At 51.1% G+C, this 285,947-nt stretch overlaps 3 protein-coding genes across 4 annotated transcripts; 1 reads left to right on the forward strand and 2 right to left on the reverse strand.

Annotated features, from left to right (window-relative positions):
- The first annotated feature begins 12,759 nt into the window (after window positions 1-12,759).
- On the forward strand, window positions 12,760-18,935 carry RNF223 (ring finger protein 223). Its single transcript, XM_013956052.2, has 2 exons — window positions 12,760-12,831; window positions 15,896-18,935. Exon 2 carries the CDS (start codon window positions 15,934-15,936, stop codon window positions 16,741-16,743), a length of 810 nt encoding a protein of 269 aa, XP_013811506.2. The 5' UTR covers window positions 12,760-12,831; window positions 15,896-15,933; the 3' UTR covers window positions 16,744-18,935.
- An 86-nt stretch (window positions 18,936-19,021) lies between these two features.
- LOC106495554 (tyrosine-protein phosphatase non-receptor type 11-like) lies at window positions 19,022-82,006 on the reverse strand. 2 transcript variants are annotated; one of them, XM_067310961.1, is made up of 16 exons: window positions 81,927-82,006; window positions 44,317-44,439; window positions 32,554-32,748; window positions 29,188-29,380; window positions 28,961-29,080; window positions 28,557-28,670; window positions 28,054-28,150; window positions 27,378-27,457; window positions 26,502-26,657; window positions 25,029-25,160; window positions 24,658-24,812; window positions 24,181-24,248; window positions 23,111-23,262; window positions 22,787-22,887; window positions 20,907-21,026; window positions 19,022-20,457 (listed from the first exon to the last, which is right to left on the reverse strand). In XM_067310961.1, the coding sequence occupies exons 1-15, from the start codon at window positions 81,938-81,940 to the stop codon at window positions 20,942-20,944; spliced, it is 1,785 nt and encodes a 594-aa protein (XP_067167062.1). In that variant the 5' UTR covers window positions 81,941-82,006; the 3' UTR covers window positions 19,022-20,457; window positions 20,907-20,941. The 2 variants fall into 2 exon arrangements, with proteins under 2 accessions (XP_067167062.1, XP_067167063.1); XM_067310962.1 differs by lacking the exon at window positions 44,317-44,439 and having other exon boundaries at window positions 81,927-81,979.
- A 6,192-nt stretch (window positions 82,007-88,198) lies between these two features.
- AGRN (agrin) lies at window positions 88,199-238,070 on the reverse strand. The gene is given in 41 exon segments (XM_067311020.1): window positions 88,199-90,731; window positions 92,659-92,762; window positions 93,501-93,725; window positions 98,443-98,530; window positions 99,302-99,491; window positions 99,818-99,934; window positions 102,948-103,059; window positions 103,477-103,641; window positions 104,081-104,177; window positions 104,341-104,475; window positions 104,993-105,222; window positions 105,480-105,695; window positions 106,381-106,573; window positions 108,107-108,463; window positions 109,184-109,303; window positions 109,662-109,776; window positions 112,093-112,220; window positions 113,705-113,839; window positions 113,994-114,377; window positions 114,602-114,707; window positions 115,135-115,259; window positions 115,613-115,756; window positions 117,041-117,205; window positions 118,987-119,100; window positions 119,461-119,566; window positions 119,743-119,888; window positions 121,537-121,737; window positions 122,978-123,172; window positions 126,661-126,882; window positions 132,355-132,561; window positions 132,710-132,934; window positions 135,167-135,391; window positions 136,607-136,822; window positions 161,337-161,384; window positions 177,402-177,422; window positions 227,615-227,876; window positions 237,521-237,739; window positions 237,741-237,841; window positions 237,844-237,861; window positions 237,864-238,013; window positions 238,016-238,070. Coding segments are annotated over 41 exon segments (6,540 nt in total). The 3' UTR covers window positions 88,199-90,573.
- Between the last annotated feature and the right edge of the window lie 47,877 nt (window positions 238,071-285,947).

Consider the following 285,947-nt stretch of genomic DNA (forward strand, 5'->3'; position numbering starts at 1 on the left):
ACCTGTTAATTTAGAAGGCAGAAGAAATTCTGCACCCCGACAGATCTTTAAATTGTTTTGTTTGCATAATTCAGAGTCCAGCACTTCCGTGAAATAAAATTGCTGGAAAAAATTGTAGAAGTTGGCAAAACAAATGGATACAATAAATATCTGTCTTTCCAGCTAGTTCCATAGTTATTGCTACTGCATCACTATAGCTAAAGCAAGGTCTTTCAAAACTAGGTTGCTGCTCATGAACGCTTATTTCGTCAGCACAAAGCAACAAATAAATGAATGGGACATGCAGTTCAGGCAGCTTTTTGTATTGACCTTTCCAAGCTGAAAGTGGGGAGAAAGTGGGAAATAATTGAAAGTTTCATCCTTTGTGTGAAAAAGTGCAAACTACTAGGCAAACTATGACATGTATTGAATTATTCCATTCAACTGTTTATTAAGGTTCTCATGTAAAATGACCAGACATCTCTTCAAAATGATGTTGGCAGTCATTACTTGGCAGTATTTTTATATAAAGGTTACATATTCTTTTGAATGCTTGGCAGAAAAGGTGTCAAAATTAACATCCCTTTAGTAGACAGGGAGAATTATAAATTGTTTCAAAAACAAAACAGCTATTGCTGAATGTGACTTAATGGGAAGATCTAACATATCAACTCTATTGTTAGACTACGAGAAAGGAAAACGAAACACTTTTAGATCACATTATCTGTTTTCTCTGTAGGGTATTTCAGGTACATTGGTGCATGCCTAGAAGTTTGTATAGCTGGAAGGAAACTGTACTGTTTCTGCTATGTTTAGGAATTATTTCAGCATCCTACAAGTTTAAGTCTAGCCTTGCTTTTGCAGTGTTTGCATTAATTAGATTTCTATATTCAGCTTCCTGCCTTGTCTCTTTCTGTCCAACTGCCCCTAAAGCATTCTGTCATTTATGACTTCCTGATTTGCGGCTTTTAACTATTAGTTAAGGCAGTTACCAAGATTTCCCATAAGAGAGAAAGCAAAAGTACTCTTACTTTGTGTGTTGCATAGCCAACAATCTGTAAGGACCTAAACAAGGACTTATGTAAAATGGCTGAAAATCAAAATTAGAGACTCCTATTTTATGCAGCAATTAACTATTACAGAATCCATGAAGACATTCTGTAAAGTTGCTGAAGGCAAGCTGGCATGTAACTTGATGCCTTTCATCCAAGGCACAGAAAATTACCGTCTGCTTTCTGAAAGGATGCTTTGATACATTTGGGGAATGAGGATGAGACTAATGAGACTTTGACCAATGACATTTTTCAGTGAATACCATATCTCTTTAAGGAAAATGCTTGGAATATTGAGTCATGTGGAATGTAAAGCAATCTATACCCATGCTGACAACTTTTCCCAGTCATCTGACCCGCTACTAAGTTAACATGTCAATTCTTATATGTACTCTCTCATATTCAAACCGCCCCAGACTGGCCATGATCTTTAATCTACTCTGGCATTTTATCTATTAGACAGTTTGCCCTGCTAGCCAATACTTCTAAATGACATCTCAAATATCCAAGGTGCTTCCCTTCACTAGGGAGTACTTATTTCATGTTGACAATTTAGATGGTCTGGCTTTGATCAAAGCAGTAGTAGGAAGGCTTAAGCCTTTTTTCTTTCAAATCATCATTAAATGCCAAAAGTCCACTGGTAGATTTACACTAATATTAAGGAAAAGCAGGCTTTCTGTTTTTGAGAAGAATATGCAAGTTGTTTGTAATCAGACTCAGACAATGCATACCAGATGGTAAATGATATTCTGTTTGACAAGTAGTACTTGACAAGTACTGCCTGATGTATGATTTTAGCAAAAATAACCAGGCTAGGAAGAACTTGAATGTCATTACTTCATGACTTATCCAAAATCTAAGACTCAGTTCCAACCAGAATGGTTTTGGACCATTCATTTCTGAAAGTAAGAATCAAAATGTTGTTAGCTTTGTCTAGATTTATGATAGAAACTTAGATATTAAAGTATATTTTAGGTAATCTTGTAAAAAAAAACCACCACCAACAACAAACAACTTTCCCCATACTGCCATGCAATAATTCTATGTGCTTTTTATGTCAGATAAATGCTGGCATACAACTCTGAAATCTTGACACTGTATAAATGACAAGTGTAGGATGTGGCTTTTAAACATGTAAAAGACCTTTCTAATAATTGAAATTTAGCACATGAAAAGTATGTCCTTTTGTATTTTTCTTTAGAAAGGAACCATAATTTCAGGTTATACATTTAAGATGATAAATATTATTCAGTTCATTCAGTCTAAATACCTATCTGTAACTGAGCCAAGAAGGCCTACAACCTCAACAGCAGATTGTCCAGTGCTAAATATCAAAGACATCTTTCCAAAAAAAAAGTGAACAGAATTATCCAGGTACAGAAATAGTCTATAGATCAAGCAATTTGAGTAGGTGAATACAATACTGAATGAAAAATTCAGAGATTCCACTGTATGTAAACAAAAAATACTACTTTTTTCCCTCCACTTACTGTCAGCTGATTTATAACATCAGGAGAATCTGGCTTTCCATTTAATTTAAACTATTTATATATGGGCATGGAAGAGAAGCAGGATGCATTTATGATGTCACTATTAGCCAAACTGTTTTAGTAGCAGAACTTATACTCAGCAAACTATACTAGTGATAATACAGAGTTGTATTTTCCCTCCTTTAGTGTTCTTTGTGTTATAAAACATAGTAGTGTCTTTATATATGAAGATCTGTTAAAGTACACAAAGGTAGGAAGTGGAAAAACAAATATTTATCATTCCTAATGAAACATTTATTTGGGGGAGGGGGAGAAGAGGGAGAAGTATTCTTTAACAGAAAAGGTCACACTCCTTTCGATACGCAAAGTGTATGGTCACCTACACAGAAGCAAATTCATCTCACCTTTTGCATCAGAGAACAGTTTCAGGCATCCCAGGCACGTCTGGCAATTATCAGAGCTGCACAGCTTACAAAACTTTGAAGGGAAACTTGCTCTGCTCCCCCTGAAGAAATTCTTCATCAGGACTGATGCAAACTACTGTATTTTTCCCCTGCCTTATGCATTGTCACAATTCAATGCATTCCTCCTTTATCAGGAGCTCTTTCACATTTGTGTTGTGTTCACAGAAGACTTCTTGAGTCACAGAAAAAACAACTCAAAATTCAATACTTACAGATTTCCCTGAGTGAGCAGAAAGAGCACTAGCGATTCTTTGAGCGAACAAGCTTGCTCTTAGATTTATCAAAAGGACCCAAGAGAAACGTCAAGCAAAAAATAAATCAAGAAACAACAAAAACTTAGTTCCCTACATCTTTTACAACATTCAAGAAATGGACTGTTTCTGAAAAAACAAAGCAAAGGAAGTAACAAGGAAACAGATTTGCGCAACAGGATTTCCTCTAAAGAGGCTTCTATCGCAGCCACTGAAACTGGGTAGTTTAATGGCTATCCTCCTTACAGGCCTATTGAGCTTTAGGTTTCTGTCATTTATTAAGCTGTCCCTGAGGGCTTGCATTTTCTTCTCCTGAGCAAGCAGTTAATAATTTTAAATGCCTTTCTCATATCCAAGAAAATCACAACATACTTCAGAAAATATGAAGGCAGCTGCAGAAAGAGTAAAGAGCCTGGCTTCTGCTTTTATCATTTTCATGAAAATATATATTCCCCATTGTTTTTTAAGAACAGCAGCACATGACCCTCAGCCTCACATGTCTGTGCTGTGGACCTCTCCGTTAAAGCCTAGGGCAACTTCTTTCAGCTGTTCTCACAGCTGGAAGATTAACAGAATTTGTCTAGTAAAAGCTATTACCTCTTCCTATAAAACCTTGCTTTTGAGTTCCCAGCCTTTCCCACAAATTCAGCTTTAAGCTGTTGTCTTTAATAATAAGGGAAATCCATTACTAGCATAAAAATTTACATTTTGATTTAAATTAGTTTAGCTTGTGGCAAGAGAGGCTCATAAAAATAAGCTGTTCACCCAGTTTAACTACCCAATACCCATACCCATAGATAGGAAATACTTTTTGAAGAGTTAGCCATGACAACATTGTACTGTCTTCCAGAAAACTGTGCTCTGTGACATAGTTTCCATAAAGGGAGTTCACCACTAATTTCCAGGCTGCAATTCAGACCCTGTCATGCAATGTGTTAACAGACATCAAAAATACAACTACAACTCACTTTCTTCCAGTTCTGCTGACACTCCCTATTAGCGCTACTCTCTCATCAGCTCACACAAGAAAAAGGTGAGAAGGGAGGAAGAAGAAGAAGAAACCTTCTAAGCTTGGGCTTTCCTATTTATATTCTGCTCCTCCTAAATTAACACCTGCTTAATGGGCACACCTCCACGAGTTTGCTCATCTGAGTGCTGCTCTGGAATGTTTTTAACCCTGTGTTGGCTTTATAATAAGCAAAAGATGCAATCATTTATCTTTTTTTTCCCTTCTCTTTTATTTAACAGCTAATAAATCTGTCACTCCATATCTCCAGTTTTCTGGGTCCAGAAGCAACTTGTCATCCCCACACACAGCAGTATTTAAACATTGCTTTGTTCACAGTAAATACAAATAAGTGAGTAAAATAAATAAAAAAGTTGTTCTGTGAATTTCTGAATGTTCATAAAGACTATGCAAGGAAAAGTAATAAACTAGATCCATGGAAAGGCAAGAATATGGCAAATCAAGGAATTCGTCAATTTATGAAAATGTGAATGCTCACCACAGTGTAATTTTTAACATTTTGTCTTGAGAAGTCAGCATGGGATGAGTGATCAGGAATGTATGTTCTAACCATGGTTCTGATAAGCTCATCTGTGCCATCGCTCCACAGTGCAGAGGTTTCAGAAGCCTTGGCACTATGTGCAGTTTCTGCCAGCTGCTTGTTCCAGTTATACACTCTTTGCCAATGCAGCTGTCATGGGTGCTGGGACCTCCAATCCCTAAACTAACCTGCCTTTTGTTCCCTAACATGTATTCCTTCACCACCATCTGGGGGCATGGTAGAGATGAGGCGGTGTATGTTTATCTGGGGCTTTAAAGCCAGCATGTTCTGTACATCCCAGCAGAGACAGGAAGTGAACAGAGGAACCAGCAGTTTTCCTGACATCTACTCATGGCTGTAAAATCTGTATTATATAATTTTTGTCACTAGGATATGACATTTGTGATCTCCCACTTGTTGAGGCTATCCCATTCACAATGGCACATTAAGTAGTCGTACTTTAATCTACCTAGTACTAGTCAGCAGCATTAGTTTAAAGAGGTCTCTCGTAACAGGCCACATTTTGTTATAAACAAATAAGCTGAAAGAATAGTGTTGATTTTTTGTTTCTTGGGGATGGGTGCTTGCGGGGGGGGAGGGGGCAGTGGGATCAAAAGCTCTGAATCAAAGTGCTCCATACAAAAAATAATTTCCAAAACAAAACGTGTTTGGAGCCTGTTGTGTGTTTGATCTCCTAGATTATACATTAAATAGCTTTTCTTTTCCTTTCTATTTCACTGTAAATGCTGCCAGACATGCCAAGGCTTTCTGTGTGTCTTATAGCTCACCACCTTTGAGCACTACAGTTAAAAAAATAAAAACTGCTGCACTTTATCTCTGTTACTAATAATAAGACCCAGTAGGATATTCTGTCATTTAAAGAAAAATCATGGAGATGACCTGTCTCTTTTAAAAATGCTTCATCTCTCCTTTCTGAAGTGACTCCATTTGTAAGTGGCACAGCACCATCTATCCCACTGATCAGGCATCAAGATCTTTTTTTTATGACCTTGCAGTCTGTTTCCAGGACTATAATTCTCTCATCAGCTCAGCATTGTGATTGTACTACCTTTGAAACATGAAGGAGTACATACTGTTGGGTGAGGAAGGCAGGTGTATGTCATTTGTATTGTTTCAAGAACATGTAAAATAAACACGAATGATGTTCAAAATAAAAAGAAGCATATAGCAAAGACTTGTTACAATATGTTTTGCTGTTGAATTCTTGATTACAGAAGGTATCAAAAAAGCAAGACAAAGAGAGAGAGAAATCTTTCACTTTTGAGAAACCAGAGCCCCATGCTTCTCCCCTCCTATCAGAAATGCCAGATATCTCAGTATTTAACTTTCCTTCCATAAAAAGTGTGAAGAAGTTAAGGGGACTAGTCATTCATGTATCAGTTATGCATTTGAGTATTCATTTGAAGTATTAGGTTTAATCTAAATTACAACCCTGAAAGTTACCTTTGCATATTTTCCACATCTTTTACAGGTCACTGAAGAAAAAGTGCAGAACCTGGTTCTAGAGCTTTTAAACTTTTGTATTTCCTTTATAGTTTTAGCTGTAAAAGAAATAGAGCAGAGCCCATGAGGTGCTGGACAGTGCTAATAAAACAGCCCTTTAGCCTAGCCAGTATGCCCATTACTGGACCAGAACTGAAGTCATGGACCAGTCTCTTCAGCAGTAGAGACACACTTCCCAGAAGTGTCTAACACATGGCATGGAGGACTGAGAAAGTACACCAGTTTTTATACTCACTTTCTTCAAGCCTAATCCCATGCTACACAGCTTCTACTTACACTGAGCTCAGTGGAAAATTAGGATACTTAGCAGCTTCCAGGAACAGACCTTTGGCTCTAAGAAAAAAGCAGCATTTCATGCCCTGCCACTTAAGGGTGTGGGGAGAGCATGACAGAGAAATGGGTAGAGAGCTGAGGGAGCTGCTTGATCTTGGAGATTGCTGAGGTTTATCAGTGTGATCCTTTTCAAGTCTGTGGATTCCTGCAGGGTGAAGAAGGCAAAAGGAGTCAACTGAGACTGCACTATTTATAACCTGAAAAGATCAATATTAGTAGAGAAACCAGAGATCTCAGGGTGTGAGCACTTACCACAAACACCACAGAGAAGCCTGTCCCTCATCACCATCAGCATCAGAATACATTTGGTCCGGTGGGAAGCAACACGCTGGAATTGAGGTCTGGTATACCAGAAAATGTCCCAGGCCAGATGCATTAGCATGCCAGCATCTTCTTCCTGGTAGAATATGCTCTGGTGGGTGTGAGGGGTGCGACATCGGTTCTGCTGTGTAGATGCAGCTCACATTGAGCACAGTTCAAATGTGGAAGGGGAGAGTTCAGCCAGCAGAGGGCAGGTGGCTTGTTATATAAGAAGTCACCGGAGAAGCAAGGTGGCCCTGCAGACATTCACTCCTCATCTCCGACATCACAGCCATTTCCCAAGTTCATCACGTCACTGCACAGGGCCCGGAAGTGAATAACACTTCAGGAACATGGCCTCTGTGGAACAACCATGAGAGCAATTAATAATGTGTTGGTGAGAACTTAACATTGCCCTCCCCCGTGCTTCTATTGCTAGCTCTTCCAGTCCTGTTTCTCTCATCAGCAAGCTACTATGACTGTAGCTGCCTCTGGACTTATTCTAGGGCTTGCAACAACAATAGCTGTCTTGCCAGTTCATGAAAAGAGCATCTGGTTCATGGTTCAAGAGAGTAATTACTTTGGTTCCCATGAACTTTACATGTACTACGTTCCAAATCCAGTTGCACTTAAACCACTTACAACATCAAAAGGAGCAGGCATTGCAGTCCTTGGGCACATCTTACTACCATCAAACCAATGATTTGTTAGATCACAATTTGGCCGTTGGTCTAAGTCACTTACTCCTTCAGAAATAATGGGCTAGGAAAAAGACCTGATTTTATATCCAGGGAATGGCTGCTATTCCTGCTATTTGAGAATCTAGCCATGAGTGGCTGAATCATACAGCCTCAAGCTGCAGGCGGGTAATAGTCACATGAGTTATAGAGTATCTGGAAGATTGCTGTGTTGCATCTGAACCTTGTAATGATTATCTAATCATGGTGTTTTCCTGGTGACTACAGGAAATGAGGAACAGTGCAAAGTTAGGTGCCAGGTGGATCCAGAGTTTCAATGAGATAAATTGCAGAGGCATGTGGTTCCAGAACTTGGATTTGGCCTGGTCTATAAAGATGGGCATCATGCATAGGACAGGAGTCACTCAAGGGGCAGAATGTGTGATTCTCTCCAACAGGAGCAGTTTCTCTCTAAATGTGTATCAAACTACCTTAGTGGACATATATTGGTCATGCACAACTCTGATGGAGTTTCCCACTCCACCTCTTGTTTAAAATCTTCTCCCATTGCTCCAGCAAATCATTCCACTATGCTAAGGAACACAGCTTGTCCAGATATCCGTCCCTGCACAGAGGTCACAGGAGCATTTTTCATTGTTATCTGGGCTTTCCATACTCCACAAAACTTTCCTAAATGTAAAATGAGATGACACCCTTGATGATAAACATGATTATTGGAAGGCTCTTCATCATGCCTGTGAAGGGTCTTGAGACTGTCTGATAGAAAGAGCTAGAGAGGGACAAATGTAATTGTATTAAGAATATCCCACAGTGAGTTCCCGGCTAGCTTATCTGATGACTTACCAAGGCTCTTCCCTGACAGTACATAATATATGCCTCAGAATTTAAGTACTCCAGTCTAAGCCCAGTGCAAACTACTGCAATAACGATAAGACTTTAGAGTGAACATCTGGTTAGGCAGCTAGTTGCACGTGAAGCCAGACGAATAAAAGAGCTCCATGAGTTAGCATGGGAAACATCACTTAATGATGCTGTTTACCACCCTAGAGCATTAGTTGCACAGAGCACCAGGCCTCCTGACTCTGAGGAATGCTGTAGGATCAGAAAGTGATGTTAGCCAGAGGCCAAAGAATTTTTTGCAGGAAAACTCTGTCACTACTGTGTCTCTCCATTTCTTTTCTATCTGATTAACAGATGAAAGCATAAGGTGGGGAGCTCAGCTACTGAGCTGGATCTATGCCAAAATTCACAGAAGCTGAGGAGAGAGGGGGATGTTTTCACAGGCTTTCAGTAGCTTAGGAGCAGGCGTATGAACTTAAGGGCTAATAGAAAACATAATTGACATGATCTTCCTCATGTTGTGAACATTTAATGCTAGGAGATTCCTGTTCCATGCTGTGCACGGGTGTTTGGCTGAGTTAGGTTTGTTCTTGCCTAGTTAAAAAAAGCTTATCTATCCTTAGTCACACCCTTCTTTCCCACAAAGTAAGGTGTAGCTCCATGAACCTAGCAGAGATGTCTCTTCTAAGCAAGAATAACATACTGTATTTGGAGTTTTGTCTGGCAAAGGCTGAGTCCAGGCAGCTGGATACTGCCGCGATTCTACAGCAGCTGCTTTCTCAGGTTCTACCAACACGTTCCAGGCATTCATGCACGGTGGGAAGCTGTATGAAGGCCCTTTCACGCGTCACACAGCGCCTTGGGCGGTAGCCTGACAAATTAGGAAAGAAGCTATAAACAGTAGCCAGAACATAAACAAGAGGTAGCATGCCCAGAAACTGGCTAACTTTGGATGAAAAGAGAGAGGGATCAGAGAAGGATGTTGCTTGCTGCATGGTGTTTCTTTTCAGCTATCTTTATTTGGTGTTTTTAGTTTATGTACTGAGGTGAACTGCAGGAACAATGAAAAGAATTAGGCTTTGAGGGAACCAGCTAAGGAAAAACCCTAAAAACCATAATCAGTGGTCTGTTTTTATTACACTGTGCTATATTTGCTTATTTAAGCACTAAGAAGCCTGTCTTGCAACTTATTAAACAGTCATGTCCTCAACCAGTTGGTAGTTGCTGTTGGAAATAACCTTTTTCTTTATAAACTTCCCTAACCCCACCCCGAAAAGAATACACACCCTTTAGAAAATTTCACCACTTCACCTGCAGCCCTGGATGAGATGACAAAGGTTATTGATGCCAGTAAAATAAGGAGATGTGATGATGGGTGTCCTGCAGTAATTGAAAGCTTCAGTGTTTCAATTGCAGTAGCTTGCAGCAGGTGGGATCCTCCATAGTTAGGCCTCTCATCTGAGCCACTGTGACCAGCCCTATGTGCCAGACAATTTCCATTCCACAGAGTTTACCATCTAAGTTATCATTCCAATTTTTTTTTTTTTTAATTTGCAGACGAGAAACAGAGGCCAATGGAAATTAATTGTTTTGCCTAAGGTCACAGTGTTTGTAGCAGAGATACATATCTCCTATGTCTCAGCCCAGTGTTCCAGCCACATGGTCTTCATTGCTGCATGGCTTAGCAAAAATCAATTTAGAGCAAGTATTTTCAGACTGCTCTTTGTACACCCCCACACATACAGAGGATGGCTTTGAGAAGCATCTGAGGTGTGCATGTGTATTGCAAGCACAAGGGAATAACAGTGTTTGTTAATGAAGTAACTGTTTCTACTTAGTACCACTGCGTCTTTAAGTGCAAACATGATAATATGTGCTCCCACAACTGGCTGCTCCCAGTCCTCTGGGATCCACCCAAGACCAGCTGCAGCTCCTGACATGCTCAGTGTATTCCTCTAAGCAGAAGATAAAAATAACCGTGAGACCGCCTCCCACTCACTTCTGGAAGCAAAGCCCTGATCATCATCCCAGTATGGTGATAAGTCTCGGCACACTCAGTGTCTTGCATACCTAGAGTACCTTTGCCAATGGAGGTATGTGCAGGCATGTGTGAGACAGGCCCAGTTTCCCCCAGGCACAAAGCTTCTGGATTGAATTCAACCAGTTCCACGCATCAGTCACATTGAGGCCAGTGGGAAAGCAAGATCAGAAAAACTGAAACTCTGAAATGGCAGTCGCGTCCAGTAGTCTGCAATGGTGCTGTGGCTTGTACTGCAGTTTAACAGGCCTGGTCTTGTCAGTGGATAAAGGGTTTAAAATGTGCATGTGTCTTTTTCTTTAGAACATGAAAGAGGGCGAGATTATCAGAAAGTGAATCAGTGTTGTTCCACTGACTACATCACAAGAGGACCTCAGTTCTACCCAAACTAAGGACTGTTGTTTCTCAGTAGTAGTTATGAACTGGCTCTGTTACTGAAACATGGTTAATTTTGAGCCCAATTTAACAAAGTACTTATGCAAGTGACTAAGTGAGCAGGACTTTTAAAAATCTGATTTACATCCATTCATCAAATATCCTGCTTTGTCAGCTGTAGACATCACTTGCCCCCATCCTCCTTCATGCCTGAAAAGTGGTATAAATAAATGGGGGAGTACAATATGCTGGTACTGGATACTCAGTGTGGTGTATGGATTGCTATTGTTCCTAAGCGGTATGCACAGACCATTGAGAGAGCCACAGCATTGAGATGCAGCTCTGGGAAAGTTTTCTTTTAACCTGTGCTCTCCATTGATGTGTTTGTGTTCCAGAGAAACCCCTGGTGCTCATCTGAATTCGCTTGAGGAACAATGCTCTAGAGCAGATACTCCTAGCTGTGGAAGGATCAGGTAAACCTAGTTTTAATTCTAAAATTAATTTAGAACTTTGCTAATTTCAACACACTTCTATTATTCCTAAAAGTCTACTTTTGGATTTCGGCTGTCTAAAACTGAACAGCACTACCTGAAGTAGGGGAATTCAGCAGCCAAAGCAAGATGTATCCAATTATCACTCAAGTCTATGGGATTTAGACACTTCCCTGTCCCAGGAGACTAACGTGGTTCCACACATGTTTATAGTGAAGTTTCTCAACAATTCATTAAGAAAGGACTTCCTGATACTGCCCTGAAAAAATCCTCAGACCATCTTGTGTCTTTTTTTTGAGAAATGGAACAATGGAAGGTATTTTTATTTGCAACAAATAAAAACTATGCTAAACTTTGAATGTTTGTCCATTGCTGTTATTTTCCACAACTGTTTCCTTATCTGCACTGTGAGTATATATTTTTTTATTTCATTTTTGGGGACTGTGGTCTGATGTCCTGTGAACCATTAGAAATTTACAGGTTGAGTCATGTTTTTCTATGTCAGGTACTACCAAAAGCTGCAAAGAATGAAATTTCTTCTCTGCAACAATCCACACAGGGTTATTTTGAACAATTCTATAGGATCTTGAAGCAGACACATGATTGTACAGAGTGGTTCAGTTGATTTATAAACAGCTTTCATGCTTTCAAACTTTTACTGGAGTTTCTATTACAACTTTTTTTTTTTTTTTAACCAGTCACAAGAAAGCTGACTGTCAGAATCTTGTTTCTGCTATTAATCTAGGGCATTTTCAAATTATTTGTCCCTAATGAAGAGGCAGAGAGAGGTAACGGCCATTTTTAGATGTTCTGGAATTTTTCTTCAGAACGTTTGCTGCCCTGTGAAAATGTGGCCAGTATATTTGCACAGAGCATTTAAAACTGGACTAGCTTTTAAAGAATAATTTAAAATAGTTTAAAACTAGGTAAAGAACTGTTAGAATTTACCAGAAAGCGGAAGGCATTGCCTAGTCCTGAGAAGATGAACAAATAAACATTTCTCATCATCACTTCCATACAGTGTACAATACAAGCGTGTGTTTTCTGTAGTGCTATTCCTTATCAATAGCATTCCAGCCTGCCCTGTTTGTCATAGAAACCGGCCCAGAGTGGAAGTGCACTTGCAGCCAATGGAGTGATTCAGTGATAATTGGGAAAGACTGGTGGGGCAGGTAAGTCACCTCTAGACAGGAAGGTATAAAAGACACTTGAATTACAGTGGCAGGGCCACTTTTACACGGGGGGCTGTTAGAGGTTACTTGTCTTGCTAGACCTACTGTGCTTGGAAACAAATCGGAAAGCTACTGGGGAGCTTGAATGCCAGAAGAAGGCTTATATATACAAAAGAGCCCGAGCTTAAGGCTATCCTCTGGAGAGAAGAGTCTTCAGGGGTAAAAAAATCAAGAGCCCAGAACATGCTTTTCTCCTTCTAAACGGCACTCTGAACAGGTATTTATAGACTTTAATCTACTATACACCTCTTTTAACTTGCTGGGTATTCAGTTGCTCTGAGTTAAAGATACCATTAAGAAATCATATTACAGAACACTGTTAGCCATTGTCTTAACTGTGTTTTCTTCAATTTTTATGGTGTAGAAAGCAACTTTCTAGAACTTGCATGGAAGTAAAACTACTTAATATATTGTCTAACAGAGTTAAATAAGCATAAGTTTTTGAATCTGAGTTGATGTATCTCTCCTGAATGGTTTTGTTATTTACTGATGTTCCCAAAGTTTCTGGAAAGCCCAGATTGTCTGTGGGGTAAATAAGAGCAGGTTCTATGGAAGTGCAATGAGACTGTGGAGGTCTGACCAATGGAAGATATTGTTCTGTATTAAAAAAAAAAAAATCACATGCTCATATAGCACTAAAAAAAGCCCCAAGCCCCCAAAACAAATAATTCTATTCAGCTTCCAGACTGCACATCTTCATTTGGGACTCTCTAGCTTTAAAAACTGGCTATGCTTTAGTAGTAGAGCAGCAGTGTCCAGGAGAAGTCTAGGTCCTTGTGCTAGCTGCGGCCCAAACCCAAATAACTTTCTGAGCACCAGTGCTATGGTAACACACAAAGAGGTGCAAGAAGCAGGCAGAAGCTGACTTGTCAATGTGGCAGAGTATGAATTAGAACTGGTTTTTCCATGTCTCCAGTCTGTCCCCCGTTCTTCATATCTTCTCGGTTTAAGTCAACTACCTATGTCAAATCATTCGTGTCTGATGAAGGTGCCGTGTAACACCGAAGATGTTGAGAAACATAGGCAGACTCTAAATTCATTGAAACGAACAAGCATGTAAAGCGTCATGATCACCTTCAGCAAAGGGAGACATATTCCAAATCAATGTAGGCCAAAGCTTGTATCTTCATGGAATAACAACTGTTGTGGCTAAACTTCAAGTTTACAACCAAGACACTGCTGTTGCGATGATAGCTGTAATGTTACAAACAGTAGTAAAAAAAAAAAAAAAAAAAAAAACCCTGCAGAACATCTTTTTTCAAGTAGGTTAGGAACTTAACATTTGCAGAAGCAAAGGCTCTCTCTTTCCGGAGTTACCTTCTGCCACTGGTTTTGTTGCTAGTCATTTCTGACAAGTGCTCCAAGCTGAGCGACTGCACAGAACAGGGCATGTTCTTAGGTGACAGAGTTCTGTGAAACAACACATTTAGCAAACAAACAAACAAAAACAAAACAGGAGCTTTCCCTCATATCTGTGCCAAAGTGCACGTAGACTTGTAATTCATCAGAGTCTGCCAGATAGTGCTAAAACACGCATGGTGGTCTGTAGCCAGAAAAAAACACATGAAACAAACATTACAGCTTGCTGGAAAGTATAGAAAGTTTGTGGCTCTGACTGAAACTCTAACTCGAGGAGAGGCTTCACAAAAAATTCTCCATTTATAATGAGAGAGGAAAAAGAAGGCAGTACTTAAACCAATAGGCAAGTTCTGGTCACTTTAACTATAGAGGGCCAAGATTTGTCTCATAAGTGTAGTCTGGGTACTTAAAGATGATTTCAGCTCTGGCTATATTAGCTCTGATGGGAGAGGGGAAGAATGCTTCATTCTCAAATAGTGGAGACTTTTTTGTGCAATGTGAGCAATATGTATTTTTTTGATACCCTAAATTAGCCATTTTTGCTAGAACATGAAATCTCCAGCCAATGCTGGTGAGCCATTGCTGGACTGACTGGAGACCTATAATTACAGCAGCACTCTGAACGCTTCTGGCTTGCCATTGTTAAATCTCCCAAAGCAAAGAATCAAGCCTAGCCAGTTCAGTGACATATCCTAAAGAAATGCTGCCCAGGCGTGCAGCATCCTGGCCATTACTAGGGATTTCCTCAGCTAAACGCTTGTTTTCAGCTAAAAATAAGTGCTCAATATCTGAAAAGCCAGGATAACTGCTCTGAATGCATGCAAAGCTTCATTTCTAGCCTAAAATAATTGGAATTCAAGGTAACACAGTGCTGCAAAGGCTGGAGTAACTCAGTTGTAAACCAATTTGCTAGAACTGACATATTAGCCATTCAGCTCAAGGCTCCTGCTTGCACACCATCACAAAGCAGAAAGCACATGGCAGCACACAGCAAGGCTTGGGCCATGCTGGCACTCTGCCAGGGCTGAGGACAGGGAAGAGTTGTGCTTCCCTAGGGAAACCAGAGCAATGAGGAAATAGTGGAGAATTCCCCTTGCTCCGGTACCCAAGGCCATTTCCTCCAACACTGCTTTTCTTGCTGTGTCATGGTGACAAGGTAGAGGCGCTTCTTGTGCTCTTTGGGTGTAGAGGGGGCAGAGGATGGACCAAATTTTGCAAGGTGTTAGTGCTTCCTCACGTTTCTTGTGTCCTGCTGTGATATGAGGAAGCTCAGATCCCACTGTGGATAGACAGCACCCCAGAGCATCATTGGACGGTGCCTCACTTGCCCACTAGGCAGCATGCAGAACCATGAGTCAATGCGCAAAGCTCTGTCTTAGTACATCAGAGAGGAGAGAGGTTCACTCCTCTACTGCCTCCCCAACTGAATAGTGTTATCTGTCTCTTAGGCCTTGCTCATGCTGCCACCATAATATCTGAGTGCCTCCCAGACTAAAAGACTGCCATAGCAAGGTCCCTACTTGACCTCATGGAGTCTTCTGCTCTTCTCCCTTCTCAGGTGTTGGGAAGCACCAGCCAGGGTAGGTTTTTGTTGTGTTTTTTTCTGCCCAAAGGGAGGCATGTGCTGGGGAGGACAGCACCCATCTATAATGCCAGGGGGTTTCTGGTGAAAAGGCTTTGGCTGGATGGTGGATCTCTGCTGGTTGCTTGCTCCTTTGCAGGACATTTAACTTTGCCTTCACCATGCAACTTCAAATAGGCTGCATGTGCCATTTTCACCTCTAGCAGGGTCTCTCCCAGGCTCAGGACACAGTGGAAGCTATGAACTTGCTCTTTGGTCCTTTTAAAGAGTTAAAGAAAGGCCTGGTGATGGATGTCCTCACATTATTTAAAACTAAAGCTGTGGTTTTTTTCTCTTCTAGAGTTTCCTAGGGCTCTGTTTATTTCCTCAGGCTCCGTCATGTCGTGCTTCACCCAGCTATGGCATTCAAACACACCAGACTCTCCCACCAGCCCAGTCCCTGTGTCTCCCAGTGAAATTCCCATCCCCATCAGTCCCATTGTTATCACCTCTCCAGGAGATGGCAAGAGGAAGGCGAGGTCCCCAACTGACAAGCCAGGCTCTCCAAACCCGACGTCTCCCAAGCCAACCTCCCCTGTTGAATGTTCCATTTGCTTTAACACCTATGACAATACCTTCAAGACTCCCAAGCTGCTCCAGTGCTCCCATGTTTTCTGCTTGGAGTGTGTGGCTCGCCTGAGCACAGGACTGCCCCCAAACCAACCAGAGGACCAACTTCCCTGCCCCTTCTGCAGGCAGCTGACCAGCATCCCTCTGGAGGGTGCTCCAGCACTCGAGACCAGCAAGGAGCTCCTTGCCACGCTGCCACCTGAACTCCAGCAGGAGAAGGTGCTCTGGATGGAAGGGACCAAGCTCTGCTGCCGCCAGTCATCTGAAGACCCTGAGAATCCAGACTCATGCATCTCCATCGATGTTGCCATGAGCAAGCCAGACGCTCCAGAGGCCCCCCCAGCAGGATTAGCTGGAAGGCTGTCTCGCTGTGACATGTGCGATGACTGGAAACGCATAGTCCTCCTCTCAGCATTGATCATCATCCTGTTCTGCATCATTTTGTGGCCAGTGCAGTGTGCCCTGAAAACAGGGAATCTCCGCTGCTTCACAAGAACTGTTGCAATGAGCAGGCCAGAGTATCTTCCCCCTAAACACACCACAGCAGCAGCACCTGTGACACAACTGCCTTTCCAGTAGCAGCGAGGCAGCCCCTCACCACCCCCTAGCAGAGCTGCCAGCTCCCTCCCAGCACAGCATGTCAGGAAGGCAGGAACAGGACCTACCGCCCTGACAACATTCCTTAGTTTTCTTGCAGGCTCTGTGGTCTGCTCTTCGTACTCGCTCTGTGCCTGCAGGTGGACACATGCACCCACTTCTGTGCGGCTCTGCCGAAATGATCGCCTGCCAAACTGCCTTCAGCCCAGTAATGCTCCAAGGACCTGCCTCAATTTCCTGTTGCCTAACTCTGTGGAAAGCAGAGCCTTGAAAACCCGTGCAATGGGCAACAGATACTTTTCCAGGACTGTTTGTTAAGAGTGACACACAGGCCTCATGCTGTCTTGGCTGGAAGCCAAATGACAGTGGGAGTAGTTCCTTCCAGCTCCCTCAGGGAATAAAGGGCTATTTTTGCAAACTGAAGGATCTACATGGTTATTCCTGAGAAGCTGGGTTTGGGAGGGTAAATACATATCAAAGTTGTATAAACAGATGAAAAACAATCTTATTCCACATACTTGAAACATTTCAACTGTGTTATTCAATGTTGGCAATGTTGAATGTGGCCTTCTGCTGTTGAAACGTAGATCTGTTATTGCTACCCACCTTCCAAGTTGTGTTAGCTGCCTGATGAGCTAAGGCACCACTGAAATTCTGAACAGAAGAGGGTAGCCAGGCTGCTGTTTTTTTTCCTAAGACAACATTTAAAACGCTCACCCCTTTCCTGGACAGGGGAAGCGAATTCCTTTTGAAAAGAGGGTGAGCTCTTACAGGCACTCTGACACAGCAGTATAAACCTCCCCCTCAAGTTTCAGTGTTAGTTAATCAGTGAACTTCACACTTCTCATAGAGAAACTGTTGCCAAAATGATACAAGTTCCATCTTTTGACAGTTTTACACTCCCGACCTTAAAGGGTGTCAGTATTAAGACACAGGCCCGTTGGTTACGCTATATTTTTATTTAACGCAGTGACCTTCTGGCAGTGATTAGACAAAGGTCTTCACGAACAAGAAGGCTTACAATTATTATATCTTGTTTATTCTAACACATGGATGTAAGACAGTATTGTATGCAAGTACTATACCTGTATTTATTAAATTACATTTTATATAATGCAAGGTGTCAAGTTGTAGCAATTACTTCATGTTTCCCCTCCTACTGGCTGTTGGAGGCATTCAGTTAGCAGGCCTGAGTCTAGCTGCATTCCTAGATCATGGTAGCTACAGTGGGTGGCACGTGCGTACTCTGGTCTTGTGTATCAACTGTCCCAGTATTGTATAAACCTTCACAAGTGGAGAGCTTTGTCCTGTCAGTTCGTACTTACTATCACCTAGGCTATATTGTCCCAGGGCAACTTTCCCCTGTTTTGACTTTCAACCTGATTTGACTTGAAAAATGAGAAGCCACAAAGACTGCGCATTTTCACTTCTTCCCTGCTGGCTGAAAAATGCTTCCAGTCTCACTCACTTTCCAGCAAATCGGTTGCTATGCAAAACTTCTGTGGAAAGCTGCTGCATGTCCTGTATCTGCAATACCTTTGATACTCAGCTGCAGGCAGGTATTACCTGTGCCAGCCACATGTCTGCAGAAACTACTCCAGCCACTGTAGCAACTTCTGCCAAAGTCACTGGCCTTGACAGTGATTCTCACTTGTATCATCCTGTCCATTCCCAAGTGCTTGCTACTACACAGAATATCGTCGCAGCACCAGCTGAAGTGTGTTCTTGGCATAAGTGACTCACCAAGGCTTAAGGCAGAGAAGGCACTTCCATTTTGCAGCAGGTGCATTGGAGACTAAGCCCAGCAAACTGACACTAGCAGAGCTGAAGTGCTTTGTCACATACATCTTGGTTACCCCTTCGACTCCCACTGGTGAGACTTAAGGGCAGGGGAGAGGGAAATAAGTTTCCCTACATCTTCAGTGCAACAGCCTTATAAAAACTAATGCATATGGTCACAATCAAGGGCCACAGGGGCTGTTCCTAGAGGTCTATCAAAGCATCCTCATGGGGAGTTGTCCCTCTGCACTCCCCTTTCTTACTCTGTGTACTTGGAAACAAAGGTTGAGGGTTTAGCTATCATGCAGCTGAACCTCTCACTTGTGCATAGTCAAAGGGAAGATTCAAAGTAAATGAAAGCAGAACCTTGAACTATTGTATTTGGGGATGGGAGACATTCAGGATGCCCCATTATCCACATCAGCTGTCAGTCAGTCACTTTCCCAAAGAGCAGACTACTTAAAAAGAAAGTAAAAAAACCTTGAGAATATTCAACATTTATTAAAAGTGCAATAAAAATAAACAGTTTCCTGTTCCTGTGACAAATGACTGGGAATGCCAGCCAGGAAATACAGCCAAGGTACATCATTGTGCTTTTCATTCTATCCTTTCTGCTCAGCACTCAGGGCACTAATGCCCCTGACCATGCAGAGGGACAGCAAGACCATCCACTTCCAGAGACCCAGAATGACTTTAACATGAGCCCCCTGCATGCTCTGGAGCTACGGACACCAGTACTCAGACCCAAGGCTCCCCCCAGAGAACGCTTTCAGAAACCAATGAATCTTGCAGAAAGGGGGTTCTTTGGAAGAGTTATTTGCAAGCCTGAAAGCTGGAATAGCAGGAAGCACTGGTAGTCAGAAGCCAAGAATTATCAACAGAAGTGGAATACTCCACTCAGTAACACACTTATCTTCACGGCACTGGTCAAACCATGAGTGTTCTTACAGCACCCCTGCTTAGCAGACCCAGTACTTGCCTTGTCATACAGTTGCAGGGGAAAAAAGGTCATGCATCAAGGCAATAACAAAGCTGCATCAAACTTAGAGGGGCCCAGCTCAAAAACTTTGGCTCAGTCTAGTATTCTAGGGTGTATTACTTGCTAGAGGTGTCTAAGCACAGCACATGGTCAAAGGTGCTTTCCTGCTCTTTCAGGCACCTGCCAGCTAAGTGGGATTTCAGACCCACCTAAACATTCAGACTCATGGCTGCTCACCTCTGTCTCCCAATTCTGCTATGAAACCAACATGCAGAGCAGCTAGCAGACTCAGGCGCACGCACATTTATCTGCTGTGCTACAGCAGCAGGGGTTGTTTGTGTGCTTTGGAAAAGTTGCATAGAAAGCTAGAGCTGGTACAGCCAAAAGAAAGTGTGAGGAGAAGAATCGGAGGTGCAAATACCTGGGTCCAGGCAATACTCTCCATTTCTCACTTTCACTGGCAGCAAAGTTACTCTAGGATTTAGTCTAAAAATACTTCTAGCTTAGAAATGATTGACCTAAAGAAAACATTAAAGTGTACTAACACTTTACTAATGCCCTAAGTGGGCAACCCTGGGAACGTTCCTAAGCAAATAATCATTTCCATTCCTTTTAACAATTTGATGTAAAAAATAAAGAATCTTAAATTAAAAAACAACAAACATTAAAATTGAGTCTTGATGCCCTATGAATGTCCAGAGGCACTTCCACATAAATATCAACCTACTAACACAGGGGAGAACAGGATCAGTTTTGCCTCATGAATAAGTTGGAGCGAGGTGTGTTCTTAAGGCGTAGGCTCTGCTTCGTTCAGATGCAGTCAGCTTCTTTCTTCCTCACTGAATCCAAGGTGCTTGGAGAAGGCAAGATAGGGCAAGAAAAAAAGAATTGTCCACAGTGGCAAAACTTGGAAAGGGTGGACGTAAACACTGTAAATCCTGCATTCCAAAACAAGAAGAAAGAGGGAGGGGCATGGTTTATAACCAGGAGAAGTGCACTGACATGGCACGGAGCTGAGACACTCCCAGCACGTGGAGCCTCTCCTACTTGTTTGTATATGTAGTACATGTCTCATTCTCAGAGTCTGACAGCTTGCTAACATAATGCTCCAAAAAACAGATCTCTCCCCCAGAAATGGTAACATTTTTAAAAATGATCGCATATTCCTAATGAGGTCTCATTAGCGCATTTTTCCCCCTTTTCTCCCACCAGCAGCTGACCACAGCCATGCCTTTAGGCTCTGCCGAATTTCAAAGCATAAGCTGACTTTCCTGATGCAGGCAGAGCCTCCAAGATCCGCATACACTGAGCTGAAGAGGCGCTGAGTCAAATGCAATGTAAATAGACTGTAGTGACACTCTCAGTTAATCGAGGGAAGCATTCCTACCTGTACAGGCTCCACACAGCTCACCTCCGGCTTCTTTATCGCCCTGTGTTACTCATCCCTGAAATCTTTGGGCTTTTGATGTTAAGGTTCTCGTACACGGAAGCTGACTCATCATCAACCCTGTCAAGAAACAAAGCCTTGTTATTAACATCCTCGCTGCTCTGGATCTTTTCCCAGAGGCAGGGCCAGGGTAATGGGCCAGCCAAGCTCCCTTTTTCCCTCCCCAGCCATGTAGATAGAGAGACATAGGATACCCGCGCTGTTCTCTATTCTTATTTTCTCTCCCTCTACTTGGGCTGTCCCTCCTGGGTTTGAATACAGCTTGCAGATGAAGCCATGATCTTTCCTCCACATGTCAGCCCGTCAAGGATGCAACGTTTCTGCAGGATCAGTGGTTACAGTTCATGATATTTCCTATTTTCTCTACCTATCCAATCTCCCTATACTTTCCAGAATCCAGTGGAAAGGGAGAGGTTTGTTTTTGTTTTCAGATAGGCCTTATTTAGAAAGGGCAGCTCCAAAGGCCAGATTCGAGCATCCCCGAAGAGCATTTGACATCCAACCCTGAGCTGACAGTTCTATGGAGTGGGCAATACTCAGCCCATCTTGTTCGGCTCAGGCCCATGCAGTCTTCCCTGCCCTCGTTTATTCAGAGCTCCAGTTTCAACTGAAGTTGCGTGTTTAAAACAGGACAGAAAAGTTCCTAAAGTCTAGAGGGGAAGATCCCAACTGGTTAGATCCAGCGGGAGTTGGAAAGTTCACAATGCCCGCGAAGGATCCAGGTGTAGCCTGCATTGCACAAGAGCAAGATCTTTCCAGTCACTGATACGCTGCAGGAACCAGCGCAGCTCTGCCTGTGCCGCTCTGTGGGGTGTCGCCAGAGCGAGCGGCGCCTGTCCTGCCTCCTGCTGCCCTCTCCTGGCTCCCACGGCGGCAGCGTCCCGAGCCCTGCGCGCTTCCCCGAGGTGGGCCCCGGCCACAGGCTGCGCTCCCGCTCTTCAGGTACCAATCCCCCCCCGGGATTCTTTCAGGCTGCCGCATAGGCTAGGGCAGCTCTGGGCACCCCAAGCACTGCCAGGCACACCACGCACGAGGAGAACGGCACCAGCGTTCCTGGCAGTTACCACCCAGGGAGGACCTTGCTGCCTTTTTCCCCTTTTTTCAGTTGGATTTTTCATTCTGAGCTCATGCATGACCCCAGAGACAGCACTGCTGTCTCCACTTAAACACCCACTCCTCTGCTCCTGCCTAGCCTAGCCATTCTTTATTTCGAATCCACAGTAATTCAGGGTGCTCAAAGGCTCTCATATTATATAAATGACATATGTCCCCACCGATTCACCTTCAACTTATAACGCCCTCCCCATCACTGACTGCTATCCCATTACTTGGGGCAAGAGGGAAAAGTAGAGTTTGGAGTATTTTATCTCTGCTTATATAAGGATCCCATACCATTTAGCATATGCTTTCTTTCCACAAGGGATACAAGCCAATACACCTCCCTCTATTCTTTTCTTCCTTTGTATTTTGCTGTAAAACTCCTTCAATGCAGTAACCCGATTTCACTTTCTAGCAGCTCACGCTCTCCAAGGCAAAGGAAGAGGGGCACCAGACACTGAAGGCTAGGATCTATTTCCTCCTCTCCCCTCCAAAAGCTGCTGCAAAAATCTAACACAAGCAAGATGGGCTGTTACCACCTTTGACAACATGGTGGGATCATCTGTTTATTTTTAGCCATTCTCATCTGTTAGTCAGAAAGCGTTCAGGCTTCAGGGATGTGAGAGGCAGGCTAACAAAAGATAAACACTTGGACTACGCTCATGCTATTCTCTCTCCTGCCACAGAAATTCTTAGCTCTAGTACAAACACATTCAGCTTACACAGACTGGGCCCTTGGCGAAGGGGGTTGCCCTTTGGCTCTGCCTTTTTCCATAGGAGAATATCCGATATTCAAGTAGTCTCGCTCTTTCCTTTTATTCCTCTGAAAGAGAAAGCAAAGACAATGAGAAGCTACCAAAGCAGAGACAGAAGATGGCCCTAATGGATCCCATAGGCCAACTGGGGAGCAGTAGGCATGAGTTTATTTCTATGTGTTCAGGGCATTATTTGAGTTCTAACAAGAAAGTGGGAGTGGAAGTGGTGGTGGTGTTTGGTGCAGGTCAAGTTCTGCTGTCGGTTTTCCAGCCAAACCGAACAGGACTCACCTGTTCTTCTTCCAGTCTCTTCTGCTCAGCCTCAATGTACTGCTGAACAGCCATGTAAACAAACTTGTACTGTGCCTCTGTCTGCACCATGCCCGAACGCTGCCTGCGTACCATCTGGATAGTTTTGGGGATGTCGATATCGCAGTCTAAACCTGCTCAAGAGAGAGAAAGTGAGATTCTGGGAGTGGGAATGAGGCTGAAAAAAAATCTTTTTGGTGAGATAGCTTTGAAAAGACCTTTCAGTATCTCAGTGAACACAATGTCAGCAAAGCACTGGAATATCGTGACAAAGGACTTGGTACACCTCTTTGCCCAGATCTTTTTTTTCTTTTTCTTTCTTTTTTTTTTTTTAAACCCCAGAGCATGTTGGGCTTAGAATGGCTGAGACAGGGCTGATCTGCCTAGAGTGGGGGCATGGGATGGAAGCTAGGTCTGTTCTAACCCTACTTCCTACAGATTCAGACTAACCACCCTTGGACAGCTTATGAAATGGATACAACCATTGCAGAAGAGGGACCACCTGCCTACAGACGCCTGGACCAGCCCTGGAAACTACCATGGAGAGTTCTGCAGTAACTCTGGCATTTCAGGTAAGGGTCACAGTCCTTCTGTACAGAAGGGCTTAGGGGAATCATTTCTAAAACGGCTAGTGAGGTTTCACCCTTTTTGAATATGTTCCTTCCTGTCCCACTCCAGCCAAATAAAAAACGGTTTTCAAGGAGACCTTGAAATTCTGGCCTCACTAATGCCAATAGGAAGATTCTCCTTGGCTGTGTCACAGAGAGCATCTCCCCTGCTAAAGGGCTATCCATGTGCACACCCATTTAGTGAGGGATTCACATTTCATTAATGGAAAGAGCAAGCTCCATTTCTCAGACTACAGCGAAGTGGGCTGGGCACAATACAACAGCTCCCAAATCCATCCCATTCAGGCCAAGCCTATGCCTGCTAAACCCACTGACTGGAGATTTTTAATTCAGTGCAAAAGAGCAGGGTTACACCATATTGCTGTTGTGTATAACCAGTCAAAGCAAGGCAAAGAGAGAAAGCTATTAAATAGGGAGCCATACCTTGCCTATGTATAATATCCACCAGAATATCTATCACAATGATGGTGCCTGTGCGTCCTATTCCAGCACTGGAGAGAGAAGAGGAAAAATCATTACAGGAGCAGACTTTCCTCAGAGCAGCTCAGCTCAGCTCTCACACTCAGCTGCAAGCCTGGTCCATCCCAGGCAGGTTTGGAATGGCTGCTGTAGGGCGAACTGAGCCAAAGGCAGAGCCCTCAGGAGATCAGAGTCCAGCAGGCTTGATCACAGCCAGCAACCCCAGATCAGGCCTGCTGTTCCCTGGTTTTTCACCAGTGAGGCTCTGGAGGAGGGCTACACTTTTCACACATGCACACTTGTACCACGTTTGTTTCTCAACCGCCCACCATCAGTTCATGTGATGACCCAGCTGTAGATGTAAGGAAAAGGAAGAGACACACATTTTTATCACCCACTCCGTTGCCCCTCTCCCCCTGCTGACAGCCCGCTGGTTCATACCTGCAGTGCACTATGATCGGCCCTGTGTCTGGAATGCTTCGCTGTGCCCGATTCACTTGGTCCAGAAAGCTCAAAACCCCTCCTGGTTCATTGGGCACCCCGTGGTCTGGCCAGCTAAAATACTGATAGTGCTTCACCAGTCTGGGACGCTCATCCTGCAGGAAGCAGAGGCCCATTGCTTGGTCAGAAAACCACTCCTACTAATAACAGGCTTCTCCTTCCTTTCTAATTAACAAAGCTGGTGTAAAATGGCCCAGAACCTAAACCATGGGACCATTAAGTAAAAAAAAAGAAGTCACAGCTCCTTCCCCTGGGGATCCCAGCACCAGTCGTTTCCCAGTATGGTGGGCAGACAGCAGCAGAGTACTCACCCTATCTGTCCGCAAGATCTCCAGCTCCCGAAGGTAGTAGCCCTGGGCCTCACGCTCACTCACGTTTCGCACGCAGATGCACCCGTACTCCTTGGTGCTGCTCTTGTCTGGCCAGTAACGGAAACATTTGTTCTGCAGTGACATGGTAGAGCTGCTCATTAGTCGAGACAGGGGGGCTGCTGCATTCAAGGGGCGCCTAGCCCCCAGCGTTAAGATTTAAAGGAGGGCCATACACAGAGCATTTCCTTTGATCTGGGGCTGTCCTGGAAAGGGCCATTCTAATATGAAGGAAGTGATCCTTAGGGAAAACTCCTTCCTCTGCTAGCCCCAGCCTCATGTAGGCATTGCTTTGCCAAGGCAGTCTTGACACCTAGCACCTGAGCTGTTGGTCTGGTCATTTCTTAACTCCTGAGCAAAACCTCCCATCCTGAGGGTCTACACAGTCTGCCAATATCCCTCTTGCCCTCCAATCATGGAGGCTGTGGTGGCTTTAACAATACAAAAGAAGGCCTGTGAGTAGAGCTACCCCAGTGTGTCTGGAGAGACAAGGTTCTTCAGCTCACCTTTGCACTAGGCTGTTTGAAAACATAACTGCTGCCCTCATTGCTAAGCAAAACTGCTAGTGCTGATCGTAATCATCTCTTCTCCTTACCAAGGATGGTACTTCCGGTAAGTGGCTCTGGCTGGTATCTCACTGTGTTCCCTGGCCCCTCCCAACCCACTTCTATTGAAATGTATGCAGGTCATGTAGTTTTATTCCTCCTTCATGCAGCCAGTTTGCAACTCCTCCCCTACTTTGCAGCTTGGCTGTAAGAAGGATGCTTCCTCACTCTCTTCTGCCACCTGCCATTCTCCAGTGCCTTGAAGCAAGTCAGATGAGGGACTCCCCATTAATATTTATGGTGCTGGGGAGATTGGCTGTGCAGAGGGAAGTGCCATGTTTCTTTCCTGAAGAACAGCTAAAGCAACATTGCAAGACAGAAGAAATAACACGAAAACTAGCTAGAGACAGCTTAACTAAACATCATTTGTACTAGGAGCTTTCTTTCTAAGAGTTGTGCTCTGTCAAGGGCAAAGCAAAGTTAGGCCTTCTAAATCTAGGAAAAACTTCGAGAATTCCAGTCCTCTCCAAGCGGCTCCTTTGCAGAAGAGGACACTGGCTTGCAATAAAGTCCGTTCTGAAAGGGGAATTTTCACTTGGGTCCTCTATCACTATGGGCAAGGACATACAAATGTCCAGGCAGGATAATATACGTAGGTTGACTGCCCAGGATTAATTTCATCACTGAATCCATTTCACATTTTAATATAAGCCCTTAGTAACTACCTAGTTTGGTGTATGTAGCAGTTGCTGCATCAGCCTTTCAGTTTTGAAGTCCTGACTTCAGAACTAGTTCTTGTATCCAGTCTAACAGGTCAGTGCAAGGAGCAGGTAACATTCAGGCTTGGGAACTGTTCCTGACAAGTGCTCACCCTGCCCCGCTCCACTTCCTTGGTTGTCATGACAATGACGTGACTGTTCTCTTGATACACCATGGCCCAGAAATCATTCACTGTTGTCTGCAGGCAGCCCTGGGTGGCTATATAGATCTTGCAGTGCTCCGAGTTCCTGCCATCTTCAGGGATGCCCTGAGGAGCAAAGGAGAGAAAAAAAAAAAAGCCATCAATCCAAGAGAGAGGAATTTAGAACTCCCTTAGTGCAGCCTTTAGCAGCAAAGCCAGGGCACCTTGCCTTGCAGGATTTCTGAGCTAGCTTATTTTCCTCTGAGCATCAGACCCGTGGACAGAAACCACTCTCATCACCAGCTTCTGAGCTGCTGACAAAATGATCTTCCTGCCTCCAGAGACCTTCATAATGAGTTGTGGTACACATTACTGAGCAGACTCCAGCCAGCAGGCAGCTGCAGAAGTTGCATGTGAACATGGCTGGAATGAAGAGACCCTGAAGGTTTCCCAAAGGGTGGTGCTTAAACACTGGAGCAGCACTGCTACAAATTCAGCTTCAAGCTGCTCTTAGCTTACAGAAGACAATTATAATTTGACCCCAGAGTTAATGATCAATAACAGAGAGCCTGGGTCAATCCACTAGGACTGCCTGAACAAGTAAAGAAAGGAGGGAACTGAGATAAATTCTTAGATCAAGAGCAAACAGGACATGGTGCAATTATGAAATTCCTTGGGACACAATAGAAAAATCAAGTGTTTGGCCTGAACCCAATGAAATAAAGTGGTTCCTGACAGGCTGATCCCTTCAGACTTACACTAGCTCTGCATGCACCCACCAGAAACACTGCACTGGGGTGAAGGCAACCCCCAGCCCCCAGCCATCGTCTCCCCCTTCCCAAGTACCTTGATATAGTTGGCATTGATGTAGTCTGACCCAGGCACGCTCTCATCTACGTCTCGAAGTGCCACCCGCGTGGTATCAACTGAACGAGAACAGAGTCCACAATGAACACAGGGGCACAGCTGTACCCAGAAGCATGAATGGGGTTTGCTGAGGGCACAGCAGGGCATCTGTGGTGGCTCCCAGCACAGGGTGCCATCACATGGGTAACTATTGCAAAAGAGGGAATGCAATGCTCTCGTAATGACGCTTAGCAGTATCCACACTGCCTGGCTCACAGCTATGCTGCCAGTCTAGTGATTTGGATGGAAATTATAGTGCTATATAGTATCCCAGACCACCCTGAGCTTCAGTTCCCCAGGGTTTTCTTTGGAAGCTCTAGCTCTGGCTCCATATGACTTTTTAACTAAACCTGAGCTCTGAGGCATATCTGGACTCACAGCACAAAGTGGAGAGCATTTCATCAGTTTCCTAGGCAAAAGGGAAGGACCAGGATAGAAAGGGGATGGAGAAGGCCATGAAGTAACTGGACCACTCTAACAGGATAGTGCCAACATCTTTCCAAATCAGCTATCAGCAGAAAGGTCTGCAGGTTTAATTAGCCCCAGAGGAAGCTGCAGGAAATGTGGGCGAGGAAAACAAAACAAAACTACAACAACAAAAACAGTGTTTCCTTACAGGGAAGGATGTTCTTGTAGCGATTCTTTGCCTTGTTCTCTGGCCGCTGTCCCTCCTTCCTGGGGTAGAGGAGCTTGCACTCTTGCTGCTGGAGCATCTGTTGGAGCAGAGCACATACAAACAAATGGTTCTGGGCAGACAGGGGAACTCAGAGGCAAAGGCAGAGGCTTTTTCAGATAACTGCTTGGCTTTGTAATGTAGAGAAGAGTGCAGAAAGGAAGCCAGGAAGCAGCTTGATAAGAAAATTAATGGGGGCAGAAGGCATAGGTTACTGTAGGGAACAAAAAAAGCACACAGTACTAGGAAGGAGAAACTGCTTTGGACATGAGAAAAAGCAATGAGAAAAAGGAGTGGGAAATAATTCAGTTAAACAGAAAAAATAAGGAAAGAAGGAGCAGAGTAGAGAGGAGCTCCACAGGCTAGAAAACCATGATACTCCCATGAAGATAAGAAGAGCCTCTCTTGTAGGCAGAAGTAGGACAGGACACAGCAGCATCCTGTACCTCAAACTCTTCCCAGAACCCTTGCTTGGCCTTCTCACTGTGATCTGCCATTTTGTTCAGCTCCTTCACTCTGTTTTCAATATTGGCTGCATTAATGCGTGTGGCGTTGAATGGCTGAAAAACAGATGAAGACAGAAATCACTTTCAATAATGAAAAGAGGATTTCCCCCTTGAAAAAAAATTCTTGAATCCCCGGAGTGTTGGCAGGAGTTGGGTCCATCCCTGAGGCCTTGAATGTAGGACCAGGGACTTTTCTTCCAATTGTGAAGTTGTACAAGCCCAGTAAATGGCCAGTAAGAGGTTCTGGGGCAGGGATTTCCCAAAGAGCAGGGGCAGATCTGTGGGCTCCTGCAGGAGCATAGGAAAGTCCAAAACCCACAACTGTACGCCACAGCAGCTATTACCTGCTTCAGATGAACCACAGCTCCAGATTTCTCCACCATTGGATTTTTCTTGTAGTGCTCCACCAGGTCTGTGAGTGTGTCAAACCTCTCTCCTCCTCCCACATCATACTTCCCATCTGGCTGCAGGAAAGAATAACATAAACACAGTGAGACTCAAATGTGCAGTTCCCAGCTTGGGTACCCATGAAGCTCCTGTCACAGAAGAGCAAGGACAGCACATTTCCCACCTGGTAGTGGATCATCACGTGGGTCACATGTGGTTTCCGGTCCCCAGTCTCCATCTTGTCCTCATTTGTCAGCACTGACAATACAAAGTCTCCTGGTTTGCTCTGACTCTCCCGCACCAGAAAGCTACCTGGTTTCCCCTTCTCTGTCAGGAGCTTTTCTGCCTCCTTGCCAGTGAGATGCCCATGGTACCACCTGGAGAGCAGAGACAGAGAGCAAGGTCAGCTCAGAAATGCACAGAGCACGACCTTTAGAGAAAAGCTGCACTTTCTGCTTGGGATGGCGTTCATGGGAGCTCCCAGTCTGACTGCCCTTCCCACCAGCACAACACCAACTCGAGTTATTTTAGAAATGGTCCCTAGTGACTTTCCCCCAACACTTTGCAATGTCACATCAATACTTCAGCCCGAGGCTGGAAGTGTCAGGATTTTGCTCAATTCTCCAGCCAAATGTTAAATGTTAATATTAAACTACAGTGTGATCTGGGGCAAGTCCATCAAGGGACAGGGTCCTGATGAAGTTCCAAAGATATAATTCTGGCAGATCTTACTAGAAGATGGCTATGTTTTCCTTTTTTTTTTTTTTTAAATATTAAAGAAAAGAAGAATACTTGGAGCCAGCAGGCTGTGGTAAGAGAATATCAAATGCAGAGCAGGGACAATGCTGACCGGGAACAAGATGCTTTGACATGGGTTGGGAACCGTTTTCCCCAGAAGAGTTCTCCTAGCTGTAGTTAGTGCTGTTTACCTCCCAGGTCACTACCCTTAGCTCAGGGTCTGACTCCCGGAAAGCACCGGGGGGGGGGCTTCTTTCTGTTTCTTCTAGCTGACTGAAAGCAGAAAAAGCCTGTCCATTTGCTCTGAGCTGCAAAGCCAGATTTTTCTGCTGCATGCAGGATGCCTCCCCACCACTCCAGCCCTGCCCATAAGCTGCAGCTCTGGCAGATGGTGATGACAACATGCTCGGCACGGAGTCAGGCAGGCTGTCCCGAGAAAGGCATCGCTCCAAAGGGACCTTCACTGTGAAGCCTGCCTCCCCCACCCCCCGCCCCAAACAACCCAGGGCTGGCTCAGCGGCTGCTGCGTGGTACCTGTCGACCCAGCTGCAAGGCTGAGAGCAGAGCAGACCCCATTACCTTCCTACCTGGAAGCCCTCCACACCACTCAGGAAGAGCCCTGTGGTTCCTGGAGGTCCTGTGGCCCAAAGGCAGCAGCAGGAAAGTACTGAAGAGGAGTGGTGGTCTGGGACCACAGGCTGGGAGCGGGGAGAGCAGAGCTTTGTGCTCACTTCTTCCCGGGCCTCACTGAGTGGGAGTAAGTTATGCCACCTTTTGGTCCGCGCACGTCCTGCATGCACATGCCTCTGTTTTCCAGCTGATCTCTCCATCTTTTTTCTTGGTCTACTGACATACTTATGCCACAGTCCCAGCAAAATGCAAGCTACCTGTGAGCTGGCTTGGTCAGAAGCCTGTAGCAGCCCTGCGACACCACCTCTTCTTGGGCATACCCTCCACAGCTCAAACTACAGCGCTGCTGTGCTAGCGCTGTACTCAAGCTAGGCAGTCCACCTGGCCTTTGCTGCACGGCAGCTCTACAAAGCAGCGTGCGTCTCAGCTATCTGCACAGCAGGTACCTGAGGCAGGAATGCCTCATGGTCTAACACATTGCAACAGCCTTCCATAGATATAAATAATAGTTTGGAGTGAAGCAGAGGGGGGTTTGGTTTGTTTGTTTTTGCCTTGGAGCTTTCAATCCCCACACTCCATCAACACTCAGCAGTGGCTCTGAGCAGATGCCACAGGGCCCCAGTTGGAAGATGCTGGGTCCTGGCTTGCCAGGCAAGCTGCCAAGAATTCAGGGGGGCTCAAAATAATATTCCAGGGACAATGTAATGGCAGCACATCATGTCTTGGCAACCTTGCCTAAGCGGACAAAGTTTATAGAACAGCAGTCAGTGATGCTGGGCCTTTCGAATCCCCAACCCGGCATGCTGCAAAGACAGCCACTTCAAGCCTGACTGGGAAGACCTCTAAAGAGCAAAATCATTTCCTGCAGGCTTGAGAAGGCATTAGGATCACAGGTCTGAGTTTTACTGCTGCAGGGAGCAGGACAGACCAGCTCTGGCGAGGTACCTCAGAGCCTGCTAACACCACCACTGCTGTTCAGGCCTGGGTCTTGGAAACACTGCTGTTCTGACGCATCCTGCTATATTCGGACACCACCGTCATTTCATATATTTACAGGACTTGGACCCTTTTTTCCCCTCCCTTCTCCCTGATGCCACTAGATGTGTGGTCTGAAAAAGAAACCTTTAGGGAGCTTACTTGCCAAACCAGACTTTCCTTGGCGGGAGAAGAGGGGGGAAACCCAGCTGAAGGGGGTTTCCACTTTTCCAGAGCTTCTGCTGATGTTAGCAGCTGCCTGTCCACTTTTCACACTGCAATCTAGAATGAGCAAAGAAACCTTCCTGGCAGCAAGGGAGCACATGAGCTGGAGGGACTTCCCAGCCCCTTGGCCGAGCCGGCTCACATGATAGCGTGAAAGGGAGTGCCTCTGCTCCATTTCAGGAAGTGAGACTGCAGCTTTGACTTATCCTGGCTGCTAAAGTTAGAGTAATTAGGGTCCTTCCATGGCATTGCCACCTGCCTGCCATTTCTGCTTCCAACCCACCATGTCAGCTGCAGCATATTACACTGGGCAAACTGAGGGGAAGGAAAGGGAAAGAAGGTGTCATTAGAGAGTCATGAGTGAAGGAGTGAAAAGAAGGTCACTAATGGGCTGGGGGAAACATCCTGAAGCAACCAGAGGTGAGCTGCTTTTTACAGTGAGTCAGAGAGATGTCCCTGTCAGACAACAGGGTGTCACCACCAGTATGAACAGTGGTTACAGACTTAGATGGGATGGAGAAAGATTTTTTTCAGGGCATTTCTACATCACCTTCCACAGGCAGACACAAGTCACTTGCATGTGTTTAGTTTCTTTTAAAACCAAAGCCATATACCTAGTGGACTACACTTACAGGACTGTTTGCAGGCAGGCAGACTTGTGCTGCTTAGGTTCCAAGCTTCCTGGAAGCTACAGCAAGCTTAATCGGCACATGGTGACACTGCACGAGTATCAGTTGTTTGGCCTCACTAATGTTTCCTAGCCAGCTTCTGGTCATCTCCGAGTGCAGAGCAGTTACGGAAGAATATCCCAGATACATGCAGCTTTTGGATCACGAAAGCTAAATCACACAAAACCACACTCTTGTTTCAGGCTCCTTTCCAAACCCAGGCTGGGTGCAGCAGTAGGTTCTGAGCCAGCTCGGAAGACAGCATCACCATGTGGGAACCATCAGGAGAGGCTGTTGGAGCCATGTAAGCTTACCTCTCTGAGGTGGGGTCCTGGCAGTTCAGAGGGTATTTCAGCTCGATGATATTGCTGTTCTTCTCCCTCAGCAGCCCCTGCTGCTCTGTGTAGTACTGCACCAGCTCTGCAAGGGTGGCAAACTTCTCCCCTCCGTACAGGTCATAGTAATCCCCTGTGTTCTGGATCTTAATGTGTGTCACCTCATCATTTCTCCTGAGGAAGGCAGGCAAACACAACAGTGCAAGCATGAGAGAATGGAAACCAGGAGAAATGTAGCACCAGCGTTCAGAGTCCAGGTGCATCTAGAACAATACCAACCTCTTTAAATTACACCATGCAATCTCCATTCACTCAGATGCTGCTCATGTTAACCACACTTTTATAGGTAGGAGTAGGTATGGAAACTCCTTGGCCAAGGTTATTCAGCCAAGAATTGACTCTATGCCTCTTAAGCTCCCAGCCCGCTCTGCCTCAGAGACAACCTCACACAGAGGAGGTGAATAATTCATTCTTTGCCATCCCCTCCACTTCCTAAAGCACTTGTCTTCTGGGCCAGATGAGGCTGTGACCTCACTCTGGTTTACAGTGAGCCCTTTTCTACACACAGAAGCAATTGCTATCATCTAATTAGCTTAAAAAAATAACAACAGTGTCCCAAATCAGTATATTGCCTAGCATTCACAAGCCTGTTTTCCCCCCTCTATAAACAGTATAGAAAGGGTTAATGCTTTCTCTTCCCCCCGCAGTGCCCCTCCAAGCCAGAAGGGTATATGGGTGGGACATTTATCAGCTTTCTCCAACAGCCCCCTTACTCCTGTAAAGTCCAGCCTCCTTCCTCAGAAGGCCACACTAACCTTTCCAAGAGACAGGTTAATGGCATTTTAAATGCACTTAGCAGCAGCCCCCCCGGAGCCTGGGAGGCATGGATGGAAGCCCATTGCTTGATGGATGAGCTGGGTCAGAGATAGATTTGTAAATCTGGTAAAAAAAGGAGAAATTTGCCCATGCTGAGCTGCTCACAGCCTCTTTCAATTTGTTGCCAAAGCAACCATGACAGTGAGATGCAGGAGACTCAAGGTGGTACTGGCAGCACATCAGGTCAGACAAGAAGAACCATTCTGTAGAGCGTGAAATTAGAAAGGCTTCAGTGGTCTGCGCACAAGGTTAAACAGAAGGAGGAGCTAGTTCCAAAGCAGAGCCTCTGGGGCTCTCAGTAGCAGTTCTGCCCCCCCATTTTACTATCTTTCTGCAACAGGGTACACCCTCACGACAAGACAGGCAATGCAGTAAAAGACTAGATTGATGGATGGTATTAGGTATCTAGTCCCAGCTCCACAAAACCATCTGTTGTTTAATTCCTTTTGACTGGAGGCACCACCTCCCTTGGAGTCTGGACCCTACTTCTTGATTTCAGAGACAGGTTAAAATCTGGCCCTCAAATGCAAGTGCTGGCATAAGGCTCTGTCTGCCTTAAGGGATGCTGGCACCGCTGCAGGAACACAGCCAGGCTGCATCAGCTCTGGGCCTGGATGTGCAGAACAGACTGTGTGCTATCATCATTTCATCGTGCTCGTCACTTGATAAGTTTCCTGGTGTCGTGCTAAGTCTGCACAGGGTTTACGGTGGTGCCATTATATTTACATACCTTGTGCAAATTCCTCTAGTCTAGACAAGCACTTGGAGCAACACCAGGGCAGCTGGATTCTCCTCTGCTGGAGGATACTGAGCTGCTTCTGTCCTGCCTTGCACATGCGAGACAGACTCACCTGGCTCCTCAGGTAAGGAGGGCAATGATTTGTAGTTCTTGGGACTTCCTGTGTAGTACCTCCCCTTAAAAACTACGCTGAACTATGCAATGCAATGGCTGTTGAAAGTTCATCTGAGAGGACTCTGCTGACTTTGCAGGAACTCCCTCTCCTGCAAGGCCTGCTGTGCTGCCTAGGAGCAGGAGCATCAGATTCAGTGAACCCAAGGTTGTACATCTGGAGCGCTGTGGGATGACTGGTGAAGGGTGCATGGAGCACAGAGGCACAGCAGCCAGGCTCACTACCATCCCTGGGATGCACTCATGTTACCCAGAGTTCTGGCTGCCTTTACATAACTACTGCCATGGATTTCGCAAATTCCACATATCTCTGGGTTTTTAATAGTCGTGACTTTTGGCATCTGAGGGGTTTATTTGTCATGTGAAAAGGCAGACTAAATGCTGACCATCCAATGAGATGTGCTAGAGTAAGCTTATCGGTTCACAGCAACAGTAGTTCAGCGACAATATGAGGCCAGGCTGGGACTGGGCAACGAGACCTCTCTGTGCTGAGCTTCCAATAGCCCACGGAAACATTAACAGAAGTGTGCTAACACAGCGACTGTGTGCTCCTCCTTCGGGCCTACCTTCACTAGAGACATGACTTCTAATTAGACTGCAACACTCTTAGCCACATTGAAGCCACAGTCACTACATGCCACATGGCTCTTCCTAAAACATTATCCTGACAGGTGGCATTATCCCCATTTGCTCCATCCCAGTTGCTTAAGAGCCAAGGTAGAACCAGTAATTCCAGTCTGTACTTACAGCCATTCTTGCATGCTTTGCCTGACTTGGGGAGGATACTGCGGTGATTTCAAATCACCTAATTCAGCAGTACTAATTCAGCAGAACCCACTAGAGTGCAAACAGCCTGACAGTATCCATAATGTCACCATCACCATGCATTAGCAACCTACAAAACCAGCAGCAGACTGGCAAACAGGCCTGAGCGGCAAAATCTGTATCTGGTTCTCGAATGGTCACCCTACACTTTGACAAAACGGTCTCAGAAACAGAACCCAACCGTACGCAGCAGGGAAAACTGCGGTGAGTGGCACTCCTGTGTATTTAGCGAGACACAGTTAACTTTTCCTGGTACAGACATCAAGCACGGCTCAGATCTGGCCCACCATGCCAATTCCAGCCCTCTTACAAGCAGAGACTTCAAAGTCTGGCAGTGTCTGCATCCAGGGTATGCACAGAACTCACTAGAAGGAAACCGGCTGTGAAATTCAGGACCTGGTCAGGGCTCTGATGACAATGCCTCCTCTCCAAGAGGAGCTGGCACATGAAGAGCTCTGGCCATTCCTGCCAGCAGCTGGACATGAAGAGTCTTTGTGCAGCACAGAAGGCACCAGACACATTCTGTGTTTTTGCCATTTGGCCAGAGGCTCAAAAGTTCCCTTCTTTCCACAGCTCCCCACCCCATCCCAACCCCATTAAAGACCTACAAAGGCTCAGTTCACAGAACTTCCCCGCCCCTACAAAGGCCTTCTAGCACTTCAGGAATGAAAAGCAAAGAGAAAAATCAGGGTCATTTATCCCATGAGCCCTCCAGGTCAAGCTAAGCACAAAGGCCATTGATTGATTCCTATTTCCCTCCATTTCTTCTCCTAAAGCTTGCGTCAACTCTACAGCTCTAAGCTGGGTAGCAGAACTGGATTCCACAAAATAGTGTCCTCAGTGCACTGCCTGAAGAAAGAAAGCACAAGGGAGATGCCCAGATACTCAGCTGCTTTGCGCCAGAAGGCATGGCTACCCTCTGACTAACAGAGGCACAGCTCTCGTACACGGATGCAGCACTGTTTGCTGGCAGAAGCTGGCTTCTTTGGCAGTTTCAGAGTCGGTCAGACAAGTGATGGCTGCCTTCATTCTCAGCTAAACTTCTTTTCACCATCAGACTTAATAGCAATCATCTACAGACTTTCAGCAGAGATCGGGGTGGCTTTGTGTTCGTGCTACAGGAACAGAGAAAAACCCCTGCTCTGCAAAGCAGATTGTACAAACAGGTATGAGGAATTAAAAAGGGGGAAGTAGGATTTGGATTTTTAATCTCATTATGCAGATGGACAACTCTAGCCCATAGAGACAAAGGGGCTCTTGCAAGATATCCCAAAGATAAAGGGAAAAGCCAAAACCTGAAACCAACCTGCTAAGTCTCACTTTAGTCCCACTTTTTCCACAAAACCATCCTTGCTCCCCCCCCCCCCCCCCCCCGGCACTCCTTCAGCATAGGAAATAGGTGCCATGGTGGAAAGTCCTGTCAAAGACTATCCTAAGCCTTTTTCAATACACAGGAGTGTAGGTGACTGCTAATGTTCAGGAGCAATTTTATACCACATTCAGGATAATTTGGAAGAAACTAATTCACCACCACCCAACACCATTAGCTATAAAATGAATCATGTTTCCCAAGCCCCTCCACTGCACACATTAAATACAAAATGAGAACATTTGTTGAAATTTTTTTAATTTGCAATAGTTATTGGAGTGGTTATTCCTTTTACAGTACAAATAAGACCAGTCTTTTGCAAACAGCACAACTCCCTTGCTAGCTATCCAGGAGGTTTTATAGATCCAAAATGTTCCAGTTGGTGAGTCTGAATCTAATGTTTTCAGTCCATACCGCATTGTCCAACAGTGTAGATGCAAACTGCTGTTCTTTGCAATGGAGTACAGTTAACAAGAAGAGGACGCGCCAAAAAAAGAAAAAAAAAGCAGACTTTTTTTGTCACTGAAGGCAGAACTACTGCTTTAAATGTCAGAAATACATTTGTCTGTTCTATCCCCAAAAGTTTTTTTGTCATGTGTTTTTTCTGCCTGCATCAGACAGACAGAAAACCTAGAACCTCACAGCATGCATGTGTGACCCTTTCTGACGAGCTGCAAAAACCAGCCCCAAAAACCCCAAATGTTCTCTATGCAAAACAGGAAGAGCCTCCCACAGGGTTTAGAAGCTTGGCTGAATATTTGGTTTCAATTAAATGATTGTCTGGGCTCACAGAAAAAAATTATTATCCACCAATACAAAAAGACAAAATCAATTGACATTTGCATGCATTTTCAGAGGTATGGCCAAGAGAATTCTAGGGATCAGGTATGGGTTTCAAACACTTCACACCGTGGACTATGGCTAGATGTCAACTTAAATTCATGACTGTCAGCACAAAGCAAGTCAGCTCACTGCCTGAGCCCTACTACGCACCTAAGGTGTCCAAAATAGAGCAACCATTTCAGCTGCAAGGCCAAGGATTGAAGGGATCCTTGGATCTGAATGGATCTGAAGCCATTGGTTGTTTTTTTTCTTTGGGGGTGGGGGAGGGGGAGAAAAATAAAAAGAACACTGGCTCAGTACTGCTGCATCACTCATGCATTTACCCAGACGCACATTCAGGCTACAATCTCTCTCTAGAGCCGAATTTACCTGGGATGGGAGAATGCTAGCTCCCAACCGTGCAGAAAGAACCACCACCAACGCGGCAGTCAGTGCTCCGAGTGAACCTCAGTATTGAAGGGATATAGTTAAAAGCATCTCTTCTTAAAGAGCCCACCACAGCAATTCAAGCTGGTGAAGGGTCGCTTGCAACATCTCCATTTTAGCCTCAGTTTGTCAGGCCCTGAGATGACAGCTGTGTTCTGGAACATGGATGTAATACGCTCAACATGCAACAGCAGCACATGGCTTTCTGCTCACCATGGCAACTTGGACAAGCATCTCCCACTTTAGGCACAAGTAAGTTATCCATTAGACAAAGGTCACAAGGCCTGAGTCAGTCTGAGCCAGCTAAAAGAGGACATGGGAGGGGGGCAGGGGAGTTAAAGATTAGCCAGGCATCACCTGCTCTCAGGTCTTTCATCTCCGAGAACCAGAGAGACCAGGGCATCCCTTCCCACCTCACACTTCCCAAATGCTGTGCAGGACAGCAGCAGACATCAGAGCACTCTACTTCCTGCTGCAGGGAGCAGGAAACATCCAAACTCTCAGACATGTCACACAGGCTCCTGGGAAGGCTCGGAGCATTCCCCGATCGCACATGCCCCAGCCCAAAGGCCCACAGAAACTGCTGAAGTGACTCAGTAATGCATTAGGAGGTGATGCACTTGCACGCAAGCGTGTTAGAAGCTCTGGAAGGGGCATAGAGACAAAGGACATCCATGACTTCACATCTCAGTGAAGTCATACACTGGCACTGTTTCCCTACAGGGCATTTATGCTTTTTGCATTCCTGAAGGTGCTTCCTGCCCCAGGCAAAAACACCCAGCCTTTTGCCAGTTTCTCCTGAAGCGAAACCCCTTTTGCCCTGGAAATGGATGTGAAGCACAGACCATTTGCCAATCATCTACCATCAAAAGGAGGCTTTCAGACTCCCCCACCATGCCAAATGTGTAAATAACAAATGCAAGTACAAGTAAGACAGAGGTATCTGTTAGCAATACATCTCAGGCTGAACTATCTACTTCCAAATAAATTCAAGCCATTCCAAGACAAAAGAAAGACTTAGCTGTCAGAGAAGAACATGCTTTCTTAAGGGAAAGAAAGTCTTGTGATGAAAGCACTTGGTCAAGATTTGATGATCTGGTTGCTGTTCAGTGCCTTCTCTGAAACTCCCAAGGTGACTGTGGAGTCTTCATTTGTTTCCTAGCTCTAACATGAAGTCAGTACTTCCTTAGCTGGCTGGTCTAGCTTGGAAAAGGCAGCCTCAGGGCCTGTCTCTCATTAAGTATTTGTACCACATTATAGGGCCTTAAAGGGCTGGTATAAGTGCTATTATGATAAGATACAAGGACAGTTGCTTTTGAAAAGAACCTCTTCCAAGACTTCAGTTCTTTTCCAGACCCAACTTCCTTCCTTCATCCCATCTGTATTGCCTGCAGGCAGCAACTCAACCACTGCAACACATTTATAGTATTGATTTACTCCTTTTATCAGGGTATATATTTTATAGGACATAAAATCCTCCTTGATCACATGTCTCACCCTGCATCCAGAGAGTATTTGTGCAGCCTTTTGCAAAAAATAAGAATAAAAAACAAATAAACAAAAAATCCAGTTAAGAATAGGGAAACCACTCTGGGAGAGAGTGCAACTCTCTAACAAGATTCTGTTACCCAGAAGCACTTCGTGTTGTATCCCATGAACCAAAATAAGATCTGTTCCCATAAATTGTGACCGAGTTACCAAGTACACAGGGTCTCTAACAGATAGTTCTCAACTGTCTTGGCACTTGCATTAGTGCTGTGGCAACAGGCCAAGAACCACTTCGGCAAACTTTCAACATGCCTTTTCCTTTTGTTCAAACTATTTACCCAGATCTGGCCAAACCTGTAAGAAGCTGCTCACTTTCTTCATAAGCGATTCTAAATATTTGGTCTTCGGAAAACATTCTCTGGCAGATCCAGGCACGCACTAAAGGCCTGACACATGGGACATTCCCTATGTGGCCTCCCACATTTCTCCCCCAGCCTTCACTTTCAAAAGGAGGCTTGTTCTCTTCAGAATCAGGTTTAAAATTTGGAAGACTGACTATAAAAAGCAAACCCAATACCAGCCCCTTCTGGAAAAGGAGATGTGACATCGCCTAGAGGACAGACTAGGCAGCTTTTACAACAGCCTATCAGGACTGCAAAATGCAAACAGACTCTGCTTGCACCCACCAAAAATCCCCTGACCAGCAGGCTCTGCTCCCAGCATCCAGAGCAGCTTCCATAGCAATCCTGCAAGCCCGGTTCCAGCTTACAGCCCCTTGCAGGTTGAGAAACTAAGGCATTCCTGGCATTATTCATAAATGGCCCCTTTCAGTGCCGGTTTTGTGAGCCACTGTAAAGAAAGCATTAAGTGTTGAAGTGCTGTCAGTTCCCTGGGCAGCCACCACTTCTCAACCTACAGAAGCCAATCCCTGCAACGAGGAACCTCTCCCACGTTAACTGATCCAGTGACGCAGAGCTATCTTATTATCCGAGTTGTGGCAACACTGAAATACCTCCAAAAGAGAGCAGTGCTGCAGCAACTGCATAGAACCAAAATGAGACAGCTCGCATGTAGGCACAGTGGATAATACTTCTGCCTCACTCCATCATCATTACACTTCAGCTGAAGTTGCCAGACCATTTTCCTTCCTGTACCCCTATTGATGTGCTCCACATGTTTGCTGGAGTGCCTAGGGAATGAGATAAGACCAGCCAGTAAATCCAAATTAAGCAGCTAGTACTGACACACCACTATCACACCAAACAAAGGCTTCTCAGAAACACAGCCCTCTTGGCACCGGACTATGGCAAGTGTATCTCATCTTCTAGGTGGAACAAGCTATTGTACTCATCTGCAAAGATGCCCCATGAAGGATCACATTTCAGAAGAAGGACTGATAAAAGGAGCCAGGAGAATCTAGAGATGGCCAATTACAAACTGCCAGCAGTTTGGACTTCAAGCTGAGGATTCTTCCAAGAATGTTTCCCTATTATTTTAAGCTCAGGAGAAATATCATTCATTCATTCCTTAACCATATCATGTCCTCTCCATGCAGCTTGCCTCCTTCTCTTCAGGGCTGAAAAAACAAAGCCCTGTGAAGGTTATTTGCTGCAATGGTGAAGTCTAAAAAGGTACACAAAGGGGAAGAAAAAAAGGGAAAGTAGACGCAGACTTTTGTGGAAACCTTCTCATAACTTCTGCAATATTAGTTCCTAGCCCTTCCTCAGGGACACATATCTGGATGTGCACCAGCACACAGGTCACTTGGTGTGTGGTCTAGTAAGCCAAAACTCCATCTCCGGCTTTCTTTTCAGCCCACATCCTCTCTGCAATTAAATGGAGCTGCCTTTTCCCTCATTGGTTTTCAGATATCCTTGAAGAAGCTGAAAGGGGTTTGGGAGAAGGAGGAAGAGGTTTTGGCTGTTTTCCTAAAGATACTTGCTCCCACAGACGCCTCCGTTTTGGGTGCTTTTAAAAAGATATTTGTGTTGTTTCCTTTGAAAGCCTTTTATTTCTGGAAAGAAAAAAAAAGACATACATACATATACACACACACACATATATAGCCCTGTCCAGTGCAGAGACAAAAAAGGGCTCTTTCTGTCAGGATAATACATTGTTCCATCTGTATGTGTGTGTAATGTAATGGAAAAAGTGGAAAACATTGGAGGAGGACAACAGCCTCAGTTTTCAGCCTTCATGGCACAAAGCTACTCATTCTCTTCTCTATTGCGTGTTGCAGCTCTAATTACCAAAAGCATTTATGCACATTTTTGGGGCCATCAATATCAGTGGGCAAGAGCACATTGCTCAGATGAAGCATGGCCAAAATTGCTCTACTAACCAGGGACTATCTCCAAGCAAAGTTACCATACCCAGGTGTATAGGACAACTCTTGCCTCAAGTCATGGAACAGAGAGATGTGATGAGCCAGTAAGCAGCAAGGACTTGTAGGTAAAAGCAGCCAATGAAGAAGAAGAAAAAAAAAGAACCTTTTTCCTTGTGTTCAATTCATGATGCCTCAAAACTCAATGCTTGGTCTCTAACCTTGTGCATGGTTTAACATGCTTTCCTGGAAACATGGTATGTGTCACAGCTTTGGTTTACTTTGAACTTATCACCCTGTTTGTGAGAGTTGGTCAAACTTTCCACTGGACTAAAACGTGCCAGTGAGTTGTGGCGGTATTGTTTAATACTATGATATTAAGGCAAACTGTATGGCTCTGCTCATAACTTGCACCTCTACTGCAGGGCAATATCCACGTATTAAGGGCGTTAATTGACTTGAGCTTATGATGAATACTATTATTAAACATTTACTGCAATACAAAGGTGTCCCTAGAGTATGAAGTGGTCCAGGACCCCCTCTGATAATCTGACACTCCCTTCTCCTGCTCTCTCTGCTTTCTGCCACAGAGAAAGGAGTAAAGAAATAATGGCAATGAAAACAGTGCTTTGGGGACTCCTTGGCCAGCAGTAGCTGTTTTACAGGAGGCCAAGTTTTTATCCACTCAGTCTTAACATGTGCCACAACTGGTGCAGGGAAGGTCATGGACCAGGACAGATGGAAGGTGACAATTGCAACAGCAGAAACGCACGTGGACTGTGACTGAGGCACAGGGATAGAGCTGGGGAAGAAAATTATGCAGAGTTGTGGAATGACTCCACAGCACAAGGAACAAGTGCAGTAATGCAGGTGTGGGAGTTGGCTCTCCCTGCAGAGCAATTTATCCTGCTATTTCAGGGTAATTATACTGCTAGTTGGGTATCTTTCCACATCATGACACTGTTGCACAGACAGGACTTGCATCTGGGCTTGCGCACTGCCTGGCTGAGCAGGTGCTGTCAGTACTTCACTTTATGATCAGACAACATCCTGACTTGCAAAATTACATGGAAAGAGATACTAAGCTCACACGAAGACAACCCCGTCTTACACGTATTGCCTTGCTGTCATAACTTGCTCAAGGCAGCTCTGTGCAACTAAGTATATTTTCCATTCTAATTAGACAGTATTTCCTGTCTCTCTCATTAACTCACAGCCACTTCTGACTGCAAGATTGTGGGTGAGCTAATGAAGTCAGATTCAAACACTCCCCACCTTGCCAACACACAGGAAAGCTGGACTTTTTTTTTCCCTGCTGCCTTGCTCCGCAACAGGAGCAGCTTCGGTCAGCCTGCGCTGCCTGACAGGCAAGGGGTCTGCCTGCTGGGTTTTATTGCCCAATACAAAAGGCAGCACATAATAAATAAGGTTCCAAATCCTCCCTCTTGCCAAAGCTAAGAATTGACTGCACTTTGCACACAGGGCAGAGAGGAGACCATGTTTCAAGTCCAGAGACAAATGCAAGGGGGAAGAAATAAGGCTGAGAAACATTTCATCTGAGCGGTTAAGACAGCAATGGGAGGGTAAAGCCTTACTGACATACAGCTCTGATCTGCAAGCAGCTCCCACACAACATGGTCGGGGGGAAGAGGAGCATGGGGAGGGACCAAGGCTCAAACACTGCTGGGTGTCGCTCACATCCTGTTAGATGTCAGCACCCTGCCAGGTGGAAACACTCTGTCCAGTCTGTTGTTTGCACAAAGCTTCTCTAAACATAGCGTAGGTAAAAGGATGTATAAACTCAATGGAGTTTCCTAAACAAAATGAGGGTTGTTTAAATTAAGAGGGGGGCAGAGGCAGGCAGAGGGGGGCAGAGATTTGTGTTACAAGTGCCTAGAGGAACCATTGCTGAGCTATTTCCCTCCAAGGCACCAGACGGGTGGCTCTCACTGAAGGAGGTCAAACCACTGCCTTGACCACGCAACCTCCCCCTTTTTATCTCAGGGACTCAGTGGTTGATGCTGCTCTGCCTCTTCCCTTTAGTTCACCTTCAGAGAGTTCTACCCTATGCATCTGCTCCACTGTATCCTAAGAGGCTGCATTCACAAAATTGCAATCCTCCTTTCTGCAATTGCCTTGGTCCCAAAGGACACAAGAACACTTTAAAGATGATGCAAGTGATGCTGTTCGGAAACTCAGCAGGCTGGTCAGTAAGCTCTCTTTCTTATGGAGATATTCCTGGGATCCTTTACAGACATAAAAAGCAAGTCTCTCCCAAATTCAGCTACATAAAGTTCCTTTGAAACTGGAGAGAGATGATTAATTCCTGCTGGGATTGAACCTGCTCTCCCCATAAACCTAAGCATGCATGTTATCTTCCCTCCAGTTGTGCCAATGACTCCAAAAAACACATTTCCCAAGCACATAGCCAAGCCTGGCAGGATGAGCACATGTGCATCCCAGAGGGATGAGCAAGCCAGGCAAAGTGTAGCATGAAACTTCTAGGACAGACTCTGCAGTGATTGGGAGAGTCCACTGACTCTAACCGCAAGTGGTACTACAAAGATATCATCTCCGTGCACCCTCCCCGCCCTTTTACATATATTAATTGGAGCAGAGTGTGCTGGAAAGTTCAAGACAGCCTCTTCTTCCAATTCTTGTCTGCTGCTGTTTGCTTACCTGACAGAGAGAGTGAAGTCTCCTGGGTTGCTCTTACTGGGCCGAGCCAGAAAGCTGCCATGGACCCCCCTGGTCAGGAGCAGCTTCTCTGCCTCAATTCCACTGATGTTGGGGTGAAACCACCTGCAAAGTACAAATGTAACACGTGAAAGAGCAGTATGGCTTGAGGCTGCAGATGCTGTCTTCCTCCCTGTGAGGCAGCCAGAGAGCCCAATCCTGCCTAGCAGCATTTTGACCTTCCACCCCAACACATCACAGTAACAGTTTTTACTCAGAAAATTCATGTGTTAGAATGGAGAAAGTCTCCTCAGACATCCATCAAGAGGAAGGATGGAACTCTTTCCTAAACTACTTTGCCTTCTTCTCCCTCAGCTCAGGCAAAGGCCAGAACTCTGCAAGCTTTCTGTAGCAAAGACAGGTGACTAGCTCTTTAGAGGGACCACCTGCCTGGGAAAATAGTTCTGACTTTTCTGGGTCCAGGTCCAATCCTGACTGGCTACCTCCTTCCCAGCACCTACCAGGTGCAAATCCTCCCTGGTGCCGTGCTGCTGGCAAATGAACTAGACCCAACAAAAGGCCGGCATCTCTGAAGGAACTTGGGACACTTCTTTAAGGGCTTATCTGTGTGTTTCATGACAGAAGAACAGCAAAAGAGCTCCAAAATCAAGAGCACCAAGCCTCTTATTCTCCACAGGCCCCAGCAAGAAGCCAAGCTTCAGTCCTTCAGCCTCTCCCATTTAAAGTCTGTTACAAAAAGGGGGTACACAGACATGAGGGACAAAAGGCCTTTCTCTGAGGCTCTGTCAGAGCAGAGAAAAGGCATGCTCTGGTCTGCAATATCCTGAGACAGTGACAAGCCCTTATGCTAGGAGAAGATTTCTTAAGCATCAGTGCAAATACATTGCACGTTCCAGGATCTCCCTCTTCACCCAGTCCACAGATGATAACAAGCCTGTTCCAGCCCTAGCTAAGGCAGCTTTGACTCTTCAACTTAAGATGAAGCAGCTGCTTTTATTTTTTTATTTATTTTTTATTTTTTAAAGCTAACTAGTTTTAGTTCAAGCCATGGTGCCACAGCCAGTCTTCCCATGAGCACAAAGGAAAATGAACCAAACCATGGCAATTATTGAGTCTAAAGCAAAATTTTCAGCATGGGAGCAGAGCATAACCAGGGAAAGCAGCAGCAAAGGAAACATTGCTTTGCATGCTGCTGGAAAGCAACAGTGCTATTAGCATACATACATAACAGGACATACTAGAAAAGGGAAGAAGAGACAGCTCACCCTTAGGGGAAAAATGTTTCATCATACTGTAGGCTACTTTAATGTAATCTTCATGTTTTAAGTGTCATCAAACCATCTACTGACCTCATTTCTGATGCTATCAGTTTTGATCAAGCTCTCTTGATGGAATCGCAAGAACTGCTGTTTCCGCAGGCTTTAATGTGTGCTAAGTATGCATACTAGGCGAATGATTTCCCAAGTGGCACCAGTTTTATGGCTTGATTTTTCAGAAACCACTGAAAAAAATTTTTTTCCTCCTAAGGCTCTTTTAAGTAATCAAATCACACAAAGAGCACTCCAAACTGACAGTCACTCAGTTCTGAAGATATTCTTCAGTTCTAGCTCATGCTCCAGCACATTTCTGCATGGGACTGCTGCAATATTTTTCCATGAGCAGCAAAGAGGAAAACACAAGCCACAACTCATTCTGTTACGATAACAAACCTAGCCGATTGAGTGTTTTCTGGGCAGCACTGACTGCAAGGGAAGCTGCTGCACTAGCTCAGAACTCTCCTCCGAGCAGAGGACAGCCTCCTAAGTTTCTGCACGGCCCGTGGTCTGCTTTGCCACTAGGAACCAAACGACTAAAACACAACCCTTCATTTGCCACACAAAGTGGAACGTGGCTTCTCACAAGGAACATAACTGGAAATATTTAGTACGTTAGTCCCTTGTATACAGCTGTCTTTTAGATCAAGCTAGCTAATTCACTCTCCTCACAAGGGGTTTACAAGTTTATCTTGATTGTTGCAGAGAAATGCACAACCCAGCATCTTGCTGCGTGCCTGGGTTAGGAAATACACCCAAAGACTAAATCTACAAACATATGCTCACGCACACTCATTAGAGTGTGTTTGCCTCCGAGATACACATAGAAAAGGTCAAGAAATGTATAATCTCCTCCAGAATCTGGGATTTCCTCTCTCCTACCACAAGCCAAACAGTTTTGATTAAAGATCCTTGGATACTGGAGGAAGAGAGCTCTACTAGGAAAGAGCCATAGAAACAGACGGTAAACAGGAACTCCAGCATTTCCAAGCCTTGTATTCCTGACATCACAAGAGTGACACCCTTTTATAAATCCACCATGTGCAGGGCCAGCACTTAAGTGTTCTATAAAACTGCTACTGCCAGAGGAATGAATGCCTCTAATGGAGCTTAATGAAGCACAGGGACAAGGCAAAGTTGTCAAAGGCCATGCATAATGTTTTCACCAAATGCCTAATGGCAATAAGAACAGGGCAATATTGCCAAATAGAATGTAGGAGGAAAAACCTAAGGAAACATCTGTCAAAACAGTGGGATAAGAGCCCTCATAGACACATACCCATAGCCACAAGCACATGCTGGTCACCTCGACAGCAGTGTCCTCTGAAGGGTGTACGCTTCTCAAAGGCTACCGTGGCAGCAGAACCACACACATTTTCCCTCATCACCGAACCACTCAATACTCCCACTTAAATACTCATTGTCTTGGGGTGCAGAATCTCAGCTAAAGCCAGATTTTTTCATGCCGAAAAACGACAACTTTTTGCAAGTTGTCAGTGTCAGGTAAAAGGTGGAGATACTGGGGTTGTAAATCTTTCAGTGCCTGAGGCACCAGGCTCCCACGAGAAAGAATGCAACAGGGAAAAGGGACATTACGTCCAACATCTCTCCAAATGAAAGGATGGGAGTTTGGAAAGGGAGGAAAATTATCCATAGCCCTCTTCCTTTCCCATCTCGGCAGCTTTGACCAGAGCTACAGAGTCCATTGCTCCAAAAATGCTCCAAGGAAATAGGGAGGCACTTGCAAACTGTCTGTAAAAACTTAAGAGTGGGACAGTACTGTCTACCAAGAGGTAGGGGAGGAGTATATCAGGGTCAAATTTGGGGGCCTGTCAACTTCAATGCTGTCTTCGTATCACTAAAACAAAAACCTAAATGCTAAATGCCCTTTCCCTTAATCACTCCCACTGCTTGGAAAGGAACCAGTTCATACAAGCACACACAGGCGGCTTATTATTTAGCTTGCAAGAAATAAACTGAGGAGAAAGCTGAGGAGGAAACCTCTGCAGCCCGCGCTAACAAAGAGGGCGGAAAGGCTAATTTCCAAATTCAACAACAAAGAAAAAGGGAAAAAGCTCTCTACAAACTCAAGCACCTCTCCCATGGATTTCCAAAACAAAGCAAGCCTCCCTGCACAATTCTTCTTCTGAGGGCTGTGCGCTGATGGGAATGTATTGCTTGGCACTGCCTCACGCAGGGCACCTTCTTGAGCCAGGGAACACGCTACAGCCCTGTGGCACGAAAGGGACAGTTTTAAATTCTCATCATCCATCATCTCCATTTGGGAATTCCAGGTCTGAAATGGAGTGTCTTCCCCACAGAGGCTTTTCTTCCTGGACTACGTGGGAATTAAAAAACAAAACAAAAAACCCTGAAGTTTCAGTGCCTCAACCCCTTGCGCAGCTCAGACAACTACATGCGACTGAAAATCCACCTCTCCCACTCAGTATATTCTGGCAAACTACTTCCAGGTCTCGGCTCACCCCTTGTTCCTGTAAACAGTGAATTTAAAAACAATAGCAAAAAAGAGCTAAAACAGGATTCAAGGTTCTTTCCTTGTGAAGACTGTCACATCCTACTAACTCAATGTACACAGAGAACTTGCCTGCTATAGAGCTCTCTGCTGCTTCATCCCATGAGTGAAGTCACAACTGCCACTGCCATTACATACCATTTTTTCAATACAACTTTTATCAATGTAGCTTATTTTGTTCCTGGCCTGGAATAAACTGTATTTGCACAAAGCATCTTTAGAATAGTTTTCCTTATAGGTTTTTACTGAAGTACATTTGTTGGTATGCAAAACCAACCCACAACAGAGCAGATGAGAAGAAAGCACCAATCCACACATCTCTCACTAAGTGAAGATACTAAAACCTGCAGACAGTCATAGAGAGTCCCACCTGTTCCAGCCTGTGTGCCCTGGCCATGCATTGGAGGAACTAGCACCACTCATGTGCAGCTGAACCCAGGGCTTTGATCCAGACCTCTGGACACACAGATTCTTTATAGGGAGATCTGTAATACTCTGAGAAGGAAAGCAGAATAAAAGGGAACCAACTGCCTGGAAAAATAAAAAATTTAGTATCATGCCATTTTTCCAATGGCAGTAAGTGGCCAGTGTTATTGTGTAGTAGGTCATTCAGGCAACCATTCAACTGTTAGTGCTTTTCGTAGAACTGAGTCACCCCTAAAGAATCGCTTTAAATAAGAGTGGCGGGCTAACAACTTTTCATCTCTACTTCTACAAGTAAATATACATGATCTACATCAGGCAATACTGCTTTCCTGCAAAGAAATGAATTTCCCCTCCATGGTTCAATCAAAAACTAAATTAAACTAAACCAAACCACAAAAAAAACAAAACAAAAGAATATCCTCAAGTGCCATTCAGGAACCAAAAGCACACAAACCTACACAAAGAAATGTATTAAAATAAATAGATAAAGTTTAAGACTTGCATGCAGCATGTCTCCAACACAGACTAAAAGAAAGATACCGCTTGGACCCTTGTATGGAGGAGAAAAAGAGTATGAATCAGTCAGGATGGGAATCGACACAGCATGGCGGGAGAGGGCTCTGCTTAGATTTCAGATCAGTCTGACTAATGCACCAGAGCGCACACATTCAAAAGCGGAAAGAAAGGTCTGATAACCACAAGAATGCCTGAAAGCCCTTTCTGAGAGACCTGGAATGACTAAGGGCATTGTGGAATGACAACCACTGACATGGTGTTCACTCAACGTCACTTTCCTTGCAGGCAACCCCTCAAAATATCATCCCCAGCTCTTAACTTTGCATCAGCTCTTCACCAGCTCTTGCACTCCCCACACTCACCCCCACCAACAGCCCTCGCTGAACGGCTTCCCGCCAACAGAAAGGCCTTGTGCGCACCTAGAAATGGTCCCATTTCAGCACTCAGGGGCCAGCGCGAGCAGATCTAGGCACGGGTCAGACAAAGGCAGATCAGCTTCTCCAGCGGGGATTTACCCACTTACACGAGAGGGCAAATCTTAGACAGATGTGAGCCCCAGGACTTCCCCCACCCATGCACTGTGACAAATGCCAGCTGATGCAATGGCTACAAACTCTTCCTGATCCTGTGGGCATTGAGATAAGCAATGGTGGAGATATGGCTCCCAGACCCAGGCAAATCAGATACAAGGAAGTCTGGTTTCAGAATACTCCCTTGGGCAGGGGTAACATTCCAGCCAAAGTTCAGAAAAGGAAACCTTCTTCCATGTTAAAAATTATCAAATAATTTCTCTTAATAAAAGAGTTGTCCCTTCCATACAGTGTTACTCATTTCCTCCCTAAAATGAGCAGGAAATGCTTTTTTTTCTGCTGAATTTCATCCTTGTGCCCTTGTCTTGGGATAGAACTTAATAGATAGCTGAACAACACTGTTACACCCTCAGAAATCTATAAAATATGGCATTTTTAAAAGCCTAGCGGTGAATCTTGGTATTCTGAACAGCTCTAGCAAATAACTAAAGGGTAAAAAGCACCTAACCTGAAATGATACTTAAGAGGGCACTGTGGAAGCAGGGTGCCAGCATCTTGCTCCCTCAACAGATGAATTCTTGAATATGACTATGTTTGAGGTATCACAGAGGGATACAGCTCCCAGCTACCACTTACAGTGCTGCTGGTTCCTGATATCCTTTAACCTATAAGAAAACAATAAAGTTTCTAAGTAAGTTCTCAAAAGGAGATGGAAGCAAGTTATTCCAGATCACTGCCTTTTCTTTTTCCATTCGCCCTATCTCAGACTGCTCAAAGAAGGAGCAACTTGCATCTTGCGCAAAAAAAATGCCAGCTGAATGCATTGGCTGCTGAGACTCAGACTGGCAGCTCTCCCCAAGACATACACAGGGTGTCTGTCCCAGAATACTGTACATATGGAAAGCCATGGTCAGCACCAGAGACTTGAAAATAATTGTCAGAGCTCTTGGGAACAGCATGTACTCTGGCTTTCACTGTACTTATTTTGGGGTGTCCCCATAGAAGGGAGCCAGGACAAGGGGCCCACCTACTGCAGCCCCGCTAGAGCCTGGGTACGAACACTTGCAACAAGCCTTGTGTGCAGAGATGAATTTAGTCCGACATGAACAGGAGAGTTAAGAGCATTTGAAACAGCAAAACTTCTCTTTTTTGGTTAGGCTTGGAGAGGATCAAAGCAAATCTGGCCCAAGAGACATGACACCTACACATTTCATTGTGGTTAGCACTGTTTGGTTCTACACAAACACTAACCCAGCAAGCTGAGGTGGTTGAAGGAACTGCAAGAGGGGGAGGAGGGGACCAACTGCCAGCCCTCTCCTCTGCTATGCTGAAGCCTTGTGACACTCTCCAGGAGTCAGTGTTCACAGTAGATGCTGTTGATGCAGAGCAAACAGATCCACGGGTTCCCCAGCCAGAGACATCCCTCCTCCCACCACAGTGAAGGAAGGACAGGATACGGACTCTGCCCTTAAAGGCAACCAAAGAAATAACTGAAGTTTCTTCCAGCAGCAAAATGAGGAGGCTGACTTGTGAGAGCAGGAGCAATCCAGTCCTTTGCAAAACTAAGTTTCCTATTTAGCAAATAGGAAGAAAACTTTAAGAGCTGCTCCAGATACCTATTACCCATTACAAGGGAATGTAAAGGCCCAGTGTTTGCACACAACTCAGTGACACTCCTTTCGGTGTCAAAAGCCAGCAGAAGGGTACATACCACTTGAGCTCTCAAAATGGAGTCTTTGGGACTCAAAGGTGTTAGTAAACTCTTCTGGGCTGAGTGGATACTGCTGTCCCATGCCTATAAGAGGCCTCTGGGATGCAGGAAGAGTTACACCCACAAATTAGAGTCCTGGCTTGAAGGACAGAGAAGCTGCTCTTTTCCTGAGGGAGGCTTCCTCGGACTGGAACTCAGACCCTGCTGCCTCTGAGGACAGCTAGGCTCAAGCACGGTTTGCTTTCTACAGCTTGCTTGCTGTTGAGGAATGTCATGCCCACACACACTCAGCAAGACTGCTTTGGACTTTTCAGCTGGCCAGTAACTTGGCCAAGGTACCAGGCTACAGCAGGAGACCCAGAGCTAAGAGCACTCTTTTAGGACCCATTTGTTAGAGAAACTCTGCCTGCTGAAGAGACCAGCATACCTATCACGCTTGCTGATTTCTGACAGGAGAAAAAAAAGAAAAAAAAAAGAAAAAAAACACAAATAACAAGAACAACAACCACCCAACACTCTGCACTTACATATTTGGGACCTTCTACAGATATGGTTCAGGGTAGGAAGCAGCTCTGGCATTGCAGCTCTCCTAAGAGCAGTAGAAACTTGCTTGTGTGAGTGGGCTGTTCCTCCCACACTACCTGGGGTCAGGGAAAGTTGGTTCTTAACCAACTGAACAAAAAAGCTCGTAATGAAAGAAGTCATCTGCAGACCACATGCTTCCAGGAGCTCTTCAGCTTGTAAAGCCACAAGGTTGCAAAGGGAAGAGAAGACCTTCCAGAAACTACTCAGGACCCCAGGCAAAACAGAAAGCATCAAGAGTTCCAGCAATGCCAACTTCAAGCATTAAAAAGGGCATTTAGACTTGGAGTGTGGGACTGACTTATCAAAAAAGGACAGTAAAAGCAAGACCGCATTCTTCTTGTTAGAAGGCACTCAGGGTCACCTTGTTCAGGCTTTTCGCTGGATCCACTCAGGCTGAAAGTTTCCTCTGCCCAAAACACAGAAGCACCAATACTTCCTTGAGAGAAGCAGTAGAGACTCAAAGATAGATGCTCAGTTTTGCAGAAGGTCCAGCAACACTGTAGCACACAGCGATGCTGACACTGTCCCACCTGGAGGGGTCACTAAACAAGATGCTAAAAAACTGACCATCAGCAAAAAGCTACGGCAAGGTGCCTGCAAAGTCACAGCATGGCATTTTGCAGACCTGCAAAAAAAGACTTTCCTGGAGTGATGGAAATAAGCATTCTATCTTAGTTGAGGAGAAGTCACACTCATCCTGCTACATCAGGACTTAATTTAGCAAAGTGTGCATTCACTATATAGCAAGGCTACTATTGGCTTCAAGACGTTTATATACTGAATTATTAGCATTCACATCTTCATCAAAAGCTGTTCTACAGAGGCATGTTTGCATATAAAGCAGCTCTGTCAGGTTTGAGAAATGCAACGGCCTCCTTTGTTGTCTCTAGGCTGGTTCAATTCAAAGCCCATCAGAAGACTCATTATACCAAGCATATCCTCAAGGGAATGTGTTAAATAAATATACCCTGCAAATCTATTCAATTCTAGATACAGGTAAATATTTTCACTTTCCTAAAGCAATTAGCATCACGACAGCTAACTGTGCCAGTGCAAAATATCTAATATCCCTCAAGACTTCTGTAAACAAAACAAATAAAAATCTTATTACGTTTCTAAGCCAGCATATCCATTTCCATAGCAGGTATACAAGTCTGCGCTGCATTCTCTGGGGTGCAAGTCACTTCTGTAGTAACCTGCTTGTTTCCTTTCCTGTATATTTCACAGAGCACTTTCCTAATGGGTCTCACACTCAGGTGAGAATGGTTAATTACTTTCTCTAAAAAGGAACACACTCAATTTTCACCAAATTCCAGTATGACCTGGATGCCTAACACCCTTTCACCCCTTTAAAGGAGTCCTGCGTTTGTGCAAACCAAGATCTCATTGCTAGCACCAACAGAACCATCTCAAAGCAAACAGGGTGTTTACACAGAAAGTCTGGCCTGTTTCCATAAGCATTGCTGTTTACTCCAACATTTAAAGACAAGAAACAGCAGAAGCAATAGCGAAGAATGGAAAAAACAACTGCTGAGGCTCTGATCCTGTACAGAGGTTGGTGGGATTGCTCTCAACAAGCAGATTCACAGTTTTCATCCACTCAAAATGAGACCTTTTCAAATTGTCTCGAAAAGAAGGATGGTGCCTCCAGCCTTCCCATAGACTTCTCCTGATCGCTCAACACAGGTAGGGCAGGGCACTTTCAAGTTGTTTTATACTCTTTTGCCAGCAGGTTTTGATGACACCCCAAAGAAAAGACTCCAGTGGTAAGTCTGGATAGAGCCAGAGAGTGTATGGCACAAAAGCCTGAGTCATGCAACACAACACATACTTCATGCGCTATTGTCAAGGTCCCCTGGCTCTTGAAGAACTCATTAGCAAAAGTAGCTGAGGAACTGCCAGGACTCACAGTAACTGTACAAGAGCAGGTAAGTAGGATAAAATTCTGCAAGGCCTTTGACACAAGTAACCAGTCCCCACAAATAGCTGAGTGGTGGTTGCAAAGAAGAGAAATATTAAACTGCAAGGATAAATAAAAAATAAATAAATAAAAGAGCTTCATTGAAAGAGGACAGAGACCTTCCTCTGCTGTAAGGCAGAAGTTAAGCTCTCATTACAGAGGAGGGACAGGTTGGTCATTTTTGTGGGGTTTTTTGGTCAGTTTTGTGGGCAAACTCTGCGGGGTTTATGTAGACTTCTCTTAAGCAGCTGATCTGCTTCCACTAGATTTAGGTACCAACAAAAGTGTAAATGCTAGCAACCCCTTTGTGTGCAACAGCCAGCCAAGGTTGAGGATGCATGCTTATTTCCGACCACCAGCCCCACCTCCTTGTGAAGGGGCCAAGTTTCCACTGATGTCCTGTGAAGAGCTGGCTTTTTGTTCAGCGATTTTTTTCCATTCAATTTCAGGGCATATGGTTAGTGAGAGCGTGTGCGCAGAGGGACTTCCCCAGCGAAAACAGAGTTATGCAGAGTCACTCCCAAACCAGATGCTTCCGCCTTGGATCCCAAACTCTAACCTTCTCCACTCTGTACTGTCAAGAAAGATCCAGTTAAGTCTTTTTCTACTGCTGAATTCTCAGCACACTGCTTAATCAATGTGGTTTCTAAAAAGGCAGCCATCCAGTTGTACGGGATCAGCATCATGTTAAAAAAGCTAATTAACCAACATCACTGACTTTCAGGAGGCTGGGGTCTTGTTTTATTCCCATTTCTTTATTAAGAGCTCCTTGGTCCACTCAGTCTGTATTTAATCAGTAACAGCACTCTATGCCTCTCCTCGCGCACTACCCATCAGCTGATCTGATGGCACACTGCAGTTGAGACAAATGGGTTGTCTAGCCTCGCCCAGCAGAGTGAGGCAGGAAATAAGCTGTTTTAAAAGAAAGGGCATTTGTACCAAATTCTCTCCTGTCCCAGCAGAGTTATCCCAAGCAACTATGTCACTTGGGGAAGACCGTGGACTTCTGTACCCTGTCAATGGACTACCTCAGTCTCAGAGAGCAGGACAAGCCAGGCCGGGGTGTTTGTGGGTTTTACTTCAGCAGACAAACAAAAATCTGTAAGACACCCATGTTAGTGGAGTGCACCAGTATCGAGATGGAGACTATCAGGGTGTAACAACCCCAGTTAGCTTGACCGCAGCATCTTGTGCATATTACTGGCTAGCATGTGTCACCAACATCTCTCCACGGAAAAAAGATCACAGCACGCTCCCCCCAGTCCCTACAGTGCTCTTAACATCCAGGGAGGCGAGCAGAAGCAAGGAGCTGAGATACCAAACTCTTCAGAGTATCTGACCTCAGAGTCAGTTATAATGCTCCAAACACATGCAGTAAAGACCACCTTTGCCTGAAGACTTCCCACCTCCATGCGCATCACAGTTAACACCACAGACAGCACTATACCAGAGAGAAGAGCTGAGGCACAGTGGTCCAGCACAAAGCCTCAGTGACCCAACAGCAGTGGGCACAGACAACTCTGCCACTGTAAGGAAAGGGTGCTGATCAGCCCAACCATGTTTGCTACACATGGCCAGGCCCTGCAGAACTCTTCTGCCAGGCTCAGGTCAGAGGGTCTCACCCAAGCCCACCAAAACAGCAGAAGAGTCAGGCAAAGGAAATCCAAAGCCATAGTTTTGCATATCAAAGCCCTGGTTTCTATCCCACAAGCGAGCTCTGAAGGAGCTACTGGTTTCAACAGCTAACCAACACTGCTGTGAAGGAAGACCAGCATTGCTCAGTCTTTGAGCCTTGTTGCATTACTGAAACTGTGCTGCAGGAACTGCTCACACCCCCACTGCAGCTTAGGTATTGAGCCCTAACCCACAATGGAAGCCCTCCCTCCACATCTCTGCTGAGCTGGCCCAGTCAGATTCCCTTCCTAGCACATGCTGGTACACTTATCAGGGACACCTTCTCTGAAACTTTTCAAGCTAACATGTCAGGGCTTAATCCCAAGGCAAGGGCAGCCTTTTCTTACTGCAGCCTCTGGACTGGACCTGCCCATCATGAGAACATCCCCAGCCTGCTTGCCTTCTGCAGGATATGCCATTAATGCTTGCACAAAGTGGGCATGAAACAGCCTTGGCCTGCAGCAATGGAAACCTCAACCTACATCTCTGCCTATGAGCTAATGACCTCAATGAAAGGCAGAGCAGCTTTAGCACACCTTTATTCATCCCTGGAGCCAACTAGGGCTTGGCCTTTTAACCACAGAGGTGTATCAGGTACGCTCTCCAAAGAAAGCATTACTCAAACTGTGCTCAAGAATAACATCTCTTTCACGAACATGTAACCAAGACGCAACCTGGACTGATAAAGGTGTAGCCAAGTACTTAGTTGACTTCAGATTCAAAGACTGCAGTGACAAGTGCATGCACAGAGGCCCTTTTATTCAAGTAGGCTGATACATTAAGGTACTTCTTTTTCTATGTCTTAACTCACTTTAGGGCACAGTCATGCTGAGGAGCAAAACCCCACTGTGACAGACATTGCAGACAGGTCACACAAGGGGGGCCCTGAAACAAGCTCTCACAACTTGAAGTCCAGGAAGAAGAGTGAGGAAAGGACCAGAGGTAGTGTGCCATGCTGTAGTTTACCCAGTAACACCAGGACTAGGACCCATGCTTTCCAGTCTCCAGCTCATGCCTCTATTATATGCAGTCTCCAAGCTGGGCCTAACTTCCATTAAGGCTGACCAGCCTGGAAGGCAGTACATGGTTCAGAAGACCTGAAAAGGACTCAGAACTTGCAGGCAGAGATGCTGACTGCCAATAGCCTATAATAATGATCTTTGTGCTGCACGACAGCTCTGTCAACTTGGTCTCCATCTCTGACTGCCTGCTCTGTGAAAGTGGCTCTGCTCTACACAGAACATGAGCAATGAGGGAAAGAAAAGTCTGTGTGCACAAGTTCACTTCTCTAAAAAGGCTATGACCTAAGAGGCAAAGAAGCAAAATCCAATCATGTGTTCACCTATTATCTCTCTGGGGAAACCCAAGACTATTAATCAGGTCATCAGCTCAAAAATAGCAATCATGAGAAGAAAAGCCAGAAGATTATGAAGAAACTGCAAATGCAGACCTTCCCTTTGTGGAGTATACTTGTATTTACAGAGAGCTGAACATGATTTTCACTTTGTATGTTAAGAGACCTTGTTGAACTTTACAGACAAAAGGTCACATTCTTATACTTCTCACTAGACACCCAGTATGACGGTTTTGTTATGGGGAAAACAAGAGATGAAAGAAAGTCGCATTCATATTCTTCCTTCTGACCCACACAAGCGCTTATTAGGCAGGAGGCTATGATATAAAGCACCTCAGCTGAGTATCCTTGTATTGCCAGCAGACACACGCCTGCCCCAGCCATCATAGGACAGCCGTGTACACAGACACCCACGGCCAGGAGCTCAGCCACCGGTGGTAGAACAAGCCTGTTAGCGCCTCTCTTCTTTATTTACATGCAGCTACTTGTGGAAAAGCTAAGATGATTTCCTGCTGCCAGTTCAGCAGAGGCCTTTGGCACACAAGCTACCCCATTTCTGACATTTCTTTAGTCACATGCCTGTTTCATTCTCATTTCTGGCTGGATCTTTCCACTCTAGTTTTAGAGGCACTGCTCACCCTAGCTTCAGGCAAGATGGAAAAAGATCAGCACACCTGAAGGCAAGGACATCTCAGAAGAGGTGCTGATTTCACAGCTACCAGTGATTTTCCCCACAATCAAGCTGAGCCTAGACTGTATCCAAAGCCAAAGAGGCTGAAAAGAGCCTGGCCAGCAGTCAGGACTCACTCCCTGCCACCCCCAGCCTGCACACACACTAAACTAGAGAGCTCTGCCTATCGTGGGGACTTCCTCACAGCCCATCCCACACTGCTGATACGGAAAACCTCTTTCACCATCATGTCTTGTTCTCCCCAGATAAAAGGCCTTACAGTGACAAGGAAAGGAAGCCACATGCCAAACTAAGACCCAGGGCACAACTACACTTCTTGAGACAAAAATGACAGTTTGGTCCACAGGACCAGAACAAACAGTTAAGGCACTAGGGCATGAACATGTGACTGGGCCTTCAAATGCAGCAAGAAGCTGAACTGCATTATACATTTGCATGGGCACATGAAGGATGTGAAAGAGACTGGCACCTGTCTGCTGTATTGCTGTCTCCTCCTTGCTTCATACCAGTGAGCAGCTGCTACTGGCATTGCTGCACCTGCCATTTCATCCCCACGTAGGTCCCCTGCAGCTCTCCCAGGAGGCTGCAGTAGACAAGGGGCTCTGCACCATGCACAAGAAGTTAGAGGGGTGATGCACATGTCATTTTGAAAGTCTGCCATCATCCATAGTCCAAAGTGTTGCAAACACTTGGTCTAGCAACTCTGGTCCTCAGAACAACAGCTTGTAAAGACTCGAGCACAGGTATTGCTTATGCTCTCCCCTTGCTGGAGGCAGAGTTCCTGTAACAACATCCTAATAGCTAGTGTGCTTCAATTCCACTCAAGCCGGCTGCAGAAGCAGCAGCTCCGGGTTCCCAGCTGGCCAAGACATGCAGCCAGGAGAGTCTATCCAACGGGTGTGCAGTAAACTTCAGGACACAGTGGTGCTGCAGGGGATAGTAACCACACACCTCAGAGAAGTCTGACTGCTCGTTCCACTGTGTTCTAGAGATAGATACCAAATCAGCAAGGCAGGCACAAAATGAAGCGTGTCCGTTTGCCTGTGTGCTTGAGCGTTCTTGCACCCACATTCCCCTGTGACTACCACGTGCACCATGCCTAATTATAGCCAAGGAAAGCTGCTGTCAAATATGGGGCTCCAGCTGGTCCTTGCTAGCCACAGGAAGAGATGGCTTGAACTAAGAAGCGAAGGAAGGAAGGAGGAGTTATTAGAGAGCCTGGCCTCCCATCGCAAGTGCAAACTCACATTTTCACTTCCAAAATAAGTTGTTACATACACTTGCTTGGATGCAAAGTTATCTATTCTGCAAGGGCCTATCCCAACTGATTAACACGTGTTATTGATAGGCCCGTGTTAGAGTGTTCCAAGGATGGATTCACATTAGAAACAGGACTGTAGAAATATTGGCATATGAGGGGTAAGGGAGGAAAAAAACAGTGGCCCATTACAGACCAACTGCTGTCAAAACACAGAGATACTACCATAGGCTCAGCTAGTCCTGGGCAGCAGCCAAGGATAGAGAGTGTTCTCAGTTTCCCCAAAGCATAGCAGAGCCCTCCAAGCACGGGCTGTTAGCCACCGACGCTACCAGGTAAATCTCTTTGTGGAAAATTAGCTCCGAGCATGCTTCAGAGATGCGAGTTTTCAGCCCTCACTTCTGTATCTCAGTTTAGCGCATAGTTCACTGACAGAGAGAGGAAGCTCAACACAAGACCAAAACTACTGGCAAAAAGATACAAATTTTGCCCGAGTATTCTCAGTTTCTGCACAGAGGGAGAGGCAGATCTAGTTTTATCCGGCCCACATGCATTTCAACACCCAATTATACTCATCTGCACTAGCAGGTAACTGACAGTTGAGATTTTTCCAAGTTGCCCAGGGGATTTACACCCATGTCCTCTTAATTAAAAGAGGTGTAGCTAAGTCCCTCAAGCTTTTTCGAACATATCAGCCCAAAAGATGTGTGAGGGGAAAGGATCCAAACACGTTATTTTCAGCTGCAGTTTTCAAGTTTTCTGATTTATTTTCCAAATCAAATTTAAATTTGAATTAGCTTTTTCTGCTCAAAGAATATTCCACTGTTAGGAGCACAAAGCAACCACCTCGAACGCTGAGCTACACTTTAACCTCAGCCAGAGACAGCATTACCTACTAGCTTCAAAAGGCCTAACATGAGGAGAAATCTCTTTTAAGGTCCCTCCAGTCAAGGAAGTTTACTGGTCTGTATATTACAGATGTTTTTGTTCTCACAAAGCAAGTTATAATTAAATTGCAGACCACCTGCCAGACAGTTGGGGCATTAAAAATATATTGCCAGCCAATTCTGAAACTAGCCCAGCTGTTATCTGTGTGACAGGCCTCCTCCTGGAGCAGAACAGTATTTGTTTAGCTGCCTTGCTATGATCCGATGAAGCAGAACGCACCCAAGAAGGAGGCAAGAACATGTGAGAGAACAGCATCGAAATGAAGTTAGTTAAAAGGTTTGGGGATGCTCTTGAGGTACAACGGAGCGTAAGTTACCAACAGGCTGCAGCAACCGAATCCCTGTATAGTGTTGAAGGCCAGCCCGCACCCTCCGCACGCCCATGGAAGGAAGGAAGAAAGGAAGGAAGGAAAACCCAAGGCATGCTCTGCTTTACACTCCATGGCAAAGAGCCAGCCACTTGCATAACGATCCCATTGCATTTAGCAGCCTCAAACATGGCTTCAGACACAGCCCAGTTCCTGCCCAAGATCTGCTCACTGAGTTTCTAGTGAAGAGGATCGCTTTCTTCAGACACGTGCTTGTCTGTTGTGCCTCCTGGCCTGGCAAAGGGATCATTTCACACTCCATTCCCCCACTGCAGCAGACCCCTTTCACATACTGCTGCTGTTATAGTTCATGCCCAATATACCCTTCACTGCTTTTCAAATTGCACTTCTGGCGACTAAATTTTGTCATTTCACACATTTGATGAGTATCTACAAAATTTCATTAGAGGTGTTCAGCCCTTTGAAATTACAATGCTCCAATACAGGCAAGCTGGGTTATCAGTACGTAAAAGCATGCTCAGCTAGAGCTATGGCAAAGCAAATGAAGAGATACATGAGTAACTATTAACACAGCATTGCTAACAAAGTAGTACAAGATACAAATCTAGTAACATCACATGTATGACGTGCTGCTCGCAGCAGGAATAACCTCTCCCAGGCTGCAGTCAGCACCAAAAGCCTCTTCAGTAATCATGTTAATAGTAATCTCATTAATGAAATGGTTATCATACTCTTCCCCAGTGCTAAAGCCAGCACAAGCGGAAAGTCACCCATCACCCACACACTGCAGCGGCATATGAAGGGCAGTTTCCACTGGAGAATCTTACGCTTCTGGAAAGAATTTGCTACTCGATGGCTAACAAGCACTGTTAATCACTATTCATACCTTAGTAGTGCCCACACCTTTAAGTGCTCTCTGACTGCTATTAGCTCACATCTTCCTATAGTGCAAGAGGAACCTTTCTAGGGGATCTAAACTACACAAATTCTGTCTATGCCTTCACCTTTTTGCTTGGTCCCACTCAGAAATATCATCTTTGTTAAAAATAGAAGATAGACATACACAGAACAGACATCCTACCTCACCATAACCGGTCAAGACTCCTGACCCAGCAGAATATGCAGGGCGATTCGTTAGTCCACAGAAACCACAGGGCAGCTCAAAAAGCACCAAGATTCGCAGGATACAGGAGGTGGGGAGAGCTTGGTCTAGGATGTGGAAGGCAGTTTGCTCCCCGATAAGAATGTTCCAGCCTCCAGCATCCTTCAGGAGGGTTGGCCAAGGTGGTGGAGCCTGGAAAGTTTCAGTGAAGAAGTGATAGCTAGAGTTATTTACCAAAAGACACAGCCCAGCTTATTCTGGAAGGGAGTGGGGGTGGAGAGAAGAAAAGGAAGTCATCGCGTTCTCTTATCAGTGCAAAGACGGCAGCTGTGAATTGAGTGTTTAAAAGGGGACCGGGGAGGGTAACCACCATGCACACATGGTATATGATGACATCTGTCAGCTTATGGGCAGCCAAAAAAAAAAAAAAAAGAGGCTTTTGGGCAAAGTTATGTTCCATGGAGTTCCTGTATCTGAAGAGCATTTCTTAAGTCTTCCCCCTCCATGCAGAGCAGTGAGAGAGATTTCTGCTCCAGCCCTTCAGTGCTGACCGACATCCTTGAAACAGCAGTCATTGCTTTCAGCATGGCTGGGAGCAAGGGGACAGCAAGGCGGCACCGTCTGTAGTTAACACACCAGCTCACAGATACAGGGTCCACTCCGGCCAGCAACAGGACTCCCACACTCCTTCAGGAGGAATTTTTCCAAGATATTTAGATGCCCAAAAACATATTGGCAGCCCTGCTTGCTTTTCAGGGTTTCTAATTTATCTTTAAAAAGCAGTCTCTTCATTTCACTCTGACTCAGTTTCTCTGCCCCATAAAGCAGGGTTCATAACCCTTCCTTTGTGCACTTTACTTCTCTGCGCCGTGAGCTCTTCCGGGAAGATAGCGCCCCATTCTCCATATTAAAACAATATGTACCACCAGGCCCCCAGAGGCAACCGTACCTCAGAGTGAAGCATTTTTACACAACCTTTCTGAGCTAACTATCTCTGGACAGTGGACAGGAACATGCAGAGCACTGAAGTGTACAGCACCCCTGTTGGAGTCCAGTCTCCCTATCTAGTCATGGAGAGAAATAGGCTCTTCCAGAGAGCGATGCAGAACAGAACCTAATTCTCTCCCCTGACTGCACAGGGACACTCATTTGAGCCACTCAACACAGATGCCTAAAGTTAGACAGGCCAAGTATCCCAACACATCCAGGTCCTAGGTTTAAATTAGAGAGACAGCAAGGTTTGCAGGGACAGATAACATTTTTTATTAGATCAGATGATACAGTTGGAAAAAGCAGACAAGCTTTCATGCACACAGACCTTTTCTCAGGTCATCCCAGGGCAGGAAGAATTTGTGTTCTTCATTCTGCAGGAAGCCAGAGGCTGTGGCCATGGAAGACAACTCCACTCTTCCAAACAAGGACCAGAACAGTACTGCCACCTATTCCCCTCTCTTGGCTCAGCAAGCCAGGGAGGAAGACCACAACACCCAGTCCTACCCTAGCAGTCCCAGCACTCTGGATCCAGAGCTACCAAGAGCAAACTTGGGATTGTTACAACCCTGCATCTAGACAACTCACTAAATACCTCGCTCCTCTCTGATTCTTTCACATACCTGCCTCACCAGCTACATACAGCAGCAGAAATGAGACCTCAGAAGGCCATCCTCCTGTGGGCTGGCAAACAATTAAATATACATCAATCAGGATATTAAATAGTTGGGAATGTGGCTGCCTCTGCAATCCTGAGTATTTAGTCCATTATCCCACAGCCACTTAGCACAATTATAGTTGCTTTGTGGCTAGCCTTTAATGTGCCAACAGAGCAGCTGAGACACAGAGGAGATTAGAGATCAGCAACAGTCCCAACCACAGAGCAAAGCTGAGCACTCTGGAAATCCTCTGCCTAGGCAGCAGTAAGCTAGGAAACACTGGGCTGGACCAGGGACTGCACACAAAGGGCCCAGCTGGTCCTGCAGAGAAAGAGCAGGAGGTGGACAGCACAGAGCTTGGTTTGCTTTTAAAGTTTGACCCTGCTTATGTGGCTTGTAGAAAAAGAGCTGGGCTTCTCCTCCTGCTAAAGGAGGAAGAATAAGTGGCTCTTACACTCAAGAAGGATGCTAACTTCCAAGTCAGTAGGGAAAAGCTGACAACTCCAGAGAGACAATCAGTAGAATTCAGGGGTGTAATTTCTGCTAATGGAGAAGTTCTTAATAGCCCTCCAGCAGTGCCAGACTCCCCCATTTGCTCCCCAGATGTTCAATGCAGCTGCTGGGAGCAGCCCTTAGAATAATGCTTCCTTCAGGGGCCTTTGGGACATTGAAGTGCTAACAATGAAATGTCTTGCCCCAGGATATGCAACTGGCCAGTGTCAGGGGAAGGGTAACCTCCCATCTTCCCTTCACCCAGTTCACTACCCTCACTGCACACACTGCTCACTCCGTCTCTGCCACATCTGTTCTGATGGCCAAAACGGAATTGTCCTGACTAGAGGCAGAGCTTTGATGTTTTCTAGGTTAACTGCCATAAGACATCTGTTCAGTCAGAACCTGTCCTCTTTCCTCTCTTATGTCAGCATTGTAATATCCATGACAATTTCACTGTCCCAAACATGAGCCATCCTATACAGTAGCTGCCAAAGAGCACCCAAAATGAGTAGTGTTCCTGCTATAGTTTTCAGAGGATTTGGTGAGATTCCAGTATTCAGTAACAAGCAGTTTTTTCCCTTTTTTGCCTGAACACAGGCATCACACACCGGAAAGGAGTTTATTGCATGAGACTGATTTGCTAGAACTGGACCAGTTGTTTGCAAGAAACCCCACACTGTTCTCCTCAAGCTCTTTCCTCTACACTTTAATGTACATCATTGTTACCATAAGGATTCTCCACACAGTTCAGACCCCATCTCAGCTTTCTCATGTATTCACCAGCTAACAGTATTGCACTTGCTACGGCTTTTTAGCTATTCCTTCACATAGAGACCTGTCAAGTGCCCTCTCCTCCCCGAAACGCTTGCCAGAACCCTCCTGCCATGAGCCAAATAGACCTGCAGCAACTGAGGCAAGAGCCTCAGGGGGGTAAATATTTAAGCCAAAGAAGAGAGAAGAAACAGCTGTCTGCTTTATGCTAGACAGAATCACTGCTCAAGCCCAAACACCAGTGCATGAAGTGCAGGCAACAAGGGGGGAAGACAGCCCTGGCTGATGCTGTAGCCCCTGTTGCAGGAGCTGATCATTTGTGGAACGGTTCATCACAGAAGATGGACCATGTGGAAACAACCTGCACTACCATTTGACCTGAAGTCACAAGTCGGTTGCTTTGATGGACTCTCCTGAAAACCAACCATGGGAAATTCAAGCCCACTTTCACTTGCATGAGTCTGAAGACCGTGTATATGATCACTTTTCAAATCTTCTCAGTGTAAGAGCTAGAGTGCTTAGCAAGGACACACAGGAAAGGAAGAGGAAATTTGCCCTTCTTATCATCACAGCTGTCTGCCCTCTTCTATTGCAGAGATTATTCAGCTGAACCTGGGTAGCGCTTTAAGTAGCATGAATTGTGCTCTTGCAGAACAATAAACAGCCCAAGAGCCAGCAGCCCCCTGCTCTCCAGCCTCCTCAACTCCCCATTCAGTTTGCTGTGCTGCTACTGGTCCGTTCCATACAGGAGCAAAGAGGAAACAAGAGAGAACTGTGAAGAGCTGCTGCACAAATTGCCCATGGAGGGGAGGTCTCTTGGCCTGCGCCCCACCCCTCCCCTCTCGAAGGTTGAACTTGCCAGAAATCCAGAAGCCAGAAGTACAAATGCACAAAGCAGATATTACAGCCAAGGAGAGCATGCTCCATCTCCACGGGTCCACGTGTTTCTCTGTCACATCTCACCCATTCCCCAAAAGGGCAAGGAATGAAACAGCTGCAAAGGGGGTGAGAAAAAAGCAGAAGGGCTGAGCCAGCCACATCACAACCTGCATCCCTGCACTGCAGTGCCTGAAACTCAACATAACAGGCCTAACCACACTCCAGCTCAGTGTTTGGACATGGAAGGAAAAGGAATTTACACCCTTAATTTTGTGGCTTTTGCCCAGCTCTGCAGGTTTAAGGTTTGGAAAAGCCTGTTCAGCTCTCAGATGTATTGCATCCCTCTTCTTCCATGAGTCAGGAGTGACCCCAAAGCCTGCCATTTTTAACCTAGTCAAACACTTGAAACCCACACCTCCCTCAAACTACAGTTCTCTAAGTATGCCAGGTCCTATTAGCTTTGACCATTGAGATGACAGCACTGAAAGCTTCTCCTGCTTTTAGCTGCCATGGCAACAAATACTGGCCCTCCAGTACCCATGGTAAGGAGATTGAAAGCCTAGTCCAAGACACAGATAAGAGCAGGTGGGCTGGTTCAACTCAGTCAGCAAGATGGCATTACTATTGCAGCACAACCTTCTCTCGCACGGGTCAGAGCGTGTCCTGGCCAAAGACACACCAGGGAGTGGGAACTGCAATCTGTACATCAGGTTGCAACCTAAGGGCAAGAAATAGGCTTGCAACACATGTGCCAGCTGCACCTGCATGTCATCCTGCCAAGACCACAGGACTCGCTAGGGGAGGTTAGAGAGAAAGAAGTCAACACAAAGCTAGGGGAGGTTACAGAGGAAGAAGTCAACCCAAAGCCTGGTCAAGGCACAGGTACAGCAGCCACCCACATGGCTGAAACTCTCCAAGTAGTGGTTACACTTCACTGCCCAAGGGCAGCTCCTGGCCAAAGTGTCAACAATGGTTGTTTTAAGTTCCTTTGCTCCATCTGCTGGTTAGAAAGTTTTTTAAAGCTTTGTAGAGCAGCCATGCACTGCTCCCTTGCACGGCCTGCTCAGGTTCAGGGCTATCTATCCGGAGAGATTAAAGACAGCTTTGCGATGAGCCATTTTGATAAGCATAGGAGTGCAAGGAAAGGTCTCTTTGGAAGGGCAGAAGCAAACTGAATGCTTACATGAAGAGATCACCCCCACAGTGGATGAACAGAACAGCTGAGTACAGGAACTTGAAGAGTCACAGCTGGGTCCACCCCATGCAAACCACAAGGATGGCTATTTTCTACAGCAGGAGTCCTCAGGCACTCAGGAGAGGTTTTTCAAGCCCAAGTAAAGCAGTAGTGGTAAGGCCAAAGGCACTGCACGGTCCAGCACCTCACAGCATCAGACAGAAGGAATCATTCGGCTCCCACCCCTCCTGTTGGATGATGGGAGTAGGATGATGCTTTTCCAAGCATAAGCACTCAGAACTGGGCTAGGGAAAGACAAATGAGCTCCATCCAGCACAATAAAAAGAATAAAAAGACTCATTTATTAGGATGATGCCAAGGGAAGAAAAACCCCAATCCATTCTCCCAGGAGCAGAGGAAAACCAAACCAGCCCCAAGGCAAGAGAGAGCCAAAGAGCCCAGAAGTCTTCACTATTAACCAGGCCCTTCCCTTGCTTAAGGAGTTCGTCTCCAAGTCTAGAGGAAGGAAAAAAAAGAGGGGGGAAAAAAAAAAAAGCACTTAAGGAAGCAAGTAAGAGCAGAGCCTAGAGTGAGAGGAACTAGATGGATGGCCTTATGCTACAGCGTATTGGCTTGCCCGAAGCTCGCTCTTGCTCAGCACCAGGGCCAGCGAGAGGAGAGGAGATTCCTGCTGCGTTGCTCCTACCCTGACACACGTTTGCCTGCCACAATCCGCCTGAGCCCACAGGGTCACGTGTGCTCCTGCTGGGCCCAGAAATCCTCAGCTTTCAGGATTATATAACCCGACGAGCTAATTAAAAATGAGGAGGTTTATTTTGGACCTGGGCAGGGTGACAAGACAAAAATATAGCCCATAGCAGGCCCATGTCCCCTTTGAAGAATCGCCAGGGCTATTTTTTACCTAGATACATCATGAAGAATTGGAGAGAAAAAAAAAAATACCACAGCTATATTTAGAATTTAATCAGTGTCAGAGCTTGTAACACTTCTCAGAGCGCAGCTAACAGAGGCAGCGAACAGACGCAGCAGTTTGCGCAGCAGTGGTTGGGCTCTGACTAGAACTTGAGGATCTTGTGGAAGTTGTGGGCTTTCTGAGGACCCCCGAGGACCTAGAAGGTGATCGCTGTGAACAGGAAAGGGGAAGCTAGGCAAGGACAACTGCAGGAGGCCTTGACTTCTCCTGGGAAAAGCTCGTGGGAAAAGCTCCAGCTAGGAGTGGCTGCTGCTAACGAGCTCTCTGGGTTGCCCCTGACCAGAGGGGGTTGGGGCCTTTGATCCCAGTGGCCCTTGATTGGGCGGTCAAGCACCCTGTGAGTCAGTGCTAGGGAGAGGCCTATATAAGAGCCAGGCCTAGAGCGCAGCTCCCAGAGCGCAGCTAACAGAGGCAGCGAACAGACGCAGCAGTTTGCGCAGCAGTGGTTGGGCTCTGACTAGAACTTGAGGATCTTGTGGAAGTTGTGGGCTTTCTGAGGACCCCCGAGGACCTAGAAGGTGATCGCTGTGAACAGGAAAGGGGAAGCTAGGCAAGGACAACTGCAGGAGGCCTTGACTTCTCCTGGGAAAAGCTCGTGGGAAAAGCTCCAGCTAGGAGTGGCTGCTGCTAACGAGCTCTCTGGGTTGCCCCTGACCAGAGGGGGTTGGGGCCTTTGATCCCAGTGGCCCTTGATTGGGCGGTCAAGCACCCTGTGAGTCAGTGCTAGGGAGAGGCCTATATAAGAGCCAGGCCTAGAGCGCAGCTCCCAGAGCGCAGCTAACAGAGGCAGCGAACAGACGCAGCAGTTCGCGCAGCAGTTCGCGCAGAAGGGCGCGCGAAGGGACGTGCGAAGGGACCTTCATTTCTGTTCCCTGCGGTGTACACTTCCCCAATATGGTCGTGACACGCCGCACAGCACGTTCCCCAGCGGCTGCTGGAGTTGCTGTGTCAGAGGCTTGGACCCAGACTGGCCCTCTGACAGTAGATGCAGCTCTACAGGTCTCAGGCTGCAGGGAGTGCTTGGGGCCTCTCCGGGAGGCCTGGGCTGGCAGCCAGCTCTCCTGCAGGAGGTGTGCTGCTGTTGACGAGTTGTGTCGTCAGGTAAGGGAGTTACAGGAGGAGGTTAGTAGGCTGCGCAGCATCCGAGAAGCAGAGCAAGAGATAGACAGGGTATTCTCGGAGACTGTGCAGCTTCGGGAGTCCCAACCCCCTGCAGCAGTGGAGTTGCCAGAGGGCTCTGTGCCGTGTGAAATGGTACATCATAACATCATAGAAGAAGGCTGGAAACTGGTCACTGCTCGTGGGAGGAGAAAGGCTCCTACTCCTCCTGAAGACCTGAAGCTGAAGAACAGGTTTAGTGCCCTCCAGGATGAGGAGGAGATGGGCATGGCTGCCAGGGAAGTAACCGGGACAACAGACCCTGTGCCCTACCGGAACACCCGGAAAAAGCGGCGGGTGATTGTTGTGGGGGACTCCCTGCTACAGGGGACGGAGGCATCTATCTGCCGACCTGACCTCTTGTCTAGAGAGGTTTGTGGCCTGCCGGGGGCTCGTGTGAGAGATGTCATGCAAAGACTGCCAAGGCTCGTCCATTCTTCGGACTATTACCCACTGCTGCTCTTCCATGTGGGCGCCAATGACACCAAGGGCAAACTGCAGACCATCAAGCAGGATTTCAGAGCTCTGGGGATGGTGGTCAAGGGTCTGGGAGCCCAGGTCATCTTCTCCTCAATCCTGCCAGTGAGGGGGATGGATGAGAGGAGGAGGAGACGGACTTTCCAGGTTAATGACTGGCTGCGCCGCTGGTGTTGGCAACAGGGTTTTGGTTTCTACGACCATGGGACCCTGTTTGAAGATCAACAACTGATGGCGAGAGATGGGATCCACCTCACGAGGCGGGGCATGCGGGTCTTTGCCAACAGGTTGGCCAACCTGGTAAGGAGGGCTTTAAACTAGGAAAGATGGGGGAAGGGGAGAGTTATAGTGACAGGGTAGTTGGCAAAAGACTGCTCAAGTCAGGATGCCTCCAGCAGGTGAATGCAGCCAGGGAAGTGCGCATGGGATGTGGCTATGGAGGACCCTCTTGTATCCCTCCTGGGAAACCTGCATGCTCGATCACCTCCCTGAAATGCCTGTACACCAATGCACGCAGCTTGGGGAACAAACAGGAAGAACTAGAGATGTGTGTGCGGTCGCAGGGCCATGATCTCATTGCCATTACAGAGACATGGTGGGATAGCTCGCATGACTGGAGTGCTGTCATGGATGGCTACGTACTTTTTAGGAAAGACAGGCCAGGAAAGCGAGGTGGTGGAGTTGCTCTTTATGTGAGAGAGCAACTGGAATGTATGGAGCTGTGCCTAGGGGTGGATGAAGAGCGAGTCGAGAGCTTATGGGTAAGGATCAAAGGGCAGGCTAACAGAGGTGACACTGTTGTGGGTGTTTACTACAGGCCACCTGATCAGGATGAGGAAGTGGATGAGGCCTTCTACAGACAGCTGGAAGTAGCCTCACAATCCCAGGCCCTGGTTCTCATGGGGGACTTCAACCACCCCGATATCTGCTGGAAAGACAACACAGCTAGGCACAAACAGTCCTGGAGATTCCTGCAGAGCATTGGTGACAACTTCTTGACCCAGGTGGTGGAGGAGCCAACAAGGAGAGGTGTGCTGCTGGACCTCGTACTAACAAACAAAGAAGGACTGGTGGAAGATGTGAAGGTTGGGGGCTGCCTTGGCTGCAGTGACCATGAGATGGTAGAGTTCAGGATCCTGCGAGGAGGCAGCAGGGCACCAAGTAGGATCGCAACCCTGGACTTCAGGAGAGCAAACTTTGTCCTCTTCAGGGACCTACTTGGAGGAATCCCATGGGTGAGGACCCTGGAAGGAAGGAGTGTTCAAGAGAGTTGGTTAATATTCAAACATCACTTCCTCCAGGCTCAAGAGCGGTGCATCCCTATGAGTAAGAAGTCAAGCAAAGGAGGCAGGAGACCTGCATGGATGAGCAAGGAGCTCCTGGCAAAACTCAACCAGAAGAAGGAAGTATACAGAAAGTGGAAAGGGGGACAGGCCACTTGGGAGGAATATAGGAATGTTGTCAGAGTATGCAGGGATGCGACGAGGAAGGCTAAGGCCCGTTTGGAATTAAATCTGGCTAGAGATGTCAAGGACAACAAGAAGGGCTTCTTCAAATACATCAGCAGCAAGAGGAAGACTAGGGAAAACGTGGGCCCTTTGCTGAATGGGGTGGGTGCCCTGGTGACGAAGGATGCAGAGAAGGCAGAGTTACTGAATGCCTTCTTTGCTTCAGTCTTTACTGCTCAGGCCAGCCCTCAGGAGCCCCAGACCCTGGAGGCAAGAGAGAAAGTCTGGAGAGAGGAAGACTTTCCCTTGGTGGAGGAGGAGTGGGTTAGAGATCATTTAAGCAAACTTGACACCCACAAATCCATGGGCCCTGATGGGATGCACCCACGAGTGCTGAGGGAGATGGCGGATGTTATTGCTAAGCCACTCTCCATCATCTTTGAAAGGTCATGGAGAACAGGAGAGGTGCCCGAGGACTGGAAGAAAGCCAATGTCACCCCAGTCTTCAAAAAGGGCAAGAAGGAGGACCCAGGGAACTACAGGCCAGTCAGCCTCACCTCCATCCCTGGAAAGGTGATGGAGCAGCTCATCCTGGAAGCCATCTCCACGCATGTGGAGGAAAAGAAGGTGATCAGGAGTAGTCAGCATGGCTTCACCAAGGGGAAATCATGCCTAACCAATCTGATAGCCTTCTATGATGGAATGACTGGCTGGGTAGATGAGGGGAGAGCAGTGGATGTTGTCTACCTAGACTTCAGCAAGGCTTTTGACACTGTCTCCCATAGCATCCTCATAGACAAGCTCAGGAAGTGTGGGTTAGATGAGTGGACAGTGAGGTGGATTGAGAACTGGCTGAATGGCAGAGCTCAGAGAGTTGTGATCAGTGGTACAGAGTCTAGTTGGAGGCCTGTAGCTAGCGGTGTCCCCCAGGGGTCAGTACTGGGTCCAGTCTTGTTCAACTTCTTCATCAATGACCTGGATGAAGGCACAGAGTGCACACTCAGCAAGTTTGCTGATGATACAAAACTGGGAGGAGTGGCCGATATGCCAGAGGGCTGTGCTGCCATTCAAAGAGACTTGGACAGGCTGGAGAGGTGGGCAGAGAGGAACCTCATGAAATTCAACAAAGGGAAGTGCAGGGTCCTGCACCTGGGGAGGAATAACCCCATGCAGCAGTACAGGTTGGGGGTTGACCTGCTGGAAAGCAGCTCTGCTGAGAAGGACCTGGGAGTGCTGGTGGACACCAAGTTAAGCATGAGGCAGCAATGTGCCCTTGTGGCCAAGAAGGCCAATGGTATCCTGGGCTGCATCAGAAAGAGTGTTGCCAGCAGGTCGAGGGAAGTGATTCTCCCCCTCTACTCAGCCCTGGTGAGGCCACATCTGGAGTACTGCGTCCAGTTCTGGGCTCCCCAGTACAAGAGGGATGTGGCACTACTGGAGCAAGTCCAGCGAAGGGCCACAAAGATGATTAGGGGACTGGAGCATCTCTCTTATGAGGAAAGGCTGAGAGAGCTTGGCCTGTTTAGCTTGGAGAAGAGAAGGCTGAGAGGAGATCTTATCAATGTGTATAAGTATCTGAAGGGAGGGTGTCGAGAGGATGGGGCCAGACTCTTTTCAGTGGTGCCGAGCGACAGGACGCGAGGCAATGGGCACAAACTGAAACACAGACACTTCCATCTTAGAGAGGAGACTGATGGAAATATTTCAGGAGAGTGGTGGGGGGAGGAGGAGGAGGAGGAAGAGAAAAAAAAAAGAGAGAGAAGAAAAAGAAAATCAAGGACAAAAATAGCCCTGGTAACAACCTTACATGGAAGGGATGCTGCTCAAGGGTGCGAAGGGGAATTTTCGTTGTTTTGAAATTAAACATTTCATTGTCGCTTTCCCACCCTCTTCAAGTCCCTAAAGCCAAGCACCACGCCCTGGTGGTAGTGAGGGTAGTGCTTTCCTCTGCCTGCATCAAGTACTCAGTTACCGCAGCTGCTGAGACTCTGCCCAAGTTGTCCCCATTTCCTTTTGTCACATGCGCCCAGCACAACTGGCTCTGAGGGGGAATGGCAGGCCGTGGCAAGTTACGGCCAGAGGAGGTAAGGGGATCCCTGCTAACAAAGACCTAGTCTGCGAGTAGTGTCACGGTTACCTTGGAGGTAGCAGGCATCAGAGAGCCCCTTAACACTGATTTAGCACAAAGGCTGATGATATTGCTAATTGCTTATTCTCATGTCACCGTGAGCAGGTCTTCCCTCAGTTTCTCCCACTGGAATCACTCCATTTTCTGTAAAATGCTTCAAAATCTCATTGGAGCAGAGCGGAAGGTGCATGTTCCCATCTTCATGCCCGTGTCCCGTTCATTTTTTTTTAAAGCAGGTCTTTTATCATTGTTTTCTTAACCCAACCACTGTCTCTTCACACCCTCTTGGTGCCCACAGCACCCTCCTCTTCTGCCTTGTTCCCATGCCAGTGCCAAGCCACACACAGAGCCCAAGCCACCCACCCTGTGGCCCTTATTAGCTTATGCTCTGACAGAGGTGAGCTGGAGCCCAGAGGGTGAGGAAGGAAGAAATGGGATTTTCAAAGAGGGATAGGAAGGGGGACAAAGATCCAAACTGGCACAGCTGGGTCAACCTGGTGCCTGTCAATGGGAGAGAAAGGGAACCATCTCCTTGGTGATGCTGAGAAGCCCACCTTCAATCAAATTCTCTCTCCCTTGGCTGGTTAGAAGATCCTCAAGGAGAGGGGGAGTAGAGGAAAAAAAAAAAAAAGACAATTCCTTTTCAAGTTAACTGGAATATTCACTTTAGCACCACAGATTTGAACTGCATTCTTTTGATGTCAAAACTGAGAAAAAAGAAGCAGCTAGGAAGCAGCACAGTGCTAGAAACAAGTTGCAGTCCAGTCGGACGGGTGGAGGACATGGCCAGGTAGAAAAAGTCTCTCTGGCCCAGCAGACTCTCCCCACAGAGATGGAGGACAGCATCTCTCATCCTATGGACTCCAGACGGCTGGTCCAACTCTTATACAGCTCTCCACTCCCATACAGAAAGGCAGATTTCTTCTTTGGCATCTGTTAGCACAACTGCTAGAAGGGAGAAGCTTTTTCCTACCTAACTGCTCTGGTGTGGGCTATTGCCAGCCTGAAATTTATTTAAGTGAAGAATTTCTGTAGAGCCCACAGGAGATTAGCAGGCAGCTAAACAGAGTCATGACACAGTCCAGATTTACTAGATATATAATAACTGTAGGTTGGTAATGGGAGTCATTTCCAGACATTATCATCATAAGGTCACAGTAGGTTCTTGCTCAGCTGGAGAGAAAAAAAGGAAAGGATGCAGTTGCGTGAAAGGCTTTGTGCATCCAACACCACAGATGCCTTGCTGTCACATTCTGTAATATCTGGAGCAGAAGGTATAGAAACTGCCTGGGTTGTAAAAGGAAATTAAGAAATCTGCCTGTCTCCGCATAGCAGTGGAGATTATTGCCAAAGGTCCTGTGAACCTGCAGAGCAACCCCATCTCTGTGCATGAGACGGGCCATGCTGAGGGGCACACTCAGGCTGCCTGCATTTGGTATGGGTGCTCCTCGCTGCTGCAGTTGGTGCTTTTTCTCCTAGGCCAGCAAGCGGTCCCACACACACACTTGCAGTTTTCCTTGGGAAGATCAAGGGACACTAGCCACAGCAAGCACAGTCTGGGAACCACCCCAGCCATCTTCCTGCAAAGGAAACCTCAGGCAGATACTTGCTCTTCAGCTGATAACATAATCAGGGCAGTTGCAGTCATCACCAGCCCAGCTAGAAAACCCAGCTCACCCTTTCCTCCCCCACCACTTCTTTCAATACCACAAAGCTGCAACAAGCAAGATAAACTTAGTCACTCCTTGCCACGATAGGCTTCCCTGGCCCCAAGGCCGCGCAGGGGAGACGGTAGGGAACGCTGCTGTGATTCACCCCGAGCACACATGCTCCTGCCAGCATCCACAGCACTGGACTCTGGCTGAGGATACAGCACAGGCACCTGCAGCAAGACCCAGACTACCTGACAGACGCTTCAACTGCCGCTGGATCACAGCAACAGCCTTTCCATTCTACATGGGACCTGCACAGGACACCTGTGACAGCCACAGCATCTACAGCAGGAGTAGCAGCAGCTCAGGAAGAACAGGAGTCGACGCTGAAATGCACATCTCTTCCATATGTGCCTCAGCTGCTGCAAGATCTTTGGAGAGCACCAGCGACACAAGCAACACCGTGAGCTATTTGCAGAGAAAGCACATATACAGGAAGTGCCCAGTTCCTGATTTTCAGTTTGGTTTAATACGAAGAATTTCCTTCTTCCCTTTAGACTCATGCAGGAAGCCTGCAAACAGACCAGACCCATAATCTGATTAGGCCCCATCCTACATACATTTCCTGGAATACACAATTGGACTGGGGGAGCCACTTTCCATCCCTCCCCACCACCCATCTCAAAAAGTAGCAAGTGCAGCCCTGGTCAGAACTCTGCTTTCAATCGAGGCAGTGAAAAAGCAACTGAATAAGCCAATTTCTACTGCAGGAAAAGGACTTATTGATGCTTAAAGACCTACAACCTTACTAGCACCTTTTACACACCGGAGAGGGTGTGGGACTATTTTTAGATTGTAAATAGCTATTAGCTCTGTTACTCCCTCAGGGCAGGGATGGAACCCAAATGCCAGAATTTGGGAAATAAGTTTTTAGTGAGCCATGTAGAGGTCAAAGGGCATCTATACCGCATGAGCGGGAGGGTGAGCAACACAGGCACCACGGAGATCAGTGACCCATCCGGGAACAGAGAGGAACTCTCGGCTCTGGGCATTTTTCCCCCCTCTTCCCTACGGGATCCTCTTTAAGCGTGACCAGGCTGCAGGCTTGCTCACAGTGTGGCAAAGAAAATCAGCACCGGGGATGACAGAGCCTTGTGGCTAGTCCCGACCGTCTTCAAATCAAGGAGCAAGTTAAAGCCTCCATTAGAGAGCACACGCTTTCTGTCCAAGTGCCTTAAATGGAGCAATCGGAGATCCAGCACACCGCGGTCAACTTGAAAAGCCAGCCGCCGGGAAAAGCTTCACAAGAGCAGGGTTACTTCGCTGAGCAGAGAGGGAAAGGCCAGCGCCCGTCGTTTTGCAAACCAAGCAGCAGCTCCAGCCAGGCCCCGGGGCCGGTACCTTAGGCAGTGCCGCCAGCACCACCACAGGAACGCCGAGCTCTGCTCCCCTTCCCCGGGAGCAGCTAGCCTCCGAGCCACCGAGCGCACCGACTCCTGCCGGGCCGGAACCGCAGGGTCCCATCGCGCGCCCGGGCCGGCGGAGGGAAGTTCTGAGCCGCTCGGAGGGTAAAGCTCCACCGGGGGATAGCACTTGCTGCCGGGCGGCGCAGGGCAGCCTTCGCTTCGCCTGTCGGCTCGCTGACAGCCCGCAGGGAGCAGCGTGGCCAGGGCTTCCATCAGCCCAGGCCTCCTGCTGTCCTACAGCTTAGGGCAGAGCCAGACCTGCGCGCGGACACCTGGGAGACACCAGCTGGCCACCGCTGCTAAGTTGGCTGCTTCGCTGGAGCACTAAGCACCAACTCATCGAGGCTCCTAAAGAGAACCATCCCCTAGAAACCTGTTTAATTTAAACCTTGCTGGAAGAAGCAGCGAGCAGCTCTGGTACCACCCAGCCACAAAGGAAACTCATCCTCCATATCAGTTTGGCAGTATGAGCTGGAAGACTAACTTCCTCTCCGGTGTACTTTGAGTTAAACTGCCGGTGCAGACGGTGAGGAATTCTCCTTGGCAGCATGCAGAAGAGATACAGCTACAGAGAGAAACGTGTTCCAGGGCCAAGAGCACTTCATTTGTCTCAGGACTGTGGCAAGAGCAGCTCACTCAGCCTTGGGGGAAACCACAGGATCTTGGTAAATCACGGAGGGCCTGATCCAAAAACCTCTCCTAGACAAGGCTATTTTTCCCCTGACTTTGAGCCAGGACATTAACCACTCTTAATCCCTCATTGAAAGAGGGGAGAAAATACTGTATTTATGCATTTCATGACCTGCAGTAATGGAGAAACCCTATCTGGAAGTAAACAGTAGATTAGGGGCTTGTAATTGAAGTATAATTTAAATTGCTACCAGTGTTCTCACTCTCATTTACCACAGCAAAGCCTAGTGAAAAAAGCATGTCTGCTACATGTGCAAATACAGCATTTCCCGGCTCCCAGCTGTTCATGCAGAGAGCATACAGCCAGGCTTCACACACGCTTGCAAGTTCCCCTGCACGAAAGCCTTTGAGCTCAACTGAAGTACCTCCGTGCTATCAAGAGAATTCTCCTGTGCTACTGCTGACAGAGCCTGTGCATAAAGACCTTCATGCAGCCTGGCCAGAGACAAAAAAACAGCAAAAATCTGAGCAGAGATTCAGGCACAGCAGCAGCAAAGCAGGGGAGCAAAAGGTCTCAGCTGCCTCGCTGGGAAGGTCTTGCAAGGCCTGCTTGTGCAAGGAAGCCACTGCAAAGGAAGCCAGGGTGTAAATCCAAACTGCTGCTGCAGCTTGCCTCCAGCTGCCCGGACTGACCTTCTGAAGCGCTGGAGTTGAGCTCACCAGCTCCAGTCAAGTGCTGAAGTACTGCCTGACGAGAGGGAAACAAGTTTACCATGCTAGACGTCTGCTCTGAGAGCAGCACTTCAGAGACAGCAGCCACGGACCGAGCACTCCCCCGCGCGCGAGATACGCTGTGTCGTTCTGGTTCCTGCCACCGCTGCCCTAAGCTCTGCCCACAACGTGTTGTTAATGAATATCCAAGAAGCCAAAACAATGAACTGTTTTTGCCTCCCAGACCAGAAGTTACCACCTCCCCCCACTGCCACCCCAGCTGCCAAAGTAAGCAGCTATTGCAAATACTTAAGGTTAATATTTACACTCAAATTCAGTGCAGGAAGCAAGCATTTTTTCACTGGTAAGGGAGTGGGAAAGCTGGGACTAAAGGCTATTCAGGTGGTCAGGGACTGGCATCATATTTCCCGTCACTGCAGCAGATGGTCAAGGTTGGACAGCAAACAAGGTTTCTGGACACAGCTGAAGACACAGCCTCCACAACTGTGGTAAACACACCGCATCATCGTGGAGAAAGCGCACGCAGGACCCGGGCCAAGCCTGCCTTATCAGCCGTGCCAGAGCAGCCACTGCTTCCCACTCTGGTGGTTGCAGCAGCCCTGCTTATGCTAGTAACTACAGGTGGCTTGAGATCTCAAAGAGAACCACTCGCAATGTGCTATACAATTAACGCAGTAGTAATAGTTCAGGTAAGCAGTAAACTAGATTTTAAAAAGGGTTCATCTGAACGCATGGAAAAAGTTGTCAAAGACATGCACTCCAGCTCTGGATTTTGTACACCATCCAATAGTTCTTTGTCAAGTCTGTTACAGAAATTGAAGCGTTTCACCAGAAATACCAATCCCTCCCAACATCATTAGCCTGCCCATTCGCTGCCCCCCAGGTTGGAAACTTGGTCCGTTCAGTCTCATTAGTTTTGTTTTAGGGATGGTTTCACCTTTACTGTGCTGTAAGCTGCCTTCCAAGGCTCTCCAGGTCAGGAAGCGTGCAAAAGCAGCTCAGATGCTAGAAGCTGCAAGGCAGCATCTCTCCAGACCACTTGGAGTGCAGGGAGAGTAGTAGCCAAAGAGACTTTTGTGCAGTCATAGCTGCTGGCTAACAGAGACTCGTTACGGCCCTGGAGCTGACAGTACAGTTTTAGCAGTACCATGGCCTTGGAGCCAAGAAGGAAGGCTTCTCCCTCCTACATGCACGGGCAGGAAAGAAGAGTAACCTTCTACCGCACACTGGGAGCAGCTTTGCCAGAGGCAGCAATACTCAAAACACCAGAACGACAGTGCAAAGAGCAGCGAAGACAAGCGGCTCCATAACCTATCACACAAAGGCACCAATTCAGTGACAGCCCCAATCAGCACTCACCTCTGCAAAACTGGGGCAACCTCTACTTTGGGGACAATCACACTCCAGAAGCCCACATTTACTCATTTCCTCCAGACTTTTCCGTCCTCCCAGTCATACCATCCCAGGAAACTTGGCTGTAAAGAAAAAGCTTGCCCTGAGGACAAGGGTAATGCACAAGCCAGCCATGTACCAAATGCTCCAGACACTGTGCAACTCCTTTCCAGGAAGGAAACACAGGGCTTTGGGGGTCTGCAAGCAACTTGTAAGCAAGGGGGATGTTAGGTTCATCCATCTCTGTCACAGCAAAAGACCTCTAATCACACCCAAGTGGACATAAGGACAGAAGCAGAGGAGGGGCAGTAGTTATTCTTAGATTCTCAAGCTCTTGGCTGTTCCAGAAAAAGCTGCGATTTCCCTGTCCTTGCAGGGAAGGGGGTGCATTCCTGACCTCCAAACCTTTTCTACAGTTCAGAGGTCACGTGCCAGTGAAGCTAAGAGAGAGAAAGACATGGTTGTTCTTTCATCAAGCTTTTTTAACAGGTAACACAATCAGGTCCTAGCAGGGGCTTGGAGTTCAGTATTTGCAACAGCTTTGCGGTTTAGGCCGATGGCAACAAGCTTGTTTTCTTTCCACAGCAGGCTTCATCCTCCCGTGCCACGCGTGCACACACCCATGCTGACATATCACCGCTGCTCTCCAGGCCGGCCCCAGCACGCACTGCTGTGGCCGTTCAGAAGACCACAAGCAGTGTGACCAGCCCCCATCAGTCCCTGGTACCCGTCCCCAGCGTGCAGCGTGCCCACAAGGAGAGCTTTAGCAAACACCGGTCACATACCCAGAAAGAGGTTTATTTCCCCTTTCCTGTGCCTTCCTTGAAAAGGATGTGGCACACAGGTATTCTCCCAGAGTACGGCTGTTCCTCTTGGGCAGGGAGCCCCCCCATCGCCCCCCAGCCCCTCCACAGATACCCTCCAGTGCAGGGAGGAGGAGAGAGGGGACAGAGGGCTTAACAGCCCGTATCAGCATCACTGTGCCCAGTGCTCACACAAGCCTGCGCTTCCCACGAGCATCTCTTAGAGGGCATCAGCTGTTAAGGGACGTCTGCTTACCCAAACAGCTCCCAAATACAACACTGAGTTACATGGCCCAGGAAGATGGGTGAGGGGGAAAAACAAAAACAAAAAACCCCAGCCCCTGTGCAATCAGACACGTCACTCTTTCACTACAGGCCTTTCGCCCACCCTACCTGCTCCTGAAGCCACCCCCTTGATTCAGATGTCTGTACTACCTTGTCTCAGCTCCTCGGCTGGCTTGGAGCTCCTGAAAAGTCGCTTCACCACAGAACCCCCTGCTTCGCAGCACCTTCTTTCAGTGCAACAGGCCAGCCGCGCACTGGCTTTCAGCAGCTCCACACCACCAGCTTTTGTAAGCCAGCCATAAGCCTATTAATGCCAAAGCACTCTTAATTCCAAGGGCTCCCATGCAAGCCTGAATGACCTGCAAGAAAGGCAGCAGGTGCAATACTGAGAGTATGCAAGGGATCAACTGCCTTGTGCTTCAGCTGGGCCTTGCAGCGCCCAGTCCTTGAGACAGACTGTCTGAGCCTCTCAACGCTGCCAGCACAGGTCACGCTCTCCGCAGGTCCACTGGGACTGAACCAGGGCACACTCAGCCAGAGGCAGAACGGTCTCAGCTTGCCAGGGACCAGGAAGAAGAGAAGGGTATCATATAAATCTGGTATGTTACCAGGCAAGAGGGGAAAGGCTGGGGCCAAGCCTTTCTCACCACAACACAGGGAGACCGGAACTGAGCGGGATACAGAATGAGGAGCAGCAAACCCAGCACTGCAGAGCCCGAGTGGAAAGAATGAGGGGACAAGTGATGCTGGGAGCGATCAGCCCTCAGTGCAGAGGCCAGTCCACACTGCTCTGACCCCTTCTCAGCAGCAGTATTACTAGCTCGCCAGGTTTTTCAGGACTCCTGCAAGGGCTGAGACGGCACCAGCATTACAACCATTTTGCTGTCTCTAGCAGTCTGCTGCCCTAACTGCCCTATAGGGTGGAGTTAGCAAGGTATAGGCAGTGTAGACAAATACTGGCTTGCCTGTGGGCACAGGGAGCACAGCTAGAGCTGGGAATGAAGTTCAGGGGCTCTGAGTTCCAGCCCAGTCCTTTATACTCCACCACCCGTCAGCAAGCGCGTTTCATAACTTAACACAGCACTGCCTGGATGAACACTATCCCTTCTTAAACTTCTCCTGCACGCTTTGAATCACAGACATCCACACAACACAGCTCAGCATCTGTTCTACAGGAGGGACAGCCAGTGCTGGATGGCAAAACCTTTCCATTAAAAAAAAAAAAAGAGAGAGAGAGACACACACACACCCAAAAAACAAACTAATCAAGACCCTGAATCATGGTGTTGCAAGAACATGGACGAGGAGAATCTGGAGTTACTACACATTCAAGCAAAGGTTGTGGAAGCCCCACTATTGACCTACTCATGTTCGGTTCTGTACCAAAACCGAACAGTCTCTGTCCTGTAATTGATCCTATTTCTCAGCTTAAAATGACCATGAACTGTTCTCCAGCATCACCCTCCTCAGGATTCTTCAAACACACTTCGATTTAAATAGCTACAAAAGCTTTTCTCAGGTCACCTTAAGGCTGACTCTGTGAAAGGACAGACAAGAACGAGCCCAACCTCCAAACCAGCTATTAAGAAACCTCTGCGCTGTAGCACAGAGCACCTGCGCACGTGCACTGGTGCTCTGAACTGTCTTGGTAAACAAGCCCTACAAGAGGCAATTCCTTGGATAGTTATTTACCTGTTTTGAAGCTGCAGCAGAGGAAGAACCAAGAAGGGGAGATGCCCCCAAGTCACACTGGCTCCTGCTGCCACCAAGGAAAAGGGACTGAAGCTTTGATAGAGCTCCTCTGGAAGAAGTTGGTGGGGAGGGGCACACCAAAACGCCTTATTTTAAGCTGACAACCCACAAAGATATTCAAGAAAGTTTTAAAGAACGGCCCCACTTTGGGGTCCTCTGTTTAGCAGTTCTAGCATATTGAAGAAGCAGTTAAGAGACCCTCGTAATACAAGATGCTTTAAGACAACAGGCTTCTCCTGCAGGTACAGGGAGCTCTGCAAAGAAGACGAGGGGTTCCTACATGAAGCAGCGGGCAGGACAAGGGCCTCAGGCTGGAAGAGGACTTATAACAGGTTTTTGGCAGGTACAGATTTCAGCTTCAGCACATGCACTTAATACTCGAGCTCCGCTCGCACGGCAAAGCCCCGGCAGCACTTCGCTGGCGGCACACCTGCCTGCCCACGCCTCTAGCACAGCGCTGCGCGCAAAGCCCAGGCGGAAGCGCACGTGCACGGGCACACACGGACCCCGGCGGGCTTCAGCGGCCGCTGCGCACCTCCCCGCCGCTCCCGGAGGCCTAAGCGGAGCCTCCCGAGGGCGCCGGCCGGGCCGCGCAAGAGCAGAGGTTCGAGGCCGGCGCCGGAGGAGGCGGCCTGGCGCCGAGCTTCGAGAGCGCGGGCGGCAGCGCCGGTTCCCCGGGGCGGCGCCGCGCGGACCCGCGCCCGGGAGGCGCCGCGGCGGCACCGCGGCAGCACCGGGGCGGCGGCACCGGGGCGGCGGGGCGGCGCTCAGCGCTTACCTGCGGGAGGTCATGGCCGGGAGCCGCGAGCCGAGCCGAGCCGGGAGCGCAGCGGCAGCGGCACCGGCGGCGGCAGCGGCACCGCGCCGACTGCCCCCGCCCCCGCCGCGCGGCCACGCCCCCCAGCTGGGCGCCGCGGCCACGTGCCCGCCGGGGAAACCCCTCCCTGTGACGCGGGGGGAATCCCCGCCCTCCGCGCCGCCCCCCGGCTCGCGCAGGGGCCGCGCCCCGGCAGAGGCAGCGCGCCGCCCGCCCGCCCGCTGCTCCTGCGGGCGCCCGCGACCCTCTCGGACGGGCGGCTGCGCTTCCGGCAGCGAACGAAGAGACGAAACTCCTGCCCCCGTCAAGGGGGGAGGCCGGCGGCGTCCCCGCTCCCCGCAGCAGCCCTGCGCCGCTGCTCCTGCTGCCTTTGCGCTTTTAGGAGACAGCAGCGCTTGGAACGCTTTTCCGGCAGCGGTAGCTGACCTGCTTCCCGAATACTAATTACTGCTAAATGCTCACCTACCGGCGGAAGGCAATCCTCTCTCCCCGCCTCTCCGTAGTTCTCGTTATTGCTGCTGCTGTCTGCTGGCCTAGGCTTCCCATTTTCCCCGGGGCACAAAGCCCTTCTGCCTGCTCCTCTCCCCTCATCCTGGGGTGCGCTGTGGGAAGGAGACTTAGTGCTCCCGCTCCCCTTTGCCCTCTCTCTGGGAGCATCGTTTAATTAAGAGGTCAGCAGCACCATTTGGCTGCTCCCTCGCTCTGCTCCCTCTCATCAGGTATAGCTGCCAAGTGTGGAAGTGAACATGAGGTTTGCTTCTTTTAAATAAAATGCAGCACAAAATGACTGCGTGTAAGCAAACATCTAAATTACCTAATTAGCTATGACTGGAGGCTGTTGGTTTGGGCTTGTGTGGCCAGATACCACACTAATTCAGTCCACTGTGATGGCAGTGCAGACAATTTCCTCCTGCATAAAGAGCGGCGGGTGAAGCTGCCCACCACGCCAGGCCCCTTCCAGGCCGGGAGCAGAGACCCACCAGCCCTGCCAGTTCAAACACGGGGATATGATGCACAGTGGGCAGGCATGGCACTGAACACCAAGCAAGCAATACACACTGTCTAGCCCGTCACAGCTGGGGCACAGGGTTAGGCCACAGCCTGCCCCACTCCTCTCCTCTCCAGAGCCACGGCCGTGTTCCCTTCCTGGTGCCAGAGCCCCTTCACCTGCCAGGCTGGCTAGCGTGCTGTCCGTTCATGCCAGGGGTGACGGTTCGTTCAGTGCCCCAGCCAGGCAGCTCCACCATACGGTTTCTTGACAGCATGTGAGATTTCACACCAGCAGCAGGTTTCAGAAGGGGTGCAGTGCCTGGATACCATTGAAGGTCTAGATCTTGCTGTTGAATTCGCAAAGATCTGGCCACACCAACAGTCATGCCGCTCACAGAGCCAAGCAGGTCTCCCGAAAAGACACTGAGCACCCTGAGCCTGGCAAGTCCCAGCCCCATTTGCCATTATCCCTGAATGCCCCCAGCTCAGGCGCTGCTTTGAGGCCGGGAAGGCACGGTGTCTCCAGAGTGGGTTCCCTGCTCTCATCCCAACATCTAAGGTGAGGAAGAGATGCTGACACCAAGATCTTCCACGGGGTAAGCTGGGGTCAGGTGTGCTGCATGTTTTATACAAATATGGCACATTTTGCCATATCTGAGATGTAAATTCAGAAGCCTTTGACAGACTCATGTCAAATATATGTTGCTTCACATAAAAAACAGAATTTGACCCAGAGAAATGTCCTGAATCTGGCACCTTTCATGAATGCCGGGTGAGAAAACAAAACCAGCTGTCCAAGAGAGAGAGAAAAAGCCAGGACACAGCCAGCTCACACCCGCCCCCTTCCCCCCCCCCCCCCCCGGCCCCAGCCACTGCCTACACACAGTGGCAAAAATAGCAGTTTTATAACTATAATAAGACTCAGCGAATTCCACTTCTATTTGGGGAATACCCAGAGAGCTGGCAGCAGGAGCCGGCTCATTTCTCAGCGAGGAGGACTGGAGGGTTGCATAGCTTTCCTGCATGCCACCGGATTGCTCATGGGACAACAGGACCGGAGAGGCCAAATAGCAGCCCTGGTGACAATGACCCCTCTGCTCTCCCGCCTTGTTTCCCCCGCTGTCCTGGCTTCTGGTTACTGCGACCTTCTTTCACCGCACGCAGACTTCACTGCGAGAGACCGGGCTGCGACTTCTCCATGTGCCTCTCTCGTGGGGCTGGCGGGAACAAGACCCTTTCTCAGGGGCAACGCATGCGGTCGGGGAGGGACCCCTGCCTAGCTTCCTGGTTAAAAATAGATCAAAAGGAAGCCTCCGGAACAGATCTCCCCCTTTCTTATAAGGTACTTGGTACCAGGCTAGGGTGGTGTGCGGCAGCACTGGCTCTGCTGCGTGCCCCAGGCATGAGGCAGCAGCCGGGCTCCTGTGTGCCTGGCAGAGCTGGCCAGAGAGCAGGAGGAAGTGGGGTTCGCACCCTGCTCAGGTGCTGCAGAATCTGGCATTTCTGCCCCAGCCCGGAGGCATTTCCTGCTGCCGGCAGAGGACAACATATATTTAGCTCTAATCTATGTGTTCTTCTGGGATTTGCTATAAGGGAAGTGGGGAAGCAGCTGAAAATGCCACATGCGAATAGCCAGGGCAATGCAGGCAGCATGGCAAGGAGGAACAGCGAGAACACTCCTGGGGAAGCGCCTTTGTCTTGCAGTTACAGAGCATGTGCCCAGACTGGGAAATCCCCAGGAGACAGACCAGAAGGGCCCAGTGAGAACAGGACTGATCCACCACCAAAATGCAGCCACCACTGGAGGGGGAGAGGAAGCAGGCACACAGGACAGGAGAGGCAGGAGAAAGCTCAGCAGGCGCCTTCCTGTTCAGGCTGATCTCTGGATAAGAGACCAGATTCTGCGGTGACTGCTTTGGAAGATGGTAGGGGAAGTCCAGAAAGCAAAACTCCCAGATGCCTTTAACATTCGCAGCAAGGACAGCTACGAAAATCCCTTTTCAGTGGTGTCATCCAGAGGAGCCCCCAGAGCTACTCAGAATCATTTATAATTTATTCCTGCACTGTTCATTGATATAAGCATGGGTACACACACTTGTTCTTTCATTTGCAGTCTAGAGAGGGACAGCTGAGTCCCAGCACACGACCACATCACGCAGATCGTCAACAGATGGTGCTGGGGAAAGCAGAGGAGGGGACTGCGATTCCAGTCTGACACGTAGAAATTCCCCCAGGTGCACTTTGGCCAGACACTGTCAACTAGTCCCATCCCACCAAGTCCGCACGGGGCCAGGAGGTATTTGCTGACAAACGGTCAAGACCCTCGTGTTACATCCACCTGGGAGATGGCAGCTCAGGCAGCCCAATCCCTATTGCTTGTGCTCAGCTTCGGGAAGAGGTTTGCACCCCAGCAACATTCACTCAAGCATTCATTCGAGTTATCTCTCTGCAAACACTACAGCCCTTTTCTCTCTGAACAATCATGCTTCTCCAGCCAGAGGCACGGAGGCGCATTGCAGAGCAGCGTAAGGGATCATTGTCCTGCTCTGGCAGGCGGGAGAGCGGAGCGCAGGAAGTGGAAGTGACCAGCCGGAGGCACAGGCTGAGTCAGCGGCAGAGCAGGGAGTAAAACCCATGGCTACTGCTCCCGACCATGCGCTCTGATAAACGAGGTCAAGCAGCCGCTGAGCTGAGGAGTCCAGGTCTGTTAACAGCCACTACCTCAGGCTACAGGGGAAAGAGAAATGGGCCACAAATCACGCACAGCAGGGATTTAGTCTGCGGCAGTTCTCCAAAGACCAGCCTCCCACCAGGCTGCCTAGCACCAGCACCTTCAGGAGAAAGCAGGGCGACCGAAGTCTCTCACTGCACAACACCTAGCTGAGCACCCAGAGACCGGACAATTGTCAAAGGTATACAGAAGGGCAAAACCCCATGAAACAGATCTGTGAGACCTTTCACACTGATCCCGAGTTCATCAAAGCAACATGCCCACTTTACTCCTCTTCCCCCAACTCCCCATGAGCTTTCCCACCCTCCCGCTGAAGTCTCAGCTCAGTGGTTTAAGAAAGCTGGAGTGAGCTGCTTTTAACTCCAAACTGAAGATCCATGGCATGGGAGAGGCTCACAACAGGCTGTCTGGGTTAGCAGTACCCAGAGATGGTGGATGCCAGAGCAAGCTGAGGATGCTAAGACCATCCAACCCCAACTGCCCTCTTTTCTGTGAAGGTATTGCCTGATTTCCTTTACTCTGAGAGAGCAGACCTGGCTAGGCAGGCTTGATTTGCACATGCTGTACTCCTGCACTGAGCAGGCTGCTCTCAAAGCAAGAGCTGCCAGAAAGCATGGCCAGGCCATTCCCCTGAGTCATGCTTGCTGCCTGCCCAAGCGTGCCCCCAGCGTGGCTCTTCTCCTTCTTTCCTTCCTCCATCCCCTCACAATGTTTTTTTCCAGCCTATAGTAAAAAAAAAAAAACAGCTGTCAGAGCTCAACTTTTCATTCTGGCCAAGACAACGATAGCTTTTCTCCTACCACTTTGCAGCAACCTGGCAAAAAGCCTGTGAAAGAGGTACCGACTTTGCAAGTCTCTGCCTGCTGTGGTATAATAAGGTCATTGTCAAGAAAACCCTGCACCAGGAGGCTGATCTTGAGCAACACATGGGCCCAGTGGCGAGTTGTGCAACCCCTGAAGCTGTTCGAACACTGGCCTCATTGTTTCCCGTTGTGAGTCTTCGGCGTCTCATTGTCCATTGAAAAGCCGGTTCCTACTGAGCTGGTGCAGACGTGCAGACACTAATCAAACGTGCATCAGTACTGGATATCAAAATGACTTGGTTTGCTGAATTAGATGTCTCCCAAATGACAGGACACCCACGTTCTTTTCCCACTCCTTGCCACTTCATGAGCTCTTGACTGAACAAAAATTCTCCACCTGCCACCTTATTTTCATGCAGAAAGATGAAGCTGCAAGAATTGGAGTTAGGGCTCTGGCCAGGTGGAAAGGCCCCATTAGGAAGAACTGTTCAAGGTGAGAACCTTAATGCTGGTGTATCTCACCTCCCAATTGCGTGTCTGATTGTCCTTCCATGACTCCTCAGCTCGCAGGGGGTAAAACTCAGCATAAACTGCTGCTGTCTGTGAGAAGCAGGCCACAGAAGCATCACTTCAGTCTTGCTGACTTGGTGTGATGTCAACGCAGGGCAGGGATGCAAAGCCTGTGCCTCATTTGAATATACAAACTAGGAAAAGCCGATAAAAGCATACACGACAAGGAAGAAAAGGCTAATGGATACTTGAATAGGTGAAACAGTTCAGTGAGATTAGAAGGCCACAGAAGAGGGGAAGTAAAGACACAGAGAAGCCTTCCTCCTACAGACAGGATTGAGGTTGACCATCATAAGGAGAATGAATTTAGAAGATACAGCAGGTACCTGCACAAGTCACTCTAGTTCAAAGGGAGATAGAAGGGGAGAAATCAGTTTGACTTCACGCAGTGTCTGTCCAAGAGACAGACATAGACCAAGGAGCTAGTGTGAGGCAGGCAGTATGACAAAGAACAAAAAACCAATAGGTCCCTTTAAAACATATTTAATAGTTTTCAAACTTTATTTCATGGTGATTGACGAAAGACACAAGTTAGTAATGGTTATATCATGCTGCTCCTCTACTGTGCATTGCCCTTCAGAATTCATACAGCAGTTTACAATGGTCATTAATTTACCCTATAAATGAAGCCACATGGACAGACAATTTTTTTAAAAAAGAGCAAAAAAAAACAACCCCAGAAAAAAACAAACCTCAATATCTTTTTGTACATATGCGTTATAAATGCTATTAAAAATAAAGCCGAAGTTAAGTGCATGGCCCCTAGGGCGCACTGCTGAATCTGACCTTGGTTCAAGATGCTTGACAAGGACACAATGTCTTGTTTTAAGGCAGTTCCAAGCCCCAGCAAAAGCAGACAGAGTTTTTATTTTTTTGCAGTGACCTTAGCTTCATTTCAGTGACATTCTGGAAAATTAGCAGCTTCCTCTGTGCATGCCTCTCTCCCTCCGGAGTTGGCATCTTCAGACCCCAATCTCAGCCAACGTGGTTGGGTTGTCCACTAGAACCCACATTCCCAAAACACAAAGTAAGAGCCTCACGCTTCCCTCCCATCCTACCCCATCCTGCAGTCCTAGTTAGCCCATGGCTATCTACACCTTGCGATAAAAATACAGCAGTCCATCCGCTTCACAACACAGTACTCTCCACTAGGAACCACAATATATATACAGTAGTCACCTAAAATGTGGTATTGCCATACACACACACACACACACAAATACTGGAGTCTCCATTTCACAGAGGCCACAACCCTCCATGAGATATTTAACCAATGGATTTTTAGAAGGATGACAACTTAGTAGAAAGAGATTTCTGCAGGGGGCAGCTGATGGGGTAGGTCTTGCTTGTTAGTGCAGGAAACAACGGTTGCTTGGGTGGCATGAAGGTTTCTTCAAGCTGGATCAGGAAAAGAAAAATCCGAAGAGGGAGAGAAGAGAAGAAATGCACTAGCAAGGACCATCAACAATCCCTGTTCCCAAACCACCACCCTGCCCCAAAAGAACAGGGAACTGCAAATTCAAAACAGGGCCTTGTGAGGCCTCCGACACACCTATTCCAATGTCCTTCACGTGACTTTTTTGACTTTAGAAATGGAACCCATGCAGCTTTGCCCTTTATTTTAAAAAGAGAAGGAAAGAAAAAGAAACCCAGGTGGTTTCACTGTATGTTGCTCCCCTTCGTTACATCTATGTTCAGAGGTCACCCTGAGAAAAGCAATTTGACTTTTCATTGCTCAAAATTCAGTGCTGAGAAACAATTTTTGAGGGAAAAGAATGCTAGAAGTGGTATTAAAAAATCTGCGGGAAAACTGCAAAGTGATGGCACCCTGGATATTAAGTAACACTTGATACCTAGCAGGATCTTTCAAATTAATTCTGCATGCTCTATAAACCAGGTTTTACACAAAGCAATGCCAGCTGCCTGCTCAGGGTGGGAAAGGGACACAGTGCGATAGACAGCATCAGTAAGTTCTTCCCATGGAGAAGGAACCTGAATGCAGTGGGTCATTCCTTTTCATGGCTGCTATCCTTTTCAACAGTCTCATGCTTTGTTTTCCTCCTGCTTAGAGGAGATTCAGTGTTTGCATGTAAACGTGTGCTGGTTAACAGGCACTCGCAAACACACACGCATTCACTCACGAACACACAGAGTGGCTTTGTAGCTGGCAAAACAGTATTTGCTTTCAAGATTTGCATGGAGGAATAAAATAGTTCAAAAACCTCCTCCCAGACACTACTGCCTTGATAGCTGACTCAAGGCCCATTCCTGTTCCCATTGAAGCTATTGCTGGTGTGCTGGCGGTATCCAGAGGAACTTTGATCATGGCTTGGAAGCCCCCACATTGCACTGGGCATTGCAAAAACATGAAGTCAAAAGTAAAACTCCAGTTACCCTTCATGGCACAGGCTCTAACACCAGGTCTACAGAGATTCACACGCTGGCCAGCTGCAACTGTTGTCACGGTAGAGAGAGGGCATGTCATGCCAGAAGGCTGGAAAACGGACATGGGTCAGGAAAGGACACGTCCAACAGATTTTTGAAAGTGAAAAGGGACCCAATCCTGTGCCCCCACAAGCCTGTTTGACTACCAGTTCTCACTGGTGCATGGGACAGCAACATTTGGTACACAGAAGCTCTTGGGAAGAGCAGCCAGGGCAAGCAGGCATTTAGGACGTGTCTAGACAAACACAAAGCCTGGAAATAAGGTTTCACAGCTGCTTTTGCACATGTCCAAGAGGAGGAGGAGAAGAGCCAACAGAGAAAATAAAAGTCCCCCTAGAGCACCTCTCAGTCCAGCAAACAGTCATAAAACAACTGAAGAGCAATGCTTTTCTGCCTGCTCAGAGCAGATCTTGGTCTCTCTTCCAGTGCATGGCATCCCTGATTTTAACAGAGCATAAAGGAGAAAAGCAGTTGAGATCCTTACACACATAAATTATAGTGGGAAGAAGTGGGGAGGAGGGAAATAGGGTGAACACACGGCCAGGAGAAGGCTTGGTAGAGCGAGGCCCCAAAGCAGTTTGGTAATTCCCACTTCTTTCAGATGGCTACTTCCCTGCTCAGCCAGCACTGAAGAAGGGGCTTTGGGGCCAGGCCTGAGATGGGTATGCAGTGAATCCACAAAGGCTACAGGTCTTGCCAGCACCATAATCCTTTCCTTTCCCTCGAGGGTGTGAACAACAACCCAAAAACACAAGTAAAGAGGGAAAAAAAACAAAACCAAAAAAAGTTTCAAGTATGGATGAGATTTACAGTGCAGATGCAATGGGGAAGTTCTTCTGTCACTTCTTGGAGACTTGGTTCAGGGTTTGTTCTTTGTTGCTGCTGTTTGATTGGAGTCTGACTGACCTGGATATACTGCAACCGAACAAATAACCCAAAAGAAAAGGTGTTTCCTCCCCCCCTTATCCCTTCCCCCCCAAAATATAAAAAGCAATAAGTTTACAAAAATAGAAAATAATTACAGCAATAGGCAGGAGGGAGGGAAGGAGAAGGAAGGGTCCCTGGGGGGTTATTTGGCTGAGCAGTGTAATATCGTGGGGTTGTTTAAAGCGTCCTCCACCAGATGCAGTTCTTGGCGGTCGACAATGACGTCCCTTATGCAGCCGATAAAGCCAGTGCTGTAGGCCTTGGGCAGCTTGTGAGCCACGCTGAGCTTCTCCATTCCCCCTGCAAGAGACAGCGCAGAAATGTCAAGTGGAAGGACAAAGGACATGCTGCTGTGTGGCCCAGTGCTCCAGCACCCTGTCCCAGACAGGCACACGCACTCCTACACGCTGCATACCGTGCAGGTGCTGCTGCGGATGGCCCTCCTGAACAGCAGGGAAAAAAACTTTCCTGGCCAGTATTTAGTTTTTTTAATGAGATAAATGCCAGTTCAAGGCAATGCATGTAGGTTTCCTGAAGACTTTTAAAACAAAAGCTTTAATTTTGAAATACCAATTCAACTTAAAATATTTCATTTCCTTGAAGGTTTGTTCTAAATTCAAACTAAATTTTATTTCAGTTACTGAAATGTTAAACCAGGGCTCATTTCAGGTCCTAAAATTGTGGAATGTTGATTGAAAACAAAACATTTCAAAGAGCCAATGGGGAAGCTGAGCAAAAACTTCTCACGGAAAAATTCTGCTTTCCAACTAACTTCCAGATTGATTTCAGAAACAGAAATGGCAACTGGAATACTGTCATACCAGAGGTAAGGTTACATTTTTGAGTATGAAATCTTCATAAGTCAGGTTAGACCTGCAAACTACAAGCTTAGCCTGTGAAGATGTGAACGGATGCTTCTGAAAAGTGTGAACAGAATCTGATTCACACAGTTTCTTCAGTATATATTATCAAAATCCTCAAATGAAATTTCCGTCCATTGATTTCTGTGATCTCTGCTCTAGTATTTAATGCATTGACTGCTACAGCACCTTACCGAGGAAAAGCACAGCTGTTGATTTATTGCTGGAGAACTGCCCAAAGCTCTTGCCTCAGGAGAGGAACTAAGCCCAAGACTTGCAGTATCCCCTATTGCTTGCTGAGCATCCTTCTTTCATCCGTTCAGGTTCCAAAAAGGGCTTACTATCCTCTAAGCTCAGATTAGTACTGGTTATATCCAAAGACAACAACTTGTATTTAAGCACCATTACACTTGTGGTTTCTCACTGATTTGAGTAGTTACGAGTCAAATCTAGCCTCTGTCTGTGTTGATGTGTGTCCTGTCACATGTGGCATGAGATTAGATGCAATGGGCTAAATTCTCTGTCTGCAGGATCAGAAGATTTATGTCAGCATAAATGGAACTGGACTTGGCTGCATATATGGGCAGGTTCTGGCATGTGTGCTTATTCTATGCAAATAACAGCATTCAAAATCCAGTTATTTACATATTTCCAAACAGAAGCGTCCTTCTATTGATACAGCCATTTTATCTTTAGGAACCAGAGTTTCCAAAGCAAATAATATTTGGGAAGCTCATGAATTAATGGAGGCTTCCACATGGGAAGGAAGTTGGCGGGCAGGAGAACTCCTAGTTTGAAGAGGGAAAGAGTAGTCCATGTTATTGGCAGCAGGCAATCCAGAGCTGTGGGCCAGTCCACTGCTCTCTGAACAGGACATGGTGAGGTGGACAGGACTGGCATTTGGTAAGGCCAGACCTTCTTCCCCTGGCTGTCACCAGCAACCTGCCTTGGTAGGCAGAGAACGAGCAGGGTATTTTTTAGGAGCAGACACTGAAGGGGCTGCATGAGAGGAGTGTGGTTCAGCAAGGAAGTGACCTTGAGAGTGAACAGCAGGGAGTTTTCCCCCAACTATAGCATCTCCTCACCAATGCCTTCCAATACCTCTACTTCATACACCAGACCTAGACAGAAGTCAGCAATGACCTCCAAATAAGGCATTTTTTGACTCGCTGTTGAAAAGGCATTTTCCTATGGCTAACAGCACGTTCCACAGAACACGGGAATAGACCAAAACTGAACTTCTCAAAGCCACCTGGGAGGCAAAGATGTCTCATGGAAACAAGGGAGCATCTAAGTCCCAGCTATGACTCTGAGCCCCTCATTCAGGGGTGCAGAGAGGAGATTCACTCTTTCCACACCTGACTTACCCAGCCACAGGGCCCCATCTGTATCTAGTTGTGTTGCACCAAGTGGAGAAGAGCCAGCAATTGGGGCTTCATTGCCAACTTGAAGGGAACCTTCTCTCTGTACCCTGTCCCAGGAAACAGGGAAGAAAGAAAAGAACATTAATAACCTCAGCTAAAAAACCCAGAGCTGCCCTCTACTTCATGCTAAATTCAGACACTGCGCACCATGAACCTCGCTCCACCTGGATGGGAGACGGGAGCAGGGCTCTCCTTGAGTACTACACTCCCGGCCTTCTCCTTGAGACCACATAGCATGGAGTGGTCTCCTCTTGGAGGAGTGCGAGGCAGCCAGCAGTGAGTGCCTCCCTCCGGCATTCCCCTGGGGACTCCTGAAGCTCTACCACCAGCCCTGCTAACAGCCACATTTTCCTCCCACTCCCTTCAGACCCATCAGCAGAAATCCCTAGCATGCCAGCCATATGATCTGCTCACCACTCCCCTCACCACCAATAAAAATAAAAGCTACCCGAGCACAGGGACAGCTTGGGCCCAACATGAACAGAATGTCAAGCCCTCAGCCAGCTAAAATAAAAGGCACAGACCTTTCGTATCTCCTTGAGCCTGCCCCTTTGGCACTTCCTAGAATCTAGGGCAGGCCTGTCACAACATGCATCCCTCCAATGCAGCATTGCCCACATGCCTTTCCTCTAATATTATCCAAGAAGAGGACTGACCCTTGGGGATCAAAGGGCATGGAGCCAAGGCCATGACTCAGGTTCCCAAGACTTGACCCTGATTCACAGCTTGCCCATCCCAAAGCAATCTGGCCCAGTCCTGCTCTCCCTTCTTGCAAGCCTCCACACCTGTATGCTTTGATATGAATCCACTGGTTGGTGTTGACTGGGACTGTGGATCGTAGGATGACTGGCTTGGAGCCAAGGTCGTAGGTCATTTGTACGAAGCCATCCACTATAGCAAGGGCGATGTAGTCTGATCGCTCCAGCCCCTTCCCGCTCCACAGGATCAGCCCCTGGGTAGCTTCCGTTTTGATGCTTAGTTCAAAGTGGTTCGACTGCAAGGCCTTCTCACTGCACCAGGAGATGGGAGCGGAGGAGAACACAGACCAGAATTAAAAACATGGCTACAAAGCAATAGGCAGCCAATCAGCCCCTCAGAGCAGCTTTCTCTGTTCCCAGCAAAGCAGCTCACCTGCTGTAGGATAACCTTTAACTAACCTTCGGCATCACACTAAGCATGGGGCACCAGTCCCTATCTGCTGTACTCAAGGGGTCACAGGCCTTAGCAACATCCCAGGCCTGCTCAGGAGGCCTGGTGCATGGGAGGAGCAGGTGGGATGCACTGAACTAGACCACAGCATCACAGAAATGCTGTGAGAAGGACCCTCAGGAGGTCTCTAATCCAGCTCCCACTAAGATTAAAACTATTGCTAGCACTAGATGAGAGCAACCATGGCTCTGTCCAGCTAAGCTTGGAAACCCCCAAGGATGGCACTCCCCCATCTCCCTGGTGACCTGTGTGGGGGCTGCAGTCCTCCTGGGGATGAATTTTTTTCCCAACACCCAACTTGAACTTCCCACGATACAGCTTGGGGGTACTGCCCCGTACTTTTGTCCTCCTCGGAGCACAAGGTTTAGACCCCTCAAACCCTGCAAGCTCTGACGGAAGTCTTGGTTTTGTCTCCTCACACGCAGGCACTGAAGGAAGAGGTCTATTATGCAGGCTGGTGAACAGTGCCAGGCTAGCCCCAACCCTGCCAGGGAGAGGGCTTTCCCACAGAGCCGCCTTTGGTCTGGGAGAGGTCGGCACAAAGGGGCTCTGCTGGCCAGGTCTGCAGGGAGCTGCTGAGCCAGGGTCAGCGCCATTTCACCCTCCTGCTGGCAGGCGTCCGAGGTGCAGGCAGAACTCGGGGGGCCCGGGGACGGTGGCTCCCCACACTGTTGCCATGCATGGATCAGTCTCAGAGCCCTCTGCTCTGCTGCCGCATCTGCCTGGCGCGCCTGACCGCAGCCCAGCGGGAACCCTGAGGCTGGGGAAATGTGGGGTGGTGAGCATCCTCTGTGGTGCTGAGGGGAGGGGGAGGGTCCTCAGAGGCAGCGAGGCCTTCTTCCTCCCAGACGTGGCATTTTTTCAAAGGAAGGAAAGGACAGACAGGATTTCCCCTACTTTGGCAACCCCATCTTTGCTCAGTCCCTCTTGGAGCAGGAAAAAGGCTCCTGGCAATGAGCCACGTTGCCATGTGGAGTCGCCATCCACTCTGCTGGGATGCTCCGGGACACGCTGCTGACACAAGTGCATACATAGAGCAGACAACACAGGCAACACAGACAGCTTTTTATTCCCAAGGGACACTACATTCAAAATGCTGGACAAGGGCTCAACGTGAGGCCCGTTGTACTGTTAAGGTAACTCAGTCTCTCCCCTCACCCATGGCTGTTTGCTCTCGAGGTCTCCCAGGAGGAAGGGACAGAGCTGGAACTGTGGCTGTCCCCTAACTGGAGGGACAGGGCACCCTTCATGTTTGCTCTCATTATCTACAGAGCTGTATCCCTTATAAATAAAAAGCCAAAAGTATGGACAAACAGAACACGCACAGAGACAAGAGACACGCTGAGGCAGCAAGAGCAGAGCATGAAAGACACAAGAGCAGAAAGCCTGGCACAGACTCACCTGAGCTCCATGGGAGAGTCCAGTGCTTCGGGACTTAGATGCAGGAAGAAAGGGGAGCATGCGATAAGCACAGGACAGAGGAGGACACCCTTCCCTCCCACCCCACTCACAGGCAGGGAACAGCCCCGTCCAAGGGAGATGGCTCCTCACCCTACACAGTATCCAGGCCAAGAAACTGGCCTGGTATGAGCAGGAAGCCCAGTCTCCCAGTGTCCTTGGGGCTGAGTTTCCTCAAGCCAGGAAAACAAGTTTGCAAGGTGTTCTTTAGCCAGAGTAGGCACAATCCTGTCAGTCAGAGAGTGAATATAGCCCTGTCCTTGCTGCCCCAGGCAGCGATGCACAGACTCTGCAATGCTCTCCAGGTCAGCAGTAGAAGTGTTCTTGCTAATATCCTATGCTACCTGCAGGGATGTGTATCCAGCAAAGAGCCTGGGATGAGACAGAGGGAAGCACTGCTGGCAGAAGGGAGCTTTTGGTCCACAGTCCTGCACAAGCACTGTTTAATGGGCAGATCTGCATGCAGACCTTGGGCTGGTTCCTTGGGACAGGTATCTGTGCAGCAGAATGGGCTCCCATCTTGGCAGAGAGGTGAATGGCCATGTAAGACCTCTCTGAGTCAGCCTTGGGGCACTTGGGCAGAAGGGCGTGTGTGGGGAAGGGGAAACCCAGGACTACAGCTGTCTTGCTGGCACTGCCTGCAAGCGTCAGGGGCTACAGGCCCAGCATTACAGTCAGCTCCAATTATATATTTATGTGTATGTTTAAAAAAAAATGTATGGGCATGTCATAGCCAGCAGGGTCCAAAAGCAACTGGTGTGTTAGTCCTGCCCAGGGCACACCCCTGATGTCTGTCTGGGGGCAGAAGAAATTGCTTTTTATGGGCAACCTGATGGACCCTTCAGCCCCAGCAGGGCTATTGAGTGCTGCTGCCAAATCCTAGCAGAAGGATTTGGGGAGAAGTGCTATGCTCCCTTGCAGGACGGGGCATGCACAGTGAAATGGCACTGGCTGGCTCAGGCTGGGATTGGTGACTTTCCCCTTTACAGAGCACTGGGAGAGGCAGGATACAAAGGTAGCAGCTTTCTGCTCGCCTGCAGGGATGCATGGCTCATGCCTGTGCAAAGGGACGGCTGGGCACTCTGTGTCCTGTGGCAGAGTGTGTGCAGGCAGTTACAAGCCTCCGGTTGCTGTAGGGCACTCGCTAGCTTGGCTCCTAGGAGGCCCTTTCTAAAAAGCCAGAGCAACCCCGAGCACCTGAAACTGCTGTGAACATGCAGCTGCTCAGCTCTGCAGCTCGCTAGCTGTTGACATGCATGCACGCAACTTTCAGCTTCCAGAGCCTCTGTCTGACCCCAGCTTGCAGGAAATGAGGTGAAATGGGGATGTGGCAGGCAGGTATCACTCAAACTCCCCTGCACATGAGGGGAACACAATCACACAAACCACTGCTGTTCTCAGAGACTGTCCACTCCTGCCCTTCAGCCAGCCAGCCAGGGAGTGAGCAAACAAACGGATGTCAAGGCCACTCTGGGGAAGAAGCCCCTCTCCCTGCCTGCTTGCCCTAGCCCTCTCTCAGCCCCCTGCTCACACTACATGTTGTGAGGGGTTGCCTAGGCCATGCACCCCTTATCGAGCATTTTCCTAATTGGAAGGCTGGGCTAGGTGCTAAGGCAGCAACTCCATATTCATGCTGGAACAAATGGGACAGGATCAGCATCCCTTATTTCAATACCTAACGCCTTTTCTGCTGATGGAAACAAGATGTCATGGGAATTTTCTTCCTCTTCGCTCATCACTTAAAGGAAGGGTAAATTGCAGCATGCTCCTGGGGCATCGTCTGACTGTAGCAAAGCCAGGCAGCATGGCTTGCGCTGACCTTGTCTGTGCTAGGGCCCCTCTACAACCACCAGAGCTGCAGCCAGCAACAGTGTGTCCTCCCTGCACTAAATGGGAATGCTGCCCATGGCAGACCCCTGGGAGCGTCCCCATACTCCCCCTTCCATCCCGCGCTCCTCTGTGTGTGGGCTGGCGGTTGGGGCAGCAATGGGAAGTGTGTGGTGAAGGGCAGGTGGCTGCAGGGAGGAGGTGGGCAGCAGGAAGCACTGTACTTACGCAGGGATCTCATTGGTCAGGTGGCTTGAAAACAAAGAAACAAGGACGTTGAGAAGAGACAGACAGACACACAAACAACAGCTCCACAGAGATGCTCACCTCGGGGGAGAGACATAGGCAAACTGTTAGTGCTACAAGGAGAGGGGAATCTGAGGGTGGAAGAGGGAAATGGACAGCGTATCATCTGATACTCTGTCCGAGTGCTGCGGAGCTGGGACTTAGCCACATGGTCTGTAGGAGCAGAATGCTGAGGAGGGGTTCTGAGCTGGACCACTGTGGACTGAGTCTCCTGTGGGAGAAGGCTTGGAGGAATATCCAGCACAGAGGCTGAAGAGGACTCTCGGGGCTATCAGTAGCTGTGCACTAGGCTCCACAGATCTTGAGAAAAGCCCCCAAGTGACAAGTACAGCCACAGAGGCCAAAGCATCCAAACACATACCCCTAGCCCACGGAGTTACGGTCAAGCGGATGCTGGAGAACGCTAACTTGGTCTTTTGGCAGCAATGGCCATTCCCCAATCACAGAACTGACCCTTGCTGCACAAACAGCCAGAGAGACAAAGGAGTTGGTGGACAGGCATGAATTAAACCGCAGGTAGAGCTATCATTCCCCTCAGCACAGCTCACCCAGCCCAAACCCGTTCCTGAACGTGAGGGCAAAGACGACACCAGAAGCAGGGCACAGGCCACATTAACCATCTTGGTGAGGTGCACTCAGCCAGATTTAGCCCACTCCCAAAATAGATTATGCTAACTCATAACATAGCCCACACATTGCAGAATGAGAACATCCAGACCTGAGGTTGGCCAGGCATTGTCATTGTTGGGCAACCCCTGTGAAGAACAAGGCAGCTGTAGCGGTAAGGACTGGAGGTGAGGGCTCACTGCCCCCGTTCTGCTTGCCCCTCTCTGAACGCTGCATTTGGAATCTCTGACCTCTATCTCTTGCTCCTGCTAACAGCCTAACTCCTTGTTTGACCCTAGTTCAGCTCAGCAGCCAAGTTACCTCTTTGTCACAGCATTGTGGTACTCCATATATGTCCTACCATCAAAAGCAATGGCCTCTGCATCTCCAGCTGCCTTCTCAATGATCACTGGAAGTGGGAAGAAGAAGAGCTGTCAGGCAACACAGCATGGCCTGTCCTTCCTTGGAGACTAGGAGAAAACACCCTTTACACCTCGATTTCATAACAGGACACAAATCTGCCACCCCTTGGGACATGTCAGCACCGTACTGCTCTGAGCCAGTCCCTGCAAAGGTTTGCTGTCACTTTGAAACCAGTGAGCTTGGGCCAGCTTCCTGTTTTGCAGCCAGCTGACCTAGAATTTGCAGCCTTGTTGGTTTCCTGGCTAAAACCAGAGGAGGAACCCGGGTTTGGTGATGGCCCAAGTATTAAACTCAGGGAGATAACCAGAAAAGAAACCCTGAATGAGTGACAGCTGTGCACTGCTCAGATTCACTCAGGGTGAATCTGCTATAAAACCAAACCGTGCCTCTCTGCCCCAGGATGCTTAAAGTGAGCATAGCAACATGCTAAACAGAGTCAGAGAGCACAGAGAAGGAGATGACAGGGCAGGGTGATCTATCTGTGAGCAGCAGCATTTGCCCTGCTACATGCAGCATAATGCATGGATTTCTGAGAAATGGCATGGCCCCGACTTCACGGCTGCAGGACAGCACCAGTCTGGAAATATCACAGCATGTTCCTCCTGAATCCCTCCCACCAGCCACAACAAGGACAAGACCTCAGGCTTGGCCTGAGAGGTGCTGTCATGCTGCCACCCGCTAATCATAGAAGCAGTTTAATTGCAGCATCTGGCTAGCGGGTGAGGGTCCAGGTCTGGCTCTACCCTGGCAGTCTCACCTTTCTCACAGTGAGCCCCGGAGAAACCCCTCTGGCAGGCACACTCGTAGCTCTCTAGCCGGGGACTGCAAGTGCCTCCATTCTGGCAGGGATTTGGTTTCTGGGTGCAGGGGTGGGCTCGGAAGGAGGAGACCGCAATGGCGCTGCGGATGTTCTCTTCCTTCAGGACAGGCACCCCCTTGATGGAGATCTGGCAGGTGCAAGGAAGAGCAAGCACGAGAGTCAGCCTTCACCACCTCATGTCTCTGCAGCGCAGATGTTGGGACAGAGGCCAGTGTCCACAGGAGGGAGATGGGAATTCAATCCCATCTCCCACTTGTCCCTGTGGTACATCCCTACCTCCCCTTCTACCACCCACTGCTGCCACTCTTCAACGGGGTGTGCCTCACTATGCACACAGACCCGAGCGCCAGAGGACAGCCCACTCCCAGGTCCCAGTTCTCCTCCAACCATGCCCATGCAGATGGCACATCTCCTGGTCAGACAACTGCACCAGGCTGTCCGTCAGGGCCTTACCCTCTGCACAGCCCCATCCAAGCTAGTGGAGATAGCTGCAGCTCGAGCCAGCTTGCTGAAGTCAGGGGCTCCCCCCACATAAAAGGGTTCCTTCAGGTTCAGGAAGGTGTGAGGCACCTGAGGAGGAGAGGGGAAAAGGTGAGAGGAGACAAGGAAAGAGGTCATCCCTGAGGTGCAGCAAGGATGCAAAGGGCATTTGGCCCAGCTCTGCAGGGACTAAAGGAGGCTGTGACCAGGGAAGCACCTCAGGGAGAGCAGGGACCCATGCACAACTGGAGGCCAGGCTGGTAGGAAAGAAAGCAACACCTATCCCTACACAACCCCACTCTTTGCCTTCCTCCCTCAAGGTAACGGTCTGTATCCCCGGGCAGAGCTCGTACGGGGGACTGCTAGGCCACCTCTGCAGGGGCCCAAGCAAAGGAGGCCTGTAGCTAGGCAAGGAGCAGGGAAAGCATCCCAGAGGCCAGGACACAGCCTCTGCCCTGGGCCCCGGAGCAAGAGAACACACCAGACTAGCTCTGCACTAGGGCAGGCAGGATGTGGGGGAGGCAGCCCAGGCTCAGCGTCCCCCTTAGGGACCAGGTATCCCCCGCCCCCCCTCCCTGAGCTGCTCCTACCCTCTGCTGGCCACCCTGACCCTTGGCAGCACCCAGCACTTCCTTGCAGCCCACCTGTCTCTTCCTTTGTCCCCTGCAGGGACCTACAGTGAGCCACCAGGTAACAGCACTGAGGGGATGAGCCACGACTGACCCCTGGGAGCAAATGAGCTCCACATATCCAGCACCAAGCCAGGCTGCAAAGGGGGCTGGGAGAAAGGGGTCTCCAAAGAACTTCCTTATGCCAAGCTATAAGGTCTTACCTGTCATCAGGCAAACAAGGAAAAGGTTTTCCTATGAATTTAATTTTGGGGAGATGCTGTTCTGATATCTGCAGGAGCAAAGGCCTCTGGCGCTGCGTGCCCACCCCCCCAGCCCTGCCAAACCACCAGCTAAATAAATATTGCTTCAGTCTTGCTTGTGCTAGTGTTTAAACCCAAACTCATACCAGAGAGATTCAGCTTGGATGATCTGGATGCTACAGATGCCCTACAGCAAATGACTAAAGAAGGTTCTCCTGTAGCTCAAATGGCTGTGATTTTGGAAGAGGAAGACCCCGTTCTTACAAAGACCCCCTCCTTGACGTCCTCCTGCAGTCCCAACTGTGCAGCACAGAAAGTCCCAGGTGAATCTTCAGCCACACAGTTCACTGGGTACACAACAGAAGTGATGTCCCTTCCTGTGTGCCTGGGCTGGACCCAGAGGCACAGCAGCGAGGCAAAGATGCAGTTATATGAATCACTAGCTAATGCTTTGTGGAGTTAACACAAGAAACATGACCAGATTAATTGAAATGCTTCTGGAACAAGCTAAAAAGTAATGAAAGAACAGGAAATAAGCATGTCTAATCTACAGAGATCCTAGAGCTGCTTGGTCAGATGAGAAGGGGAATGGGTGAAACACTGAGATCTGAATGGAAAACAAACAAAAAAGAACAACGTGCCAATGGCAGATGAGATGGAGGTGCAGTTGGTCATACTTATCTTTACCTTGCGGGATTTCTGGGATCCAGACAGCAGAGGAGGGAAAAATACAAATGAAAATCAGAGAGAGAGAGAGAGAGAAAGAGAGAGAGAGAAATGGGAGATCAGTGGGTAACATCGTAACATGCAGGGCTGCAAGACCATGGGCTGCAATCAGTGCCCAGTAGCCAGTGAGGGAGAGCGGGAGATGCAGAAGGCAACAGAAGGGGACGCTCTCACCCTGCCAGCCTGGAGTAACCTTAATTTGGAAAGAAGTTTGAAAAGAGGAGAGTGAGAGGAGGGCGAAAAGCCCTTCTCTCGCAGGCATGCCGTATGGTTTGGATATGAAAGGTCCGGGGCTTGATCCAGACATTATGAATACAGCCGCCTGGCTGCAGGGGCTGGTGGGGAAAGACAGGAGCAAAGCCCCAGCTGAAGCTTTGAATGGGCTGCCTTAAGTGAGAAGCCACACTGTGCATGGGCACTGAGCAGCCAGGCGACAGCCACCAGGGCCACAGAGGGGCCTCCGGACGCAGCCCACCTCGCTGTGACTTTGCCACTGGGCCGGCATTCATCTGGAGAAGAGAAGGCACCACATGGATGTGCCTGTCTCACCAAAGGAAGATTACAGCCTTCATAGCCAGGCTGTGGCAAAAGGAGGCACGAGGTCAGTAGCACAGCCACACCGAGAGGATGAGGAGCATCAGTGCCACTTCCTGTTCCTACATTTCTAGGTGGATTTTAGGGACGAGTTCAACAGCAATGTTTTTTTTTTTTTTTTCCTGCATTCTCAGCTTCACTGGTGGAAAGGCGAATGGAAGGAAGGCCAGTGGCCCTGCCATGAAGCCCCAGGGAACCATCTGTGTTTGCGCAGAGACAGAAGTGCGGAGGGGAGACGGCATGGAGAGAAGCCAGAGAGATAAGTTGCTAGTTTGGAAACAGAGCAAAGAAGGCACTAATGTATTCAGCAGCAATGGTGCAAATGGGTTTTTGCTACTCAGTGACTTCTTCCTGGCCAGGCTCTTCACACTGGGAAAGGCCCCTGAGCCCCGCATCAAGGGCACTGGCTGAAAACAACATGGGCCCAACAGAGTGGCAGCAAGGGCAGCAACTTCCCTTGACTATGAGGGGTGCCCCAGTACAGGGACAGCCAAGGACCAGCAGAAGGGGGGGGGGGTGTTCCCATGTGCAGGTGTGCAAGGGGGGCCTCAGTCAAACACAGCCCTGAAACTGAGGCCCAAGAAATCAGGGGACCTGTCTCTTGCAAAGAGGCTGCAGCTCTATGTATAATGGAGGGACAAGTGGCGAAGAGGAGCTGGAGAAAGGTGCGTCATTGCTGTCCTACAGCACCAGGGCCAGGGCCCAAAGCAGCTAAGAGGGGCAGGCAGGCTCTTCCCTGCAGCATCCTTTTCTCCCCGGTTCTTGCCCACTCCTCCTCCACCCTCAAAGCCTTACACCACAAGGAATAAAAGCCCATGGGACTGAGAACTGCTCAGCTCATTTCACACATGACAGGAACAGGGTCTGAAGCCCACAGAGCTCTGACTGGCTCTTCCTGGCCTACTAACTTACCGGTGACTCTCCCATCACCCTCTCACTGCTGTTGATCCTCATTACCCCTTTACGCCCATTTCTCTCCAGCAAAACACTTATCCAGGTGTTGAGGGGAACCGGCTCTTTGCTCCTGGTGGTGAGAAGGGAGGAGAAGACACATTTGAGAGTTCTGCCATGAGCACCTGCAAACACAATGCCAGAAACCTCTCTTGACCAGCTTGGAATCTGCCCAAACCACTGCAGCTTGACCAGCTTGGGTTGCCCCAGCTCACAGCTTCACAGAGACAGCCCAGCATTAGCCTGCAAAACACGCAGAGCCTGGGGAACAGGCTCAGCCCTGCTCTGCTCCATGGAGGGCCCACAGGCCAAGAGCCACAACTGCTAGCAGCAAAGGCCAGTGTGAAACCTACCCTCCCCCTTACACTTTTCTGGGGAGGAAGTTCAAAGCCAGTGCCGGACACTGAAAGCCACCACTGCCTCTTTCTTGCCTGTCACCATTATCCCAACTACCCAGCACTGCTCCCCAGCCCCCCCAGCTCACCCCTACCTGAGCACAGCTGCCCCTTTGCCCAGGTCGTATCTGTACTCCAGGTAGCCATCGTGTAAGGCCAGGGAGACAAAGTCCCCTTTGCCGTCTGTCTTCTGCCCATTGTAGAAGATCATGCCGCTGGGGTTCTTGGCCAGGAACACAACTTCCATGGACATTTTGTCCCTGAGGAGAGATGAGTTACTGATACCCTTCAAACCAGCTGCCCATGTGCTCTCTTCCTCCACCCCTGCATGAAGGGCCCCCCAGAAGACCTCCACCTGCCAGAGACTACAGACATGGCAGAAAGGTGCCACCCTTGTAATTCAGTGGGCAGAACTGTCAGGCAAGAGGTACATCTGCTATGTTCAGGATGTCTCTCTACAGTGCTTATTTATCCAGCGTATTACTACACAAAGCACCTTGGACACATCACTGCCCCAGGCTGGCTGTGGGGTTTCTGGGAATCCCCGTGTCTCTGGACAAAGCTTCCAGCAGGCTAAAGGGGAGATCTCTACATAAAGCCAGCATATGACAACCCAGACTCAAAGGACAAGGTCTCTCACCCTTCATCAGCCATGCAGGAACGCTCATGCCTGCACCTCTCCCTCTCCCTGGCACTTACTGCAGGTCAGGCACAAAGGTCTGCAGCCCATTCAGCTCCAGGTAGGAGAAGCCGTTGAACTCTGGGAGGAAGGGAATGGTGTGGTCCTGCTCTGTCACTGGGCACAAATGGGGGAATGGTGAGAGGAGGCAGAGCACCTTCAGCCAGTGCCCCAAGCCCACAGCCTGCAAGGTCTCCTGGCCATGCAGAGCTGGGGAAATCAGCACCTTCAGTTCCATCCCCTTCCCTGCCCGCCCCTCCTCTCCCAGCTCCAGTCCCACCTTGCTCACAGAAGTCTCCTTCCCGCCCCAAGGGACAGGCACACAAGGCACCTCCCTCTGGCAGCACCAAGCAGGTGGCAGAGACATGGCAGGGCGTAGGGTCGCAGGGATTCCTCTCATCGGCACATGTTGGGCCTGCAGCAGAAAAGACAGTGCATCAGGTCAGCATCTCAAACACCCATCAGGCATGACCTGACCAGAGAAAACTCTGGGGGCATGCACAAGATGGGATGCCTTCGGATGGCCCTGCCAGACGCTTTCCCCTGTTCCAGGTTTGGCTCAGGTGCCCCATGTAGTCCCCCCCCAACAGATCCCTCAAAGGGCAGATGACATCTTTGCCAGACTGTGCTTTGTGCTTCCCTAAAAAACAAAGGGAAATTTTTTTTGCATGAGAACAGGTAGATAACAGCCCCTGGGTCCTGGTCCTTGTCTCATGCTTGTATGAATAGCTTATGGCTGAAATCTATTTTCTGTCTTCACCGGATGCAGCTTCATTCTACACTTCTCCCTCTAAACCACTGCTGACACCCCCACACCACATCCTCCCTCACTACAGCTCACAATGGGAGCCCAAAGGCTCTGGGATCCCTTGGGGCTGGCCAGCGGGACCAGGTGCCCCAGCAATGCTCTGCCTGCAGCCCCCTCCCCGTACCGGTGTAGGTGTAGAGACACTCGCAGTGGAACATCTCTGCCTCCTTGACATGGCAGATGCCACCATGGTGGCAGGGGTTGGGATGACAGGGGTCGTTGCCACACTCGCCCACCCCGCTGCCATACAGCACATCACTGCCTTTCTCCCGCAGGTCGTACATCTGGTTGTTCACGTCCAGGAGGCGGATGCAGCCCTTCAGGCCGGTCGTAGCTGCGGTACGATCTGCCACCCTGCGGGGACAAAGGACAAGGTGGGTGGGGACACACCTGCAGGCAAAAGGCAGAGGCCTTCCAACCATCTGGGTCAGGCCATACTCCCTGGCAGGGAGTCACAGGCACCCCAGGCCCCCATTCCACAAACAGCCCTCGCAGCCACCACCTGGAGTCTGCTGAGCAGGGAGAGGGCTGCAGCCCACCACGGATGCTTTGTCCGCGCCAGTGGAGGATGCTGGGGCACCCAGGGCAGCGGTCCAGCGCCCTCTACTCACACAGCCATTTGGTCTTCTGGCGCACCTCCGATGAACAGGTCTGTGTCGAGGTTGAGCCCATCGGTGCCCGTCGGGCTCTCCCCGTTGACGTGGGGCTCCCCGTCGACAGACAACATGCCGCTGCGGCGGTTCCGGTTCACCACTAACTGGTGCCACTTGCCAGGCTCGATGCGAACCTTGCTGGTGATGATGCCTGTGCCGGAGCCAGTGTTAAACCTGGAGCAGAGGACGGGAGGCCTGCGTCAGTGCCACCTTGCGGTAACGGCATGCGCGTCATGGCCTGAGAGCTGCTGCGTCCCAGGGGAAAGCTGGGAGCACACAGGAGCCGCCCTACCCTGCCCCTGGAGCAGGCCGCCCTCGGGGTGCAGAGCCTTCCCTTCTGGGAGGGAAGAGGACTGATTTCCTAAGAGCTCGCAGTCTTGCGGTGTCCAGAGGTCATCCCTCCACCTCACCTCATTTTGAATCTGTGCCTTCTGGCTTTTGAAACTGAAACAATCGCTTCAGCTCAGATTTCTGGGTCTTTTCTTGCTTTCTTTTTTCCCCCTGCATTTCTTTTCCCAGTACAAATACAGGATCAAAAAAAGACCTCTCGCGCTCTCAGAAAAATCAACCTCCCATACCTTTAAGTTTTTGAAAATTCAAGCTGAAACAAGTGAATCAATTTTGTTGAAAAGGAAGAAAGTGCCACAGGAAGCAAGTTCAGCATTACTATTACTTTGGAAAAGCAGCTCATATTCTTGTCCCTTTGATCCTGTTGTTTCTTACCCTTCTACAGACTCTGAGCCGAGCATCCCCCCTCCCCACCTCCCAGTGTTTTAAGCCCTGAAAGGACCCTCTGGCAAGACAGCTAAGCTGCTCCACCCCTTCTGCAGTGTGCAGGGCTGAGGGGAAGGGCACCCACCTGAGCTCCACAAAGCCACCGACCAGCGCCAGGGAGATGAAGTCTTTGCCACGGTTCTGCCCGTTGTAGAGCAGCAGCCCACTTTGCTCTGCGGCCCTGAACTCCATGGCAATGCGCACGGTGTGGTACGCTTTCATCATCTTGAAGGCTAGGTAGGACTTGCCACCAAAGCTGGGGATGAAGTACCTGATAGCTGCAAGAGCCAGGGGTGGGAGAGAAAGAAACAGCAGATGAAGCAGAGGGAGGGACAGGAGAACAGAGAGAGGATAAAAGCCCTGACATCAGTCTGTGAGCACTTTCCTACCTATGCAAGCAAAGAGAGCTCTTGAAATGGCAGAAAGAAACCCTCTCTCTTCTCTGGGCCCATGCTCCTGTGCAATTATCCCTTGTCACAGCCTCCCAGACACTCATACTTGTAGCAACCAACACCCATCATGATGGGACGCCCCGGGAAGACTGCTCCCAGCCTTTAGAGATCTCAGTGGTACTGTTTCCCCAGTACTTCGCTTCAGTTGTGCCACAGTCAGCTCTTCCCAGGTAAGTACTCAGAGGCCTAGCAGTGCAGTCCGCCCTGCTGGTCCTTTCCCCACACAGCTATTACATCCCCATACCTTCAGCTGAGCTCGACAGCACATGCGGTTCCTCGTAACTCAACTTCCTTGATCCTTAAACCATTTTTCTCTCTCCTCCCAGAGTCCCATATGGCAGATCTACATTCATCATCCCATGCTTTTATTTATTGCAGCTGAGGTTTTCAAAGGGATCTGGAAGGCCAATCCGTATTAAAATTAAAAGGACTGGACTGCTGCATCCAGTGGGCAGCTTTGAACACTTGAGCTTACAGCTTTAGGGACAAAGGGTTTTTAGGAATAAGCACTCACAACCACCCAGAGCTCCCAGCATGACACCAAATTGCCACTGTGAGCTGACAGTAAACAGCAGCAGCTCTGGTTCAGCACGCAGGCAGTCTGCAGCTGTTTGCTAAGTAGCTCTGAGCACTGGGGAATACTGCCTCAATTACCAGCTCACATACTCTTGTGTTTGAGAACACAGTTAGTTACTGTCTCTGTGTTAGACTCTAACCAGCACTCACTGGCTTCAGGGACTGAAAGCAGCACAACATCACTGGCCGAGTTAAAAAGCAGAAGCTCATGATCCCCACGCTTCAGGGCACTGGTGTATCAGAAGTGTGGCCAGGAAGAAATTGCTGCTGGTACCTTCTTACCGTGCAGCCCTGCACTGCATGCCTCTTACAATACACAGTGCATGTACAACCTGCTCTTGATGGAGGCAAGGAAGCAGGTTAAATAGATCCCTGCAGTGCCTCCTGCCTGATGCGTGTGCATCAGTGCCAGCATCAGTTATGGGGCTGGGTTTGCAGATGCCCCAAGCCTCTCCATCTCCCTGCAGTCAGGGCAGTCTCCGAAAGTGTGGACAGACACGGGAAGGGCCGCACTGGGTGAAGCCCAGTCCTTTATCACTGGCTGGCTTAGCGGCAGATGCTTAGAGAAAACACACAAGAAAAGAGGCAACTCTACAGTGACACTTCCCCGACTGTATCCTCCCAGCTTCCCAGGCTGAAGCCTGTATTTGGAACTAACAGCTCAAAGGGACACAGTTCCCCTGACTGCAACCCTCACTTTCGGCCCTCCCCATCCTGTGGCTGTAAGCTCCCACTACTGATGCCCAGCAGCGTCGCTGCTGTGGGAAATCAGAGGCCACATACATTTCTCACAGACAGCTCCCCCTTTGCCCGCTGGGCAGCTGCAGGTGAACTCCTTCCCATCATCCTCGCAGGTGCCACCATGCAGGCAGGGGTGGGAGTCGCAGGGCCGTGACGGCTTCCTCGTGACAGGGGGCTGGCGTGTGGGTTTCCGCCGCGTGGTGGCCGGGAGGGTGGAGGTGGGTCTCTTGGTGCTCACAGGTCCTGCCATCTTGGTGCTGGGCCTGCCCACAGCATCTGGTCGCAGAATGTGGGCTGTGGTGGCCACGGCAGCTGTGGTATACCTCCGTGTCGTGGTGGGTCCCATGGTGGTGGCCGTGGTTGTGGTCATGGTGGTGGTGAAGAGCCTGGGGATCCAGTCTGAAACACAGTAAAATGGAGGTGGAGATTGGTACTTTGCAATCCTCACTGGAAGCGAGGGAAACAACCCAGGCTCTTGGGGTGAGACGGCAGCAGAGAGGCCTGGATGCATGGTGATCTCAGGCTACTGCATGCACAAAGGCAAAAGAGCCCTCTCCCCTCCGCTCTCCCAGTGCCCCAGAGCTCCCGCTACAAGGCTAGGCTTATGTCTCCAGCAGCCACCTGTAGTATCCTAGTGCTACTGTACTTCCACTCTGGTGTGGGGGTTAATAAGCTCCCAGTGGGAGCTGCATGCCACGTACAGGTGTGGTCATGCTCCTCTCTTCCTTGGAAAACCAGTGGTTCAGGTTTATCACCATGAGATCCCATTGGCTGGATTGGCCACCGCACTCTGCTATCACAGGATCAGAGCCAGCAAGGGCCCATTTTACATTGCTGTGGGTGCTGTCACATCACCACTGGACAGCACTGCCTCTTTCCATGTGCTGCTCTGCAAGAGCGGGGCAGTACTACCCTCATTGCAGCCTTCCTGAGCTGAGAACAAGTCTGGGCACATGCAACATCCTCTGAGCCCCGGCTCTGGAAGGCACTGTGCACTGGGAAGCACTTGATTGGTTACTGCTGAAGATTAAAAGCCCTGGTGAGACAGGAAGAGCCAGCCTGTCCCTTTGAAAGCCTAAGCCTAAGAGAGGGGAAGTGACCACAGACAGGGGGGCTCACCAAAATCCATGAATTTGACATGCTCCTGCTGGGGCTTCTTCACCAGGATGGTCGTCTTCTTGGAAGCTTTGATCTGCTTTAGCAGGGCCTCTTGGACATCAGCGGCCGTGTAGGAAGTGGCTGCTCATAGCCAGAAGGAGAAAGGGAAAAAGCAAGCGTGAAGATGCAATTCCACCCAGCAGTTTTCCTTTTATGACCTCCTCATGATGTATCTGAATCACTCCTTTTCCTAGAAAAACATTTCCAGCCTTCCAAGCATCAGTTTAGGGTGCACCTCCTCCCAGCTTTTCTCACAGCATCTGCCGCTTTTGCTGAACAAAAGACACATCCCTGGCAGTTTTTAATAAGGTTCTTTCATGCTCCTTGCCTCATGCTTGTTCCTCATACTGTCAGCACCACTGAGAGTGACTGCTCCCTCCTCAGGCAAATGGTGAAGGCAGGGTGAATTGACACAGACAGGGACAGGGGAGGCCCTTACCTGGGTCAAAGTGGGATTCCACAATGACACGGACAGCGCTGCTCTGCCCCAGGTCTCGGACACGGACGCTCTTGAAATCCTTCTTAATGTCAGAATTGCGGAAAAGCTCATCCAGCTAATTGGTTAGAGGTGAAGAAGGAAAGGTAAACAAATTGATCAACAGGGAGATTCTAGGACATGGATTTAGGTTAAAGATCTTGTGTCTCAGTAGGTCTCCTTGATTTCACCTCACTGGAGCCTGCATCCAAACCTTTGTAACTTATCCCACTGACATATGCAGGGAACAGGGCTCTTTGTGCAGGGTGATGGACAGATGTGGTTTCAGATAGTCCCTGTCCTTATAGCCTGAAATCAAAGGTCAGAAGAAGATGATCCAGAGGTAGCGTGGGCAAGGTGAGCTATCCCCTTAAACCCATGGAGAAGAGGGGAACAGAGCCAGCACAGAGACACTTTGTAGTTCATATAGGGTTTTTCAATTTGTGGCATCTAAGTCTTACTGGTCTTTTCTAAATCTGCATAAACTCACTTAGGTACTTTGGAAAGTCCCACCAGGCACTGTTGTGCAACTTTAAGCATCTGAATGCCTTTTAAAACCTGGCCCTCAGATAGTGCAGAATTTGCCTGAAGTCACACAAAGGAGACGGTGACAGTGCAAGACTTTCAGCAAGCCAGTGCTTTAACACCCTGTGAGCTATCTGTCCAGCCTCGTGTTGGACTGGCACCCACCACAGCTAGTGACCACAATTTCCTTCCCTCCACTCCAGGGCAAAGAGAGAAAAAAGTAAATAAGCGAATAATGGTCCCCTCTATACATTTGGGCATAATGATCTCATGGGGGTAAAAGACCACATCGAATACAACGGCATTTGCACACAGGGGTTGCACAGGAACAACAGGTTTCTGCAGCACAGAGCTGTGGCAGGAACTTTCAGCCCAGCCACAGACATCTTCTAGGACACATTGCCTGTGCCATGACTTCATTTCCCCCAGCCCTGGGAAAACAGGAGTGAGTAAAGCCTCTTGCCTTCTCAGAGGGAAGAATGGATGAACCAGTGAATGAAGCTTTCTGTGTGTGTTTGGATCCTCAGATGGAAGTCACTACTGTACTGGGAAATACTGCTATTACAATACAGAACTGCACGAACCATATGGTCCATATGCCAGGCACACATCTGTTTATATGACTGTATTGAGGGTTTGCCAACTTTTAAGTGCAGCTTGGAACCAGCTCTAAATACATAAACTCCTTGCAAAGATGCTTTCTGTTTGCTGTGCTACACTGCAGGCTACAGTACAGTGTCGCTATCCTGCCCAGTGCTTCCTTGGCATACCCATATGTACGCATTGCTACGCAAAGTCCGTCTCCTCCCAGAGCTAGCAATGCGAGCTGGGGGAGAGGGGAGGCATGTGTCTCTTTAAAAGGGGAAGACTGGATTTACACAAGCAGCTTTCCAAGCTGTATGGCTGAACTGGAGGGACAAAGGAACTTGGGACAGATTTTTGTTTAAGGGCTTTTCCCAGAGATAAGGATGCTCAAGGAAATGCAGGGCATTAAGGCAAAACCTCTTGTCTAAACAATCCCATCACCAAGATCAATCAAAAAGAAAGGAAGAGTTTTTCAGACAGTACATAATGAAGGATGGAACTCACTGATACAGGATGTGGTAGAGGCTAAAAATACACTTAGGTTCAAAAGGGATCAGACAAATTCATAGAGGACATCTGTTAGCCAGAATTGGCCCATCACATCCTTATGCTCTTAAGTTCCCACCTTCTGAAAGTGCTGGTCCTAGTGATAAGTCACGTTCACTCCTAATTTTTGTAGTAGCCCATCTCAAAAAAACCCAGCATGGAGCAACTCTCCTCCAAGGCACTCAAAGCATTTTGCTCTGCTCTCGTTTGACAGATAACAATGATAGACCACGGTCTTCCTAGAAGTCATCAAGTATGCAAAGCCAAGGCAGGAGGAGACCCAAAGTGGTTTCCATGCTCAGGACAATAGAGCCTCTGTAATTACGGAGGGTGGTATTGGCACAGGGTACTGTAACATGCATCCAGGGAGCATTGTTCAGAAAGCAGACAGCACATGGTCCCTGCTTTAGCAGGGTGGCTGCAGCAGCGTGCAGCAGGCAGACTGACATCCTACAGAGCGCTGGCACCTCTGAGGCTGAGCAGACACAAACAGGCGAGTGTGCCACAGGCTGGCTCCACGTGGGAGCACGATCACTTGCATGGACAAGCCTGCTTATTAGTAGCAGCTCAGAGAATGCCTGCTCACTCAAGAAGTGGCGGACTGCATTTCTGGAGGTGAACATTTGGGTTTTAGGCATCTGTCCATCACAGTGCGTATAGAAGAGTACAGGGTTCTCTTTTCTTTAGCCAAGCTCAGAAATGCCCTAGCCAGACTCCAGATCAAGTGCAAAGGACTCACCGCACTCTCAATGCTCCTGGCCGTCTCCCCGAAGAGCTCGGACTTGGGGTCAGCCATCTCAGGCGTATAGAACAGTTCCTGGCCTTCCACCTCCTCCAAGATGAGGACTCCTTGGAAGACTTTGGTAGCTACAGGAAGAAGGGTAAACAAGACAAACCCCTTTATTTGGCTTGTGTGGATTGGGCAGGTGTGTGGCTGACAGCCGCAAGGAGCGTTCAAGTCCCTGGGGGAAAGGGTGATGGTAGTGTGTGGGTAGTGCCAGTGTTGGGGTTAGTCTGTATGGGTCTGGGAGAGTGCCATGGAGGATTAGTATCTGAGGGTGCTGGAGCAGATGGCAAAGACCAGGCTGGAGATGGCAGCTTTTACCATACGGTTTCCTCTGAGCTCCGGCCCGGAAAGCAGCCCCCCTGCACCGGCTGAGTAACAAGAGAAAGACGTTAGCCAGAGCAGAACATAGTCAATACGCAGGATCAGATATGTACATGCAAACACAGGGCAGAGGAGGGCAAAAAGGTGGATGCCAGGAAAGGAGAAGACCCATCCTGACAGAGGGAAGCAGAGACCCTGCTGACAGGCTGTGGCCAGCCTTGTAAAACCAGACCAAAACTGCAACAGGAACCCAAGGTGTGGTTCCCTTCCAGGGAAGCTACGGGAGTGCAGAGGCAGCTACAGAAAGATCCTTCCTGTGAGTAACTGTATGGGAGGTTCATAGCAGGTATCCTTTGGTGGATTAAAAGGGGAACCAGAGGAAAAGGGACGTTCTGCTGGAAACCCCAAGGAACAGAAACCCCAAGGACAGCTAGGAGGACATCAGTGAGCAGTGAGGAAACACCTGGGAGGTGACTCCAAGGCAGCAATTTTGAGGCTAAGGAGGACGTGCGCACAGGGCACCCAGTATTCTGCACTGAGCACAGGTGGCTCTGCAACTCCTCAACACAGTGTGAAAGGGAGCATGAGTGAGAAAGACAAGTGCCATCCAAATCAGGAGAGCAGTGCACATTCCTCGGGTCCAGGGCATAAGTTAAAAGAGCTCAAACCCCCCAGGAATTCCAGCAGTAACAGTGGGGCTACAGCCCCTCTCACCACCTATCCTGGCACTAAGTTGGCCCCGGTCAGCCCAGTTCTCCTGCAGCCACTACAACAGCTCTACAGCCACTGTAATAGATGAAAATGGAATCTAGGCAGTTCCCCCAGCACCAGCCCTGAGCTCTGCATAGGCCTAGGCAAAAAACTGTTCAAAGTTTTAAGGCTGTAACAGCTAAGGTAGAAAGTGGTCACTCAGGCAAAGGAAACTGCAGAGTGTCCCAGCTCCTCATGTGAACAGCAGCACCTGCCCAAACACTGGGGCTGGCTCTTGGGGGCTGGGGCAGGTTAGCACAACCTCTCCCAGCTACCATGGCTTCAGCACATCCATGTGAAACCCCCTGCACTGACACCCCAGCTCCCAGGCTGGACACAGGAACAGGGCTCACTGCCAACTGGGTGAGAGCACCTGCTCCCCTGCCGGGCAGCTCTCAGCAGCATCTTTCACTCTACTGTGCCCTGCAAGAGTTCAGCCTTACTCCTGACCACCGAAATGGATCCCAGAGGCCAGCCCCAAGGACAAACTCACCAGGACAGTTGCTTCCTTCTGCATCAGCAGCCGCAGTCTTGCCATCAGAGCAGCATCCAAGTGGGGTGTTGTAACATGTTGCCCTCTCAATGGCTGGGGTGGCAGTTACCTGGCTTTCTTCCACCTCCTCTTCCCCTGCGGGGCATTAAGAAGAACATTTACCAGCAGGAGGCAGAACCTCACCCCCATGTTAGAGAACTGGGCTGAGAAAAATCTTCACGTCTACCTGTGGGCTAACCCATGCCATGTCTCTCAATAGGCCTACCAAGTCTGAGCAGTGCACACTCACCAGCAGAACCTGCCCCACTAGATTCTTGGTCTCCACTGATGCCCATCTCTTGGTCTCCACTGCCTTCTGCACTGCCTGATTCAACATACGCAGGCTGGGTGGTGGCCAGGACCACTGGAGCTGTAGAGAGGGGCCGGATGGTGGTCTTATGCACACCATGGGTCATCCATGGCGTAGTGGCTGGTCTGGCAGTAGTCACTCGTCTTGTCGTGGGGTGACCTCTTACAGTAGGCCTGGCTTCCAACAGCAGGGAGCTGGTAGCCACCTCAATGGGCTCAGGAGCCTGGGTAGGGAGCCGGAGCGGGGGAGGAAGAATTAACTTGTCCAGGGGTAGTGTGGGCAGTGGTCTGGGCGGTGTGGTGTGGCTTGCATGAGTGATGGTCTCTGAAAGGAGCAGCAAGACAGGTTAGTTAAGGAGGGGAGGCCGGAAAAAAATGGCCATAACACTGGCAAGCATGTTGCAAACCCTCAAGTATCTGCCCTGGGCAGTGCATTAGCTGTGCCATGAAGGGTCATGGCACAGTGAGGGAGGCAGCCAGACTCGGTGTCCAGTGTCAGGCCAGGAGAGCTGGCACTCTCACACAGCAGTGAGAGCAGCCGACACTCACCATGGCACTGCCCCACGTGCTTCACTGTGATGACCTGTCCCTGCCGGCATGCAATGGTCTTCAGCTGGCACTGGTCCCCATAAGTGACACCGTCAGAGCCACACACCTGGGAGGGCAGAGGGGAAATGGAGAAAGGTATGTGTTACACCTCCGCCCTTCTCCAAGCCCTGGACAAAATAAAACCTCTCTCTAAATGCTGGGGCAGGGGCAGAGGCTTTGCAGGGGTCTTTCTGAGGCAAGGAGAATGCAGGCTGCAGAGAGGGATCTGAGGGCAGAATGCAGAAGCCCAGGAGCAGAGCAGCTCAGAGGTGCTAAACGAGGCATTGAGAGAGCCCCTGCACTGCTGGGAGACATCCACGACCCACACGTCACCCTTCCCAATCAAAGACAGTGGCCCTACTTGCCTGCCTGCTTCTTGCAGGAAGGAGGAAGCATCAGTCTCTCGTACTGCCTGCACCAGACTGACACAACAGAGCTAGCCATGTGTTCCCGCACTCACAGCTCAGCCCCCCCCAGCAGCCTCCCCTGCAAACCTTGGTCATGTTGGCCTCCGAGCAGAGCGGGGATGGGCACTCGCAGTGGGCAAAGCCATTGACTTCCACGCACGAGGCCCCAAACTCACAGCTCATTTCCTCGCAGGATTTTGGGGCTGATGGGTCTGGGGTAAGGAGAGAAGGGGAAGAGATAACAAAGCAGACACCAATGATAAAAAACACCCTATCTCCTCCCAGCAGGGGTTTAGCTTTCCAAAGGACCCTGCAGAGCAGCTCAGACTGGTGGACGTGCCAGACTTTCACCAAACAGAGGAGCAGCCCCTTGTGCTCTGGGTGAGTACACAGACACCAGGAATACAGCTAGGAATGCAGGTCAGGACCTCTTTCCCCTGAAGCACAAGCAGGCAGGATGAGAGGAATGCATGACTCTCGTGGGCCTGCGTGTTGCCCCCCAGCACTACCCAGGCACTCATTTCCCAGTGTCCCACACAATCCCTCTGGCACGTGGCTCCCTCACCTTTCTCACAGCCAGTCATGCCCAGCTTGCTGCCATTGGGGCACTGGTTGCATTTCATGCCAGTGATACCAGTCTTGCAAGAGCACAGTCCAGTCATCTGCTCACAGTCATCACGCACTGAGCCCACTGGGTCGCAGTTACAGGCTGGGCAAGAAGAGTAAGAAAAGAGACTGTTTTGGTGGTGGCTTTGTGTGGAGACAACAACAGACTCACTCAGATCCCCCAGCAAGTCACGAGAAGAGCGAGGAGGAGGATCCAGGGAAGGACCATAATGCTGACTACCACTCTACACTTACTAATCCCCAAACAGCTGCAGGAATTCTGCTTCCTCCTGCTACACTCTAACCATGGTCCTACAGCTTGCGATCCCACGTCAGCTCCACAGACCCTCATTCCCATCAACATTAAGGATTTATGCAGCTCTAGTAGTAACATTCACCCATACCAGAAGACCCTCCCCCTGCTCTCTGGCACAGGATAAAGGAGCTGGATGGTAGAAGGGATACTGGCCATAGGTGTCTGTCTGGCTTGAAGTCAGATGATTTTACTTACTGACACTTGTGATTCTGCATTTAGACCTAGATCCTATTCTGATTTAAAGACTGCACACAAGAGAGAATTAAGTACAGACTCAGGAAGCCATTTCAGCAGCGTGATGCCTCTGCTGTTACAAAACTGACATCCTATTTCTAGTTTAAGCTTTCTGGCACTGATCTCCATCTATGGAACCCTGATGTGCGAGTGTTTAGATAAGCACTCCCTCCCAGAGCCAGAAAAGGAACCTGAGTCTTGCCTCCCTGTCCTCTCTGAAGCACAAAACATCCTTCCTATCCTGTAGCTGCACAATTGTCTCTCCAGCTGGAGCTTGCTACCTTTGAGCAGGGCACTTGGATTCAGTCCCTTTGCCAGGGACTTAAGCCATGTGGGAGCCTGAGACATATCCATCACTTGTCGGAGAGCTATCTGCAATTTCAGTGAAAGATGGGCAGAATCATACTCTGTTGTTTGCAGTCCCCTCTCAATAACTCATCTTTCTCCTGGCTGCTCTGGCCTCTCTTCCCACTTGGCACTTACTGATTTTCTTGCTTAGGTCTCCAATGGAGCTTGAAATGAAATGGGCTTTTCTTCGGTTTTACTTCCTTGTTTGCACATGGCCATTCCTGGTGAGATCAGCATCAAGGGGCAAAACACTGCCTCGTTCCTTCCACTTCCAATCCATTCCTTTGCACCCGCTTGCGCTGCCACACGCAGGCACCAAGGAGGAACACCGAGGTGACTTACAACAGGACTGACCTTAGGGCTCATTTTTTTAAATACCACAATAGTCCTGCAGTGACCTGAGCCCCACGGAGCAGACCAGGGAGATGTGCCACCCGGGAGTTACGCAGGCCAGAGGGATGCCAGCCCCCAGCCCCTGCCCACACTCACGCGTGCAGCCGCTCTTGCTGTCGGTGACGATGCCACGGAAGTTCCAGAAGCCAGGCTCGCAGCGGTCGCACTTCAGGCCCCCCACGCCTGGCTTGCAGGAGCACTGCCCCGTAGTGGGGTCACAGGCCCCCCCGTAGGAGCCATAGGGGTTACACTGGCAGGTGCCTGCAAGCCAGATAGAGAGTGCGTGAGACTCAGTCCTGCCCCTAAAGGAGGAAATGCACTGTGGGCTGTGTCAGAGAGCAGCAGGACCACTGAGCCACCGGACTTGCTCGGCTGGAGCAGGAATCTGTTCTCCATCAGGCAGAAGGAGAGTATCAGCCAACTGCTCTCATCTGCCCCCACTACAAGGGAGGACTAAACCCTCAAGGATTTGCCCATTAGCTTTGCCAGCAACTGGAACTCCTCTCTCTCATTACTGTTAGAGAGAGGGAGCTATTAGAAATTTATTACTAATTTGTTAACTGGAAATGTGATGGAAAGAAATGATCCAGAGATAGACAGAGAGTCTCTCCCTTTATCCATAGGGAGCAGCAGCAAGGGGAGGTGGGACAGAGCTGGAGAGAAAGGGAGACCTCTGGAGCAGCAAGCAAAGTTTGCATGTACACATCCTCAGACTGCTAGCGGCATGGAAGTGGTATGTCCAGAGTAGGCAACAACGGATAAATTTGCACCAGGGGCTTGGCTCTGCTGCGAAAGTGGTAACTACCTCCTATGCTTGCTGCCAACACAGCAGCACAGGTGGGACAAACACTGGTGGGATACTGGATCCCATAGTGAAGGGGTCATTTGGGAAGATGTCTCTGTGGATTGGAGGGCAGAGGACAGAGAGTTCAGAGACACACAGGAACATTGGTATGAACCACCACTGGCAGGGCAAAACTGAAAGTTAAATGATCTTTGTCTCCTTGCTAGTGCCATTCCAACCTGCTACTCCCTTCTCAGCTCCAGAAAGGGAGGCAAAGCAGTGGTGGAGGCTGGTGTGACTGGCCATCGCAGGATGCTGCGACTCACCAGCACAGATGATGGCATGTATCTGCTCTTCCAGCACCCATCCTTGGGCCTGCAGACTGTCCCATGTGCTCCCAGCCAGGAGAGCTCTGGGCATTGTCTGAACACTGCTGCTTTTTAAATTATAAGACACATTAAACATCACTACATTCTCATCAAGCAGGCATTAGCCAGACCCAAGCATGGCCTAAATCCTCACTCCACGGGGTAATGTGTTTTCCTAACAGGCAGTCAAAGCCTCAGCTGTTAGTAGTTTTAATGCCCTCCAAAATGTGCCTTCTGCTAAAGTGCTGACTCTGATAATTATTTAATAAATATTAATGAAACATTTGCCAGTTCAGATTCCTGCACAGTATGGTAACCAACTGGTCACTAGTCCTGGGGTGATCTGTATAGGGTCTCTAGGTGAATCCAAAAGCTCTGTCCCAACTCAACCTGTGGTGCAAGGATCCAAGCAGTATCTTTGTCACTCAGACCTGTGAAGAACCCTAAGTTTCTAGGGATAGAGTGAAGGCACAGAGGGTACAGTTTGGCTTTTGGGGCACCTTCTGGGACATCCAGCATGGGCTCAGCACCAGTCAAGTTCCGAGCAACCATCTTACGTTCCTGCATTTCAGAGTGACTTAGACCATGAAGTGGACTCAGGGCTTTAGAAAGGAGAGGAGCATCACTGGTGGATACAGAAGGTGAAGTGTGTGTGCACATCTCCATGTATGCATGCTGTGAGTCTGGAGCCTGGAGCACAGCTAGGGGATAAACTGAAGACTTTCTCAGACTGGGAGGTCACCAGTCTTGCTGAAGAATGGGGAGGGTCCACCTTCCTCCATCTCCTTTAGGATGGGACCCCTAGTCCTCCCTTGACCTGATTTCTCCTGACATCCACTTGTCTTAGAGGTGCCCTATGGCCCCAGACTGGGAACACAATATTCACTTACTTGGACACCCAGCTGACCCCACTCCGAGCGCCAAAGTCATGTTGTCTGGACAGCATCCATAGACGGTCTGGCTGCAGTGCACAACTGGGAGAGGTGCTGAGGTTGTGGCAAGGGCTGTAGAGGAATGCAGAGGCACAGGTTACATGTGGCAGGCAGAATGTCTCAGGGCAGTATTGCCAATGTATGGACCAAGCAGCCAACAGCTTTCCTGCAAAACCACACGGTCTCTGCAGAGATGCTGGGGCACTGACGATGAAGTGAGTTTCCTACCCCCGGCCATAGATAGCACAGGCCATGAAACAGGAACTTCAGCCTGCAGCTGGGACCAACAAGCCACCACGGACACCGCTGTGTCCTTGGTGAGTGTTTCCTCACTTAGCCCCAGTGGAAGAGCATGTGTTACTGCAGGGGACTGGGCTGGCTGGTGCACAGAGCTTTTCAGCCTGCAGGGTTGGCTACCTCAGGGGGACTCACCGCGGCAAGCTCCTTGGCTAGTGACATAGAGATCCTGATGTTTTTCACACCGTGTCTTCTTCAACTCACATTCATTGGTGTAGGTCACGCCATCAGAGCCACACACCTGCCGGGACAGGGAAGGAAGTTACTCAAGGCCGTCGCTGGCACAAGAATGGAGATTCCCGATCCACGGGATGTCCTCTCCTGCCCCAGGAAGTGAGTGCAAAGGCCACGAGGGTGAAGAGAGGGAGGGGAGCAAGGACTGTTGGCAGGCAGCCCAGAAGTGCCCAGGGTACTTACCGGGTTGCGTGGCACTGCCAGGCAGGTGAAGTCACACACGCAGCGGTCATCCTCTGCGTCCTCATCCCACCAACCCCCATACTGCCGGCAGCGGTCCTGCTCACACTCGCTGCCATCACCAGAGCCAGATCCCCCTGAACCACACTCTGGAGCAAAGGAAGAACATGGTGAGAAAGGGCTCACATCCTCCTAGGCAGAGCTGGATGAAAGCACAGGGGATGGGGCCAGAGTCCTCTGCCTAACATGAGGCCATGTCCCGGAAGGGAGAAGCAGCCCACAGCTGCATAAAAAAGAAGAGAGAGACAGACAGAGAGACAGACAGAGAGACAGACAGAGAGACAGACAGAGAGACAGACAGAGAGACAGACAGAACCTGCCCCTTTTTACTGAGTGATCAAAGGTTGGGAGTTGGCATTACACACAGCATTATGTAAGATCTTTTCCCAGAGGGACATCAACCTGAAATTCCCCGAGGAGGGCTGTGACCAAACACCATGTTATGTCTTCCCCTCTCCCTAGTTCAACCACAGCACTAAAGTCCTCTCCAGCTAGATCTCTCCAGCTACATGTGCAATGAGCCAGAGAAATCTCAGCTCACCAGGTCAGTACATCAGAGCGGCAAGATTTGTGCTCTTCCTGCACTCAGCTTCAGCCAGTGGTAGCGCACAGCTTTCCCACTACAGAGGATACTGGGAAGACTCAGTAGTTTACAAGTGTCTCTCCAACCACTGGTAAAACAAGTCTGGGAAGCCACAGCCTCATTCCAGATGGGTGCTAAGATACTTTACTCCAAAGTGTCCTGAGATGAGATGGTTAAAAGATGCTATTGAAGAGGATAGCTTCACAGCTAGCAATGGTGGATGTGGCTACACTAAATGCTCCAAAAAGACCACCTACCCTAGCACTAACCTACTCGCCTCTAGAAAGAACTCAAAGCGCAACCCTATGATGTATCTTCCTGAGCTGCCCAGGCCCTGCTGGCCTCATCCCTCTTCCTGGGGAAGAGTTATTACACTGATATTTTTTCTCTTGATGGAACTGAATGGGGATAGTCAGGGAATACATGTCCTGTCTGTGGGCCAAACCTTGTGACAAGCAGCATCAGGGAAAAGACACTGGGCATCTTTAACAGAGTTTAGGCAAGTCTCACTGTCAACACGGCTCTTTTCAACAGCTCTCAGCCCCCTGCTCTGCTTCCTGTCCCAGGGCAGTGCTGACAGGGTATGAAGCAAGCACCTTTCCCTACAAGCATGGCCAAGCAAAGATGCAGCCAACACCACTATCTTCCCCTGGCCCTCAGTACTGGGTTAATAGCGGCTGCAGACCGGGCCCTAAAGCAGTCCCAGGGGCAGAGGGAAGCGAAGAGGCAGCCCAGCACCCTGCCACAGTGACCACTTCATCTCTTCCAGTCTAGGTCCTGTGAAGCATGAAATTAAAGCAGTGATTAATCTCCTTGCCCAGCAGATTAGGTAGTGTCATCTTTCACAATGGCTGGATAAAGAAAGACAAAGAAGGGAGGGAAGGAGGAAGGGAGGTGGGTGCTGGGGGTGACAGAGGACAGAAAGCCAGCCATGAGGGAAGGAGCAACCTGTTAGAAGGGGACCTGCTGTGTTAGGGATGCTCAGGGAGCTGTGCCTGGGGCGCTATGCCGACAGCTCCAAGTTATGGGCCTTACATCACGATTGGGCACAGCAAAACAGAGAGGAGAGCTGCACTGTGTGCAAATCTCAGACTTGTCTCCCCGGTTACCCTACCCATCATATCTGCACAGCCAGAGGGAGAGCAAAAGCCTACCATCCTCGCAAGGCCCTGTCCTGGCGACTTCAATGTTCTTCTTCTGCTGGCAGGAGGCTACCTGTAGTTCACACTGGTTGTCATAGGTGAGGCCATCACTCCCGCACACCTGGGCAAAGGGCTGCCTCTCGCAGCGTGGGCATATGCACTGCCCACCCAGGCACTTGCTGCCAAAGGAGCAGACGGTGTTACCGCAGGACTCTGCAGGACAAGAGGGAAGAACCATAATGAGATGTTGTGGAGACTCTTGCATACAATCACCTAGTGCCGAAGAGCTGGGGACCATGCCAGAGAGAAGTCCTCCTTCCCTGGAGCTATTTGTTATTGCTTATTTAAGCCCCACAAAAACTCTGCAAGGGGCATATGAGAGTCCTGAGCATGTCTGATTCCCATCAGCACCCACAGGGTGTTGTGTCCAACACCTTTTTACAGGACACCAATAAGAAACCCCATTTACTCTCATGGTGTACTCCAGCCTCCTCCTGCTTGCAGTGCTGCTGGAACAATGGGAGTCACCTGTTACACTTGTTCTTTTTTTCTCTCTAAAATTTAGAGAGGATCTCCATGCTCAGCTCAGCCCTGGAACACCAAATCTGGCTGGACACATTTTATGCGGTTCAAAGTATTGCTTTTACTGATGTATCATTTGTTCTAATGAAGAACCTATGCAGGGCTTTTAATTCATTAAGAAATTAGTACAGACAGTTCTCTGTGCTGAGAAGAGAGAAGGAAACACATGAGCAGACAGGAATTAACCCCAGGGGACAGAGAGAAGCAAAATCTATTGATACTTCCAGTTCTGGTGATAGCTGTTAACATGTTTTTAGCCTGATCTCTCTGCTCAGACAAGGGACATGGTCTGCATCATCTCCTTTAAGGTCTGGGCACATCTTAACAAGTGAATGAAGTAACAAAGAGGATAAAGATCACCTATAGTGCACAGCTGGAGAAACTAAAACAGTTGGGACTAAAAAAGGAGAAGCTGGTTGAGAGACTCAGATGCCTGATGCTTGTGAAACTGAATAGGAAGAACAAGCCAGACAGCCAAAAAAGATCTCAGCCAGGGTCACATAGTGAACAGCTGGGAGCCACAGCCAACGGCCAGGCTCCTGGGTGTCCATGGTAAGTCCTTTTACTTTGGAACTGATTTCCTCTTGAGAAGGCATGAAGAAAACCAATAAAGGCACAAAGAGGAAGGCTAGGAAGAAAACCTGCTCTGTCCAAACATCCCTACCCTGGAGTTTCTCTGTCCCCCCCACCAAGGCGGGCACACCCACAGGCTGAGGGCACTACAAATGACTGGTGAGCCTTCAGCTGCTTGGATGTCCATGCTGAGGCATCTCAGTAGTGCCTGGCTGGGCAGCGGGGGCTGAACATCCGCTCTCTGAAATGCCACCGAAAGGAGCGAGAAGAGGGAAGAAGGGGACCTTGTCAGACTCACTGCAGTCTCCCTGGGCAGCCACCAAAATGTTCATCTGCTGTGTGCATGCTCGGACGTGGAGCTCACACTCGCTGCCATACGTGTTGCCATCTGTGCCACACACGGGCTGAGAGGAGGGGACGCACTCTGTGGGGCACACACACCTTCCCGTCTCCGCCTCACAGATGGCCCCAAACTGGCACTTGCCACAACGATCTGCACAGATGAAGAACAAAAACAGGAAATTAAAACAACACCCAGCCCCCTGAGGAAACCATCATGCATAGAGTGAAGACACTTCAGCTCCTGCCAAGCAATGGGAGGGTCAGTGCTCCAGGCACAGAGAGCTCAGGGCCTTTCCTGCCACAACAAAAGGCAATGACAGCAGCATCAGGCAGGGGATCAGTCTGGAGAGAGGATCCCAGTGTGAGGATTTGCCTGGGAAGAGCTTGTTCAGAGATTTTACCATCACTGTTCTAGAGCACAGATCCAGTTTCTGTTGGATTTTCCAGCGAGGGGAAGCAAAAGGGATACATGTGGGAGGGACAGGGAAAAAGCTAGGTATTCTGGTGCTGAAGCTCCTGGGGAATGCACCCACCCTTGTCTGACTAAACAGTGCAAGCTAGGGGTGCCATAGCTGACAGTGTTGAACACAAAGAAGGGTTGTGGGGACAAGATGCTGAAGCGTGCAGGAGCCTCCTGGGCACCCAAGAGCGCTGCATTAACAACTTCTGCATTCTGACTTTGCTAGAAACATGCCACAAGGACCGAATGAGAGCGTGAACAGGTCAGGCAGGCATCACTTTCTAATGAAAAATGCTTACTGCTAATGAAAATGCTTACTGCCAAAGCAGCAGTAAAACCCCATTGCAACCTCCTTCCCCATGTCAAGCCCCTGCAGGCACTTGCAGCCTTGCAGGAACCAGGAGCCCCAGGATGCAGTGCAAGGGAGGAAGGAGCAGAGGTGAGGGTTGTAGGAGGAAGGAGAGACAGGCTTGGAGGCAGAGAGACAATAACTACTCATAAAAGCCATCAGGGCCAGGAGTAATTGTCATGAAATGTCACTGGAGTTATGTGTCGTTATAGCTAAATAGGAGGCAGAAGAGAGCATGGGGCTGAGTGCATTTACAAGGAATAATAAATTAGTCCCAGCCATGGGGAGAGGAGTGCAGCATCCTAAGCAGCAAGTCTCCTGGGAGAGAGAGGAAATAAGGATTCACACATGGCAAGTCAGCAGGATGGGAGGAGGTGATCGGCTCAGAGGGGTTCGTTTTATCCCAGGCTCTGGAGCCAGCTGCTCCCTGAAGAGATGTGAGTGCTCTCAGGGGAAACCTCTGCCTCCTCACCTTCCCTCCAGCTTCAAGTACAGGAGTCTGCAGGAGCCAGTCTGCTGATAAGTGGTCCCGCACCCAGTTCTCCTTGGAAAAAGACTGCAGGCCCACTTGTCCTCTAGAAGCTGGATGCCTAGGGGGACGCTCCTCCACTCTGCAAGCTTGGGGAGGTCACAGAAACGTGACACAGGGCACCACAGGCAGCTACACCCATGACATATCCACAGAGGAAAATCTTAGAGATTGGTTTCTCAGGCAGGGAAGGAAACAGCTTTTGGAGAACAGAATCACCAAGTAGAGAGCAAGCTCTCTATCCCAGGGCAGTCCCACCAAGGAGTCCAGGCTGGGTTGCACTGCAGTGTCTGGCTGCAGCCCCACTCAAGGTGGAAGCCAGCAGCACAGAGACTCCCTGCATGAGGATATATGATCCATGAACAGTGCAGGCCCCAACCAAGCAAAACCCAAGAGAAACTGCCCCACCCTGGGTGGTGTCTCCTCCCCTCTGAAAGCAGGCAAGCAGAGTGTCCAGGGTGCATGAACCAAGCACAGGAGAAGAGGAGGGTGGTACATCTATAAGAGAAGACACTGGAGCCACACCCATGTGCAATGAATACATCAGAGCTCTGACAGCACTGTGACCCATGGAGCTTTCTTCCCCTAGTTTATTAGGATGTCAGCAGTCCTGGATATATTTATAATATAGTACCATCAATTTACAGAGTCCTGTCACCTCCCCCATTAAGATCTTCAGCCTGCCTACTGCAAACACATGCACAGCGCACACACACACACAGGCTCGGGTCAGGGAAGACATTTATCTTGGTAATAACTCACTTGCAAAGGAGCTATCATTTGTTGCAGGAGAGACCAGACGCCAACCAGCACATCTCCTCTCTGCTGATTCCTGGCTGTTTAGTAATTCACGGCTTCATTTCCGCCTTCAGACAAACACCCCTCTTCCCTCCCCTCCATTCGATTCACCAGGAATTTGGCTCAAAGATGGCTTTTCTCATTTTTCTTCCACACAGCAGCTGCTGCCTTTGTATAGATGAAGGAAGATGCAATAACCCCCCGATTGGATTGTGCAGGCTATTGGCTAGGAGGTTTCTAATCTATAGCACAAAGCTTGTAGCCATGGCTGTGCTCCGCAGGTCAGGCAAGAGGCCATTTAAGGCAGTCCATGTACACACAAGAGCAGCTCTTTCCTACAGGGCAGTCAGCTGCATATACCCTAAAGCTGAAGTATTCACACTCCTTCACTGTTTCTCCTGTAACCACATGGAATTCATACCAATATTTTCTTCTGATATGAATTCCATTGGGCTTTCCGCTATACTGCAGCAGTAGGTTCCACAGGCTGGTGGGTGCCTTTTTTTTTTTTTTTTGAAGGACTTCTTTTCCTCTACCCTCTCAAAGCCCTGCTTGGGGGGGATGTGAATCTAAGGGGTCAAGTCCAGGTTTGCCAGGGGCACTGTTATGCAACACCAACCCACAACAGGCCCTGCGTGGAGAGATAGGCACCAGCTCTTACTATCTAGCCTGAAGACTGAGGGCAGAATGATTGTATTTTGGCAAAACTGCAGTGGGTCAAATCCTACCCGAACACTCCAGCAGATTTCATTACAGGGAGAAAATAGCCAGCTTGGGCTGTGCCTGTGTGCAAACACTCTCTAACTAGCAAAACTGTGCTGGCACAAACAGAGAGCTTGCAGATGGAAGAGCTGTGTGTGGGTCTGCCTGAGTCATATGCGGGTGGAGGGCTCTTGCTAGGAACTGGGGTATGAGGATGGGCTCCATAACACTGCTCCATAGCTGAGCTTACTTCACCCTACACCTCAGACCCAGCAGCACTCTCCCCAGCACGGCTAACAGGGGTAGAGCAGGCTGGTTAAGGACACTGCAGACAGCAGTGCCAGGGCTGGCTGGCATGGGGACGCAATTCATATCTGTTTTATCCTAAGGTTTCCCCACTTTCCTGGTATCCCTTGGTGTGGAAGGGAGATTTCAGACTGATTATTGGATTCTCTCCCTAAAACCCCATCCTGTTGAGTCTGCTTTATTTTTAACACAATGGACGGTAGAGAAAGAAACCCCCCAAGCATCAGCCCCTGCACACCAATGTCACTGTTTCTCATCGTAAGATGCCTGATGGTTTCATTACACACCAAATGGGCAACGTGTCAGCTGAGCAGACTCCCTCCTGCTCTCCTCACTACACAGTGGCAACCAATGCACAAATGAGCCAAAACAGCCCTCTTTCCCCCCAGCCAGGGCCATGCTCCTGCTTAAGAAACTGCTTGGGCCCAGCAAACAAAACCTCCATTGTGGCCAGCAGTGCTAGGAGGAGGAACCACACGCAGATTGTCTCCTTACCGCAGGGTCCCTTGTGTTTCACTTTGATCTCTCTCTTGAGGACACAGGCCATGGAGTCGAGCTCACAGGGATTGCCATAGGTGCGGTTGTCAGTGCCGCACACAGGGTCATAGCGTCCCTGGCACACCTGCTGGCACTCACACACAGCCTCCTGGTTCTTCACCACGCATGTGGCCCCAAAGGTGCACTCTACGCTCAGGCAGGGGCTGGGTGTGCCCAGGTCTGCAGAGAGGACAGGAGAGAAAAGCACAGGTCTCAGTCTGCTGCTTCCCAAGCTCACGCAAAGGCAAGGTGCACAGCACTACATGCCAGCATCTCCAGCCTCAAGCCCACGCTTGCCACCCCCAAAGCCATGGCAAATGCACAGCATTCCTGGCCTTGGCACCAGCCCAGCCCCCTGTGCCCTCCATGCCATCTCGACATGCCTGGCTCAGCGTCTTTCCCATGCATGGGGGAGGTTGGGGATAGGAAGCAGGCACAAGACCTTTTCCCTGTATCCCACGAACAGGATGTCAGTTTTCTCCCCTCCACCCCCATCCCAGCTACATTCTGCCTCGAGGATGCAGCCAGGGCCTGCAGGAAGTAGCACCAGCCCTGCAGATTTCATACGGGTTCCTGCACCAAACCCTGCTATTTTGGGTCTCCCCAAGAGCTCACAGTCCCAGCACCAGGGACAAGCCTCATGTGCTTAGGGAGGGCAACACAGGCTGAGGCCTGTTTCCTTGCCAGGAGAGTAGCCAGCCCTTCTCTTGCTGTGCAGCAGTGGTGCCACAGGCCTGCCTGTGAAGTCTGACCTGAATGATCAGCCCTGTGGCAGAAGGAAGGGCAGGAGGCAGTGGAAAGCCATCTTCAGTTGGGGCCTCAGTTGGACACCGACTACATCATCACACAGTGCGTGGTACCAGCTGATATCAGCTTCCAAACCTCAGTAGCCAAAAAGGTCACATAGGGACAATTCACTTCCCTGAAGTTTCACATTCCTAGAGTCACACTTCCCCCTGAACAGCTCATCCTAACACCTCCCATGACCATACCCAGGAAGACCGGGCTGGAGATGATGTCTACAGCTGGCTTCACTGCACACCCTGTCTCTCCTCCACTCCCCTGTAACTCAGCTCCCTTTCCCTCCTCTTGCATGCTCGTGGTGGGAATGTCAGGAGCTGCTGGTATGGCAGGATGAAGGGACTTGATGTCCTTACTTTGCCTCAGTCCTCAGGCATCCATGAGCAGAGCCCTGAGGCTCCCTGGGGATGGATAATGCCCTACAGCATTGTTTGCAGGCTGAGAGACAGCAGTCTCCTCTGCTCACTTAATGAAGCTGCTTAATTAAAGTTAGTTGAGCAGGTGGCACCCTTCCCTGCACACCGGTGAAGACAAGGCACAAGATGCCTGGCCGTGATGAGCTTAGCAGCCAGCCCCGATGGTCACAACAAAGAGAACAGGCTGAATCTGGCTTCTTGGGACAGCTCTGCAAATGCACACAGGGAAAGCCCTGAGGTTTCAGGTGATTCCCAATGCACTTGCTGAAGGCAGGCAGGCCCCTTCTGAAAAGCCCTGCACCATTCAGAAACTGGTGCTGAGCCAAGACAAGCAGCTAAAAGGCAGGACTGGCCAAGTTGCTGGGTGAGATGCCCATATGACTCAGACAAAGGCCCTGCGGGGCTGGGGCAGGGAAAGGACAGAAAGATAATCTGCGCTGGGCATTGACAAGGACATATGACAACAGGGATGTGGGGAACAGACAATGCAGCAAAAGCAAGGTGGATGCAACAGGCAGACACAGGACAGCCTCAGTAGCAACAAACACAGCAAGGCAGACACAGAACTAGAGTGGGGTGGGAGAGACAAAGCCCCTCCTGAGTCTGAGAGCATGACAAGGAGAGCGAACAGGGACTGAAGGCCTGTTTTCCTCTCCTTCTAGGACTGATGTGACATACCTGCAGAGCAGGATCAAGGCTTGTGCCCTTAGGAGTTTGGGTGCATGCTGTCAACCAGTGAGAAAAGGGCCCACAACGTGGGAACAAACAAGTCTGAATTTTGAATTTGGCCTCTGGGAAGCACCTACCAAGCCAAAACATAGAACCAAGGGACTGCAAAGGAGCAGGGATAGGGAAGAGAGGTACAGTTCAGGTAAATGACCACTACTTCAACCCTCCCTTTTCATCTGTTACCAATTTGCCTGCAGCTAGCTGAAGGGTTTCTGAGTAGTTCCCAAGGACCAGGAACGACTCCCTGCTGGGCTTAGCCCTGCAATGCTGCTCACATCTCCTGCTTGTGTTTCTGTTTCAGCAGGCTCTGGCACTAACTCCACTGTGACAAAACAGGGCATTCCTGGGAAAGAACCATGGCTGAGCACAACCGGATCCTCAGCGCCTAGGCAATGCCTTCAAAAGGCACACAGTGCTTTGCTGAGCACTGGGGAGTGCAATCCTCACAGAGTCCCCACCCGCACTTGCACAAACAAGCATGACACACACTATGAAGAGCAAAGGGACAAGTCATCACAGTCCCAGGCAGGCAGAAGTCTCTGGGAAGGAGGAGGTGGGGGAGAGAAGGGGGTTAGTTGGGTTTAAAAGGACAGGTAAGATTAACCAGGAGCAGCCCAAACTCACGTATCAGGCAAAAATGGACTTGCTAAAGAGTGGTGGGGATCACACTCCCCCCAGGCCTGTTTCCATCCTCATTTGTCTATGAGGGTCAAGCCATAGCAAGCATTAGAAAAGACCCCATTGCATTGCAAGGCATTTTCAATCCAGCAGGAAGTGTTCAGGGCAAGGGAGAGGAACAAAACCAGGGGTATCTCTCCACCCCAGGGGCTCTTTAGCAAAATCAGAGAAGAGGGGAGCAGTGGGAAGGGGCCAGGACTACCACTGGCTATGGAGAAGGGAATAAAGCCGACCTCCTAGCAGAGATGTCCGGATAGGGAGTGGAAGGGTGCTGCGAGGACACAATTCCTTTCTCCAAACAGGCAACACTGTAAAACACAAGACACAGACGAAAAAGGAAAGAGAGAGAAAGAACAGAGGAGAAAAAGAGCAGAGGAAGAAACAGAAAGAAAAGAGGCAGGGAGGAAAAGACAGATGCAACTACAGATACCTTCCCTCCACCTCCTGTCCAAGTATGTCTCATACCATCCGTTCTTTCTCAGCTGCCCTGTCACGGGGCAATCTCTGGCTTCTGACACAGATGTGAGAGTAGACAGGAGTTAAAAATAAGGCCTGGGCTGTTTTGCTTGGCTTTGCCTCCTTTGCCATGCTGCTGGAGAAGAGAGCATCCGAGCTGAGAGTTCATTAGGCAGGTGTGTGTGAAAGATTAAAGCACCACACTGCCACCACAGTAATGGCCTGTCTTATTTCCTTCCTTTCACCAGGCCCTGGAGGCGCCTCAGTTCTGTGCATCTGCTGTACGCTCACAATAAGGAGGCACAGATAAAATACTCGGATTCACTGCCATGGCTGTTGGATGCAGACAGACCTTGCAGCTCACTCAGCCCTCAGTCTGGCCTCCTTGCCAAGTGTCCCTGTCATGGACTGAGCTGTTCCACTGTACCCTGCATCGCAAGTAAGCCTTGGCCAGGATGCCAGAGATGAGAGAAGTGAGCACCAGCAGTAATGTGCTCATGTGGGGAAGACCCATTTTGACAAACAGGCCAGCAAGCAACATCACTACCATCCACCCCCACCTCTAAATCTGCTTTCCATTTTGCACCGAATCTGAACTGGTGACATGCAGGAGAAAGTGCTGTCTTCCCAAAAGGCAGCAGTGAGCTCAGAGAGAGCCTTGTGGTGGTTTGCTACAGGGCAGCCTGGACCTGTCACATGGATTTTGAAATCCTAGGGTTTGGCAGACAGAGAACCAGCTTGACTTCGCCTCTCCCAGATGAAGGGCTTTGTTTACTCCTATCCCACAAGCATGTAGTTCCTGAAAGGAGATGTGCACATGTGCTCTCCTTACCTGGAGGGAGAGGAGTAAAATAAAAGGAAGGGTAAAATAAAAGAGAACCAAAGGGAGAGAGGAAACAGATGCACAGCGACCACATTCTACTGTCCATGACACACCATTGGCTTCACTCCACTGAACTTGGTGGAAATAACACAAGTCTGACAACAGTGTAACCAAGCAGCACAATCTTTCTGCTTCTCCCAGAAACTCAGGAGACCTTAGTAATGGCCTTACTCTAAAGGAATTACTGGAAGGTGTTTCCAGACAGCCCAAGACATCAGGGCCCAACCACCCAGCTGCAAACAATCAGCACCTCCATCTCCTGGCACTGTTCCAGGAGAGCTGCCTCAAGACCCCAGCAGAGCCAGCCAGCCTGGATGTGAACGTTTTGCACCACGCTTCACCTCCATGCTCCTCTGCCTCCTCAAATCCAAGGGAGTTTACCTCACCAGGAAGACAGCACCTGTGTGCTTCCATGCCAACCCAAGAGGCCAGTAACACAAGGAATAAAACATCAGCAGCACAACAGGGGAAGGAAAATAAATGCCAGACTTGCCAATGTGCATGGCTTCCTTACAAGGTTTGCTGGTTCTCATCCAGCATCAGCTTCCAGGATCACAGGAAGACAGAGGATTAAAAAGTGTCTTTGTTGCCCTTGTAGAAAGAACTTGGGGAAGTAACTCCTAATGGTTCAACAACCAGAAAAACACTGAAATGAATGATTAAAAATAACAGTTGTGATTATATTAAGTGTGATTTTGGGAGCATGACAAATAATTTTCAAGCAGCTGGGGTTGGCGGTATTAAAAACCTACTGCAGGAGCACAAAGCCAGCAAAACAGACCCAAAACACTGGCCTTAATCTCCAGGTACTTTAGAAGGCTTGATATGTCTGATACCTTACAATGTATCAGCTTAAAATAGGACATAGTTTTAGATCTCTAGCAGAAAACAAATCCAAACTGAAATGAGCAGTCGTTCAAACTCATGCAAATCAACCCAGTGACTGCGTTTAACCTTCTTCAGTTTCTGTGCAGTAATTAAAAAATTGGATGTTCCCAACATCATAGGAACCCGAAGACCCATCCTATCACATAAGCCTGTAAAAGCTTCCATCGGAAAGGTCAAAAGCTTCTCCCAGAGACGAGACAAAGAACGGCGAGACCTCCAGAGAGTGAGCGTGCTGTGAGGAGTTCCTTATGGAGAGTACCTGGAGCTGAGAGAAGCAGGCAGGCATGGAGAGGAAAGCATGAAAGGAGTTTGGGACTGGCACTACCCTGGAAGGAGAAATGAATGGCATGGGCTGCATGGGAACTGCATGGTGATGAATGTGCGTCTGGCTGGAGCGGTGAATGAGAGAAATGGACTGGACATCAGAGGCACTTCAGAATTGTTCAAACACAAATGATTCTTCCCTGTGATATTGAACACATCAGACAGAGACAAGACCAAGAAGGAACACACACATACACAGACAACTGGCAACTGCTGGAAGGAGAAAGAGCAGAGAAGAACAGATATTCAGGGCTTGCGGGCTGTAAAACTGAAGACAGCCTGTGGCTTGCTCAGACTGTGGGAACCTGATCACAGCTTACCTGCAGCTTCCCAGCATCTCCATGGGCACTGTGTGCCTGCAGGGAAGGGACTGACACAGGCTGGGTACAAAGCCTGTGACTGCTGGGGGTGGGAAGCAAGAGGTGCGGGGGTACCAACGTTCCTGCGGGCGACCAGGCCCACTGCACCAGCGCTTACCACAGGGTCCACTGTGCTTTACTGGGATGGCAGCTTTCTGCTGGCACTCGGCCTTCTGGCGCTCGCAGTCATTGCTGTACGTCCGGCTGTCCCGGGCACAGACAGGACGGTAGGCACCATCACAGGTGATGCGGTCACAGGAGCAGCGGGTGGTGCCACGGCGGTTCAGGCAGACAGCGTTGAACTTGCATTCATCCTTGCATTTGTCTGGGAGGAGAGAGGGCAGCAGCACTCGCACCCGCTACGGGGACAAGGGAAGGGGGTATGCTCTCATTCCCAAGAGCATGGTATGGAGTAGTGTGGAAGGTCAGGAACCCAAACACTCCTATTCCCTAGGGAGCAGAGAGGTACTTACCCTGATGCTGGCACTGCCCTGAACGCACCTTCTGGATCTCCAGCCCCCGGATGGCCGCTGAACGCCCCATCACGCATTCATTGTCATAAGTCACCCCGTCGTCACCGCACACAAGCTCCCTCTTTGGGGGACAGTTCTCAGGGCGGGAGAGCAGGTCTGCCCTTCGGGTGCGGGGGTTCACCCGGCACACGCGGTTCATGTCATTGAGGATGCCTTTACAAGGGTCTGTGCACAAAGCCAGAGCAGAGAAGGATGACAGCAGACAGTTAGGCATGGCCCTGCACACCCCAGAGGGGTGCCTCATAGCCTGCCCCTGTCCCATCCTGGCTGCATCCAGTCCCAAGTGCCTCTGTATGTTCCTCGAAGGGATTCAGTGTGTGCTGATCCCTTCCTTGAGGCTGGACACGCACGTAAGGGCCTGTCTGTTATTGTGCTGCACACCCTGAGGATACAAGCCTTTTCCAAAGTGATGGCTGGGTGGGAAGAGCTCTGTCTTTTTTCCTCCACCCTGAGCTGCCTTCATTGTCCTCCTCTCCTCTGTACAGGCAGACAGGGCTCTTTCCAGACCGAGACTAACTTCCCAAGCCGAGAGGGCATTCTCTGCACATTACAAGATGCTTGGTACTCCCATCCTGCTCTTCCCACTCTCCCTCTCTGTGCTCCTTGACCCTCCAAAGTGCTTGAAGTGGTCTGAAGGCAGCCTGAAATGCTGGAAGCGCTCCAAAGGCAGCCAGGTCCACACGCTGTCTTGCTCTACTCTCTCGTCTACACTCATGCAGATCACCCTCTCTGATGATCTGAGCTCACATTTGCGTACCAGATATGTGGACAAAACAGGTGCTGACTGTTCACTGATCCCTGGTCAAGCCCTGTTTTTTTCTCTTCTTTGTTAGGCAAGGTACCTGGAGAGTGCTGATTCATTTTCTGCAGTTGCAGAAACATGATTGAATGTTTCCACCCTCTAATTCTACCAGTCTGAAATCCCTGCACATACCACAATTCCAGGCTGACAAAGGGGAGAAACAATACAGTACCCTGCTTCCCCACGCTCCCACAAGCAGGCAAGGGACCTTCATTTCAGCCACCCATACACCAACCCTTGGTGAAGGCTGGCTTAGGAAACGGTCACAGCGGAAGTCTTTTGTTTTGTCCATTTTAGCATGTGCAGTAATCACAGAAATGAAGCAGATGAAAGAGGTCCTGCAGGGCCTCCTCGATCCCATCTCCCATCCCCTCTCCAGCAAGAGCTGCTGCGCTCACTGCCATTCTGCAGTGACACCAGCAGATAACCAAGGCTGTGTTACTTCCTCAGGGGACTCTACAAACCCCAGCAAAATCACAAGAAGGTCTCATATGGACTCACAAGCCTATAGGTAACTAAGATTGCAGTAGGGGGGCACGGATTCTGTCTGGCTGGGAGATGGAGACCACATCAGTGAGACTGGGGGTGAAGCAGGTGCACAGGCAGTTATCTCATGGACTGTATGGTCAGGATGAGGATGAGGATATCTGAGACATGCTTCTTCACCTGCACTCCCCATCCCTACCATCTCCCCTAACTTACAGGGCATCCTGAAGCCTTACAGTACAGCTCAATACAGTGCAGTTCCCCCTGAGGAGGGGGTCCAATGCTTCTGGGTTTCTGCTGTCTCCTAATAAAACCAGGAGGGGCTCAAAGGAGCAGTGATGCTCAAAGCCTCCTCTCTGCCCTAGAAACTTGGAGCATCCAGCATGACATTCCTTCTTTCACACCTCCCACTTCCACCCATCTTGCCCTACTTGGGACTGAGCACTGAAAGCGCAAACAATTAAAGCTCTTCCAGGTTTGTTGTCTGCCCAAACACACTCCCACGTGCCTTCCTCCATGGACAAACAGAGGTCTGGCACGTGTTCTGGCTGATCTAATGGTTTTTCTAATGAACACAGTTGCTTTTAATTACAAGGATCCACTTGCTTTTAATTACAAGGATCCACAACCATCATTAGACAAAAAGAAAGCCATCCTTGGAGCGGCAGGACTGTGTTTGCCCTCCTGGGATCTGTGCCCATTGAGCTCCTTTAATTAGAGGAAGCTGCTTGCTGCAAGGCCTGGGACATTGTCTGCTGGTAAGCCTCTTGCCAAAAGTGGCAAACAGTGGACTTGAGTCATGGGAAGTGGCAGGATTTAAAGGAGGTGGCACAAATGTTGCAACTGCTCTTGAAGTCAGTGGATCCTGAGCAGAAATACCTGCAGCCAAATACCGTGGGGGAAAGCGCTGCCTTGGTTTGAGTTTCAGAAGCCTTCACCCACAGACTCTTTTCCTGCACAAACCATGTTTTTGGTAACAGAGCTGATGAAAATGGGTTTTGGGGCATGTTGTTCTCCCCAGCCCTTGCCATTTCCAGCTGGTCTGCCCTTACTGCTTCTTACAGAGAAAACATTTTAAAGCAATATTCCCTGAGGGGCAGGCAACTCACCACAGGCTCCATCAAACTTCTTGAAGACATTCTCCTGCTTGTCGCAGGCATGCTTGTTGAGGTCACATTCACTGCGGTAGTCTTTGCCATCGCTGCCACACACCGTGCTCTCAGCCACGCCGCTGCAGGACGACGGGCAGACACACTTGGCTGACTGGCCGTCTGTGGAACGGACACATGTACTGCCAAAGCTGCACGTTACCTCTGCGCAGGGGTCCTTGGAGCCTGAGGGAGAGAGGAGAGGGCACAGCACAGGCATGAAAACACTGTCCTCTCCCACTTCACCCTCTCCTCTCCCACCTCCCCCTCTAACGCGGTAAGTAAACCTGACACACCATCACATCTGCCTAGACAGCCTCAGTCCCTCTGAGTGCCCAGAAACACACGTGATTGAACCTGATGCCCTTCCCTCAGCTCCAACGGATGCTGCAGGCAGTTCTATGTATCTGGTCCTGCAACAATGAGCACCATCCACATCTGATGTCTGCAGAGGCAGGCAGGATTGTGAGAGTACAGGATCAGCCCCTAACCCGCAGCACACGAGGGAGGGGAGCTCACTCTCCAGCTGGCACTTCAGTCAGGCTCCCCCCTTTCCAAACCTCTCAGCTTCATTGCTGCGAGCTCCTTTCTCTGCACAAGCTCTTTGAGAGCCTCTTGCTCCAGCAAACAAGCAAAACAAGGGTCCTTAAGACACCTCCTGCAAAACGTAATTAGAGGAAGAGCTCAAGGAGCAATTTCCTCACTGACAGGGAAGGGCCAAAATTTATTTGCCAGCTTTTTTTTTTTTTTGTCACTTTTTTATGATTATTATTTTAAACAAATCACTCAGCACTCTCTCCCCTCTAACAAGAGCCCCAGCAGGAGTGCTGTGCACAGATTTATCGCAAGCCAGAGCTCTGCATGAGGGAAAGGTCAAGTTAATTTACTCCGAGATGAGGGGACTGGGGTCTCATTTACACAGCTCCTTGCTCACAGCTGGTGAATGCCAGGCTGGGGAAGGACTTTCATTAGCCCACCCAACCTCTTGCAGAAAGAGCCACTCCCAGCCAAGGGCCCTCTTGCACAGGGCTGTGCACGTGCCTAGTCTCTCAAACTCCGATCTCTAGCTGTGGCAGATGTGGCTTGCTTTAGGGAGGCAGCGTGGCCTAGCATGCAGAGCACTGGCTTGAGACACAGGGCTGTTCCCCACTGGGCTCTGTCATGTACCTATTCAATAGCCCTTGCCCATCAGTTTGTCTGCTTATTAAACCCAAGGCAGATCCCCAAGGCAGAGCTGGTGATTCTCTCAATGGTCCTCCACACCAGATCTGTCCCCATCTGCCTGAGAACATCTCCAGTACCAGAGCACTAACAGGAGATCAGGCCAAGTGTCCCTGGTCTCATATGGGTACAAAGACTCCTTGCCTCTGGAAAGTGGGGAGAGCCTGTCCTTGTACTCACCACACGGTCCCTTGCTGATGACTTTGATCCGCCTCTGCTGGTTGCATTGAGCCTTCTCCAGCTCACACTCATTGCTGTAGGTGGAATAATCTGAGCCACAGACAGGAGCCACCACCACGGGGCAAGGTGTCTTCTTGCAGACACAGGAGGCCTGGGAGGGGTCGGTGGAGCTCCTCTCGCACACCGCCCCGAACCCACACAGCATTCCTCGACACGCTGCAGGCACAGAGACACAGAGAGACAGGTGAGCTGCGGGTGCTCCTCTGCTAACAGCAGTGCAGCCTAGAGCCCCAGGTGCAGGCATCTGACTATCGCATCTTCGCTCTTCCCTGACCTGAGACAGAGATTCACTTAGAGTCCTGGAGCTATTGCTGAGGAAGAGCGGGTGACCTTCAGAGTGACTCAATCTCCCAGGCAGATGCTACCCCCACAGGGTGGCTGCACAGGACAGCTGTGCTGCAGGAGATCTGCAACCTGCTGATGTCTTTTATCACCAGCGCTTGCCTCAGACAAATCTCACAGCTGCATAGCCGCCCTAGGAGTCCAAACCTCCCTATGTTCACCCTTGCGGATGGAGCTGCTGCAGGACAGGAAAGCCCTAGTGCTGCTACTGTGCCAGTACAGCCTGCTACAGGACACCTGTCAGGTGCAGGAGCCCTCCACAACGGGGACTGCTTCTGCCTTGTGTCGCTCCGCCTGGCAGCTCCCCCAGGCATACCATGAAGTGGTCCAGCTCTCCTGCATTGCAGGGAGCCCGACCAACTGCCGCCAGAGCCCAGGGGAGCGTTTCCTGTCCCCCACTCCAGGGGCTCAGCATGCAGCCTGCGCGGCACATCTGCTCTGCTCCACGCTGCCCGTCAGCTGCCTGCTGGCAGGAAGGGTCCTCCAGTGGTGGCCCACCGGCCAGCCGCTGTGCATGCCACTCAGCCAGCTCCTGACGGCTCCTGGCAAGGGCCCCCTCGCCTCACCGCTCAGACAAGAGCGTGGAGGTGACAGCCGCTGCCCTCGGCTAGATGCTCAGGAGGGAGCATCCCCAGAGCTGCTCACACCAGCGAGGCTCGGGGAGGGTCTGCAGTGCGTAGGGGAGGACCAGGATCACACGGGCAGAGCCAAAGATGGGGGGAAGAGGAGCCAGCAAAGGGCTGCATTTGTTCTCTGCTCTAGGCATAGCAAGATCCTTTCTTAGCTTGGGGTGAGGTGGAGGGTGCCTGCTAAGGAGGATGCAGTCACTGGGCAGCTGCTCACTGCCTGCCAGGAGGCAGACGGTTGAGTTGGGCTCTTCTCCAGGGATGCCAAGGCTGCACACCCACAGGGCAGGGAGGCTGAGCCAACCTCTGTACTACAACGACTCACCCCAAGTCCATGCGCATGAGAACAACAAGAGGAGATTTTTGGGTCTGCTCAGAGCAGCCTGGGAATGGCATGAGGCAGCCATGCTGCCAGGGCAGGGCTGCTGCATCCAGGGATCCCTGCGTCTCCTGCCTGCACCCAGAGCGCAGCCATTCAGCCAGCAAAGGCACAGGTAACCTCAGCAGTGTGGGGCCTCTGCTGGTCTCGAGGCCAGGCGTTTGTGAGCGCACCCACCCCACGCTGCAAAAGGAAAGGGCAGGGCTGTCCCGCGCATTGCTGAGCACATCTGCTTGGCCTTCAGCACTTTCCTGGGCCAGCCATTGCCCGCTGCTGGCCAGCGGCTACCCTGCCCCGCTCTCTGCGGCAACTCGTCCATGCCCGCAGCGTGCGGAGCACGCAATACACAGCACAAAGGCCAATGGTAAAGGGCAGCATGGACAGCTGCATCTGTATTATCCGCAACGCAGAGAAAGCTCCCTCTGAATGGGAGATTCTTCTGTAAGGCAGCACCTTACACCTCTGTTTGCCCCCGCGCAGATCAATACAACCTACGTTGGCTCTACTGCAGTCTCTCCTTTGAGTGACTGAGCCCTGCTGACCTTTGAGAGAGGCCACGAAAGGTAGGATTTGTGCTAGATGTGTTCAATCCATGCAAAGACAGGTGAGGAGGAGCTTGGGATGCAGCATGGTCCAAATGGAGTTAAACCTGTGTTCAGTCCCCCGTGCCTCCACTGCGCTCTGTGACTGCTCTCCCTCCGGGCTGCCTATTCTGCTTACTTCTGGCACAAGCCAGGGGAAGAAAGGGCTGTCACCAGCTCTGCACTGAAGCAGAGAGGCCAAGGCCCAGCCTCGTGAACACGGGGATGCCTCCAGCCCCACAGCACTGACATGGAGGAGCGTCCCCTGGTCTCCAGAAAGCACTTGCATTGCCTAGGGCCACTTTGCTCAATCTTTTGCAAGTCCTCCACAACACTCTATGCTTTCTGCTAACCAGCAAGAGAAACGAAAGCCAAACAATAGGAAAGAAAAAATCACCTGTCCCAGTGTGGGACAGAACGTCCCATGCACGCACACACTGCTTTATTCATTGTCATTTATGCAAAGTAGCCGAATCACGGGCTGGCATCTCTCTAAAAGGAGATGCACGAAACTCTTTATCGTACCCACTAATCATAGCAGCCTGCACAGACCGGTTCAACATCTGAATTGCTAATAGGAAAGGTAATCTTACATTCGAGGGAGGAAGGGAGGGATGGAGAGGACAGGTGCCTGCAAGCTCAGCTGTCTGCAGGTGAGACAGAACAAGAGATGGCAGAGCTTTCTGCCAAGCGGTTGCTGCCATGAGCGCAGCCTTACAGCTCACTACACGCACCTATTGTGCCAGCAGCGCTCCGACACCGCTGCCCACACGGTCACAGCCTCCCCACACGGTCACAGCCTCCCCACACGGCTGCTTTGCAAAGGGGAGGCCCTGCACATGCGCCCGCCGCACGGCTACAGCAGACACGGGCACAGCGGGCACCTTCCTACCGCCTCTGGGCAACAAGCATACCTTACCTGCCCTGCGCTCTCCTATGCGCACAATGCACACTAGAAACGGAGACTGACCTACATAATGACAGAAAGAGAAATTATAAAAGGCAAAATAAAGTGCTCAGGAATGGCTCATTTACACTTCAGTTCTCAGGCATTTGCCTTTGACTGCCTTGAGATTTTGAGCTCATATGCACGGCAACAATGCACCACTAAGAGACTAATATCAAATAAAAAAAGAACTCTTTCTCTCCTGCCCAATATCTAAAAGCAATTTATCATTTTTATGAAGTGCTCTGGATAGTCTCTCCCACTCTTTCTGCTGCTGCTCTTTCTCTCTCTCTCTTTTTTTAATGTAGATGAGCCTGTTGAGCTCTGAGATTAGAAGGTGCAGAGGCCAATAGCAAGTGAGTGAATATGAAATGCAGGACAAGCGGGGATTCATCCCATCCCCCTTCCCGTGGAGCCAGGTCTGTGGAGCAGAAGTGTAACTGGGTAGTGCATAATCAAGCTGCCAGTCAGAGGAGGCAGAGATAAAGCTGTCTTAGCGACCAGACTCCTGCAGAGGGGAAGGGAAGGGAAGGGAGCTGCTGTGTGCAGCAGAGGCTGGCACGCAGAGCCAACTTGCAGCAGATTTCAGTTAGCTACCTGCTCAAAGGAGACGGGGAGGACGTGAGGGAGGGACAGCGAGGTGCCTGCCTGGCTCTACGCGGTGCAGAGCAAACAGGCACCGAATGCATCTGGCTCGATCCCCTCGTGCTCAAGGGGCAGCTCTCGGCTCCGGCCGTGTGGCCAGGCGCAGCTTCGCTGTGCCGGGACAAGCAGCTGGGGCTCGGACGTTCCTGCCAGGGGCTGGAGGGAAGCAGGGCTGCTCGGCCCCGCGCGGAGAGGGGAGCGCTAGCTCTGGCAGCTGCCATGCGTGAAGGGCCTGGCCCAGATCCTGAGGAGGCCTCCACAGCAAGGTCGCACAGGGAGCCCCAGGAAAGCCTCAGTCATTTTGTCACCCTCTTAGATCTTGAGGGGACATCTTGGGACGCTATTCCCCTAAGCACGACATCCAAGGACCTTCCTCTTTACAGCATGGCTGTGCCTCACACCTCCAGGAGGGACAGCAGTGCTGTCCTCACCTTGATGAGCAACCACAGCCCTAGCAACAACCTGAACAGCAGCCCAAACGAAGGATGGCAGCTAGTCATGGTCCCAGGGTGAGCACAGCCACCATTTCCCAATGCTCAGAGGCAGCTAATGGTCCCACACCTTACGCAGAGCCCTGCGCGGGCTTTGTCAGGCTATACCACTGCTGGTATTAGCTAGTGCAGAGCTAGTTTGGGTTGTAGAAAAGACAACCCAGGCAGTGATGTGACCAAGGCCATAGCACCAAGGATTGCACTGGAGCCTCTGCATTCCTAGGCAAGCTCTGTGCACGCTGTCAAGCCTCCCTCTGGAGAGAGAACAAGCAGGAGGCAAAGTAATTAAAGCTCAGGCTGGAGATTTGCTAGCAGGAACGGTCACCTGGACAAAAGAGATTGCACCCAGGGAAAGACTGAGAAGGTGCTGAAAGATGCGTGAGCACAGAGATCGTGCAGCCACCCCCAAGAGCTGCACCAGTATCCTCCCACCCCAACGCACGTGGGTGAGCAGGGATGTGGGAGACTAATGCTGCTGCAGCAAATCGGCTGTTAACGCAGGGAAGAAAGGGCCCTTGTGCAGCGGCTGGGCCATATCCATTTCCCAAATGCACACCCACTTGTGCCCCCCCGAGTTCCCAGTTCAGGTTAACACAGATCAATAGCTGCTGCCCTGGCCTGTCACAGCTGCGCATTAGCAGATGTCCCCTCAGAGGAGCTGGGGGGGGGCTGAGACCCGCTGGGGAGGTCGGTTTTCTCATGCGCTCTCTGGTAGCTGATCAGCCACTGCTCTGCCAGCCTATGCGTTGCCCCCAGCCACACGTCTGCCACCGAGGGGAAAGGGAGGTGATATGTGATTACAGATTCAGTTATTTGAGACAGCAGCTAAATTACTCAAACACCCAGGATGCTCTAAAGCAGCCTAGATCCTGACCTGCCAAGCAGAAAGGTTCCCTGCTAAACCTTCTGTTCCCAAGTCCAGGGAGAGAGGGGTCCAAACCAGCCTCCTCAGCGCTCAAGCTGATAAACTTGGCCTTTATGCAGCCCTTCCCCCCAGCTGCCCTCCAGAGCAGTCCCATGAAGGACTTCTGTCTGGGCAGCGCCTGCGGGATGCCACAGGGAGGAGCAGGACTCCCCCTGTCTGTGCAGACCCAAGGGGACCCCTGTGCTGCTCCCCAAGATGGCCTCTGCCCAAAGGGACTAGACAAACTACCATCACAGGTGGAGATGAGGGTGTGAATGCTATGGAGGCTTTCACCCAAAACCGTAAATTCCAGCTTCAGCCCAGAAAGAACTATTGCCATCAGTACTTTTATCATCTCAGCAAAGAAAACCTACCCCAGATCTCCTTGTAGTGAGTCCATGGGATGATCCCCACCCTCTTCCCAGGGTCATGCTGTCCCAAAGGGATGGACCAGGATAAGAGCTCCAAATGCAGCAGGGAAAAGCGGCAAAGACAAGGTGACAGCTCTTTTGCTGGGAGGATGGATATGCTGTGCCATGCACCTTGCACAGACCCTGGCTCAGGCTGCAGTCTGCAGGAAAGTCCTGTCTGCTGCCACGCAGAGAGGCTCCTCCAGGCCCCTATTTCCCTGTGGGGCCCAGGGACCGCAGGAGGCCAGGTCTGCGCACTGCTTTTCATTTACCTTCAGTACACGCTGGCCCAGTTGCAGATGAGGAAACCAGGGTAGGAAGAAGTTTGCCCAGAGTTACAAAGAAGGTGACAGGGACAGCTCTCTAATTTCTTGCCCTCTTCTGGTCTCGTCTTTTACTTCAAATTATTAAAAAAGACCCTTATACATCTAAAGGAAGAGTTCCCAAAGTGAGCAACTGACCTAGTTCTGCTCCCACTGAAATCAAAGAAGTTTTTCACGGGAACCCAGTTCAAGGCAGCACTGAGCACATCAGAAGATGTGCCCAACCCAATATACTTGTTGCTATTTTAGGGTCCATTTCCTTTCAGCACTGGTCATGCATCAATGTCACTTTTGCCTTCACTCTCCTGCTCTCTATTTCTCTTTCCAGGCCTAAGACAATTCTGCAGGAGCCAGCTTGCCAAACCTGGCAGGGAAAAGGCTTTAAATATCGGACCAGACTTTCGAAGGAGTAAAGGTTGAGACATTGCTAATGATTTTGATTCTTTTTAAAGGAACTTTCAAAATTATTTATTAAGGTTTGGAGCCAAACTTGGTCTTGTCACTTTTAAAGTGACCCTCTTCATATTTGTTTCTCCCAAGTATATTTAAAAATCTCTTAATTTGAAAGCATAAAAACAATGATAAATGACAGAAGAGCAATTAAGTGTTATAAAGTTAACTGGGTGAGGCCAAACAAATAAAACTGATATTTTATCAGAATTGAACTTTCAGTCTGTTCTTCCATTTGGAACCATATATATAAAAAAAATAGCGATATAGACCAATATTTGAACAAAAGAGATGATAAAGGGTATTTATTTACCTCACATTCCAAAGAGGAGGCATCTGCTTAACACTGTAAAAAAATGATCTTTTATAGAATCTAAATTTGATGGACACCTTTCTATTTTTCATTTACATTCCAGGGAACCCCGTTATTGCGCGGAGAAACTTCCAAGCCATGGTACGTCAAAGCAGCCAGGCACTACAGCACTCATGGCGTAAGGCTGAACGCCCAGGTGTTGCGGACACATCAGGGCAGGACTGAGGGCAGTGGGGCTATGGCAGCGTGAGATAGAATCACCTTTTGTGGAGGAGTACCCAGCTTCACTGATTTCCCGTGTTCAGGCCGAGAAACGGACAAAAGCAAGCAACAAAAATGCTTCAAACCAGAAACAAACTGTGACAAGCAAATTGGTTAAGTTTCTTTCACTTCTAATCATGTCTGCTGTTACTGGTGAAGAAGCCCATTTGTTCACAGTAGACGATTTTTAAAACTCACCTATTCAATACAGTGATGCAGTTGGACGAGGCAAGCCTAGAACACCAACAAGAACAAAACAAAAAGCCTTAATTCCCCTGCCAGATGCAAGAGATGAAACAGGTTTATTATGCTTGCTAAGAAGACTCAGTCAAAAAAACTCAGAAAAGGATGAAATTCAGAGGGAGCTTCTTTCTTCCAAAATCTCTCTCTCTGGCGGGATGCAAGAAGCAGTGACCATCACTGACACGGAAGGAATAAAAGTTGGGAAATTAGAAACAAAAAGAAGAGGCTATCAGCCTAATTCCAGGATACTCAGCACTAACCATGCCTTTATGTCCAGTTTCCTAGGAAGAGAGTCAACATGCACAGAAGTGCTTAGCTGAACCTGGGCAGAAAGCAGGAGCAAGCAAGGCACAGAGTTCTTCTCCTAATGCTTGTACAGGACAGCTCCAAACAAACTGCGGGCAGCAGATAAAGCATGCAGGAGTGCAAGAAACTCTTAACTTTGATCCCTGACAGTGCTGGAAACAAATGTGCTATAAAAAATTCCCCATAACTGAGGGGCTACAGACTGCTCTCTATTTACAGCACTGCTGTTATTTCAAACACTTTAGGGACTGGGGCTTGCTCCCCCGGGCATCAGGCCAAGATGGGACTGTCCTTACCTTCACTCTCCAAATTTGAGGCAAAACTGGGCAGAGAGAAATGCAGAGGTGGTGCTGGCCAGCATAAGCAAGTCACCTTCCAGTTCACCTAACTGTGAGATAAGTACCACACACAAGGCATACACAGAGGGACCAAGGCTCTCCCTGCCTGCTACCACTCTGGTTACATCTATACAACGTTGCCAGGATAGTGACTGCATATTTTCCTACCAGTGTGCCTTCTCTGTCACCTGACCGACATGCCTGGCCTGGGTTGAGGTAACCCATGCCATGGCTGTGATTGGGACCAAGCCTGAAGCCTGTCTTGTCTACTGCAACCCTTCAGCCAGGTATGATGGACACCTCTATAGGGGAGATGCTAAGAGGCAGTGAGGAACTGGGGTCAGTGTGAGCTTGCAACAGATGGAGTCTCTGATCTGGATTTTGGAGGCTGCAGCATATTGCGCCTGCTCCCCAGTCTGCACAGGAGACACATGTTCTCCCAGCGCTCATTCTCTGAATCCAAAACCATGCTTTGAAACTGTCTATAAAGCACACGCTGAGGCTGGGCAGAAAGTGGATCTGAAGCGTAGCACGGCTCTGGTTAAATCAACCTAGAGCGGCAGAGAAGTGCAGCAATACATTTGACAAACAAAGAGAGTAGCACTTGCCTGGAACAGACAAAAGCTACAGCTAGGAGCTGACCTTTCCCAAACCTCCAGAGCCGCAGAAGACGAGGTGGAGAAACAGCCCAAGTGAGGCATCTATACAACCCTTAAGCAAGCTGTACAGAACAAAAGGGAGGGCTTGGGCTTATTGTAACCATGCTGAATCCCAGCCAAGCCTTTCCAAGTCTCTTAGTGCCACTGGAGCAGAAATAAGATAATAATAATAATAATAATAAAAAGAGTGCACCTGCTGGGGAGGAGGGGGAAAGCAAAAGGTGCTGCTAGAACTAAATCATGCTAACACGCTTCCTGCCACAAATGAGTCAACATGAGTCCCACGGGTGGACAAAGCAGTCTCCTCTCCCCTACTGATTCCCAGGCTGAACATGCAAAAGCAAGAAAGGCCTTTAGAAGAGATCATGGGTAGGGAAGGATGATACTGGGTTTGGAGCCTCATTCCAGCTCAGATGTGCTGGGCTCTGAGGCTCTGCCTTGTGTCCTGCAGTCACCACCTCATTCAAGACCAAGAGCACAAAAGAAGGCTAATGAGAGTTTCCTGTCCTCCAGATAACTGGGGAAGGCGAGCGGGCGTACCAAAGTGGTCTGGCCTTTACTCTGAACAACGTAGAGCAGGTGAGGGTCAGGGCACTGCCAGGGCTGAAGAAACAGGTCAGAATGGCATTCTTTAACAGGTAACAGGAGCACGTTCAGCAGCACTAACCCAGCTACAGCTGGAGCCATGGCTGGCCTCCGCCTCCCGGCCCGTGGCCCTCCTCCCCTCCCACAGAGACGAGCAGATGGAGGAATGAACTCAGATGTCATTACGATATTCCTTTACCGCACAACAGCCTGCGAGGCAGACCTCGCCTGGCCGGGTGGGCTTGCAGCATGGGGCGTTCGCTAAAACCCAGAGGGCAAGAGAGCGGATGGCTCCTCCCAAAAGGCAGAGGTACTGCTTACCCTAACCAGGCACAGCAAACAAATAACAGAAGTGACCTATGGAAAAGCTTTCCTCTGTCCTGCCTGTGGCCCAGCACTCAGGGGGTTGGAGTGGGATGCCTGCATCAAAGAACTAGGAGAGAAGGAAAGGGGAGAGGAGAGACAAGACAAGCTGAGAGGAACTTCTGGGGGCATATCCACACTGGCAACTGAAACTGGGGTGGGAACAGTGAGAGTCAGGGTTGCAGAGAGCTTCTTACTGTGGTTTGGGCCCTAAGGTGCTGGCACTCATCTGAAATGAGCTGCTCCCGCCGAATGAAGAATAATTAGCTAGGCTCCTGCGCCAGGTGCAATGACACTGGTTTAAATCCAAGCCTTCCATCCCATCCTTGACGCTTCCTCAGGCAACCCCTAATTAGCAGCAGGAAGGGAGTGGGATGCTTCATTACCATGAAAGCCACTGCCAAAGTTCAGCTCAGCATTTCCCCGAGCAGAGTGCGCAGGGCACAGGTGGCTGGTACTCCAAGAGGAGCTGCCAGGGCAGATGGTGCCGGCTCCACCTCTTTGCCTCCTACAATGCCTGCAGATGCCCAAAGAACGACTGGAAGGACAGCTGAGAACAGGACAGCTCCACTGTGGCTGACAGAGAGGACCAGAGCTAACAGGAGAATGGCTTTGAGCTGCTGAGGCTTCCTGCATGCAACTCCGTTCCGTGGAGAGATGCAGGAGTTGGTGTGAGCATGCAGGGCAGCTGCCAGCAAGAGGGGAGGTGTCCGGTGGCCACCTCTTCCCCCATGCTTTTAGAGCCCTACTTTGGGTACACCAAGGACCCAGCTGGCTGCACATTTGCTGCTGGAAGCACTGAGAAGGATTTGCTTCTCTGGGGAGAAGGCTGATGTTGGAGTAAAGGCACAACACGCACATATACGGCCCCATATACTGCTTCCAGCTTCATAGCCTCAACTCACCATCAAGTTCTGCGCCTTGGTTTTCCCATTTACTAAAAAAAATGAAGATAATAATAATCACCAGCCTCCTGATATCAGTAGGTAAATAGCTCAATGCAAGTAGTAGAGATTAATAATAAGTTGGCTTCGTCGAGTGCTTGGAGATCTTGAGGTGAAGAGCTCTATCTAATAAGCCCTAAGCGTTCACACTCCATTTATGATTATTGTTATTAAACTGGAGGAACATTTTAGGATTTTAATGTCAAAATTGCTCTTTTCCACTACACAGAAAAGAAAAAAATTACTGGAGCGGCTCGCTGATTGCTTACTGCACCCCCCTGCCCCCCAGCCCTTTGCACTGAGTGCATGTCTGCCTCCCCTCTTGTCCTGGCAGTGCCCAGGCCATACAGGCAGGCCACCACTATGAAGTGCCAGAGTGGGGCACTGGTAGACACAGTTCTGCCCCCCCAGCCATTAAGACCCCCAAGACTGCAGCCTTCTCCTCAGCAGGAATCTTGCCAATGGAGGAGCAGGTCCCTGAATATCCACAGAGGAAGGGGAGATGCCTAGAAAACATGCAGATGAATCCTAACAGTTTCTTCCCTTCCCCAGCCAGGTTTCTCTGCTGAAGGCAAAATGTGCATTTCCCAGCCTGGACTGGCTCCAGATCACAGAGGAGTCTCTACCTTCTCCGAATAGGTGGAGAAAAACAAACAGAAAAGCACAGTGGGAAACTTGATTAAAACTCATGGGTGGGAGACAGGAGGGTGGGATTTACCTACTTTCATGGCTTAAAGCATCTCTGATGACAGGAAAGGGGTAGGAGAGAGGAAAGACTGACAAAACCCTACAGCTACACTGTTGTGCTCAGTATACATGCAGCCAAGAATTCCTGCAGCAAGGAATGGGGGCAGGAGAAGGAGAGAGAAAGAGGGACTTCCCAGCAGTGCACACAGGCAGGTTAGGGCAACTTGCATGTCCAAGGACTCGCTGGTAACTGAACTGAGACCATCAACAACATCACGTGCTCCCAAACAGCTGACACATACCACATGCTTTTGCTCCACATTTCTTTCTGATGGGGGACAGGGAAGTGAGAAAGGCTCCGAATTTCTGGTACAAAGCCAGAACATCTTCCTTTGAGCTGCCACACTTTCCCTTGCTACCTGCTGTCAGCCAACACAGGTACACGGGCCAAGTGACCCCACAGGGCACATGGCTCATCCAGGTCAAGAGACTGCTCTGCAGTCAGAAACAGGCTGACCTACTAGATGGTAAGCATAATGTCACCTGTACTGTGGGCAAGGACATTCAAGGATAAAAACAAGTTTAAAGAAGCATTGGAGTGGCTAAGCCCATAGTAACAATACTGAGTAGAAAGAATTTGTCCAGGGTAAATATCTTCATCCTTGTCCTATCATATGTGGAGTAGGGATTCGGCAATCTTGTTAATAGGAAGAGTCTGAAATTAAAGAATGAGGATGTCCATGCCAAATGTGCAACAGTGTAGCCTTTTAAACTAATGCTAATAGATTAAAAACTCTTCTTCTCTGGAAAGCAGTAAGTGCTCCATTTCTTTAGCCATTTAAAAGCAGACCAGATAAAGCACCGGGGGATAGAGAGTGGAGAGCAGCCCTCTATTGGCTAGGATGGGCAGCAGAGGGAAAAAGCTGTGACGATCTAATACATATTTCACATCCCTAATGCATGCTGGCAGTTAGCAAGCCGACATGCATCTCTACTTCCCACCTACCACTATTCCCCACTTGGTCCCCGTGGACCAGCTGGCCATAACAGTGACCTGTCTTGACCCAAATCCTGCCTCAGAGCAACCAATGTTAAATGCCCATGTAAAAGAGGTGCAGCGACCATCATGAAGCAGTCGAGAAAACATTTAAAAGTGGTAGACGGTGCTCTTGGAGCCCAGAGAAGGAGCCTGTGATAAGCCTCCCCAGACTCTGTCCCTCAGCCAGAGGACAGGAACTGCATGCAAGGTGACCGCACTTGTAAGAGCAATAAACAAGAGAATGCGTGCAATAAATCCCTAGGTCCTGGAGCAGAGGTTGAGCCTTATTTTTGGAGAAGGGACAACGTGCTGTCACAACAACATGAGCAAACCTGCCCTGTCGCCATCCAATTTATGAGGACACTATCGGCGTGAAAGCCAGAGAGAGCAGGCAAAATGCAGGAGAGAACTGCTTTTGCAGCGTCTTTGAGGTGAAAGGAGGGAGAGAAAGGCAAGGCCCAGGGGGTGGGCACGCAGGCCCCGGGGAAGGAGCCCTGTGCGCGTGTGTCAGGACAGCAAAGGCCAGCATTAATTCTACATGAGATCGAGGTGCACGTTGCCATGGCGACGAGTTAGGCTGGCGCTCCAGCCGAGGAGACTCATCTGTGCACGTTTACTCCTCTTCTTGGGCCCACCCTCCCTGCCATCAATATTAATTATGTCAGGCACAGCTTGTTTGGTGAGGGAGAAGGAGCCTGCTGCCCTGCTCAGAGGCAGGAGAGGCCCCCACCGCAGGGCCGGGCGAGCCACGCGCAGGCACCGTGGTGCAGGAGAGCCTGGCTGTCCCCCACGGCGCTGGCCAACGCAGCCCAGCCCCTCCACAGGCCACGCGGGGATCGGCACCGGCTCTCCCGGGGAAGAGCTGCAGAGGCGTCACACTGGATATTGTCAACACCATGCCGTTTAACCTGGCATTTTTGCTTAGAGGCCCTACCCTTGGCGTAACCAGAGCAGGACAAGGGGAACGTTAGCCGCAAGCCCCAGCTCTGTTTCAGGCCTGCTGGACGCCCGTCCTCACCCGCTTGCCTGTGTCCCTGCCTGCAACATGGGACGCTGATCCCACTGCAACACCACTGAACGGATCTGGAAAGCTGCAGTTAACCTCCCTGCACAGCGTGAGGGGAGTCAGAAACACCGGCTAACGGCACCACCAGCATCCCTGTGAGCAGTCCTACACAAACCAGAGGGAATGGGAAAGGCAGCACTCCCCTTTGCTCATTGGAATGGTGCACACCTTTTACTTCCACATCTCTAGCTATGGAGCCAGGCTACGCTGCAACTGCACAGCTGTGGTCCCACAGGCCAGAAGAACTTCTCCACAAGTCCCCAGACCACTTACTATTTTCAAGCTGACATGTTGTGAGGATGGAAGATCCTTAAGAAAGAGAGAGAACAACAGGCATCAACCATTCAGGTGCTCTCAGTTCTCCAAGGATCTTTCATGCACAGCTCAACACATCATAGAGATCTCTGGGAAACCAGGTATCTCCTCCTGAGACCACAGCGTAGTAGTTCAGCACCCCCTGAGCACACTACACTCCTGTGTCACACAGGAAGGCAGCCAGGGGAACCCCAGAAGCTCAGTCTTCACCAGCCACAGCCTTTTATAGCCCCGCTGCCTGGAAAAACTCCTCACTTCTAAAAGCCACCACCACTGAGATACAAACTGAGAACAGGAGCAGAGCAAAGTCAGCGCTCCTGTCCCTATCATCCCTTCCTCCCCAAGCTGGTAAAGGCAGCCTGGCCCATCTCAGGGCTGCAACCAGCAATGCCTGCAAGTGTGCTAGGAGGACAAAGGAGAAGTGGGAAGAGAGCTGACTACATGTTTCCATAATTAAAGGAGGGGGGAAGAAAAAGAAGGAAAAAAAAAAAAAAAGAGTCGATCAGTTGGAAGATCTAAAAGCAAAACCATGTGCAGGAGGCACACAGAGCTGGTGGTGAGCAAGGTGAGGGTGGTGCTGGGGGAGGGCAGGGCAGAGCAGGGAGGAGTTTAAGGCATCATGTTCTCAGGATATGAAACAAAGTCACTCCTGCAAATCAAACATCTTAAAAGATTCTCATTAATCTGTCACAAGTCCCCTTGCGAGAGCAGCTCTGAGCAGGCTAATCACTGGAAGAATCCATCAGCCTTTATCAGAGATAGGAGTGGGTTGGAAACGTGCTCCACAACAGATGCAGACAAGAAGCCTGCCTCAGCAGCCAGCTCCCGCTGTCCTGCCTGCACACCCCAGCACACACAGACCCCTCCCGGCCTTCCCAAAGATAAAGCAGTGAAGAGCATGAATCTGCCCTGAGGAGGCACTCTGCAAAGAAACTGAAGACAGCTCAATGCGCACAAAGTAGACACCCAAATGGGAGGGCAGCCTGTACATAGCCCACATAAGGAAGGGAGGCAAAGGCAAGAAATAGCCATAGTTGGGTTGTTTTAATCTGTGCTCACCCGTCTGCAGAGGCCATGATCTGCAAAACAGTGTCAAATGTTTACAAATCAGGGAGATTAGAGCGCTCAGCAAGGAAACGGTTCTTGGAAATGAGGGCTGCAGCAGTCTGTATGGCTGGAGGGCAGGAGGGTTCCTCCCCAGATGCACCAGATCCAACGGCAGCACTCAACCGCACTGTCAGGCAAACCCAGCACACTGCCATTTGCTGACCTTTTCCAGGCCCCAGGCTGCCAGGCGTTCAAAGCACCAGGCTCTGGCAAGCCTTTTCTGCCTCTCTTTTGAAGGAGTTTGCTCAAGCCCATGGGTCTTGCCTAGCCTCACTCCTCCTGCTCTCCCGCTGCTTTTCATATTAATTGTTAAATGTAGTGACTGTACCTTAAAGCCGCGTTGGTCTGAAGTAAGTCTGGCTGGGCCAGCGCTGCCCTGCTCACTGCAGCACATCTGCTCTGGGTTGACCCTTTGCCGCTGGCCACAGAGGGCTGCCCAGCGGGCTGGCTTAGGAAGCAATCCTGTGCTAAGGGCTCCTGGCCAGAAGGTATTTAGCCTTGGTGACCCTGGCAGGTTGAGCACCAGTTATGCAGGAGGGAAATACTCCGTGCGGTATCTTAGCCCAGCAGCCCACCCCTGAGAGGAGCTGGATCTCTTCTTCCCGGCAGCATGGTGCTTGGGTTGTCTGCCTTGGGCCAAGCACATCCCAGCACACCTGGAGCACAGCCACACAATTACAACAGCTCCTGTTTTCAGCAAACATTTTCCTGTCACTAAAAGAGTGAGGCTCGCATTGTGTCACTGTGACCTTCAGACACGTTCCCAGAAGAACAAACATTCACTTGTCAAGAAAACCTCCTCCTGAAGCAAAGAAGCAGGCAGTATTTGCAGGGGCCTGAGGTGGGAGCTTGTAGTAATGCAATGGCTTTCTCTGTAAGGCATTATGCAATGACTCCAGCATGCTACAGCAAAGGAGAAGAGAAGATAAAGCACCTCAGGCCATTGCTTCTTTGTCACAACTCTCCTGGGCTAAATGCCAGAAAGATGGTCTTGAGAGACATGAGGCAGAGACCTGGGGAAAGTGAGGTAAGGTTGGGGATTTGCTATCTCAGCAAGGACCTGATACAGGGAAAAACAGGAATATCTTAATACTTCTCCCATCTACTCCTTCCCCAAACTTACACCCTATAACATGAAAGTGCATAAATTGATCTCCAGGAGAAAGCTCAAACCTCACTGCAAATGGAGAAAAAAAATGCTCTCAAGAAATCAAAAGTGGTGTCTAATAACTGCAGCTACCTCATCTACTGTTCAGCTTTTTGAAGAGCTATGTTTAGCATCTCTTCTCTCTCCAGAGCAACCCTGAACCAGTTTGAACTGGTTTAGCTGAAGCACGCTTTGCTGCGATATTTAGGGTACGCAGAACGGGCAGGATCCCAAGCTGTAACACCACCCCTTTCACTGCAGCCAGACTGGTCAGCACTGGGAAAGTGCATGGGGGTGAAGTCACCGCATGTTCAAGACTGCCCAGAGAGCCACTACCTCTTGCCACAGCCTTTACCATAGGTATCCCAAGCCAGAGAAGACGTGTTGGAGCAACGTGGCAGTTCAGCTAAGGCCCCTGAATCGGCTTGAGTCTTTCCCATCCAGTTTTACCCTAGCTGGGAACACGGGCCCCAAAGAAATTCAGTGAAATACTTGAGTTTCTTGTGAGGTATTTACGACACAACACACATCTAAGCTCTCCAGTCCCAGGCTAACATGCTAAATCATCAGGCAGCCTCAAACCCTCACTGTCAACAGGGAAACACAAGTCCCAGGCAGCTTATAGATGGGGCAGCCACTAGCTTGCATTCATCAGTCCTCTCTTTGGTATGGTCCGTGATGTTTGAGGATACTGCAGGGGTCCAGCCCCACACTGCATGCAGCCCAAAGCTACACCACGCTAGCACAGTATCAACAGTTCAGCAGGTCAATATTTCAGTCCATATTGTAATGAAGTACCGAGGAACTAGGAGGCACTATGTAATTAAAAGGGAGCAGCTGGACAAAGAAAGGACAAAGCTGCTGAGAAGCCTGCTGTAAAAATTTAACCTTGCGCAAACCAAGTGATTTTTTTTGTTACATGATGTGTGACAAGCATTCCCACCATGCTTTGACGCCCCCAAGTTCCTCTCTGCACAGCAAAGACACCCTCAGCCCAGCTGCACACTAGTTTCATTAGAGGGGAAGGAAGGGTGGTAAGCCCAGCTCTTATAACTGGAGGACTAATGGGAAAAATACAGCTCCGTGTTAATTGCAGACAGCAACTGCATAGTGTTCATGGCGTTGGGAATCTGGCATAAAAAAGGGATGAGATGGAGCTGTCTGGAGGACAGCAGGTAATACGTACCAAGAAACCAGAAGCCATCTCATTCATATGGCCAGGCCCACATCTTTCCTTGAGAGCTGTCCTCAGAGCCCTGCTATTTTAGACAGATGTTTCAGCTGGTCTTTCTCATCCCTTAGCCTCCCTCTCCCACAACTGATCAGGTTAAAAGCACAGGTGCATTAGCACTGTCACCACTCACACTGTTGGAAGCCAGCTGCCAGAAAAGGCTGCTCTCTTTTGTCTCAGACGCAGGCCTTGGCAAAGTAGACATTACTTAGCAGTAATTGGGCTTGTGACAAGAGTACTGAAAACACAGCCAGACAGGAGGGTATCTAAACAGTTTAGAGCTGCCCCGGCTCTGAGGCACTCCCCACACCCCAAACACGTGCATTCTCCAGGAAGCATCCCCCTCCCCACACATGCACGCTTTCTACTTCTCTGGCACAGACAGGAGAGGTCAGAGCAGCCACTGTGGGACTGCAAGGAGCATCAGCACGGCTTACTGTCAGCTCTGTTGTCTGGCAGCATTTATTATGTGGGGAACTGACAGGGTGGACACCATGGTCTGAGGCCTTAAGTGAGATGGATTATTGCTGAAGTGGATCAAATTTCACCACTCAAGCTGCTGAAAGTCAGCTACATACCTTTCAAACTGCATGGGCAGGAAAGAGCTAGAGGCTAGGAAAAACACTGGTGGGAAGGAGCAAGGGGGCTGTGAGAAAAGACATGTGGCTGGTAAATGCATCTGTGGGCAGAGAAAAGAGAGACAGGTCTGTAAGACCTTGCCGTTCTACTAACCGAGACCAGCCCCTCCAAGGAGCCTGGGCTATGAATTCATTTTGCAGGATCCAAGTCTTATATTGGTCTGTGTCAGAAGAGAAACAGGCTGGGATTAGCAGCCAAAGCCAGCAGAGTGTTCCAGTACAGCCATGCACAAAGGGAACGAAAATGAAGAGCCTGTGTTTTATTTTAAGTTATATTTTCACAGCTTCCTTCCTAGTGTGACTGAGTGTTCCCTCCCTTGCCCCCCCTGAGCAGGCACAGAGAGAAGTGTAGAGCTGCCTGTAGAGCGACCTAGCTCCTCTGAGAAAATAAAAGCCCAAGGCTGCCTTCCAGGCCTCAGCCTTCAATGGGGACTGGAGGAGGAGAGGCTCAGCATGGATTTGGTAGCGAGAGGAAGGTGTGGACAGCATACCTAACTCCCAGGGTGTGGGCCAGTGCCCAGCCTTCCTACTGCCACTGCCCTTCAAGGTTTAACCCTCTTTAAAATAGCATCCACTGGGCACAAGGCAGAAGAAGGTGTCACTTTGGGTGAGGGAAGATACAGTGCTCATTTTCGCTTAATGGGTAGGATACTACATTACTCTGCTCTGAAAACCCAAGATGTCCAAGTCTGACACTGACAGCACAGCACAATTAGCCAACAAGCTACCCGCCAGGGATTTCTTCACCTTCTCTTTCATTTTGCAACCTCCTCCCAGCTGACAGACCTGTGCCAGCACCAAAACATTTCAGCACAGGGACAGGCACTAGACACAACCAACCATCTTTGTCCCTGCTTCACAAAGACCTAAGGCCCACCATCACTGGAGGCCACCATCACTGGAGCCACCTTTCCCAGCTCCTCATCCATTATCAGTCACATGCTGTCTTCCGCAGGGGCAGCTTTTCCTGCAGGACTGATCTGCTCATCCTGATACAGTGCAGGTGGTCTGTGGGCAGCACGCATAACCTTGTAGGGCAGGTGAGGGGAGCTAAGCACCTTATGCGACTTCTAAGCCCCAGGCAATTTATTTCTTCCTCCTTACATCTGTGCCAATATGTTATGGACAGAGGAAGCTGCTCATCAGAATTATGGGATGTTAATTAAACAATCAAACAGAATTAAGGAGCATCTTCCCCTGGTGAAACATCAAACACAAGAAGCAAGACCAGGACTGCTGACCTGTCCGCTGATGTGTGGTTTACACTCAGGCACAGCCAATGCCCTGTGATGAAGGGAACCACAGCCCTGTGCTGACAGACAAGACCTCTCCCATACATGCTGCCCCACATGGTGTCTCTATGCCCTGGCTTCACCTCCACAGCAGATAAGACACAGAGTAGAAGACAGCAGCCAGGTCATGAAATCCAGTCTCCTGCAATGACAGGCACATAGCAGTAACTGTCTATTCCAGGACCTGGGAACAGCTCATAGATCTATCTCATCATCTCCTCGTGGCTCTTGGAACAGCGATCTCACCTAGCTCAACTACAGTTGCTGCAAACTGGCACCTTTCATTTAAAATTACAGTTTAAAAGAACAGATTAGCAGCTTGTGACTGGAGGCATGAATATGTGTGCAGTTTCCCAACAACACCTTGCTGTTCCTAGCAGAAGTATCCTCTTTTCAGGGAGGCAAGGTAGGTACACCCTCCAGACTCTTGCTGTCTCAGTATGGCCAATGCAGTGGCTCAACCCACAGAAACTTATCAACTGATTCCTGGTCAGGAATATTTTACAGTCCCCCCCTTTGTCACAAATCAGATTCTCAATGGCATGTAGCACCACCTTTGACACCCAATGAAGAGACAGATTGCTATGGCTTTGTCCTCTTCAGGCCAGCTCCCTTTCCCCTCCAGTGGTTCCCTCTTCAGACAGTGTCCCTTCTTGGGACATTTGCCAGCATTGCAAGGGACTGGTTCCTAGAGTTCCTGCTGGTAGCAAAGTACTGATGAGAGGATACCCAGCAGCCATAGCAAAGACAACACCCAGGATTGACGGCATTGTAGGATTAATCAGCTAACTGATTTCCAATGCAGACAAGAAGAGGGACCTGCACCAGCATTTCTCTGCCTAACCCCCTGCCTGGGCCAGCCAAGCTCTGCTCTGCACACTCTATTATTTATGGGGCTGCCAGGCAAAAGAAAGCATTTTTTTTTTTTTTTACCAATATTTTATTTCTCAGATGTCCTCGTCTCATGTATCACCACTGCTTTTATGCACCCATAAGTAAGTGCTGAGCACTGCACCCTTGGCTTGGTGAGCGGTGCAAAAGGTTGGACCAGCATCACTCTATCCATGCTTGCCAGAAGAAAATGGGTATCCAGCCCTCCCTGCCTTCTCAGCTGTTTCCAAACTCAGAGGACACAGGACCTGAACCTTCCCCACAGTTGGCTGATACCATGAACATACCTGCAAAGGTGAATGGAGACCAGCAAAAGGGCTGGCTCCCACCACTCCCAGAGATATATCATGACTTCCCCCTTCCACAAGGGATGCCTGCTGGGAACAGGCTGAAGCAAGATGTAGTTCAGAGACTTAGGGCAAACTCCAGGCTTGATCCAAAAAGCTGGTGGGGTTAGCAAGAAACCAAAATCCACAGACCCAAAAAACTAGTGCTAACAAAAGGGGCTAAACAGAATGCTCAAGTCTGTGCCACATCAAGAGGGTGGTTTTTGTTTTTGTTTTTTCCTTCCTTGCAAGGCTAGAAGAGCAGCATGGACAGAGAGCGCTGGCTAGACCCTGCCAGGAAGGTCCCAAGTTGCAGCTTGCCCTGTTTTGCTCTGCTCTCAGCCCCTCATCTCTCCAAATACAAAAGGGAAAGATGCTTCTCAACAACAGAAACAGTACCAGAGCATGTGAGCAGGAATGGCTGGAGCTGAACTTCCCACCAGCAAGGCAAGGCCCTGCTCTCCTTCCCCCACTCCTACATGAGCAGGGCAGCTTTGTATCACGGCTGCTGGTCTCATCTCTAGAGCCATCTGCTGTTGGCTGTGCCACCATGCTCCGCACAGACCTCACGAACAATTACCCAAGTGGAGATGGCTTTCAGAACCTCTGCAGAGCACCCCAGAGGAGGTGGGAGGCAAGAAGAGAGTGACTGATAGGGGACACAGTCCAGGGTGGGCTGAACCTAATAGCCTGATACCTCATCCCATCAATTCCACCTGAGCAGCCAATCCAACACTCACTAGCATGGCTCCATGGCTTTGAGAGGATTATTGTTCGCTTTGCCCTCAGCAGAGCGAACAATAAAACCAATCTTGTCTCCCCCACACGACTCCACCAAGAGATGCTGCAAACAAACAGAAATCAAACTTGTCATCACAGATGCTGCAAGAACAAGGCAAGAGGGAGGAGGGACCCTCCAAATCCTCCCCCATCATCTCTTTCCCTCCAGGGGATGCAGGAAGGCACAGCCCACCCTGCCTGCCCCCTGCACAGCACCTGCCAAACCCAACTCCAGAACACTCCTGCCCCGGGGAGGGGGGCACAGCTGAGCCAACATCCACCTACTCTCCAGTTCCTTGCACAGACACTCCCCAACTCCTCCAAACTGCTGAAGGAGGAAGGAGGAGAATTAGCCAGCTAAGACACTGGGGCCATTTCCTCAGCTGGGAAATGGGAAGAACCTTCAGTGGAGCAACGCATTTAAGACAGCCAAGCCTTAAGATGCTCAATAGAGTTTAGCAAAACCCCGCTCAGCTGCGGGAATGCCAGCGGCATTGGAGATGTGGAAGAAAACAGTAAGCTAACAGCATTAAACAGCCTTGTTTTGAAAGGAAGCAGAGATCACTCCATAAATCTGTGGTTGAAGAGTTTTCTAGGGTAAGACTAGTATCTAATGAAAAGGAAGACAAACAGCATATGAGTACTAATCAGGGACATCTCCCTGCTGCCTTAGCAAGTCTTTCACTTCCAGCATCACCTGAGCACCAGGGGAGTGGTCATCATGGTAGCACCTTCTACATATGCAGGATAGGGTCTTTGCAGAAAAGTTGCTGAAAGTGTGGGAAGTCACCTCCTTCAAAAGGAAACTGGAGGTTTGACATTTCCAGGGCAGAAGATGGCTTGCTGTCTAGCTTTGCATCACTGTATGGAAAGGGAAAAAACTACAACAAACCAACTGGTATTAGGATTTCCAGATAAAAATTCCAAGTTGCAGATCCTCTGCTGGTACAAATGGGCAGAGATCTATTGGCTCGGTGTGCGGGCTCCCACCTGGTGGCAATGGGCCTTGCTCCACTGTCATCCACAGAGATATGCAGATTTGTAGTAGCTGAGAATCTGGCCCAGAATATAAAGAGGCAGCAAACCTTAAGGGAGCACAGCTGGAGAAAAAGCAATTGACTGGGCCTGCTACGTTTGACACTGGCACTATCACATTTTGCATACTGGGACACAGCCCCTTGCCCCAGGGCACACACCTCCTGCTGAGACCCACCGAGTCCTTGCCAGCCCTTTTTGTCGCACTACTACATACTGGTTGGGGAAAATGAATGTGATGCAGCGAGACAGAGGCCCCTCCTTTGCCCATCTCTCTCAGATATAGCCAGTTGTGGGATGGAGAGAAGGGTTAAACCACTCATCAGCCACCTCCAGTCATCAGTAGGACAGCCAGGCACAGATCTTGCTAGCATAACACCTCACCCCACCAAAGCCACCACTGGATAGCAAGCCTAGGAAGGGAAAGCCATGGCCCTCACCCAGCAAGCCTCAGCACTTGATCAGTTTAAAAGCAGAGGCATGGCCCCATCTAAGTTGATGGAATAGGTATATCTAAAGAGCCTTTGCTGGACCAGAGCCATGTCTCCAAGCCTGATACAAGCAATGAATGCTGCCAGTCTCTCCAGCACAGCAGGAGGCTGGAACCACCCCCTTTTGGGGGGGTGACCTCTTCCCCTCTGCCCTGTGCTCCCTTCTGCCCAAAAAAGCTTCCCAAAGAAGAAATTCTCGGCTTTTACAAGAGGAACTTGCACCACTTCAGGGTTGCAAAAGGAGGCACCTCATTTGGCAAACCACCAAGGGTGGTGCTTTTCCAGCTTCTCTCTGCAGGGACCAGATATTTTTTGGAATATGTCATCTGGATGGGCTAGGCTGCTAATATTTTGGAGCCCTAAGCTAGGAGTTACACCTACGTTTGCTTTTATTTTTTGTGTTAGATGTCTTCTCTGTTCCAATTATAGATTAATCACATTTTATCTAGCATCCGTTTCTCCCCCGCCTCCTTCCCCACCCCCATCAGGGAAAGAAAGAAAGAAACAAACGTGTTATTAATTGGCTGCAGTTTTCTACTAGGTTCTTATCTGTGCACATAAAGCTAGGGAGGATGGGGAAGGTGACTGAACAGCCTGCCAGCAGAAAGCAGGGGATTTTAAGCCTGATTTTCAGAGGAAACAAGGCTCCTAGGATGACATTATCTGAGCACATGCTGCCTGCCTGCACCCAACAGCTTCTAAGCCTGCTGATAACGGCTGATAGCAGCACGGCCTCAGAACCAAAGTTCCTACAACTCTATGAAACTGAAAGACCTTAATAAAGCCCTGGCTCAGAGAAAATGTGTGCTGTGAGCACACCTTTTATCAGACACCAGGGAATCCATAGCTGAGAGAGACCTTGTCAGTGCCATAGACACAGGGAAAGACGCAAATCCATAGAAAACCCCGCACTGCTGTCCCACCTGCACTGTCATGGAAGGACTATTAGCTCTGGAAGAAGAGCTGGGAGTCCATCTCCTGGGGACAAGGAAGGTACCAAACTGCCTTGTGTCTCACAAAGTCAAAATTGGGGGATGAGAAGGTAGGTGTTAGAGAGCCCATAAACAAAAAAACCTGTGCTACCCAGCAAGAGTGGGAAAGGAAGGAGGGCTGGGTTACAATCACATGTCCATACCTTTTATGGCCAGGGCTGCAGAGATACCTGATGTCCAGCTGAACACCATTTTCCATTTTGCTCCTGATGCTGACAAAGCTGAAACCTTTTGCCAGCTGGAGCACAAGCCCAACAGATTTTCTGTAGCATTTGTACAGTGTTAGCAGCCGACAGATCCAAGACTGGATGGGTTGGGATGATTTGACTTTGACTGTTCAGCAGAAACAGTGGTTTAACGAACAGACAACAGTCTCTCTGCAACCTCTGCTAGCTGCAAAGGTGCCCCTCCCTGAGCAGCTCAGTCCATACCCAACATGCTGGTGCTGCAGAGTTTCCTACCTGCTTTCTGTTTATTTAACCTCCTGCTGCCATGAATCAGCGCAGCCCACTCCAATCCATTCACAGCAGGAGCAAGAGCCGCTAAGGCAGCGGACAGTCCCAGGGAAACACTGTGTCCCCATCACTCCCCCAAACAGGCATCCCTCCCTGCTTGGCCTACGCATGTTCTCAGGGCAGCGTGGAGGATGGCAGGGAAGGACGGCTGCTGCCCAGGCCAAGATGAAACACAGCCCTCAACCTCTGGGCCCCATGAACTGAAACTAGCACTCTCTCACTGTCCTCGCCTAGGCTGCTCTGACGCTTGCATTGCTGACCAGGCTACACCAAAAAAACTAGGGGACCAAGGGAGGCAGAACACTGTTTCAGTCTGTTTCCTCGTGCATACCGCACATCACCTTCTTAGGGTCCTTCCCTTGCCTGGGACTCAGTGCCACACACCAATGGCACACGTGACATGCTTTGCTTGCACGCCAGCAAGACTTTCTGCACCTCCTTCAGCTTCCCCCTTTCCCTCCGCAACATCCAGGAAGGCATTCTAGGGATAAACACAGAATAGTCACTGAATTCATGCTGCCGCTTTTTAAGGTTAAGGCCCCCTTGCCTAGTCCCCTCCCTTCCATTGCCTCACCAGATGAACCAGGCGAGCTCTGCAAACCACCGGCAACACATGGAAGAACCCACCTCCTCTTCCAGCCCCTTTCCACCTCCACCACAGCTGTCTGGGAAACCTTCCCCAGAGAAAGGGCTGCTGTGTCTCATGAGGAGGAACAAGGGACAGCAATGCTCTACCCTCCCTCCCCGCCCTGGAGGGAAACACTCCTGCATCCCTGGGGAGGAGGCAGCCCAGCAGACTCCAGACAGAGAGGCAAGGGAGTGCACGCCTGTATGAGCTGCAATACTGCTCGGGGAGAAAGAAGTGAGTCAGGCTGCAAAATAGATCACTGGGTCGGGGAAGCACTTCTCCATCGTCAGCTGGAAGAAGCACAAGAGGCTCAAGTCATTTGCTTTCAAGTACATCCTGAGTGCAGGAACCAAGCTCCAGCAAGCGACTGTGTGTACTTACCATCTCGTGGGGTTGGCGGTGTCTGGGTAAAATAACTATTGGGCTTGTCTGCAAAGAAACAAAAAAGACACAGGGCTATCAGGTTCCTTTCTGCATGCTCACGCCTCCTCCTCCTCCCCCCACCCTCTGCCCACAGCTCCCCAGTGGCTTTTGGGCCAATGTTTTAGCCCATCGGCACACCATGCAGGGTCCCGCAGCAAGGAGGGAGTGGCCAGAATAGCTCCCAGGAGCCCTGGCCTTCCTACTTGTATCAACGGACCATCTCTTGCTGGGACCTGGCAGCTCTGGATTTCTTCTGGGAACAGTCGTCTTCTGCCTGGCTGCACCAGTGAGGGGACAGGGCTTCCACCAGGGCTGCAGGTAGCTGTAATTTTCAGGCTGGGAGCTGCCTCAGACCATTTCACCAAGGCCACAATGCAAATCACACTATCTCGCACAAGCACCTCCCAAGGAACAGATTCATCAAGTCATTTGGGCTGAGCAGGGACATTAATGGGGGAACACTGCAGCCTCCTAGGCAAGGAGATGGAGGTGATGGTGGGAGAAAGGGCAGCCTGAGGGAGCGGAAGAGCAAAGCTCCCAAGGGCATGACAGCAGGAGCCCAGAACACGGTGGTACAGCCTCACCACCAGCCAGCCCTCTCCATCTAGGAAACAACTGATTAAGCAGGGGTGACAAGAGGTTCACTCAGCCAATGGTTGGCTCCATAGGCTCTGTCCATCCTGAATGGGAGACATCCTGAAGCCAGTGTCAAATTTTGTCCCCTCCACCCCATCTATTAAGTGACATGTCCACAGCAGTAAAGTTAGGCTGTGGCAGATAACAAACCTTTTCCTTACTGGCCAGGCTCTTTCCCTTCCATTGCCGGTGCCCTGCTCTGGGCAGTGCTTTTTAAATGCATTCATTTGTTTTTACCAGTTTTAGAGAGTTTTTTAAACCACACACACCAGAAGCAGCAGCACATCCTGAAGCCAGAGGAGCAAGTCTTCCAGCACACAGACCCACCTGCCTTCTAAAGGCTTTTCTCACAGCAGGTGCTTGGCATGTCCTGGCCTGGGAGGTCAAAGACACTACTGCATGAAAGAGTCCTCCTCCACAGGCTGTGCCCAGAGAAAGCTGGGACTTGGGAGCATGAACACCTGGGCAAGAACAAGGCGATGGGGCACAGTGCCTAGAGTGGTTAGCAATACATAGATACACCCACACCCATGTGTGTGATCTACTCAGGCATGCTAGAGATCATATCAACAGCCCAGCCAGCGGAAAACTCCGCCATCACGCCCAACTTTCCGCTGATTCTTCAGAACAAGAAAGTAAATAGAGAGCAGGGATCCAGTAGCAGTCTAGGAGATGCATTTCCCACTCATCATATATAGTGACAAGGCCTCAAAAGCAGCAGTTGCCCATGATAAGGAAGCAGCAGAAGCCCTTGGACAGACCAGGACTCCTAGGAGCCCATGTTTCTCCCCTCACCTCCCACATGCAGCCCTGGCCAAGTCCCTGTCCTCCCCAATAGTGTCACCCACACTCAGACCTCGAGCAGCAGGAGGGAGGGGGCCGAGCATTTTAGAAGGGGTGCAGGAGTGTGCTCATGCAGCTGAGAGAGAGCGCGTAACATGCACAGTGGGGAGCTGGGACTGACACAGGCACATCCACCTTCGCTTCCCCGCTTCGCAGCTCTGGGCAAACAACATCTCAGAGAAAAGTGGGACAGAGCTACAGAGCAGACGGAGAAGGCTGTCGCCTCCTCAGCTCATGATGAGACCACAACATGCAAGTGATGAGACCCCCGCCCCCCCCCAGCACAGGGCAGAGCCCAGCTGGTGACGGCAGGGTCTAATGGGAGGTCCAAATTCAGACAGCTCCCCACCAGTGTCAGAGCTGTAGGCATGCTGGCCTGACCTAAACCCTTCCTCTCCCTCCCCCTGCTCCTCCCACGCGGCCAGGGGACACCTACAGTTATTGAGGAAGAGCAGCACGGCAAATCCCAGCGTGGAGGTGGCCAGGAGGATGAGGCAGATGTTGCATGGTATCATGAAATAACGCACCACCAAGGACACCTTGTGCTGGTACATCCGGTCCCGTTCTAAGGCCCCCGGTGCCATGGGGTACTGGCAAGCGGTCATGCTTGGCCGTCACGCTGTGGGCCAAGGCTCAGCCTGCCACTGACCCATCCAAGGCAGAGCAGCCACAAGGCACAAGCCGATGCCCTCCTCCCCCCTCCAGTCTTTCTTCGGCAGCCACAAAACCTAAGTTTTCCCAGAGGTTCCCATCCTCTGCTAGCAGGTGGGCAGGGCAGGCCAGGGTCACTTTCAGCAGCAAGAGTTTGTCCCCACATCTGCCATCTCAGAGACCCAGCCTGGGCATCAGGATCTGAGCCTGCTCCGGAGAGGCGCTGTCAGTCCCTCTTCCAGCTGGGGAGGTGCGGATCCACAACTGCCAACGGAAAGCAAACTAAACAACGCCAAGCAAAAGTGCGGAGAGCTCAACTTCTGCAGCCCAGGCTACTGGGATGGGGATGAGCTGTTCCTGGCGTGGAGATGGTGGGAGGCAGCTGCAATACCAGCACACCGGTTCCTGAGATTAGGGCCAGGACAGAGACAGCCTGAGTGGTGCCAGCGCAGGACAGTCTCAGCAGAGTCCGTATCCTCTCGGCAGGGACAGGCAGGGAAGTCCCACTGCTCCGACGGCGTGCGGCTACCTCTCAGCTCCCCGTTCAGATGTAGGGCCAGTCTTGCTCCAGGAATGCTGAGCCTCCTCTGCCGTCCACACGTCTCCTACAGCTGTAACTCCTCTGGGGCAGGCACACCCCTGCTCACTGGTTTCTGACCCTCCAGGGCAAGTCCCCGTAGCCAGGTGCTGGGAGCAGCCAGTGTAACTCAGTTGGCCCACGCCACCGGCAAGGGCAGGAGGTCCCCCTTCCACACCGAAGCACCTTTCAAAGCAACTGCAAATCCATCTCCGCTCAGCTCAGGTTTCCTCGAGAGCAGCCGGTGAACAGCTCTCCCTCTCCGCCTCTCTCCAGGCGAGCCGGGTGCCAGATCTCTGGCACCCTCCCACCCCTCCGGCGAGCACGGGCTGATGCTCACGCTCCAGGAAGGGGCCGCAGCCTGCCTTCTCCTCCTCCGTGGGCTGTCACTTCTCAAACCTTGCCAGCAGAGAGAAACACTGCCCAGCGCAACTGCTGTCACCACCACCGCGGTGGCCGGGGCAGGCCAGCTCCCCTCCTCACACTGCTGTGACATGCCAGTCCTTCCAAAAGGGATTCCAGTTTCTCGCCGAGCCAGGCATGAAGGGATCACACACACAAGCTACCAGGGGGAGCAGCAGCCGCCGCTGCCTGGGTGGGTGGGCGTGCAATATGTGAAGGGAGCTTAGAGACCTAATTTCAGAGCCTAGGGTTTATCTTATGCACAGTTAAAGGGCTGTGCAGCATCGAACAATAAAACAAGGAGAAAAAAGAAGAAAAAATACCCCAAGCAGTTGTGTCACCTCCTGCCCCAACGCCCCAGAGGTTCTCCACCTGCTCCTCGCTCCCCAGGGAGCCCAGGGAGGGCAGGAGTCCCTGTCGGTCCCTGTCCCTCTCCGGGCAGCGGTGGCCTCTGACGAACTCCGCGCACACACACCCCCCTTGGAGCCGGTGCTGCGGCAGGGCTGTGCCGCGGGCAGCAGGTCGTCCCCGGGAGAGCACCGTCCCTCCAGCAAACACAGAGGAACGACAATCCCTTCCGAACCGTCACGGTCACGCTGCCAACAAAGGGAGGTGAGAAAGAAAGAAAAAGGGAAGGAGAAAAGGCGGAGGAGGAGGGAACGGGAGCCGCGGCGACTTGGATTCTGGACTGGCCAGCTCGCCTTCGCCAGCCGCTAGCGGCGAGAGCGAGAGGCAGCTCAGACAAAGAGGAAGAGGCTTCGGGGATTGCTCTGCCCCGGCTCCTCGGGGGACTCCTCCGCAGGCAAGAGCACAAAGGGAAAGGGGAGGGCGCCCGGTACCTCAGCGCAGGTCCTCTCCCCCCGCTGCCGCTCCAGAGCCAGGAACACCTGTGTGCATCCCGCTCTCCCAGCGATGGAGCGGGGAAAGAGGGGAGAGCTGCAGCTGCGACTGATCAGGAGGCTGCTGGGATAATCCGCTCACTTCTCTCCCAGAGAGAGCATGGAGAAGGGGGAGAAAAAAAAAAAATCCCTCTCCCCTCCTCCTCCTCTTCCTCCCACCCCTCTTCGCCTTTTCATTCGTGAACTAAAGATACTGAGAGAGGCGGAGACTGCACTGTCAAAACTCATTATGCCTCCCCCTAAGCATCATGTCTCTGCCCCCATGCGCCCTCCCCACTCTGCCCGGCCGAGGGGCTCCCAGGCCCCAGCCGCCACCGCCTCTCCCAGCCTGGAAGCGGGCCCGGCCCCGCGCCCCAGCGCGGCAGGGCACCTCTGCCCTTCCTCCTCCCTGCAGCACTGCCAGCTCGGTCGGGGATCCCCCAGGACGGCGGCAGCACAAGTCTCCGAGGCGTGCTCGTAGCTAAGTGGCTAAAGGCCACATCGCAACAGATCTGTGAAAAATAGCATTAAAAACAGTAACTAGGGATCTTTAAGATATTTATTCTAGAGAGAGCAAGTGGAATGAAGACAAAATTATACACGCTGGCATCAGCTCAGAGTGAAGGAAAGGACTAAAGGAGCAAGGTCCTGATCAAAAGGCTACCCAAATCATCAGAAACCCTCCCACAAGTGCCCAGGGCTTTGGGAGCAGGCCTGGGGTGCTGTCTAGATGGCAAAGCAGGCACAGGGGAGGCAGGGATCCAGCCGGAGCAGGACCTCAAAGCGTGCTCCGGGTCTGCGCTGGCACCACCAGCACACCTACCCAGTGTGGTGGAGGAGAGCGTGGAGCAGACAGAAGCTGTGCTGTGGGACACAGACGCACAGCCGAGGTGCGCTGTTCCCTCCCTGCCCGTGTGCTCACACCCCTGGGAAGCCAGGAGCCTCTAGCCACCACTTTTCTTTGGCAGGATACTGCCAGCGAGGGGATGGAGGCTGAGAGTTTAGGCTCAAAGCAAACAGCTACCAAGAAGACAGGAAAGCTGCCAAGAAGAGAGCCAGGGCCAAGAGCCAGACCAAAGCACCAGCAGTGGGGCAACAGCAAAAAGCACCACACACGAGCAGGACAATCCTGCTGCAACCTGAGCGCTCCTGAAAGCGGTGATGCCTGTGCACGCTTCAGAGTGTGAAACCCAGGCCTGACCCACAAGACAAGCACAGACCCCCATGGACTGCCCTCTCTACCTGCTCCCCACAGCACCTCTCCATCCAGAGCCCTGTTGTTGGTTACACAGCATCCCTGGCATTACACATGCCAGGTAAGCTGTTGTCCTGCCTACTGTACCACGCATCTAGAGCACCACGACCTGCTCTCTTGTTTCTAAGGCACCCATGGCTCTTTGCAGACAGGCTGAGCTCTTCCTTACTACAGGGGAGGAAGAAAGCAACTCTAGAAACCAGGGGGAAAAAAAAAACCTTTTGAGAGGAAGGCCCTCCTGCAGCACAGCTATGGGAAAGGAAATCTGGGCTGACCAAATGCAGACCTGTGGCTTCGGAGGCTGGTTCATTATCCAGGCCACAGGACAGGAGGATTCTTGGGGCTTCCCTTGCCCTCCAAGTCCTGCTGATGCACTGCCTGTACCCTGCTAGTATCATGTACGACAGGGTCTGGGCGCAGCAGAGGAAGGAGTCCTCAAACACACACCCCATGCTCACAGGGAAAGATGAGCACTGCAGAAATGATGCAGTGGGGGAATCCCACCGTGGTCACACATTGAAGCCCATAGCAAAGAAGTCACTTTAAATTCCTCCTGCCTTTCCCAGCTTGGTTAGTCTTACACCAGGCCACTGCTGCGGTCAGGAAGGGAAGCACAGCTTCCTCCTGGCAGCTGCCAGCAGCTGCCATGCAGGCCTCGGCCAAGGCTCTGCCCCGCGATGCAGCAGCGCTCTCCTCTCCACCAGGATGGCTTGGTGCCACAGCTCCCTGCAGAAGAGCTATATTTAGTTTGTCAGCAACTCAGACTGCACAGCCCTCACTTCCCCTGGGGAGAAGCCCAGCTGGTTAGACACCCACCACCCACTCCTCCGAAAGGCAAGAACTTGAGAGAGAAGGCAGAACAGCCTTCGCTAGCGGCACATACCCCTCCCAGCCCCAGCCTGCTTCTGCTGGGCTGCCCCTCCCTCCATCACCTTGGCAATTCGCCTGGAGCCTGAGGGACACAAACACTAAAGCTGATTCCACCTACTCGCCCCTTCAGCGGGTAGATACCGAGGAGACTGGGTGGTCCTTTAGCAGGGCATCTCACACACCGCGGGTCAGCAGGCTGCTGGGTCTCCTTGTAGGCACAAGCTGCCCTACAACTCCACCACAGAAATCACACTATTCCTCTCTGCTAGAGAGACAAGCTGGGGAATGTCCTGAAGATCCTGGCCCTGTAGACGCAACTTGCCAAGAGCATTGTGGGGGAAAAAGAAAAACGGAGAGGGGAGGAAAGAAATCCAAGTCACGTCCCAGATGTTGTTCCTCTTTAAACCTGCATCGCTCCCTCCCCTCCCTGGGGACCTGCAGAACACAGTCCCAGCTCGCCGAGAGGCGCGGGCTGCATCCTAACCACCCTGCAGGGAGCGGAGCCCACACGAGCGGGGTGCTTGATTGCCTCACGTCCGAGCACTAAGGCAGATTGGAGGGTACCCTGGGAGCCCTTCTCCTCCTGACACACCGAGGAGCTGCAGAGAGTTCCTGAGAGCATAAGTGCTATGAGGGCTCTGCAGGAAACACTCTGCCAGGCAGTCTCTCCTGAGCAGATCCCTGCTGGGAAACCATCTCAGGCACCTCCTCAGAAGCAAAGCCCTCTGCCAGGGAGCGCACTGATTAGCCAGGTTAAAAAGGGGCCCTCAGTTGGCAAGAGAGGCCACAGGGCCTGCTTCTCATCTCAGGGCTTGGCAGCAGCACGACACCTTTCCAGGGTGTTATTCACCAGGTAAGTGTGTTTTGTGATTTGCTCATCTGTCCTCATGCCAACCTGGAGTGCCCTGGCAGCTGGACTGAGAACCTCTAACCTCACTGCACAAGGAGCCCTGTACCCCTCCGACCCGCTCCCCCAGCCCTGTTTCAACCAAGGGCCTAAGTTCAAGTCCTTCCACTACTGCCTTGTCCCCACTTTCCTCCCTGGCTACAGCAACCTTCTGGGAATTTCTGGAGTATTACACAAGAAGGCAAGCCCTTCTCAAAGAAGGGAGCAGAGTGCCTTGGTCCTATCCTCCTCTTGGTCACCATGCTGCCAGTTTGGCCAGGTCTTAGTGTCCTTCCCCAGGGCACAGATGCCAAGCGCTGCCTGAAGGCCCAGCCACGGCAATGCAGTGCTGCACTCTGGATGGCGAGCACCCCTCTCCCCTCCGCTCTTCTGGCCTAGCTCCACATCCCCACACTGTTAGGGTTTCAAAGCCACGCTCCCCTGGCAATTCCAGCACATGGGGGCTAAGGCCAAAGGTTTGGCTTCAGATAAAGGAATAAGATGAAAAAAACCCAAAGGGAAAGCAAGCACATTTGCATCCTTCTCTGTGCATGTTTACACATGCAAATCAGCCACAGCACAGTCCTCCCTTTCTTCCCAAGTCTGCAGGGACTCTGTCCCCTCTAGCCATTCGGGGGCCACTTTTAGGGGCAGCACTACATCAGCTCTGAACAGCCTCTGTGTCCTGGGGGAGACAGGTTCAAACTCCAGCAGGAGGAGACCAGCCCACCACCTTCCTGAGCAAGATAAACAAAAGCACCTTTGCCCCTTGTGACTCTTTCAGATGAGATTTTATAACCAGAAGAGTTGTTTGCATGGGGAGACATTGCACTTGGCTGGTCCACGTGGGTCATCAGTTCTGTCCGCTACCCGCCTCTCGCTCAGGGGAGGTCCATGTGAACTGCCATATTTGTTCACAAGTACAGATGTACTCAATGCTGGCATCCTTTTGTATCAGCTACAGCACCCAGGGAGAGCAAGTCTCCCTGCTCCACTCCTTCTGCCAGCCATGCCTACAAAGCACACTGAGTCCTTCCCTTTACACTTAACTTCTCCACTGCCAGCGTACCAGGGATCAGACAGAAAAATACAGCAAGAATTAACAATGTGGAAGAGCACACAGAAGTCACTTTTGCCTCCGTTAACTTGGGTCAGCAGTTAAGAACTCAGAAGAGGCAGCCAGTGAGCCCAGCAGCGCTAGGTCCGGACCGTTCGGGCCCAGCCGATCTAAGTGGGAAAGGGGCCTTTGCGCACGAGCAGAAAGGCAGCCCGAGACGCAGCGAGCTGGGGACAGCTTGGTTCCTACAACCCTCCAGCCTCCCATTACATCTCCACCTGGCTCAGTCCATACTCTGATTAGCCCTGGGCAGAGGGGATTCACTGAGCTACAGGGACTCTTCGCTGAGCCATGCTGACTCTCCAGCATCCTCACTCTGAACGATGCCGCACATCCACACCGATGGCATTTCTCCCTTTTCTCCTCCTGGGGCCTCGCTAAAGGGCCTCCCCTAGCAGGGAGCAAGAAGCAGAAAGTCACCACATCTGACAGGAAAGAAGAGGGAGGGACAGAGGGACAGCAGGCCCAATTTAACACCCTCAGACACAGCTGTTCAGCTGTTATTCTTGTTACAGGGAGGAAAATATTATTTTTGAGCACATTCATGTTCCCCCCCGGCCAGTTTTCTAAATGAAAGTGTTTAATGCATTAAGGCCTCCGTGTGGTCAACAACCACTTTAAAGTCTGGTGCCGTTAATGGGTTTATTTCTGAGCATTCACAGCAAGGATGTCACAGCTGCTGCCAAAACGCTGCGCACAGCCAGAAGGGTGGCTGCAACTGCTTGTGCTCAGTTTGACAGGATGGTGGTTTTATCCTCTTGCTTCTGAATCACAGAGCTGGCAGGAGACGTGCTCCACCTCATGGCCTTGCTGGTCATGGCACATCAGCCCCTGGCCGGGCAAGGCGCACTGGGACAAGCATCACCCGAGGATGCCCTGCATCCTTGCCTTGACCATGGATGGAGGCTGGGGGGCCGGCTTAAATGCATTTTGTGGGGCATCCCCAACCTCAGCACCCCCAAATCACCAGTTACTTGGAAAGAGAGAACAACAAACAGAAGACAATAGTTTCACCTCCTTCAGCTCCCCTTTCTTGCCTACCAGATGACAGAGAACAACCCAAAAGACTAAAAACCAGTATTCCTTTGGGAGCTGACTGACTGCTGTCAGTCTCCCCCTCCTCACAGAGCTAGAGAGCTTGCAGAAGCCCCCAGCTCCTGCAGTTGTCAGGCTGACTCCCCACCTGGCTTCCTTCTCTCTAATCCTGTTTGGCAAGGACCTAATTGGGATTTATCTGACAGCACCCAGGGCCTAGAGAGCCATTTTGCAACTTCCTCCTGGCGGAGGAGGAGGAGGGAGCCTGGAGAAGGCGTTAACACGCTCTCTCTTCCCCATCCCCTCCTGCAGTTTTACAGGCTAATTACCAGCATTACAGAGAAAGGAGAGGGAGGGGGAGAAAGCGGGGATTTTAATTATTTCATTTAACACTTGGCAGGACCCAGCTCGACTCCTGCTGAGCAGCGCTTGGAAATAAAGAGCTTTTCAACCCTATCAAATGTGTGTGTGTGTGTGGCAGAGGGGCGTACGGGACAGGGACAGACGCAAGAGAAAGCAGGCAGGACGGGGCTGGGGCGTCGGGCCTTGCAGCCAAGCCGGCGTGTGTGCTGGGAGTGGAAAGTAGGGCTAATTCACACCATTCCTAATTAACAACCATGCAGGGCGGTGCTGGACAAGGGTGCCTGGCTGCCTCCTCCGATGAGGGTCCCCCCCCCCCCCCCCCCCGGCAGCTTAATGACTTTGTCCCAAAGCAGCCAGAACGAAAGCAGTCTAAAGGCCAGGGCTATTTGCTGCTGCTGGGCAGGCATGCGGCTGGGCAGCCCTCGCAGGGCAGGCCTGTTACCCTGGCAGGGCAGGCAGGCAAAGCGGTGAAAGGGTGTAGCTGCAATGGCACTGCACCACTTTCCCAAATCTGAGGGGACAGATGGAGACGAGGGGTGCTGCAAACCACAGGTCCCATGGCATGCTGGGCTGACGTACTAGAGGGCTCAGCAAAGGGATTTTAGCCTCCTTAAGCTCATTTGACTTCTTTTAAGAGCTTTCATGAGCCCCTAAAGCATCTGTGCAGGAGAGGGAGGGCCTCAGCAAACACCACTCTCACTGGAAGTGAAAGCACCAATGAGTCTCCTAAGAAGAGGTACCACCGCTCCATCAGGAGAGCCACAGGCACGGCCGGGGTGCAGCGAGAAAAGGGGGGACTCAGCTAACGGGTGCAGACCCTACAGACCCCCCTGCCCTGATGCCGCAGAAGAGGGACGAATCGCTTGGGCAGTCTGTCTGCGAGCCCAAGGCAAGGGCGCTCCATGGAGGTTCCTGATGTCCTGGGAGGCAGGGCAGCCCTTGAGGGCCCAGGCAGCTCCCATGCTCTCCTTGCTGGGCTCTGCCATCCCACTCAACCCTGTACTATCCAGAGTCACTCTTCCTGGGGGCTGGGCCACATGCTGAGAGCCCCCACTTCCAAAGAAAGCCCCTTCCTTCCACACAACTCTGGACTGCACAGACGTCTTCCAGACCGGCTTAGGGATGCTTAAGTGTGAAGCGTTAGAGCAGGCCACACGTGCACACTAGGGAATACAAGTCACACTCTCAGAGCCACAAGCCCTTCTCTGAGCTGGTGGTCTGCAAGCCACAGCATGTGTACATGCTGTATCGCAACAGCAGGAGAGCCCCTCCATTAGCAGATGTTCCCCCCCATCACACAGCACAAAGCTCACATCTGTTCCACCTAGCCACCAATATGCAACAAAGAATGGGTTTTACAAGGTCTCTGCCTCCCCCCCTTAAAAACAAATAAAAGACAATTGCTTTAGAACACAGTTTGCACACAGAAATCAGTGTCCAAAAGTAAGAGCATGAGGCTGCTGTCCAAAAGCAAACATGCAGCAAAGCAAAAGCAATCCCAGGGGAGCGGGGGGGCCACGTGCCTCAGCACTAAGCTGCATAACTCTGCTGTTCTGGCCCAGGAACCCACACACTCCTTGTCCAGCCCTGTCATCCTCTGCCTTTGCAAGTGTGAGCCGCTGCCCCGGGCGAGCGTCCACAGGAACTGCTGAGACCCCACTGGCATTACTCCCAGACCCAACAGACCATGTTAGCTGGTGGCACACAAGTCTGTAAGCTCAGCTTGCAGGCTCTGAATGAGGCAGCCAGACTGCACACGCAACCCAGGAGGACTTTCCAGATGAAGACACTGCCCTAGGGATTGCAAGCCTGCAGCAGCCCCCCGCTGTGGTTTCCAGGGAAGACAGCGCTGTCCATCGACTCACTGTGCTCACACAGGACAGTTCCCCACTGCAGGACCTGCATTCAGGACCAACACAGAGAGCAGCAGCTGGGATGGAGTAAGGAGAGTGAACATAACTTTTGGGACAAAGTCCCCTCAAGCCCATCAGCCTCTTTTTCCACCCTTCTTATACTCTATGGGGGTCAGTGGCTGTGGGCATGCAGCATTACAGCACCAACCCTAATCCCATGGAAAAGATCCAGAAGCCTGCCTGGAGCTGCAGCCCGGCCTATCCATCTCCATCCCTCCAGACTGAAAACGCAGCAGACAGCATGCCCCAGCCCGGCAGCCTCCACAGCTCAGTGCTGAGCTGGCTCCTCTCGCAGTCTCATGCTGCCACCTGCCGCTCTCACCGAACAGGTTCAGGCTTCACATCGAGGCAAGAAACTCCATCCAAAAGCCAGGAGGCAAGCTGTAAATAGTGCAACGCTGCTCATAACATCTTGACCGATGTGATGTGAGAGTGTAGCATGGAGGGGATTACAGCAGAACACCACAGGGGTGGTGGGGAAGGGAAGCCTTTCCCATGCCGAAGAACAAACAAACCTTTCAAAAACCTTCAGCAGCCTAAAGCCTGCCCTGGCTTTCTGCTCTGAGCTAAGTTCTTCCTGTGGCTACTGTCTCCCTGAGGTGGCATCAATCCCTTCCAATAGAGGGATGGGAGCCTTGCCTGACTATTGGACGGGCTGAGAATGAACCATCCAAGCATTCAGCCTCTCTTCCTCTCTGTTTGCTAACTGACTTGGCTGAGCTATTAAAAGAGACTTCTGCCAACTCTTTCCCAAACCCACACCAGTTGCTTTGAAAGCTGATGTAAACTAATTCATCTGCAACAGGATGCGAGTATCAGCTGGTGTTGTAGAGTTCCTAAAGGGTATGGTAACACATCGGGGGGAAGGAGGGAAACAAGTAGGAAAAAGCAGCTGAAAACAAATGATGAAACAAATGGCTCATTTCTGGAGCAAACAGGCTAAAATTAGCACATATTCCTGGCACTCCGGATACCTTCCCATAGATAAAGCAGCTGTCACCCAAGTGCTTCTAGACAATGAATGACATCCTTCAGCAACAGGGGGTAGCGGTACGCCTCACACCAGGACTGTTCAAAAGTGCTGGGATTAGGGTACTCCCAATAACCTCATACAGGCCTCAGTCCTACAGCCACACCAGCAAAGGCAACTGGTGAGACAACAAATCGGATGCCAGCAAGAATCAGCCATGCAGAGACCTTGAAAGTAGAGGTATGTGCACCACAGTGCCTCCATTTCTACCCACGCAGCCCAGCACTCAAGGAGTTAAATAGGAACAGCGAGGGTGATACAGAAATGGGCAGCATATACTCAGTGTAAAGGCAGAGACTCACTGATAGCAGGAACTTCTCTGTTTGCCAGCGCCAGCTTTGCAAAGTGCTGGGGGCAGAGGGAGCAGCATTCAGAAAAGGGCCTGCTGGCCTTCAGCTAGAGCTGCTGTAGAGAGCTGGAGCTGATCAAGATGGCAAGCGGCAGCCTAGCAGCTCTCTGCCACCTCTCCCCAGCTAGGGCTCTGTGGGGGAGCAGCGAGCTCCCCAAGGGCTCAGCCAGCTAGGCTCACCCTGATCATTAGCCCAAGCCACGAGCTGTGTTACACCAACCAAGCGCCCTCATTGCACTTCTCCAGCCACAGGACAAGAACCTGCACTGAACCTGCGCCCTTGAGTGACGCACGTGTGCCAGAGCCAGTGCCAGCTCTGGCCACTGAAGAAGGGAGCAAAGCTCCAGCAACAGCCTGCTCTCGCAGCGGAGCAGCTCCGAGACAATCGCTGGGTTGTGGCTGCGTCCAGCACTCACTAGACAAAAGCATCAGCCCCAGGCTCTGGTCCAAGCAGTCTGGTGCAGCTGCCAAAACGGAGTAGCTCCTAGCGGCTGGCCTCGGAGCTTTGTTAACTGCTTCCCATAAACCGGACAAACCACAAGAGCCGCAGAGCGGTGCGAGACAGGCCTCCTGGGAATGCACAGAGCCAGCCGTTAACAAGGCGAGAGGTGACAAAATTATTCCCTCCTGCCTTCTCCACCAGTAGCAGCATGCAAGGACACACGGCCTGTCACCCAGCTTCACGGTGGTGGTGCTCGGACAAACCCGGCGCAGGCCACTTCCTCAGGGAGAACAAAGCGCTGCTGAGTTATGCAACAGTGTGAAAAGAAGAGGGCACAAGTATGTCACTGGGAAGGAGGAAAGACATGCCCAGCCAAAACGCGCGCTTGCCATGCCCTCAGGGAGGAGGGGAGCACTCTCCAGTTTGGCTGCGAAGGCAGGGAGGGCTGTAGGAGCCTGTAGGAAGTAGGGGAAGGGAATGGTACCCTATTGTCTGAACAGCTAAGGTCCTGCTTGGACATTGCCCACCAGCACCGCAAGAAGCAGCTTGTATGTTTGATGGGAACACTGCCGGGGGAATGGGCAGCCCCAAGAACCCAGACACCTTCCTACCTCCCAGCAGGCTGCTGGGAGAGATGAAAGCAGGCCGCATCCAGTTATTGTGCTGTCAACCACACATAGCTGTAAATAAACCATTAATGCCAGTGTTGCGAGTGGTGAACAGAATCCTGCCAGGCCTCCCGAGCGCATCAGGACCACATGCCCCAGAGAGGAGGAGCCAGCACCCAGGAGGAGAGCAGAGCAGAACAGTCCTCCTGCTGCAAAACGTAGGATAACTCTATTTACGCCGCATCTCTTGGCTGCCCGAGCCGAGGGAAGCGTTAGCCAGCAGGGGATGCTGTCGGCTAGGATAGCTCCTCTCCTGGCTCCCTGTGCACCCAGGGAGAGGCACGGGGTCCAGGCCAGGAGTAGGCAGTTTTCAATAGAACTTCTGTGTCCCTCTGTTCCCCCTCTAGTGCTTTTACAGCAAAGGCACGTTTCCAAGCAAACCCTTAGCCTACCCCTCCCAATCTGCACAAAATAGACTGTATATTATACATAACAAGGGGCACAAAATGGGGAGAAAGTACAGCAGAAGTAGCTTTAAACAGTTCACAAGCCACAGCTAATCCAGGCCTGGTGTAACCCCCTTGTCCTGTGTTTGGTGGGGCTTGATGCAGCCAGCCACAATGCCTAGATCAGGGCCAGCTAGGCTGCTACAGCTCTGTCCCAGCCCACGGCACAGGAAGCAGCCACCTGCTTATTCAGCCCTGTACCCAGGCGAGCGCTGAAATCCAAGGCCTCAGGATGACGCAAAGGGGACAGAGGAGCAGTCCCAAAGTCAAAGTCGGTGCAGAGCAGCATTTGGCTATCTCTGCGCCCAGCCGCAGCCCTACAAGCAGGGGACAGCTGTCTGTTCACGGCACACAAAGGCCAAGACCTACCGCCACAGTGGGGTGGCTGTTTGGGCAGTGCCAGCACAGGGTGCGTGGGAGAGGGGGGCAGCAGCACAGGCAGGCGCTCTGTTCACCCTGTCCGCCAGCTCGAGCCGATCGTGCCAGCCAGCGGATGTGCACAAAGGTTCACGCGGGCAGGCGGAGGGGGCGAGACGAACTGCCAGCTCCAACCACATGCCAGACGCCTTCCTCACATACTCTCCATATCTGCAGCCACCAAACAAAGGAGCCAGCTATGAGGCTCCCGGGATGCTGGGATTCCCAGCACCAGGGATCACAGGGAAGCGGGCACCCCGCCAGCCGGCGGCCAGTTACACTGCACACCCTTGCCTTGCCCTCTGACTGTTGCTCTCGTAAGCCAGCCAGCCCGCCCGCCCACCCGCCCAGGGGCACATGCACCGTTTGTTTTAATGACTGGGATTCACTGTTTAAAACAACTGGCCACGTGGATGACAGCTGGGGAAGAGACAAGCCACTAATGATAGAGTGCAGGGCAGATGAGGCTGGTGTCCTCTGGAAATGACAAGGCAGAGAGGATCAGAGGAGCAGGGACAGGAACACCTTGGCGACACTGACCTGTGTCCACACTTCACTTGCTTTTGCTAAAAAGGTGCCCAGAGGAATTTTCTGCAGAGCGTTTTCCTCATACCTGCAGTTTCACAGCTCGACAGGGGAGGTAGCACTGCCGCTGCCCTTTGCCTCGGGGCAGCAATGCTTCTCCCTCAGCCAGTTGCAGCAGGTGTAGCACACGCCATGGAACTCCCAGGCCAGGTCAACGAGCAGAACTACCAGTTTTACCTCCAGTACAATTTAGAACAGTGCTCTCCCCCGCCCTCCCCAGGGGGCTGGTGAAGGTGAGAGGCTGAGAATGGAGTTGAATATGAGACAAGCACTAGGTGACAGATGTCCTTAGATCACAGTTTTGCACCCACAGCATTCCAGAGGCTCAGTGCCACAGCGCCCATCACTTGCTTTTTGCACAGCATCAGTCCAATTGAGCCCAGGCAATAGTATTAGCTGGAGTAATCCATAAGCAGAGAGAGCATCCAGGGGAAAGCAGTTTCTCAAACTGTGATCTAACAGCAGTAGCTCCCTCTGAGGTGTGCACATGCTCTGCAGCCAAGAGGCCACAGTAATGGGTGAGCCTGTACCCACCTCCAGAAGGCTCCTATTGCTCCAGTACATCCTAGGTGGATGGAAAATGACTGGAACTAGCCAGTGAGTTTGATGGTGGATGGAAAAAAATAAAATGGTATTTTTGCATGACACACCACCACTTACCAGCAAGAAGCTTCCTATGTTCTTTAGAAAGCAAGGGAAGGGGAGGAGAAAAAGGAAAGAACAAAACAGTTAGAACAACAAAACACAGCCAATCCAAAGCTTTCCTATCCTCCCCCACGCTCCCTCCTCCAGTGGTCCACCATCAAAAGCATCTGAGGCAGTTTCCATCTGCCTCTTCCAGCCCATACCAAGCACTAGCTCCCAGATCACCCTGGAGGATTGTTTCTGGGATGATGGCATACATGCCTTGGGATGGATGCTTTGTCCCTGACCCAACAATCTTAACACCTCACATGGAGGAAGCAGGAAAAAGAGACTAGTACCCCAGTACAGAGAAGCTCACAGGGCCAGAACCATGCAACAGGCACGACCACTTTGCTACAGGTAACAGGCCCCCAAGAGGTGGCACGACCCAAGGTCTGACAAGCAGAGCCGTGCCTCCAGAGACCCATACGCAGTCCAGGGCTGGCTACAGTGGGCTGTGAATGAATGGGTGCAAAGGGGGCACTGGGGCTGTCACTGCCACCATGTCTTTGCAACATGCTAATGGTTTCCCCAATAAAACCACCCCAGTACTTGTGGCAGTAGCCTTCATTTTGGGAGCATCACTTGCCCTCTCTGAGTTTGTTCCCATCCCCACCTTCTAGTCCATTGATTTAGACAATGTTTTTCATGGCATGTATGAGCTCTCAAAACACGCAGACATTCAGAAAATAGTAGAATCCTGAGGTTCCTGATGATATTGTTCATTACTGTAGTCAAAATTATGCACAACCCAACAGGTGAGAAACGGAGAGTCCCAAAATGACAACACTGATTATATGCAAACAGTAACAACAAAAACCCGTCAGGAACATCTCAGCCCTGACAGTGGACTATCAGCTACACAACCCAAATATGCTGGGTTAGATAAAGTGGTTGATTTCAGCCATGGAGAAGCCTGCACTCTTTCATCACACGGACAGCTGAAGGAAATCTTGGAAAGCCTAACAAGTGCAGCCAACCTCTCAGGAACCAACACGCTAACGGTACAGGCATAACTGTTAAACCTCACAGACTGTCAAGCTGATATGCTGATTTTCTGAAACCAAACTCATGGTTTTTGAATGCTCAGGAGTTGGTGGAGCTAAGCTAAGCTAAGCCCCATATGGGCTACCAAGCAGCAGATATTTCCCGTTCAGCTTAATGGGGCACATTCTTCTAAGAAACTTCCTTTGCCATTGCAGCTTGATACTTCCTATACAAATGCATCACCTGGGCCTAAACTACCCTTTAACGTTTAGGGGACCAGGGCACAAGATGGAACAAAGTCCCCAATGGATATGATGAAAGAGAAGACCGACAGTTAAATAGCTGAACATTTTAACAGTTATTGACTGTATTTATTTATTTGCAACTGATCTGTGGCAGCAGAGACATCCTGAAAACATTACAGCATTGATTTTAGAGGCCTGTGGAGATAGGGGCTGTTATGCAGTATATCTTGTGGCTCTCTTCATGGGCAGGTCTGTGTCCCACCACAATGTGGGTATCTCCTAGTCTGAAATGCAACTCTTTCAGCCTGCCCCCTGTTCTCCCAACTACCCAGAGTGCTAAGCCTCCTCCCAGGACTGCACACTAGCTACCTGATGGTGAAGAGCAGGGTACAGTTTGGAGCACTCTTCTTGTGCGTTTTTCCTCAGACTGGACTCCAAGGCTGCTGGCCAGGGACACAGGGCCCCAAGGGAAGCAGGAAGGCCAGATGGGTGGGATGCAGGGGACAGAGGTCAGAGGTAGGTGACTCCCCAGGAAGGGGAGAAAGGAGCATGCTGGGCCACAGGGCAGAGGAAGCCCAAGGAGGAAGAAGGCAAGAACACAGCCGTAACAGAGCACCTTACCCACCGCTGCGATACCTGGGCCAAGAGGCACTGCGACCTCCCATGTGCTCTGCAAGCAACGTCAGCAGCCGCTCGCACAATGGGCTGTGGGACACGGGTAACGCGACACTGAAGAGTCCTGACAGCTCACTGAGACTATTGGGGAAAAACAAAGTGAGCATTGAGGGCTGGAGCCGGCTCCACGCCAAGGAAATGACGTGCAGCTCTCTCCATTGGCAACCGGGAACCCTCTCAGCTATAAGCTGCTAGGGGATGCGGGGGAAAAAAGGGGGGGGAGGAACAGCTTAAAAATATCCCAGAGCAGCACAGTTATTTGGGGATTTAAATTTATAAAAAGAGGAAGAAAACAGAAATGAAAGCCAAGTGGCCAGCTCTGGTGCAGATGAAATGTTAGCATCTGATGGCAGCACTCTCTTCCTTTACACAGACACCTCTAAATTAAAATGATGTGGCTTATGCTATCTCTATCACACCCCTTTGTCACCTTGCAGAAGAGGTGACCCTTCTGGGCCCCAGAACAGCATGGCCTGGCATTGCTGGAGACAAGCGAATGGAGCCCACATCCTCCTGCTCTACTGCTCCCCTGGGAATAGCAAGAGAACCTCGTCTTGCAGAGACAGCACCTCTAAGGATCCCTGTTGCAAAGGCGAAGGCATCTTGCAGCAGCAAGATGTTTGGGATAGACTTCATTTTGTCAGTGTACAGGGAGGGGTCGGAGGCCTTTCCTGGAGCATCCAGATACAGCGGCCTTGGGTACAAGGTGTGCTTGGGGTTACTGCAAAGCTGTCTGCTTGCCACATTTTAGGGAATTCAACTTTATCATTATCCCTTATCAAGGGAAAGGATATGAATGGCCAGGTCAGGAGATAGGCAACCACCGCAGGGAACAGGGCATGGACAGTCGTTGTCAGGCATCGCACCATCTGGGAGACGTTTCTGTTGAGCAGGGGAGTTCTGAAGTCCCCGGCCTTTGCTGGCCTGGTGGAAGGCAGCTCTCCCAGCCCAGCTCGTTCAGCTCAGGCACCACGGCAGAGAGCCAGCAGCCGCCACACAACATTTGGTTACGCGTCACTATCACTACACACAGCATTGCTCACCCAGCAATCCCCAGCTGCTTTGCAACAGTCAGGTCCCCCAGCCTGAGCAGTGCAACCTCGATGTGCCGGGTCACCCTCCCTCTGGCAGGGCTCTCTGCATCACCACTCCCTCACACATCTGGAGGATGGTCCAGGTCACATTGCCTTACACACACACAGATCAAGTGACTAGCCCAAGGCCACTGAGTGATCCACCGGCTGTGGGATACCAGGGCCTTGACAACTCTGGTTTGGTGCAGTTTAGTCAGGGCTCTTTCCCTGGATACTCATGTGAACTCCTAGGAAAACCTCTTACTCTACTAGGACTTCTACCAGCTCAGAATGCTGGTGGTGAGTATTCCCAACGGAAAGGCTGACTCCTGGACTAGTTGGAGAAAACCTCAAAATGCCTTTTGGAGGCCAAACTCCTGCCAAATTGCAACAACAATGAAAACCACCACAGCAAGGCATTCCCAAAGAAGCACGTTTTCTTTGAGGGAGCCTTGCGGCTGCTACAGGCACATGCCATTAGCAGACAGAGGAGACCCTCAGGTCCAGCTAGGGCTCTGTGCTTGGTAATAAAGTGTCACTGCCTGCCCAGCTCCATAGCAACTGAAGCTTTCACATGCAGATATCAAAACCTGGTGTTCAGTGGGCCTGTAACAGTAGTTCCCTTTTTAGAATCCAGGGGAATGCTAAAGGAAGACAGCAACAAAGAGAGAGAAGATGAAGTTGCCTGGCCAAGAACACTAGAGCTGCCAATTTCAACAAAACGGGAATTGTAGCTGTGGAAGCACCAGGACAAGAGACATGAATGGTGCTCCAGGTCCGAGCCCCACCTGGCTGCCTCAACAGCAGAGCAACAAGAAGGGACACATATGACCACCTCCGGCAGAGGGTCAGTATTCCTGTGAGTGCTGCTAGCTCCAGTTTACAGATGGGGAATGGAGTCCCAGAAGGGTTAAGTGACTTGCCTGAAATGGGGAGTCTCACCTTGTATTAGGACAGGAAATTAAGACCAGTGCAAAGTCTTAAGCTGGCAACCCTAACTGCAGGATGTTCCTTCTTCACTGGGCTGCTTGAACTCTACTGGGCTGCCAGCAGGGAAGGGACTGTCAGCATAAGGCTGAATATATGCAATTAGACTCAATAAAAAGACAACAGCATGCTCAGAGACACCACAAGGGCAAACACATCCACTTGGGCTGGCGTTGTCACAGCAAGACTGAACACTTGACCCCATGGAGCCAGAAGTCACTGTGACTCACGGAGGACTCCAAGCTGAATGCAGCATGGATTGCTCTTCTCAGCAACAGCCGCCCACGCAGCATTGCTCCAGTGCTAACTCCACCAGATGGAGTCCCAGCCGCCACAACATGTTCCCACACACGCTGACCTGCAGAGTTCCCCCTACTTCCACCCATCAGCTGCTTCTTCTCCTCCCTGAGGCTTGGGAGATCCCACCAGACCAGCAGGCTGCACACATTCTCCCTCTCATTTTTAGAACAAAAGTGCAATTGAGACAAGTAACCCCAGAGCCTGACCTGCCTTTCAACTCCAACAGATTTAGCTCTGCTTTGATTTTCCCTTCATCATGCTGTGGCTCAATGAAGTAGCTGCTAACATCGAGAAGGGGAAAGTAAGTTTACTTTCATATTTATTAAATAAAAAGGAAGGGAGAGTGGAGGCTCTGTTCCAAGGTCAGGCACTCAACTGTGGAAAGTCTTCCTGAACAGAAACACATTCTGAACAGGGGAACACACCTGTATTTGGCAGAGAAGAAAACACAGAGCAAGAAACTAGCATTCGTGCCGTGCTTGGGGAGTGCACGCCAGACATGCAGCTATGGCCCAGAACAAAGCAACCCTATCTCTCTGCAGCACCCAGTCCACGCATTTTGACTTAGCTCCTCCAAGAGGTTGGGACACTACTTCATGGAAAATGGTACTTCTGAAAAACCACAAGACTTCTCCAAGCACAGCTCGGCTTAGGCTTGCTTAAGCAAGCCTAAGCACAGCTACTGCAAGACCAGAATTATCTCCTGTTTAACAACTCCATTCCTGAAACACTCGATCAGCACTGATTCCAGACCATTTCCCTGCCATTCAAGTCAGAGCTTAAGCTAGACACATGGGCAAGTCACAGCATGAGCCATCACCCAACTCTGTGAGAACAGAGTGACTGTTTCTGTCCCTGATCCCTCCACAACTAGCCATGGGCAGACAGGGTTTGAGCCCAGCTCCTGCCCAAGAACTAAGGGCTATAGAGCCAGGCCATGGGAAGAGGCAGAGGATCTCCTCTATGCCAGCACCCCTGGGCCTGCACTGCAGAGAGCAGCAGGACCCATGCATGTTGGCCAGCCCCTTCACCTTCATCCCCTGCAAATCACTCACTCAGTGGATTTCAGCACCTCTCCATCTCCATGTGAGCCAAGGTAGCTCCAGTCATCAGCTGAATGCATGGGGAGCTCCTCATAGTCTAAGATGCTTTGAGATGCCAGCCTAAAGTGATACAAAGAACTCACTGAGGCAAGCAGTCCTCTGGCACATCCCTATTTGCAGCTTCCAACCTGCAGAGGAGACCCTGAAACTTAGCCTTGCAGAAAGAAGGCCACTAACCGAACAAGGACACAATCCCCTGGCAATACCAAGGGCAGAGCGTTTTTTCCTGTGTGTTTTACTTCAAGGCAGCCTGGTGGGAGCCTTTGCTAGAGGCGTGAAGACACTGTGTCGGTGACCAGGACCCCACAGCAGCCAATGGACAGCTCCTCAGCCCAGCCACCGAAATAAGTAAGTGCCAAAAATCAACACCAGGTACAGCTCCCTGCAGCTTGGGAGGACACAGCAGGTGGATACTGCTGGGGGAGATCCAGCTCCCACCTTGCAATCCACAGGTACTCCATCTAGCTTTATCACACAGCTATGTACCCAAGGGAAGAAACTGGCCTGCCTGCACAGCTGAAGGATGGGATGAACCAGGCCCCAGCTTCCAGCCAGGAAGGCTCCATAATGGATCCCAGGAAACTGATAACTTGGTGTTTTCTTTGCCCTCATGCTAATACCCTCTGATAAGCTTGCCAGTACGATCCAAACTGTACTGTCTCATTCTCAAGGAAACGAGCCAAGGGTTCCCACGCCACCTTCCTGCTGTTCAGTGCATAAAAGCAACACAGACTTCCTGAAATCCCTCTCTCTCCCTGACCCTCCCTACTGTTTCTCTGCATCCTGCTCCAAGGCCACACTCTGCACTGAGATAACAAGGCAATTTGCTGCCAAAAATAGCAGTCAGAGGGGCCCAGGATCAACACAAAACTGCATTCAGAGACACAACCTGAATGGTCAGTAATAGAAGATGAAGGCCCTTCACCTAGGTTTACCTAATTCATGTAAAGCCAGCGTGGGATCTCTAGAGGGCTTCAAGGACTAGTTACCAATGTCCCACTGAAAGTAAGTGGCACTTGAGCATCTGCCTCTCAGCCATGATGGGCTGGCATTCCCAGGAACCTAGCAATCAGGCAGGTTGACAGCTCACAGAAACCAGCTTCTGGGAGCCCAGCAGGAGCAGGCAGGCCAGGTGCACCTTCAAAGTCTAGTGACTGAGACTGGTGGATGGAAGAAGCCAGAACAGCCAGAGACAGTTTGTCAGTTTAGCATTAAATCTGCACACAAACAAATGAAACCCAAACAATCTCACACTCTAAAAAAGGAAAATATCTCAATTTTCTTTGCAATTGGCACTTAATGCAGAAGTTTTCTTAAGTCTGGGGCATCCAGCCATCCTTGGTCTTGTAAATTACACACTAATTAAACACATTACACTCTCTCAAAAAACATATCAATCAATTGGCGCACGATCAGCATCCAATAATTGCTGCTGCTGAAATTCAACCTCCCTGGAAAAGTGCAATTTTGTATGTTAATTGTTTAGGTTTAGCATGTGAAATGGCAGCTAATGAGAGGTCCAACTGCCGCCTTGGGAAGAGGGCGCTGTTGAAGGGAGAAGAGGAGGCAGGGATTTTTCCCCCTTCCTCCATTCCCAAGCTCTGCAGAACAGCCCCCAAAACACAGCCAGAATTGAAACCAGATGTGTAGGAAGTGTCTCATTAGCAGCAATTGCTTTGCAAGGATTTGAGGTTTCCCTTCTATTCCACCACCACACCCTTTTAAGAAGCTGCCATAGGTTGGGGAACAGGACTTGGTGGCTGGAGGAGTTGGGGAGAGGACAGGGGAGAGTCTCTGTTACACTAACATTTTTACTGAAGTCAGGGAAAGTTTTCTCAGACAGGGCTGGCTGCAGGCATTTGCCTGGCAAGTAGCAGAGGATCAGCACTCCAGCAGATTAAGCTGAAAAAACTCAGCATCTCAAACCCTCTGAGTGCAGCTCATCATGGCCAAATGATTTGTGAAATAGCCTCATGATTAGCTTCCACCCTCCCTACTTCCAGAAGGGAGAGAACAGGCATGAGATGCTCTAGGCCAGGAACAAGTCTCCTTCCCCCACAACTCAGAACTGCTTAGAAGGTCTGGCAGAAATTCTTATCCCCACTTACAATTTAACCTGTGGAGTGATTTTTCTTGGATTACAGGGCTGAGCTCAGAACAAATCAAAGGCAAAGACACAAATAAGAACAGGTCAATTAGGTCCTCAAACAGAACTGCGGAGCTATTTCTGTTCCGTTGTGCACGCTCTCTCCTTGCTTCAAGCTCTGTTTTGAGAGACCTGTAACAGCAAAGCAGGGACAGCCATGACCCCCCTGCCGGGGACTGGTTACACAGACTGGACAAGACCTGAGATGCCCCGTTCTCAGCCCTTGGCCTCTCTGACTCTGGCACGAAGCGCCAATGTTTTCCCTGTGCTGCACAGGTTTCCTGCATCAGGTGAGAACTTACCACCTATTTATTTTACTGTCATCCCTTTGCTCTTGTGCTGAATTTCAACTTCTTCAAATAAAAGCTACCACTTTGTCAGATTTATAGTAGACAGCATCGTCGGAACTCTCCCCTCCTCCATCCCACATGGCACTAGCTTTGATCAAACCTTAGAAACCCAGAGGGGAAACGGACAGTGGTTAAACAGCCAGTATACCCATCTAGCTCATATTCTTCTCTTCTCTTTCCATATCCACACAATCTCATCTCCTGCCTTTTTTGCAAGCTTTGTAGCCAGGGCATTTGTACAGCCCACAGCACTTTGGGCTCAGAGCCAGGATCTCCTCTCGGGAGTAGATACTTTCTACAGACAGCAAGCACCTACTTGCAACCTGCTCCTGAGCTCAGAGGGGATTGAGCTGGCACCCAGATCTGCAGCCCTCCCAGGGACCTGTTTTATTATTTTGAGAAAAACCTTGGACAGATGTACCCCTGTGCTCTGATCCCACAACAGAATCATCCCCCATATTTATCCCTTAGCAAGAAGAAAAAACCATGAGGATACAAACAGAAAAGGACCTTACATGCTACACACAACACACACTGCCAGTGGCAAAGCATTTCACCACCTAGCCAGAGATAGATGGGAAAGGCTGTGCCCGAAGCAATTTCCCTGTCCCAAGTGCCTGTCCCTACACTAGGAGTGCTGTGAGGAATCCACAATTCCAGCTGGGGTATACTACTGTTAGGAGACTCTTACTATAGGACCACTCTTTCCCCCAATTTCTTTCTCCAGCCTGTGCAAGACAAAGGACCCACTCTTCACTAGGAATAAAATAAATGCAACAACCCTTTTCTGTAGCCACCAGGGACAGAGAAGGAACAATTCGAATGTCAGGAATGTCGAGGAATAGTCATCCGCATTATTTTTGGTGAGACGAACATAATTGAGAGCCTGCAAGCCTCCCTTATTCCTTGGGCTCCTTTCTCAAGTCCCTTTAGCATGCTGTATCCCCTCTCCCCTCCCAGCTCCAGCAGAGCTCAGATTGCAGTCTCCAGGGCTAAGACAATAGTTGCTTATGTTCTAAAACAGCACTGCTTTCTGGGAAGAGCGCCAGGCCTGGCAGCTCTCAGCAGCAGGGAATAAAAGATGTATTTATGCTGCAGAGCCCCTCTGCACCAGTGGGGCACCCTCAAAGGGAGGCCAGGCATCAGCCTGCTGGGGATCAGAAACAGAACTGCGGACAGATGCCCCAGGCTTAGCGAGAGGAGAGAGCGAGGAAGAGCCCAGAACCAAGAAGGGAGAGAGCTTCTTGGTCAAAGAAGTGAGCTGTGCGACTAGCAGCGAGCAAGGCCCTTAGGCACAGGCAGACGCACAGCAGCCCTCTCCAAGAGCTCAGGGAGGGCCACAACTGCAGCGCATCAGGCTGCTGAAGTCAGTGGGAACTGAGGATGCTTCAAGCATCAGGGCCACTCAGAGCAGGAGGAAGGGTCATGGCAGGGGCAAGGGCACGGCACCCACCAAGAGCAAGCTGGATTTCAGCAGGGCCCACCTACATGCAAACAAAAGGATCTCCACTGCAGTGGGATTGCCTCCAATCCACGGAGGGAAGCAGGTGCAGGAGGAAGGAAGGCAGCCCTGCATTTCCCCAGCCATTTCTTTGTGCTTGCTACTGTCAAGCCCGAGAACACAATCCAAAGGGATTTCCTTCTCCAGAGTGGGGCGCTCCAAATGCCTGTACAGTGGGTTGGATACTAAGAGGTGCCTATAGCTCCCTCTAGAATTCAGCTCAAGAGGCATGGGATCCCCAGCCTCCAGGCTCTACAGAGGTCTTAGTGGTACCCGAGCACCAACAGCAGCGAATCACACCACCTTGGGAAGCCCTATCTGATAGTTTGAACATGAGTCCGATGGTTTCGCACCTTGCGTATAGCTGGGCAGAGGCAGTTAAACCCCACACCCATCCTCTTCACCATCACAGCCACTTCCACAGGATCCACCCTCAGCTGCAGTAATGCAGTGGGGTGGGAAACCCACCAAGATACAGGGACATCCCCAGTTGTTTGTTGCCCTTTGCAGAAGGGTCCAGGCTTCAGCAGGGACAAAGCCACTGCCAGCTATCACACTTAGTACAAGCAATGCCCCAGATTGAATCTGCCCTTCCTAGGCTAAAAATATGGAACACATTTCTCAGACCATGACTGTGCTCCTTGCCTTCACTTGACATCCAGGAACATGTAATTTAGCAGTCTTGGGGCACCCCTGTCCTGCTTGCTGCTAACAGAGGCATCATATTGAACAAGTTAGGCTAAAAGCACACAGAGTCTTCCCACACGGCCAACTCTCCGGACTGAGCAGCAACTGCAGCTGCCCAGTACATCTCCTACCCTCACGTCCTTCCCAACACACTAGTTTTGCCCCAGTGGGCTGGTTTTGTACCTCTACCATGCCCCAGGCAGTACATAATTCACTTCCTGATATCCTGCATCTGACAGCAGTGCTGAGGAGGGAATAACCAAGAGTGTCTTTAAAGCATCCATGTTTTACCTCAATAGAACAAAATGCAAATTAAAAAATCTTTAAAAACAAAACAAAAAAACACACACACAGCCACACACTGGCCTCTCATTTTCCTTTCTTTTTATGAAGCTTTAAAGTTGCTTTTCCACTGCCCTGAATAATTGAAGTTAACATGAAAATTTAAAGTCTTTCAAGATTTCATTAAAATTCATGCCATCTCCCTTTGGAGAATTGTCATTGCCAGAGTCCCATGTAGGGCAGACTGCACAAGCAGCTGCCTCCACTCACAGCATTTAACTCCATTCTCTCTGACTAAAGAAAACTCACTTTTAATTCTTTAGGAGAGATCCTGAAATAACATCCTTCACTGCTCCCCATCATCAGCCTACTCCTCCCACTTTCACCCAATTCCAGCACAAACCCTGCATTAACCCTATCTCCTTCAACTCATTCAAGCTCAACCATTTCCCTAACGCTCCTCCTGTCCCAGCAGCCCACAGCAAGAGCATAGCAAGATAACTGACACCCGTACTGAGCTAGCAAGGCAGCCCCCTTGACCTTTTCTTCACACTAGTTAGGTTTAAGTGTCCTCCCTTCCCAGCTAATTCTGCTCCACATCATGTAGCTCCACTGGCAGGCACAGCACTTCATAGATTAACGAGGTCTTACATCTCCCGACAGGAGGGAAGATACAAATAAATCCTCCAGCATAAGCCACTCTTTACTAGAGGGAGGTAGGTGGACCTGTTCCTCAAGGGCAGCTCTACTATACCGAACCCTTCCAGGATCTGTTGTGCTGGTGGTCATGGCCCTTCTCAGAGATATGAGCTTCAAGGAGCCATGGCTCTGACAGGGAGCAATAACTGCAGCACTGAGGGAATACCCAAGCTAAACAGGATCCCACTGCAACAGGAAGGAAGAGCAATCACACCTTGGGGTGGATGAGTGGGGAAAAGAAGGACTTGTAGGAATCTACAGAGGGTAATCCTGCACTTTGCAAATGCACTGTTTCCACAACGAGGCAGCAAAGGGCTTAGTTCACTCTAACCATTAACCGCAGGAGGCAGCAGCCCATCTTCTTCATAACAGGAAACTATCAAGTCAAATTAAGGTATTCATGAAGAGAGCAACCCTGGAACAGGAAACCCAAGACAAATTGCAACATTTTTAGAAATACGTATTTTAAAATTGCAAGACCCCAGATTCTCTTTCAAAAGCCAAGTTGTGCTTCCCAGTGGTGTCTGCAACACAAGTGGGGTGGCCCTAGGTCAGACCATCAGTCTAGAAACACACAATGAAAACAGAAGAGACAGGAAAAACACTGAAGGCTAGAGTTGGTGTTAGTGCTCTTACAAAATCATGCAGAGGATATTAAATCCTATTGGGCTTTTCTGTGAGAATTGATTTAATAGCAGTATCAGTAGCTGCCAGGCCATTCCCCAGAACACTGTTCTCCTGCTGCTGCTGCTGAATTTCAGGAGAGAGAGAGGAAGCTTCAAAAAGGGTCGGGTTTCCTATTAGATCACAGCACCAGACTGGAGGTACTGTCACCAATTAAGTGCTATAACATTTAGTGAATCTATCCCAATTTACCCCACTTGACCAACTGACCCTGCAGGTTTTGAACGGCCTCTATAAATCCTATTGGTTTTAACCAAAGTCAAATCCTTATGGGTTTTGTTTCCAGGAGGGAACTTGCACTGATCATTAACCTCACGCTTTCCTTTTAGTGTAAGTTGACCCTTTTTTCCTCTTGGTAAAAGAACAAGTAGGCACTTCAAAATAGACACGTGCTCCGAAAAACTCCCCGCAGCAATGCTAGCGCTGAATTTTCACTTTTCCATGCTCTCATTCCACCTCTCTTGTAGGGAAAACCATTGCTACTCCAGGTGCAAGAGCCAGGGCAGAGGCTGAGGTCTCAGCTCTCAGGGCACACAGCAAGGCTAATGCATTCCTTCCCTCTGCTGGGAAGATGTAATGACAACCAAAGTACAGTAGTCATACCCAGTGGTTAAGGTCAAGGCCTAGAACTATGGCACAAATCAAGGTTCAGGAGACCAGGCAAAAGACAGAAGGCCAAAGTCAACAGGTCCCACCATAAATATAGGTGCTGCAGGTGATGGCCTGTCACCAGGGTGTTTTCACCCAGAGTCATCAGGGCTCCACCAAAACGACTCATTTCCCCTAGGCCATGAGCTGAAGGAAACTCAGGCCCCAGCACAATCCTGTGCAAAGCACGGAATACAGGTCTCCAGGGAACTTGATCTCCTCACATGGCTCCACACCAAGGGCAGACCACAGGATTTTCAGCCCTCATCACAAGCAGGTTGCTCTATCACTAATGTTTGTTCCAGCACTACCTGAGGGGCTTCAGGAGATGTTAGGTCTATTGAACAAGGTGCTACTGCAGTCACAATGCCATCCCCACTCTCTTCAAAGCACACCCAGAGCGAGAGCCCTGATCCTCACATGCCCTGCTTCCCTGTGAATGGCAGGCAAGAATGCAGCTCTGGTCCCCAAGGCATTTCCTCCCTGAGCCACAAAGACAAGCCAGGTCCAGCACATACAGAGGTAGAGAAGACAGCACCTGGCAGGACACCTCCCGCTACCACCAGAGCTTCTGGACCAGGAGAGGCAAACGATGAAAGATTTATTGTCCTTTCCAGGTACACGATGTATTTAAGGAGCAGCAAAATACAAGAGACAGATGTCAGGATGCAGAACACTAAGTCTCTAGCTGCAAAATGCTGTGACCAAACAGGGCTATGAGGGATCACTACAGCAAAAGGAAACAGGCTGTGAGACAGCATGGCATAAAAGCCCATAGCCAGGTGAAACAAGATTAGAGGGGCAGGGGCCATTCACTCCAAGCAAACAACTTTGGGGCCAGCAAAGGCCAGCAGAGTTGGCAGTGAGGTTTAATGAAGGACTTGTAGCTACCCACTTCAAGGCTTTAGGGATAAAACGGTGGGTGGGTTGGGGGGGGATAAAACCCATTAAAAACTGCCTCCCCTGCTTTGCCTAAGTGATCATACTGCCCGTGGCTTAAATCAAAACCCTGACAGTGTCCCATGGCTCCAGGTCCCTTCTGCTTCAGAGTTCTGCAGCTCTCAGCATTTCCTCTTGCCTGGCCCTAATGTGATCTTCTGCAGATCTGTAAAACTCCCAAGGCTCTGCATCATTTCAGTCTGCAAGAGGGCCAGAACAACAAGCTGGGTCCCTTATAGGATTATGGAGCATTAGGTGTCCTGGAGAAAGCCAGGATTTTTTTATAACAGATTCAAAACCAAACATAAAAGAAAGGCTCAATCCATCCATAAGGGATGTCTGGTTTTGGCTTCTGGTCCCAGTAACTACAGTGTGGGAGCACCAAGAAACCAGCCCTCTCACCCTTATCAGGATGGAAAGCATCCATACCAACTCTGGCTGCTGGTGCAGAGGCGCAGGAGAGAAAAGGACAGCCCCAAGTTTAAAGTGTTCCAGGCAATCTAATCTCCAACTTTATGATCCCTTCCCAGCCACTGATGCCCAGTTAAGAAGTTGATACTCAGATATGATCACATCCCCCTTCTGCAAAACTGAAATTTATTTGCATTCTGCCTATAAAGAGGAGAAAGGGGCAGTTTCCTCTGCGACAGTGGGTAGATGGGACAGACTATTTTTACTCTCCCTCCCCACATGCTTTGCTCACCCCTGTCATCTGCACAGGAGAGCTGTCTCCACACCAAGAAAGCCCTTCAAGCATCCCGACACACACACTGCTGGCTGGGCTAGTGACTGCCCAGGAACAGGCTGATCCAAGTAATAAGCCACCCACGCACACGTACTCCATTCCCTTGAAGCTGTAGAAGTTCCCGCCACACAAGGCATCTTGTGTGTCAAGACCAAATGTGTCCCAGCCTCCCCTGCTCCACTTTCAGTCCAAGAAAGGAAGAGATAAATGCTGTTCTTACCTAGTAATGAATAATCCAGAATCCACAGGGAGAAGCAGCACATGCAAGAAAGAGCAAAAACAGTTGGTCAGACTGGAGGAAACTCTGCCTCATATCCTTGCCAAACAGACCCGGCCTGGCTCCCTCCTCCCTAGATAATATGTAGGCTGGTTTCTCCTGGCTGCGGAGAGAAGCTCTCTGAGCTCAGGGTAAGGGAGAGGTCACTGTGCTCTGCCAGCCCTCGTCTCACTCCTCATCCCCTGCCTGAGTGGTTCCCCACCCCACATTCGCTCACCTACTGGAAACCTGCAGCCCCCACACAAAGGCAGCCAAACAAATTGCTCAACTGCCCTGCAAAGCATCATCTGTCAGCTGCCCCCAATTCCAAGTGAGAGAAATCGTGTGGATCAAAGTCCCTCTTAAGAACAGCCTAGATACAGGACACAGACACCATGACCCCTGCAGATCTGCAGGGACTCCAGCAGAAGGCAGAGAAGCATTATCAGTGGTGCAGAGGACAGCAGAGTCCCCTGTTTCCTGCCATGCTGCTGACAAGTCGCTCAGTGCTGTGCAAGCGTGGAACGGGCCAGACGCCAGCAGAACACGGCTGCGCAGCACTGCAGAGTCCCAGGGCTGGAAGCAGTCTAAGCTGCACGCACCACACTCCACTTCTTGCCACGCTTGCCTCCTCTCCCTCTGTCCTACAGCAAAAACTAGCCCACTGGACTTTCACCAGGAAGGGGAGATACCTGAGCCAGCTGGGTGAGGAAGAAGGTGCCTGGTAAGTGCATGAAAAGAGCAGGCACAGTGAGGTGGGGAGCATAGATGGGCAAAATCAGTTAGTACGCAATGTGAAGCAGGTCACACGCCAACTGACAAAGAAACATCCAAGTAACATATACCAGGAGCTCTGCCAGCATGGAGGGGGTGTTGCCACAGGGACAGCCCAGAACATACAGTAGTCCAAGGATGCGTACACAGAGGGGATAGGGTGGGAGAAGACAGCAATGAACTTCCCTTCTTGCAACTCCCCTCACGCTAGTTTTCCACAAAGCCTCGGCATTTCTCTGCGCTGAAGCCTTCAGGATGCATTCTGCAATCCAGCAGAGAGGGGATTAAATAGAATCTTGGCAGAGAGGAAGGAAATTTAAAAAAAGCAAACAAATAGATTCTCTTGCCTTGATCAGCCCAGGTCAATCTGCTACATGTGACCATATGCACCAGGCATCTAGCTCATAAGGCAAATACTAGTTGGACCTCCAAAGGCTGTTGCCTACAGTTCATTTATCACCTCCTTGCCCTACAAAAACTCCCAACAATGTCTGTTGCATAAATCGCAGAGCAGTCCCTTTTCTCCTCTGATGTAACGGATATACCAGGAATTCTCCCGGGGGGGAAATCATAATTATTACAAGTGTCTTATTCTGCAATTCCCTCTGGGATCAGATGAAAAAATCTGAGAAGACTTGATGGAGCCAATGAAGTACAATCAGCTGGAGGAGCTGAAAGCTGGAAATCAGTGCTGGCCCGTGCTGCAGCAGTCCCATTTCCCTAATGGTAAATTTTAAACTCTTAAGTGGGCTGCAGTAATGCTCCCAGCACAGCGACCAGGTCATGCAGCTGAAGTCACCTGGATGGCAAGCTGGGCAAGGAACCAGGGCCGGAGGAGTCCCAGTACCTCTACCAGCACACAGCATGCCCCAGAGGGCTATCTCTGCTTAAGTCTGGGTGAGGAGGCAGCATGCATAGAGCAAGAGTCTCATCTGAGGCTACCTAAGGATATAAACGGTAGGAGTAAGAAAGGTGTACTGCTGATTCAACACAGCAGCTTGCTCTTGATACGCATTATCACCTCCCTGTCCAGCACTGGCATATAAAGCAACAGGAACGAACACAGTCCTTGTGTTAATTGCACAGTCGAACAAAAATGGAGGAGAACTCAATCCCACACTTGCTGATCCCGCCCAGCCCCAATTCAGTAGTTATGAACCCTGCTAAGTCCACATCCCCTTGCCATCCTTTTTGGGTGACTGCACATTTCTCAGCTCCTCTCCTGAAGAAGCAGTGCCCTGTGTCCAGGGCAAAGCATGTCCCTACTTTGCCTAGCTGCAAAGATGCGTGCAGACTGGCAGCTCCCCCTCCCTACAGAAGCAGGACAGACTCAGATTAACTGTTCCTTGAAGAAAGGCAAGATCTGGGACCCTGAACAGCCCAGGAAACAAGACACCAGCAGATGCTCCCCTGTACTTAATTGAGGGGCCAAGCCACAAGGTGGCCCAGCTGTTTTCTGTTTACAACTCTGATTCTTTCCAGATGCGAAGCCTAGGAGCCAAGGATGGGCCGTGATGCAGTGAAAGGCCAGTGCTGGACACAGGCCTTGGAGCAGGTGCTCCGTCAGGGACAGGCCTGGCAGCAGGGAGGTCCAGCCCGCCTGTGCCAGCTCAACCTTCACAGCCCATGTCCTGGCCTGCAGGCACCTGCATCCTAGAGCTGGTTTGCAGAGGAAAAATTTACCATAGGAATAGCTAAACTTTTCTCCCCTCTCTCCTTGCTTAGCCGTTGCTCTTGGGGCTCTGCCAGCTGGAAAGGGCTGCTCTGTTCTCATGGGGTCAGGGACTGCAAACACCCCCTCCTGTCCTGCCCTTACCCTCCGTCTCAGCTCTGTGAGCTTCCTTGGAAGAAGTCGTTCCTTGACTCCAGAATTGTGGCAGAAGAGGGCGAACAGTCTTTGGACATGATTCCATTCACAGGGCCACTTACCCACTACGTGGTAAATCCATGCATTTACAAATAGTGAAACCATCCGAGAGGGTACAACCCATGCACTGGGAACACGGAGGTGCTTCCAGGCCAAAGTCAGTCTGTCTGGGCAATGCTGCAGCAAGAGTATGCTCTAGCTCAGGCATTTTGTGCCATCCTAATGGTCAGCCTGCCTTCGGACTGGATTAATTCCACTCCATTTTAAAGTGTTTAAGTGAAGAGTGTCATTCTCGTAGCTTCTCTCCTCAAGAAAGGAAGAGACGCACACCCCCCCCAGCCCCCCAAGACTGAATTGGAGGTTAGAGATGCCTAACCCAGGGATGGCTGTGCTCTGAAATTCAGGGCTTCCCTTAGAGCAGTGTGGTGGACAGGACAAACTCAGAGAGCAGGTAGAAGTGACAAAGTAAATTGCCTGGAAGGGCACAGGGAGCAGTAGGCCAGTGGAAACAAGAGTCGCATATCCATAGCACATACCCTGGCTCTTGTAGCGAGGGAGTGGGCACCTCTCCCAAAGCAGCAAGGCCAAAAGGGCAGCGAGAGCCTAGTGGAACAGGGAAACAGCAGCAAACAGCTGCTGCCAATGCTCCAGCCAGCAAGGGTTGCCAAGGCTGCTGGGCTCTGTATATGCAGCAACAACCTTTGAAGTCATGGCAGAGGAATGTGCCCTGCTCCTCTCGGCCAAGGCAGGGCAGGAAAGACCACACTCCTGCAGTCACCTCTCCATGCCTCACCTACTGCCATTCCCACGTTGCAGAGAAATGGGGGACTACACTCCATGTTCTTCGGAAGTGAGCAACAGCAGGCCAGAAGGAGCAAGCTGTGATCCTGAAGCACCCTGCCCTATAAACACCGGCCTCCCAGGAGTACAAGCTCTTGAGAGCTGGAGGCCACTGCCCACTATACTGGCAGGGTTATGTGACTTGGCCTAATGACCCTAGGCAATTTCTGTTCCCTCTCCAGCCCCATGATTTTCACCTATATTTAAGCTGTTCTGAAAATCCCTTCACTGGGGGAGGGACTCCTCTGCACATCTCCTAGCACAAAGCTTACTTTATTGAGGCCATGAGCTGTATCTCGACAAATTCCAAAAAATTTTGGGTGTTGATTCACATGTAGGCAGTTTTCTGCCTGTAAACAATTATTCCTGCATTTTGACACCCCCATACAGTAGTCAGACCATCTGTGTGAACTGCAAGTCCATTAACTGGTGTTAAACTGCAATTAGCTGTGGCTGCAGGCTTAGTGCTAGGACTATAGTTTGAAATGACCACCAAACCCCTGACATGCACACACAAGTTTAAGATGTGACTGAAGTGAAATAACAGAGCCAATTACCTGTCCCCCATAGACATTAAGTGACACATAGATCCCACATCCTCACCACGCAACTTTCGAAGCCATAGGTTTGACTTTGCCTGTCCCTGTGACCAAAACTCCCACGCAGTGGAGCCAGTTGGTTCCCAGCACAGCTGAAAGCGGCATCCAGCATAACCCCCAGATCTCCCACATAGTACACAGGCATGATTCCTGTAACAGGTCAGTGCTATAGTGGCCAATTTCCAGCCCTACTACAGGGCAAAGAATTTAAGATGTTAAGATGTAAGACACACAAGATTTACTGCGAAGGGAAAGCCTTTAATGCGAAACAGGCTTCAAGCAAGTGCCAGCTCCTTTTAAATCTATCCTCACATAAACATCATCACACTGCTAGAGATCTGGCTGTCACTCAGGACGAAAGTGGCAGCGATGGCAGTGCTTATAAGACATCTCAGTGCAGATTCCCAACCACATCAACTGCTAAGGGGTTGCTAATCACACGAGCTGAAGTAAAAGGTGTACAGGTAAATATGGTCAGAGGCCATGGTATTTCACATCCCATCTTGTGGGCACTACAAGTGTGGAGAGGCAGGAACCCACCTTCACACGCTGCACACGGGCCTGGTGCAATAAAGCCATTTCTGCCAAGGACCCTCAGTCGTACATTTGTATGAACCGCAACCACTCTGCGAATGATGTGCCACACAGAGCAGCCCACTTGGTAGAACTGGGAACAGAACCCGGGAGTCCTGACTCACCAAGTACCACTTGTAACCACTAGCCCAACCGCCTCTGCTTAACAGCAGGGAGAAAAGCTGAGGAAAAACCTTCGAGAACAGAAAGACTGATCCTCCTTGCTGCCCAACACAGGACAAGGCAGGATCAAGGACAGAGCAGCAGAACCCACTCCCACCCACAGCCAGAACTGTGCTGAAGGTTAGCACTTCCTGCCCCCCATCTCCCGAGACCAACCCAAAGCTGCCTCCCTATTCTCTCCAGGAAAAGGCTAGCGTGTGGGAACTACATCTGCTGAGCCCAGCTGCTCACTCCCGTGCCTACCAGCCCCGGAGGGAGGCAGCTGGACCCCCAAAAGGAACCATGACTACACCAGAAAGACCACCTCCTCCCTATACAGTGCAGTGCAGAAGCCCACAGAACATCCGGGAGGAGGGAGAGAGAACTCCTTCCGATACACAGATCATTTCCCATGCAAAGCTCAGCCTGCTGTCAGCAGAAGCCATTGTATACACTGGACTCTGTCAAAGGCCTCTCCGCACGGCTGCCCCCCGGCAGAGAGTGATGCATCTCTCCAGTCCAGATAGGAGTGGTGTGGTCCTGCTAACAGCAGGTGGTCTGTGCTCAGACCTGACACTCTTCCACAGCCGGCTGCTGCATCCTTCCTCCTTCCCTGGTGCATACCAGCCCCATACAGCTCCTGGCAGCATGCATCTCCCCAAGGAAGGGAATCGCCAGTCCTCCCTCCCTATTCTGTTCTTGAGAACCGAGAGAGAAAAGCAGGGTCTACTGCATAAGAGCCACACTAGTGTAACCGCTCAGCACGCAAAGGTAATTAAGAAGCACCCTCATTTATTTCTCTTATCTTATCCTGAGCTGCAACAGGCTCCCAGCAAAGCAGATCTGTAGTTTTTCCAGCTGTACGGTTTGTAGCAGCATGCCCAGTAGAGCACAAGCCCCAGAGATGGATGAAGGACAGGAGTCTTCCTGTACACAGCCCTATCCTCGGTGCACGGAGACCAAGGGACTCACAGGGCCTGTTAAAGCCAGTGGTGACAGGGCAAGCTCTGGGCTTACCTGCCTCCTTCCTGTGATTAATTCCATTAAGCAGGTTGCAAGATGAATCCCAAATGTGAGCAGAGCCCCTAAGTGAGGAGGGACTGCAAATAGGTTATGCCTCCATATCCCTACTGCTGCAATCCTTCTGCTTGCTAAGGGAAGTGGCCAAGATGAAAAAGCCTCTGCCAATCCTCAGCATGTCCCACCTCAGTGCTGGTCAGCTAGTGTCTCAGAGAAGCCAAGAACTGCCTGCAACACAACGAGGGCTCAGAACAAAGCAGCGCACTTCTGAAGATGCAGGGCCACCTCTTCCAGCTGCACTCTACTGAGCAATGCACTAAGCCCCACAGCTCTGCTGGCAGGGAACTGTGCTCCCTTTCTCCTTCAAGGCATGAGCCACTGCCTTCCCAGGCCAGAGATCCCAACAGCAGCATGGCCTGGGAGCTCTCTGCAGCAATAGACCCTGTTCCAGGCAGAGACAGACAAACCCAAAGTCTGCAGGTAGGCAGTAGTGTGAAAGGAAAGGCTCCTACCCTCTGCCACCAAATACCTGCAACGTGTGAAGTTGGAGCGCAGACCTCCGCGTTGGGGAAAGAAGTTTCCACTGCTGGAAAGCAGAGCAAAAGGCCCAAAATACATGTGAATGAGCCAGCCAGCCACTGGGAAGTGAAAAACAAAAGCCCTGGAGCCGTATTTTTTTTGTTGTGACAGATGCAATGGCTGAAGATCCCTAGGGGCTGGAGGCTCACTGGTCGAGTTCACAGGGCAGGGATTCCAGCCCATACTGCTGCTTCCCTTCATTCACCAGCAGAAAAACACCAACCCGCTCACGAGACTGATTTCCGGGGACAGCACTTAACCAAAGGGTTCCCACGCCTGGGGAGAAGGCAGGGACATCCAGAATCCTTGGTTGGGGAAGAGGAGAGCATTTTAATCACACACACCTCTTTCTGGAGAGGCTTAACCAACAGCTAAAGGCAAGTTTAACCATTTGAGTTAAGACACAGAGCCACGCAACTTCTGCGTGACCACAAAGCACAAGACTCATTCAGGGAGTAGAAAGCTGAGCACCCCAGTGCTACTGACTTGTTAATTGGGAATTTTGCACTTTTAACACCTGCACAAGAGCCAAGCTCCTGACTCAGCATAGGTTGCTAACATTCAGGGAGTTGTGGTGGCCAACTCCAATACCTTGGAATGGGAGACACTGACATGCAGCCTGGACCTTGGTGATACACTTCACACATCAAGGAGACTGGTGAAGAACAAAAGGGATAAACACATTAACTTCCCACCCACCACATGTACCACGATTTGGACACAGCCAGCCACTGCCATCTGCGTGGGCAGGTAGGCAGCACAGCCATAAGAGGCTTAAAGTAGGAGGGGAGGATATAACCAGCCTTTCACATGCAGAGACAGTTTGCCCACAAGCCTACAGCAACATGAGCTGTCTGGCTGCCATCTTCAAGCATCTCCTTCATTTTCCTCCACCATTCTGGTCACTCTCATCTAGACAGGATCATAAGAGCTCAGCCTGAAGCAAGAATGTGGGGAAGATAAGCTAATTCCAGATGGACTTGCAGCTCCTACATTGAGCCCTGCACTACAGTAGCACTTAGATGGGCATGGTGTGAAGTAAGATGAGTTTACAGTAGCTGCACTCAATGTAGAGGATGCAGAAAGCAAGACTGCACTTCTACGCTCCCAACTGCAAGGCTGCTACCAGGACTCTAACCTATGAAAAAGGATGTTTCTAGAATCTGTAGGGCTACATATCATCATGTACACACCCTTGAGTCACTGCCAGCTTCTCCCACCAGTCCTGCCCCACTCCCTTCTGGCTCCATGAAACTTAAACACAAGTGCCACAAACAGAGCTGGGGGATACTTAATGAAAGCATGACTTTCAGCCTCAAGAAGGCCAGACTGCACTTCCACAAGGCCTTTGCAGAGCTCAGAATAGACTCCCTTGAGAGAGATTACCAAAGAAAGTGCAAGTACAGCTGGCTAGGAATCTAACTGAGAGCTGTCTGGGAGAAATTATCAGTATAGAAAAACAATTCCAGCCTGGATTTCTTTAGATTCCCTCCTGCTTTGGTGCCTGGGAACTGGGTCCCAGCCAGCAGTTCTGAGCTCAGCAGGCGAGATTTCTCATGAGCCAGAAGAGCATGAAGTAGATCAGCTGGTATCAGTAAGAAGTTTGGGATGAAGGCAGTTTGGGAGGAGTATGGCAGATACGCTGTGACTGAAACAGCCCTAGAAGCTCTGCACCACTCCCCATTCCCACAGCAACCACTTTGAGCCTACCCAGGACTCCCCAAGCAACAGCAGGTGTTCTAGCCACCCATCAGTCCTCGAGCAATGCTCCAAGCAGCCAACAACTTCAGCTTAGAAGCTAACAAGCAACAATACGTGCTGTGAGAGTAAAGCTTATGTCAGGCAAATCCAGGGGAAGGCAGGATTGCAAAAGGGTTAGGAGAGCAATGCAGTGTTGTAGTAGGGATGAAATACATCTCAGACACAGTAAGGTCTGAGATCCCCATCTGTCTTCCTGCGCTGCCCTGAGCTTCTTGCTTCACTGCTGGAGAGGTAATAGCTACATACCTGCACTTGTCATTACACAGCCGCAGCTCAGATGAGCTCTGCTACCAGCACCAAGTTTGGGGGGCTCTGTTAGAGGAGGATCTGCAGGACACGTCCGGAATTCCGGGCTCCACTCATTCATGGCCACACACTCCCTTGGAGAGATGTCATGTGCTGCCTCCTGTCAAGCCTCAAGTGCCCAGAGGACAGTCCCCCGAGTGCTCTTCTGACACCACCTGTCCTAGCTTGAATCCGAAACAGAGATGCTCCCAGGTAACACATTAGTCTCATCCACTGACAAATCTGAGCTGTTTCTAACACAAACAGCTTTGCTTCCACCTGCAAATGGAAAGGGCTTGTTCTGTCTAACCCAATTTGCCCATCCTGCTATGAAACTCAGCTGAAAATAGAGACTTGTAGTGCTTTACCCCAGAAGAGCCACTCAAGATTTGTGCATTTCCCATTCAGATGCAGCAGTCCACAGCTGCCAAGCAGAAGCCATGAGCACAGCAGCACAGCCAGTGCTGAGAAAACTGCTCAAGAAAAGAGGATAGGAGATGGAGGAACACGGAGCACATACAGTTCTCCTTGAGGAATGAGCACAGCACAAATTGCTCAAGCGACAAATCAAGTCCTCAGCATTGTTCTGGTTGCAGTCTTGTATTATACCCAGCCCCTTGCATGTGGCATCCCTGGAACAACATCACGTCCCCAGAGCATTCTGAGCAGCCCTGCACTTAGAGAGCACAAAACAGGCTCAGAAACCCTCCTGGGTTTTCCAGTGCCTCATTATATTAACAACCACCGCTCCTCAAATCACTTCACCCATTCTCTGCTGGAGTGTAATTAGCTGCAATGCTACCGTCCTGGGCAAGTCCAGGACCAAACCTACTCTTAACTGAACTCTGGAGTGCAGGCATTCCAATGACCAGAGCAGAAAGGGGGCGGGGGGGGGAAGGCCAGTTAACAGAAGGCTTCCCAGGAGCGCCGATCATAAGGCGTTTAAGCAGCAGGGGCTTGAGTGCTGAGTTCCTCTGAACAGAGCAAAAGTTCGGAGGACTCTGGGGCCTGCAAACAAATATAACCAATGATTATGGGATATGGGGAACAGAGATCCCTCAATTTACTCATCCTCCAGAGGGGACCTATCCCATCTTCACTGGTTGTTCACTGAGAGGCACCAAGCAATACTACTCTCTACTCTGTCTTCATTGAAGAGTCTCCAGTGTGCAAAGCTGCTCAGAAGCATGGCCCTTGCCTCAGGACCATTTGGAAAGACACAGTAAAATGCCAGGGAAGGTCTGGCACAGGGAAAGAACAGATCCTTCCCTCCCTTAGTTGCTTCTCAACCCTTCAAGGGCTACCAGCACATTTTAGGGGAACAACTCCTAGTCTCCCCTTCCATTGCAGCCACTAGAAGTGTTCCAGACTCCAACCAGCCTCGGGGGGAGCTCTGGGGATGTTCCTCCCCCCTGTGCTGAGCAGGCAAGGTATTACCCTGAAGAGGGGAGAGCAGGTACTTGGGCCTGCCTGCAGCACCCTTCCTCTTCACATGCACCCAGGAAAGACTCCCTTTAGAGAAGACACTAGAAAAAGGAACAGCAGGTTTAAGAGAACAGGCTGGCTCAAGACATATGCCTATACCCTTCATCCCACTGAGATGGTTTAGAAATCCCTCCTGCGGTTTGTTAGCCAATAAACCCTGGAACATGAGCTGGCCTGGGAAGAGAAGAGAAACACTCTGCTGATCAGGGAACTGTCAAAGCCCCAGCAAGATCAGAACTTGTGGCAGGGCCGAGCAGGGGAGGATAAGGAAGCAAGACAGCTCCTTTCCCAGGGGATGAGAACTCAGCATACTTGAGAAAGAAATCAATTTTGTCTGAAAAGAAAAGCCACACGGCATGAGATGGGGAAGTGCATGTTTACTCTGTGCCACATCAGACAGCCAGCTCCTACAGAGAGCCCTTTTAGACTTCTGTGAGGAAGTGATTAGTAGCAGGGGATTTTTTTTTTTATATATATATATTTTTTTAAAGAAGCGGAGGCTCATAACAATAGCAGTATCAGCATTAGCTAACTGGAAAGCCTTATGGTTTGTTCCCCAGCTCATACAGTGCGCTGCAGCTAACACGAGCCCTGAAAATCTAGCTCAGCCCCTGGCCATTTATTGCACGCACTAGCAGCCTGGCTCTGGTAAACCAACTCAGCTGCTGAACGTGGGGTCATCGCGCAGCTTTAATATTCTCGCCCTGCAGGGTGGTCCCCCAGGACCCAGCCAAGGTCAGAGCAAAGCTTCCCCCACCCCACTCCTCTCACACGGGCTGGCACTACCATTTGAAGAGAGATGCACTCCCCCGGGAGCTTCCAGCCCTGGGCGTTGTCCAGAGAGCCCGGAGTGAATCGCTGCTCTGTGCTGTCCTGACAGAGGCAGCTACAGCCACCCAGGAGAACGGCGAAGCGAGGCCAGCCAGGAACACAGTGCAGAGGAATTATATAAGAGACCTCAGTGGCTGAAGTCCTGAGAGCATGAGGAAACCAACAATGCGCGCCACATGGAAGGATTTTATAACAGACAGTTTCCCAAATTCCTGCGCATCCAAGCGCTTGTGCTGCTGCCTCACAAATCACCTTCCTCAAAATGTGGCAACACAGGATCTACAGCTGCATAAAAATAAGCTGACATGAACAGTACCTGCACAAGCATCGCCACTTGTCCCACAATCAGCCACACAGAATATAGCAGGATACCCGGGCAGACTGCAACCCATAGCCAAAAAGGATGTTCTTCCCCTACCCCCCCTCAAACTACCCACCCTGGAGTGTGAGCAGTTTACTTGCACATGTCCTGTGGATTTCCAGCCCCAGTGAAAGATTGCTACCAAGAAGGATTTGAAGATAAATGCTGGACAGAGCTATTTCCAAGGCTTATGTTCCATGCTGTTCACTGTAATTTTCTGTAGACCCCTAAGATAATGAAACCTTGATATTATGGGGAGGGCCTAAGTGACTGAAGAAACTATCCCCCTTGGGAAGAATTTTGTCCTCTCTCATCCCCACCAGAAGCAGAAGTCATCTGAAAGGAGTAAACATCTGAAAGGAAACAGCTTTTAATAGCTGTTTTCTCAAGCCGTAGACAGGGCTTAAGGAAAATGGGCGGTCTACATCTGAGCCATAATTCCCCCAACAGTGCTAAAAAGCAAGATGAGAGAGTGGCTAAGACAGCTCTCTCCTCTTCCCCCAAAGAAGCACATGTGTTCCTCCCTGACATGTCCTCAGTCCGTCCATCACATGGGGACGGTATCCAAGTGAACGTATAGAAAGGGAGGAGGTAAAGGCCCACAGATGACAGTACTCTCTCTTGATTTGGAAGCCATCAGCTGAGCAATTGATGCAGTCTGTAGCTATAGGAAGGACTGGCAGCCTGTAGCAGAAAGTAAACTGAATAAGAAAGCCATCAGCTGAGCAACTGCATAACCTGATTCTGGGCTGACATAGAGAGTACGTCTCATTTCTGCCTGGGAGAAAGACCAAGAAGGTGACAGGTGAACCACAGCCAGAGCAGGGTTTTCATGAGCAGATGCAAGAAGAATGTTCCCCCCACAGGTAGAAGTGGGGAGAGGCAGGAAGCCAAGCTCATAAACCTGTCTGCACTGCAATTCACTGCCCCAAAGCCCTCCGGCTCCAAGCAGCTCAGTCAAAACAGAGCCCTGTCTTCTCTCCAGAGATGGGAAAGCTGCTGCCTACAGCTGGCATGAGGCTGGCTGGCAGTTTGGGACTGTAAAACCCTCACAGGTTTTGCAATCTGTCCCTCTCAAATCTCAAACAGCACCTTAGAAGGCATGAGAAATGGGATTCTGCCATGAGCAGGCTTTCCAACCCAGAGCTAGACCACTGGGCTATCCTGGCTGCTACACAAGGTTGGGCTGAATTCCTGCTCCTCTGCATGCTGGACAGTGACACTTATCAGGCTCAGGAGTCCGAGTCCCAGCTGTCACTGGGCCTGCAGAAGAGGAACAGAAAGTTGTTCCCCAGACAGGCCATAAAACGTGGCCTCAAATTCAGAAAGGTGCCAAGACACCTGCAGCTCTTACATCTCTGCCCCACCAGGATCAGTGTGCAGTCTCCCATCAGGATGTGCCAATTTGACCTGCAGGCCAAGAGTGTCTCAGGAGTTCAAGGGCCCAGCTTTCCCAAAACACTGAAAGCATCAGATCCCTTTGATATGAGTCTAAGCTTGGGCATCCTTTTCTCTGTTTACAAGAAATTTCAGCCTCCAGAAGTGGCTCTGTTTCACATTTCCAGGTTTGAAGATTTCCCTAGGACTCTCCCTGTCAGTACCTTTAAAGTTGGTCTGGGTTATTGCTCAAGATCCCTCAGTGCACCTAGAAGCAAAATGGGCACTCAGTCGGATGGGAGCTCTTGTTCTACCATAAAGCAGCACTGCCCCGAGGCTCAGCAGCTATGTACTTCCCCCAGTAAGTGGGTGGGAAAATTCAGCCTTTGATGTTCCACTGAACAGCTCCAAAACAAAGATGGACTATGGGAGATTAAAAAAACAAAACAAAAAACCCCTTCACAACAGGATATATCCGGTAGATAAAGTGGGAAAGAATTTTATTTCCATGGAAGACAGACTGCATGTGGTCCATGAAATAACCAAATGGCAGATGTTTTCCATTCCCAGCACACTCTGCCTCCTGCAGACATCACCCCAGCAGATAACAGGCTGGGTGATACAAATGGCCCAAGACCCAAATTAGGGCTCCAGGAAAAGCCATCCTGACAAAGCTGTTCCCCACACACAGGCTCAGCAGGTAGCATAGCAGTTCTGGGCAAGGCAGCTTCCTCCCAGCCTTATCTCAGGCTATCCAGAGAACAAGAGCCTTTTCCAGGTATCTGCAACTGGACATTATCTAGTTTGCTGTTCACATGGCACACTGGGAATCAGACAAATAAGCAGCTGTAAAAGGCCATCTGAAAAAACAGTACCTATCCATTACTAAAGTGGATTTCGGTCCCTGAAATCCTAATCAATGAGGCAAGCAAAGACTGAAAGAGACATGGCTGTTTAATCTAGAGGAATGGCATTGGAGGGGAGACGTGATAAACAGCTTTCAAGTACGTAAGTGGCTTCTGAGCAGAGAAAGGGAGCAGGGCATTTTCCATTTCAGAGAGGACAGGTAAGATACTCTCTGCAAGTTGCTACCACCAATTTACACATTCAGAAAAAACCCACAGATGATCAGAAAAGCAAAGCAGGGTGCATCTTTCACTGCAGGGCTTTCACAGGTCTGATAACAGTCTGTCCAGAATGAGACAAGGGGAGCTGTGAGGTTTCCCCAGATCAGGTCTACCTCCCACATCTCCTCTATCCCATTTTCAAGGTCTATATTAAGCTCCCTTTCCAGCCCCTTGTGAGATGCACAGACTGTACTGATAAAGACCTCAAAGCTACTCAACTATTTGTCAGCAGGTTTGGGATTACAGGAGGGGCCACTCCAGAAAGCAAGTTTCCATCATATTACTGTAGTCATTTCCCTACCTTTAATGCTCCTTGTAGCCACAGCATTAAGAACCTTAATAAGTTTGGCTCCATCCTCCAGCAGCCTAGACCACGACACCCTCGTGGGCAGCATAATAAAGAGAAGAAGGTGCCTGCATCAGACACCAGACTCCAGCCAGCCATTTTCTGGTTTAATGTGGCAACTTCACAATGCTGCTTTTCTTCCCAGCTCCAGCACAAACACGGCTGCCCCTTCCCCACTTCCTCCCACCATCCTCTTCCCTCTGAAAAAAAGAGCCCCAGAGTGCAATAGCGAGACAGACTAGCATAGCACATAGGGTTTTACTGCTAAAAATCCCAGCTCAAGGCAGGAGGGAGGGAAGAAAGAAATAAGAATGAGCAACAAGTCTCATCTGAAGTCTGGCAGTTCTACCTCTACCATCTAAACCACAACCAGAGAGCCCTTTGCCACCACTCCTATACAATAATTAGGAGACGCAAAACTGGTGGAAAAGGTTTTTTTTCCTTCCCCCCCCCCTCTTTTTAAACAAAGTTGAGACAAGAAAGGTTGTCACGTGGCAAGGCTCAATTCAGGAGCTTTGTGCGAGCCCCTGCCAGCCCTGCTGTGGTAGGCCCAGGGCTCTGTTCAAATGAGATGCAAGAGAGAGGGAGCAGCTGGCACAACACATCACTGAACATCAGGGTTTACTCAGGAAGCGTACAGATCCCTCCAAGTGTTTTTTATTCACTGCTCTATTTCACCTGTCAAGAGGAGGCTATGCCCAGCCAAGAAGCCACCATGGAGCAGTACCGCTCCAAGAAACGTGCTGCCCCCGGTATTACATCTGGCCCCACAAGATGTGCCAGGGGACTCAGCCTTGCAGTGCCTAAGCAGTACACCACAGCGGTTCCCATAAGCGTTACGAAGAGACAAAAGCCTCCACTAAGCAACAGGACTTCCACCACTGGCACCCCGCAATCACAGCTCTCCACTCAACACGGGCCATGCTGAGTGCCCATGGGTAACTGGTTTTGACCAGTCCTTATCAAGGACAAAGGTTCAACTTGGGCTTGCTGGCAGAGGCCCACAGAAGACTTTGGCAGTAAGTGACCACATGAGTTCAGCTTAAGACTGATTTGGATCTTGCAGTTCTTCCGCCTTGAGTGTCAGCACAGTCCAGAGGCAGAGGTGAGGCACCTGAACCACCAGATCCAGACCCAGTGTCCAAGCAGTGGAGCACAGCCCCAGGGAACAAGCACAGGCCATAAACAGGAGACTTGGCAAAGCAGCATGGAAGTCTACTCTTTGCAAGTACCACCTTTAGGGACACAAGGTAGTCTTTTGGCATCTTCCAAGACTGCTCTCCAAGGAGACTATTCCTAGTCATGCTTCCACTGAGAAAAAAAAAATAGAGCTTGTTCTGAAAGCTAACTATATGCTTCGGTCCCTAAAGGCTACTGACAAACCCTGACAATAGGACCCCTGCAAGAACCCCGATAATACTGTAGGATTTGCCCAGTCCTTTACGAATAACTGCACTATGAGAACCATCACAGGAATTTTCTCTTTCCTGTCCACTACGCTCCAGGTACCAAGCAGGAGCCAGTAAACTGCTGGTACTGCTCCAGAGCAGGCACCAAGGGAACATGGATTTGCAGACCAGTTCAGCATTGCCTCAAATGGAATAAAAATAAATAAATTAATTAAAAAAAACAGAACACAACCAACCACAACACACAGGATTAGAAGTTTCATCATTAGCTTCCTGCAGAGAACAGTGCAGCACTGTGCCTGGCACAACCTCGCCTTGGTGTTAGCAGAAAATAACCAGCAGCTCTTTCATAAAGAAATTAAAACCTTTTTTGGTGAACAGATGCAGGAGGGAGTGGGAAATCCGCAGGAAGCATGTACACACAGGACATCACGCTTCTGTAGGCACGAGTTGCTAAGCTAGCAGCAACAGTATTGCTAAGACAAAGCCTAACTGTTCCCCCAAGCACGGACTATCCCACTTCTGAAGCGATGATTGCATTATATTCCCAGAGAGATGGGCTCCTGCCTTTTGGGGCACCACTACCTTTCCTTCCTTGAGCTCCATCGGCAGTTTGCAATCCTACCACCACTGCGGCTCCCCACTCGGCAGCCTCCCACATCTCCTGTGGGGGGAGAGGAATAGTTCAGACTCACAGCACTCAAGCAAGTTCACACAAGAAGCCCATGGTAAACCAGGGATCTCAGCTGCTTTCCAGCAGCCTCACAATCAAACTACTAGACCCAGCCCCTGAGCCAGTCAGTATTTGCTCTTCAGTTGGGTGCCTTCCACCACCCAGCAGAGGTGCTGCCTCCTGAACACTCCCCTTTGACAAGCTCTGGCATCGTCCAAACTTTCTCTAAGACACGGACAGTGCTGCAGGAAAGCTACCAGCATTTTTACACGCAAGCTGTTTGTCTCTCCATGGGTGCTCAGGGGATGCATAGCTGGCATTCCAGGCTGGCAGAGCTCTGCCACACATAATCCACCTGACCACAGCACATGCCAGAACAGGTTACACAAACAGAGCGCGCGCATACAGTAAGGGAGAGCAATCTGCAGCAAGCAAGGGCAGGGGAAGGCTTGCGGAAGGAGCTGCGTCTTCCTTACACACTTACTGGCCCTCAAGCCAAACCCATCAGGCTGGGGTGCAGAGCACTGACCTCTCCAGCTCACCACTCAGTATGCCAAAAATATCTCTAGCACTGCAGAGGGAGAAAGAAGAGAGTCACCTCATCTCATCCTCTCACCCTAATTCCCCCAGGGGAAGGAAAGAGGGGCTGTTCTGCCAGCACTGCCACGCTTGTCTGGGCACCCTGTCCACACACCAGGACACATGCTGGAATGAGACTCCTTGGGATGCCGGCTGCATTCCCCCCTTCCTTCCTCCCAAACCACAGCACGGAGCAGAGGAGGAGAGGCAGGCTGAGGATGGAGCACTGCTCGTTTCACTTGCACAGAGAAACTCACTAACACACTAGAAAATAGTCCTGGCTTCATAGATAAACAACTGCGTCTTTTCCACAGATGAGGCAATCTGAGCAATCTCACAGCCTTCTCCTCCCCTCCAGCCTTTCCCCTCTTCCCAGGGACAGCAGCAGGCCAGATAAACCATTTCACCACGGTTCTGCTGCCCCGGGCGAGCAGACTCAGTTCCTCATTTGTCTTCTCTGTACTTCCCCAGTGCCTCCAAGGCCCAAGCAAAGACCAAGACCCCAAGTGCTCAGAGCTGTATAAACACTGTCAGCCAAGAGCCTCCTGTCCTGACAGACTTTCAATCTATAAAAGGCAACAGGCAGATGGCAAACCCACTAGAGAAGTGATTTGCCTGACAACTAGGTATTTAGCTTCCTGTCTCTCAGTGCAGCCCCACAAGTTAGTGTCTCCTGCCTCAGTCAAAGAGGGGGCATTGCAACTTACTGATTGCCCGAGTTAGACCCCACACTTCTGAGAAACTGCAGTGGCTTGGGAGAAGCCAAGTGTCTGTGAAACCCCAGGCAGGGCTAACAACTGACCGCGCTTCCAGCGGGTAAGAGTTCAGGCAAAACAGATTAGGTATACTGACACATTTGGTATTTGTACATTGCCTCCCCACAAAGGTCTTCCTCAGCTCCCCACCACACCTACAGAAAGCTCTCCCCGTTACTTCATCTCCTCCATTTGCTTTAAGAAATCGCTCCCAGCCTGCCTCTGCTCTGTCAGTGGAAGTGAGAAAAGCCCGGCCACCAGGAGCAGAGGGGGTGTTCAGGCTATGAACGCAGAGACCTTGATAGAGGCCGGACTCTCTCCTTATCCAGGCAGGCAGCTGCCCCCCCAGTGGCACAGTGACACTGCCCTGGATCAGCTCCCACACCTCCAGTCCCCCAGCACTGCTAACTCAGGAAGTCTTCATGGCCGATCACCCTCCCCTAAACCTCCTGCCCACTCAGCTGGCAGGGCAGGAGAAGACAGGAGCAACTGAAGCAAGGGCAGGCCAAGAGAGGACTGGAAGAGAAACCAGGCAGCTTCTTAGACAAGTTGTTGCAGCACAACGACCTGCCCAGCCTTGTGCAGAGGAAGCCGTGCACCCACCCTGCAAAGAGCCTAAGCATGCACACGCAGGCAGACGTGCCGCTTCCGCACTCCTCGCAAGCAGCGTACACCAGGAAGGAGCACTGGGGGAACAGAGGCCTTCGCAGCTCCTCTGAGCGCGCTTGGCTTGGTGTCCACCTCCCCGTGCTCAGGACATGGCACAAGCATGCAGTATATAACAGCCATGGCTCCCAAGCTGCGACTCCACCTCCTCTTCCAAGCCTTATTCTGGTCTCCCCCCAGCACAGGTACCACAGGAGAGGCCGTTATGGCAGAACCGGAGATCTGCCTGGCTCATATCCTGCCTGACTGCTGCTGTTAGCAGACGGTAAAGAAAGTGCCAGAGACAAGCAAGGACTGAGCAAGTTCTCCTCCAAATACACCTTCCCAGCATCTGGAAATCAGCTCTTCGGGGACCTCCTCAGACAGAAGTGGCATAATTTACACAGTTGCTGAATGGACCCCTTCCTCATGATTCTGTCTAATTCTTTTTCAGCCCATTTGTATTTCTGGTTCTTACATCATCCAGTGGCAACAAACTCCTATATCTAATTAGGCTCCATCTAAGAGCGGCCTCCCTTTGAGCCTGCTGCCTAGTTCCTCCACTGAATACCTCTTAAATCTGTATTAGGAGAAATTTCGCCTTCTCTATGTCATTCCCAGCCACGCTTTTACACAGACATCCCTTTCTAAAGGGAGGGCTCTGCTCCAAAACCAAGCGGCCCCAACACGAGTACAGGAAGGGCTCCGCCAAGCCGGGCCGAGGGCACGTACAAGGCCGAGGGGATGCACGGCCCCCGGGGCAGGGTGGTGTCACCCTCCAAAGGCAGGGCTGGGAGCCCCTCCAGCAGGCTACCGCTCCAGGAGTTTTCCCTCTCTCCGTCACACATCCTCCTGTCCAGCAGAGCCAAAGGGAGAACCACTCGGGCGCAGCGGTGCCTCTCCGGGCCTCGGCTCTGCGCACCCTCGCTCAGGCCCGGAGACGGCAAGCGGGGGCTGGCGCCGTGTCCAACATGGCACGACCGAGCCGGGCAAGAAAAGCCTCTCCGACAGCAGTTCCCGCGGTTCAGGCTGCCACCCGCGCGGCTCCTCTGCCGAGAGCTCCCTCCCGCCACGCCGTCCCCAGGCTGCCCGGCCTGCGGGCGCCGCCGCCCCAAAGGGCGAGAGGAAGCGCCGCGGGCTGGCGGGCCTGTCTCCAGGACGCCCGGGGGCCGGCGGGGGCTGGCGAGGGGCCCCCAGCGCAGGCGGCAGGGCCGACGGGCCTCGCTTACCCCAGGCGGGAGGGACGGCTCCGCCGGCCGCTCCGGAGCCGTGCCCGCGGGAGGAGCGCGGTGCCCTGCCAGCTCCTCCCGGCCCCAGGGGGCAGTGCCGCCCCGCACCCGCCGGGCTGCGGCCTGCGCACCGCGCCCCACGGCCCGGCCCCCCCCCAGCCGCCGCCCGCCCCACGGCCCGGCCCCCCCCCCCAGCCGCCGCCCGCCCCACGGCCCGGCCCCCCCCCAGCCGCCCTCCCCACCGCTTCCCTCCCATCCCAGCCCCCCCAGCTGCCCTCCCCACCGCTTCCCTCCCGTCCCGGCCCCCCGCTTCCCTCCCGGCCCCCGGGCCAGCGGCGCTGAGGAGAGCGCGCAGAAGCCACACAGAGCAACCGCAGGTTTCCACCCCTTCCCAAGCTTACAGCTATCCAGAAACTTGGCACCCCAGATAGGTAGCTAACCGAAGCCCAGCTAAACAGACCCCAGAGGCCTTCTGGGGAGAACCCGCAGCTCCGCGAGAAGAGGTCTCTCCCTCGCCAGGGCTACGCCACCCCACACAGGGGCACGCACCTCCGCGCCGCTGTTTGCCTCACCGCCCAGGAACGCAACGGCTCGGGGGGCACGGAGACGCCGCAAGGGTGGGAAATACCTCGTGCCCCCGAGAGCTCGCTCCTCCATCTACTAAACAAAGCCGCAAGTGGCCTGGCTACTTATCCAAGGAAACGCCAGCTGTCCCTGGAGCGCAGGGCAGCCAGACAACGCTGGCCAGGCAAGCGGAGCACCCAGCACCGCACCTCACTGCAGGACGCCCCAGCGTCCCTCCTAATCGGAGCACTGTGTCACACAGCATGCAGAAGTGCAGGAACCAGTATCTCCAAGTGTTTTGAGCCCAGATCTTCCCTGATACCTAAATCCGCCCTTTATCCAATCCACTTGGGTATGGCTTCAAAATATGGAGCTGATGCTCTGCTTGCTGCAGAGATGCCCTGTAAGAGCCAGCTAAGTTTTATTTCATGGCTTACAAGGTGCTATGGATCAAAGCAGCACCGAGGTTTTAGTGACACTTTAAAACTTGTACTGAAGAAGAGGTTGCTCCCTCGGGACAGGCAGTAACAGCGCGAGGCAGAGGGAGGCAGCAGGCTATGGGGTGGGCACGGTGTTGCAGGCAGCTTTAGAGAAACAGCAGTCTGTTACCGCACTCCCAGCTGCTCCCAACAGCTGGGGAGCTGCCAGCCCCCTCAAAGTCCACCCGGCACATGCTGCTGGCAGACGCCACCCTCCCAAGGCAGTGCGCCCTTCCGCGTCCCTCTCCCCTGCACCGGTGTTCCAACCGCAAGGCAAAGGCAGCGGGAAAGAGGGGCCTTCGCAAATCTTGATCTCTGCACCCCTCACTTAGTCTGGGCAAATGTGTTGCAACTGCTAAGAAGCAGAAGCACTTACCTAAATGGAGGTCAGACAGTTCCCTGAGACAGACTTTCCCCATGCAACTGCCAGGAGCTTCCACTGATCCTAGTTTATCTCTTAGATAAACAGCATCAGTTAAAACAATTTGCTCAGGGATTTTATCACTGCATAAACAGACAGCCCAGTGTAACAAGCAAAGCTGAGAGAAACAGGCTGTAAGCAGGAGCTGGACAAATAAAACACAAAGAACCCATTTTCTCAAAGACTGACTCCTCAAGAGTGATACCGTCCTAAATGAAGCTACAGCTTCTAGTAGCCAATTCCAGCCCACACAGATGGCTCCCACAGCCCAGCTGAAAGGGTTTGCTTGGGTAATAACTGAGGAAGAAATTCAGCTCTGACCCCATAGCCTTGATACCTCCTCTAAAACTTCCATATGTTTTCCAGTGCTTTGACAGACACCTCCCCCAACCACTCAAATCAGAGCTGCATGGAAAAAATGTAAAACTCTTCCCTTGGGAAATGAAGGAAAGGGGAAAAGTTTGCTGAAATCAAGAAGAATGCTCACCAGCAAAGGCTATGAGCAGGGATACTAGTAGATTGCACCTCTGAAAACTTCTCATCAAAACATCCACGTGCACTTCCTGCACGCACTGCTCTCCTGCTCAGCAACTTACAGACTTTACCACATCATTTCACATGCAAACCCTCATCAGGGATCTCTTCTGTACAGAGATCCACTCCACCCTCCAGCAGATTGCATGTCATGGTCACTCAAACTATTACAGTGGCCCTCTTCTCAGTACCTTGCACCCCTGAAGACATTTGAGCAACCCCTGCACTAAACTCTGCCATGGCACAGGGCCTCCTAAGGCATCCATGAAAACAGTCCAGACAAAATCTCCTTGCCCTACAGGGTCATAGGATGCACTTTCTAATCAACATTAATCAGAAGCATTTAAAATGCATCAAGCTTTACAGGGTCCTGCCCTGTATTACACTGTACCACTTAAGTTCTCTTTCCTTCCAGGCTTCCTGCAATTGGTACGCCATAAGCAATGATCTTAAAACACGCATCTGTCCATTAGTAAAGTTTTCAGGCATCAGCAGAACAAGCAAGTAGCAGAAAAAGGATTCAGCAGAGCCTGAAGAAATCCCATGGCAAAATATCACTGCAGAAAAGACAGAACCCAAATCTTAGAGTTTTATATGAATCATATGTATGTGTTACAAGTTGTCAGTCAGCCACTGAAAGAAGAAACTGAGGCAGTAGGGAAGGCCACCTTCAACTGTGGACTCTCAGAAAAGAGAAAAAACAAGGCACTGCCTAAGTTCCCAGAAGTGGGGACCCAGCGAGAAGAGGATCAGCAACAAAACTGTCTAAGTCAAGCTAGGAAAAGGATAGTATCTCCCTCCCCAGGCTGTCAGTGCCACCGCTGCTGCTGCTGGGACATTGCCCGAGCACAGCTGTGAACTCGTTTGCTCCCACGCCACCCCTTTCCTAAGGGCAGGCTGCTCCTCCCACACCTCGCTGCTCAGCGGATCACGCCTTGAGTGCCGAGCGGGGCTGGTTTATCGTTCCAACGTACCTGGCCAAGCTATGACTGGAATGCTGCCCCTGGCTGCTGGCTGGGGCTGCTGCCCGTTAGTGCAAGAGCAGATTAAAATTCATAAGCTAGAAAGGTGCAAGGAGGGGAAGGGCCAGTACAACTGGCAGGCAACACCCAGCCAAGCCCAAGGAAACAGCTCTCTCAGGCTGGCTGCACAAAGGACAAGGGAATGGCCTCCAGGACAGAGAAACCCTATGAGGGAATCCCAAACCATCCCTTCCCTACCCTCCATCTGTTGGATCAGAGATGGAAAATATGGACCTTGCACCCATAGACACCCATTTCACTTGCTCACAGGAAGTTTCTCTCACTCATAGCCACCACCAGTATCTGGCAGGAAACACTGCCCTGTGGATGAAGCAACACCAAAGCCCAATCCTGGCTTTCGCTGTCAGGCAGCATTCACAGATATCTGCACAGGGCCTAGCATTCAGAGGTGCTCAGCATCCACCCCTCACTGCTGCAGGCAGTGGGAGCAGGGGGCCTCAGCGTCATTGATAAAGGCAAGGGAGAAATCAGCTCACAGCATTCATACAGAGACCCCCTTAAAATATCAAGGCACAGCTCCCAGAGCATGCTTTAATCTCTTGCATACTCCTCTCCCTTATTCCCAAACTAGGGGCGATTTTTGCCTTCCATAGGAACCAGGAATCTTACACCAAGTTGACAAAAGAACACATGGAGCTGGAGATGAATCTCACAGCTCCAACTGGCTAATTTGATTTTCTGTGTCCATAGCCAGCACTGCCAGCTATTTCCCAAGTTGTGTAAATCAGGAAAATTTGTTAACCTGTGAAGACATGGTCTGCTCAGTTGCAAATCAGAGGGTAATTCTAAGCCATTTTCTGCAAACTGCTGCTTTGAAAATATTTTGACAATATTTGCCAGCAGGAACTCTCCCTGCTACCCATCATAAATAGCAGGCTAATCTGCTGCCTGCAAGGAGATTTGGTTATCCCAGTTGATTGTAACCCACAAAAAAACGCAATAAAAATAGATGCAATATGAGTGGCAACTGGTGAGGTTGGCTGCTCCGAGGTGGGAAGCCAGGTTCCAGTCAGCAGATTCATTTCAGATCCCTTTTATACGCGCTTCCCTCCCCCCCCAACTTGGGACTGATGTTTCCTTTATAATGCAATTATTCCTTGATTTTACAGTAGTACTTAAAGGCCTGAACTAACCTGAGGCCCCAGAGCACTGTTTTTTTTCCCAGGGAACAGAGTGAGATATGGTGCTTCTTGGCCAAGGAGAACAGCTTCAGAGCCAAGACAATCACAATTTGGCAGCTGAATCTGAGAGCTGGCAGGCAATGTCGTGGTTAATTTTCTCCCTGCAGTGGCCTCCCTTCTGCAGTTTGGGGGTTCAGAGGTACTGCAAGTGCTGGAAGCCCACAGCTTAAACAACCCTTCGGTTACCAGAGCTGAGCATCTGGGAACTTCTGCTGTGGTAGGAGTTAGTGCATACCCAGCTGGGCTAAAGACCTTGGCTACAATCTTCCACCTGCACCATAGACACTGCCACAGGACAAGAGGCTGGAAGAAAGTTTCAAGACTAGTTTTCAGAACATGAATTCAGCTTCAAATAGGTGCTTTTGTTCAGCGCAATATGCTGTGCACATCAGCAGCAAGTGGTTATGAATAAACTCTGAGCATCCTTCCTGGCCTTTGGGCTGCGCAGCCTGAGCTGCCTATCCAGTCTGCACATCTCTGATGGACTACCCTTTGGAGAAGGCTACTCCAGACTCTTCTCACAATGGCAGGTACAGGAGGTCTCCAGAAGCAGATAACTAACTTCCCCCAACAAGTATTTCCCCCCTTTGCAGCTCAAGTTCAAACTGGAGTGTTGTATGTTGAAAGCATGTTTACAGCCTGTGCAAAGCTTGCAGCTCCCCACTCACTTCTGGATTTATGGTCGTAGTTATCAGCTTAGACCTGTCTTACCATTTTATACTGCCCATCTATGCTACTTACACCTTCTATATCTGTAAATGCTCTGTAGAGAACTTGGTTAGCTCACTGAAGAGGAGTGAAGGCTGCTCTGAAGACGGACAGAGAAAGAGGAAAGGAGAGCAGGGAGCTCTGGCTGAGCATCCATGTTTCAGAAGAATAAATGAGCTGGGCTTGTGGGGTTTATGTGAGGAAGGAGAATGTGAACTAGCTCTAGCCCTGCTCTCTCTAGCTAGAGAGCTCAGGAAGTCTGACTTTAGCTTCTCTTCCACTTCCTTACTCCCCCCGACCAGCAGGGATACCAGGATTTCACAAGGACAGTGAAAAGAGCAGTCCAAGGTTTAAAGTCCAAGAGCACATTTGGCAGACCACCTCAGCACCATGCATGCACATTCAACGTACAGCTGTTCACAGCAGCCCTGTGCTCCCTGTTACTGTAGATGGAGTTAGGAACAGGCTGATGAGGCCTGGCGGGCAGGCTGCAAGGCTGAAGAAAAAGCAGGCGAGAAGAAACTCAAAGCAAGTCTGCATTGGCAGTGCACCTGGGGGCATGCCACAGCAGGGAAAGGGCCCAGGGAAGCCATGAGTAACAGTAAAGAGCCTACAGCAACTTGGTGCTACAGTGATGACAGCCCTGGATAGGCCCTCAGGGGAGATCTCGCCTATCATAAGATCTCCCATTTTGGATGTCAACACCTTGACTAACTGAAAAGCTCTGGTATTCTGGTTGCAGTGTCATGAGCTTGCCCCATCTATTCAGAGTCAAGATGCATGCAGATAATCAGTTATCCTGCGCTTTTCCTTTCTACTGCTAGCAGTTGTGAGCAGCCCATTGAGTCAGGACTCCTGGGTCCCATTCCCAGCTCCACCACAGACTTGCTGTGCAAACTTGGACCATATCACTGCTTACTTACCATACCTATCTCGGTCCATAGAAATGTAGGCAGCATCTAGGGGAGTTAAATGCCTCCTTAACACGGGCAATGTGTTTTAAAGCCCTCAAAGGAAAGATAGCTATTTCATTCTTTTCTCTCCAAGAAATTCTGAGCCTCCACACTTCCCTCTCTACCCAGGGAGAGGGTTTTGGATTAGGTTATTTCCAGCCCAAAGCATTTCTGCTTGCTTGAAGAGTCATGAGCAGGTCTCCCTATCAGCCTGACCCCGCTCACCTGAAACAGAGAACTGAGGACTAAATGCCCAGAGGCAACGCACTTAGTGCGGAGATCAGCAAAAGCTCCCTTAGTCTTTTTCTGTTCCCCTTGCTTTGTTCTAATTGAATATCACCCACAAATCAAAGATGCAGAGGCACAGCCAGTCCTCCCATTCACTTAAGCTAATTAGCATACCTACAAGACAGGGAGAAAGCATGGTCTAATATTAGACAGAAAATGCTCTTACAGCCCCTCAAGATGACACTACAGCCTCTGGGAGTGTTGAGTTCTCTTCCAATCTCCACTACTATGGCAAGAAAAGCAAAAATGGAGTAGGAGGCGGCAGCTGGTCATGGAAGATGTCAAAATTTGTCTCCTGGATCTGTACAGAGCCAGTAAAGTCATTATAACTTTTTATCTTTTCTCCCCCAGAAAGGCAGTTCAAGATGAGATATTGCAATAAGAAAGCTATGGAGTTGGGCTACATGCAAGACCCAGCTGTGAGAAAGCACCTCTGACTATAACCAGTAAGCAGCAGTCCCAGTCCTCTTTTGGGATGAAACCCACTAAATCCAAGAAATCCTGCAAAATCTACACAGCCTCAGCTTGAGGAGAACAACAACTGCCTAGTAATTCCAAGAATGGCACACACCAACTCCCCTGTGCGGCATGCTAGGCAAAGACAAGCCACGGTTCTACTCTGCCATATGCTTAAAGACAGAGATAACAGACACTGTTAGAGCATCTTTTATTGCAAAAGACCTTTTACCAACAGGCTTCCAAGTGATCCACAACAAGATCTCTGCTGCGGGTAACTACCTGCAGGATGGGACAAAGCAGCTGCATATCAGTGCAAGGCAAAACAAACAAGCAGCACGCTTGCCAACCAAAACAAAAAAATTTCAGATCCCTGTTGCAACTTTGCCTAAGGATGCAAGGGGAATTATCAGAGTTGGGATCTGGCCCAGGCACAAAAGATGACGTGGATCACATATGGAAGTGCTGGTCAGCTCAGGACCTCCAGTGATTGCTAAGGGCCGTGGTGACGGATGCCATTCATAAAGCAACCAAGCAGACAAAAGAAAGTGGGAGAGGGACCAGGTAGGAGAGCGCAGGCTTAAGACAACCAGCAATTCACACAGGTCTAGGCCAGGACTGGGGACAGAGCCCAGGCCTGTGCCCCCTGCTCAGACGGCAACCATACCGTTAAACTTGGCACAGTTTAGGAGGAAAATTAATACAGACTGAAGTGGCCTCTGGACACAGGAAGAGCCAGGGGAGTAAAAGTTAGAAGTGGATAAGAAAAACAGTGGTTTGAAGCCTCACATATTCTTATTCACTTTGTAGTCTGTGCTACAGCCAGATTGAAATTAGCCAAATTGGGTATAAATTATTGAAAGGACTACAGTCCAATTTCCGTTGCTACTCAAATGATTCCAGAGAGCTGAAAATGCAGGAAGTGAAGCAGTTTTCCAAGGGGAATAAAAAGGCACTGCTAGAATAGCTTTTGTAATGAGGGAGTAGCTTGCAGAGCACCATCGCCTCCCCAAATCCTCTCTCTGCTCAGCTCCCCTCAACCTCTACAGGGAGAGGAGGCTGTCCAGTCCCAGGGTGCTGGGCCAGCTGTAGCCCTACCCCCTCTACACATGACATCAAAGGGCTCTCCAGCTCTGTGGAAGTCATCCTGAAGGAATGTGGGATCTTCGCAGTGTGTTTAATAAGATAAACAGACCAAAGCCACACTCCAGGGCAAGGATTAGCAAGAAGCAAGCCTGGGGTGGTGCACAGAGCTCCAGTAAGCACCTCGTGGCTCTGATAGGCAGAGGGCCTCCAGCCAGCCCTCACGGCACGAGGCTGGTCAGTGTGGTCCTGCCCAGCATCCTGGCAGGGCTCAGTACAGCCCACCAGTCACTGGCCTGTCACCTCCAAGACTAGAGACAGGTCATCTCCGCCCTCCTAGCAAGCAGAGCCCAGCTTCCAGGGCTCCGTGTGGAAAACAAATCAGTTCTGACAAACTTCACTCACACCTCTTCTGCCTGGAATGCTTCTGTAGATATGCTGGCTAATTAGTGCGCCCATATACCAGGCTCTCCATCAGAGAGAATCAAAGGACAAAGTATAAGACATGGACCGCCAGAAGGGAAAGCTTACTCCTAACTCAGTAGCAGGAGCCAGTGATTTGCCACTAAGAAAGAGAGTAAAGTTCTGCCTCTGCTGCTGGCAGGAAGCATCAGTGGCCAGAAAGACAGAGCCACTCAGTCCTAGGTAGCTGCAAATCGGTTACAGCATTAAAACAATCTAAATTCATGCATGTGACTGTCTGCATTCTGCAAGCAGTCAGCCCTGCACGTTTATTTTACACTTCCAGCACATAACAGTGTGACAGGGCTGATAACATTCCCATGTTTGATGCTGCGAGAAGAGATACCAAGCAGTCAGGGAAATAAGAGTAACAGGGAAGGTTTAGACAGAAACAGCTACAGCATGGCAACACCTCTTGTTAAAGCTGCAGTTTCATGGCCTGGCAACACAATAAGACAAGACTCTGGAGTCAAAAGCAACTGTCAGTGCATAAGGTTACACAGAGCACAGGTTGTCTGCAAAGCCTGAGCCCAAAGCCTGCAGCACATGAGCTAAATCAGCCCAGGCCCAGGTGTGGCGTAGGCTCCCAACCTCTGACCCAGCTGGAGGAGGGAGGGACACCACTCCCCATTTCACACGCTGGCTGCAGGACGGAGGGGGTCGGGGGAGACAATGAGACAGAAAAGCTTCATTGAAGTCCACCTGGCTACGGGATATCAAGGAGTCAGCAGCACGGTTCTGCAAAGCCAGGTGCTGCAAACAGGGTGAAGGAGAAGTCAGACTCCCAGATCTGCTGGCATTCAGTTTAAAAGACGCTCAGAGGAAAGGATTCAGAGCCAGCCTTGTCAACAGAAACAGTTACTGCCTGACACTAGCAAACAGAAGTGTCACTCCACTTGCACCCAACTCCATGCTGCCCCAGGGGAGCAGCTCGGCCCTCAAAGCCCCTGGAGAGAGGATTTCCTCTGGTGCATGCAGCCCCCAGGCACTGCCAAAGCCTTCACGTGCCCACAGAGGAGCTCCCCGCAGCAACCGCCTGCTTAAGAGCACTGTAACATGCTCTTGCCAAGTCCCCTTAGCAAGGCGATGGTAAGCATCATGCAGCACAAAGCAAAGGAGTGGAGGGCTCTGACAACAGGCTATGAGGACTGAGAGCAGGACAAAAGCATTTCAGACTGGTTCCGCTTGGGAACTCATAATACTTTTCCCACTCCCATGTCCCCTTCCCTCCTCCACTTTCCTCTTCCACCCCATGACTGTAGGGAAAGGATGAAACGCCGAGAACACTGCTTTCCTGTGCATTCCCACCAGCTAGGAGGCGGTGTACTGGCCCTGGGCCAGCACTGATTGGTACTGCCCAAGCAGGTCTGGAGGAGTCCAAGCAATTCCAAGGGAAAACACATCTCAGAAGAAGGCACAGAGCCTGACTGAGCCCCACACTAGCAGCTCCCTTCTGCAGAGCAGCAGGCAGCAAGCCACAGTCCCACTCTAAGTTATTAGATGAACAAACAAAGGAGGAGCAGAATCAAGAGCACATGGCCACAGACCAGCACTTGTCACGAATGTACAGCCTGCACTGCCAAGAGATATGCTGTCTGGGCCGATGACTGAGGAGCCCTAGCCAATCCCACAGAGAAGTGGAGCGGGATGTGCTCAGAGGGGGAAGTGGGGGCTGAAGGAGCCTTCCCAGACCAGATGCCTCCCACACCAGATTAAAATTCCATAAGAATTTGCTAAACAAATTGAATCTCTGAGCTACTGCTATAAACCCATGAGATGTTTTGCATTGCTACCAAGAAAGGGAGGGTAGAAGACCAACCCTTATGCTTGGCCCAAACACAGGGCCTCCCATGCTAGAAGTAAGAGCATCTTCTGCAAATGTTGTTCTAGTTGGCACCGTAGGACTAGCATGGGGGACAGGAGGCAGATTGGCTTCTGCAGCATCAACCGTAGCACTTAGCTCCATCCACCTTTGAAGCACGAGGCCCTCACCCACACTTCAGTCTGTTCTCTCCCCACTGCCAGTCTCTGATGTGGCAGCCCTGACAGGAAACACTGCTCCAGCCCTAGCAAGCAGCTGAGTTGCCTGCTCGGTCCATGGTGTTCTAGACCGTGGACAAGGATGCAGGAAGGGGCCCCAGGACTTTTCAGTGGCATATTCTCTCCTTTCGGTTTACTACACTTCAGCAGCTGCTGGCTAACTTCCTCACCCTCTCAAGGCAGAGGTGTTGATGCTGTTCTCATTATCTTCAATTCAAAACAGAGCCAAGAAGAGGAGGGAAGAGGGGGGACTTCTTAAAGATGAAACCCACACACAAACCTCTTCAGCCACCTCCCTCATCTGTCCTGAAGCACAATGAAAGGCTAGGGATGGATTAAAAAGAAATAGTTGCAGGGGTGGAGAAGGGCTGCAGGGAGGCCAGACCATGGGACATGACCACAGCCCAGATCACCTAATACAAACCCATGCCAGCAATTTCCTTGCTGACACTACGCATGTTTTACAAGCTCTGTAAGGAGCCTGAAAAGAAGATTTTGCATGGGCTGGTTTACAAGAACAAAATGTCTCAGTTCTACAGAGGCAGAGGCCTAAAAAGAGGACAGAATAACAGTGAACAGGAAAAAGACAAAACAAAATGAACTATGTCACTTTGAAAGATGTTTTCAAAGCAGTCCCGCTTCCAAGTCAACCAAAAACCTTCTGAGTACAGAATAAAGCAACAAGAGTTTGCAGCTACCATTAGACTAGCATTCACCCTTAAGAGAAATAAGCTGAAATAGAAGATCATGCCTCAGCTCTAGCTGGTTCTCCCTCCTCCTCCCACACTGCCCAGTGACAACAGGCTTGAATTTGGTTCCTGCAGGCTGGCATCTGCCAAGCGCTCACTGCTGTGCCTTGGCTCCTGCCTGCAGTACCTGGGATTTGCAGATGGTCCCACCCGGACAGTGCACAAGGCCCAGTACCTGTCAGCTTGCCACGAGGGGCAGGGTGCACAGGATGGCCAAAGCTCCACCACTTCAGTTTTGCTCCCAGCTCTTGCACCAGATGAGCATTTTATCTTTCCTTGCCCTTGTCCCTAGGACTTGCCCGCTTGCCCCACAGCAGCAAGAAGCAGAAGAGCACAGTGAGCACAGGGGTATCTGTGGAGCTGGAGAGAATCCAGCACAAAGGGACATGGGGGGAAAGCACATAACAGAAGAAGAGATCAAAGACTGAAAGAGAAAACAATTAGCTTCCTGGGTAAAAACATGGGACAACTGAGGCTGCAGCTCTTCCATGGAAGTAATCAGTGACTGCCACAGAGATGAAAAGTCAGTGGAGACTTCTGGACTGGCTATAATAAGAATTTTAATAAGAGCTAAGTAACATTTTCAAACATACAGAGCATCTGCAGCACCCTGCATCTTGAATACAAGCCAGACTAGAGAGCTTTATTATGGGCAGCTACACGAAGAGTTTTCAAGGCCTGCATGCCATCCTCAAGGCTGCACCCCGAGACACCACGTTGTCCCGCTGCACTTCCTACGTAACAGTGTGACACGCAGCACCCAAAGGTGCCCGCCCCACCCCAACACACACCAGCCTCACTGCCGAGACAGAGGGAGCGGACCTAGGCCTGCAGCCGCACCAGGACTGGAGAAGGCAGCGGAGAAACTGTCGTGAAACCATCATGCCTTGGAAGCACAAGCATAGCGTTAGCTAAGATCACTTAGCCAGCTGCCACTCATACAGGCCTGTACCCGGTTTTAAGCAGCCCAGGAAGTTAACAGGTAGGTCCAAAAAAAGTTTGGCACAGCTGCTACTTGCAGGCTTATGGGAGTCAAGCCTCACTCTCACTGCTGGAACAGTTCCCATCAGGGGAGGCAAAGTACCACCCATTGACTGCACCCTCCTCCTCTCCCCCACAAAGTACAGACCCATCCTTGCTAAAAGGCTTAAACTCCCTTTTGCTCACTAGCCTCTTTTCCACGTCATCTTAGAAGTTAGGGGTGAAGCAGCGCTAACCTAAGCGCAAAGGAACATTTCCTGCAGATGTGTTGGACATGCTACTCTAGGATGAAGGTTTCAAGCCACCAGCAGGACCTTTTGTTACAATGGCGCATGTCTACTGTACCCAACGCTATCAGGTTTAATTATGCACTGTACTCGTAAAGCTGATGTGCGTGGCTTTTCCCAGGAGATTCAAAGTCCGCACAGATCTCCATAACTAGCAAAGCAGTCTCAGCTACAGCAATTGCACCAGCATTAATGCAAATCACGCCATGAGCAAGGCACTATATAAAAAACAGCTCTCGGTTCTCATTAACCAAGGCTCTAACAAAGCTTTAATCTGAACTTCCTTCCACCCAGACAGCTCAGTGTGGAGTCAGCACACAGCCCCTCCCCACACCATACAAAAAAAAAAAATCTCAATTTTCTTAAACTGTAGTTGCGATCAAAGTGAAATATGAGACACGCAGGGGAAAGATCTTTTAGGGATTAGTCAGCTGTTGAACTCTTAGAAGCTTGTACTTGTGAACATGTTGTAAGAGGAGGGAGAAAGGAGAGAAAAAGAAACACTGCACCTAGCATGGAGCCTGCTGGCTGTGTGCTCAAAAAAGCCAAACACCTGAAAACCTGAGCAGTGACTCCAACCCCCCTTATGCAGTACCAGTGCTCAAAGGCACAGATGCAGAGAGGCTGTGGCTTATCAGGCAAATTCTTCCCCCAGGAAGCCTCATCCAGATGTCTTGAAGAGCAAGAGGAAATCCACTCCCAGGCGGCTCTCGGTGCTTATACAGCGCAGCACGCTGCTGGGAGCCAGCTCGCTCTCCGTGCATTCCACCCACAGAGGCGCAAGAGCAAACACCCTCCTTCCCTCAGTGACCCGAGCCGAGCAGTATCCCAGCCTCCCCACCCAAGCTCCAGAGCTGCTCCTCTGCAGTTCAGCTCCAAAAAAGCTCCCTCCGGGCGATTTCGGTGACACAGGCACCCTCAGTGCTGAAGCCGGTCTGCAGAACTAAGCTGAAGTCTGGCACTCTAACTACAGCTGGCCGTAGCATTTTCAACACAATTAAATGTAATCAAAGCACGCTGTTTTTACTCTAACCTGAGCTGTTTCACAGAGGCACCCTGGTTTGAACTCCCCTTTTAAACAGGAAAGATTTTGATGTCTAGGATTTTCCAAGTTGGAATGACAAAAGATGAAGACACTCAAAACACTCATGTTTTTCTAATCAACTGTCACCATTCTTCCACTTCGTTTCTGAAAAAGCACTCAAAGGTTTGTTTTTAAACTCTGAAAACGCAGCAGAGAATGGTGTTCTGGGCAATGGTGCTTTGAACCCTCCCACAGGGAGCTGATGGGAAACAAGTCCTGGAGCTAAATTCTCAGACTCAGAGCTCAGAAATGGTTCCCAGAGTGGCAGGAGAAGGTTCTCATGGCCAATTTTTGCTCCGTCTCCCAGAACCCAGCTAGACAGCTACACTGTGCAAGCTGAAAGGAAACTCACAGACCTCAGGAGAGGCCTGGGGCTTGGGTAGAGCTTTTGAAGGAAACCTGGTTTTTGCAGGGTCAATTTGTCCCGTGTTTTCTACAGCAAACCTGTTAGCACACAGCATACGCAATACTCACGCAATGACCAGCCTCCAAGAAATGGGAAGAGGAAAAGCAATTCCACTGGATATGACAGGAAAGATGGGTTTATCTAGGTAAGCGAAACAGCTGCCAAGTTAAGTGAATGCCAAAATAAGAACCACTGCGTCTCCCCCAGGCGACACTTTCTGACCCCTACCTGAGACAGTCTCTGGGAGTTGCCTCGTTTTTGTCTTTTCTCAGCAGAACAGTCTGGACAAGCTATCCACCACTTCAGAGAAATAAGGCTCACCTTACATGGGAAATTCTCTGCAGGTTGTTTTCCATTCCGTTACAGTCCTCACTCTCCTCAGACCAGCCTGCTGTCCTCAAGCCCTGAGGCAGTTAGGCTGACCATGTTTCAGCATGCCAACAGCATCCTGGTGAGCCATTGGGAAGAGGCTCTTAATTAGTTAAAGGAAGCAAGCTGTTCAGCAAATTAACTTCAGAGAAAACCAGAGTCCCAGAAAGAATCAGCTGCTGCCGGCATCAGGAAAGGCTGTTAGTGTAGAAGGAAGTAGGAAAAAAAAAAACAAAAACAACCCACCCCATCTACAACTGCATGGACCTGCAATTTAAGTATATAATATGGAGAGTTAAAGTTTAGACAGGCCCAGCTTTGGCACCTTCAGCTCCCCTGCACAGTAGGTCACTGAGCACATCTTTCCTATGGTACTGCATCAGAGGACATGCTTATAGACCGACACATCCACTTACAGGCTGGCGCACCCAGGCCCTTTGCACCTCTCTCCTCCCCAGACACCCATACAGCTGCAGGGTGTGCTGCGCTGGGGACAAGAGCCCCATCACTGTCCCAGCCTTCTGGGAGAGAAGTCGCCACAGCTACATGCCCCTGCCAACTGCAGCAGGTCCCAGCCTCCTGCTTTCCCCAGGCCAGCTCACTGCACGCAGCCAGCCCTAGCACAGCAGGGGCTGTAATGAGCATTACATCTATGCAGCAAAGTTCTGAATCTCTTCCCGCTGAATGCAAAAGGAGCAATGAGTCCCAGTGCGAAGTTCTATATAGAATCAATAGCAGGAAAATTAGTTCCTTCGTCATCTCCCAGGGGCCATAAGGGACAATATCCTTCACCACAAATACGAACCACCTAGCTCAACTGACTCAAGCTCACATTCAGTCTGTGCAATGGCAGCATGCCAAAAGACACAGAAAAATAGGTGAAGAGAATTCTTCCAAGAAAAGAAAAAACCCCTCACACACACACGTGTGCATGCTCATCTTTCCTTCTCCCACCCCCTCCACTCTGTGCAAGGAAGGAGCAAGTCTGATACCACTCAAGTGCAATAAAAAGTACATACATTCAGCCAGAAACCCTCCAGTGTCTCTCTTGCAAAAACCTCTCAAGAGACAAGCGCCTCTTGTGAATCACTTTGCTGAACTAACCCCTTCCCAGCCTTCCAGATCAGAACTTCGGTCATTTACCTCTCCATCAGCATTCACAGCTGGAGAAAGGGGTTATGGCCTCTCCTCTGCACATCCAGAGAGGGGGAAGAAGCCAATCTGCATGTTTATTTGTTGTCTGTGCAGAATTCCTGCATTCTTTCCCTTGTTTACTCATCTGTTTTCAGGACATACTGGGACACCAAAGAGCGTTTGGGGCACCACTTTCCCCCATGAGCTTGGAGCTCTTGCTGGAACACAGGACAAGCATAAAGGGAGGAAGTAAGAAGCCAAATGGGATGTTACAGAAGTATGTTTTCAAGGTGGTTGGGCAACAAGTAAAAGAAATATCAACTCTCTCCAGATCTATTCTCCATAGAGGCTTTATTCCACATCTGGAAGCCTAAGACCCTACTATATAGCACAAATGAGATGTCTTCCCTCAGCTCTTCCCAGCAGTCATGTTGTAACATCCACAACAGCACTGTTAACTCACCCACCCCTTCTGTCCTGGGAATGTGAGCGGTCCACATGGTGCCCCACAGACAGCTACAAGTCTGCTGCTAGAGGTCTCTGCAAACAGTCCCTGCACCGAGAGTCACCTCAGTGCACGCTTATTCCAGGAGCACGGCACAACATTACAGCCCTCCTCATCTGAGCACCTTTGGGAACAGACAAAGGCCTAGGAGAGATTACGCACACAAGGGATACTGGGTTCACCAGGGCAATACAGAAGCGCAAAACATATCCCCCAAATTCACGTAGCTGCAGGCACGGTGTCTGCTGTGCTTGGTTCCAACTTAGGTATACCTTCGAGGGGTAAACTTTACCCCTAAGGAGAATCTGGCTGGCTTCTCGGACCCTTGCAGGAGTCTGCAAGGCTGACTTAGCAAGGCAGGCAGGCAAGCTAGGGTTCACTAAGATGAAAGACAGATTTTCACTGCAGAGTTAGCCCACTAACTTCGTTGTTCTAAACCTACAGGAAAATTTAACTTAGGTGTGAAGAGACTTATTCTTCTGGTACTGCCTGCCAAACACGTGTTAGGACAAAACTTTGCAGTGCAGATGCTCCCACCCCCATTAGACTCTTTGCAGAGCAGTCTGAGAACCTGCATTAAATCTGGAATAAAAATAATAAAATAAAGACTCCGCTTGGCTGTACTTTGGTTGCAATCATTGCCTCTAACAACAAGGTCAATGCCAGGCATTTTCTCATAACAAGTGAGTCCACAGAGTGGTACGACTCCCACCCCAGGAGTATGTAGAATGTCACCAGTGGGATCACCTGGCAATCAATCATCTACAGGTTAAGAGTAAAAGGTGGCCAACAGAGCCAGGGCTTGGCTGATGCTGTGTCTAAGCACTCAGCATACCCCATGTAAAGCCTGAGAGACATCCCGGTGGCCCCAGCCTCACCCTCCACGCAGTGCTCCACCTCCTCCAGGTTGCGCAGCGTTATCCGCATGAGGCTGGAGTTCAACATCAGCTCGTTGCGGTGTGCAGGCCACATGTACTGCGGAGCAGGGTTGACGAAGAAAATCCGTGTGTCCCCAGTCGAGACTTGGTTGTCACAGATCAAGGGGTCCCCAAAGCCACCAATCACCACTTTGTTCCCACCATCCAAGAGGATCTCATGAGTGACGATCTCTTTGCCTTTCAGATAACGCCAGACTCTCACCTTGAACAAGAGGGAGAAAGAGCACGTGAGACCATTTCACAGCCACAAACAGGGCCCACCAGCATCTTCCAGCCCAGCTAATTTTTATCACCGTGTCACATGATGCACAGGAGAGTAGTTCAGGCTGGCAAAGCCTTCCAGCAGAGCTAGTTTCATTAGCCATCCCTCTAAAAACACACAAAGTGTCAGCAAGGAAGACCTAAGCACATATTACTGTTTTTGCACCCAACTCTCCAACACATATGCAAGCACTTGGCATTCCTTGCTGGTTAGCCAGCACCTCCTTTCCCCCACATAACCTCACGTGGGAGTAAAGGGGTGACAGCCATCTGCGTCCCAAGGGGTCCCTCAGTCATGCAGGTGTTCCAACAAGGGACAGACACCCATCGCTCCCCCTGAACACAACTCTCCCCTCTGCATTGGGATACACTGTCTTTGGCATCCAAGCCCCAGGATTTGTATTTCATTGGTGCTTCCCCTCTCTTGGTAGCAGGCTCTGGCTCTCAGCCAAAGGGAAGTGCCTGGCCAGCCCAGTTACTGTTGTTGGAGGTGCAAAACACAGCCTGATAAAAAGCTGCCCCTCACCAAGCCCTCCAAGGAAGGTCGCCTCGGCTCACCTCCCTTGAGGCCCACTTCCCCTGCAGTGGCACACTAAAACGCCCTCTCCCTCTTCCTCTGCTTTTCAGCATCAACAGCTGGGGAGGCCTTGCCTTCCCCACCCTTAGCATAAACACCGAGAAAGGCCCTGGCGCAAAGGATATCGCTGGCTGACCTGACTATTTGAAGACCTACTGCATCAGTATCCCCTCTCCTTTGTTAGGGCCTGAACAATGCTCCAGATAAGCTGCTGCTTCTCAGCAAGTACTTGAGGGACATCAGGAGACAATGCTGCTGCAGGGAGAGGCCGGAGACCCGAAATGAGAGATCAAAAGGACTAGTGCACTGTAAAAGGAGGGGCCCAGCAAAGAGGGTGGGGTGGGGGTTGCCATTGGGGACACACCAATTGCAACTGGCATTTTCTGGGCACTCTGGAAAAACTAGACATCCTTAGATTGTCATCGCAACGTGACAAGCTTCAGGTCACAGGACATGTCTTCAAACTGCTTTAAAATTCTCCAAGCATTTTAAAGCGGGCTGGTTCCTTTAACATTAGCCCACTGGTTTTCTGTTTGCTGCCTACATCGAGTCCTGCGCAGAGGTCCAGCCAGCGCTGCTGAACAGAGCCCAGCAGCGGGCAGGGGGCTGCAGCTCCCACCAGGTCTCATGGCAGGGTTCCCCTCCACGGGCTGCCAAGACGCAAGGGGCTGGCAGCACCCAGACTTTCCCAAGGGGCTTGCCCAGGGCAGTCTGGCTGCAGAGCTCCACGTCCCCCAGCTGCTCTGCACAAAGCCCAAGCATCCAAGGCCTAGTTAGAAGCAGCCCAACCAGGACCCAGAAATGAGATGGCAAAAGAGGTGTGAGCAAAACCAGGGCAGCCCCTTTTCCCACTCCCTTCTGTGACAGTTCTCCAGGGACACTGATGTCTCTCCCTTCTCGCAGGGATTTGGGGGGGGGGGGGGGAAGGGGGCACACGGACCATGAAACACCTAAGATTTTATCCAGGCTGAAACTTGTCTAAGGCTAAAACTTCATTGACTCTGAAGTTAAAGTGTCACCCTGAACAGTACATCTGAGGTTTAGAGGTAACCGAAAAAAAAACACCACACACACACACAACCACAACACACAACCACACACCGCTCTGCCGTCAGCCTTTTCTCTCCTGGGCAGGGTCACACTGGAAGGGAATTGATTCAGCCCAGATCCATAAAGCTGCTCAAGAGTTTCCTTGGAGCAGAAATCGCTCCTGCTGTTTTGCCCTGCACGCAGGGCTACTTCATCCTGACAAGGGCTAAGACAGGAGACAGATCTAATCAACCTGCCCCCCCCAACACTATGCCCCTAATACCCATTTCAGTTGCCCCATGACCAGCTATGACAAGGAATCCTGCTTTCCAAAAAGGGACACTGCACACAGCCAAGGGAAGCTGGCAGAAACTTGACGGGGGGGGAGATCACAACTGCCCTGGTCCTGCCCATGACTAATAAGGAATTCAAGTTCCCAGCAGAAGATCCACTCCTGCATTGGACACTTGGGCAGAAATGAGATCCAACTCACCCACTGCTGACCCTTTCTACACACATCAGCTGTGAGCCCGTCCTCTGCGGACACAAGGCACGGGGGCAGCGATACGGCAGAAGCCCTATCATCACGTGCCATGAGCAGCATCCCCAGGGGAGCACGCAAGCCTCAGCCTTGCCAGAGGAATCCCCCTTCTCCTCCCAGGCAGCACCATTCAAGGTGACAGACTCCAGCTGGTACATTTTTCCCAGAGAAATCCTGATTTGTAACAAAATCTCAGTGGGTGAAATGTATCAAGGGAGAAGGAAACGCTGCCGGCAAACCCACACAAAACACAGGAAAAACCCACACATGCAACCCCCCCGCCTCAACTTTGAGGCGAACATGAAACGCCAGGAAGCCTCCAACCAGGAAGGCTGCGCAGCTAGAGAAAGTACTGTCCATCCATCAGGGAGGCAGCAAACACTGACACAGGAGCCTTGAGGGGGGGTAGGAGAAGACTGGTAGGTTGGACAAATGAAAGAAGGGAGTCACCCAGCTTTGACAAGGTGCCAGTAATTTGGGAGGACAAGAGACAGAGCAGATAGCAAACCATATAAAATTATAGAAAGGTAGTTGTTGGAGCAACTTATGTTTCCCATAAATGACTAAAGAAAACCTTTGCTTTAGCAGACTGGGTTTGCCAAAACACACGGTTGATTTGGAAGTAGGAGCCAGTTTCCCCTCAATCATCCTAACTTCAGAAAGGAAAATAAATCCTGTCCATAAGAAAAGGGCTAGTCCCTTCCTCCCCCCTCTGCTCCCAATAGTTCTAAAGCAATGTGTCCCTGGATCCTCTGCTGGAGAGACCTTGCTGCTGGCTCACCCCCCTGCCCAAAAAAGGAGAGATCTGCACACAACTGCAAGCCGACGTCTCCCTGGTGCCACACTCTGCAAGAAACTGCCCAAAAGAAACACCCACGCAGGAGGAAAGAGGCAACCTGAAGTGAATGGTTTCTTGTGCCCAGGGGATGCAAAAGATACGTTCTCATCCATTCCTGCTAGGATAGAAATCCCCCTGCTACTAGTCCTACTGCAGGGAAAACATGAGCACAGAGCAGATTCCTCTGAAGGGAGCTAGCGAGAAGCACAGAGCCAGGTCTGCAAGCCGTACGTAATAAGAACAGCTCAGAGAGCCGCCTGAGGTCTCGGCTTGGAGCCAGGGCAGCTCACTAGCCAGCGTGGCTACTCTAGTGCGCGGGTATTACCGTGACCACAGGAACCCCCTGCTCGACACGCTCAGCGCATGCTTTATCACGTTCTCCATCAGCATCTCCCCTCCTGCACCAGCCCGAGTGCCGGGTCACCTGCATTCTCCAGCTGTCTTCACCGCCCCAAGAGCACTTCGACTCACATTGTGCCAAGCACCAGAGCAGCTGGGGAAGGGGAAGCTCGGCGATAAGGGGGCTCTTGATCCCCTCTCCGAAACAGGCACGCAGGTGCGTACTTTAAGAATGTGGTTCCAAGGGGAACATGGCAGCAGAAAGAGTATGCCCACATGCATCTGGGGAGACAGTCCCTGGGGAAGGCAGTGAGGTTGTGAGCTGTTTGCACTAAAGGTCCTATGCTTGGGGGGGGTTGTGTCTTGTTACGTTTGAGGAAGAAAGCACGGAGCAGACATTATCCCACTCTGGAATGTGCCATTCTTAGTTATCTGCAACAGCAGCTCGCTGGCCTCTGCCCTGCGCAGCCCTTCAAGGGCACTGGGCTCCCATACAGACTTCTCAGACTACACAGAGGGAAGGGGAAAAAAAAAAAAACACACACAAAACTTTCACACTTGCCAAATACCTCCAACCCACTACTCAGTGGCTGCAGAAGAAGCAAACAAAGACCTGACGCTGCAGAGTTCAAACAAGAGGATTAGAAAAAGATGTTGGGGACTAGGGGGAACGCAAGCCCTGCAAGCTTTAATCAATCTTGTGATTCTTCTGAAGCCCTAACTCCAGAATTTCAGGAGGGCTCAGCACTCGCTCCGTCCTGAGGGAGAGGCTTCAAGGTCCACAGTGATCCTGAGCCCAACTCCCACACACTGTCCCTGCCAGGGTTGGGAAGAGGCAGCTGCACATGCGGTGGTGAAGGAACAGGTCATTCCCACCAGCACAGGAGCAAGCAGGCTAGAGTGATACCCCCCTATTTGCTGCCAGAGCCCAGCACAGAATTCACCTATCAGCTGGAGAAAGGGAATGAATTTAGTGTTGCTTGCACTCTACAGGCACAACTGAAGGACAAGAACAAAGTTTAGGGGGGTACTGTCAGATCCTCCTACTTCTCACACTTTCTTCTTAAGGGCTGTAATATTTGCCAGCCTTGAAGGACTCTGGACTGGATGGGTCTCAGCTCCCACCCAACCCAGCAGGTCCTGTGATCCAAACAGTCACTGTATATTACTGAGCATACTTCAAATCTATCCTGCATACTTCATATCAAAACTATCCTAGATATAAATACCACTGTGACGGCCTCTCTTTGGAAGCCACATGCACCTCGGCTGCCCTGAGACACCGAGCGGCTGGCCAAAGGGTGCCGGAGAGAGATGTTCTACTCAGGTGCGCTAGCCCTCATTTGGCCTCCAGCACGAAGGGAATTAGCTCCCCTTGAGCCAGGGTTAAACAATGCCGCAGCAACCAAAGGGCAAGAAACAACTCACAGGCTATTCATCCCTCCCTGCACAGCCCAAGTCCAAGCTGCTGTAGCACCGCGCAGTCTTCTCTGGCAGGGGAAAGGTGGGCTGAGAAAGCAATGGCTTCCAAAGCTATTTGCACTGCCTATTTCAAGCCAAGAAGAAACCTGCTTCAAATGCCAACTGCTCAGTTGCATGCAGCCCTGCCAGTGTGAACTGAGAGAGATGACAGTCAACCAGCAAGCAGAGGGAGCATCAGATGGCAAGGAAGGGTAGCTGTGACAGGCAGCTGTCTGCTCTGTCCCCCCGCAATCTTACAGGATCCCTGGTGTTCACACAGAGACATCTGCTTCACTACACGCAGGCAGTGCCACATGAGGCAGCCACCTTCAAAGAGCCAGCCTGGTGACACCTGCAAACGTGGCACCTCAGACGAGCCAAGGGTGCGGAGCGCTAAGGAACGCAGCCTGCATGGCTTTAGTACAAGTCTGAACTAACACAAGCCTCCTGCCTCCCCACCCGGGACCAGCTGCTCCTCCAGCCCTCCGCACAGCAGCACAGCTCCCTGCGGTTGCGCTTCTCCCCAGTCAAGTCAAGACACCTTCCTCCAGCAGCACCAGCCCCACCTCCTCTTCCTCCGGCAGGAGCTCCCGCCGCACCACACGAGGAGGTGGAAAGCAGCCAGGGCAGAGACCCCGGAACAAAGGGAACAAAAGGAAAAACGAGGGGCAGGGTGCGCACCCTGAGGCTGCTGCTGAAGGGTAAACTGGGCACTTTCACAGCTAGGTCTAAGGAGGCAGAAAGACTAAAGCCTACAGCCCCTCTTCTGAGGCAGATGGTAATTTGAGTTAATTAGCACAACTGTTATAATCCTACGTCACAGAGCCAAGCCACAGCACTCACAAGCACCACCACAGTCCAGGAGCTTTCTCCCCACCCTTGTCCTCTGCAACAAATGGATGCGAAGGCACCAAAGGCCAAGCGATCACCTGAAGGGCATCCCACTCATCATTACACACAATCAAGACTTCTTCAGTGGTGACTCACTGGCTCCATCAGGGGATAAGAGAGAGGGGGGAAAACAAAAAAATTAAGCTAGAGCCTAATTCCAAAAGGTCCCTTCCCTACAGCAGACTCAACCTTTCACCAAGGGCACATAAAACACTGGATTAAGACTGTTTTACAAGACTCCTGGCAGCTGGAGGGAAGCGGAGTAAGAACAGTGAAGGCCATTTAAGCAGATCCTTGCAAGAGCATATTTTAAGTGTAGTACAAAACCAGAGAGTGAAAGGGTTTTCCAGGATGCCATGGGGGTCCGTCCCAGAGTAGGGAATGGGACCACCTGTACAGGCATGTGGGGTGCTGCCAGGAAGATGCTCTAAGAAGTGTGAGCTTTGGTCTTATTAAGCACCTAGGAAGAGGAGGAAGTACCCGAGCAGTCTCCTCAGGAACACAGCTGTTGCTCAGATTGAAATAAAAAGGGTCACTGCTAGATTTCAGCAGTCCTTGAAGATGAAGGAATGACAGTACTGGTTAGCATCCGCTCTGCTTGCGCCTTCACACACAGCTCTGCCAACGTAACATCCCTCCCTCCTGAGCACAGGTCGTCCCTCTCCCCTTGCCGCTGCTTTTCACTCTGTGCCGTTTCCCAGCAGAAGTCAGCTAACCTTTTCTGTGGGAACTAGCAGAGCACCAAACCTACCACCCCCAGCTCCTTCCACATCCAACCCTGGCTGGGTTGGCTGAAGAACAGCCCCCGTTATCCCCCAAAACATGGGCTCTATTGTTTGGAACAGGATCCACATCCTTCCCAACACTTCCTATAGCACATATAGGACCTGCATTTGTCCTATAAATAGGAGCTTCCTTCATAAGTATCAGATCAAACCAGAATAAGGCACACTGGAGGACTCAAAAGCAAGAAGAGACAATGCCAACACGCAGGCTATAGGAAATAGGATGAACAGAAACACACCAAGCTTCGGAGCAATCGCAAGTCCAGGGCTGCAGTCAGGAGCAAAGCACAGAGAGCCCTGGTTCTCATGCCAAGTCGCACTCCTGGGAGAAAGGACACATTAGCAGGTTTCAGCATCAGTTTTAGGAGCTTCGTTAGTCTATTCTTCATTAATAATAATAATCTGTTCTAGTGGCAAATTAATGGCTGCCAGCTATTTAAGAATGTTTATCTAACATTAAATTCACATTTCTTCTCTTGGTTGTAATATGCTTATCTTCATATATCAAAGGCTTCAGCTGGGAGGGTTTAGAGTTTAACTAGAAAGAACAATACACTAATGCAGCACTTGCAGGAATCTGCCACAGCTATTCGCATGCCTGCTCCCTCGCAGACCACCCAGCACCAGTAACATTCACCATTTTGGGCGGGGGCTCTAGGTAACTCCTACCACACGCTTGGTCCTTGCATTTCCGTTCAGATAAAGAACCACCTGACAGGAGATAACTGTGGTATTTGGAGGTAACCTCAGGGTCTAAGGAACAGTTACCTGAGTTATTATAGTGAGGAAGTAAATATGTTTTCTCATGAGCTAACCAGCAAGATCAGTTTGCACCTTGACTCATTTCAGATCCACAAGGCACCAGTGCTGGCGAGAGGAGCCGAAGCCAAAGGTCAGCCTGTCGGGTTTAATGCTGAAACTGCCCTTTTGGAATCTAGCTGCTGGGGGGGGGGGGGTCCTCCCCCTCCCCAAAACCCACAAAACCAACATGCAAGTCTGTCTAATCCTGCAACCCAACATCAGCAGAATCCACAGGCGTTTCCACTACTTTGAGAGATCTTAGACGCAGTGAACCAGGCTTATAGCTGCCGCAAAATGAAGCGTTTAAGTCATGACTATTATGCCCCTCCCAACTCACAAGGTTAGGAGAGATGTTGATCTATATGCTTTCAGGCCCTCAAGACTCCAAGTCCCATTTTGAAGCTTTTTTTCTGAAAACACACTATAAATATACCATAAAAAGTTGCATAGAAAAAATTCTTTATGTAGTTAAATGGATTGAAGAACTGGATTAAAGAACTGGTGTTTAAGAAAATTGCTAAATATCACAGCAGGGCTGGGACAGCCAGCAACACAGCTGCAATGAGAAGGGATGGGCACTTCAGCTGAAGGTAGGAGACAAGGGTTTTCTCCTTTTGCTTTCTTTTGCAGGACTCCAGGATTGGAATCAATTCTTTGGGGCAGGTTCTAGCCTTCAGGTGCTATTATGACACTAATAATCAGCAGAAGCCAAACCCTAAGGTTGCCTGTGGAGTAAGTAGCACAAGCTTCTCCAAAGCACTGCTCAGGATAGCTCAGAGGCAGTTGCAAGAAAGAACCTCTTCCCAAACTGAACAATAAACACTTCACATAAAGCCACCACCTGCAGCCCAGGTTCCTCCCAACACATTGCTCCCTAGCTGCTCTTTGCCGCTTGTATTTGATGCACCCCTCCAAATGCAGAGGTGCTGAGCAAGCAAGTTTATCACCACAGGAGCACAGACAACGCAGTTTTCCTAGACCAGAGACTTACTCTGATGCAATAAAACGAAGTCTGGATTTTATGCTAGCCAGACACCCTGCTATGTGTCCGCCGTGAGAAGCAAGAGACCAGTTCCTCAGGTGAGCATGTCTGCCTTGTCCCTGGCCTTACTGGGCCACCTCCTGTCTACTTGCATTACAAGCCTTGCCCCAGCGTCAGGTGGCCCACATCCATTCAACCATATGTGCCCCAAGCTGCCACAGGACACCGGCTGCTCACAGCAGCTTATTAGTTTTCTATATAGCACCCAGGATGTGCCAGACACTTGCAAACATAAGGTCTCTGCACTAGCCTGGAGGGTCTGTGATCTAATTTAGAAGAGCAGGGTGCAGATTGCACCATGCAGCATCACAAGGGGCAGAGTGGTGGAAGGAAGCATGAAACAGCAGGCACCAGCTGGACAGACAGAAGCTTTTCAACTGGTTTATTTGGCTGAGAGACTCTCCAGAACACAGGGCAACACCATAGCGTAAAGTGACCCTTCCTCTGCACCAGCAAACCTCTCCCAGCAACACACTGCTGTGCATCACACCAGGCCCTTATTAGCACTAACTACCGGCAAGGACCACAGTACTTTTTAGGATGGGAAGTAGAGGGAACTACAAAAAGGGGGGGGGGAATACAACTTAGCTGCAAGTCCTCGCAAGCAAAATTCCTGCCCTGGGAAGGGTTAAGCCATATAGCACATTTTCTGACAACCAGGCAGATGGTATTTCAGGTTGCTCAGTACTTTGCTGTCTCTCAGCTTTTTTTTTTTTTTGCCTTTTTTTTTCTTTTTTTTAAGGGGGGGGGGGCTAACGTAGCCAGAGGCCAGATCCACAGTTAGATAATAGCTTAGGCTAGAGGTACTCAGGATGCTGTTAAAGTAAAACAGGAGATACATTTACAGCCAGCAAGTGGCTCTAAACACCTTCCGCGGCCGGCCTAAACCCTTCCAAAGCAGAAAGTTGGGAGGGAGTTCTGCACGATGGAAAGCAGGGAAATGTCCATAAAAAGCAACCTTAAGAGATTCCCCTCGAAACAGCTGTTGGAGCTCTAACGGGGAGAAACTCCGCAGACTAAAAATACATAATTACACACCAAAGCGCCAGTTCATACAATAAGAAACACATGTTCCTGCCTGCAAAGGAGCTTGTCCCGATGCGAAAGTTTCCCCGTCGCACGGGCCGCCGCGGGGGAGCCGCTCGCTCCGCGGGGCCGCGGCTCCGCGCTCGCAGGAGCCGGGGCAGCGGCCCGGGCGCCGCCGCGCACTTGGTGCGGCGCGGGGGCCCGGCGGGGCGGCCGCTCCCGGTCCCGGTCCCGGCTCCTGCCGCGGCCCCTTACCTTGCAGGAGTAGGTGTGGTGCACGGGGTCCACGTTCATGATCTCCTCCACGGTGCCCGTGAGCACCACGTTGGCCTCCTCCTCCCGCCGCTCCAGCTCCCGCTCGGGGCACGTCGCCCCGCCGCCGCCGGCCAGCGCCAGCACCAGCAGCGCCAGCAGCGCGGCCGCCGCCGCCGCCGCTCGCCCCCGCCGCGCCCCCATGGCCCGCGGGGCCCGGCGGCGCGGCTCGGCTCGGCCCGGCGCCCCCTTCCTTCCCCGCGGCGCCCCGACGGCGCGGGCGAACAAAGCGGCGCCGCTCGCGCGCAGGGCTGGCGCGGAGAGAAGGGCTACTTTTGTTCCGGGAGGTGAGCAGCAGGAAAGAAAGAGAGGGAGGGAGGGAGGGGAGAGCAGAGGAGAGGAGAGGAGGGGGAGAGGAAGAAAATCTCAAGCGGAGGAGGAGGAGGAGAAGGAGGAGGAGGAGGAGGAGGAGATAGCTTTCTCCCAAAGCTGCGGTCGGGAGAAATGCTCTGTCCTCTGCCTTGCCCGTGTAAGAAAGCCCGGAGATTTGCATGCAATCTGAATTGCTGATAAGAAGGGAGCGGGGGTAGGAGCGAGGAGGAGAGGAGGGAGGCAGCGGGCCCTGCTGCCGGCTCTTATTGCAGAGCTGCCGAGGACGCCACCCCCAGGAAAGGGAGCTCACATCAGGTTAATGGATAATCAGCGCGCCAACGTGATGAGACTTTTAAAGGTGTAGGGCTCTCGGAAAAGCGGCAGCCTGCTCTCTCGCCTTCCTCTCTCGTCTCAGTGGCAGCTGCTCCCCGGTTCTCCTCCCCCCGGCCCTGTCCTGGGGTTTCCCTCCGGGACACCCACTCGTCCCCTAGCACAAACGCTGGGCTGCCTCCGATCAACAGGGCAACCAAGAGCTCGGTGCCTGCTCCTAACCCTCTGCCGCACACCTCCTGGCAGTCACGGGGCAAGCCACTCTCCAAGGAGCAAGCAAGGGTGCAAAAAAGCATACAGAGAGACCCCAGCCAGAGCACCCCGCCACTGCGCACACACCTCCGCAAGCACAACACAGCTGCGGGAGGACTGTCAGGACCAGGTGCTTCCCCACTTCCACCTCCACCATCTGCAGCTCACCTTTATTACAGAGAGAAACAGAAGTTAAAGGAGACAAGCTGTTTTGCAGGTACTGCTTAAGGGTTAGCCTTGCAGTGTCCCTGCTGTAATGGCTGTTCCCATTTTCCAGATGGGGAAGCTGAGGCATGGAGAGCAGGGCCAGTCCTGATCCACAGAGCTCCTGCAAGCACTCAGTACCAACACGAATGAAGCCACCAATACTTGCTCCAGTGCTGTCTGCTAAGACAACTAGCAGGGGAAGAGTGGCACTTGGGGCTCCTGCCTCCCAGGCCCTGCCCTAAGCCCGGCAAAGCCACCCTCCAGTGGGATGGCTTGTGTCTGCCCCGAGAGCATTGTGACCTGCTGCCCTGCCTTTCTCCAGGGGTTGGATGGCAATTTTTCCAGATGTCATGTGCAATTACTGCAAATATAAAATGAAAAGTTAAGTGGCACCAGGGGAAGGATATGGTTTCTTCCCTCCATAAATTAGCCATCCCTGGAGGCATTTTACAAGGCTGTTTCACTTGATGGCAAGTCATGTTTGTGACCCAAGGCCAAGCGGGTGAATTACTGATCACTGGGTGAAGTTTAACCAGGCCGGTACCGCTGTGCCAGCGGAGGACATGATGTGCGTGATGTCGTTCTCTGATGTGCACATTTCAATACGCAGCAGCCGCCTGAATTGTAAGAATCTGCGAATGACCCACCACCCTGTCTGTCCTCCGCGTTCGCAGCAGTGCTGTTTGTCCTGTATGCCGCTGCCACTGTATACGTGCCGATCCATTTCCCTCCTTGGAACATAAACACAAATTTGCTATAAGGTAGAAATGCATGAGCTTTGTTTAGTGTTCAAAATGCTGTCCAAGACTTGTTTCTGCACTGAAGAGGAAGAAGTAGCAGAGATTCCTTAAATCTCTCTGGAGATTTCACAGCCGCTGTGGGTTTTACAGGGAAGGCATACTGTATATATTCGGTCTTAAACCACACACTTCACATTTCAGCAGTGATTTTAGTCTCAACATTGGGGCTGTTCTTCCACATCCCTGGGTACCTATCTGCTCAAAACTTCAGTTTCTGGGGGAAACAAGAAATCTTTCCATTTCTGGCCCTTGTCTGAAAAGATAAAGTCCTGTAAAACTGAGTTCCCCCTTCAAAACCTAAGGAAGCTTGCCTGCTCAAAAGCATGGGGGACCTAACCACCTCAGTGGGAACTCTAGAGATGTGGTTTCCCAGAGAAGCTGGCCCACAACATGCTTCAGTCTTCAGGAAACCTGGCTTCATCTGGAGGAGGTCACCCCTTCAAAAACCTGGCTGTGTTTTATGTCACTCCTGCAGAAACCCCAGCCCTCATGGAGGAATGGGTCCCTGCAAAGCAAAATTACCCCCAGGAAAAAGGGAGCTAAAGCAGGATGCATAATGTCAGATTTGCTGTCTGTGACAAGCAGAAAGCGTCACAGAAATTTTGTGGTTTGCTTTTTCTGTCATTATTGTAAAAAATCACACCGTTCAGCTGCTGTGCATCCGCAAAGAATAAGAACACAAAAATGAGGCCCTAATTAACAAATGAATCACTTTCCTCTCTCTGTGGCATTCGCAGTGACTTGTCTCGCTTCAATCTGCCAGGCCATGTGTCTACTTGACCTAGACCTGAGGAGATTCACAGTAAAACCTCCATCAGCCCATTGGGACTGGCCCTATCATCTCCTTATATGGCTGAAGATAGGCCCATTCTCCAGGTCCTCTTTGTAGGCTCCATTTCCGCTGCCTGAAATGCCATAGAATTTCATAGCTATTTGGACCCAAAACTTACTCCTTAATCCTTAGTTTTGGTAATGCTGGCCTTGAGATTCCCAAAAGTGCGGCTGGCCCTGTCTTTGTGAAGGGAGAGACCAAGCCCCGACGAGGGTGCTCCTCTGCTGGTGTCAGACGCTGGGGCTGGGACACTTTGTGAGGTGAGGGGCTCTTCCCCACGGATCCCAGTGTTCCCAGGTTCGGGAGCACTTGGTTCTGGAGGCTCGGAACTGTATAAAGTTTAATGTTTTGGGAAGATTGCTTTTGCTGATAGCTGTTTGCCAGAGCAAATGGTTTCAGCTCCTTCTGCCTGCAAGGAGAAGTGGTTTCTAAATGAGGGCCAAGGGAGCTGTGTTCAGGACGGGGTGGGAAGACTCCATTATAAGCCAAGAGCAACAGGGAATCCAGGCCCGTAGCCGTCATTGTTACACAGTCAAGGTTCAGCACAAAGGAGTCCATTCTTACATTGTCGCTATCGTAAACTCAAGCAATCAGCTAAAAATATTTCAATGCTTGGCAGACTATTTTGCTATTTTAATTATTAATTTTTATTGTATTCCTCAAGCATTGCTCAACTGTAAATCACAGAAACAACCTCAGTTCAAGGTGGAAGAAACCAGTTGTAATATTCTGCTCCCACACTTTGCAAATTGGAGAGGGGACAAATTATTTCCTCCTTGCTGGTAGCATTTTCTATTTGCTAGGTCTCTCCTCCTAGCCCCACCCTGCCATCTGTTTTCAAAGCTGTGAAGAGGAAAATTGATTTAACAAGCTTTTCTGATGTATTGGCCCCTATTTGTTTAGTTCTTTCAAGTGGATTTATACAGCCTTGTAGGTTCACTGGTGGAGTTACTATACAAACCAAAACCAGCCCAGGATCTCATCTCTCCTATTTGCAGTTTTAATAAAGGTCATAAGTAGAAGCAAGTTTGCTTTTTCAAAGGAACAGCATCAAAATACAACTGAAAGAACGCACTTACCCTAAGCACCCCTTTTAAAAACGATTGTGCTTTCAGAACCATTACACAGCAGACATTTATACTTCATATTTTTCTCTTTCACTACCACTGTGCTGAAGCCTCACACTGACAACGGGAGAAACTGGTCAAGTAGCTGATCATACTGTGCAACAACGGAAACAAGCTATTTGGCAAATCAATGTACAAATAAATAAACTATGGCACTGACAAAAATAGATAAATCACTGAGTTTTGTCCAGACTCTTCTCAAGATGGGTATTAAAAACCTGGGGCTTGCAAAAACTTTGGTGTCATTAATCTTGCAATTCAAGTATCATATTTGGGCTATGAAAAATCAAGAGATTTTTGCGAGCTTACCAGGACTCTTTAGTCAGTGTTTGCTTTTGTACATCTCTGAGTGCATTTGGATCATGTTTCCAAGATTTTCGTGCAGGAAGGGCCTAAAATCTCAGAGAGGAACAGAAAGAGAAAGAGAAAGAGAAGGAAAGAAAGAGAAAGAAAGAGAAAGAGAAAGAGAAAGAGAAAGAGAAAGAGAAAGAGAAGAGAAGAGAAGAGAAGAAAGAGAAGAAGCTGCGATGCTTCCACCCAGGCGGTTACACAAGCAGAGGTTTTGTAAAAACCTCTAGTGTTACGAGACCACCACTAGCACTGCAGCAAAGATCAGCACTGACCTTTATACGCCTGTTTAGCTTCCAGCATTCCCCAAGCTTCGGCGATGTCCATGGCGTCACCTGCATGCTCAGAGTTAACTGTCTGTTTAAAGTTTTGCCTGATCAGAGCTTTTCCCTTCGGCAATAGCAGTGTAACATTTTAGACAGAACTGTAAATTTTTTTAGTGTCCCTTGAAGATTTTTCCAATTTTAAAAACTCACGGCACAGTCAAATTAGCTTGTTTTAGGCTGGGTTGAGTAACTCTGTAAAGGTCCTTCGTTTATTGCAAGTTATTGCCTCCTCGGAATGACTGTACGGACACTGCTGCGGTACTCAGCAGGTTCATACCAGCATCGCTCGGCCAGTGGAGCCTGAAGCATTTCCCCTTCAAGATACTTGTTATCGCAGCTCTCGGCCAAGGTTACCACAAGCGTCACACCTTCGTTCTCTGGCTCCTTTCTCTGGTGGGGCCCCGGTGTCCGTGGGCAGGTGCTCGGTGCTTCCCGAGAGCAGGCCTTTGAGGCGCATCAGATTAGATGCTGAAAGCATCAGCAGTCAAAATACCAGTAGTCGCAGGGTAAAAGTGGCCCAGCATCTCAGTCTGTTCGCCTCCGTGTACAGTGAACGGCTGAGAGCAGAGCTCTTCATTCACACCAGTAGGGCACAGGCATCTCCAGATTTTGGGCCAAGGCTTCAAAGCAAATAAAAAAACCTGTGCAGATACCCCGGCAAGGCAAAACAGGATCCCAGTGTTGCTCAGAAATTCTTCCTCAGGGGGAGAAACAGGCTCCCCATTCCTCCTTGGCCTGGCCCCTGATTTTTTCACAGTTCACCTCTGCTCCGCCCTGGCTGTCTTTTCTGCTCTGAAAGCTGATAAGCTTTAAGACAAGTTTTAATGTGCTTTTTTTTCCCTTTCCTCTTTTAAGTTAATCCCTCTTGGTGGTTTCTGACATTGTCAAATGGCTTTTGTGTACTGTCAGAAAATCTCTTGATGTAGCTACAGAGCAGCTGCTAACAAGTTGCCTCTGGGATCCTACGTCTATGAGGCTGTCTGCCCGTATAATGATTTTCAAATAAGTAAATCTATTAATGAGATCTCAGCGGGAGCAGGGCCGAGAGACAGGGAGCAGCGCTGCTCCGACGGTCTGCAGGGAAGCGGCTTCGTGCCGCAGCGGCGCCAGCGGGTAAGCCTGGCGTGCCGTGGGCGCTGCGCCCTCGCTCGCGGCGTTTCTAGGCCACGCGGCCGGCCGGCTGCCCTTGCCCCGGCTTTCTGGTGCCACCTGGGCATCCGCCTTTCCTTTTCCTCCGCGGCTCATGCTCCTTTTTGCCTCCTTCCGTTGAGTCTCCGCTGCAGCGTCACAAGAGAGCTGATGTCCGCCCAGAACTGGGGGACACGAGCCACGCGGGTCAGCGGCCAGCCCTGGGCACGCCACAGGTGGGGAGGAGCAGCTCGGACGGTCCTTTCCTCCGAGCTGTGGGGCGAGAACGTGGCAGAACAACCCGGCGTCTGTCGTATGCCCCAGGTAGAATTCAAGAAACTCAGGTCACCATCCTCCTCCCCAAATCAGGATATCGGGCTTAGCACAGAGTTAAAATTTCATAGTGCTCTTTGGGGTTTGTTAGTTTTGCCCCCAAGTTTAGGGGCTATTGGGATTCAAGCTTTTCTCAACAACATGATCTTAAATCTTCAGCCTTAAAAAAGGGAAAGTACGCTGAGATTTGCACGTATTCACATGACTCCAGGAGGCAGAGCTTAAAACCCGAACCAGTGCGCATTATAAGCACTGTGGTATAAGAGCAGGCTATGAGGAATTCAGCCTGGCCGCACGCGGTGCCGGCACCCTGGTTTACGACAGCAGCAAGAGGGAGAGCTGCAGCGTCGCAGGGACGCAGTCGCTTCGCCCCCGCGCAGCCGAGCACAGCAGCGTTCGGTCTTTAGGGCCTCCGAGAGCGGAGGGGCGCCGGCGGCGCTCGGCGAAGGCTGCGCGGCAAGGGCCGGGAGCCACGTCCCGTCGCGCAGGGCTGCCGCGCGCCTGCGGGCGCCGTGTGCTCCGTAGCGCAGGCAGGGCTTGTACCGAGCAGGCGGCGTGCTGCCCGCGGCGCTCCCGGGGCAGCTTCTGGCCGGACACTGCCCTGGCATCTCGAGCAGGCGGCTCCTTTTCCCTGCGAGAGCCCGAGCCCTTGCCCGGCACAGGCGGCAGACTGCCGTTCGGACAAGTCAGACCGCATCCCGAGCCCTGGGCCCGGAGTGCGGCACCGTGGGGCGTCCACCCTGCTGTCCGGCGCAGGGCTGCGCCCGGCGGGATGCGCTGCCCATTCCCAATCTCCCGCCACGCTGGCTGTGGGTGCTGTTCTGGCTTCCCGGCGCACTGCGCTGCGGCGGCGCTTTGCTCCGTGCCCCGCGGGGCCGCGGCGCTCCGGGAGACCCAGTGGTGCCGGGGCTAGCCGCACACGGGAGCGGGAGCAAAGCGAACCCTGGCAGCGCCGGGGCAACAGCCTGGCCACCTCCACCCGGGGCTGGCTGCCTGACCGTGGCGGGGAGTTTCGTTTTGAACCCGTCATTAACACTTCCAGCTTGGACTGACTCCGTCATTTAACTGTTTCGAGGCACAGGCAGCACGGACTGACTCTCCATGGCCTGTGATCTTGGCAGCTTTTCCTCTCTGCTGTATTAAATATGCAAGACAGCAGGTTTCCCCAAAGCAGCTGCTGCTTCTGGCTGCCTCCCTCGTCAGGTGCAGGGCCCGAGACGCGGCAGGAAGGCTTCCCGGCAAGCCGAGCACCGCTGCAGCGGCAGCCGCCCCCCCCAAGCCTGCGACGCACCTGAGGCGCGCCGGCTTGGAGACCCGGTGACCGCGGCGCACAGAAGCGGTGCCTGAGTTCGAACGCTGCTCCGGCTTCGTAACGAGCGGAGAGCAGGGCCAGGGGGAGAGGCCGCCCCCGCCGCGCGCCCCGCTTTGCGCTCGCCCAAGGGCTCACCCCTCCTTAGGAGCTTGTCGGCATCATGTTTTTAAGGCTCGCACAGCTGGGCTTGGTTTAACATTGAGAGAGGAACTGAGCGTGGCAGAGAGCACACACACACACACACACACACACACACAGGTGTCACCCTGCCGGGTTTGCAGTGGCCACGAACCTCCAGCATGGTTTAGCAGCTAACCTGGGCAAAAGCACCCAGTGAACCACAATGACGCTTTCAATTAAAATAGAAAAAAAAAAAAAACAGAAAGAAAATTCAGTGTGAACTTCAGGGCAAATGATACACCATTAACAAATCCCAGCTTAAAAAGCGCATGGGGCTAATTGTATTACTTTTTCTGGATTTCTGCGTAGCCATGAAGTCTTCTTAATGTGGATTAATAGCATAAATCTGTTCTCCATTGAGGAAAAAGTGAATGGTGGCCCCTGACATCTATCTTTCTTTCCAGAAATCCCATCTAACTGGACGTCTCTCTAGGCCACTTCCAGGAGAAAGATGTCTCTATCCATTACCCCCGACACGCAGCAGCAAAAGGAAGTGAGGTCCGTTCACATCTAATTACTCCCACGCCTGGATTTATTACAATCATGCCAGGATTAATTGAGAAAGTAAAAATGCTTACTTGGGTGATCAATCTTCTCTGAGTTACTTACCTTGTCACTTGCTAATAACTGTGAAATAAAAATGCCCCTCTTCGCTGCATCTCGGCAAATGGATTTCTATAATACATTGCTAGGAATCTTTAAAAGGCATTTGAAAGCAGTAAGGAGACAAATTGGATTAGCTAGAAAGAAAGTGCAAGCGAGGCATTTTTTTGTTACTATAAAGCAAAAATTTTAGCTCTTCGGTGCTCCAGATAGTGACACGGAGACGTGGGCAGCCCCGTGATGGCCTCAGCAGCCCTGGCCGCGCTGCTGCACCATCGCGGTGCTTGGGCAGCGCTGGCAGGTGCTGTGGGGGAGGCATTGAAATGAAGGACACTGATACAGCAGTGCAGGGGTGGGGGGAGAATATTCAGGGGGAAAAACAGAGTCTTTCCTGGTTGCGTGTGCCCAGACACGGCTATCACCTGCCCCCTTCATGCCACAGGGCTCCCCAGGTTACCCCCAGTGTGTCCCCAGGAGCCAAGGCAGCTATTTCAGTTTAGATCTTCTAGCTAATAAAGCCTGGTTTCCCACAGATGGCCGCCCTGTACCAGGGTCTCTGATGGCTAGAAAGGGTTGTGCTCACCATATAGCCTTTTTTTTTTTTTTCAGGGAAAAGGGGGGGGTCTTTCTCTTTTCCTTGGCTGCCTGCTTTCATGAGGCTCGAAGGATGTTAATATCTTTGAGATCATGACCTCTCCTGTCAAATTTGGCTCAAACTTCATTGCAGGAAACACACGTGATGCACAATACCCCAGCTGCATGCTTTTACCAAAATGTTGTCTGCAGGAAATATCCCACTTTCCTTTCGCATCAAGCTCTTAAAAAGAAAAAGAATCCAGGATCTCCTGCAGCCAGGACATTCCCAGTTTCAACTGATCACACCTACTGCTCTCCGTAACACGGCTGCCCTCTGTGTGCCACCAGGAGCCGGCTACGAGCCCCGGGCGCGGAGATGTGGGAGAGGTGCTTGCAGCAGTAGCAGTTGTCCTGCGTGCGCACCATGCTGGAGGCTTGAATCAGCATCCCCAGCCGCTGACGGCTGAGCTGGCAGACACCACAAAGACACTGAGCTTTCGGAAGCCCTCCTTTAATGGAAAGCCATTAAGGATTCTGGGAAGCAGGACTCGAGTTGAAAGAGAGGAGATTAAGATTCAGGACATGCAGGGATATGGCTTTTTCCTTTTTTCCCCCCCTTTTTTTTCAAAGAGAGAGGTTCCAAGGTTTTTAGAGCCCCGTTAAAGGGCACTTGGCAACCTTTGCAAAGCTGCTCGCAGGCCGGAGCTGCCGCTCTGGCCTCCCTCCGCTGGGCTCCTTTGAAAAAACTTCTGCGAGGTGCCTAGCAGGGCTGCAGCGGTGGGCTGCCCACAGCCCCGCGGGGAGGGGACCGAGCACCTCCCAGCTGGCGGTTTCACACTCCCCTAGATCCAGTTCATAGCTGAAGGTGGGATTTATTGGACCAGACTCTCAGGGAGGTAGAGGCTTTTGTGTTGAATTTTATCCAAAACAGTTAATGCAGCTGCTGCTATTAGCGCGGTCAAAAAAAAAGAGGGGAAAGAAGGAAAAAAAAAGACATTAAAACTATCAGCTCTTAAAAGATTTCTTTTTCTTAACACACACACACACACACAGAGAATAACTAGGAAATATTTTATCCTCCCGGTGCCAAGCTGAGGGAAGCCAGCGCAGGGGCTGCCTCCTGTTCAGTCTCCTAAATGCTCTCCTCTCCTTTCGTTATTCTGCACACACACACACACACACACACGCACACACACGGAGTAAGGATTCAGGCCCCGTTAACCTCTCGCTGTCTGCTCTGTGCTGGCCGGCGAAGGGACGGAGCAGGACACCCCGGCCTCTTCCCCGGGGTGAACGGGATTCCCTGCCCACCCAGCCCCGTTCCCTGGGGCTTAGGCGAGCCGCTGTCCTTCTTCGCCTGCCTTTCCCCAGGTGTAAAATGGAGACCGCAGCCAGGATCCCGTCTCGGGGAGGGCCAGGGCAGAGCGGCAGGTCTGCCCGAGCCTTGCTGCCCGCCGGGCCGGCCGGGCGGCGCGGGGGACGCGGCGGCAGGGGCGGTAGCGCCGGGCCGGGGCAGGTCCCCGGGCAGCGCTGCCCGCAGCTGGGCAGGCGGCAGCCGGTGCTCGCGGGGGGGGGGGGGGGGGGGGGGCGCCTTGCTGCAGCCCGCATCGCACCGGGCGTGCAAAGCTAGCGGGACCCCAAACGTCGCTTGACGTGTTTCCCCACCAAATGTTTCTTTGTGTCCGCAGCCCGCAGGCAGAGCGTGCTGGGGCAGGCGGTGTGCTGCGGGACCCCGGCGCAGCCCCGCACCTCCTTTGCTCCGGTCGCCCGGGGAGACCCGGCTGCTCCTCTCCCCTTCAGCTGCCCGCAGCCGGCTTCCCCTCTCCGTCCCTTAGGAGAAACCCCCCCGCACACGACCCCCGCAGCCCAGGCCCCTTCCTCCCCCCGGACCCTGGCAAGCCCCGCGCAGAGCCCTTCCGTGCCACTGGTAACCACAGGGCGCTATTTATAGGTTTATCTGAAAAATGGCAGAGACGCAGTAAACACGAAAGCTGGAAAACCTCCAGCGAGGCCGCCGAAATGGCATTGCAGAGCCACCCGGGCACCGCGCCGGCCGCGGCGGAGCGCGAGGGCTGCGGGCGGCGCCGGCGCCGGGAGCGCGGCGAGCGCTGGGCAGCGAGCTGACGCCGGGGACATCGAGCTGCCCCGGTGCCGCCTGCCGGCCTGTCCGCTCGGGGCCCGCCCGGCTGGGCCGCGCCGGGGGCCGCGCCGGGCTGGGTCACAGTCTCCCGGAACCCGGCCGGGACAGCCCAGCCCTCAAGTACCCAAACAAAGCCCGTTTGCGTCTGCCAGGGCACTTGCTGAGGAATCCAGCTGGATGCCTGCTCCAGAGCCCCCGAGGGCCCTGCTGCTTCAGCCACGTAATCAGGGAGGACCAGGGGAAGGCAGCCTGCTTTCCAAGTGCCATCTGCCCAGCTGGCTCCTGACGGACTCTAAACAGTTCTCCATTCCCGGAATCCGTGTCTGCTGCATGCACTGTAAAGAGCTGAATCCAAATAAAAGATCTGGTGTCATCAAAAGGTAATGAGAAAGGGAGAGAAAATTAGCCCAGTGATCTGGAGCAAAAGCGGACAGTCAGCATCACACAGAGGAGCAGGAGTGACGCGCGGATGCAGAGCAGCCCCCGCAGAGACCTCCCCTCTCCCCCGGCACCTGCAGCGGCTGGCTGCTCTCGCCCGCCTTGCTCGCCGTGCTTTTGCAGACCCCTGAATTCCAGCCCGTGCAAAGCAGTCTCAGGTCCCACGTTGCTGCATATTTGACAGCTGACCTCTGTTTAACACCTTGCTCTTCACAGCTGCTCTGTGAAGCGGCTTCTGCACAGTCCTGTGCTTCTTGTCTGCCCAGAAAGCGCTGGCGGCACTAAGTGACTGGCTTGTGGTGACAAAGGAAGTCTGTGGCACGGCTGTCACCCAGGCAGACCCCTTCGCCTCCAGCCCCCTCTAGGCCTCCAGCCCCTCTCCCCAGCATCCCAGCAGTGCCTGTGGCTGATGGGCAGCACAGGGCCGTCCGCAGGTGGACAGGGTCTTTGCACAGGGCAAGGCCTGGGGCCAGTGCGCTGCTGGGTGCCAGGCTTCCCCTTCAGAATTAGGATCCCTAACCCCCCACGGCAGAGGCATTTTGCTAATCCAGTCTGAGGCGAGGGGAGCACAGCCTGTGTCATGGACCATAGCAGGGGTGAACTATGCAGCCCTCTACATACAGCAAGTGCCGCTGCACCAGGGATGCGAGCAGTCATCTCCCTTCTGCTGGCAGGGCAAGAGCGTGACTAGTGGATGCCCAGGTGGATGCCCAGCCACAGGGCGACTGCGAGCCGAGGCTCCAGGCGAGGCGCAGACTTCCTGCCAAGACGGCTCAGCTCGCTGCAGGGAGCAGGAGGTGAGCCAGGGAGCTGAACACAGCAAGGCTGGGGGCTGAGCCTCCATATATTGTGCCATCCACTTAGGGCCTGTCGGGGGAAGCACGTTCCGACTCCTGTTGGCAGCAACAGGCAGACCCTTTCAATTAAACAAAGTGCTTCAGTGAATTGCCGCCTCATCCATTAGGCTCATCTGACTCAGGCACTTGCAGACTGTCTGCTCACCACTGCATTTCATTTGGGAAATTGGTTTCTCAAAAAAAAAAAAAAAAAGCAGAAAGGAAGAGGAGAGGATGAAGTTTGTGCAAGGCAAAGAAAGGGCTCCATCACGACAAACCAAATCTTGCAGCCCCTGGCAGGCATGCGCTTTTAGCTCTTTGACAGCCCCAGGCAGCTTGTGACAGGCTGGTGCAATGTTCAGGTCAGCGGGAAAACCTGGAAATGCTTTCACCTGGGAAAGGCAGGAGGGGAGACAAATGCACACGATGCCAAACCAGAAGGCATTACAGGCTCATGCGCGTGGGCTGCGTACAAACACCTTCTGCACACACGTGGCAGCAGGGATGTGTAGCTGGAAGACAGATGAAAGGCCAAAACAACCACTCTGCACCCCTAGGGCAGGTGGGATGCATCAGTAACTAGCTCAGTCCTTTATTTCTGTAAGGCCATGTCCCCCCTTTGCTGCTGCTGTCATTTCCTCCAGCGCAGGGCGGTGCAGAGCCGCCAGGTCCTGGCTGAGCTTTGTGACAGGGTGCCCACGAGCACACACGCGCGAGGAGCAGCGCAGCCCCGTCGGTGGGCACTGAGGAGGGGCTGTTCCCCAGCCACGCTGCTCCCAAGTCAGATGGTTGTTACAGAAAACCCAAGTCCTGTTTTTTTTCTGTAGTCATTCAAGTTTTCTTTGTTAGGCAATAGCTGGAGAACAGCTGCTCCCAGAGCCGAGGGCTTGTTCAGGCACATAATCCTTGCTGAGGAGCCAGGCCATTTACGAGGGTGAGCAGATCTGTGTTAGGATCTTAAAAGTGAGCAACTCCTCATGTCCTGGCTGCATCGATGTACGATTTCAGCGGCAATCTCCAGGCAGCCCGGACGCTGTGCATTCACACCCCCGGGACACAAAGCAGCGGTGAGCTCCCTTGCTGTAACTCAGCCTGGGAAACGGCTGGGTACCTGCGTCACTGCTGGCCTGGCACCTCAGGGAAGCCAAGAGCCCGTAAGGCTCCGCTTGGGTTTGGGAAACAGCAAGGGAAGAGATTTGGGCAGGAAGGAGGCCCTGGTAAGTGAACGCTGTCTCAGAGATTTGTGTTGTCTGAGGCTGGACGAGCTCACTGCAGCTACCAGAGCTCAGCTCCCATTCAGAGATGGGCTACTGGCTCTTCTCACCCCGTTTCTGAGCTGTAAGGAGCATTAGGGATAAGATGCCGTACTTCAGAGCTGTTAGAATTGGGGCTTACGTCTTATTTGCTGGATGGTAAATAAAGTAAAACTTGCCCAAAGGGTGCAGAAATGAGCCAGAGCCATATGCTTTAAGTCCAGAGGCTTTGGTGGGATGCTGGTTGATCTTGTTGCCCTTGGTTTAGTAGTTTAAATCAAAGTTCAGACTTGGGACCAGGGATTTGTCCTGGGATTACTTCTAGGCTAGTCAAACAGGATTTGTTGTAAGCAATTTATTCTGTTTTGGCTTAACAATTCAGTCAGTCAAATCCACTGCTGGAACTCATTAGTGCCCTGGATATCTCTACAGCAAGTGGGAAATGTCTCCCTCACGAACGCTGATAAATACAAGAGAAGCAATAGTGGGACTGACGACAGTCTGAGAAAGCCTGGCATAACCTATCCCTTCCTTCCTGGGAAGGAAGGCACTATTAATAATAGGACTTTTGCTCATTATAGCCAGCATGCCCAAATCAGGCTCGCTGGTGCTAGCCACGGCGCAGAAACAAGCTCACAGGTCTCGCTCAGGCCTTGGAAATCTCACGTCGCTCCAAGTCGCTGTTGTTACAAGACCTGCTCACCTCACACCAGAGCACCACCTCATTCAGAAACAGCTTTAACCCCAGCCCATTTCCCATCCTGACGGGGGGTTCTCTCCCTCTCGGGCTGTCTGGGTGACGTTGGCCATTCCAGTCACACTCGGAGGAAGGAACAGGAAGAGCTATGGGACCTGAAGGCAACAGCTGTCTCCCCTCACCTCCCATCAGCGTGGGACATGTGTTGGCAAAGCCAAGGGAGATGCTTCAAAATGAAACTAATCCCAGTCCTGCTCCTGAATCAGGGATCAGAAGGAACACGTGTTGCTCACCTACAGTGGCCAGACAGAAGGAGTTGCTGTAACAAAAAGCAGATGTAATTCCATCATCCTGGGACGTGAGGACAGAGGCCTTGGCATGAGTCTGCCTCTGTCTGGACAAGAGGAGACAAAGTTGTCTGAAAGCAAAGCTCCCCCTCACTCCTCTCCCAGTCGTGTTTGTCAGGACCTTCCACTCCCTTGGCCAGGGAGCTGGGCCCTCAAAAGACGGGTCCCTCTCAGGAGTGCTTTCCCTGGGTCAGCCAGTGCTGTATTCATTTTTTTCTTTCCTTGCAAAACTGGAAGAAAATCAAGGCTGAATTTGCAAAAGTGAGACAGGAAAAGTATGTTCAATTAAAAACACAGTGTGAGTGGGGCTGACCCAGGAGAATTAATACAGCTAAAGTAAAAGGCTGGCTTGAGGCTTTGGCAGCAGGAAAGCTTCTATGAAATGAAATGCCATAAAGCTCTACCAAGCAAGGAACAATAATAGTGCCAAGATGCAGTACTTAGATATTACTCACACTGATTGAATTATTGACTGGCTGTTGCAGTGCAGCCTCAGCGAGAGAAAGGAGGAACTCGGGTCCCAAGTAATTAACATGCCTCTTTGGTAGTGCCCTGGGGAACTCCGGAGAGGAGGCAGAAGGAGCCAGGAGGACAGGAGCTTAACCCTCTGCCGCATCCTCCTTCTGAGAGCAGGGGCTTGCAGCAAAGGGGCAGGCAACCCCTTAAACCGCCCCAGGGTGAATCGTCAGAGGCTGTGACTGGGAGCCCTCGGTCTCCCTGTCTGCACAACGGGGGCATTGCCACTGCCTTTCTTCACACTGGAGGTACCCACGTGCTTACAGGGATGATTAGACAGGCCGAGTGCCTCTGACGGTAGCTCCTGAGCTCATGCAAAGTAACTGTCAAAATTATTCCCTCTGCAAAATAAGCTGGGTGGGGAACAGTTCCCTCCACGATCTCTGGGCAATGAGAGGTGAATGCTGAGGGCTTCCAGGCCGGTGCCTGGGGGCTGTGCACAGTGCAAATAAACCAGCTGGAAAATGGCCCGCACCAGAGTGACTCCATGACACTGGCAGAGGGGAATCTTCTGTCTCTTCTGTGCTTCGGTGCAAACCCTTTCCCTTAACTGGAAAATGAATTTCAGCAGAGATTCACAGGTGAAAAGAGAGGAAGCATCCTCTCCTCCTTAAGAGGCTTAAGATGTTACCTAAGAAAGTCAGGCAGGAGGAACCATCCCAACAAAATTGCCAGGGCAGCAATGAGCCTTTCTTCCCAGTCGCTCGCTCGCCTCCACAAAGGTGCGGAATAAAGCTGGAGAGGAGCTAGGCTTAAGCAGAAAAGCGCAGCCAGCCCCACGCAGGAAGAGGCCCCTGACCCGAGGACTGGGACAGCCTGTCCCTCCGTCCGTTTGCCCGAGCGAGCACATGTCCTTCTTCCCAGGCTTTCCCTGGCCAGGGAAGGCTGTTCGCTGCGGCAGCAGTAAACGGTAGCGGAAAGTGGCCTCTTGCGGCCGAAAGCCGCGATGCACCGGCAGCAGCCGCGATGCACCGGCAGCAGCAGCCGCGATGCACCGGCAGCCGCCGCGATGCACCGGCAGCAGCAGCCGCGATGCACCGGCAGCCGCCGCGATGCACCGGCAGCAGCAGCCGCGATGCACCGGCAGCCGCCGCGATGCACCGGCAGCAGCAGCGCTTCCCCCCGGCGGCGCAGGGCGAGCAGCGGGTCGGTGCGGAGGGGCTCGGGGCCCCAGGAGCAGGCACCTTGCCCCGGCACCGCCGCGTGGGACAGGCCTCTCCTCACGGGGGGGTATGGGGGGGGGTGCGAACAGGAAACACGGGTGCGTTACGGAGCCGGGGCCAAGCTGCGCATCACCAAAGAGGCGGCCCAGCGGGAGGGGAAGGGCAGGAGCAGCTCCGGGGCAGGGGCAGGAGCAGCTCCAGGGAAGGGCAGGAGCAGCTCCAGGGAAGGGTAGGAGCAGCTCCGGGGCAGGGGCAGGAGCAGCTCCAGGGAAGGGGCAGGAGCAGCTCCAGGGAAGGGGCAGGAGCAGCTCCGGGGCAGGGGCAGGAGCAGCTCCGGGGAAGGGCAGGAGCAGCTCCGGGGAAGGGCAGGAGCAGCTCCGGGGAAGGGCAGGAGCAGCTCCGGGGCAGGGGCAGGAGCAGCTCCGGGGAAGGGGCAGGAGCAGCTCCGGGCAGGGGCAGGAGCAGCTCCGGGGCAGGGGCAGGAGCAGCTCTGGGGAAGGACAGCCCCGGGCAGCGCTGCTCGGGCAGACAGGGCTTTCTCCCTGCGGGAGGACAGCGGGAGCCTGCTCCCATCCTGCTGCAGACGCAGCTATTCCACCACCTCCTCGCTGGTGCTGGCCTGCTTTCTCTGCGGGCTCCTGCAGAACTTGCCTGGTGCTCCCTGGATGCCGGAGCATGCTCAAGGCCAGGCCAAACCTGCATTTTTAAAAAGCAGGGTGCTGGAAATAACGGAAGAGCGGTCGCCATGAGCTCAGTGCAGCTGTAGCCACGGCGTGCCAGCTCTTGGGTTCTTGCTCCAGGCTCGCAAGACAAGTGGGCCGAAGCGCAGGCCCCCCGTCCCTCGCGGCCAGGTTGCGGGGCGAGGCGAGCGCGGACCCGGCAGAGGGCACAAGCAGCCTGCGGCGGCGGCCCCGCCAGCGCGCTCTGTCCCGCTTCCCGAGCGGGGCGGCCCCGGGGCCCCCGGCAGCCCCCAGCCCCGGGAGCGCCCCAGGCAGCCGTGGGGGCTGTGCCGTGCCCGCGTCCCTGCAGCAGGAGAGGATAGTGGGATAGCTGCGCTCTGGCACCTTGACTTTCGTGACTGCGAATAATGTGAAGTAAGACCTGGAGGAAGCCTGTGTTTCCATTTTCTTAGTTTGCTCAGTTTTGCAAATAAAAACAAAAGAAAGAAACACCAGCGATTCGTGCATACAGGCAGGTGCTGATGCTGGACTAGAGAAAAATACAAGCAAATTCATAGCTTTTACGTTTCCCTTTGTTCAGCAAGGTCACTCCTGGGTTTGCTTAGCGCACAAGTACACTAAAACCCGGAGTCAAGCACAGATGAACACAGTCCAGCTCTGGGCAGCCACTGCTCGGAGCTGGGATGGCAGAAAGCAACCAGCAACAGGAGCTCTGGAGCCTCTTTGGTGGAGAGGGAGCCACGGTGGCAGCAATGTTATTAAAACATTAGAAAGGACAGCCAGGCAGCAGGGACAAACTGGAGGAGGCAACGAGCCACACTGGACGGAGTCAGTTAGGGCAGCTCTGGCGGAGCGTCCCCTCCCGCTGCGCTCTCAGACCGGCGTGGTGCTCGGGGAGGGAGCGGGCTCGCTTTGTCCGGGTCTGAGCAGAAGGAAAAGGCAGCTGAGCTCTGCATTCAGAAATCGTTTTGTCCTAGACGGCAGGAAAGAGCTCTGGGAAGAAGGCTCCTGCTGGTGCAAATACCACTTGTCGCTGAGGATCTTCGGCGAGGATGAGCCAGCTTGCAGCAGCCGTCGGTGGGGAACCAAGACTCCCTGGGCGTTCTCCTGCCCCAGGAGTGCTCAGTACCTCCGAACTGGCCCAGGTACCAGAGGGTAATCAGGCCGCAGGGGTAAGCGTGGCACAGAGCAGCCACACGGCTGTTCTGCACACGCGCAGCGACCCAGGAACAGGGCACACAGGAACGCACAGCTCAGTGGGCTTCGTTACAGCCTGCGCCTGCCCCTTGCCAGGGTGCACGGTGCCTAAAGAAAACATAGCTGGATTGCAGGACGCAAGTGCTTGGCGCAAGGAAGTGTTGTGCGGTTGGTGCTAGACCGTGGTGGCATTCCGGTCTGCAAGCCCCTGCATTCACGTCTCTAAGAAAGCTAAGGAAGAGCCACCATTTCTTTTAACTCCCTCCCTTCCTGGCACCACCAGCTTCCCACAGGGGTGGGATGAGAGTGACGGTGATCCCATAACGGGGAGGCGAAGCTGCAGAAAGAGGCAAGTCCCGCGGAGCAGCCTGCGCTGGAGAAATCAGGCCTCCCCGCCGCACCCGGATCTCGCACCCCTCAGTGCAGGCGGGCCCCGCTCTCGTCCACCGGAGACAGAACTGGTTCACAGCAAATCTCATTCTGCTGGCTGAGATTCATCATGTCAGTGGCTCGCTCATGGGCACAGAGTCATCAAAGCGTCCGTCAGAGCTAACGGGCATTGACAGCCGCCCAGCAGGAACAGCGGGGCCGTAACACTTATTAATCACATCCCTCCCCATTGAACCCGGCCCATCAATCAGTCGCCTTGCTCTTGCACTTTGAATTCCCCGAGCGGTGAGCTGCTGATCCCAAGGGTCTCCCAGCGGGGGACCCGGCAGAAGGACACACCGTTGCTGGGGCAACGCTTGCTGCCATTTCCTGTTTCCCCAGATGTCAGCCGTGCGTTTCCATAAGAACCAGGATTGTCCCCAAACCAGATGGAGCCACAGGGCTCTTTCACGGGCGCTGCAGCAGCTGTGGCAGCCTCTCACACACAGATGTTGTCTTGGAGTCTCTCATCTTGGCTGTCCTTGTATCCTGGTGGCTGCTCCTCTGCTACCGCCCGAAACAAGCCTCCTCGAGTCCCACGTGCTTTAAACCTAGTGGTTTTCATCAGCTGCTCAAAAGTTCGATGCAAAATTCTTCCAGATTCACTCAGGAGCAAGGCGTGTGGCTGAAATTTCTGTGGCTCCACAGGCCCCAAGCACAAGCAGGGCACATGTTGGAAACACCTTGGCCCACTCACACGTCTTCCTGGCCTTCTGCCTGGTGTCAGGAGAGACCCACCACAGCTGGTGTTGTTCAGACTGTCCCCACTGCCGCTGGGTCTCCCCGGGGCTGAGCGTGCACGGAGCAGGAGAGCCTGCCAGGCTCCCGTGGGCTGGGAACGCCAGGCTGGGCTTTAGGGGGACGCACCGGAGCCCTGAGGTGGCATACTGTGAGCCCAGCCCTCCGTGCATCTTCCCGGCCCGTTCTGCAGTGTGGGAGGAGTGCGCAGGTATTCACGTGAGCCTCCAAAACGCAGTGACTGCTCTCTGCAGCTCCAGGCACGTCTGGCTCGCCTGCAGATCGTCAGCTGAGGGTGCCGCAGAGCACTGGGACGGGGAGACAGAAATGTCCCTGACTTACCCTTCTCTACCGCTTCTGCCCCCACTGGGAGTCTGGATATCCACCTTATAAAACCTGGGACTTTCTGAGGAACTGTCAGTCTGTCCCCCTGAAGTTTCAGCCCGTCCCCACCAAAGAGCCGCAGGCTGTGCTGAGTAACGCACACATATGGAAGCACCAGTTCTGTTTAAAGCTTTTTCAACCCAAGCATTCATTTTTGCTTGCTTGCTTTCTCTCTCTCTCTTTTTTTTTTGTCCTTTGGCTTTGGATCCGTTCCCTCCATGTGCTTGAGACATACGCAGAGCACATTGCATGGAAAATTGCACATGCTCCCCGTACGGGTGGCCCCGGAGCTCGCCGGGAGCAGAGGGCAGTCCAGAAGCAGTCCGAGGGCGCTGCCAGTGCTGCTGTTTGTCTCGCTGAGCAGGGCTACGGCCGCTTGCTCTCCGCGCCTCTGCGCCCCGCGTGAGGGGCTCTGAGGAACGCGGAACACATTTAGTCACGTGAAGGAGCCGCTTGTTTTCCCCTCGTTCATCTGTCTTCCTTTGCCCCTCGTCCTTTGGGCTGACAAGGTCTTTTTGGACCTCTCGTTCGGGGGATGCCTCGGCCCTCCTTCCTTGCGGCCGCGTGGCAGGCTGGCTGCGGCGACCTGCGGAGAGGGGGAACGCAGGCAGCAGGCTGGAGGCTTGCAAGAAACATCCCTGCCTAAACCGGCCGCCGTTTCGCAAGCAACCCCTCCGTTGCAGACCAAAAATCCTGCCCTGCTAGACACAGAGCTGGCCTGGAGCCCCCCCCCCGCTGAAATCCCCTAAGCGGAAATCTGTGCATCCGAATGTTGTCCGTTACTTCTGCCCGGAGCTGAACCAATACTCCAGGTCCAAAGCTCACAACTTCGGGAATAGTTCTCCTGGGCCCCAAAGTTGTGCCTAGGCCACACTTTGTGTTGGGAGCACCCCAGGAAAAGCGGCCCCAGACTCCCACAGAAGTTCTGAAGGCCCCTGAGACCCTTGACGCCTCTCCTGAAGGGAAAGGCCTTTCCGGCGCTCTGCCCGTTCCCGGGCGGAGCGGCCTCGCAGTGCCGCAGAGAGGCAGGGCGAAGGGGGGCGAGCGAGCCGCCCCTGCCCCGCGCGGGGCTCGGCTGCAGAGCAGGTGGCTAATTCCTGCCCGCACAATGCAGCCGCGTGACCCCGGCTCGGGGCGGGCGACCCGCGGGCCACAGGGACGTGTTAACATTTCCAGGTCAGCGGAGGGAAGGAATGGTGATGTTTCTGCTCCGGAGGATAACAGGATATGGTTTTCACAGCCCTTCCTCCCCCCCCCCCCCAAGCTCAGAAGACAGATTCGAGGAAGAGTAATGCTGTCCTCCTCCTCCTCCTTCACCCTTCCCGCCAGGAGAACTGGACCTCTCCCTCCTTCTGGTTTCCTACTCGAAAGGGAGCAGTTCTGGGCAGCCGGAGCTGGGAAGCAGAAGGAAGTTGCTCAGCGAAGGTAAAAAGAAAGACAAAATAAGCGCTGCTCCCTTTCCTCGTTCTCTTTGCTCTCCCTTGGGCTTATGCCGGAATATCTGCGTCCGCTGGGATTCGGGAGGGTCCTGTCCCCGTCGCAGCAACGGCTTCTGCTGCAGCCGAGCTAAAACAGCCCTGGTGCCGACACGGCGTCGCGGCCACCGCTGGCCGGCCCGAAACCCGGCTCCGGGAGGCTGTGGCACCGATCCCGCCGGCGCTCGCGGTCGCCGGGCTGAACGTGGGAGGTGGCGAGAAGGGGGGACGCCCTGGGCTCGGCTCCCCGCTCCGCTCCCGGCCCGCCGCGGGACCGGGGCTAGCCGCCCCCCGCCGCCGTGCTCCTCCCCGCCTGCACAGCGGGGACAGGGGTATTTGGCTCTTTGAGCCCTGCTGCTGAAGGAGGTGCCGTGCAAGAACCCGGCGCTACTTCTCCTCCTGCGTGCTGCACTCCCACCCTCGCTCTGCTCCTTGCTCCCTCTTGCTCTTTTTCCCCTTAATGAGATTAAGTGGGAATAAATTATGCCGACAGAGCCCACGCCTCTCCCCGCAGGTCCAAGGGGCTGCGCTGCGTGGTTCCTAATTAGCATCATTAGCGGCGGCGGGGCAGCCTTGCCCCACGGCTCCTTTAACAGCCGGAGCTGTCAGCGAGGCCCCGGCGCTGCTGAGGCGTCCCGGAGCTTTTGTCCCGGCAGAAGGAGCCCTGCAGCTCGGACCGCTCTCCTTCTGCGCGGGAGCACGGGAAAGGGGGGCAACGGGAGGGGAGGCTCTCCCTTCCCGCCTCCGCCCCCGAAACCGTTCCCGGGGCCGCCAGGAGGGAGCGCGAGGCGATGCCAGCCAGCCCTCCCGCCCGCGCCGTTTATTCCCGGCGCTTCAGGTCCACCTTGGGCTCCCTGGAGGCCGAGCAGAAGCCGGGGGCTCTTCCCAGGCGCGTAGCTCCCTGGGCTGCCCGGCCCGGCCCGCGCCGCGGGGGGTGGCACGGCGCAGCCCCTAACGAGCAGCCGAGCGGGGCGCCCCGGGAGCGGATGCGTTAACGGTTTCTGGTTCAGCGGAGGGAAAAATCCCCACAAAGGAAGGTGCACAAATATTGTGGGAAATCTATTGGCCCCTTAATGTTTGATGAAGGCCCGGGCCATTGAGCCGGGGTGAATTCCCCAGCACGGCCTCATTCAGCCGGCGTCAATGGGAAACTTTTAATTGAGAGGCACTTCGCTGAGGCCCCGCGGGTCGTTCAGCGCGAGGGCCTTTCAGGGAGAACAGAGCGCCGTGTCTTCCCGAGCTGCGCCAGCAGCAAAGCCACCGTTTCCTGTGCTTGGAGCTTGAATGCTGAGGGCTTTAATCCTCCCACAGGGAAAACTGATCCTTTTTTTTTTTTTAAATTCATTTCTCAAATAACAAAAAAGGAGGAAAAATAGAAAGGAAGGTGATAAGGGATGGGGCTGGGCAGGGGAGCGCCGTACTGTGGTGGTGGCTCCACTGTCAGGAAGAAGAGAGAACGCCTCTGAAGGACTTTCCCCGCGGGAAAATCCCGGCTCCGTGTTCCGAGGGTCTGGCTGCTCCCTGCCTCGCGCCTCGCTGGGTCCAGCGCCCACGCTGGCACGCAGCCGCGGTTTCGGGACCACCTCCGCCCAGACGAAGCCGCAGCGCTCTTTGCCGCGAGCCCCCAGGTCGCCGGGCTCTCCAGGTGTGCTGCAGATGGCTGCGGATTACGGCACCCTTGCAGCCCTACGCACCTCTCTGGGCTCGCTCGTTCGCCTCGGTTGAACGCTCCGCTCCCGGAGGCATTTAGCCCCATTCCCTCCCCTTCCCCTGCACACCCTCTGTGCAGCTGTGAGAGGACGAACGTCGGCGCTGACCTCTGGGGTTGAGGAAACAACGCCGTTTAGCCGAGACACGCTCCTCTCCTTTGTGGCCCCGGGAAGGTGAACCTTCGAGGTGTTCGTCTCCCCGGCCAGCCTGTGCCAACGGCACAAATAAAACAGAGACTGAGGGGCACGGCCGGCTTGGGGGCAATGTGGGATGTGCCGAAAGGCTGTGCAGGGGCACCCAAGAGGGCATCAGGCTTTTCAAGCGTTGCACGAGCTGCAGGCTGCTAGGACTGGTGCCTTGCTGTTAGGAGCAGGGTGCGGTGCAGCACATTCACCCTCCAGGGTCCAACCTAGTCCCTGAGGCGACAGCGGCAGCGACCTCAGTGTGGCTGTTATTCCTCCTCCCCATTAGTTACCTGCAGTTTAAACTGTTTTTAGAGTGTAAGAACATCCACGCTTTTCAGTGGCGTGGATGAATATGTCTGTCTTATTGCTCCGTCCCTGGAGTGCCTGAGGATGCCCCATCTTCGGCGCATCATTTATACGCTGTGCTTGTGGGAAGAGCAGAATGAGAAAGAGATGAGAACCCATGTCTTTTCCCCCCTCTGAATTCTCCGAGGGTCCCTTCTGGGACACACAGCACCCTTTCCATGACCTCCTTTCTCGGCCCTCCCCCTCCTCTCCCAAGCTATAACAGGGCATTGCGATAAGTTATAGTGGCAGCTGTGTTAAAAATGCGCTTTTCTAAGGCTAGGTGTCATAAACTCACAATGGGCCAAGCGGAGGGAGACACCCTGCCCAACAGCTCTTCACCCTCTGGGCTGTAAAAAAAGATGAAGAAGGAATTAAAGAGCGGTTGGCGGGGAGGGACGCTCCTCATTGTGTCTCCTACACTGCGGTTTCCAGGGAGATGGTCCTGGCGCCGCATCCCTCTCCCATCCTGCTGCGGCCCTTTGCAAGTTACAGTAGTGGCGGCTGCTGTTTTCCCTCTGTTCCCAGCTGTCTTCCATGCGCTCTCCCAGGGCCTCTGGCCCAAGGTGGGCTTGACACCATATGGGATGGAAAAGAGCCCTCAGGATATATGACCTGTTTGGAAGGGGAAGGAAAGGGAGGCGAGTTCGTGCTGTACGCGGAACCAGGCAGGACTGACGCCACTGACCGAGTTACACCCAAATGCACTAGACTGTTGCTTCTCTCTGTGATTAAGTGGTGCAGAGAAGCCCTGCAATATTTCCAGAGCTGGGTGATATGACTGTGATGTGAAGTCATTAAAATGCCCCATAGATCAGATCATGTGCTCTGAGAAAGACTACAAACTTCCAGAACAGTTTTGTTTTATAAAGGAAAAAAAGTCTAAATGCAGCATAAAATATCCTGACAGTTCCATAATTCACGAAGGCTAAAAGAGAGAGCACAAAACCCCTCCCGAACCCAAACCCCTCTTGGTGCCCTGCCAAAGGCCTGGGCTAACGCCTCCTCTCATCCTCTGGTTCTGTGGGGGAAGGAGCTTCTTCAAGCTCTGTTTCAAACTATTCCCTTGAGATGATAGTCCCAATCCTTGGAATCTCACGGGGGCAGCGATCTCAGGAGATCTCCCTCTTCTGGAGCACCTTGCATCTCCCCAGGGACAGTCTCTCACCGTCTGGCCCTGCTGGAGCCCACCAGTGCCGGGTGAGGACTCAGCCCTGCATCCTGGTTTCCCCACGGATTTCAGCTCAGATCGGGATGAAGCGAGGCCCCACCACCATCTCAGCCCCGGGCGGCAGGCTGTTGCTGATGCGGCGCTTGGCTGGATTCCGCTTTCCCAACGGGACACTGAGCGTACAGGCCGGGACTCAGCAAAGCCAAGCGCTGCCACCCGCCCCGGGGCAAGCCACATCTGGTCGCCTCTCTGGAGGTGCTTTGCTTCTCCAAGGCCGCGGCTCCCACCCCCTGCCGAGCTCAGGCCTCCGCGGCAGCCCTCCTCGCTTCTCCCCGGCGGGGCTGCAACGCCCAGGCCCCTCTCTCAGCGAGACCCCCCCGCTCAGCAAGCCCCCTGCAGACTCCCCCTCGCCTGCTTTGCTCCTCTGTTGCCCACCCTCACCACGGGTTTCTCACGCCTTCGGGTCTCTTTCTCCCACACGTTCCTGATCATTCCTCAGCCTTGGGAATCTGTTTAAGAAGCAGGTGCAGAAATTTGGAGAAACACTGGGACAAAAGCAAGGCAAGGGAGGCACGGCTCAGAGTTGCCGTGCAAGAAATCAGGAATGCGAAGGCATTTTCCCCCCTCTGCTAGTGGCGTACAAGCGTTATTCATGCCCGAGGCTTTTGGGAAGCCTAGCCAATGGGAAGCGCAGAGCCCTTGCCGACGAGCCGAGCCGGAGATCCTCTTGCAGGCTTGCCACAGCCGACAGCGGGAGTGAAAGACTCAGCGCACATCATCTGAGGGAGCGGGCCGGTGCCCCGAGCACCGTAGTGGGAGTCAGGACACCTGCAAACTGTCTGTGTTTCGTGTCGTTACACCTATGGCAAGTGGGTCTCTCCATGGCTCCAGGCGTACAGGGCAAGATGGCTCAGACCCCCAGGAGCCCAAGGACTAGGAGCTGGTTGTATCATATGTGAAAATGCTGAAAGGGTCACAAACTGAAAGAGACTGCAAACCTCCCGTGTAGCCCTATCCCAGTTCAGAATTAGCTAACTTGGGTAACCACAGCAGCAACCAGACTGTGCTGACTGTTTCCTTCTGTGCCAGTTGTGCAGGCAGATCCAGGACCCTGCATGGAAACACAGAAATCCAGAAAGCGCAATAATTATACATTAATTAAATGTTATTGGCTGTTTTTTGCTCTGCATCACCCGAAGTGCCAGTGTACTGGTTTGAACTGTCTGTACAGTATACCACTGTACACCAGTCCATTCCAAGGACTGAGCACACCTTTAGTGCAGATCATGTTCCTAGCACAACAGCAGGAAGACTTGGCATGGCTGCGGCGATGGTGGTTTCAGACTTATTGGTATATGTACGCACAGAGTTATGTATATTAGCTATGTATATTAGTACAGAGTTGTAGAGGCATGCATATTTAAGGCCCGATTTTTCCGTCATCCATACCTATGTGTTTCTGTACACAAATACAGCAAAGCCATTAGCAGTTACTGATGTATCTTGCATGCACGTTTGTTTACCTATCTACTGCACAAGAAGTGGTAGCCAAACTTATAGCTGAGATCTGATCTCTCAGTCACATGCACTGGTTTATGTTCGCACCACAGGGAAGGGCAGTCCAGAGCAAGGCTCCTGAGCTCCCCTTGGGAATTCCCTGTTGCTTGAAGCTTTGGCCAACTTCTGCTTTGCGGACTGAAATTTCCTGCATGGATGCAACCTCCTCGGCCTTGCACAGCAGGTGGGCACCCATGGAGGTGCACCCAAGAGCTGGGGCATCCACGGGGGGATCCCAGGCAGCCCCCACCTGCTCTAGCCCCCACTGGAAAGAACCACAACTCCTGGCATGCCCTGCTGCATGCACAGCATGCCCAGATGGCCTCCCAGACCAAATTATTTAGCCATGAGCACCCGATCAGTTCATGCATGAGCACCCAACTAGCACACGCATGAGCATCCAGGTAATTTATGCATGGGCGCCTATTTGGTTTAAACACAGGTGCCCAACTAGCACATGCATGAGCACCCTATCAGCTCATGCTTGAGCTCCCAGGTAGTACATGCTTGAGGGCACAATTAGCTCACACCTGAGCACCCAGTTAATTTATGCATGAGCACCCAGTTAGTTCATGCAGGAGTGCCTAATTGTATCATGCCTGAGCACCCAACTATACCATGCATGAGCACCCAGGTAGTTTATGCATGAGCACCCGATTAGTTCTTGCATGGGCACTTGATTAGTACGTGTCCAGTTGTTCCATGCCTGAGTGCCCAGGTAGCAGATACCTTAGCACCCGGTTAGCTCAGGCATGACCGCTGCATTGAGCATACACGGCACGTGGCAGTAGCCAGTGGCTGCAGGGGTGATCTGTGTTGGAGGAGGCCACGAACTGCCTTGTGCTGATCTCAGCCACTTCCAGCCAACTTTGAAAGTCGTGTAACGCCTCAACATGCCAAAATGTCAGCCTGTCAGGGGAGCGTGCAGCACCCCGGTGCAGGCAGATTTAAGAAAGAGGGGCAACCATTAGGAGAAGGGAGATGTGTAGGGAGACATGTGAGGAGACGCTGGAGGAGACACGTGGAGGGAGAGATGGCTGAAGAGATTCATTCAAAAATCAAACTTCTGGGGAAAGTTTAATTAATAAGGGTGGATGTCTTTTCCAAAACAAGCTGCAAACGATGTCAATTTTTTCCATATTTCACTTTTTCTTCCTATTGTGTGGGTGGGAGGGAGGAAGCATGCTCCTGTGACTAAGTGGTAAACCAGGCCTCAGTTCCCTGTGCACATGTACACAGAGTTCCCATGCAGACCCAGACTCCCTTTGCTCCCAGCTGCGCGGTTCCAAAGAGGATCTGCCATTTAGCAACCCGAGCATCCACTGAGCAGCTCTGGCCATCTTTATATTGCTCTGCTTTTCATACTTTCCCCTTGAAACACCTTTGCTGCACTCCCAGGCAGATGTTAACTTCATTCTTTCTTTGGGGACACTCCAACGGGAAGGATTTATCATGTCCTTAGTGCCTTAAGACCATCATGAGGCAGAGCTTCCCAAGGGGCCAGATGGACAGCCTGACGGTGCACACATTCACCCCATCTTCCCCTCATTTCCTCCTTTTGGACCAGTTTGTCCTTTGAGACATCTTCTGTACGCATCGGAGCACACGCTTCTCCGGCTGCCCATTCACATATGAGTACGGTTTTACAAGAGCAGAAGGAGTGTCGGGCTGGGTAGATTCAGCATCTGTTTGTCCAGCAGTTATCGCAGTTTCAGCTCCCACTGAAAGCAGCTCACATGTGCTTTGTTAACTCTCGATCAAACACAGGGGCTTGGGCTGGGCAAGCCAAAAGCCTGTCAGAGGTGGTCACCAAAGGGCTCGGAGGAAGTGAGAACAAGAGTGAAGGAAGAAGACAGAAGGTCACCAAAGGAAAAAGGCACGGGGAAAAGAGAGAGAAATGCAGACCTTGAGAGAGAAAAACAGGAAGAAATAATGAAAAAAGAAAGAGGGGAGAGGGAGAGGGAGAGGGAGAGGAGAGGAGTCGTGTCCTTTCAGTCCTGATATCCCCAAGCTGACCCCGTGGAGGCAGGTATTTACAGGACTGGCTCGGCTTTCCCAGCTTGCTCCCAGTCTTGGCACAAAGGCCAAGAGTAGAAGAAGAAGGACCGAGAATGGCAACAGGGCCCATGAAAGCCCCCGAAAAAACGCACTGAAGCGGCGGTGCTGCTCCCATCTGTCAGCAGCCGCTCGGTGAAAGGGTGTGAAGGGAGGCGGGCAGGCGGGCGGGCGGCGTGAGTCAGGGGCTGGCACAAAGAGGAAGAGACTGATTATGCTGTTATTCCTGCACTTTCAAACCCCATTAGGGGACATGCCGGGCTTTTCTCAGGGTCTTTGGGATGCTTAAGCTGCCCATTTAGCAGCGGGAAGGGTCCAATTAAAAGAAAGACAAAGGGGGAGCCCGGCCTGCCTTAATTGAAATGGGTTTCAGTCTAATGAGGATTAGGTTCAAGAACAGACCTAAGGGAGCAATCCAGTAGCCTCTACCCTCCCGGACGGCGCCACCGCGGGGGCCGCCTGGCCCGGCGCGGGCCCTTCGCGCGGAGCTCGGCGCGGCAGGCCCGGCCCGCTGCGGGCTGGCGCAAGGGGAGCGGGGCAGCCCCCCCCCCCCCCCCCCCGGCCACCAGCCGCGGGGCAGCGCCTCAGCCTTTCGGCGTCGCCTTCGCCCAGCTCTCCGGGGCTGTCCTGCGGTTACCAGTCCCGGCGCTGGGCGCACCGTGCCCAGCGGGCAGGAGGGCAGCTGGCTCCGACAGGAAGCATCGCCCGTCTCCCTTCACACCCTGCCGGCTCCCCAGCGACCTGGCGGGGTGAGCGCTGAATTTCCCCGGCAAACCTTGGCCTCCGCTCCATGGGCTTGGAACAGGCTGAGGAGGAGCCGGCGTCCCTAGCCCACGTGCCCCAAGTCTGACTTCTTTAACCTGTCCTCCGCCACTGTCCCTGCAGCAGTGCTGCCCCCTCCTCACCTGCAGCTCTCACAGCGGAGCCCGTAGACAGCCGGGGCTTCCCCCAGCTCCCCATCGCACCGGCCGCTCCGCAGCCTGCCTTCCTCTCCCGGGGCTCCCCTCCGCGCACAGACCTCTCCCTTTGCTGTGAGCTCCAGCCTGTGATCAGCCAGGAAAGTCCTGTTTGGCTCGGGGGTGGAGTGTGTACATTTACTGCTGCAATTTGCAGGCTATTTAATTGCTAAAAACCTGCAAAGTCTCAACTCAGCAGTCATGGGATGAGAAAAAGAAAAAAATATATATATATATGTATTTATATATATGTATGTATGTATGTTTATAAAGCTTTATAAATTGCCCAAATTAGGGATTTGGGGGGATTTTTACAGGAATGGCAAAAGGCATGTCCCTGGTAAAGGGGGTCTTCCTCCTTCATCTCCCCTCCCCTGTCCCCAGTGCAAAGTTGGAGAGCACTGGAACTAGACAACAAAGAAAAGCTGCATTTTTTCTTTTTATGTGTGCAAAACCCGGTCATCCCTTCTCCAGTCTCAGGATGGGCTGAATGATTTTGATGGAAGCTTTTCCAGCAACCCTCCTCTCGCCCCCTCCCCCCGGCAAAACAGCAGGAAAATTACAGTCCAGATGTTAAAAATTTGTCAGACAGCGAAGCGGGGGGTTATAAAGTGGAGGCCTTGAGCAACCGCCCCGCAGTCCCACGCCGGCAGCAGCGGGTGCAGCAGGCAGCAGCGGCAGCGGAGGCCGGCGGCGCGGGGGCGAGGGGAGCCGCTCTGCCTGCCTGACCCCCCCCACCCCGCGCGCCCCCCCCGGCCGCCTCCTGAGGATGCGACGCAGCCTCCGGCAGCTTCCCGCCCGGCGGGGTCTCCGCAAGCAAAGCCGGGCGCCCCCGACCTCCCGCCCGGGCCTCTGCGGGCAGAGCGGCGCCGGCAGCAGCCGCGCAGCCCCCCGCCGCCGCGGAGCGGGGCCGGGGCCGTCGGGGCCGTCGGGGCCGTCGGGGCCGCGCGGGGGCACTGTTGTACCGGCCGCGGCGGCGCTGCGGTGGCTGCGGCGCCTCGGCGAGCTGAGGCCTGCGGCGCTCAGTGCACTGATGGCCCGCTGGCACCAGGTCCCCTCTGCGCTTCGGTCGTCGAAGCCCGCGGGGTCGCCGCGGGGTCCCCGGCGGCGCAGCCCCGTGATGACTTTCCTGCCCTCAGGCAGCGTTTCTGCCCCTCTGTGCTGGTGGGGAACTTGTCCCAGAGCCTTGCTGCCCTGCGCTTCGTAACCTTCTTTTAATTTCCAGCCCAAATGTCCTCATGGCTGATGTGTACTTGTTTCTAGGGGTGACGCTGTTCTCTACCGAGAATACGCTTGGCTCCCTGTGGCTTATTCCCAGATGTATCTACAGAGAACAAATCCATCCCTCCTCTACCTCCCAAAGGGCAGGTTCTTCATAAGCCTGCGAATAACCTGGTAGCCTCTGCTCCGTTCCTCTCCTGGGCCGAATCCATCCTGCCAGCTGGGGACAGCACGCTGTACGCAGCCTTCAGTAGGTACAGGCCACGGTTTCCCAGGGTAGATCTCTGCCCAGTCCCGGCTGCCTCCCGAAACTGCACCTGGCCCCTCCGCGTGTCCTTGAGCCGCGGAGCTGGCTGCGAGCGCATCCTGCCAGCGCGGTGCCACGAGAGGGCAGAGCAAAACCGAAGATTGTAAGCACAGCGCATTTAATGTAGCTCACAGTAAGGCCTGCAGAAAATCCCTAAAGCTGGGGAAAGCCTGGTGTCCTTCAGAGACACTGTACCCTGGCACTAGCCTAGTAGGGACTGCGGCGGTGGTACAGGTTGAAAGAGAGCGCTGACGTTACCAGCACCTGGAGAGGCAGTGCAGCAGGACACACACCGGGCCTGTGCTGGGGCAGCTAAGCTTCATGTGCGTAACCATGTGCCAGAGTGCAAAATGAAATGCAGATCTTCCAGGGCCCTGCTACTGATTCATAGTGTGATCTTCAGCAGTCACTTACATCCTCTGCTTCCCCATGTAGCCAGTGGTGAAAAGACGACGATTCCGGAGCCTGGGAAGAACAGGGCTGCTCACAGGCCGCGTGACTTTAAGGTGCTTTGCTGTCTGCAAAACCCCAGAGGGAACCTGAGCTCCTCTGCGGATCATCTGGTTCCACGGAGATTCCCCGTCTGTTTAGGCTATAAGCAGTTTATGGCTGGCAGCAGCTGATGCTATCTAGTCATCACTGTAATAAACAGTAATAAGAAGGGCAGGACCACTTACTGCTAATATGCCAATTAATTCTGCTGCCAAACCCTGTAAGGATGGGCTGACACACGTCCCAGCCTGGGCATCAGAATCGCAAGCGCTTGTACCGAGCGCTGACTGAGAGCTGCTCTCTGAACCAGATCCCTTCCTCTCGCTGCACGTTCCTCACGCTTCCACGGACCCCTTCCCCGTCCCACCTCCGCCCTCTTGCTGGCAGCCGCAGAGTGAATTTGCAAGGACTCCGCTCTGCAGAGCCCCAGGAAGCCAGACTTTAGAGATCATCTGGATTCCTGTCCGCTTCACCTCTCGGCTGCCAGGAGCTGGGAGGGTGGGAGTGGAAAGCAGGCCGGGCAGCCTGGGAGGCAGCTGGGATGAGAGACGCATGATATTTTCCATTTTCTCATCTGAATTATGAGCGCCAATAAATAACGCTGGAAATCTCGCATAGCGCAAGCGCTGGCCTCCCAGGTGCCCCATGGTTAGAGTCAGCGGAGGTGGAAGCAGGTGGCACGCACAATTTATCGTTTCCTGGGGGGAGATTTCTTGCGGTGACTGACAGGCGGGTCCTTTCTGTTGTCGTCGTTCGTCTCTGTCAGCCCTCCCTTATCAGCGCATTGCTAGGTCTCTCTCCGCCTCCCCCCAGCATTAATCATTCCAGTGATGCTGCCCACGCCTCTGCTGGAACCAGGTCGTGAAACTCGCATCCCACCCACTTGCCACAAGTCAGCGCGAGTCACGCTTCAGCCTCCAGCGCGAGCCTGCGGGGCTGTGCAGGCCAGGGCGCCCGGGAAAATCCCGGCTGCTCTTTAACCCCTGCCGCCCCGGGGCAGGCGTGCAGCCTCCCCCCGCCCGGCACGTCGGGCTGGCCGGAGAAGGACGGCGAGGGCTGTTGGCCATACACTAAGACAGCAGCCTCGCTGACTCCGCTGTGCACCGAGCCAGGTCCCTGGCAGTGGTCGGGCCTCACTACAGGTGATTATCATCCCTACGTGCGGTCACAAAACATGCTTAAAGCCACTGTCTGCCAAGCGGCTGCAAAGCCAGCTCTGCAGGCAGAGCAGACCCAGGCAGGCAGGCTGCCCGGACACGCTGGGGAGGAGAACCACGGGAAATGCTCTGGGGGTCACCAGTGGTCATCTGGGACAGGGTCTCGGACCGTGCTGGGAGGAGAGCTGGGGCAAGGCAAGGCTGGCAGCTGCCTGAGCCTCACCTTTCTTCTCTTTCTTTGCTGTATCCGCGACCTGGGCTTGGGATCCCTACCATACCGGGAAGCAGAGCCAGGGCAGAGTGTGTGAGGGGGTCTGTGACAATACAGGAAAGTCTGTGTCATTGCAAAGGGTCCGCGTTAGTGCCTAGAGGTCTCTGCCAGCGAGAAAAGGTCCAAGTGGCGGATGCTGGTGACATGCCAGAGGACTGCACGCGGCAGCTGCTCCTCTCTCTCCCTGCATGGCCCCAGTGCTCGCTGGCATGTGATTCCCCCTGCTTTCTAGCTACCCTGCAGCTCTCTGCGGCATCACCGTGGCCCCAATAGCTCTCACTGTCCTGTACATGGGAAAATCCCCTTTATCAGGTCGGGGCATAAAGCAAACGGAGCCAGGAGGCCAGGGGATTCTCACCTGGGCCTGGGACCCCCTCCGGAGTGGGAGCTGGAAAATGAGATTAAAAGTAGCGATTTGCTTTCCCATGCTGAGAGGAAAATAGGGACAAGGGATTAGCCGCAGAGCGAGCATGTCCCGCCACACCTGCTGCTGCAAGGCCAGCCAAGAGCAGCGCCCGAGAGAGGAATGGGGGCCAGGCTTAGCGCCGGTCGAGCCGACCGCCCAGCTGCTCGCCCCAGCCGCTCTGTGCCCGTCCCTCCTCTCGCCTCCCCCAGCAGCGGGTCTTGCACCGCGCCATCACACGCAGCAACGGGGCAACGGCACAGGGCTTTGGGTGCGCCCCGGTGCGGCCAGCGGGTCCCAGCCCGTCCACGCCAGGCCAGAGAAAGAGAAGCTTTGTGCACCGGTAGGCACTGCCTTGCCCAGCTCAGGGTGAAGCCAGGGGGGACCTCAGCATCCTGAAAGTGGGAGGAAACTCTAAAAAGTAGACCTAAACTCTAGGGCTGCTCCTGGGCGGAATGGAACCCACAGACCCACATTTTCCAGAAAGGCTGGGTCGAGGTCAGGACCTTGTGGCCCAGGCTTTGCTCAGGCTGCGCTGAGGGAACTGAGACCTTCTAATTGTGGAAAATACTTCCATCACATCCCTGGTCTCAAATTCCTGTACTGTCTATTTATCTGGCTAGAACACAAGGCCAGCAGCATTCCCAAGCACACAGGAAGGCCTGGATAATGTCTCTTTCCAAGGGGGTATCAGACTTTGCATTAAAATACAGCAAGAAGCTGAGAAAGGGCAATAAAAGAAGATGAATGATGTGCAGGTGCTGGCTGGGATCCCCTGGAATGAGCAGCGCTAAGTCCCCAGCTCCACTCACCATCCTCTGTGCTTTTCCCACTGGCTCCTTTAGCAGAGATTTTTTTTTTTTTCCCCCTCCATTGAAGTGTATGGCTCATGTGCTCTGAACGTACTGGGAATTTCCAGTCCCCGGTCCCAAGCTGATGGATCCAGCTGCAAAGGTACTGAATGTTCTGATCCACGGCTTGCTTGCTTAGGTCTCTCTCTGGTTTCGTTGTTAAAGCAAGAGAAATGTGACAGATTTCAAAGCGAGACTCAAAGAAAATCTTGGTGAGGAAGAACCTGTGGAGGTTTGAAAGCCGAGTAGGAAGTAAATGGAGCTGTAAAGCAAAGTTTGTGCTCCACAAAAGTCTGCCTTTTCCAGACCCGCTTTAGTTCCAAACCGCTGTGGGTTGCAGCCCCCGAACTGCAGTCGAACAGAAATCTTGAAGCCCTGGGACTCGAGAACACAGAAGCGTGTCACTGTGACAATATACTGTAATACAAACGGTACGGTAATGCTAGACGGAGAAACCAAACATTACAAAGAATGAGACACTGCAGCAGCTTTTCCAGAGCGCTCCCTGCCCGCGGCAGTCCCATTGCACTGAGCGCTCCCGCACCCCTCGCCGGGACCTTTCCGGGCTGGTTCCTCCCCGTAGCGGAGCCACCGTGACACAGGCACCCGGGGGATGGTGCTCGCGGTGGGCCGCCCTGCCGGCCGGCGCTGCAGGCGGAGGGGCTCCGCACGCCGGCGGTGCCGCCTAAGCCACGCTCCCGTCGTCCGTCCTGCCCCACGGCACGGGGCTCTGCAAGGAGAAAGGTGGCGGCGTACAGCCGCCGGCCTCACAGCAGGCGCGCTCCTGGGGCTCAGCCGGCCAAAACGCACGCCTCCCGGGGAGGGCAAGCTCAGCACAGGCCGCCAGAGCCCGTCGCGGATCTGCCCCCGGCTTGGCCTGGGCCGTACCCATCCTCAGCCCGGGCAGCTACGGGGAGCGGAGCAGAGCGGCGCAGCGCAGTGCGGAGCAGCACGTCCCACTGCCTTTCGTTGCTGGAGGTTAGCTAGTAAGACGGGCGAGCTTGCATGACGCCCTGGCTGCCAAACCCACGGCTGACTGGTCCCCTAGCTGGCCGAGACAGGATCTCCTGTGTTAACAGCGAAAGGCAGCAACTCTCGGAGCAGCCAGCGTCCTCGGAGAGCTGTGGCGGCCAGGCTGCGGCTCCCGTGCCAGGGCTGCCCGACGCCACCGAGAGCTCAGCTCCGGCACGGCTGCAGTCGCGCGGCACTTGCGCCTCAGGGCCCCTCTCCGCCGCGCTGCTTCCTCCGGGCCCGTGCGCGGTCGCGGCTCTGCCCGTCTGTCTCATCCGGCTTCGCTCTGCAGCAAAAGCCTGCAGGCAGCGACGCGCCATGGAAAACCAGCCGGTCTGCGCTGCAGCTACGCTTCCCGCCGCTGCGCCCAGCTCCCGGCCCAGCGGTCCTGGCGGCAGCCAAGCGCGAGGCCAGACGTTCAGCTGGGGGAAGCGGGCACGGCGCCACGGAAGGCAGCAGCCGGCTTATGACCACAGCAATCAATTTATCCATAGCCACGTCTGGCCGACGGCAGAGCCGTGCACGTGCGCCAGCGCCTGCGCCTGCACAAGCACAGCCAGGGCTCCAGCTCGGCTCCTCTGCCCGCAGCATGGAAGCAAATTAACCTCTCGGGTCCTGGGTGTCACCGTCAGCGCCGGCACTCGGCAGCTCGTCTGCATCAGTTTGCAGAACGGATGATTGCAGGCGGCAGGGATTATCAGTCGCTGCGGAAGCTGCGCAGCGCTGGAAAGGGCCCTGCTCCCCTATCGCGCAGGCAGCAGCTCTGACACCGGTTGCCTGCCAGGCCCGGAGGGCGGGCAGGGCTGACTCAGCAGCTGGATGGAGCCTGATAACGCCGCGTTATCGCAGAGACCCGATTTGGCTGATTGGTGTCTTGGGTGCTTTCCAGATCTTGATACTTCAGGGAGCTGCAGTGACTCACTGGGTGCGTCGGGGAGGAGAGCAGGTTTCCTGCAGTGTGTTTCAGTGTAGATTGCCACGGTTTCAGTAAAAGAGTAGATTTTATTTATCGCAGTGGTGGTGTGCTGCCTGCCACCGCCACGCATCCAAGGGGAGCGTGCCTGCCTGACAGAGACGTTTCGCAATTGGTGCTGACACGATCCCATATTTCAAGCCGCAGTGCAGGCGCCAGGGGATCAAGCAGCCACCTCCCTGCTTCCGTTTGTGCAGTGAAGGCAGGGATGTTGTACGTGTCCCTGTGTGACATCTATCACCCAGTGAAGGCAGAGCAGCTCCACACACGTTCCGAGCCCTCTCCTGCTAAACCGGTCGTAGAGCATCTCGGAGAGTCTCATCTCTGTTCCTGCACGTCCTTTCTACGCATGGTGCTGCTATTTGGTGAATGGGGCTGGATGTGTTTGTCCTGTGACTGCCCCAAAGCTGGGTTCGGTAGTCAAATACACGCGCAGAAATCCTTGCGCTGGTGAAAGCAGAGACCCCCAAGGTGGGACACCTCTCTCAGGTGCTTTCACACGCGAATGGTGAGTCTCTGGGAGCCAAGCAGTCTGAGAGTACCTGACTTTGGATAGCAACCGACTGACTCACATTCAGGACCAGATTTGCCAGGAAATAGTTTCTTCTACACCTGCTTGCAAGGGGCAATGCCTCACTCTGGAACTAGCTCTGCTGAAACCAGCCAGACTCTGATCTCCTCCCGTCAGCTTTCCTGTGCGTTGGCCCTGTGGCTCCTGAGATGCAACAAGCTTAAAAACTCCCCTGGGATGCTGTGGGCTGACACGAGCAAGAAAAGCCTTCCAGGAAGGCTAGCATTCACAGCACCATCCCTCCTGCTGTATTTCCCACAGGGCAGGATCTGAAGATGGGTTTTTGCATGTGCTGAGCACGTTCCTGCTGTTTCCTTATCAAATCTCATCTCATCGATCTAAGGAATGACTGCTAGCCAAATTCAATTTCTTCTTAATGCATTTCTGGTGGAGAGAAATATCCTAGCAGGAGAAGTCCAGACAGAGCCTCCCCAGTCCCACGACTCTGCTCTGCACTTCCAGGCCATGCAGCCTGTGTGACCAAATATTCTTGCACGCTCCAGGTAGGGTGGTTGGCATTATCTTCATCCTTGCCTTGTATGGCAGTGTTACCTGGAAGCACCAATCCTAAACAGAGTCCTTACTGGTGTGCAATTATTGTATTCTGTATTGCTGTCTTTTCTGTCCTGCTCTAGAAAGGGTGGTGAGCACCAAAAGTTGTGAAGACACACCTACAAGGAGCCATGATGGGGTCTCTAAGGGGGCTTGTGAAAGTGCTGACAGCCAGCAGCTCTCATCCCTCATTGATGCCTGTGCTGGGAAAGTGGATTCTGCCTCCCAAAGCATCCTCTGCAAATTGCTGCTGCAGAAGCCGTGAGCCAAAGCCCTTGAAGCTCACGTGGGGTCAGCCAGGGGATCCATTTGGTCTCCCCAGACAGGACACAGCTTCTGAGCAAGCTCTTTGCAGAGTCAATTGCTCTTTCCAGCTAGGTCAGCCAGGGTTGTCACTGCTAATCTGCACCTCAGTGGGATGAACGCTGGAAGCTCACAGGCAGGAACATGTCCTGCTCTCTAACAAAACCTGTCAAGCCTTACACGGCTGCCTTGCAGGTCGGCAGCAGAATCATTTCTCTCTAGTTTCATGCCTGCTGGAGCGAATCTGTAGCACAGCACAAGGACAGAGCTTGCCTGGCTTGTCTGAACATCCTGCGTTCATTGTCCTCTCAGAAAATTAACCTTTTTGAGGCTGCCACTCCCCTCTGCCCCGTGAGCAGAGGCTTTGCCAGGGGCAGGGCATGGTGACTGGGAGCGCAGTGTCCCCGGGGGTCTTGGGAACAGCTATATGCATAGCCTTAGAGACTAGTGGGGTGGGGCGTTGCAAAGACATGATTGCAGGGTTCAAACACAGGACTGTAGACCACAAAGCCTGAAGCGCCAAGCTCACCTCCCGCACTAATTCACCTTGGACACAAGCAGCTCATTTGCTTCTCTTTTTAGGCATCTCAGAGGCCCCACTGATAACAGGCACTGTCCGAGACAGGGTGCTGGGGCAGACAGCCGTGGAAAGAGGAGCTGAACCCTGCTGCAGGGAGAGGTCATCCCGTTCCTCCCAGAGCTGCTGAGCAGAGTCATTGATCAAAAATCCTAATGGGTTCGGAGGCAGAGATGCTACACAAGCAGTCCTGGCTCCTGCCGGGGTGGCGAGGCAGGAACCAACTCTGCTGCTCTGGGGGAGGGAGAGCTGGCTGTTCACATGCCGTCTTATTGGAAAAGCAGTGCTGGAGAAGGGGCTTGTCTGCCATAGGGTTTGCACATTGCGGCGGGAATTCAGCCGTCCCTGGCTGTTCTTCTCATGGTGCCAGCGCCTGCAGACTCTATAGAGCACTCGGTTTCCAGAGCAAGCCCCTCCTGCCTCGTGCAAGCACCCTTCCCTCGCCAGCACCCTCACGGAGGCACACGGCACTGCCAAGAGACCTCGAGCTGGCCGACAAAGTGCAGTGTAGCTTGACACAGCAAAGAGTCTGTGCTCCCCCAAACCTGTCCTTTCCCAGCTTCATCTCGGACACCTGAGCAGCAAACAGCTCTTGTGGACTGAGCATCACAGAACCCCCGGGCTCTGATAACCGAACGTTGTAGTCCAAAAGCCACAGCTGCCATTATGAGAGGAGTCTTTAAAAACCTCAAAGAATCCATGCCTGATAAAATTTGCAAAATGTGAACCAGATTTTTGGGGGTTGTTTTTGCATCTGGCATCCCAGGGCAGACGTCATTAGCAAAGGGTGGAACACAGATGTTCGTACAGCAAGAACAACAGCTGGAGTTTGTCTGTCTGCAGAGTCTTTGGGACAGGACAGGACAGACAGGACAGGAAAAGGAAAGGAAAGGGAAAGGGAAAAGGAAAGGGAAAGGGAAAGGGAAAGGGAAAGGAAAAGGGAAAGGAAAAGGAAAAGGAAAAGGAAAAGGAAAAGGAAGGGAGGGGAAGGGAAGGGGAGAACAAAGCAATAATGTTTTTCAAACTAGTGTGTAGAAAATAAATTTGATCTCAGCCTCTATAAGAAACAGATAAGGGATTTGTGCAGCTGAACTTCCCACATGCTTGATCCCAGCCAATCTGCTGCTGCTCCACTGCAAAAGCACCTCTCAGGCCCCCATTCACCAGGACATGTCCCGTCCTGGGGCTATTTTCCTGAGACTGCTGAGACAGCAAAACAGGCTGCAGGCTGAATTTATTTTGACTGAACAGAACTAGATGAAGCCACCTCAGTTTCTGATCATGCTTAAAACAGATCTCAGATGGCAATAACATCTGGCTGCTAGTGACCGCTGTTGATCTGACAGCGAGTGTGGAAGGCTCCACGCTATCACACCACCTGAATCCTGCAGTTAGCAAGCAGAAAGGAGCTACGTTCAAGCTTCATTTCCCTGTGAGAGGATATGAGGCTTGGTGAATGCAGCATCTGCTACCGAACCAGCAATCCCAGTAGCACAGTAAACAGGTATTAGATGGTAGGGGGGGATTCAGATCCACTCAAGACCAAGTACAAATTATATCAGCCAGGGATGCTGTGTAAAAAATGATGATATAATCCTAGAAAGCCAGGCTTTCCATAGGACAGAAAAGCGAAGGAAAAGGGAAAGGGAAAGGGAAAGGGAAAGGGAAAGGGAAAGGGAAAGGGAAAGGGAAAGGGAAAGGGAAAGGGAAGGGAAGGGAAGGGAAGGGAAGGGAAGGGAAGGGAAGGGAAGGGAAGAAAAGCAAAGGGAAGGCTTTATTGGATAGGTCTGGGAAAGACTGATCAAGGTTTGCAAGCCAGGGAGAAGGGGAAAGGTTTTCGCTGGATTGCCTCAGCTTCCTCAGGGTTTGATATAGGTTGTTCCCATTAGCACTGGAGGAGTGCTTTGCAAAGAGGTGTGCAGCATGTCCATGCAGGCATGGACAGTTCCCTGAGATTGCTGGGGGCTGCCTGCAACACTACACATCACCAGCGCCTGGGTTTTGCAGGACAACTGCAAATGGTTTCTCCTGCAAAGGCCGTTTCAGGGAAGTTCTCACAGCCAGCTGCATCTCTGTGGTACAGTGCAAGGGCTGCCTCTGCTCTTAAAACCAACTCCAGCATTTCCCAGTGTGAATCAGCCCCCTCAGGCATCTCTAAGTTCTTTGCCCATTCCTTCCAAACATTTTCTGAATGATGTGTTTGTTTTAAGGATCAAGGTCTGCTTCACAATTACGGAAGCTTTCCCAAAGCTCAGCAGCCAGGCAGATAAGGATGATCATACCCCACCTCCTAATCAATACCGAGTGTCTTAAAAGAAGCCCTGAAAACACCCCCTCCCAAGGGCAGATGGTATCACTAGTTGTGTGTTGCAGAGAGGCAGGAAACGGGCAGAACACAAGGATGTTATTGCAGGTTCCCAGCTTACATAAAGTCATTGCCACTCTTGGACACCAAGACAGTGAGTACCAAGACATCTGGGGCAGACGTGACTATCAGCATTAGCAATATGCATTTTAGACATGTCCAGACTTCACAGAGTTTCTGGAGTTTGGTATGAGTTCTTACAGGCTGTCTGTGTTTTACTTTATAACCATGCTGCAGAGTCTACAGATAGCAGGTGATCTGCGAAATAAAATACAGGGACTTTTGGCCAGGGAAGTTGATCCATTCATCTGGGAAATGGTTTGCAGCACGGGGTTGATGGAAAATCATGGCTCTAGAACATGGCGAGGAGCATTTGTGCTTAGCACAATCGCAATAGCTTCAGATACCATCTCCACTTTATTGCTGTGCCCTCTGGGAAGAGGTGAACCTTAGGCACCAGTTTTCAATCAGCAATTAGCATTCACTGCCCAGTGAATGAACGTGTGCTTAGCCTCTGAGTCAGAGAAGGTCTGAACTCCATTTGTCCCCATGCCTCTCTCCACCCTGCCGGCCCATCGATAACAACACGCCGTGGCGACATCCTCCCAAGCCCTGCTAATGTCAGCGGTTCAGGCAGGGAGCATAACAGCAGCAGAAGTCATTCCCTCACTCACTTTTGCTCAGCCCTTTGCTGTAAGGATTTCCAGCAGACATATATGTCGGAGGCGAGCCCTGAACAGAGTCCTGAGTTTTCCTTGGAGGAGTTCAGCTCTCACGGAAGCCCCTGCCTTCCGGCAGTGCTCTCCAGGAAGGTAAGAACTGCAAACAGATCACTCAGACACGAGTGATAACCCAGCACGGAGGGAACGCATCTGCTCCCCCGCAGCCCTCAGAGGTGAATTTAGTCCGGGATCTGTGTCCACAGAAAAGGCCAGTTGCAATGTGTGAACTGCTAATTTGTTCTCAGTGGTGGAGCCGTGGAAGGAATTTTAGCTGAATAAAGTCCTTTCTGCTTTGATTAATTGTCCCCTTTGGTTATGAACAATGCACAACAAAACAGGGATAATATTTGTGCTAGGGAAATGGAGAAGACAGTCACTCAAATGCTGCCGTTAATGGGCCTGAGTAAGGAAGGCTGATCCTGAATGCATTAAAGTCATGGAGGAAGTCCTGGGAGGAAAGAATGTCCCCTATTAGCCAAGCTCCTCGTGTCTCCGATATTACAATAGGAGAGAGATTCTTTGCTCCTCACTGCCTGCTGCTGCCCTGAGTTCAGTTAAATGTCAGCTCAGCATCAACAAACTACAAATTACCAGAGGGCGTGTAGCTCTTTCAGTCCCACTGAACCCTATCAACGGGGATATAATAATGTATCCCCCAGGCTGGCTGGGATGGAGGCACATCCCTGATGGGATTGCTGTGTCCTGCTCCGGATGAGCAAGGACGGTGCGCATGAGCGGTCTCTCCGGTCTGCTCGGAAAGCCGGGAGGCATGGGGAAGGGAGGAGAGCTTCCCTGCCCTCCGCGAAAATCCAGGGCTGGCGAGCGCAGCCAGGCTGGTAATCCTGCAGGAACCCTCGACAGATGACGTGGAAACAGGCCAGCCTGGGCTCCAGGCATGCCCAGCGCAGGCTCGGGTTTCTGCGGTGAGCAACAGGAGAGAGTAACTTAACGCACCTCTCCCCAAAACGCCGCGGCAACTGCAGGAGGCTCGGTGCGACTTTCCCCCGCTCCGGCAGGGCTGGAGCCGATACAAAGCGCGGTTTTATGAGGGAGACAAAGGTGGCGGCTGGAAAGCTTTCGGTTTTCCTTAGTCCCAGAATATTATTCAGTGTAGTTTCTCCTGAGAATTTGTTTCAGCAGCTGGCGAGTATTGGCTGCTAGAAGCCAAAGGAAATAGTATCTGCTTTCCTTCTTCATAGGGGTGACAGGAGGATAAATCCATTTGTGAGTTTCTCAGATGCTGGCCAAGGAGACACACATTGGGGCAGCTAAACAGAAGGACAACTGGAAATCTTGGCCAAAATTTTCAACCTCCTGCAGATTTGGAGTCCCCGAGAAGGAGCTGGATTCCCAAGAAGTAGGTGACTCACCCCTGCCCACAGACCAGCCACCTTCAGAGCGTCTTGGACTCAAATCATTAATGACTTTCCAGCCTTTCTCCACAGCATCCAAGTCATTTTGAGAGGAAGTTGCCTTTTGGTAGGGAGATCCCATGCAAGGATTAGGGGGCGGTGAGAGTGGGAGGTGGAGGATGCATCGTTCTTTCCAGGACACAGGATATACTCTTTCCTCAGCAAACACCGAGCAGCTCGCTGAATCCCACCCCAGGCACCGATGCCAGCAGAACGGAGCACAGCCTTAATTTGCACTGTGGTCTTCCAGCGTCATCCTAAATAGATGCCTGCTGGCGTGGAGCCCTTTTGCTCCGCGTGGCCGCTGCCTGCCCAGCCCCGAGGAAGCCCTGCGCAGGCGGGCGTGCAGCAGCTCCTGCTGGCTCGCCACGGGGAATGGGGCCCGGCAGGAACACGCTTTAGCCTTCAGCGTCCCCAGCTCTTTAGTAACAGGGCGTAGCCATGCTCAGAGCAACCGGCTCCGCTCCTCAGCCGGCTTCCAGCGTCCTCGCCCCTGATTTTACAGTGCAACAAAAATAAAGTTACGGGGCAACATAAAATCAGACGTTACTGCAAATGGTTCCTGCACGGCCTGGGGGCAGCCGTGCTGCTGAGAAGCGCTACTTGGCCCCTGGAGCTGGCTGTTGTCAGTCCCTCCTGGTGTACCCGGCACCGGCACGCGGCCCTCTCCTCGCTGCCCCGGTGTGCGGCGGGAGGAGAGCCGGGGACACACGGAGACGCCCGTTTTCAGCACCATTTCACGCCTCCCCCCCCAAGGCGGGCCAGGCACCCGGCTCAGCGTTCAGCGAACCTCTGCATCTCCTCGGAGCCGGCAGGCAGCGCGGCAGGCAGCGCGGCAGGCGGGAGGGCGAGCCGCGGCGGCGGCGGCAGAGCCCCGCAGCAGCCCCCGGCTGCGGTTACCCGCGCGGAGCCGCAGTCTGCCGCCACGCCTGGAAGCGGCTATTGTGCGCGGACCCTGCTGCCTCGGCGCCCTTCCCGGCCTCCCCGCCTCCGTCGCACGCGCGCGCCCGGGGAAGCGGGAGCCAGGCAGCCCGCTGCGCGGCCGAGCCCCGCGCTTGTTAATAAAAGTGCACAATTTAGAGCAGCCTGGGGCAGTTCTCAGGGGAAAAGAGAGGCTCCAGGCAATAGCTGCTCTCATCAGGAAAGCGAAATATGCTAGCCAGAGCGCCGATACACTTATTTTCCCATTGTCCCTGGAAAAGGAGCTGTAGTGCTTCCCTGCTGCTGGTTTTAAACTAATTACATTCCCTTTAAAGCAGAAAAATAAAAGGCGCTTCATTTACTGGGAAGCCTGGTAGCATTTTACAATTGCCACCAAAGCGTTGAGCTTTTAACCACAAACCCCTACTTATGCCGCCCCTACCTAAAGTTGCCTTTGGGCAGCGACCTCCATGGCAGCAGAAATATTCCAAGTGGTTGAAAGGTGGTGTAAAGATTTCTCTTTATTTTTGAATGTTGGTTTTCAGCGCATAGTCTTTCATTCTGTGGGCCTGTTGCTCCTCCTGAGCCAGCCCCTCTCCTTGCCCTCTCCCGTTGTTCTGAGCTGTTTACTTGTTTTGAATAGATGAATTTTTAACTGATTGCTAGTATTTTTATTCTTTTTCTATAATAGCACCCACAAAGCACGGAGCAATCCCTTTACTGCTCCAGAGTGCATCACCTCTGACCTGTTCGCCTCCATGTCCTGCATTCTGGTGTGCTCCAGCGGGTACAAAGCGGTGCTGCAGATCGCCGCAGGTTTGTTGTGCTGCGGCATCATTCTTAGGTGCAGGGCTGAGGGGATGATGAGATGCCGTCGGTTGCTGGGAGGAGGACAGATGTGCCCTGTGCTCTCCGGAAGCAGGCACTGCAAGTGGCTCCTGAAAGCAAAACGTCGGGAGGAATTCCCAGACTTGTCACTGCTGCATGCATGCGGTACCTTGCAGGCACCAGCCCAGTGCAGGCTGCGGCTAGACTGGACAGGTGGTCTCAGTAACCTTTCCTTCCTTCTGAATCACCCTGGAAGCATGTCCCAGATGTTATACCCTCACCTGTGTTCACGTTACCTGCCTGATTTGCTTCCTGTTCCAGTCCTTATGGGATACAGGTGCAACCGTTGCCAAAACCTAGGATGAGAGAGCAGTCACAAGCAGGAAGCCTTGATGAAGCAAAGATGGGGGAACTCTTCCCGTGTTTGCCCACTGTTTTATCTGCTCTGGCCCTTGGAGCCACCTGCTTTGAGGTCATGGTCGCCCCCAACTTTTATTAACTTTTCTTCTGAAAACCATTCAGGTAAGTTTTTAAAGGCCCCAAGCCTTGCTGTTCACCTTGGCAATCGGGGAGGTTCACAAGGAGAAACTAGGTAAACAGCAGCTTTGGCAGCCGCGCCAGCGGATACGGGTGGGAAAGGGAAGGGTTTATCGCGATGCGGAGGGACTCCAGCCGAGGGTACCGTCACACGGCGAGGGCTCCGCTGTGGCATTCCCATGAGAAATGCCTCCGCCTCCCCTCCCCGTCTCTCTCCCCCTCTTAATTGGTTTGCAAATGTCGAATGTTTTGGCTCTGTGTTCAAACCGCTGTCTGGTTCCTGCAGATACGGCCTAACCCCAGGAGTTCACCCGGGGCTCCGGGCCCTTTCAGCTCCCCGTCTTTGCCATAGCAGCCAGCCCCCGCCGGGCTGGCCATTGTGTCCTCCTCCCCGAGATGGAGCACCTGGAGACCTTCTTGTAAAAACTTCATTTGCTGGGGAAGGCTTTGATTAAAACAGCCTGGTGGGGGGCTCCCCCCGCTCCCGAGTCAATATTGGTTTTGGAACAGATGGGGGTGACGACGGGGCGGGGGGGAGCGGGGCAGCCAGCGCGGCAGCCCTGGCGGTGCCAGCGCCGGGATCGGTTTTCGCTGTGCGCGGATGCCTCCGTCCCGAGCGCTTGGGGAGTGGCAGGAGGCCCTTAGCAGCGCTGCGGAGATCAAAGTGGAGCGGCCACGGAGAGGTGGAGCAGCCCTGTGTGCTGGAAACCTCGGGGAACAAAAGCATCAAAGTAAATCAAATGAAACTAATTGAAGTGCTTTAACATTAAATAATGAGGGAGAGGCTTTCATGAAACGCCAGCTTCTTCCCGTCAAAATCTAGGGACATGCTTCCAAGAAAACCGAAGCGACAAACCCCCCCCCAACAACAACAACAACAGAAAACCCAAACATCTCGCACAAAAGGGCAGGATAATTAAGGCTGGGTGGCTGCTCGGGCCCTCCCAGAGCACAGATCCCTCCGTTTTTCCACTTGAGAAGCTACCGACTGGGTGGTGGGATGCAGAGAGCCCTGGCCAACTCAAGCACACGACCTGCTTTCCCAGAGTACTTCAGTCCCTGAAATGGAAGCTCCTTCTGCTTGATCAAGGCGCCTCAAACACGGGAGAAAGATGTATACGGATCAGGACACTCAGAGCTGCTGCCGGCAGCACTGTTATGCTCCCGGAGCGTTAGTGAGGGTCCCTGGGGGTAGCGTGACCAGCCCATACCATCAGTAGCTGCACAGCTAAGGTCCCTGCCTCTCCAAATACTCGTGCGTTAAACCACTGCTTTTTTACCCACAGGCGCTTCTGGACTCCTATCGTTCCTCCCCTCCGTTTTTTCCAGTGTCAGTTCCTCAGAGCTTCTTTTCTTCTGGCAATAGGCAGGACCAAGAGCTCCTGTGTCTTAGATCTGTGACACACAGTGCCTGAGGCTGCCAGGCCTACCGAGCACAGGTCTTGGGGGCTGCGAGCCAAGGCGCCTGTCCTTCGCACTGAAGCACCACGCTGTTAGTTTGTCTGCTGAGTCTGTAAGAGGAGGTCTTCATCCAAGGGCATTGCCAGCTTCTGCCCCAGGCCTGTGTTTCGTGTGACCGTCAAAATCACAGACCTCATACTCTGCATTTGGGGGTCCATCCGGGGCGCAAGCTGAGGTGCACAGAGAGGTAGCTGCTGTCAAGGCACTTGCTAGAAGTGCCCGTTATTGAAGCTAAACCGTGTCTGCAAAACATCTCAGTGAGTGGGGAAATGCCCCCTGGGTGCAGGCCATCTACCCCTACCAAACCTCAGGTCTGCAAGGCCTGGACCTAACAGCCTCCTGGCTTCTGGGGAAACCCTGTCTTTGCAAAACGGAACTCTGAGACCACTGATAATTCCTGGGGCTTAAGGCTCACCTTGACCTCCAGAGGTTCCCAGGACAACCACAGCAGCAGTTAACATCGCCTTCATGCCATTGCTGGACAGCAAAAGGAGGACTTGGCAAGTCCGCTCTGTGCTTGCTGGGAGAGGAGCAGAGGAGGAGGGGATGCCAGGCAAAGGCCTCGGATTGCGCCTTATTTTCTCAGCTCATTATCTCTGGCAGCGACAAGCGAGGATGCTAACAGCAGTTTCTCATCCTACTGGCCTGGGTTTAGGATTAACATGTTTGTAATTACTCTCAACTAGGCAAAAGGTAGAGCTGTTTTTCTCTCCTTACTCCCAGAGAGCAGGACACGACCAGTGAAGCAGGATGAATGGTGGGATCCACACCAGAGCTCGGTTCAGAGACAAACACCCCCCTCCGCCGCCTATCTCCAGTGCTCAGCCCAGCTCTTCCGCAAAGCACCTCTTTTCCCCTTCAGAGAGCTGCCACCAGCCCCTGCCCTGGCAAATTAAAAGAGAAAGAAGCAGCGATGGGCTAGAACGAAACCCATTGAAAAGTCCTCGTTAGCCGCTGGCTAAACCGGATTGTGGCCATGATGAAAGAAACCCACATGAAGACAATTAGACTAAATTATGTCCAGCCACAGAAGACAAGTTAACAGTGAAACGCGAGGCAGTCCGACTCCAGCCAGGCTCAATGTCTGCCTTACCCCATCGCTGCCACTCATACATCACCGATCAAGGGAAGCCCCTGCAGGTTGTTTTAAACCAGGGCCAGCAGGAGGCTGGGCTAATGAGTAAAATCTGAACATTCCTCAAATTTCCCATCCATCCCAGAGCGAGGGAGGGTGGAGAAAGGGGGATGGGGACAAAGTGCCTCTCTTCAGAGAGAGACTGATGCTACAGGAGGGACAAAATGCCTGTGCTGAGAACACGGAGCTGCTAATTCCCGGGCTGACCTGGGCCGGGCCAGCCCCGGTCCAACTTGTGGAGGTGATCCCTCCACGGAGGGGATCCGGACCGCCTCCCCTTTTCCTCCCTCTGCCACACAGGGTCCAGTCTTCCCTCGGTGCTGAAGTGAAACCGGGGAATAATTAAGGGACAAGACGATTGCTCCCTGTTGCGGGAGCAGCGTCCTCACCGATAGCAAGCTCATCGACCGGAGCCTCCTTGTCCGAGTGACCGGGGACGCCGGCCCCAGCTCTGCGGCGGAAAGGCAGGCTGGCTCCGGGGCTGCTCGGCAATAGCGGGGCCTTTCAGCCTCTCCCGCGAAGGCAGCCCTGACCCCCGTTACTGCATTAGTCTCCTGAAGAGGACTTAGGACTTACTCTCGGGAGAGCCTGCTCAACACCCGGCCTCATCCATGGCAAAGCCAATAAATAAACCTCGCCCACCTACTCAGAGCTCTTTAAAAGGGGGAAGTGGAGGAGGGGAAAGGTAATTAAAAGACATCAAAGAGATGGCAGGAAGAAAAAAGGCATTTTTAAAGAGGGAAGAAGAGGGAAAACAACCATTCCTGATCAATACAATTACAGTGCTTCAGAGAGCTGGGTTTTACTTAAAGCAGAATCATGCAAGAGCTGAGCACCAAGCAGCTCAACCATCTCGCTCTGCTGAGGAAACTCCAGGCTTTCCAGGAGCACTCGGGATCCTGGGGCTGCAGAGATTCGGGTGCCAGCCCCGAGGGCTTTAAAGGGATCCCAGTATATGAGGTCCCTAGGGCTTCGGTCTCTGGCTGGTCACTCGGCAATCCGAGGCTAACTTTTTACAGTTTATCACCTGAGGCCAGGGGCAGGCTGCTCAGAGGACAAATGTTTCTCTGATCCATGGGCAGCGGCAGGGACCTTCAGAGGGTAAAACCTCACATCTTTAAACTGTAGTTGGGTTTACATGTCACACTACTGCAGTTGGGTTTACATGTCAGGTCAGATGAGGTTGTCATACTTGTCCTTCAAGCTTTAAATCCATGAAAATTAAAGAAAAGCAAATTGAAGAGAGGAAAAGACAATAAATTATCTCTAACAAACTTTTCCTCCTTTTTCTTCGTTATTGAAATCAGCATATTGTCCCCATCCTGAAGACAAGCTGCCTCCTGTTATTTGGTTCCTCGCCCT

The sequence above is a fragment of the Apteryx mantelli genome, chromosome 26 (assembly GCF_036417845.1).
Source record: "Apteryx mantelli isolate bAptMan1 chromosome 26, bAptMan1.hap1, whole genome shotgun sequence".
Lineage (NCBI taxonomy): Eukaryota > Metazoa > Chordata > Aves > Apterygiformes > Apterygidae > Apteryx > Apteryx mantelli.

Excerpts from the sequence above, each read along its gene's own strand:
- LOC106495554 (XM_067310961.1), bottom strand. Across the intron at positions 27,458-28,053 it reads CTACAAGAACATCCTTCCCT|TTGATACCACGCGGGTGGCA; the intron begins GTAAGGAAACAC and ends GTTCTCGTTCAG. Across the intron at positions 24,813-25,028 it reads AGATCTTGCGGACAGATAGG|GATGAGCGTCCCAGACTGGT; the intron begins GTGAGTACTCTG and ends TGCTTCCTGCAG.
- RNF223 (XM_013956052.2), top strand. The coding sequence starts at position 15,934 with ATGTCGTGCTTCACCCAGCTATGGCATTCAAACACACCAGACTCTCCC.